Source organism: Lonchura striata, chromosome 28, assembly GCF_046129695.1.
Source record: "Lonchura striata isolate bLonStr1 chromosome 28, bLonStr1.mat, whole genome shotgun sequence".
Lineage (NCBI taxonomy): Eukaryota > Metazoa > Chordata > Aves > Passeriformes > Estrildidae > Lonchura > Lonchura striata.
Genome location: NC_134630.1, coordinates 3,419,166 through 3,662,958, shown reverse-complemented (window position 1 = coordinate 3,662,958; position 243,793 = coordinate 3,419,166). Strand labels below are relative to the sequence as shown.

The following is a 243,793-nucleotide window of genomic DNA, read 5'->3' as shown; positions in this document are numbered from 1 at the left end:
ACACAAAATCCTAAGGAAGGGAGAGATGGATTTACTTTGCCAAAAGGTTGGGAATCGCCGTGGGGACGTGGGGCTGGTGCCACCTCGTGGTTTTACCGGCAGCTGAGCCGGGATGGATGCGAGGGGCCGGACAGAGGTGGCACGGCGCTGGTGATGGAGGTGATGGAGGTGATGGAAATCCTGCATGTGCCCATCTGGATGAGACCCCCAGGCACGGGGGTACCCCCGTGCCTGGGGGTCTCATCCAGATGGGCACATGCAGAGGGTCCCCACCACCCCTAGCTGGCCGAGGTCCGGCTGTCGGAGCCGCCCCTCTGCGCTGTCTCCTCTCAGCATCACCGCAGTTTCCGCCCGCGGGTGTAAATCAAGCAAAACACTTTTGCAAAAACACGAGTGGGGCCAAGAGCAGCAGCGACGACGTCGATCCTCAATGGTTCAAACGCGGCGGCAGCGCACTTGGATTTCCCCGTGTTACTAAACCTAAACCCACGTCGCTTTTAATTTTTTTTTTTCTTTTTTTTTTTCTTTTTTTTTTTTGTCCACTCAGCAAGTAAACACCGCCGCGCCAGGCATAGAAAACCACAAATCGCTTTTCAGCTCCAGTTCTGTCCCAGATAAGGACCGAGGAGGCGGCGTGGCCCCACGGGAAGGGGATGGGGGCCCCCCATGGATCACCCCCATCCCGGCTGCTTGGCTGTGTCCTCCCCAGCCCCGCGGATTGAACCTCGGCTCTAAATCCTTGCTGTAATCTGCTCGGCTCAGGAGAGGAAAAACCAGAAAAACCATCTCAGCCTTGCTGCTTTGTGCAGTTATTTTAGGTTTTAAATGTTTGTGTTTAATTTTAATTTTTTTTCTGGCTTTTTTTTTCCCTTTTTTTTTGGGGGGGGGAGTTGTTTTTTTGTTTTGTTTTTTTTTTTTTTAATTTTTTTTTTGCAGGTAGCTGGTGTTTAGTGCTGGGGCTTTTTTCCCCTCCTGGTTCCAGAGGTAGCAGCTGGCTGGGATGAAGTTCTGCCTCTCCTCCCAGTCCAGGCATAGAAATACCCTCGCTCCTGGCCAGACTCTGCAGCCGCCTTCTCTCGGGTTTTAGCACCAGTGAAATGTTGAGGCTGGAAATTATCAAAACCTGTCCCGGTGCAATGCTGCACCCAGAGGCATTGCCTTCCGTGCCCAGGAAAGCAGAAACCGCCCTGAAAGTGGCGGTGCCAGCACGGCCTGGGCACTCAGGGGACACCCCCGTGTCCATCCCCGCCGCTGCAGCCGGCTGATGGCTGCGGCACCGACTTCTCCGGCGAGAGATCCCATCCTTCCTCAGCCCTGATGATGATGGGCTTGTCGGAGATGAGCAGGGCAATGGGGACCAGCAGCTGGTGCAGCCCCTGCCTTCCCTCCTCTTCCTCCTCCTCCTCCTCCTCCTCTCGGGGTGGGTGCCCGGTGCAGCTGCCAGAGGGTGAAGATCGCACCGGGCTCAGCATCTCCTGCCTGCGGTAGGCGAAGGGCAGCTCCTCCCCACAGCCCGCCGGGGCCATCGCCGCTGCCGCCGGCTGCTCCAGCGCGGGGCCGGGCTGCGGCACCTCGGGGAGCGGCCCCGCCGGCTGGGTGCCCGTGTCAGTCGTCTCCTCGCTGGGATTCGGCTCCATCAGCAGCAGCTCGGCTGGGCTGAACCTCTCCGAGGGCTCCAGGAGGCCTGTCCGGGGCTGGCCATAAGGGTTGAGTGGGTTTGGGGTGGAACATCTCGTGTAGGGGCGTTTGGGGCTGTGGGAGCTGTGGGTTCTGCCCCCTCCTGCACCTTACACCTCACCTGGCTCATCTGGCCGGCCGAGAACTGGATGGCTTTGGTGCCCACGGGCTTGGGAAGGGGTGGGAAGAGGAGGCGGCGAGCCCTGGGGAGGGAGTGGGGTGAGGGGGTGAGTAAGGGTGGGGGTGGCCTGAGCGGCTCTGGGGACATGGGCGCTCTGTCACCTCCTTTTGCTCAGGTGGTAGATGGCGGCTGCAGCGGGGACACCAAGAGAGATGCCCAGGTACTTCAGGTTGCCTCTCCACGGTGCTCCCTGGGCACCTGAGGGTAGGCATGGCTGGGTGGTGGCATTCCTGCCCCCAACAGGGACGCAGGTTTTGAGGTGAGGGCGAGCACACGGGGAGCGGGGAGGGCACGGGGTCTCAGCCATTACCCAGTGCCTTGGTCTGGAAGGGCCACCAAGCACTGCAGGTCCTCTCGCTGTCCTCTGTCACCTCCCAAACACCCACCCTGTAGCCTGTGCCAGGCTGGAGGTTTTGGAGGGTGTAATTTGTTGCCGTGGCATCCACTTCACTGTCTGGGCAAAGAAAACCGAATGTGGGGCAGTCTGGCCTGCTGGCATCACCCTCCTCCCGTCCCACGGGGTGCCACTCACAGGTCACGGTGTCCCCCTCGGCCGCGTGGCAGACGAGGTACCCGGCCAGCGCCGCGGGGCAGGCGGCGCGTGGGGACGGCTCCCACCGGAGAACAGCCGCAGCCTCGCCGGCGCTGACGGTGAAGGGCACGTCCAGCGAATCTGCGGGCAGCAAAGCGGGGGAACATTTCGGGAGAGGCCCCTGGAGCCAAGGCAGGCGCGGAGGCTCCGTGCCCGCACACGCACCGTTGCTGGCGTAGCGCTGCCACAGGGCGAAGGTGGCCCAGCCCCGCTCCGCGTCCCAGCCGTGCACGGCCAGGCGGTGACAGCCCGGCGCTCCCAGCTCTCCTGGGGAGGAAAGGGGTGCTGGTTAGACCCCCTGACCCTGATGTGGGGCACAGCGGGGTTTTGGGGTGCTCCCTCGCCTGTCTGCACGTGGGTGCTGTTGGCAGGGAATCCCTGCAGGATGCAGACTCCCTGTTCCGGAGGCGCTGGCAAGGTCTGCTGCTCGAAGCAGAAGGCATCGCCGGGCACCGGCGCTTCCCACTGCGCGGTCACGGCGCTGCCGGCCACGCGGATCTCCTTGAAGCTGAGATCTGGGATGAAACGGGGACGTTCGGGGTAGCTGCAAACAATAACGCCCTGAGGGCTGCCACGGAGCTCAGTGGTTCTAGAGGGGCGGTACCTGCGTGCTGCTCCGCCGGCACACGGAGCTGCCGGGCCGGCCCCGGCCCCGCGGCGTTCACGGCGGTCAGCAGGATTTCGTATTCGGCCCCGGACAGGGTGAGGTTGTGCTCTGTCACCTCCCCGCCCAGCACCACCGTGTCCTCCTCGTCTGACTCCGCACAGCCACACGCCAACATGTTGATGTCCAGATGGTAGGTGACATCCCTTTGCTCCTCGAGGACAGGCTGGGGAGGAAAAGGGGGTGACTCAGGGGGTGAAATGGCAGGGAACACCCAGGAAGGTCCCAGAGATGCTGCTGTACCTGCCAGCTCAACCTCAGCACCCGCTGCCCATCTCTCCCCAGTTTGCCCAGTTGATGGCTCAGCACCGGCTTCCTCAGGATTTCTGCAGGAGGAACAGGCCTGACTGAGCCACCAACAGTTTTGGGAGCTGTTGGGATCTCACCAGGCTCCTCTCCTCTTCCTCACCCTCAGGAACAGAGATGTTGCTGCTCCAGTCACTCCAGTAGCTGCTCCAGTGGGGAGGCTTGTGCCGGAGCTGGACCACGAAGGTGCCGTTGACCCCCAGGGCACAGGTCACTAGGGAGGGGTGCCAGGGTCAGCTGGCGGTGACCTCTCCTTTCCCCAATTTTTGGCCATCACAGGTTGCTGGCTTGGGAGCATCCCAGGAGATGCTTGTCCCCAACAACCCCACAGGATAAACCAACCTGAGTCTTCTTCAGCTGTCACCATCACTGTATCACATGTCACCTGCAGAGAGAACCGGGCATGGAGACAGCCACCCAGTAAAACCAGTATTTTACTGAGATATCAGTGCTGCCCAGTGATCCCCAAACACCCCAGCCAAACAGTGCAGGGGACATGGTGGCCAGGACCTCCCTCAATCCCGGGACCCTCCTGGCAGCAGCTGAGAGGGATGTGGGATCCCCAGCTGTGACAGCTTCACCAGGGACAAGCATCTGGATTTGATCCATTGTCGTCATTACTATAATCCGGGGTTTTGTCTGTGTAATCCCTGAGAATCCTGTTATGGGCAGCAGCAGGATCCCATGGCCAGAGGACAAGGCAGAGCTGATAACCCAGGGAAGCAGATGGGACACCGCTGGGTTTGGGGGGGACAGTGACATCACTGAGCCCCCACACTCCCTGGGCTGCTGTGGTGCTCCTGACTGTCCTGTCAGTCACTGGCAGCTCCAGCAAACAGCATTTTTACCTGTGTCCAGCTGCTGTCCCCCACCCTCCAGAAGCGAGCCTCGTGCTGTGGTGGCTGCTCCAGGCCGTGGCACCGTGGCCGTGGCACCCGCAGCCTCAGCTGCCCACTGGTCTTGGAGAAGGGCATCCCAGCAGGAGGTGGATCCAGTTTGACTGCAAAGATGAGGCGTTTTTAGGTGGTCTGGCAGTTCTTGGTGCCGGAGCTGGCTGCCAGCCTGGTCCCCGGGGCACTCACCAGCCTCGTTGAGGTGAAGGGTGAGGTTGGGGGTCCTGCGGACCTGGTCCCCCCAGCGTGCCTCCACCCAGGCCGTGGTGTTATCAAAGATGTACACCTGGCGATGCGAGGGGCTGTAGCTGGTCGCTGTGCCCGCCTCAAACCAGCGGCACAGCCTGCGCTTCTCAAAGCTGGGAGAGAGCGGGCGCAGTGAAACGTAAACTTTAAGGAAGTTAGAGATTTTAGAGGAGCTAAGGTTTTAGTTAGAAATAAGCCTTACTAGAGTTAATTAAAATAATAATAATAATAAATGAGTAGGCCTTGATGAAGTTAGGAGTTAGTAGTTAACTAATAACTGCTTGTCAGCACAATATTGAGTTAGCTGGGTTTATAATGAGGAATACAAACTGACAAATTGCTTTTAGGAACATAAGACAATTGTGGGCCTCCTCTGTTCTGAAACCAATTGAAGACAAGGAAATGGGAGAGTTCTACCAAGAGTTCATTTGTCATATCTGCATTGAAAATGTAGAAGGGTCAGAACAAGGAAGACTTCATTGACTTCCTCATTTTAGGACCCCTCCCCATGAAAGGGACACCGACCCATTTCAAGGAACAAACCACGCATGCTGAATGGCTTTTGGAGTGATTAGCATGCGAAGCGGGGAATGGGATGTACCAAAATGATGAATATGTATTTGTATTTTGGGTATTCAATACTTGTATAGGTAAAAAGACTCTGTAATCACCTGGAAGCCACGGTGTGTATTTAGGAGTGATCCCACACGCAATAAACACACACTTTCTAACTTTAAACTGTTAGAGAGTTTTTGTCGGTCACAGTTGGATATCGGTACTACATCAATATCCAATAAATCATCAGGCTGGCATCCGGGACACATCCCATGGGCTTCCCCTCCCCGCCGCGCTGCCCAGCTCACCAGAGGTTCAGGGTGTAGGAGGTGCTGCCGGCGGGGCCGAGGGGCGGCCAGGAGCACTGGAAGGGTTTGTGGGTGCTGCATTTCTTCCAGCAGGAGACGTCGTGGGTCGCCAGGGTGCCTGCGGGACGGGGCAGTGGCTGCAGCCTCCTGCATCCCAACTCCATCCCGTGCACGGGGGAGCAATGGTGTGGCTGCCACGTCGCTCAAATGGGGAATCAGAGCGGCGGCACCAGCGATTCTCACCCTAAACCCCCCGCGTTCCCCCACCCCAGGGATGCGGCGCTGGCCGGTGCCACTCGCCCCGGCTCCTGCCCGCTGCCAGCGGAGATTCACCATCTTTACTCCGTCCCTGTGATTTTGGGTGAATATCTCCATCTCTCTCCGGGAGCTCCCCAGCTCTTATCGCCCCCGAATCGTTCATTGAAAGTCTTCTCAAGTTATCTCTCATCTCCCAGCACCGCAGGAGCACTTACCGCCCTGCGCCAGCGCCGCCAGCGCCGCCAGCAGCCACCGCAGCATCGCCCAGCGGGCCGGCCCGGCGGATCCGGGGCTCCGCCGCCCTTCCCGGCTGCCCGAGCCCCCCGCACCCCCCGGTGCCCCGCTCGGGCGCGGCGGCAGCCCCGGTGCTCAGCGCAGCTTCCCGCGCTTGGGGTTTCCTCTTCTGCTGCGAGCGTGCGGTTCCCAGGAGGGGCAGAGCCCTAGATGTGAGTGCATGCCCCACTTTTACCAAAAGCAAAAGAGAAAGCAACCAAAATATCCCCCTTTTTCTGCCGGGATGAGGCTCCCCTGCCCCGCATGTCCCGGCCGCGCCACGTGCCCCGGCACGGCCAGAAGCGCAAGGTAAGCGAAAGAAGAGTCGTGGGGGTTTTGGTTGGGTTTTTAATTTTTTTTTTTTTCCTTGCTCACGGCGTGTTTCTGGTGCTCTGCCCTTAACGGGCCGAATCTCCAGGTTGGAGTTGTCTGGGTTTTTTTGGGGGGAGGCTGTTGTGCTCGTCCCCAGCGGCTCTCGTTCCGTGAGCCGCGAGAACAAAGCCCCAGTGAGGCAGGGGTGGCACCGGGGCACCGGAGCCGTGTGACCCGGGACGGTGGAGCCGGGTGGCACCGAGGGCCGGGCACAGAGTGCCCTTGTTCCCGCAGAAAGCGGCCCCTTGTGTGGCCGCCCCCCTCGGGGCCGGAGGGCGGCGGTGGCAGGAGTGTCCCCGTGCTGGGACAGCGTGGGCACGGCCGGGCGGGGGGCACAGAGGGTCCCCTGGCACCTCCTGACCCTCCGTGTGCCCTCCCTGCGTGTCGCCCTGTCCTGCCCGGGGTGGGAGTACATGCCAAGCTGTGCCGTGCCAAACTGGACTGTGCTGGGCTTTGCTGTGCCACGACAGACAGCTGCACTGGGCTGGACTGGGCTGGACTGGGCTATGCCATGCTGAACCAGCCCAGGGCTTGTCATGCCAAGCTATGCCATGCTGTGCCAGCCCCAGGCCATACCATGCTGGGCTGTACCATGCCAGGCAGACTGTGCCAGCCCCAAGCCATCATCTGTGTGCCAGAGCTGGGCTCTGTGTGCTGGGCTGTGCCAGGCCCAGGCTATCCCATGCTGTGTTGTGTGCCATGCCATGCTGTGCCATGATGTGGCAGACTCTGCAGTGCCAGCATGTGCTGAGCCAGGCAGACTGTGCCAGCCTTTGCCAACCACATGATGTGCTATACTGTGCCATGCCATGCCAGACTGTGCCACACTGAGCTCTACTGAGCCAGGCAGGCTGTGCCAAACCCAGAATGTACCATGCCCTGTCAGCCCTACACCCTGCCCTGCCATGCCAGCTCCGTGCTATATGCCGTGCCAGCCTTATGTTGTGCCAGCCCCATGCCATTTCAGCCCCATGCCATGTCAGCCTCATGCCTTCCTGTCTGCTGTTGTGCTGTGCCATTCCAGCCCTGGGCCATGTGGGTCTCATGTCATGCTGTGCCAGCCCCAGGCCATGCCAGCCCCCTGCTGTGCCGTGCCACTTCATGCTGTGTTGCACTGGCCCCACACCATTCCAGCCCCATGCCGTGCCAGCCCCACACTGTACCGTGCCAGCCCCACGCTGTGCCAGCCCCACGCTGTACCATGCCAGCCCCATGCCGTGCCAGCCCCATGCTATGCTAGTCCCATGCTGTGCTGTGCAAACTCCATATTGTGCCAGTGCCGTGCCATGCCATGCCATGCCATGCCATGCCATGCCATGCCATGCCATGCCATGCCATGCCATGCCATGCCATGCCAGTGCTGTGCTGTGCCAGCCCCATGCCATGCTGTTCCAGCCCCGAGCTGTGCCGTGCCAGCCTCGTGCTGTGCTGTGCCAGTCCCAAGCCGTGCCGTGCCAGCCCCGTACTGTGCCAGCCCCGAGTTATGCCGTGCCAGCCCCGTGCCGTGCCAGCCCCGAGCCGTGCCAGCCCCGAGCCGTGCCGTGCCGTGCCGTGCCAGCCCGGGGCTCGGTGCTGATGCGCGTCCGGTGACGCGGCGGGGCCGCTGGGCGGCGCCCCGGGCGCACCGGCGGGGCGGACCGGGCGCACCGGGCGGAGCGGGCGCAGCGGGAGGCGGCGGCGGCGGCGCGGCGGGATGGACGAGCCCAGCATCCTGCGGCGCCGGGGCCTCCAGGTGAGCACCGGCACCGGCACCGGCAGCGCAGGCGGCGGGGCGGGGGCGGGAGCGAGCGCGGGGAGCCCGTTCCGGTGAGCCCGGGCTGGGGGCGCGGGGGGCGGGCGCTGCGGGTGAGAGGTGGGTGCTCCGGGTGGGAGGTGGGTGCTGGGGGTGCGGGTGGGTGTTCCGGATGCGGCTCTGCGAGGGGTGGGTGCTGGAAGTTGAGAGGTGGGTGCTCCGGGGGTGGGTGCGCAAAGGGTGGGTGCTGGAGGTGAGCAGTGGGTGCTCTGGGTGCGTGTGGAGCGGGTGCTGCGTGTGCAAGAGGTGGGTGCTGCGGGTGAGAGGGGGGTGCTCTGCGTGTGCAAGAGGTGGGTGCTGCGGGTGGGAGCTGGGTGCTCTGAGGGAGTGCGAGAGGAGTGGGCACTGCGTGTGGGAGTGGGGGGCTCTGCGTGGGGCTGTGCGAGAGGTGGGGGCTGTGGGTGAGAGGTGGGTGCTGCGTGGGCCAGGGGTGGGTGCTGTGTGCGAGCAGCGTGGGACAGCTGGGACAGGAGTCGGGCAGGCTCTGAGCCCCAGCTATGCCACGGGATGTTGGCGTGGGGTGCCCAGCTGTGTGGGGGCTCCCAAGGGTCCCTCCAGCCCAGCTCCCGATGCCGGTTCGTGCCGAACCGCTGTGCCAGCCCCTCTCCGAGCCCCTCTCTTGCCTGGCATTCCTGCTCCCTTAGGCAGAGGGACACCCATCCTCCTGCCCAGGAACCCCGGCGCTCACTGCCACGCTCGGAGGGGCGATGACCGGGGACCCCCCGGCTGGCAGAGCTGAGCTCTGAGCCGGATTTTCCGGGTGACCTGACGCCTCCATCCCCATCTGCAGTATCCGGGGGGCCCGGGCGGAGCTGTCGGCGCGGTTGGAGGATGGCACGGCGCTGCCTTCATCCGAGCTGGCAGCTCCGCGGGCAGCTGCGCTCCGCTGCACGCTCAGCCCGGGAGAGAGAGCCCCGTGCGGGAGCTGCCTCCCCGCGGATGCGGATGGACAGAGCCACGGCCGTGGGCTTCGGGGCTCGTGGCTGTGCGTGTCGTTCCTGGCAGTCCCGGGAAGGGCAGAGCCGTGGGACCCAGCTGAGTGCCCACATGCCCGTGGCAGGAGGGGTGGGAAGGGGCTCCCACCAGGGACTTAATCCCACAGGGCTCAGCAGCAATCCCTGATGCTGTCCCAATGCCATCCCCCATGCTGTCCCAGTGATTCTGGGATTCCCAGATTCCCCCATCCCTGATTGTGTCCCTGCTGCCATCACTGATGCCACCCTCGGTGCTGTCCCGGTGCGGTCCCTAAGGCTGTCCTCACAGGGATCAGCTGATGGCTAATCCTGGCTCCCACTGGCATTGCTGAAGGGACATGCAGTGCTGGACAGGTGTGACAGGCACCCTGTGAGTGCTGGCTCTGTGACATTACCCCACAGAGGTCCTCAGGGCCACTGGGAGATGCTCTGGGTGTCCCTGGGGACACAGAGTGGCCGGAGAGCCCCTGGCAGTGAAGGGTATTGGGCTCTCTGAGCACTGGCACCCATAGATGGGTGTGGGTGAGCATGGGGACAGTCCTTCGTCCCGCTGTTCCATCTGCACACACCTGAGCAGTAAAACCCCAGCGTGACCCTCCTCTGCCTCCTGCCCTGTGCAGGGGCTGGTGGCAGTGGCACAGCTCCGGGTGTGGCTGGGGATCCGGGCTGGGTGACAGCAGGGCTGGCTGAGGGTGCTGGGGGCTCCCGCTCCATGTAAGGACCCCGCATCCCCTTGCCCAGCCCGGGCCTGGGGTCAGCCCCTGCTGGGTGCACAGGGACACCCACACCCACGCCGTGCACCCACAGACACGTCTCATGCCACCCCGGGGCACACATGCACCCGTGGGCCCCGGGGCTGCCGGTTCCTGTGCACCCAGGCATGATGTCACCCGTTGCCATGGCAATGCTGCTGCATCACTGCGTTGCAGCGCGCCCCAATCCCGGGATTTCCACCGGGGCTGCGTGGCGTGGGCAGAGGGATGGAGCACGGGTACCCCGGGCTTTGGGGGGTGTATGGGTGCTGCTGGGGGCACCCAGGTGGGTGGCAGCAGCTCCGGCCCACGGGGAGCTCCGTGTCTGTGCCAAAAATGGGTCCGGCCTGCTCCGGGGTATGGGACCAGTGGGCACAGGATCAGGGCAATGATGGGGCATTAACCAGCACCTGCAGCTGCCACATGTCCCTGCGTCCCACGGTGTGCCAGGGCACCCATCAGCCTGTCCACGTTGTGCCACTCACAGCGTGCTGGCAGAATCTGTGACACTCTGTGGGGTGACAGGTGGCACACGGGTGGGGACCGGAGCAGTGCTGGAGCCGGATGGTGCCCAGCACACCAGGAGGATGGCACTGGTGTGGGCTCCTGTCCCAGCTGCCCTTTGGCCCGTTGCACCACCTGTGAGCAAACAGTTCTCACAAGAAATATTCCCAGAGGATGGAAAAATAAATAACCTAGGGGCTCCTGGCTGCTTCCCACTCCTGAGACGGGGGGGACGAGGTTGGGGACAAGGTGAAGCCACCATCCTGGGGGCCATGGCCCAGCTGGGCACACGGGTGCCATCGCTCCTGGGCCTGGCCATGGGACCAGCAGCCCTGGGGACACTGGAAGATGTCCTCTTGGGGTGGGTGATTTGTCACCCTCACCCTGGGCACTGTGAGTGGGTGGACATTCGGGTGTGCCAGCCGGGTGTGGCCGTGGGGGTGCTGCCGGGTGTGTGGGGTGGCTGGCAGGAGGGGCAGTGGCACCCCTGAGTCCCAGGGCCACACTCTGACCCCACCTCGTGCTTGTCTTGTTGCAGAAGGAGCTGAGCCTGCCGCGCCGAGGAAGAGCGTAAGTCCCCGAGCTGGGCCACCCCGGGCGTGGGTGGGGTGTCACCGGGAGGGTCACACCTGGGGACACAGCACTGCCACCGTGGGTGGCAGCAGGGATGGCTCTTGAATGGCACCAGCGCTTCTTGTCCCCAAATCTGGGCTGGCATCATCATGTTCTCTGCACTGGAGGGACCTGATGGCTCATCTGGGGTGTACTGGGGTATGCTGGGGTTAAGTGGTGTGTACTGGGGTGTTTGTGCTCTGCTGTAGGTGTGTTGGGGTTCTAAGCATTATTGGCGTGTACTTGGGGTGTTCTAAGCAGTACTGGGGTGTACTGGGATGTGTTGGGGTGTTCTAGGCAGTACTGGGGTGTATTGGGATGTGTTGGGGTGTTCTAAGCAGTGCTAGGGTGTGTTGGGGTGTTCTAAGCAGCACTGGGGTCTACTGGGGTGTACTGGGATGTGCTGGGGTGTTCTAAGCAGTGCTAGGGTGTGTTGGGGTGTTCTAAGCAGTGCTAGGGTGTACTGGGGTACCCTGGGGAGCTGCTGCAGAGCTGCCCCGGCTGTTTGTGCCAGGGCTGTGCTGAGGATGCACGGCAGGAGCACTGGGGCGGTGTTGGGGATGCACTGCAGCCATACCGGCACGGTTAGGGATCACCGGGGCTGTACCGGGGCTGTACCGGGGCTGTGCCGGGGCTGTGCCGGGGCTGTACCGGGGCTGTACTGGAGCTGTACCGGGGCTGTGCCGGGGCTGTACTGGAGCTGTACCGGGGCTGTGCGGGCATTGTGGTGCCTCAGCAGCGGCAGCGCCCCGGCACATCCCGGGAGCGATCCGGACCGGGGCCGCCGCTGGACCGGGCGGCCCGAGTCGGGTGCGCGGGGGTCCGGGGGCCGCCGTGCCGTGCCGTGCCGTGCCGAGCCGTGCCGTGCCGTGCCGTGCCGTGCCGTGCCGGGCCGAGCCGTGCCGTGCCGTGCCGTGCCGTGCCGTGCCGTGCCGTGCCGTGCCGGGCCGAGCCGGTCCGTGTCGCGGGGGCGGGCCTGGGCCCGGCGGGCCGAGCTGGGAGCCCGTCGGGGCCGCCGGTGCCGCCCGCCCGCGGGAGCCGCCCAGCGCGGGGGCCGCCGGTGCGGCGGGAGCGGAGCGGGGCGGCGGCGGCGGCGGCATGAAGTCGCGTCGGGACAGGCTGAAGATCCCCTCGCTGACCTTGGAGTGAGTCGGAGCCGGGGCAGGGCGCGCCGGTACCGGCACCGGTACCGGGGGAGGGCGGCAGGACCCTGGGCCATCCCCGTCCCGCTGCTTCCCTGTCCCGCCGCGTGCCCCATCCCGGTCCGCTCCGGTCCCGCTGCATCGCCACCCCCAGGCCGCAGGTCCCGCTCCTTTCTCCCGCAGTCCCAGCCCCGGAGCCTGCCCCCGCGGCAGCGCCAGACCTCCCGCTGGTCTTTCCCAGCCACAGCCTCCGACCCTGCAGTGTCCCTGCTGTCCTCTGCGTTCCCCCTCCAGCTCTGCCCCACTTGCCTTGCCTGACCCCCGCCCCCAGCCCCTGTCCCCTCCGGCCCCGGCCCCCTCCAGCCCCCGCGGGGCCAGCAGCGCCATCCATCAGCCGCTGACGCCGCGCCGGCTCGTCTTGCCTTGCAGCTTGTCTCCGAGCAGCCAGAGCCCGACGCTGCTGAGCCCCTGCAGCCCCTGCAGCCCCTGCAGCCCCTTACTAACCCTGCACCCGTGGAGGTAAGACCCCCCAAATCTTCCCTGGGAACCATGGCCATCTGTTCCGGGAATGAGAGCGGAGAGGTGGAGATGGGGACAGAAAGGTGGGTCCCCTCCACCAAGGATGTCCTGGGGCACCCCAAAAGGGTGCGACTGTCTTTGATGGGACACACGGAGTGATGTGCCTGGGGTCTGTGCCAACCCCTGCACACCCCAAAACCAGCCTGGCTGTGCTGCCGGCTGTGTTCTGCTGCTGACTGGTCCATTTTGGGGAGCCCCAGCGGGGATGTTGTGACAGCAGCTCAGGCTCAGAGCACCCCTGTAGTGAAGGGGGACTTTGAGAACGGAGCAGGGCAGGGCACTGTGATGGGAGGCAGGCTGGTGCCTCCTTTGTCACCTTTTCTGCTCTGATGCAGATTGAAGGTGAGGAGGGGCTGCTCCGGGGGGGAGTGGGTTCACCCCTCTACTCCCCCCTTTACTCTCCCCCAAAATGCCCCAAGCCCGTTGCGGTGCCCAGGTGCTGGAGGTGGTGGCCGGGCCCTGCGCCCTGTGCCAGCTGCGCTCTGCCCCGGGGACAAGGTGCACCAGCTGTGCTGGCACCGGCGCTCACACCCCGCCCTGTGCCCCGTGGCACCCGCGGCACAGAGCTGCACCTGCCCGGCGCCCGCGGTGACGCCGCTGCCTCGGTTGCTCCGGTTGCTCCGTGTGCCAGGGAGAGCAGCTGGCGGCGGCAGAGCGGGATCCGGGACAGCTCTGCTGCTGCTCAGCAACAGGCAGAGCCACTTGTGGCCAGGGGGGCAGAGCCCGTGCCCTGTCCGTGCCCTGCCCGTGCCCTGCCCGTGCCCTGCCCGTGCCCTGCCTGCTGGCACCCTCTGCTAGCCCTGCCTGGCCACCGCTTGCCCCGTAGCGCCTGCAGCGTGTGGGAAAAGCAGCGTGGCCTTGTGAGCGCTCGGCTGAGGCCTTGAGGAGTTTTTGGGATGCTGGTGGTGACAAGGAGGGGGATGAGGATGGGGACAAGGACAGGCGCTCTGTGCTGGTGTCTCATGGCTGCTGGGCAGGAGCTAAGGGGAAAGGTGCTGAGCCCCTGCCCAGCCCAGCAGGATTTCGGGCTCTGGCACTGGCCCGGTGAGTGTGGCAGTGCCATCCCACGGAGCTCAGGAGGTTCTGGTGGCCCTGGTGTGCCACCATGCAGGAGGGAGGGTGTCACCGGCTCTGGGCTGGGATCTCCCCGGCTGAACGGGAAAGCTGCTGTGGGTGGGAGGGTGCAGGGCGCTGCCAGGACTCTGTGGGTGCCCCCAGAGGACACATCCCATGGCTGGCAGGGGGCTCCCAGGCTTTGGGGCCGCCCCCGCTGGCTCGAGGGATGATGTTTGTGCCCCTCGAAGGCATCAGCAGCAGATGCTGAATCTCCATGGTAATCCTGACCCCATTTTGGGGTGCTGCCCTGTCTCTATGGTAACCCAAGGCCCATTTTGGGGTGCTGCCCCATCTCTAGGCCAACCCTGACCCCATTTTGGGGTGCTGCCCTGCCTCTGCGTCAACCTCGATCTCCCCCTGGGGTGCTGCCTCACCTCCAGGCCACCCCCGACCTTGTTTTGGGGTGATGCCCCATCCCTACCGTAACCCCGACCCCATTTTGTCGCCTTTCCGTGGTACCCCCCCACCAACCCGCACTTCCTCTCCTTTTGGGGGTGATCCCCCCCATCTCCATGGCAACCCCGACCCCGTTTCGGGGCGCTGCCCGTTTCCATGGTAACCCCGGCGCCGCCGGGCGGGAAGGGGCGGGCGGCAGCGGGAGGCGGCGGCGGCGGGAGGCGGCGGGAGCGCGGCCCCGCTCCCGTCCCGCTCCGGGCCCGCTCCCGTCCCGCTCCCGGCCCGCTCCCGTCCCGCTCGGTGCCGGGGGCGCCGCTCGGTGCCGGAGGACGCGGCCGTGCCCCGGCGGGGCCGCGATGTCGGACCCGAGCTGCTGGGGAGCCGCCCCCCCCGGTTACCGGGGCCAGCGGGCGGCCGGCGCCCTCCTCCAGCGCTCCAAGAGGTACCGGGGGGGCACCGGCACCGGGGGCACCGGCGGGACGGGCTCCGGGCGGGAGCGGCAGCGGGTGCCTGGTTTGGGGGGTTCAGGGTGATCGGGGTGCGTGGTTTGGGGGTTCGGGGGGGATGATCGGGGTGCGTGGTTTCGGGGGGATCGGGGTGTGTGGTTTGGGGGGTTCAGGGGGGAAGATCGGGGTGCGTGGTTTCGGGGGGTTCAGATGATCGGGGTGCGTGGTTTGGGGGATTCAGGGTGATCAGGGTGTGTGGTTTGGGGGAATTCAGGGTGATCAGGGTGCCTGGTTTGGGGGGATTCAGGGTGATCAGGGTGCCTGGTTTGGGGGGATTCAGGGTGATTGGGGTGCGTGGTTTGGGGGGTTCAGGGTGATCGGGGTGCGTGGTTTCGGGAGGTTCAGATGATCGGGGTGCATGGTTTGGGGGATTCAGGGTGATTGGGGTGCCTGGTTTGGGGGGGTTCAGGGTGATCGGGGTGCGTGGTTTGGGAGGTTCAGATGATCAGGGTGCATGGTTTGGGGGGACAGGACACGCCACGGTGCATGGGTGGGGGCACCGGTGTGCGTGACTGGGCGGGGGGATGTGTCTTTGCAGCGGGGGCACACGTGGTGTGTGGGTTCGGGGGTCCTTACACAGCGGGGGCTCCCTGGGCTGTGTGTTTTTGGGGGATGGAGCAGAGTGTATGGTCGAGGTGGGGGTACACGTGTGGTTTGGGAGGTGTCTGGGCACTTGGGAGGCACAATGGGCTGTGTGGTTTGGGGGGGGTCTGTGTGCATCGTGGGGTGCAGCAGGGTGCTTGCTTTGGGAGGGGCAACAATGCATGGGGAGGGGAGCACCAGATTGTGTGATACGAGGGGGCTGTGCACCAGGGTATGTGGTTTTTGGGGGGGGTCTCAGCACTGGGGGTCAGATGTGGGTGTGGGGGTTTGGGGGAGCTGTGCATCACAGCTGCATCTTTTTGGGGGTGCTGAGCACTGAGACAACACCCTCCAGATCCCGAGTGGGGCAGGGTGGGGTGGGCTGTGCAGTGTTGGGTGGGTTTGTTGGAACCCCAGTGCCTTAGGGGGTTTAGGGGATGTTTTGGGGGATGTTTTGGTGGGCTCTGTACCCATCCTTGGTGTGTGTATGTGTGGGTTTGGAGGGGGTGTCTTACATGTTTGAGGGAGGACATACCCCTGTGACCCCCTGTGCCAAGGTGGACACTACTGGAGGGATGGATCCCATGTGGCACATGGCCTGAGCCAGGGTGAGGGTCCCCAGGGTGCCTGGAGGGGTGAGAAGGGGCCAGAGCTCTTGGGTGTGCAAAGAACTCCCACCCCATTTGGCAGCAGGGCTGGGGGTGCATAAATGGGGTGCAATGGGGCTGCCCCAGGTCTCAGCTGCAAGGCCAGGCCTGACCCAGCCAGGCTGATGGGACACGTCCCCAAGGAGGGGGACAGGAGGTGCAGAGCACCCGCTGAGCCCCCAGGTGTGGGTGGTGGAGGCTGGGACCTCCATCCATCAGATCTGGGGTGCTGCAGCTGGCCCAGGCATCAAACCCTGCCAAGGCTTTGTGTAGCTGAGGTGTTTAATGGGTGCGGAGGCAGAGCAGAGAGATTCCCATTGTTGCTGTCGCTCAGTGTCAGCGTGAGCTGGCACAAGGCAACACGGTTGCTTAGCAAAGGTATCCATCCCATCCCTGCCTCACCTGGGCTCTGGGAATTCCTGCTGCCAGTGCACCAGGACGGGCAAAGAGGGCCTTTAATAATTCGGAAAAGATGTTGGATGGGGTTTTCCAATCTGGGGTGGCCAAGCCGGAGGGGCTCTGGGGGAGATGTGTAATTGGAAAGATGATCTAGGCAGTCATCTGTCTCCAGCTGAGCATGATGAGGCTGTAATTCTCATGAAGGGCAGAGGATTTGCTCTTCTTTCATTGGTATTCCTAGAATCCACGGTGAGAACCGGTCTGGCCTATTTAACAGAGAGCTTATGATGTTATTTAGTGGGATTAAGAGGTTTGAGGGATCCTAATTTCCCGTGGGGGATGTGGAGATGGCCGGTGCAGGGCAGGAGAGGCGGTGGTTCGATGCTGACAGGGTTCTCCTTCTCCATGGATGGCTGTTCACTCCTCAAGCAGCACAGGAACACAGCCCAGCCAACCTGACAGGTACCATTTCCTACCCACCACCGGGAACCCGCGGAGCAGGGACGTGCAGGGACGCACCCCAGGGTGCTGGGCAGGTCCTCGAGGCTTTTTTTGCAGTGCAAAGAAATAAACAGGTCTATACCCAACTTGTTACCTGAAGTTCCCCCCCTTGCACAGCCCCCTAAATATCCTAGGCTAGCTCAGAGGTCCTAGGCTGTGAGGGGAGGAATATCAGGAGATGGCAAAGATTTCCAAAAGAGTCTTACCCCAATATATATTGGTTCAGCTCTCTTTATTCTGTGATGTCCAAGGGGAGAGCGGGGCAAAAAGAGAACAAACAGGAAATGTCAGGGGTCTGTATAGACTTTGGACAGGGTGGGCTTCCCTGGCTCTCCACCAGCCCTGTTGGGGCAGGAAGGAGGGTCCAGGGTTATCTGATCAGAGCCACAGGGTCCCGGGGAAGGGGAAATAGAGTGCCCATGAGCTCACTGTAACAGTTACCCTGTGATTCCCTTTGAGGATTTAGGCTTTTGCTCTTGGGAGGTGCCTGATGTGTTGCTTGGTGCTCCAGGGTGGGTTCATAGGAGCACCCACAGTGCTTTAGGTTGGGGTGGGGTGAGGGTGTGGTGGGGTCTGTGCCAGGCAGTGTGTTGCATTTCACTGTCCAGACCCTGCTCCCCATGCCAGCCCCATCCCAGCCCCATCCCAGCCCCATCCCATCCCATCCCTGGAGGCAGCCCAGTTCAGCGCTCTCACAAGTCATGGAGGATAAATGTCATGAAGAAACTTGGGATGCAGCTGCTTGGTTCAGCGGGTTTCAAAGTTAAACATGAATTTATCCCACTGGAAAGCAATTTTTTTTCCCAGGACTCGGTGATCCATGGCACTTCCCCAAATCTCCAGGCACGTTAGAGCTGTTGGGGGATATGAAGCCAGCAAGGAAGGGAGCTGGGAGCACAGACACGTGCTCGCAGTCACGCAGCAGGAGCGGAGCCGCCTGCTCTGCCCTTTGAGATTGTGCCTGTTCCCTTATCACCTCCCGAGCCCGCCCTGCTCCCTCCACCCCACACCCACTTTGTCCCAAACTGGCTCTTTTGAGGCAATTTGAGGCCATTTTCCATGGGAAAAAGAAGTTATTTCCCCAGGCTCTGGGTATCTGCTTATAGATGAGGGTTGGGGCTCTAAAATCACACAGGTGCCTAGTTGCTGGCATCTGTAGATTTGGAGAAATCCTGCAAAAATGGGAAATGTTGAGGTCAGGACACCACTGTGGGCCAGGGCGAGTGGCTGCACTTGGAGGCCATTTTCCATGGGAAAAAGAAGTCTTTTCCCCAGGCTCTGGGTATCTTCTTAGAGGTGAGGACTGGGGCTCTAAGGTCACACAGGTGCCTAGTTGCTGGCATCTGTAGTTTTGGAGAAATCCTGCACCAGCATTGGGCTGGCAAATACACATGATGCTCTGATGTCCTGGCAAGTTTTAGGGGTGGATCCCACGGGAGAAGAGCAGGAACTGCAGCCCCTTTGTGCACTTCCCTGCCTGGCCCTCGGTGTTCCACAGGCCTGGCCCCGAGCCACCCGTCCCTGCTCGCCCAGATCCCGGCAGCATCCCCAGGGAGCCGCTCACGGTGCCCAGCCCGAGCTCAGGGAGTGTTTGGACAACACTCTCAGCACAGCGTGGTGTCCTGTGCGGGGACTCCGTGATCCTTGTGGATCCCTGCCAACTCCAGGATATTCTGGGATTCAGTGTGATTTACTGAAACAATACTAAAATCTAATACTAAAATCTAAAATACCGAAATCTAATATTGGTATCCAGCTGAGATGGACAAAAACTCTCTAAGAGTTTAAAGTTAGAAAGTGTGTGTTTATTGCGATGGCCGGGCAGTACGTGGGATAATTCCCTAATGCACATTGCAAAAATCACAGGTATTACAAAGCTTTTTATTTACAGAAGTCTTGAATACACAAAATATGAATGCATATTCATATCTCTGTCACTTCCTCTGCTCTGTATGCTAATTGGCAAAAAAATTATTTTGAGCATGCGTAGTTTTGTTCTTTGAAATGAGTCAGGGTCCATTTTGGGGAGGGGTCTTCCAAAATGAAGAAGTAAAATAAGTCTTCTTTGTTTTGACTTTTCTACCTTTTCTAAATATATGTGACAAATGAGTCTTTGGTAGAACTTGTAGTTTCTTGTGTTTAATGGGTCTTTAAGTGTGGAAAGTGTGCAGCTGTTTTTGTGCCTCTGAGATCTGTTTATCGCATTGTTTTTCATGATCAGCACAGCTACCCAAACATAAAGTTGACAAGCAATGAGTTAATAGATCTTGGATATATCTTATCTAAGATCCAGCTACTGTTAAGTATGAACAAATCTTATTTATCTATTTCTGCTAACTCAGCAACATCTAATTGAACTATCATCTTAACTTTCCCAAAATTCTTAATTCTTTAAAATTAAGAATTAAAATTAATAATTAAAATGAAGAATTAAAATGAAGAATTAAAATTATTAAGAATTAAAATTATTAAGAATTAAAATGAAGAATTAAAATGAAGAATTAAAATTAAGAATCCATGTCTCAAGTGGAGCTGCCGGGTTCGGCTCCATCTCCTGCCCCCGGACATCCCGTGCCGAGGCCGGAGCTGCTGCGGTGCCGGTTCCTCCTGCCGGGCAGCCTCCCGACGGCTGACACGCGGCTTTGCTCCGTGTTTTGGGCTCCCACAGGCTGTCACACACTTTTCCATCTCCCTTGAAACGAGCTCTGGAAGGCAGCCTCAGCCCGGGCGGCGCGGGAGATGCTGACAGCGATTTTCCACTCCATTTTTGGTACCAAACGTGCAATTAGGTGATGGAGGCAGAGCGGGCAGCAGCCCCGGCGCCTGCCATGGGGGCTCGTCTGTGTGCCGGGGCTGGTTTCCAGCCCGAGCTTTCCCCGTGGCAAGGATGGGAAGCAGCTGGAGATGCTGTGTCAGGGGAGGGGGGTTACGGTGGTGCAAGATGGTTGTGGGAGCCGAGGGTGGAGCGCAGGAAACAGGAAACATCAGCCTCGCTCTGTCACCATTACTGGAACTTGCTTCACCAGAGGTTTGTTTTCACTTCCAAAATGAAAGCGAGGGAGGAGAGGTGAGCTCCGGGCTGTCCCCTCTGCAGGACACAGACACGGTCCCAGTGGCAGGGCTGGCAGTGAAGCCATGTCAGAGCTGGCAGCTCTTTGCAGCCCTCCTGGTTCCTCAACCTCTCCCTGTGCCACTGCGCTGCCGGGCAGGGCTGCTCGGGCTGCCTCAGTTTCCCATCCGCACACAGGGCTGGCGGCAGCCTGTGGGTTCTGGCTGTGGGTTTGCAGCTCTGCTTGGGGTTCAGGGCTGTGTGTAAGTGAGAAAATCAAACACCCGAGGCAGGAAAGAGAGGAGGGTTAGATGGGGTGGGATTGTTCCCTGGCAGGGTGGGCAGGCCCTGGCACAGGGTGCCCAGAGCAGCTGTGGCTGCCCCTGGATCCCTGGAAATGTCTCAGGCCAGGCTGGACAGGGCTGGGAGCAGCCTGGGACAGTGGAAGGTGTCCCTGCCATGGCAGGGGTGGGATGGGATGGTTTTAAAGTTTCCCCCCAGCCCCAACCATTCTGGGATTCTGTGATTCCAGGAAGGGGCAAATAGGGAGGGGAAGAGTTCTGTCACCCCCAACATCTCAGCTCAGCCCAGGTGCTGCGAGGGAACCCCTGAGCCCTCCAGGGTCACTGCAGCTCCAGGTGAGCTCAGAGCAGTCACGGGATGTGTGTCCTGGGGGACACCCAGAGACCCCTGACCCAGGGTGCAGGCGGGTGCAGAGGAGGGGTTTGGGGGGCCCCAAGCAGTTCCCTGGTGACTTTCAAAAGAGTTGGGGCTCCTGGTTTTAGCTCCACTAAAACCAGAGCAGGGGAGAGCTACGAGAGGGAGGTGGGGGTGCTAGATGTTAGGTGTGGATCTCTGTCCATGTGTGTGGAGCTCTGTACATGTGTGTGCAGCTCTGTCCATGCGTGTGCAGCTCCACACACATGTCTGGAGCTCTGTCCATGTGTGTGGATCTCTGTCCATGTGTGTGGAGCTCTGTACATGTGTGTGCAGCTCTGTCCATGCGTGTGCAGCTCCACACACGTCTGGAGCTCTGTCCATGCGTGTGCAGCTCTGTCCATGCGTGTGCAGCTCTGTCCATATGTGTGGAGCTCTGTCCATGTGTGTGCAGCTCCACACACATGTCTGGAGCTCTGTCCATGTGTGTGGATCTCTGTCCATGTGTGTGGAGCTCTGTCCATGCGTGTGCAGCTCTGTCCATGTGTGTGGAGCTCTGTCCATCTGTGTGCAGCTCCACACACATGTCTGGAGCTCTGTCCATGCATGTGGAGCTCTGACCCCACCTTGGCTGTGTCTTGTACACCCACCTGGAGCGACCTGTTGTGAATCACTGTCCTTTACACCCTGGATGCCACACCTGCCCCTCCCTTCTGGTTTTGGGATCCGTGGAGAATCCCTTTGCTTCCAGCTCACCCCTGAGTGCTGTGGGTGTTGGTGGCCGTGGTGTGATGTTCAAAGCTGTTCTTTAATTAGTTGCATCTCTGTGGGTTCCTGTTCCCAGCCCGGTGAGGAAACCCGGTGTCTGTGCAGAATCTGCAGCCCGAGGAAGCGGAAACAGGGCAAGGGGAGGCTCGTCCTCGTGCCTGAGCTTCTGCTCTGTGCCGGGGATATTTGCAGTTTCCTCTTGGCAGAGTGAAGGAGAACTTACATGAGCCTGTGAGAACCCCGGCCTTGCTCTGGGGTCTCATGTGGTGGAAAAGTCTCTCCTCCAACCCGAGCTTCCAAAGAAAGCTCTGCAGCCTCTTGTTGTTTGGTCTCAAGGCAGTTTATTGTGAGTTATCTAAAAGATTTTCTCCTTGGGCTGCTGTGGTTTGCTCACAGCTCAGGCAGAGGCACACACATACCCTGACATCCTCTCTGACCCCGACGGCTTCTTCTCTCCCCGCCCAGGGCTGCTGCTGTCTTTTATATGGGACATTACGTGTTACATGGTTACAGTTTTTCCCAATGCCTATTACCTATATTAAATGGTGCTTTTCTATCTTTTATATGGTACATTACGTGTTACATGGTTACAGTTTTTCCCAATGCCTATTACCTATATTAAATTGTGCTTTTCTATCTTTTATATGGTACATTGCGTGTTACATGTTTACAGTTTTTCCCCAATGCCTATTACCTATATTAAATGGTGCTTTTCTATCTTTTATATGGTACATTATGTATTACATGTTTACAGTTTTCCCCCAATACCTACTACCTATATTACAAAGTGTTTTTCTACTCTAAACCAATCTGTGAGTGCCAACATCACCAAGAACATGGAGGTGAGGAAGAAGAAGGAGGAAGAACAGGATCAGCCCACTTTCCTCCATCTTAGAACTTCTGACCCCCATGTACAAAGTAAAACCTCCCTGGACAGGTGCTAAAACCCCCCTGTACAACACTAAAAAATTCCCCTCTGTTTTGTAACTACTTTTACTATCCTATCTAACCCTTTGTGACTGCTTGTTCCACCTCCAAAGTTGGTAACTCATTCCATGGCTCAAACCCAAAATCACAGCTGTTTGCAGCTGCCTGCCAGGGTCTCAAATGCTTCTGACCAAGGCCTGGAACCTCTAAAAATGTCTGAGAGACATTTTGAGTTCCAACATGAGCCCATAGTATTTTAAAGGGGTTGAAATGTGGCAGTGGGGTACAGCAAGAATGGGGAGCAGCAGTGGGAATTTTTGAAGCTGAGCCACTCTTGCAAGGCAGCCTTGGACTCAGGGCTGAAAGGAAAACTAAAATTCCTGTGAAGATTGAAAGCTTGCGAGCTGGGAATGGAGATGGGGATGTGAAGACCCTGTGCTTGTGGATGTGGCCTTGCAGAGATGTTCTGTGGGATGCTGGGCTGTGGTACCAGGATGGGATTTTTGGGGACTTTTGGGGTGTCAGGGTGCTGGTGCTCCCTCCCGCTGCCATACAGAGCATAGCCCAGCTGGGGCAAAATTCCCACAAATTCCTGCTGACATTGCAGTCTCAGGGGGCTGGGACTGTCCTCTCTGCTGTGACATGGGGACCACCAAGGGCAGGGAGATTTATAGGAACTGGGAGCATTTTCCATGCACTGGAGCCCGTCAGGTTGTGGCTGCTTGGCATTTCCACTGCTTCCTCCTTTTACATCCCTTTTTCTATTCCTGCCTGGGACTGTTGCCCAAGGGGCCTCCTGCCTCTGCCCTCCCCAGCGAGCCAAAACCAGAAGTGGGACCTTGCTGGGACAGTTCTTTGTTAAAAATAACCCTCTCTGCCCATCTCCAGCAGCTCTGGGCCTGAGGATGGATCTTCCCTGTGGCAGGAGATCTGTAATCAGTGGGGTGACAGCAGCTCTGTTCCCTGGCACAGGAATTCATGTGCAAGCAGATATTTATGTGACTGAGCCCATCCAGCTCTGGCTGTCATGGATTCCCTGAATTAATTCCCTCTCTTTCTTCCCCAGTTGCAGAAGCAGCAATAGGAAGAGTTTAGTGGTGGGCACCCCCTCTCCGACCCTCTCACGGCCTCTCTCCCCTCTCTCCGTGCCAACAGGTAAGGGATTGTCCCAGTGGATGGGTTCAGCATCTCCCAAAATTACCCAAATATTTTGTAGGGCTTTGCACCTCGTTAGCAGCACTGGACTGGCTCCAGGTGCCTTTTCCATTGGGGGGAAATAGGTTGGGAAGTGCCTTAAAGACTTTCCCTGAAGAAGCAGCCCAAAACAATTTGGACATTGTACTGGGGTGGGTTTTGGGATGAATTTCTCCCCTTTTTCCCTGCAGCTGGGAGCAGTCCCTTGGACAGCCCACGGAACTTCTCTGCCAGCACCTCCATCAACTTCCCCTTCGCTCGCAGGTGAGCTCCCAGCCCCAGAGCAGGAAATATTCACTTGTAAAGATCATTCCCCCACCAGGGAACTGTTCTGTTGATCTCAGGTGGCTTTTTTTGCTTTTATTTTTGCTTTTCTTCTGCCTGGTTTCTGGCCTGGTGGTGTTTCCTCTGCCATGACTGGATCCTCCCACCACCCCAGCCATGCTCCTCGGACTGACAGGCAAGTACCAGGGATGGGCAAGGGATGCATTTTGGGGAGGTGTCTGCTCCACATCCTCGGGGACCTTCTTTTCTAAGTGTTCAGGGCCAATCTGGACAGGACTTGGAGCAATCTGCCCAAGTGGAAGGTTTCTCTGCACATGGCAGGGAGTGGGACTGGGTCTTTGAAGTCCTTTCCAATGCAAGCCTGTCTGGGACTCTGTGATTCTCTGTTTGCATCCCTGTGTGGGAAATTTTGCACCAGGACTGAGCTCCCTGCAGCTCTGGGAGCAGAAATATCTCTGTTCCCATCACACCACCCCTGGCCACGTGTTCAGCCCCATCTCAAATTCCTGATGGATTCTCAGAAGATGTCCAGGGATGGATGCTCATCCAGGTCCCCACAGAGGCAGATCCTGCTGCATCCCCTCCCCAGCTCACACCACCCCAGATGCAGCCAGCCAACCCTGCTTAACTAATTAATTAATTGCACCCTTGGAGGGCGGGTGGTTGATTTTAACCCATCAATCGTGGCGTGGAAACAAGCCCGAGGCTCTCGGGTGGTTTGCACACTTGTAACAGGCTGTGGGGTCAGGAGTTTGTGAGTGCTGGAGCTGGATGTGGCACCCTGCCAGCTCCTGCTGTCCTTGACCCCACATGGGAAATGGCAGTGGGAGGTGAAGGGCCTCGTCTTGACCTGGCTGTGTCCCCATCCCTTGGAAACATCTCCAAGAGGAAGCATTTGCCTGCGTGTGAGCAGTTCCCTTCCTGTTTATGGCCAGGCTCTGCTCCCCGGCGCCTGCTGTCTCAGGATGAGTTTTTGGGAATCCCAGTTTCTCACCAAGAAGACTCCCAGTGGGCTGAATTTTGCTCTAATTAAAAATCAGACTCTGGCAGGCTTTTGTTTTTTGCCCTCTCTGAAATGGATTCAATGGAGCCCCAGCTCTGTTCTTTCACAGTGACCCTGCTGCTGCCTGCCCCTGCCCTTGCCCCCCTCACCTTCTTCAAAGCCCTTATTTCACCCTATTTCAGTCCATTCCGAAAAGAGGTTTTAGGACTTTATTCCTCAAGCCACGCCTGTGTCCTGTTCCCCAGCTTTTGGCTCTGATGGTGTTGATTTGCATTTCGATGCTGGGTTTTTTCCCCTGTGTGTGACTGTTGTGTTTGCACTGGCAGGGCTGATGGCAGAAGGTGGTCACTGGCTTCGTTACCCTCCTCTGGCTATGGGACCAACACCCCCAGCTCCACGGTCTCGGTAACATTTGCTTTCTCATGGTAGCAGATGATAAGATCCTAAACCCCCTGATTTTTGGTGAAATGCCTCCCAAGCCCCATGGTGCTGGGTTCTAAAGGACCATGTGCTTTAGCTGCATCCTGCTTCCCAAGTGAGCTTTTAAGTAAGTCATAAGGCTTGGCTGGGGGGGCTTGCAGCACCCCTGGGGATTGCAGTGTCCCATTAGAGCATCTCTGGGTTAACTTCATCCCTGGGTTACATTATCTCTGGGAGTTACTGTGTCCTAGGGTTACAGTGTTCCTGGGGTTACAGCATCCATGGGGTTACTGTGTCCTAGGGTTACAGCATCCTTGGACATCAGAGCATCCCTGGGGTTCAATCATCCCTGGGGTTACAGCCTCCCTGGGAGTTACAGCATCCCTGCACATCAGAACATCCCTGGAAGTTACAGCATCCCTGGAAATTACAGCATCCCTGGGGTTACAGAATCCTGGGAGTTACAGCATCCCTGGAAGTTACAGCATCCCTGGGGTTACAGAATCCTGGGAGTTACAGCATCCCTGCACATCAGAGCATCCCTGGGGTTGCAGCATCCCTGGGGTTACAGCATCCCTGGGGTTACAGCATCCCTGGGGTTACAGTATCCCTGGGGTTACAGAACCCTGGGAGTTACAGCAACCCTGGGAGTTACAGCATCCCTGGAAGTTACAGCATCCCTGGAAGTTACAGCATCCCTGGGGTTACAGCATCCCTGGGGTTACAGCATCCCTGGGTGTGACAGGCCTGAGCTGCCTGGGACGCTGGAGTTACAAGGGATGGGGCTCAGTGGAGCTGAATTGAGTGGGAAATGGGGGATTTTGGGCTGGCAGTGAGCAGTACAGCCCTCCCCAGACTGCTCCTCTCCCCATTTCACACTCCCAAACCTGCCCCATGCTGCCTGTCAGTGTTTCCAGCCTCCTAAGAGTCTCCAAGGGATATTTCCCTCACGGGCCGGGAAGCACAGCCCCAGCACTGATCTCCTTCATCCCTCTCTCTGTTCCCAGTCATCTTCATCCTCCCAGGAGCGCCTGCACCAGCTGCCGTACCAGCCCACCCCCGACGAGCTGCATTTCCTTTCTAAGCATTTCCGCAGTACGGAGAGCGTCACGGACGAGGAGGGCAGGCACTCGCCCTGCCTGCGGCCCCGGTCCAGGAGCCTCAGGTGGGAAGCAGCTCCCGGGACACGACTGTCTTGGTTTGGAAAGCCAGGTGTCTGCTAAGGGAGGCAGCAGCCTCCCCTGAAATGGAAAATGTAAACCCCCTCCCTCTGAGTTATGATAATTTTGAAATTGAAAGGCTGTCAGGCAAAGGTGTGGGAATAGGAATAACAATTCTGCACTAGGAAAATTAAAAATACAAATGCAATAGTGCAAAAAAGAAAACAAACCATTAACAGAGTCAGAGCAGGCCCTGTCCCCCTGTGGGTCAGGGAGGTGGCTCAGCCCCATCCCAGGGGGGCTCAGCCCTCCTGCAGTGCCAGCTGTGCTTCTGCTGGAGCAGGATCCTGCACAAGGGGGGAGTTTTCCTCTGGAGCTCCAGGGCTGGGGGAGATGGGCCTGGGCTCCTCTGGGAATGCAGGGGAAGAAAGCTGCTCCTCTGGGAATGCAGTGGGGAAGAAAGCTGCTCCTCTGGGAATGCAGGGGGAAGGAAGCTGCTCCTCTGGGAATGCAGGGGGCAAAGGCTGCTGTGCTGTTCCCAGGTCAGATTTGATCCAGGTAGGAATGCTTGGCTCCTCCCCTGGGCGGAGCATCTCCCCATGGATGATGGAATTTTATCAGGCATGTAGGGACACTCACTGGCCCATGAACAGAAGTTAATTTATAACTAATGGCCCATTAACAGAAGAGATCTCCTGGAGGGAGGATTGGCTGTGGGAGAGATAAAGAAGCCTGCCCAATGAACAGAAGAGAACTGCTCCTCCTCTGACAGATGGGAATAGAATACACACCCCCATTTCCAACCACTGGGTGCTGGCACATCCAGGGCATCCTCTGCCCTCTCACCAGCTGTTCCTGGGATGTCCTGGTCCTGCTATAATCTTTGTATGAAATTATATGTTTAAATTCACATCTATACAGGATGCCAGTATCATATAGTTGTTCTAGATACAGTTTAACTATATCCTGGTGGTTTTTTTTGTTCCCTGGGTATTTTGGCTTAATCTCTGTTTCCTTAGGAAAGCAGGAAATACTCTTGGGTCAGAATTTGGCTGGAGAAAAATATTTCCAATTTCTAGAGGGAATCTCCTTGAGGACTTTTAAGGTTCTCCTTTTTAGTTTCTTTTATATTAGGTACTTTCTAGTCGGGATTAAAAGTACACCCTGATATTCCATAAAGACCTTGTAATTTACCCAGGGAGTGGAGACCTTTTTCATGTCCTCCATGTGGTGAGGAGGATCCTGTTCTGGACCTTGAAGAATGTGGGACAGGGGACCCGGCGTGGTTTCTCAGAGACCCCTGCCTCTCACAGGATTTACTTCTCCCATATCCCAAACCCTGATATGGGATTTCCCCTGGCAGGGAAGTGGAGAAACTTTGGCTTGAGGCTGTAGGTGCTTCATCCCTGGAAATATTCAAGGTCAGGGTGGATGGGGCTCTGAGTGACCTGCCTGGTGGAAGGTGCCAAAGTATTCCATGATTCTGTGATCCTAAGCTCCATGGTCTGGTTCTCAGCATCTTCTCAGCTGTTGGGATGTGGCACGGCTCTCCTGGCAGCAGGCAATAGCTGTCTCCTAGAGCTGAAGCTGTTGAAACTGGGATTTGTTCCACAGTAGTTGGTTTGCAGCCTCTTGCTCGGTTGTCTGAATGATTTTGGTGGCAAAGAAGGGATCACCAAGCAGAAGCCCAAGCAGTGGCCATCCTTGTATGACTTACCTGCTTTTAAAAAATAAAAATCCCATTTCTGGTCTTGGATCAGAAAACATCATCTTTGCTTGCTGGGAGTGGCCTTTGCCTCTACAAAAGAAAACAAAAAAAACCCAACAAAAAACCAACCAAACAAAAAAAAAACCCAAAAACAAAACTCAAGGAATGCAGGTGAAATGGGCATTTGTGGACTGGAGAGAGGAAAATTTGGAGAAGGCATTGAGCCAGTGGCCATAGCATTGTGTGAGCTGATCCTCAGCTGTACCTGCTGAGCTCCACCTGTGCAGGGAGCCACCCACACTGCCCAGCACCAGAGGCTTGTGCTTTTTGCAGGGGATGTTTTAGTTAAATCCTCTTTTCCATCTGAAAAATCTCCCAGCCCTCTTTGCCACCAGAGGCAGAGCTGCAGCCCTGCATGTTGCTGGCTGAAATTTAATTAAAATCAGATTAATTATCTGACTGGTGTTTGTAGGTGGTGAGATTTTCACCGAGGAGATGCCAGTTCTGCAGTTGGCACAGCAAAGGCTGGGGCAGGGCTGGGGCTGGTTTTAATCACCACGTTTATTATTTTATAGTGGTTGATGAGTTGCTGGCTGCTCCTGTGACTTGCTTTGCATAATGGGATCACCAGGGAGAGCCCTGGGAGGGGCAGTGCTGGGTGAGGGAAGGAGGAAAACCATGTTTAATGAAGGTTGCTGCGTCCACCATGAGGTTTGGTTGGGTTTTTCGTCTGCTGGTGAGCTGCAAAAATGGCAACAACAGCAGGAAATTGTGGGATCCAGAGGAAGGGAAAGATGAGCTCATTCTTCAAAGCTGAATGGGTGATGGAACATCTCAGTGCTGTATTTCCAAGTGACTTGTGTTTGGGGACCTGGGTTAAGCTTCCCTAGACCACACCCCAGGGACCTCCAGTGTCTGGGATGCTGCTGGAAGTGCTGGCCCAAGGCTGGTGGCTCCACTTGGATGAGTTTTAACCACTTGGAACCAGGAGTGAGGAGGAGGCACCAAATTGCTCCCCAGGAGTAGTGACTGTTTGCATAGATGTGAATGGCTTGAACCTCGTAACGCCCTTCTCCTCCCTCCGCAGCCCTGGACGCACGAGCGGAACGTTTGATAATGAGGTGGTGATGATGAACCATGTCTACAAGGAGAGGTTCCCCAAGGTAACGGCCAGGACTTGGGGGATGAGCCTGTTGGTGCCTCCATGGCATCCTGGCAGCACCTTCTCCAGAACAACCTCTCCTCCTTGTGGGAGTAGGGAATGCATGGGTAGATCATGGGGGGTGTTGGGGACACTGGAGACATAGCAAACCTATGGTTTATTATCCACACAAGTGCCCCGTCACACAAGCAGGCAGAGGTCTCTGGAGACTTTGGTGGAACTTTTCCAGTCTGTTGGAAGCTGGTTCCCAGGTGGGGCCTTGATGTGTATGTGGATATTTGAGCTGCAGGAGGTGGTGGGATGAGATTCTGGGTGGCCAAACCCAGTGCAGGAAGAAGGATGAGATCCTGGATAGTCAAATCAAATGCAGGAGGTGGTGGGATGAGATCCTGACTGATAAAATGCAGTGCAGGAGGTGGTAGGGTGAGATCCTGACTGGCCAAACCCAGTGCAGGAGATGGTGGGATGAGGTCCTGGCTGGCCAAACCCAGTGCAGGAGACGGTGGGATGAGGTCCTGGCTGACCAAACCCAGTGCAGGAGGTGGTGGGATGAGATTCTGGGTGGCCAAACCCAGTGCAAGAGGTAGGGTGAGATCCTGGATGGTCAAATGAAATGCAGGAGGTGGTCGGATGAGATCCTGACTGATAAAATGCAGTGCAGGAGGTGGTAGGGTGAGATCCTGGCTGGCCAAACCCAGTGCAGGAGGCAGGATGAGATCCTGGCTGGCCAAACCTGTGGCATGGGGACCTGTGTTCCTGGCCATCACCATCCACTCTGCCTTGCAGGCCACAGCCCAGATGGAGGAGCGCCTGCAGGACACCATCACAAACTTCTCCCCGAGCAGCACCCTGCCCCTGGCTGATGGGGTGCTGGGCTTCATCCACCACCAGATCATCGAGCTGGCCCGAGACTGCCTGGCCAAGTCCCAGGGAGCTCTCATCACCTCCCGCTACTTCATGGAGCTGCAGGAGAAACTGGAGAAGATGCTCCGAGACGTGAGTTCGGGGCAATTCCCTGCCTGGTGCCACCTCGTGAGGCCACCAAGAGACACCTGGCTTCTGTCTCCATTCCCACCAGGCTCAGGAGCGTTCTGAGAGCGAGGAAGTGAAGTTCATTGACCAGCTGGTGAGGAAGCTGCTGATCATCATCTCCCGGCCTGCCCGACTTCTGGAGTGCCTGGTAAGACATGGAAGTTCCTGTCTTGTCTTTCATGGTCTGTGCCAGCCCAGAGAGAAGGCAAAGCCTCTAGGATATCCCTGGAAGTGTCCAAGGCCACGTTGGGCAGGTCTTGGGATGGTGGGAGGTGTCCCTGCCCATGGCAGGGTGTTGGAATGAGATGATCTCTAAGTTCCTTTCCAGCCCAAACCATTCTGTGACTCTGTGGTTTTCAGTTTTTTTTTTATTTTTGGTTGGTTTGCTGAATTTCTAAAGCAGTGACCTTGTGCTGTGGTTCCTGATGGAATTTTCATCTCCCTTAGCTTTCCTTCCAAGGCCAACTCACAGAGCTGCTTTTTTTTTTCCATCACCCTTGACCTGGGGAATGACAAGGGAATGATGCATCCGGAGCCTGTCCCCAATTACAGGTGTCACCTGCAAGGCTTAGAGGAAAAGTTCAGCTTTGCAAAATCTCTCTCCTCAGCTGTGCTTGGTTTTCCCCTTCCAGGAGTTCGACCCAGAGGAGTTTTACCATCTCCTGGAAGCTGCAGAAGGACACGCCAAAGTTGGCCAGGGAATAAAGACCGATATTCCCCGCTACATCATCAGCCAACTGGGGCTCGTCAAGGACCCCCTGGAGGGTAGGGAAGCACTTGGGCTGGGGGCTCTGAGCTCTGCAGCAGGATGTGGACTCCCAGTTTGGCCACTGGTGATCACGACTGAGCACTGGGAGGTGTCAGGGAGACCTGTAGGGCTGAGCTGGTGTCATGGTGGGGAGGTCACAGCAGGACCAGGACGATGGCCAAGTCCTGCTGGCCAGCCCCACATCCCTTATTATTGCTTCCAACACATCCAGCAAAGCAGATTAAGCTCAGAAACACTTAATCCATGGCCCTGGGGGAGAATCATAATCCCTGGAGAATGCAGGAATGACTAGTAAAAAAAAAAAAGAATTATATAAATGTTTAACCTTGTGTTGAACCTCTTAACGTCATGACCTGAATTTCTCCATACAATAGCTCAAGCAAAGCATGTGGCCAAATGCCCACGGTGTCTCTGAGTTTGAGGGGAGAGTGGTTGGGCAGGGGGTGATTTTGGTGGGTGTTGAGTGTGAGGAAAGTGAAAACCAACCCTGTCATCTGCAGAAATGGGGCAGCTGGATCACTTCGACAGCGGGAACACCATCACACCAGAGAACGATGACACCTGTGAGGTGAGTGTGGTCCCACCTGCATGTCCCACCTGCTGCCTCCAGCTTCCTCCCACCTCAGCCCTCACCAGAGCTCCTTGCAGCTGTCCTAGACTGGGAGCTGTTCACTTTGGATTGTCCCTAGGGGTGATTGATGGGGAAAGTCTCACAGGCCCTCCTTTGGCTTCTTGATTGGACAGAGCTCAGTGTGGGCTCTTGATCTGCAGAGCATCTCGGCCTTCTGGCTTGGGTTTGTGACTGGAGAGGGCTCTGGCAGAAAGAAGCTTTTGGAGGTGGTACATGATGGTGCTGGGTGAATTCCTGCCTGCATTAAAAACCTGTGTCTTTCTCAGAGCCAGCCTTCAGTCCCCGTCCCGCGGAGGAAGCCCTGCGAGGGGGACTTCGAGACCATCAAGCTGATCAGCAACGGGGCTTATGGGTGAGTTGGGGAGTTCCTATCAGTTGTCTCCATCTGTACATGACTCCAAAGCTCTTCTTTGTCCATGCCCCACGGTGTGGGGTGGTCAATGCTGGTGGCTGGAGCACCTGTGTTGAGGTCCAGCCATTCCTCCAGGGCCGTGTACCTGGTAAGGCACAGGGAGACGCGGCAGCGCTTCGCCCTGAAGAAAATCAACAAGCAGAACCTTATCCTGAGGAACCAGATCCAGCAGGTGTTCGTGGAGAGGGACATCCTCACCTTTGCTGAGAACCCCTTCGTGGTCAGCATGTTCTGCTCCTTCGAGACCAAGCGACACCTCTGCATGGTCATGGAGTACGTGGAAGGTGAGAGCAGGACTCGGGGCTGGACAGTGCAGGGAGGAGGGGAGGATATCAAAGTCTGAGCATCAAGGACACCACCTGGACATCTCCTGCCCTGCTTTGCTCCAGGGAGCAGAGGGAAGCACAAGGAGATGATTTGGATCTCCTTGATGAAGGTGGTGGCCATGGTCACCTGGGAGAGCGTTTGTGCCATATGCCTGGGGGTCAGCTGCTCAAGGGGCTGGCTGGGAGCCTGCTGGTCCTGCTCACCTCTCTGCCTTCCCTGAGCCCCCCGTGTTCCCACAGGAGGGGATTGTGCCACCTTGCTGAAGAACATGGGCCCGCTGCCCGTCGACATGGCCAAGATGTACTTTGCTGAGACTGTTCTTGCACTGGAGTATCTCCACAACTACGGCATCGTCCACCGGGACCTCAAACCTGACAAGTGAGGCTGTGGGTCAGGTCTGAGCAAGGCTGGGCTTTGAATGGGGAAGGGAAAGCCAAGAGGGAGGGGCAGAATGGGTTTTGTACCTCAGAGATTGTTGTATCAGGACCAGAGGCCCTGGGGTGAGGCTGGTCCATCTCAGGTTTCCCCAGAAGCAAACAGCAGCATTGTGGGGTGTCTGTCTTCTCTTGCAGTTTGCTCATCACCTCCATGGGCCACATAAAGCTAACAGACTTTGGTCTGTCAAAGATTGGCCTGATGAACATGACCACCAACCTCTACGAAGGGCACATGGAGAAGGACACACGGGAGTTCATGGACAAGCAGGTACGAGGTCCTGCTGCATGTGGCTGACCTGCCATCACGAGGGTTCCAGATAACCTCGGGGTTTGTTGCAAAGGTCACTGCAGAGGTGTCAGCCCCTGCTTCCCACACAGGTGTGTGGCACTCCTGAGTACATTGCCCCCGAAGTCATCCTCATCCAGGGCTACGGGAAGCCCGTGGACTGGTGGGCCATGGGCATCATCCTCTACGAGTTCCTGGTGGGCTGCGTCCCCTTCTTTGGAGACACCCCCGAGGAGCTCTTTGGGCAGGTCATCAGTGGTGAGTGTCAGGGGCAAGTTTGTGTAAGTTTGTGTTCCCAGAGCCAAGGCTCATTCTTTAACACGTGGGGACCTTCATTCCTTCCTGTCACCATCGCTGAACAGTGAGGAGGCTCCTCAAGCTTTGACTTCCCACTTTGGGAGGGCCCTTCCCCTGATGAGACTTTCCTGTTGCCCAGAAGTGTCCAAACCCTTCCAGCCACCCCAAACCCCTTTTCCTTTTTCCTTGCAGATGAAATTATGTGGCCGGAAGGGGACGAGGCTCTCCCTGCAGATGCCCAGGACCTGATCACACGCTTGCTGAGGCAGTGTCCCCTCGAGCGCCTGGGCACTGGTACGCACGGCAGCCCCCTCGGGGTCTCCTGGCACCTTCATTCCCATCAAATCTGCGTGGCTTTGAGTCCAGAGCATGTCCTACCACGGGGTTCCCCCAAAAAGGCTGCACAGGGCTCCTGTCCACCTTTATAAAGCCGTTTGTTCTGTGTAGAGCACAGACTGTCCTTTTGTTTGGGGTGAGAGTGGGAGCATCCTGGATCCTGCCCCATGCCTCTCACACGGGTTTCTCTGCCTGGCAGGAGGTGCACATGAGGTGAAGCACCATTCCTTCTTCCTCCATCTGGACTGGAATGGGCTGCTGCGACAGAAGGCTGAGTTCATCCCCCAGCTGGAGTCGGAGGATGACACCAGCTACTTTGACAGTGAGGCCAAATCCATCTCTCTTCCACTTCTGCCAATCCATTATCCCAGCTGCACTTTGAATGCTCCCATGGGGCATAAAATCTGCTGGGTGAAGCTTGTCGCTTTACAACCCAAGTGACAAAACAGATACAATCCTCTTTCCAGGCTGCTCACCCATACCTGCTTCTTCCCCCCAAAACTCCCCTGGGACTTGGGGCTGGGCTGTCACCCTTTGGGTGTAGGTCCCACGGGGCCCAGGATGTGGGGTGTTGCAGGCTGGGTGACATCCCTTCCCCCTCTGGCTCTTGCCTGCAGCTCGCTCTGAGCGGTATCGTCACTTGGATTCAGAGGATGAGGAAACCAACGACGAGGAATCATCGGTGGAGATCGGGCAGTTCTCCTCCTGCTCCCACCGCTTCAGCAAGGTGCTCCAGCCCCTCCTGCAGCACCCAAAATGCTTTGGCACCACAACCAGTGCGGCTGTGCCGAGCATCGCTGTCCTGGCTGACACCACAGCACCCAAATTCCCAAATTTCTGCTCCTTGCTGATGGCTCCTCTCCTTCTCAGGTGTACAGCAGCTCAGAATTCCTGGCAGTCAACTCCACGCTCAGCCTCTCCTCCTCTGACCGGAGCCACTGCGATGACAAAGAGGAGCGGTGGGACCGGCACTCGGGAGACGAGGACAGGAGCCGGCCAGCGGGCACCGAGCCCCGGTGCGTGGCCGGGGGGCTGCACTGCTGGCGTGGGCTCTTGCCAGTGCCCAGGGCTTATGCCAGCACCAAGGGTTTGTGCCAGCACTGAGGGCTTGTGTCAGCACTGAGGGTTTGTGTCAGGACCAAGAGTTTGTGCCAACACTGAGGGTTTGTGCCGGGACCAGGCTCTGTGCTGGCATCACGGGTTTGTGATGGCACCCAAGGGTTTGTGTTATATCTGCAGGGTCGGTGGGATGTGTCCTGGGCATGCTGCAGTGGCTCAGTGCCATGTGCCTTGCCCACCTTGGGTTGTCCTGAGTCCTCCTGCTCTTCCCACGCAGCCTCCGCTCCTGGACGTCCGGCAGCTCCACGCCCTACAGCTCCCGGCACGAGCGGAGCCGCAGCCCCACCGCGCTGCCCAGCACCCTCAGCCTGGACACCATGCCCAAGTTTGCCTTCTCCTCGGAGGATGAGAGCCCTTGTGTGGCGTCCTCCAAGCCAGAGAAACCCAAGTTTGTGGTGGGAGACTCGGACGTGGGGACTGGCGGCGCGGTGAAGCAGTCGGCGTTATCCGGTGCGTGGGCTGCGGGCACCACTGTGGGGTTCTCTGGGGACAGCCAGGGTCCTGCATGGCCCGGGGTGGCTTCTCCACATCCCCAAACTCTCCCTCCTCCTCTCCGTGCAGCCGATCTGGTCAGCCTGAACCGCATCCGCCTGCGGAGCAACAGCACCGGCACCAAGAACTCGACTCCCCGGAGCCTGGAGCCGAGCGGGGGCCGTCGGCTGAGCACCCAGAAGGACTTGCCGGACAGGCAGAGAGCCTCCCTGGGCAGCCGTGTGCCCAAATCTGCCTCTGTCTCAGCCCTGTCCCTCATCATCACCTCAGGTCTGTGTGCTGTGTGATTTGCCCTGCTGCACGGCCACTGTCGCGTGGTTTTGCCGGGCTAAGCTGGCTCCTTCTGCTTGCAGATGACTTTGGTGGCAGTGCCCTGATGAGCCCCATCTCCCCTCACTCCCTCTCGTCCAACCCCTCTTCCCGGGACTCCTCCCCGAGCCGAGACTCCTCTCTGGCCATCGCCAGCCTGCGGCCACCCATCATCATCCACAGCTCGGGGAAGAAGTACGGCTTCACCCTGCGAGCCATCCGCGTCTACATGGGCGACAGCGACGTCTACACCGTCCACCACATGGTCTGGGTACGTGCCCTGGGGTCTAGAGGTGCCTTTCCCAGTGGGAAAACCCCAGGAGGAAGCTGGCACCCAAATAAAACCTCTCTGTTTGGGTTGCAGAGCGTGGAGGAGGGGAGCCCCGCGCAGGAGGCCGGGCTGAGGGCAGGGGATCTCATCACACACGTGAACGGAGAGTCCGTGCTGGGTTTGGTCCATCGGGATGTCGTGGAGCTGCTGCTGAAGGTGGGTGACCACAGCCACTCTGCTCTCCCAGAACACCAATTCAGCAGCTCCCTGCTGGCATTGCCTTCTCTGGCAGCTGAGGCAGGAGCTGGTCGGATCTGGAGCTACAAAGATTTGTTTTCCATCCCTCAGAGTGGGAATAAAGTGGCCCTGCGGACCACTGCCCTGGAAAACACCTCCATTAAAATCGGTCCTGCAAGGAAAAACAGCTCCAAGACAAGGATGGCGCGGAGGAGTAAAAAGAGCAGGAAAAGGGACGGCCAAGACAGGTAGGTAAAACTGGGATAAAATGGAATTTGTCCCAGTGTGTGGGATACTGGGGGAATGCTCTGCATCTGCCATATCAGGGTGTCCAGTGGGGTCTGGTCCTGCTGCCACAAGGTGAGCAGACGTGAGACTAACAACTTTGAGGAGAAGCCAAAGTTACTCCCCCTGAATTACCAGGCTAGCCCAGAGATCCGAGGCTTTGAGGGGAGGAACATCAGGAGATGGCAAAGATTTCCAAAAGAGGCTCTTACCCCGATATATGTTGGTTCAGCTCTCTTTATTCTGTGATGTCCATGAGGAGAGCAGGGCAAAAAGAGGACGAACAGGAAATGTCAGGGGTCTGTACAGACTTTGGACAGGGAGGGCTCCTTGGCTCTCCGCCAGCCCTGTCAGGGCAGGAAGGAGGGTCCAGGGTTATCTGATCAGAGTCACAGGGGTCCCAGGGAATGGAGAACAGAATGCCCATGAGCTCACTGTAACAATTCCTGTCCCCCCCAGCAGGAGAAAATCCCTTTTCAAGAAGATCTCCAAGCAGTCGTCGGTCCTGCACACCAGCCGCAGCTTCTCCTCTGGTCTCCATCACTCGCTGTCCTCCAGCGAGAGCCTCCCGGAGTCCCCCACGCACAGCCTGTCCCCGGGTCCCACCACACCGTGCCGCAGCCCCGCTCCCGACCTGCCCTCAGGTACCCCAGGGGGGGATACTGGCTCGGGGCAGGGCAGGATGCTGCGTGTCCTTCGGGGAGGCCGTGTCCCTCCACCCCTACAGTGACCTTTTCTCTTTGTACGGCAGATGCTGTGTCCCCTCAGAGCACCTCTCCCTCCTCCAGCACCCCAACGTCACCCGCCGGCCACGTGCGCCCCAGCTCCCTGCACGGGCTGGCCCCCAAATTGGGTGGGCCACGCTACAAAGTGGGACGTCGCAAATCCACCAGCAGCATCCCGCCCTCGCCCCTGGCCTGCACCCCTTCCTCGGCCCAGCGCCCGCCTTCCCCGCAGCGCTCCCCATCTCCGCTCCCTGGGTACCCCAAAACCCCCCATTCCTTCCAGGGCAAGACCCTGTCCCCCCCCACCATCGTCCGGCAGAGCTCCCGGCCCCGCAGCGCCGACTGCCCCCGCTCCCCCCTCCTCAAGCGCGTCCAGTCGGCCGAGAAGATCGTCACCATCCTGGCCGAGAAGAAAACCGGCGGCGGCCGCAAGCTGGGGCTGGAGATGTCCACGCTGGATGGGGAGCCCATCGCGGAGGGCGACGCGCTGCCGCAGCCCGGGGAGCACGGCTACCACCCCGCCAGCTCCCGGCTGGCCGAGCGCCACGACCGGGACCAGGAGATGGTGGTGATGCGGCGCCTGAACCTGTCGGAGCGCCGGGACTCCTTCAAGAAGCAAGAGGCGGTTCAAGAAGTGAGTTTTGACGAGCAGGAGACGGCGGCGGGAGGCGAGGATGGTGGCAAGAGTGAAGAAGGGCAGGGCACGGCGGAGGCGCCGCCGAAGCCGAAGCCCAGCACGGTGCCGCAGATCGCGGTGCAGGGCTCGGAGAGCGACGAGCAGGAGCCGGCGGTGGCCGAGTGGGAATGCCAGGGCTCCTACCCCATCAGCAGCACGGAGCAGCCAAGCAGCAGCATCTCCTTGCCGTGGTGGGACGGGTGCGAGCACCGGGACCGTGGCTCCCAGCAGCAGCGGAACTGCGGGCAGGGATCGCCCGGCCACTGGCAAGTGCCAGCACAGGGCCAGGAGCCGACGGGTGCTCATCTCCCGGCTCCCCGGGGCGTGTGGAGCGGGGCCAAGCACGCCTGAGCCCCACGCTGGCACCAGGGCTGGTTCAGGCTCCCTGCAGCATCCCAGTGCCTCCCCAGCATCCCGTTCTGTGCGGCAAATCCATGAGAAAAGCATCCCCGGAGCCACTCTGGACCCTGGCTGGGCCGGCTGAGCCCCGGCACTTCGCCCCCCCTGGAAGGCTTTTTGTACTCCCTGAAAGATGCTCATATTTTTATAGAGACGCAGGAGCTTTTCCGGCAGCGGCGTTTCCTCAGCTGGGCCCCAACCTCTGTGTACAGAAAGGACTCGATGCAAATATTCCTTAATTAATTTATTACTTTTTATAAGCTAAACGGGCAGTGCAGGACTGTCGCAGGGGCCAACCCAGCTCTGGGAGTCCCAGCCTTTCCCGTGCGTCTCCCAGCTCCCAGCCCACTGTTTTCTAACCCACTCGCTTTTCCCTACTTTTAAACTTCAAATCTAGCTGGAGACACCCCAGATCTCCTAAGAACCCCATAATTCTAATATTTAAAATGAAAACAAAACCCCAAATCCACAGCAACATCCCTGAAATGCTGGTGCTCCAGGCTGGGATGCAGAGGGGGGGATATCCTTTCCATATGAATCATCAGGTGATGAGCATATGGATCATTTTATAAGCTTATAGGAGATATAAAAAGGTTTTAATTATTTTATTTAATGATTTTATAACCACCTGGCTCCATTGGCCCTTCCAGGTGGGGAAAACTGAGATACTGGCCAGACAGGAATAGTAATGGGATTTTTAGGGTCAGTTTTTGCTCTTTCAAAAAACCCACACAATCCTATGGTGTTGGTTGGTTAGCGCACAGACATCTACAAAAAAACCCCAATTTATCTTTTTTTTTTTTTAATCACCCCAACCCAGTAAGCACCTGTGCCGCTTCACTTAATTTGGGAATTTTACCCCTTTCTTTCCCCCCGTGTTGCTCTTTATCCAACAAACGACAGCTCAACCCAGCATTTCTCCCCCATATCTACCGTTTCCTGGGATATAAACGTTTCCATTTGTTGATGCATGTTCCGAATTTCCCCCTACACCATGGTTTGGTGCCATGGTGGTGACAGGGGGACATCCTTGGTTTGCCAACCCCGCTGCCGTCAGGTGTCACCGTACCCCCGGTGGATTTTTGGGCTGCGTGTTGGATTCTTTTGTGCACGTGTGGTTTGTGCCAGGCTCCGTATCCTGCTTCTCCCGTTCAACTGGTGCTGTTAAACCCCCCCAAAAAAACGAGCAACCACAGCTGCTCTGTGTTTCCTTTGCTTCTCCCTCCACTCTCTGTATCAAGGTCTTGGAAAGGCAGCGAGGTTTTGGGGAGACGCCGGGCACCCCCTGCCCACCGGCACGGCGGGATGGGGAGGCTTGGCTGCACAACGGTGGCGTGGATAGGGTGGGAAGGGGATTTTTAAAATGGGAATTGTCTTAAAAGCCAAGGGGACTGTGTCTTCCCGCCCAGTGCCCGGCTCTGTTCGTACCTTCGGGAAGTTTTATGTTGGATTAAAATTGTCCCTTGCGCTGAGTGTGGTGTCCAGTGGCACTGGAGCGTGCAGGGCAGCGAGCGCCCGCTCTGGGGGCGATGGCGAGGGGTGAAGGGGTGCCAGGACAGCTGGGAGGGGAGAGGAGGTGGCCCTGCAGTGGCACCGGGGTGGGTGGCACCCAGCCTGGCTCCGGTACCGGGTCCGGCTGTGGGTGCTCGGAGCAGTGTCCCACACCCCAGTGCTGTCACCTGTGCCCAGGGTAGTGCCCCATGCTTGGTGCCATGCCCCACTCCAGGTGTGCCCATTCCCAAATCCATGCCCCATTCCCAAATCCATGCCCCATGCTCTGTCCCTGTGCTGTGCCCAGTGCCTCATGCCCAGTGCAGTGCCCCATGTCCGGTGCTGTGCCCCGTTCCCAGTTTAATCCTGGTTCAATGCCAGAGCCGTGCCCCGTTCCCAGTACAATTGCGGTTCAATCCCAGTGCTATGCCAGTTCAATCCCGGTTCGATCTTGGTTCAATCCCAGTACAATCCTGGTTCAATCCCGGTTCAATGCTGGTGCTGTGTCCTGTTCCTGGTTCAATCCTGATACAATCGCGGTACAATCCCGGTTCAATGCCGGTACAATGCCGGTACAATGCCGGTTCTATCCTGGTACTATCCTGGTTCAATGCCAATTCAATCCTGCTACAATCCCGGTTCAATGCTGTGCCCTGTTCCTGGTTCAATGCCGGTACAATGCCGGTTCAATCCTGGTACAATCCCGGTTCAATGTCGGTAAAATCCCAGTGCAATCCCAGTTCAATCCCAGTTCAATGCTGGCTCAATCCCGGTTCCATCCCAGTACAATCCTGGTACAATCCCGGTTCAATGTCGGTAAAATCCCAGTACAATCCTGGTACAAACCCAGTAGAATCCCGGTCCAATCCCGGAATCCCAGTTCAATTCCAGTTCAATGCCGGTTCAATCCCAGTTCAATGCTGGTTCAATCCCGGTAGAATCCCAGTCCAATCCCGGTTCAATCCTGGTACAATCCCAGTTCAATCCTGGTTCAATCCCGGTGCTGTGCCCTGTTCCCAGTTCAATCCCGGTACAATACCAGTTCAATCCTGGTACAATCCTGGTTCAATGTTGGTAAAATCCCAGTACAATCCCGGTTCAATGCTGGTTCAATCCCAGTTCAATCCCAGTACAATCCCAGTCCGATCCCGGTCTGATCCCGGTCCAATCCCGGTCCGATCCCGATCCAATCCTGGTACAATCCCGGTCCAATCCTGGTCCAATGCCGGTCCAATGCCGGTCCGATCCTGGTCCAATGCTGGTAGAATCCCGGTCCAATCCCGGTTCAATCCCGGTTCAATCCCAGTCCAATCCCGGTCCAATCCCGGTCCAATCCCGGACCGATCGCCAGTCCAATCCCAGTCCAATCCTGGTCCGATCCCGGTCCGATCCCGGTCCAATGCCGGTCCGATCCCGGTCCAATCCCGGTCCAATCTCGGTCCAATCCCGGTCCAATCCCGGTAGAATCCCGATCCAATCCCGGTTCTATCCCGGTCCGATCCCGGTCCGATCCCGGTCTGATCCCGGTCCAATCTCGGTCCGATCCCGGTCCAATCCCGGTAGAATCCCGATCCAATCCCGGTTCTATCCCGGTCCGATCCCGGTCCAGTCCCGGTCCGATCCCGGTCCGATCCCGGTCCAATCCCGGTCCAATGCTGGTCCGATCCCGGTCCAATCTCGGTCCGATCCCGGTCCAATCCCGGTCCAATGCCGGTCCGATCCCGGTCCAATCTCGGTCCGATCCCGGTCCAATCCCGGTCCAATGCCGGTCCGATCTCGGTCCAATCTCGGTCCGATCCCGGTCCAATCCCGGTCCAATGCCGGTCCAATCCCGGTCCAGTCCCGGTGCCCCATGCGGTGCCCGCTCCACTGGCCGCCAGGGGGCGCCGCCGCGCTCTCCCTCCGGGCCCCCTCGGCTCCTTCCGGAGCGTCTCGCGCGAGGGGCGGGGCCGCGGTGGCGATCGGACACGGAGGGGCGGGGCCGGAGTCTTCGCTCAGCTCCGTCCTCTGTCGTCTGCTCTCGGCTGTTTCCGGGATAGATTCGGGCAGTTCCGTTCTCTCTCGTCTGCTGTCGGCTGTTTCCGGGGCGGGTTCGGGCCGTTCCGGCGGCGCTCGGGCCTGTGCGAGGCTCGGCCGGGCCGGAGGCAGCAGCGGGCTGGAGGCGAGCGGCGGCGGATGGGGCCGGCGGAGAGGTGCGGCGGGGTGGGCACCGGCACCGGGGGGATCGCGATGGGGAGAGCGGGCCCGCATCGGAACGGGCCCAGGGCGGGCGTCGGGACCCCCTCGGCGTGAGGCGCCCCGGGGCTTGGCTCCGTCGCTCATGGGGCAGCCTCGAGGATGTCCGCGGACCCTCCGGCGGCTGTCGGCGCAGGGTGTCCGCTGGAGGACAGTGCCACTGCCGTGTGGCTTCGCCGTGATGCCAGGGCTATGTCCCCCGCTCCCCCCAGGGCTGTCTCTGTGTCCTCCCATTGCTGGGGCTGTGCCCCCCGATCCCCCCCCGAGCTGTCCCTGTGTCCCCCTCCATTGCCGATGCTGTGCACCCTGATCCCCCCGGAATTGTCCCTGTCCCTCCTCGGTGCCAGGGTTGTGCCCCCCGAGCTGTCGCTGTGCCCCCCGAGCTGTCCCTATGCTCCCCGAGCTGTCCCTGTGCCCCCCGAGCTGTCCCTGTGTCCCCCGAGCTGTCCCTGTGTCCCCCTCCATTGCCGATGCTGTGTACGCTGATCCCCCCCGAACTGTCCCTGTCCCTCCTCGGTGCCAGGGTTGTGCCCCCCGAACTGTCCCTGTCCCCCCGGTGCCGGGGCTGTGCCCCCCGAGCTGTCCCTGTACCCCCCGAGCTGTCCCTGTCCCCCCGGTGCCGGGGCTGTGCCCCCCGAGCTGTCCCTGTACCCCCCGAGCTGTCCCTGTCCCCCCGGTGCCGGGGCTGTGCCCCCCGAGCTGTCCCTGTGCCCCCCGAGCTGTCCCTGTACCCCCCGAGCTGTCCCTGTCCCCCCGGTGCCGGGGCTGTGCCCCCCGAGCTGTCCCTGTGCCCCCCGAGCTGTCCCTGTCCCCCCGGTGCCGGGGCTGTGCCCCCGATCCCTCCGGGTTGTCTGCAGCCCAGCAGTGCCATCACAGACCCGCAGCGGTGACAGTGCAGGGACCCCCCAGCACGGTACATCCCCATCATCCTGGGGACCCCCTGGGCCGGTGAAGCCAACAAAGAGTGGCCTCGCAGGGTCCCAGCTCTGTCCCCCCTGCCCGGGGGCGGTTTGGACCCAGCTGGTGCCCCAGGGATGTGCCAGGTTCAGCGCAAGGGGGGCTTTGCACAGCATCCCCCAAGCCCTGGCTCTGGCATGAGCCCCTGCGCTGCTTCCCAGGGAGGTTGGCCATTGCATTTCTTCTCTTCCTGTGGATGTTTCTCAGCCTCTTGAGGAGGAAGATTCCCATGGTCATGTACCTCCTAAACTGGGGGTCTGTGATCGGTGGGGGATAAAGCCAGGGGGCAAAACTGTCGAAAAATGAGAGCTGTGAAGAGCTGGAGTGGCCCCAGCGCTGCCTTTCAATGGAGCCGTGGCTGCCTCTCCTCCCATTAATGCGCGGCTTTGATTTCCCAAGCAGCTCTTGGAGCCGCTGGGGAACTGGCCCTGTGACTTTCTCTGTGAGAGCAGAGAATGGAGACAGCTGAGTAAATATAGCCTAAATCACTGCTTTCCTGGCCATTCCCCCACCCTTCCCTGACATGCCATGGGCTGGTGTGTCCCCGAGGCTGGACTGGGCTCTGCTCTAGCCTTCCCCGATGTGGGAAAGTCCAAGGCATGCTTTGGTTTCTTCGGTGACTCTCTTTGACGTGGGCAGCTCGTGCTTCCATCTGCCCGCACGATTCGTGGCGGGGACTCGTTCCTCCTCAAGCTGATCTCTGCCCCAAAACCCCGTGTTCCCAACTTGCTGGGACAAGGTTTTAAGCACACAGGAAAATCCTCTCTGCCTGCAGTTGGGTCTCGCTTGGACAAAAGCGCTGGGTTGGAAGGGAAAGCGTGGCTCAGCTGGAATGTGGCGAGGAGCAGAGTGGTTTGCGGAGCCAGTTTGGAGCCATGTCAGAGCTCTGAGTGCCGGGGTGTGTTTACAATGAAAAAGAGTATTTATAATATCGAGGGCTCTTTTAATTCCTCTGGGAATCTCTGGAGCCGCAGCTTGGAGCTAAAGTAGCTGGGTAATGGAAGATGAAAAGCAGACAGAGGAAGGGATGGTGGATTTCTCAAGTTGGAAGGTCTTGGCTCTCACCAATATCCAAATCATGCTGGTCTATTAACTTGGGTGCTTCTTACCTCGTCGGTTACTTCATGTGATTGCTGAGCTGTGCAGAGCTGCTAATAAATCATATAAATTCCAAATACCCTGGGGAATGTGATTTTAAGCAGATAAGTTAGCAAGAGCAGTTGGATTTTTTTTTCATGTACTCAGGTTTTTTTTAGAACTGTAATTTTTTGCCAAAATACAGCTCCTGGGTTTCTATATCCCTACAGCCAGCTCCATGAATGCTCCTAAAATGGAATTAGTGTGTTCTTGCTGCATGGGGGATGGTGTAAGAGCAGCTTGGAGTGAGGTGATGGGGCTGGTGTAGGGTGCTGGGTCCTTCTCTGACCACTGCCAGCAAATAAAAGTCTCTGGCCAAGTAAAAAGGTCTTGTAGGCAGGAGGAGAAAGTTTGTGAGGTGGTTAAGACAGAGCAAGCTTCAGCTGGAGCAAGGAAGTTCAGTGTCATGAGAAGCCTCTGGACAGTATGAGAAGTCTTGGAGTAGGAGTGCAGACTGCCTGAGGTGCTCTCATGCTGTCCAGCCTTTGAGCAGGAGGTCTCTGGGACCTCCAGGGGTCTCCCAGAAGTGAGGAAGGTGTTGGTCATCCTGATTTATTCAGCTCCTCGTGTCCCTGCTAACCACGACATTGACCTTTTCAGTGAAATATTTCAGATATTCCTTCACTTCCTTGGGCTTTGGTGAATAAAGCAAAATATTTAATGAAACTCAGGCATGAGCAGTAAATGCTCTGTGTCCCTGGCAGAGGGTGGCTTGTGGCTGTGGGCAGGAGCTGCTGCTGGCTGCCTGGGAAGCATTTCTGGGGAAGAGAAGAGGTGAAAACAGCCTCGGCTGTCCCATGCCTGGCTGGGGCACGGCTCAGGCATAACTCCCCTCCTCCCATGCAGCTTTTCCCTGTTTGGAAGGAAATACCAGCTGGCTTGGCAGCGCCGTGGCCAGCCCGGGCTCCAGCTCTCCCTGCTCCGCTGGCCGCGTCCCCAGGGGCAGCTGCTGGAGCGTGTCCAGCCCCGCTTCCCGCCCCAGCAGCTCCCTGCAGGCTCTCCCAGCTCCTTCCCCCACAGCTCCTCGTGGCACTGCTGCCTCCTCCACCGCCTGGCTCATGGCTCCAGCCTCGCCAGACGTTTCTCCACTCATTGTTCCTGCTGGGGAGGCAGCGGGCCCGGGAAGCTGCTTGGGAGCACAGGGGTTTGCTGTGCTGCTTGTCCTGACTATAAATCAGGGGTTGCTGAGCACTCTGCTCTGCCACTCGGTGTTGTGGGTGCTGCTGGGCACAGGATGAGCCGTGGTGTGCTGGCCATTGCCAGCTTCAGGAGCTGAAGCCATCAGTTCTGCTGCCCTGGCTGTGTGGGTCAGAAGGATGTGATGCAGCAGCAGATGTCACCGTGGCAGGCAATTCCCTGTCCGTTTTTATTCCCATCCATCATTGCATTGTTCTATTTTCTCCTTTTATTAAAGGAAAAGTTTGTTCTTTTTGTCTGTAACTTGCAGTTCAAATTTGATATGGTATTTGTTTTGCTCTCTGAGGATCCGATGTAACTTGGAGAAATTGGAGCTGTGTATACTGTTGTGAGCATATTCTTCTTTTAAATATTTTTATGCATTCTTTCCCCTCTCTGGAAGGAAAGTAACTCAGTCTCACTTCAAGTCAAGCTTCACTTTGAACTGCACTTGGAACTGGGTTAAAAAGCACAGGAACCACATTTAAAATGTTAAGATGCTTTTATTTATGTGCTGGGCACAGACAAAAAGACTTGTAATGTGTTTTTTGTTTCAAACCGATGTATTAAACAAAGAAAGTATTGACAGCAGTTAATGAATCGAGGGATTGTTTCTGGGCACTGAGATAGATTTACCAAAGGTATTTAGCTGTCTGATGCATGGGATTTTCAGAGCAGCCTAAGCAAGTGCTCGCCAGCACAGACACACGAGGTTCCTCTTTGAGAGCTGAGCAAACCTGGAGCTGGGCCCAGCAGAAATCTTTTGGCAAGGTGCTGCCTCTCTCCTGCTCGAGGTGTGCTTCCAGCCGACAGGCTTGAGCGTGTCCCGGCCTCTCGGTGCTGCCTTCCTTCCAAAGAGCTGTTCCAGGGCTTTGGGAAGTGTGTGTTCCCAATCCCCAGAGACTCTGTCAGCTGCTCTCTGAGCGTGCAGAGCTTTCCTGCAGCTCAGCCAGGGAAGCCTCTGGCTGAGTCTGTGGCAGGACAGAGGACAACTGTTGCCCCTGGAGAGGACGGTGCTGGCGTTAACCATGAGGATTTGGGTCTCCTGGAGGGCTCTTCATTCACGTTCATGAGCACTCAGTGCCCACCTGGGCTGAGTGTGGGAAAAGCAGGTGAGGCTTCTCCAGGAATAGCTGGACTCTGAGTTCTCTGGATTTTTTTGGTGTGCCCAGTGACCTACTGGGATGTGGAAAGTGCAGTGGCACAGAGCTGTGCCTGCATTCCCACCTCGGGGAAGAAGGTTGTGGAAGGAGTCTGGTGGAAGGAGCTGCAGGACCTGCTCTTTGGAGACACTCGGTGCTCCAGAGTCACTCTCCTCTTCCCACCCCTCCACGCAGATCTGCTTTTAAAAGCTACTGAACAAGTTTGCCAGGCCTGAGCGTTTGGTCCTTCCAGCCTCTTCAGCTGCACCGGCTTGTCGGAGACGCCTGGAGTCGGGGCTGGGATCCGCGGGTGGAAGCTGGGGGTGCCTGTGGGGGACCATTGACCCTGCTGGCTTGGGCTCTGCTGCCTCTGGGTGCACTCTGGAGTCTGTTCTCCCCAGCAGGAGCCACTCCGGGCTCTGTCCTCCCCGGGAGGAGGGAGAGCTGCCAGCGCCATGCCCAGGGGCTGCGCCCACTCGGGCCCTTGGCATTCAGTGCCCCCGGCGCGGTGACTCTGCTCTGGGGGACCCTGACAGGCAGCACTCAGAGGGGCAGCCAGGGAGCTGCTCATAAATCTCTCTTTATGCACTGGATTATGAAGTAATATTTTCCTGGCTAAGGCTGGTTGGATTGGGGAAATGCAGGCTCTGCTGCGAGCTCCCTGCAGCCACTATCCCAGCATGGTGGGAGCTTTCACAGCAGCCATGCTGGGCTGTGCTGCTTGCCCTGTGAACGTCAGAAACCTCTGTAGGGTCTCTCCGTGAATTCTGCAGTCTGGTGTTGCTCCTGGATTTCTGGAGAAGCTCTCCAGCAAGTTGGATCAGGCTCAATCCTGTTCCCCACCCGCCTCTGGCCGCAAGTGCCTCACCTCCCCGCGGGCAGTGCCTGTTCATTCATGGCAAAGACAGCCCGGCTGGGACGCCTGCCCGAGCTCAGGCAGGCGGTGTGGGCTCTGGCTGCTGCACAGGTTTCCTGTGCCATGGCCTCTTTGTGCCTTTTGTCCTTGTCAAGGGAAGGAGCCGGGCTGCAGAGCCTGGCTGAGAGGTGGGGCTGGCTCCTCTGGGGGACTCATCCCCATCCCAGACTTTGTGGCAGCACGTGCAGATGTGGTGACACGTGCAGGGGTGATATACCACGTGCAGGAGGAAAGAGGGATTTGTAGCTGATATGAGCTGTAAAGTCTTCCTGGCGCAGAAGGGTTATTTTGAAATCCTGCAGATCACCACCGTTCGTGCCTGTCAGAGTCCAATCAGCAGTCAGAGCAGCCCTGGCTTCGTGCCATGCTTGGTTGTTCACTGACCCCTCTGGGAAAGGTGTCCTGGCTCTCTTTGCCTCCTCACCTCCTTGTGCCCAGGCTCCCACAGCTCTGAGAAGCACCATCCTGCTCGTTAATAGTTTTCAGATGAGACTCAAGAGTTTGAGTTGGGTTTGGTGGTTTCTGGGCCAAAACAGCTCAAGCCTTTAACAGGACCTGCAGCATTTGAGCAGTCCCAGGGTGTCCCTGGGAAGGCTGGGTTCTGGCTGCCCTGGTGCCTTGTAGGTCCAGTCCTCGGCTGCGTGCCACTTCTGCGGGAACCAGAACTCTGGGATTTGCCTGAGGGAAGTGGAAAACTGGCCTGTGCAGCCAGGAGGGGATGGGAAAAGAGGACGTGCCTGGCTGGTGGGAATGTCCCGGCTCGTACATATCTTCAACATGTTATAACCCAGGTTTATTCTTTTTGGTGGATTTCTGGGCAGGGCAGGCAGCATATTCAATTTCTTTCTGAATAGCTGAAAGGCAGTTAGGAGCTCTAAGTAGACTTGAAGGCTTCTAAAGATTATTTTAACTCCTTTTGCCTCCATCTCTGCGAGAAGAACCTGTGCCTGCACTTGATGCTGCTGCTCTTTTGAAAAGTTCAAAAATTGACTTTTTGCTCAGAGCAAAGCTTTGAAGTGCTGTTCTGTGGGAATGGCAGCACATCTCGAAAGCCTTTTGCTGAAAGCGTGGTTAACCTACATTTGTGGGCAGCTCCCTTCAGAAGATGCCTTTGTGGGGGATTGCATGGCAAGATGTAAAGGTGAACTGTGAAATTTAATCGATTTAACAAGGGGAGGTTAAATCTGTTTGTTCTGCTCCTATTCAGGGCCTGCAGCTGGTGGGTGCAGGGTCACCCTTTTCTGTATGCAAAAGTTATCCTCATAAAGGCTGTTTTGTCCCACTTGTTGTCTCCTTGTTTGCATAAGTGCTGCGAGGAGGGTAAGCTGAAGAAGCAGGGGTGAACCTCTTTAAGATGCAGAGCTGGTGCCTGGCTGTAGCAGAGAGGAGGCAGCGTTCCTGCCTGCAGCCACAGGCTCCTCACTTGCTTTTGGGAGTGTAAATCGGGATTAGCATGCCCTGCTTGGATCCAGGGCTCAGCATCTAGGTAGGAGAGAAACGAGTCCTGCCTCTCTCAGGTGAACCCCTGGTTTGAATGTTGGCGTGTTGGGAGGGCGTGGGGTGCCTGGCTGTGCAGTGACAATTCTTCTTCTCTTTGCAGGCACTGGGGAGGGGAACGTAGCGTGCCACGCTGTTCCAGGCTGGAAGCCTACTGTGCTTTTCCTGCCCAGACTCCAACAGACTGGCTGTTTTGGTGAAACAGACCCTGATCTCGGGTTTCTTTGCTGCATGCCCGCTCACCAGTGTTGGATTATGTTCGTCTCCTTTTCCCTTTGCTCCATAATTTGGCTGAATCGTGGTTTCAAGCTGAGGAAAAGGGGCTGCACCTAAGCGCTCCTGGGCACCCAGACCAGGCTCCTGGGGTGCCAGTTCACACAGAGACAGTTCAGAGTGCTGATGGGGGAGAGCTGCCTCTGAGGGCCCTCCTCTCCCACCTGGAACGTGCTGCCTCACTCTTCAGAGCCCTTCTCCCCTGGCAGAGAGGATGGGCAGCACCGACGGCTTCCAGTACCGCGCGCTCTACCCCTACCGCAAGGAGCGCGAGGAGGACATTGACCTGCTGCCCGGGGACATCCTGGTCGTGAGCAAGGGGGCCCTGCAAGCCTTGGGCTTCAAAGATGGAGATGAGCAGACCCCCAATCAGATCGGGTGGATCCTGGGCGTCAACGAGCGCACCAAGCAGAAGGGAGACTTCCCTGGCACCTACGTGGAGTACGTGGGGCCGGTGAAAATCGCCGTCCCTTCACACCGGCCCCGAGTGCAGAGACCCCTGCCTGCCACACCGGGGGCCAGCGGCTGCCGGCTGCCCGAGGCTCTGGAGCAAGGTAAGCCCTGCTGTGCACACCTCTGGGACACCTCCAGTCTCGCTGTGTGACAGATGAGAGTGTGGGACTGCCTGCATAGACAGCGTGAAACCCTCAGCTCGGCAGCACTGGGTTGCCCCACCAGCAGCAGTTGAGTTGCAACCAAAAGCTGTCCTCTCTCAGTCCTGGCCCAGAGGAAAGCACTTTGTTCCTCCAGCTTCTCAATCTGCTCAGCAGAGCTTCCTGGGGCAAGCTTTGTCCCACTCTTACATCTCCAAGATCCTTCTCCCCCTCTGTTCTGCAACCAGCCAGGATCCCCATGGTCCCTCTCCCTGCTCTGCTGAGTTTTGCCAGGCTCCCTCCCTTCAGGATAAGTCCTGACCTCTCCCAACCACCACCTCCCCGCCCCTGCAGCGCCTGGGGCAGTGCTCCCTGCCAAGAGCTGCTCAGCCCTGCTGAGAGACACAATTACTTGTCTCTGGGCAAGAGGAGAAAAGTCAGGGTCTAAAAGAGTGCTTCTGAGAACTGGAGCTAATTGCTTGTCTGCCTGGCAGCCAGCCCACCCCGCGGGTCGCAGAGCCCTGGCTGGGGCCAGGCAGCCACCCTGGGGCTGGGCATGGGCTGTCCTGCACCTGCAGCTGCCTCCCAGCCGGCCTGGCTTGGCACAGACCCACTCCGGGAGAGCCAGCGTGCCTCAGCCCTGCCTGTGGAGCTGTGGCAGCTGCCTGCTCTTAGCCTGCTCATTTGGCTCCCAGGCACATAAACCCTGTGGCCAGGGCTCAGCAGCCCCTTGCTTTCCCTCTTCTACTCCTCCTTTGTGAGACCCCCACCTGCAGGGCTGAGTCTGGGTCTTGACAAGGCAAGAAAGATGTGGGCCTGTTAGAGTGAGTCCAGGGGAGGCCACAGAAATGCTCCTAGGGCTGGAGCCCCTCTGCTCTGGAGCCAGGCTGGGAGAGCTGGAGAAGTGAAGGCTCTGGGAGACCTTATTGTAGCCTTCCAGTACTTAAAGGCAGCTTATATAAAAGAGGGAGAGAGGCTTCTTATACAGGCAGATAGTGATAGGACAAGGGGGAAGTTTTAAATTAAAAGAGGGAGAGATTTAGATTAGATGTTATGAAGAAATTCCTGACTGTGAGGGTGGTGAGGCCCTGGCACAGGTTTCCCAGAGCAGCTGTGGCTGCCCCATCCATGGAAGTGTTCCAGGTCAAGCTGGATGGGGCTTGGAACAACCTGATCTAGTGGAGGGTGTCCCTGCACAAGGCAGGGGGGTTTTAACTGGGTAATCTTTTAAGGTCCCTTCCAATCCAAACCATTCTGTGATCCTCTGGGGGGTGACAACCACACTTGGCCTTCCCAAGCCTTACAGGAGATCTCATGCTGGTGTACATGGGAGGAGTGGGGTCAGCAGCAGGAGCTGGAGAGTGCCAGGGAATGCTCCCAGCTGGCAGTGCTGCATCCTCCCCATTCCTCTCTGCCTGGGAGCCACGGCTACCCCAGCAGATGCTTCTGGCTGTGTGAAAACACCTCCGGGGTCTTACGAAACCCGGGTTGTGGGGCCGGTGCAGCTCCCTGCAGCTGCCTCCCTCGCTGCTGCTCCCGGAGCCCGAGGGGTGGCCCCAGGAAACATCTCCGCAGGGTGGGAATGTGGCCGGGCCCTGCGTGCGTTTGGGTTGGCAGGAGAAGCCTGACCTGAGTCATCCCACTTGCAACCTGCCTTTCCAAGAAAGCTGCTCCTCTCAGGAGCCTGGGATGTGCTCTGTGCTGGCTTTGCCTGCATGGTGCTCCCTTGGCAGCTGGATTTCTGCCCTTCTTGGCTCTCCCCTCTTCTCAAGGGGGCTTGGTGGAGGTGTGTCTGGGTGGTGGGGTCTCTGGGAGGCAGAACAAGATAGGTGCCAAAGCTCCCGAAGCACAGCAAAGACAAATTTGGGAAGGAAATTAAAAGCCAGCCTCTCTGCATCGTGCCCAGGGATGGAGGGTGGGGTACCAGGGCACATGAAACCAGTGCCAGCCGTGTTCCTGTCACCTGAGGGGGCATCCCCAGAGGCAACCTCCACTCTGGATGTAGGCAGGGCCTGCAGGGAGGCAGTTCACACACCCAGAGCCATTTTACACTCAGCCTGCAGGTTTGATCCCTGTATGGGCCATTCACTTAGCAGCTGGACTTGAAAATCCTTGTGGGTATCTTCCAGCTCAGGATATTCTGTGATTCTTTATTTCTATATTCTGCTGGGGAGACACATTTTTGCAACGGAAAAACCATATTTGAGCCAAGCCTGTCTTATTTCTTCACGGTGTGCACTTTAGGAGGTGCAGAGCCGTCTCCTGGCAGCCCCACGAAGCTCCTTCCCTGCTTCCCAGGTCCTGCCCTGGCTGGCAGGGACCCCTTGGCCCCTCGGTGTCACTCGTGGAGCAGGGCCAGCACAGGCACAGCTGTCCCGGGAGCAGGGCCGGCCCTGCGGAGCAGCGAGACCCGGCGCGTTCTGCCAGCGGATTTACGAGCTGCCGGTGTTTGCCTTCCGCAGAGAACACGAGCGGAAAACGCGGCTCGGGAATATTTCCGCAGCTGCCCGGGCCGTGCTGTGAGCAGCCTTGTTCGAGGCAGCCCGGCCCGGAGGCCCGGCAGGCTCAGGAGTTGCTGCTGGCTCCCGCTCTGTGCCTGACAAAAAAAGACAAGCTGCTGCCTGCTGAAGCAGCACATTCCCGGCCGGGCCACGTGGGCAGCGCCAGTATTTACTCTCCCTTCAGTCCTTCCCAAGGGTCAGGCAGGGAGCTGCCAGCCTGGAAGCTTGCCTGCAGCTTCCCCACACCGACACGCACCACGCTGGGCCCCTTCCGTGCCCAGGAGCTCGCTGCAATGGGGGATTGTCCCCCCTTCCCAGCAGCACAGGCTCTGCAGAGCTGCTGGGTGCCTGACCTGCGTGCTTCCCTTCCCATGGCTGTTCTGTCTCCCCTCGGGGCCGTGGGTGCAGGAGGCTGAGCTGGGTGCGCAGTTCCAGCTTGCTGCGCCTTGTGGTGAGACCACACCAGGCGAGTTCGGGTCAGATCCATGACAACGGAGCTGTTTCGCAACGGGGAGCAGCCTCTTGGCTCTGCCTCTGCAGAGTGGAGTGTGCTGGGTGTCCTCACCCGCTGCGGGCTCCCCAGGGTCTGCCAGGTGCTCCTGGAGGAGCCTCCTGCTCCGGCTGGTGCTCCTTTGGAAGCGGGATGGAGCCTGGCACTGCTCATCCCTCGGCAAACCTCCTGCTGGCAGCTCCTCAGCCAGGCCTGCGTGCTCCTGCCCCGGCATGCACAGGGGAGGGGGGTGCCTGCGGCCAGAACCTCAAGATTTTCTGGAAATGGCAGTGAAATACCTCCTGACACGAGGCTGCAGATCCCCCAAGAATGGGGGGACCCTGGTCCCGTGCCACGGGCTGTCTGTGCCCTGTAGCAGCTTGCACAGAGGCTGTGGGCTCAGGGGAGGGGGAGGCACAGGGCCGGTTTCCATGTTAAACGAGCAATCAAGGGCAGGAATTTGCTGACATGGCGTTCTGTCTGAATCGCTGGATTAATCACAGCTCACCACGATGAGCAGAGCGAGCTCCCTGGCCCCGCTCCGCTGCCAGCCCTACACAGCCCCTGTGCTGGGCAGGGACCCAGCCCCGAGCTCCAGGAGCCCTGGTAACCCCTGTGCTGCCTGCCAGGGGGGCACGGCTCCCCAGCGGGGTGGGCTCTGTCTCCAGGCCTCTGCACGGAGCAGGAGATATCTCCCTGTGCACACCCAGTCTGGGCTGGAGCTCAACAAGTGCTGGGCTGGCTCCTGGGCAGGTTCCTTGCAGGCTGCATGCCGTGTTTGCCTGGGCCACAGCAGGGGCCACGGCTTTCCTTGCTCCTGTTGGGAGTTGTCTGGGTTGTTGTGCCCTGGCCCAGCTCTGCTGCTGAGGGCTGAGCTGGTGCTGAGCCCTTCTCTCCCTCCCTCTCCCCCAGGGTCTCCTCTGCCGGACCTGCAGGAGCAGTTCAGCCCTCCTGAGATTGCTCCGCCACTCCTGGTGAAGCTGGTGGAAGCTATTGAGAAGAAAGGTAAGGGGGCAATGCTGAGCACTGGGGATGCTGATGCACCCCAAAACCCCACAATGACAGCTGAGCTCTGTGGGACACACTGGACACAGCTGCTCTCATTTTCCTCCCTGGGTTGAGCTGCTGAGGCCCGTGAAGGTGTTTGGGTTGAGCACCTACACACACTGGGTGGGTGCTGGGGTTTGGGAAGCGCTTCCAGCCTGGATCTGTGCCATGGTGGAGAAATGGGGCCACTGAACCAGGTGTCCTCGGGGCCAAGGGGGCTGCAGCAGCATCTGCAGGGGGTTGGCTTGGACGCCATCCAGGCCTGGCCGTGCCACAACCATCGCCCAGCTGGCACCAAAACAGTGCCCGTGCTGGAGCTGACAGCAGTGTCCCCCCTTCCGCAGGGCTGGACAGCGAGATGTTGTACAGGACATCTGGCTCCGAACTGCGGCAGGCGCTGAGAACCGGTAAGAACCAGCTCGGCGCGGTGGAGGCGAATCGGCTCAGATGGAGGAGATTAGTGGATGTGACAGCGCCAGCAGTAATGCAATCCAGGCCAGGCTCGCCTGTCCCCGGCAGTTCCTGACTCCCAGCACGCTGTCTCTGCGGCTGGGCTGTCCCCATCCCAACACGTCCTCGTCCTGCGTGGAAGGGATGGGACAGGGGGGATCCCTGCCACCATCCGTGGGGGGCAACAAAGGGATGTGGTGCTGGCTCAGAGACTCGCAGGCAAACAGCTGAGCCCCTGTGCTTGTCCCCTGCTGTCTTGGGGTGCTCTGCTGATGGGCTGGTGGAGGCTTCTCTGGCTCTGCCATGCCACCAGTAAGCAGGGGAGGATCTTTGAGCTCGGCCTGGTGGTGGGAGCGATGTCTCTGCTGGGGAGCCCTGGGAGCCGTCTGCCTCTCAGCTGGGCTGGGGCCTCATCCGGCACCACGCTGGCGAGTCCCTCCCGCAGACGTTCCTACAAACTCCAACCACACAGTGCTGTCAGCCCGGGCTGTGCTCTCAGGACAGGCTTTATGTGCTTCCCAAAATCCTTGTCAGGAGGGAGGTGTTTTCCTCGATGAACACGTCGTCCTCGATGTGTTTGAGGGAGGTGTTTTCTCTGTCGGGTTCAGTGTGTGGCTGCTCAGTCTGCACTCGACTCTTGCTGGCAGCAGAGAGCAAAACTCTCACCCGAGCTATGCCTGCCCAGAATTCTTGTGCTGGGGCTCAGGGCAAAGGATGTGGGTACCCAGAATGACCTCTTCCCCCTCTCAAGGGGTACTGCTGAGGTTCCCAGAGCCAGTTGATTTCTGGGGTGCACATCCTCTGTCACATGGGCTGCCTGAAGGCTGCCTGAGCTCCCTTGTGGTGCTGGTGAGCTCTCACAATAGCTGGCTGCTGTCTGATGGTTTCTGGGATGGGTGTTGGCAGCACCAGAGCTGCCAGCTGGGTGCCCAGCACTTTGTCCACCTTCCCATGGGAAATCTGTGCCCTGACAGATTGGACCCTGGGTGACCTGGAGCCCCTAGATGTGCACTCCCTGGGCGAGGCACTACGAGGTTACCTGCAGGACCTGCCCTCCCCCGTGGTGCCAGTGTCAGTGCATGGAGATATCCTTCGCATCCTGCAGGGTAAGGGCGTCCTCTGGCTGCCTTGGGAATGGGTGGCTGGGTGGAGTGGACACATCTGGGATGTTAAAATAAACCCTGTCCCTACGGGGCCTGGCGCACAGTCCCCGCTGCTGACAGCGCTCCTGTGCTGTGACGCAGCCGGAGCGTGGAGAGTGGTGCCGGCTGTCCCAGCTCTTCCCTCGTGTCTTGTTCTCTCCCCAGAGATCCCCCAGCCAGAGAATTGCCGGAAGCAGCTGCTGCTGGCCCTGGAGTTGTCTGCGGTCCCACTCCAGAACATGCTCACCCTGCAGTTCCTGCTCCGGCATCTGGGGAAGGTATCGCAGCAGGCCGAGAGCAACAACCTCCACCCTCGGGCCCTGGGAGAGATCTTCGGCCCCCTTCTCCTCCGGCTGCCTGGCGCCAGGTACGTCAGGCTTTTGGTCCCAGCAGCATTCCCAGCTCCGGCCACTGTGCCTGCCAGGACAAGGAGTCCAGCCCCTGCTGGGCTGCACGTGGGAGTAAACTGCTGGCAGCACACAGAGGTGGGACTCAGAGCCGGGACAGAGCCCTTGCTGCCCTGTCAGCCTGGGGTCTGGCAGCTGAGCTGAACCAGCTGACCCCAGGGGACGTGGGAGCAGTGCCATGTTATACCCCAAAAATGCTGTTCTTAACTTGTCTCTTCTCTCCCTGCAGCCCAGAGCTGAGCCCTGACTTCTCTGTGCTGTTTCTGGAGACACTTCTGCAGACAAAGGAGCTGGAGCCAGAACAGTTGCCTCCAGGTACTGAGATACCCCTTTCTTAGGGCCTGAGGCACTGGCATTTGTGGGTGTGGACTCTCTGCCCCCATGATTGAGTTGCCAAGGGCGTTTTGATAGCCCAGCTGGGCCTGAAGGCCAGCTGAAGGTGTTCAGCTGCTGGAGATGTGCCTGGAGCAGCTCCAGGAAAAGTGGTGGCCAAAGAGCCTTCCTGGGCCAGTGTCTGCAGGGAGGGGGACTCAGCACTCTGAGGGATTGCCAGCGGGGAGCTGGGATTTGGACTCACCCCGTTTGATCCCTCCTCCTCTCACAGCCCTGCCTCCCAAACCGCCGAAGCCGAAGCCCAGCGCAGCCAGCCTGGCCAACGGGAACAACGCGCCCTTGCAGGACGCCGAGTGGTACTGGGGGGACATTTCTCGGTAAGGGGGCGACTGGCAGCGTGTCCTGTCCATCAGGTGAGCCTTGGGGCCACCTGCCAGGCCCTGACAATCCTGTTCCTTGCAGGGAGGAGGTGAATGAGAAGCTCCGGGACACACCAGATGGGACCTTCTTGGTGCGTGATGCCTCCAGCAAGATCCAGGGGGAATACACACTCACTCTCAGGTAGGACTTGGGGATCCTCTGGGAGCCTCAGGGATGCAGCTCTTGGGACATGTCCCTGTGCTTCCAGCTGCAGGGATGCCAAGGTCTCTGGCAGGGTAGTGCTAAGTGCCCTCTCCTGTCCCCTCCACTACAGGAAGGGAGGCAATAACAAGCTGATCAAGATCTTCCATCGGGAAGGCAAGTACGGCTTCTCGGAGCCCCTGACTTTCAGCTCGGTGGTGGAGCTCATCACCCACTACCGGCACGAGTCACTCGCCCAGTACAACGCCAAGCTGGACACCAGGCTGCTCTACCCCATCTCCAAGTACCAGCAGGTGAGGCCTGTGCTGTAGGGACATGGCTGACAAGCACAGCCTGGACCAGGGGTATTTGTTCATCAATCCCTACCCCTTTGGTAGCTGACAATGTCCCTTCCCTCTCCCTGCGTGCTGGAATGTTGTGGGGTTTTGTGGGACCAGCTGGAGCAGGTCCTGACTGAGGCTGTGCCTATGGCAGGACCAGGTGGTGAAGGAGGACAGCGTGGAAGCTGTGGGGGAGCAGCTGAAGGTTTATCACCAGCAGTACCAGGACAAGAGCTGGGAGTACGACCTGCTGTATGAGGAGTACACACGTACGTCCCAGGTATGTGGGCACTGCCTGAGACCCCCAAGGGCTGCTCTGTCACCCCCTGAGTGCTGGCAGCCACCCTGCTGTGCACAGGGGAGACCAGAGATGGGGCAGCTGTTGCCCCATTTGTCAGCTCATGGACAGGGACTCCCCAGAGGACGGGCTTTGAAGAGGGGGATATCTTGCCTGCAGCAAGGAGAGAGCTGCTTTGGGGAAGTTGAAAGGGGATGCAAATGTGAAGAAATGTTCCTCAGCTTTGCCCTCCCTTGTCCCCAGGAGCTGCAGATGAAGAGGACAGCAATCGAGGCCTTCAATGAGACGATCAAGATCTTTGAGGAGCAGTGTCAGACCCAGGAGAAGTGCAGCAAGGAGTACATCGAGCGCTTCCGGAGGGAGGGCAATGAGAAGGAAGTTCAGCGGTGAGGATGGGGGTGGTGGTGGCCTGCCCTGCCTGGAGGAGGGCCCCAGGGGCTGGAAGGATCCTCCTGGCTCAGCACAGAGCCGAGGGAGGCACGTGGACTCCTTGTCTCTCCAGCAGCATGCTGTGGGCTGGAGCTGGCAGGCTGCCTCCTCCACCTCCCCCACTCTGGCTCACGGCCCAAACCCCCTTCTCTCTCCCAGGATCCTCATGAACTCGGAGAAGCTCAAGTCCCGCATCACAGAGATCCACGACAGCAAGATGAAGCTGGAGCAGGACCTGAAGAAACAAGCCTCGGAGAACCGGGAGATCGACAAGCGCATGAACAGCCTCAAGCCAGACCTGATGCAGCTGCGCAAGCTGCGGGACCAGTACTTGGTGTACGTAGTGCCCCCGCAGCGCGGCCCGGGAGCTGCCGGCTGCCTCCCCCGGGGCTCGGCTGCCTCCCCCGGGGCTCCGGGGCTCGCTGGGCCGGCTCGCAGCTCCGGCAGCGCGGCCCCGGGGCTCGGCGCTCCGCAGCGGCGGCTGCTGCCCTCTGGTGATGGCCGCGCCCGGGCTCAGCTCTGCCTCCTTCCCCAGGTGGCTGACGCAGAAGGGTGCCCGCCAGAAGAAGATCAACGAGTGGCTGGGCATCAAGAACGAGACGGAGGAGTGAGTGTCCTGCTGGTGTGCTGTTGGATTTGGGGGATGTGGGAGCACAGGCTGTGCAGCTGGTTCTGCCTGTGCTGTGGGCAAATCCCAGCTCCCTGCCTGGAGGCTGAGGATGTCCTCCCTGCCAGATGGGTGATGGGTGCTAGCAGTGTGGGGAGATGTGGAGGCCACACACCCCAAGTTAAGGAATCTGACCCTGCCTGTGCTCGATTGCAGCCAGTACTCCATGATGGATGACGAGGAGGAGCTGCCCCACCACGAGGAGCGGACGTGGTACGTGGGCAAGATCAACCGTGTGCAGGCAGAGGAGATGCTGTGTGGGAAACGGGACGGCACCTTCCTGATCCGTGAGAGCAGCCAGAAGGGGTGCTACGCCTGCTCCGTGGTGTGAGTATCCCTGTGCAGGTGGGGTGGGTGGCGTGGGTTGGCATGGGATGGCATGGGATGGCATGGGATGGGGCTGGCCCACATTGTGTTCCTGCATTGCTCCACCCTCCCCTTGCCAGATGCTGGAGGTGACAGTTCCCATCTGCCCTGACCTTTGCCAGGGCCAAGTGTATTTTTATGGTGCTTTGGTGACCCTGCTTGTGCTCTCCTGTCCCACTGCTGACCCAGGCTCCCGTGTCTCCCTGGCAGGGTGGATGGTGACACCAAGCACTGCGTGATCTACAAGACAGCGACGGGCTATGGGTTTGCTGAACCCTACAACCTCTACGCCTCCCTCAAGGACCTGGTCTTGCACTACAAGCACACGTCCCTGGTGCAGCACAATGACTCCCTGAATGTCACGCTGGCTCACCCGGTCCTTTCCCAGCCACCAGCCAGATGAGCAGCCCATGCACAACACAACAGCTGCCTTCAGCTTCTCCCCAGGGCGCTGCTTTCTGGCTCTGGACTCTTGCACCCTGTATAGTTGAGTCTCTGTGCTCCTGCTCCTTCAGAGCCTCTGAGATGTCTGTGACCGTTTCTGATGTCCCTCTTGGTCAGTAGCTGAAACCCGTGTTGGCTGATGGGACAGAAAGGCTGGGCTGTAGATTCACAGTGGGCTCCAGCCTTTAGGAGGTGGGATCCAGTTGTGATTGAATTGCTGGGGGTGAGCACAGCCCCCTCCCCTTCCCTGATAAGCAGGTCAGATCCCCTTCTCGCTGGCAGGTCGCCCCGCTACGCATCACTGTAGAGCTTTGGTTCTGGATTCCTCGGTGCTGGGACCGAGGGGTTCCCTGCTGGACACCGGCGGAGGCCGAGGAGGAGGAGGCTCCACTGAGTGTGTGCATCCTTGACTCTCGCTTCCCTCGGTGGCCTCGCAGGCTGTGATGGTGTCTGGTACGAGGGGTGCTGCTCTTGCATGCAGAGACACATTTGAGAAGGAGAAACCTCATCCTCAATGGGGCTCCCTGGCTGAGATCTTCGCTCCGTGCTGTGCCCCACCTGGCCACCATTCCCTCTTGTCATAACCACCTCTGGAGTGTTGCTGCCTGGGCAGGGAGGATCTGCTTAGCCATGAATCTCCTGCTTTAGTTGTGCCAACGAAGCTGTGAAATCCCTGTTGGTACCCGTGTTTTTCCTGGCAGGATCTGCGGGATGCACAGCTCGTTGTTTCCGGCCGGTTTCGGTGACTCTGCACACGTAACCCATTGAAGCTGACTGTAGCTCTGTAAATATGGTTCTTTTTGTGACCAGCTGCTCCCCTGGTGCTGGTGTTTGCTGAGCCCCCAGTGCCACCCCCAGCGTGGGCAGCAGCTGCCAGGCTGCCACAGCCCCGGGCCCTGCAGCTGAAGCAGGAGAGGGCTGGAGTCCAGCACACACTACAAGCCCTACCTGGAATGAAGGACCTCTCTGCTGCAGGAGGATGCATCTGTGGGGCCCAGGGCATGCTGAAATGTGTCTGCATGATGGTGAACTACATATGCAAAGCACTTACAATCGTGGGTACTGTATGGGGCCGGGGCAGGGCTGTCCAGCACAGCTGGCTGCTGCAGGCAGGGCGCTGTGTCTGATCTCAGAGGGCCCCAGGGCAGCCCGGGTGGGTCTGGAAGAGCTTTAAAAACTGAGCTGAGAGTTGAAGCCATGGTGGCATTTGCTTTCCTGGGTTATCTCAGCTGCCTGGCTGGAGGAGAGCATTCTTGAACTTCTTGATTTGCCAGAGTGGCTCGTTCCCTCTCAGAGGCTGCTCCTTGGGACAGGCAGGTGGACACCATGGACTTTGGCATTTCTGTTTCCTGTTGCAGCTTGGGTTCTGCCAGATCCATGGGGTGCTCTGTGCTCCTGCTGTGCCTGCATCCTGTCCTTGATGTGCCACCTGCGTTGGGGACCACACTGTCCCTTCCTGGCCAGCTCTGCTGCTTGCCTTGCTCTGGGCTTGTCCCAGATCCTTCTGGAGCTGGGGCAAACATCCCATTCCTGTTGCTTGTGGCAGCTCTCCTCTGCTCAACTGTACAGCCCCGTTCCCTGCTCTGCATGTTCTCTCCAGGCCCTGGGCCCTGGTTTTTGGGTCTGGTTTGTCAGTGTTTGGTGCTCAGGTGCAGGCAGTGGGTCGGGGGAGCTGTGGGGGCACGGCCCAGGAGAGGCTGTGGTTTGCTTTGGGGATCACTTGGGAAAAGCTGCCAGGGATGAGTCAGGGAATAGTTTGGGCACGTGAGAGATGAGGGCACGTGGGACTGGGGCAGGGAGGCTCAGTCCTCACAGCTCTATCCAGAGGCCTCCTGGGGCCTGTGGAGTGACCAGGGGGCTGCACCAACACTCCAAAGCTTTGTTAGTGTTCCACACCTTTTCAGCCTGGGGACGCTGCTGGCCTGTGCTTGTCCCTGCACTTCCAGCACCTCCCCACATCACAGGACAGGGATGGGATGGGATCTGCCTGTCCACATCGCAGGCAGATGGGATCCTCAGCCTCTCATCCCATGTGCTCCACGTTCCTCCACCACCACCCTTAAACATGAGCTTGGGGCCAGTTCTGCCTTGGGGTTATTGCTCCCTGCTCATGCCAGGGCCTGCTGAGCATCTCAAAGAGTCTCAGCTTGAAGCTGTCACTGTCAACACTCACTTGGTGCTCACCTGGCTTTGCTGCCCAGGGAAATTCCAGCTTCACTTTATCCTGTGATTTTCTCCTTCTGGCTGAATTTCTGTTACTCTCCCCGTGCTGTCCCTTCCTGCTGTCCAGCCACAGTCCAGGGGGGGGTCACAGTCACCCCTTTTGCAGCACTGCCTTCCCTGCCCACTGCAGCCTGTCCTTGACGGGGCACTGCTCACGTCCTGCGTACGACGAGGAGGGAGATGCCCTTCCCCAGGGCTGCCTTTCCCTGACGGTGCTTCTTCACTCAGCTCCTTGAACAGCAGCTTTCCCCTGCTCTCCCCGGGCTGGGCTTCCAGCCCGGAGCTCCCCCAGCATAAGCTCGTTGTGATTTGTCCTTTGCTGCTTTGGCTCGTTCTGAACCCGGCCGTGTTTCGAGGTGCTGGGCTCTGCTTTGCTGCTTGTGACGCCCGCGTCCCCCGGCCGAGCCGCACACCCGCGTCCCGTGGGTGCCACATGGCTGTTCCTGCTCCCCGGGACACAGCTCGGGGCTTGTCCCTGCTCTCGGGGGGCTCCAGGCTCCCCCCGTGGAACCCCCAAGGTGCCAGTGGAGGCTTTGTGCTCGGAGAGGACGTGGCGGCTGCGTGAGGTTTTAGTTTCTAGGTATATGCAATAAAGAATAACCTGCCCCCCGAGCTGTCCGTTACCAGCAGTAGTGCTCTCTGCTCTTTCTGTTGATGTTTACTAATGTAAACCCAGTATTTGTTACTGTAAAAGGATTTTTTTTTTTTGTACGGTACTTCGAAAAAACCCACAAAAAAAAACCCAAAAAAAAAAAAAAAAAAAAGGAAATAAATAAACAAGAGTTAATGAACCAGGCTGCTGGATTGCTGTGGGAGGATGTGCGGGGGCAGGAGAGGGCAGTTCCTGGGCTGGGTGCAGGATGTGACCCATGGCGCCAGGATTGTGCTCGCCGGGTTTGGAGGGCTGGAGCCGGTGGGGACGAGGGCTGAAACCGCCGGGAACAGCGGCTACGAACGGGGCAGGGACGCGGTTCCTCCTGTCTTGGCTGCAGCCGGAGCTGCCCCGCGCCCGCAGCCAGCCCCGTTCCCTGCTCGGCGAGCCCCACGCGTGGCTGCTCCGCGCTGGGTTTCGGTGCCGGACCCGCCGCGGGCTCGGGCCGGGCTCGGCGGCGTCACGGGAGGCGGTGGCAGGAAGGGCAGGCAGGGCGGGGAGGCGGGCGCAGCCCGGCCTTAAAAGTCCCCGCTGGGACGGGCTCATTTCCGCGTCACCCCGGCCTCCCCATGGCCCCCGCGGTGCCGCTGGCCCTGCTGGCCCTGCTGGCCCTGCTGGCCCCGGGGCTCGGCGCGGCCCCGGGCTGTGATCGCCCTGCCCACCGCTGGTGCAGCTCCAGGGACGTCGCCGCCGCCTGCCAGGTCAGAGCCGAGCTGCTGCCGGGGCTGGGGACAGCGGGGGACAAGGGCAGGGTCACCCGGCCACCTCCGGCCTGCCCCGGGACGCGGGGACAGGGCTGGGGCAGCGCCCCGCGATGCCCGGGGCGAGTGCCAGCTGCGAGCGGCGCTGGGGCACGGGCTGTCACATCCAGAGAGCCGCCGGTGCCACACGGGCACTACGGCATCCCCCAGCATCCCTGGGGAGCGGCTGTGGTCCAGCCGAACCGTGCCCGCGGTCCTTCCCAGCTGCCGCTGGCACTTCTGCTTTTTAAGTGTAAAACCGCTTTTTTTGGCTTATTCTGCCCCAAACAGACCCAGGTGGTGACAACGCCCTGTGAGCCCCACGGGACTGCAGCTTCCCCTGGCACTGGGTGCTGGACCATACCCCCACCCAGGCATGTCCTGGTCTAAATTTGTTTTTCCCTGAAATATTTTGGGGAAGTTCTAGTGGAAAGCCCCAGCGCTGGGTGCCAGCCACGCACAGGATGCTGCAGCAGCAGAAAGCTCCCGGCCACTCTCACTTCCCTCTAGCCCTGCACACCCTCATCCCCCTTCTTCCCTGCATCCCGGAGCTTTGCCCCATCCCTACAGATAGAGGACGGGGGGGTTGCAGCCATACCCCGCCGTGCACCCCAAAACCTCCCCGTGTGCAGGTGGAGAGCCGCTGCCCCAGCCTCCCGCGCCCCGCGGCCGCGCCCGTGGAGCTGAGCCTGTACTACGAGAGCCTGTGCCCGGCGTGCCGCGAGTTCCTGGTCCTGAAGCTCTTCCCCACCTGGCTGCTGCTGCCCGAAGAGATGCTGAACATCACCCTGGTGCCCTACGGCAATGCCCAGGTAGGACTCGGCCCTCCCGGCGCCGCCGGCGCTCGCCCCGGTGCTGCCAGCGCCGCTCAGACCGGTTGGTCCCGCAGGAGAGGAACGTCAGCGGGAAGTTGGACTTCGAGTGCCAGCACGGCCCCGAGGAATGCTTGGGCAACATGATGGAGGTGACAGTCCCCGTTCCCACGGTGCTGGCACGGGGGGCTCCAGCAGCTCCTCACCGCCCGCCCTGTCCCCGTAGGCCTGTCTGATGCACGAGGCCAAGAACTTCAGCACCTACTTCCCCGTCATCTTCTGCCTGGAGGCGGGCAGCTCCGTCACCAAGAACCTGGAGGCTGTATGTCCCCCTCCCCGCCCTCAGTGCTCCACATGGGGGACAGCTCTGTCCCCCTGACCATCCCCGTGTCCCCTGTGCCCGGCAGTGCCTGCAGATCTATGCCCCAGAGGTGGACAGCAGCCGCGTCAGCGCCTGCGTGCAGGGGGACACGGGGGTGGCCCTGATGCACCACAACGCCCAAGTGACCGAGGCGCTGCACCCCCCGCACCAGTACGTGCCCTGGATCACCATCAATGGGGTATGGCAGGGGGGCACTGGGTGCCAGGCGGGGCTGGGACACCCTGGGGACCCCCTGACCCCCGTGTCCCCCCACAGAAGCACACGGATGAGCTGCAGGCACTGGCAGAGGCCTCGCTGCTGGGGCTGGTTTGCCAGCTCTACCAGGTGGGACAAGGCTCTGTGGGGACAGCAGGGCTTGGGGACACGTCCCCATCCCTGCTGGGGCTCGGGGACACGTCCCCATCCCTGCTGGGGCTCTGATGGCTGCTCTCTGGCAGGGGGAGAAGCCTGACATCTGTGGGGGCTCCAAGGCCTCAAAGATCCCGTCTGGCTGCAGGCGCTGAGGGACGTTGTGGGAGCACAGGGAGAGAGGCCAATAAAGAGGATATTTTTATGGAAAAGCACCTGGATCTGGAGTGGTGTGGTGGGGGAGCAGGTAGGGGGTGGTTTTGCCCTGCTACAGTGGGAAGGGGAGAGGGGCTGGGCACTGGGGCTGCCCTCCAGACCCAGGAATTACCTGCTCCAGAAGTTCACAAAGAAGCCCCTTGAAGATTCCATGGAACTCTGCTGAGCAGCAGAGCATTTCCTCTCTCCAAGTCTTGGGAAGCAGCCCCAGTGTCCATCTTTCTCCTCCTAATGACAGCATTAAACTCAACCATTTCAGGAGCACTGGGGCAAGACTATCCCAGTTGGCACCAGTTCTCCATTCCCACCAGCAGGTTTAGGATGGCATCTTTCCTGATGGCTCCTGGGCACTTGTGACAAGCACTTCTCAGGAATTTCCCAAGCCTGCTTGCCCCAGAAGAGGCCATTCCCAGCTGGGGTATGGGGGGTGAATTTTACCACAAGGACAAGGAATTCTTGATCTAAGGAATTTTCCTCACTACCTGTAGAACAACTCAGTGCCAGGGTCCTGGCTGGGTGATGGGCACCAGAACCCACACTTGCTTTGTTTTCCATCCCCCTCATCCTCATCCCAGAGGCTCCTGACCGCAGGGACTGCCCTCAAAGCTCTCCTCACACGAGGTGTGACCCCATCCTCCCCTCCAGCCCTGCAGGATGGGACTCATCCCTCCACATCTCAGCTCTGGGCACAGACCAAGGGCACTTGCACTGGCAGACTCCTGTAGCCTCCCTTAACCCTTTCCCAGAGGAGCTGGGGAGGCTCTGGGAGCAGGGGGACACAGGAGGACCCCACGTTCAATCCTGAGAGATGCCAGAGAGCCTTGAGCAGACAAGAGCCAGGAGGAACCATGCCCTGCCACCGCAGCCATCACTCTTGTCTCTCTCAGGCTCAACCAACGTGGCCCACCTGTCCTGGGCACCCCTCAGTGTCCCCACCACCCCAAGGCCAGCAAGGGAGGCAGCTGCAGGCAGGCAGGGACCTTCCTTCCATTGTCTGGCTGCACCGCAGGCAGCAGCAAGACCTGGAAAGAAAACCAATTAAAAAAAAAAAATCACAGCATCAACCAGAGAGTGCCTGGAAACTTAATCTCTCTTTATTGTCCATTTCTCATCCAAAACCTGGACCCCAAACCCAGCTCTGGGCCCTGAGCAAGCACAGTCTCACTGGCATGAGCACAGCACAGCCCCTGCTGCTGCTCAGCGTCTGCCTCGAGCATTGTCCTTGCCCCAAAACTTCTGTCCCCTGGATCAGCTGCACTGCCACTGCCCACAGGACCAGAGAAAAGTCTTCCACTCAAAAGAAGAAGTGAAAAGAAAGACAATTGCAAGCCCTAACCCTGAATCGGAACAGATCTCAGCGCCGGAGGACGAGCTCTTCTCTCCCGAAGCTGCTGCCGAAGCCCTGGGCGCCCTCGGGGCCGTGGGGCGGGTGCAGGACCCCGTCCCACAGGCCGAGGGGCTCGGACACCCACTGGCCATCGCTGGGGGCGGGTTTGGGACAGAGGCCAGCGCTGCCCCAGGGTGTCCAGGAGCCCGGGCGGCTCTCGGTGCCCATCCCGAGCGGAGGGAAGCCCTTGCTGGCGAGCAGCGAGCCGGGGAAAGCGCTGGAATCTCCCGGCGCGAAGTCGCCGCCGGGCCAGGTCGGTGCCGGCGGCTCCTGGCTCGGGAGGAGGGACAGAAGCCCGGGAGCATCGCCCGGCTGCGGAGCGCTGCCCGGGCCGCGGGGGAAGCTCCGGGCCGGCGAATCCTGCCCGGCTCTCCTCCTGCCGCCCTTCCCGCACAGCCGCACCACCCTGCCGCTGGGCCAGCCGCCGTGCCCCAGGCTCTCGGCGGCGCTGCGGGCGCTCTCCAGGCTCTCGTACTCCACCAGGGCACAGCAGCGGCTCAGCAGCTCGGGGAACCGCGAGCAGTACCGGCGCACGTCCGCGGGCAGCTTGCGGCCCGGCCGCAGCAGGCGGATGGAGGCGATGGCGCCGAAGGGGCTGAACATCCTGGTGATGGTGTCCAGGAAGCTTTTCTGCACGGGCAGGTCCTGCTCCCGCGGCTGCAGCTCCCAGGCCAGCAGCAGCTTGCTGGGGGGGATGCTCAGCAGGTCCTCGGGGATGGGGAGGCGCCGCCGGACTTTGGTGCCCTCCCTGTTCACCTCCAGCAGCGCCGAGAACTTGAGGGCGTAGAGGGTGAGGCGCCAGTCCCGGGTCAGGTATTTCACCTGGGCAGAGAGGTGGAATCCCCATCACTCGGCATCCCCCGGGCAGGAACCACCCTAAACTTCTGTTTTCTTGAGCCTGCTTTTATAAGCTCTCAGAGATAAGCATTATACCCTTGATAGCTCAGCTACCTCAGGTGGCATAAAAGAAGCAGGATGGCTCCTGTGACGGTGTTGGAAACAAAAGGTTTTAATAAAAGGCAAAAATAAAAAAGCTCTTTATGGAGAAAAACCGAGTCGGGACAAGACGTATTTGCTCCTGCTAAACCACTTCACAAAAGCGATTTATTTCTTTTGTGCTCTTCTTTTTTAGGGAATTGCTTCGGCGGGACTTTTTGGCTCCTGTCCAATTGGGTGTCCTTAAGTTTGAGGTGAAGTCCCCAAGGTCCTATGAGGTGCCTTTTAACCAAATTGAGGAGAGAAACTTCTGGCCTTTTTTTTCCTTTTTAAGGGGACAAAGAGTAACTCGTTTACTCCGCCAACAAGGGGCACATTCCTACACTAAACCCCCACTCCAGGCAGGCTGTGACCCCATCCAACACCCCCAGGGCAAGGGAGCAGCTTTGGGATCTCCACACTCCCAGTGTCCCCAGGCTCTGGCAAGGAGCCACACCACCCCCTAAGCCACACCACCAGCACTTCCCCGGGTTTTTTGGTGAAGGGATGATGGCTTCCAAGGCAGTCCATGGCAGAAGAGGTGAATTGAGCTTTCCCTGCTCCCCTGGGCAGTGAGCAGAGCCCAGCCCTGCAGCACCGGGACACAGCCCGGAGGAGGCAGCCCCCAGCACCCACCTTCTTGAAGGAGGTGAGCAGTTTGATGCTGACGAAGCCCATCTTGTTCTTCTGCACGTGCTTGAGGAGGAAGGCGTCCTTGGCCAGGTTCTCGTCGGACAGGTAGAACTCCACCTGGGCCACGATCCTGCGCACCAGCTGCGGGTCGGGGCCCGAGCGGGAGCGCTCCAGCAGGGCCACCCCCAGCTCGCAGCAGCTCCTGGCACAGCGTGGGGACACAGGGGTCAGCTGGGCCACCCTGCTGCGACAGCCAGCAGCCTCAGAGCCTCCCAGGAGAGCCAGGCTGCATCAAACACCTCCCGCAGCCAGGGGACACATCCCTTGGGGACAAACGGGCAAGGGCAGGGCTCAGCCTGCTATGAACAGAGCAGCCTTGCTGGGACACTTGGCTCTGACATGGAAATGTTAATTAGCTAATTGCTCCTGGGAATCACCTACACCCCTACCCCCCCCCCCCCCACTACCATTCTAGGACTGGGATGCAAAATAGACCACTGGAATCGTGGGAGGGGGTTTTGGGGATGAAAACACCCCTAAATGGAAGGCTGGGCACAGTGCGGGGGGCTGGATGGGTGAGCTGGTTGGGGAAAAGGGAACCACATCCCTGGTCTGTGTCTGACCTGCCACCATAGCCTGCAGGGGACCAGACTGGACTGGGCTGTGGGAAGCAGGAACAAAGGAACAACTCTTCCTGGTGTTACCAGGAGGGAAGGAGAGGGCACAGATGCTTCTGGATCTCAGCAACAGGCTCTGCACATCCCCTCACCCTTTGGATAGCAGTGTGCCAGGAGGAAAGGAAAGGAAAGGAAAGGAGAGGAGAGGAGAGGAGGACCAGGAGGGGGGATGGTCTGCTGGGACTTCAGCTCCAGGCTGCACACCTCTTCACCTCCAGCTACCAGTGTGCCACGGAGACTCCAGGGACAGACTCTGCAGCCTTCTCCCCCTTCTCCCCCATGGAAAAAGCTACAACAGCGGGGGTGAACTCCATGTCGAGCCCCTTGCCCGGCTGATCTTTTTAATGAAGAGCTGAACATTAACAAAGACATGAGCCCTGCCCATTTCAAGCCCACGCCACGTACCCGCTGCAGCTCTCCACGACGTCCTCCGGGCCCAGCAGGGCGAGGGGGCGGCTCCAGGGCGGAGGGAGAGGCTGTGCCAGGAGGGAATTCCGTGCGGCTGGCACTGGGGGGCCGCAGCTGGGCTGGGAATTGCGCCCCAAGGGCCCTCCAGAGCCGAGTGAGGACATGGTCCTGCGCCTGGGATGTGACACACGAGGACAGAGCTGGGACACCCCAGCCCTGGGCTGCAGCCCCCGAAGCCAGCCCAGGGCAGGGCCGCTGGAGGAGGTGATGGTTGTGTCCTTACCTGCTTGGGAGCACTGGAAGGGAGGAAGTTCTAAGCTCTAGCAGTATATCCCAAACACCCCGAGGCAGCGGCTCTGAAATGCCCCTCAGCTCCCAAAATACAAAGGCAAAAAAAAAAAAGGCAAAAAAAAAAAAGAAATAAAAAAAAAATAAAAGGAAAAAAAAAAAGAAAAAAAAAGGGGGAAAAAAAATAAAAGGAAAGAGAGAGAAAGCCCCTGAGCTGAGGGGGGTGTGGGTTTATAAACACGCCCTGAAGGAGCTGCAGGGGTGGCTGTGGACCTGCCCCCACACTGCCTGCTCCAGGTGAAACCTGTTTGTGGTTAAACTGCCCCAGCTGAGCCCTGGGACCAGCCAGGCTCCTCCTGCCCCATCTGCAGAGCCAGGGAGCAGGCAGGGCCGGGCAGCAGAACCTGTCCCCTGGTAGCCAGGGGGACAGAGAATCGCAGCCATGAGTCTGTGCCTCAGTGTCCCTGCCCTGAGCAGGGACTGTGACAGCCACGTGGAGGGGAGGGAAGCCTCTGTCCAGGGAATCCTTTGGGCTCTCAAATCCTTTGGGCTCTCAGTGCTGCCAGGCCCCTCTCCCTGCAGAAGCATCCCCAGCGCAGGGAGGGAGCAGGGATCTGGAGCCCAGGGCAGGGCAGGGCTGGGGCCAGGAGGGGCCCAGCTCCATGGGAAGGGTCTGGGATGAAACATCGCCATGGGCTGAGCCCCGAGCTGGCAGCGGGGGCGGTGAGGGGGGCTGGGACAGGGCAGGGGCTGTGGAGCTGGGTGGGAACTGAGGCGCTGATGCTGGGAGCCCTCCTGAGCCTCTCCTGCAGGTGTTGGCTGATGTCCCTGTGCCCTGGGCTGCCCTGGCACAAGGGAAAGTGCTGCTGCAGACCAAATGATGGGAGGAGTTGCAAGCAGACAACAGAAGGTGGCTCTGGTTCCTGTTTTTAAATCTGTATTTTTGCGTCGGTTCATTTCCAGAATTTCATCTCTTTTCCCTTCACAAGTCCCAGAGGCTTCCTAGACACGGAGCCTGCTCTGTGACACTGTGGGGACAATCCAGGAGTGCCAGACATGAACCCAAAGCCATCCCAGCCCAGGGACACATTCCCCAGGGGACAAACAGGAGGCGAGTCTGGGGCTCAGGCACCCTCCCATCCCGGCAGCCACGCACAGCTTGAAGCTCCCCAGGCTGTCCTGGCTGTCCCAGAGCAGCAGCACCTCCCAGGCTGGTGGCACTGCGGTGTCCCCTGCCCCTTGGGCACGCCCTGGGCTGTGCCACCCTGCCCAGCTGAGCAGGGAGTGCTGGAGCTTGTAGAGGCCTGCGGAAATTCAGCTTCTCAAAGCAACTTTTGGGCCGTTTTTGCTTGGTTGAGCTGGACTTTGCCCTGTCAGGAGTCCCAAAGTCAGGGCTGGCAGCCACACGTGGTGCAGAGAAGTGGGGAAATCCTTTCCCTCCCTCCTGCAGGCCTCCAAAGCCCAAGTGATGTTCAACCACCCCAAACCCCAAACCCACCAGCTCAGGGAAGATGCTCCCGCAGCTCTCTCCTTGTGCCAGGCACTCCAGGCTGTCCTGGCTGTCCCAGAGCAGAGCACCTCCCAGACTGGTGGCACTGTGGTGTCCCCTGCCCCTCGGGCACGCCCTGGGCTGTGCCACCCTGCCCAGATCCCAGGTTGCCCTCTGGGATGAGCCACGGGGACTGGCAATGTCCAGCTGCTTCTGGAATGTTGTACCCCTCATTTCCCTGGGCTTGGTGGCCACCTCCCCTTCTCCTGCCACCTCCTGGTGTTCCCCGGTGTTGGGAAGAGGTGGAAGATGAAATCCTGGGATGCTTGTGCTGAAATCTCTGCAGGATTTGCCCATCTGGGAGGGGTGATGGAGCCAGAGGCAGGCTGAGGATGGGGGTGTAGGTACTCACAGGAGGATTTTGAGCTGTGGTTGCTTTGTGCTTCAGGCAGATTTTCTCAGGGTCAGGAGGTGCTGCCCAGCTCCCCTGGGGGGAATCATCTGATTCCAGACCCGAGATTCCCAAAGGAGGAGGCTCTGTCTGGGCCTAACCCAGAGGGAGAGCAAAGCAAAGGCACAGAGGCTGAACCTTCCTGAGGGGTCAGAGCAGCAATGACCCAGCACTCCTCCCATCCTCCCATCCTCACTGCTCCCATCCTCTCCATTAGTCTGGAAGCTTAATTAGAAAATCCTCCCGTGGCCCTGTGCTCAGTCTGATCCTCAGCCTCTTCTCCCCTCTGGGTTATCTGACCCACCAGCTGCTCTCCAGGGGGATCTGCCCTGCTGCAGACCCCAAACTGCTTTCATCCCCCCCGAGGCTGCTGCAGCATCTCCTGGCACCTCTCAGGGATCACAGAAGAAATGGGGGATCACAGAAAGGGACCACGACACTCCTTGTGCAGGCCTGAGCATTGGATACACATTTATTGCTGTTCAGCTTTAGCTGGGAATTCTGTGGAGGGGGTTTGGGTGCTGCTCCAGCCTCCTCACGCTGCTGCAGAGCTCCAGAGCATCTCCTCTGCACGCTGCCTTCCCTTGGAGGCAGAGCTGGACTTCCTCTGGCCCTCAGTGGAGCAGGGCAGTCAAGATTTGGTTGCTCAGTTGTTTTTTTTTAGACTCTCTTATCTCATCAGCAGGATCCCAAGTGTGGACTCTGACCTGGGGGGTTTTTCATGGTTATGTACATTTAAATCTGCCTCTCTCTCGTCTCTCCTGCCACTTCCATGTGAGACATTTACAGACAAACCACCCTGGCACAGCAGCACAGAGGGAAGATGTGCCACTGCACACTCCCATTTCACTTGCCATTAGGAACATGTTTGAAAGTGCCACAGCTGCCTTTGTGCCACTGGGAACGAGCAAATCAGAGATTTGGGTAGAGTACACTCTGCTAGGCAAATGCACACGAGACCCCTGGCAAAGCTCACGCCAAACACTGCATCAGTAGAAACCATAAAAATAAAAGCTATTTATGACACGGCCTTTATTCACAGAGACATTTGCCCCAGGGCTTTGTTTTGCAGTTTAGCTGGATGACAGATCCCCCCTCTCCTCTGCCCTGTAGCCCACAGCACCCCAGAGCACCCCAGGGTAACCCAGGCCAGCACAGACCCCACAGGACGGGGAAGGGGGAAAAACCCTGCGGAGCTCCCCCAGCTCAGCCCCAGGGGAGCCAAAGGGATCCAGAGAGGGAAATGCCAGCGGAGTGCTGACCCCTGGGGGGTCTGTGCCAGCCCCTCCCTACCTGGGTGGGCTGCTGGGCCAGCCTGGGCTGGGAAATAAGAACAAGGCCCCCCTAAGGCACTGTGGTCACACCCTCGCCCCTGCCCCAGCCCCTCCAGAGCAGGACGTGGGGTGGGAATTTCACAAACCCCAGTGTAATGAACAAAAAAAGCCTTCCTGGTTCCCATGGCAATACTGGGACACTGCTGGTTTGAGCCAAGTACTGATGCTGAAATGTTAATTAGCTAATTGCTCTGTTTGTTTTCTCTAAACCACCTGGGGATCACCTACACCCCCCCAGCCACGCTGCCATTCTAGGACTGGGGTGCAAACAGAGGAACCTATTTGGTTCCTAACAGAGGAATCGTGGGCAGAGGTTTTGGGGATGAAAACACCCCTAAATGCAGGGCTGGGCACAGTGCAGGGGGCTGGATGGGTGTGCTGGCTGGGGAAAAGGGAACCACATCCCTGGGCTGTGTTTGATCTGTCACCAGAGCCTGCAGGGGACTGGACTGGGCTGTAGGAAGCAGGAATAAAGGAACAACTCTTCCTGGTGTTACCAGGAGGGAAGGAGAGGGCAGAGCTGCTGCTGGACTCCAGCAACAGACTGCACACCTCTGCACCCTTGGGCTACCAGGGAGGAAAGGAGAGGGGACAGCTGCTGATGGGACTTCAGCTACAATCTGCACACCTCTTCACCCTCCAGCTACCAGTGTGCCACAAAGACTTCAGGGACAGACTCTGCACCCCTTCTCCCCCCTAGAAAAAGCTACAGCAGCGGGGGTGAGCTCTGTGTTGAGCCCCCTGCCCAGCTGATCTTTTTAATAAAGAGCTGAACGTTAATAAAGGCATGAGCCCTGCTCATTTCACCCAGGATGTGGAGCCAGTTCCCATCTGCCTGGGCATCGTGGAGGATGGGGATTGCCACGGGATTGCCATGGGATCATCACAGGATTGCCATGGGATTGCCCCAGGCATCATGGCACGTGGGAACACAAACACGCTCTGCCTCCAGCTGCCACTGCCTCCGAGTCCTTTGGTATCTTGAGTTGGCCTGATGGCATCCCAGGAGCATTGGGGTGAAGTGCCAAGCTGGGGAGGTGTGGAAGCAGGTGGGAATGCCCATCCCATAGTCCCAGAGCACGGCTGTGCCCGCCGGGATGTGCAGCCTGGAGCCTCTCCCCAGGGAGACAGGGACACCACTGCCCTGAGCTCCCCAGGGCAAGGGATTTGGCAAAGCCAGAGCCAGGAAAAGCTCCTCTGGAAAGGCTGCAGGAGAAGGGCCGGGTATTTTTCCTTCTTCTTGGGCACTGATTGGTTCAAGTTTGTATCACAGTGAAGTCTGAGACGTGGGGAAAGAACCCAAAGCACCTTCCCTGCCAAAGCCTCGCTCAGGCTGGAGAGCCAGGCCAGCTCCTCCAGCCAGGCACATCCCACCCTCTGACCACAGAGCCTTCCATCCCTCGGGAGCAGACTCTGGAGCTTCTCCCTCCACTCTGGAGGGGCACTGGCAGCCAAACCGGCTCAGCCCATCCTCAAACACAAGTAAACAGAAAGAGAAACTAAGAGGCACTATAATAACGCGGCTCCGGGAGGCGCAGCCTGGCCAGCCCCGCCTGGCTCGGGGCAGCCCCGGGTCAGATGTCCTGCAGGGAGTGGCCGGGCTCGCTGCGCTCCCGTTTCACCAGCGGCTCCCCCAGCGCCCGCTCCGGCTCCACCTCCGTGCCCAGCTCGCTGATGTCATCTGCAAAGGACACGGCTCAGAGCGGGGCACGGAGCCACCCGGGGCTGCTGGCCAGCCCAGCAGGCTGCAAGAGGCAGCACGAGGTTCCCTCCCCCTCCCACAGCCATCCCATCCCATCCCATCCCATCCCATCCCATCCCATCCCATCCCATCCCATCCCATCCCATCCCATCCCATCCCATCCCATCCCATCCCATCCCATCCCATCCCATCCCATCCCATCCCACAGCCATCCCATCCCATCCCATCCCATCCCACAGCCATCCCATCCCATCCCATCCCATCCCACAGCCATCCCATCCCATCCCATCCCATCCCATCCCATCCCATCCCATCCCATCCCATCCCATCCCATCCCATCCCATCCCATCCCATCCCATCCCATCCCATCCCATCCCATCCCATCCCATCCCATCCCATCCCATCCCATCCCATCCCAGGGGTACCTTTGTCCAGCAGAGTTGGGGACAGGGATGTGAGGTCACCAAACTGAAAGAAAAAGGAGTTGTGGGGTCAGTGAGGCTTTGCCAGACAATTTCAACCACCCAGGAGAGACTGTGAGCATCGGTGCTGGTGGTGGAGAGCAGAAATTCAACTCAACCACAGGGTTTGGGGGAAAAGCCTTCTGATGTTGTTTAAACCTCTGTGCACACACCACACACAACAATCCAGGGCAGGATTTAGCTCTGGGATTAAGGGAGACTGAAAGGATGGAAATTTTTCCATCTCTCAGGTGATGACCAAGTGCTGCTACAGGCAAAAGTGGTGCCTTTTCTCCAGCCCCTTCCACGTCTCAGGCATTTCCCCTGTCCTGGCTCCACCTTCACCTCTCTGCAAAGCCTCTGCAGTGATGGCAGAGAGAGTTTGGCCAGCCAGGCCGTGGTGCCAAGTGGAACCAGAGAGCTCCTTGGCTCTGGAGATGTGGTGTCCCTCTCAATGACGAGGTCTGAGACACCAAATTGCTGAAAGGTCATGGAAAGCTGGGCAGGAGCAGGAGCTGAGGAACTGCAAAGTTCAGTGGGAGGGGAAGGACACTTCATCCTTCTTGGCTGGGAAGAATCAGCCTCCTCCTGGAGAACAGGAATATTGCAAGGGTTTAGTGAAGGAAAAGCCTGAGGGATGAGAGCCTCCCACAGCTGGGCTTTGCTGGGTGTGGGAATCCAGAGCTTCCCTCTGGTTGCCCTGGCAGGTCTGGGACCCTGGCAGGGGTCAGGAACCCCCCTGGACAGAGCCCCCAGAGACACTGGCTGTGATCTCTGGCCATGGAAAAGAGTTTTCAATCTTACAGGATCAATTACCAGCTCTGAGTGTTTGATATGAGTAATAATTAAGTGTGGCATGGGTGCAAAAGTAAAATTTTAGGATTCTAGATTAGGGGTTCAAAGGGGACAAGATGGAGGAAATTGGGTGTGTCTTGTCCTTTTTCTCCTTCTTCATGCCCTCCATGTTTCACTGTGGTGTTGGCATTTTTCTGTTGGTTCAGGCTGGGGACACACTGTCCAACATAGGTGACAGATATTGGCACGTTCTTGTCAATGCAGCCCAGGGAGTTTCTGGTATTTAATGTTTGTCACATCCCACTGAGGGCAGAGCCCCACACGCTGCCCTGCAGGACAGAGCTGGGCAGGGCAGCAGAACAAGTGAGAGATAAACAGAATAAACAACCTTGAAACAGCACAGACCAATTATGGCTTCTGCTTTGGCAGTGGGGCTGACAGACAGAGACTTTCTACAATCTCAGAATCATCAATACCTCAGATTCCGAGAGCTGGGAGCCAGTCTCTGCCTTTCAGGCTCTTTTAATACCACTGAAGGTGGAGGTTTTGCAGGGAATAGTGGGAACTCAGCACTGCAGCTGGAGCAGTGTGGGCAGGCAGAACCAACAGCCTTTGGTTTGCCTGGATCCCTGCACGAGCTCTGTGGGAGCTTCAAGCAGCAAATGAGATCAGTTCTGAGCACGTGGGCTCAGTTTTAAACTCACAGGAGTTTCAGCATTGCTGTCCCAAGTTCATCTGGGGCTTTTAACTCTGTATTTCAGAGGGAAAAACTGGATGTGGCTCCAGCTAGGCAGGACAGGACCTGCCTGCAAGCCAGGCACCAGATTTGCTGTGAACAAAAAAAAACCCCCAAAGCCTCACAAACAGCCCAAACAGCCCCATCATCCTCTTCTTCACCTCAAGAATGGAGGGAGTGGCTGACTGTGCAGGGAATGCTGGAGCTTGTAGAGGCCTGCGGAAATTCAGCTTCTCAAAGCAACTTTTGGGCCATTTTTGCTTGGTTGAGCTGGACTTTGCCCTGTCAGGAGTCCCAAAGTCAGGGCTGGCAGCCACACGTGGTGCAGAGAAGTGGGGAAATCCTTTCCCTCCCTCCTGCAGGCCTCCAAAGCCCAAGTGATGCTCAACCACCCCAAACCCACCAGTGTGGCAAGCACATTTCTCTCCCTCTCGGGATTTTTCATAGAGCTGCACAGAGAGAAATTAAAGAGAAAACAATTTCTATTTCTGCTCCTTGTTTTTCCCATGTGGAATGTGTTTGGAGAATTGTTTACCTGGGGTGAGTGCTTGGCTGGATTCTGGTGAGGATTGTTTGAGCCCGATGGCCAATCCAACCCACTTGGGGCTGGGCTCTCAGAGAGGATCACGAGTTGTGAGAGAGTTAGAGTCAGAGAAAGTAGTGTGTAGTCTTAGGATCCTCCTTTTATATAGTATATTAATGTATTTTAGCATAGTTATAATAAATAATTCAGCCTTCTGAATTGAGTCAGGCATCAGCATTTCTTCCCATTGGGTTCACCTGCATTTACAATACACCAGCTCAGGGAAGATGCTCCAGCAGCTCTCTCCTTGTGCCAAAACAACTCAATAAATCATTTCTGTTGCAAACAAGCCGAGGGCATGGTGTGGTTTGTGAACCAGCGGTGTCTTTTGAGGAGCTGCTTCTTTGGGGTTGGTTTGTAGGGAATAAAGGATTCTCACCTCTCCCATGACAGCAATTGGGGTCTCCCCTGTGGCCTGGGCCACTCGATGCTCCACCAGGTAGAACATGTACTCGTCGTAGAGCAGGCGGATCAGGTGGAAGGAGCCAAAGCTGGCAGCGCTGCGCAGGGTGAGGTCCCGGATCACCATGGAGCTGGGAATTGGGCAGGAAGCAGAAATTTGGGTTGAGTTTTACACCTGTGCTATGGCTGCTGTGAATTCTGGACCTTGGTGGGACTGTGGAACTCAGTGCTGTCTCTGCCTCTGACCCAAAAGTATCAAAACACTTTGAAGAAATTAATTTATGAGGCATCCTGTCCCCGTCCTGAAAGGATTCCAGAACCACAGTTATGAAGAATTTCATGGGAGTAAAGAACTCGGCCTTGGCTTTTCAAGGATCTCTTTACATGCCTCAAGGAGCTCTTTCTCATGCAGAAATACCCCCAAAATGAGAACGAAAATGTACCTGTAGAAGGACCACTTCAACAGGAACTGCCTGGCTGCCTTGGGGAAGCTGGGGCTGCCCTCGTGGTGCTTCAGCACTTGAGTGACCACGTTGTCCAGCCAGCTGGCCCACTGGTCCAGAGAGCTCTGCTGCTGCAGAGTCAGCTTGAAATCCTGCTCCAGCTTCTGTACCATGCCCTCCTCACACTGGCACACCCACGAGGCCTGCTCCTGCTCAGGAGGAAGGGTTCATGGTTACTCATACCCTGCTCCTGCTTGGAAGAAGGGCTCACAGCTACTCCTGCCCTGCCCTTGCTCAGGAGGAAGGGTTCATGGTTACTCCTGGCCTGGTCCTGCTTGGAAGAAAGGCTCACAGTTACTCAAGCCAGGCCTGCATGGTGTTGTATCCCAACCCAGGAGTTATTTTCTAGCAGGAAAGTGCTGCAAACCAGCTCTGAATCATGGCCCCTCTGATCTGTCTGGACCACAGCATTTTTAGAACTCCATAATTGTTGGCAGCACTTAGATTCTCTGCTGGAAAAGTGGTAAAGAATTGGAATGGGGTGCCCAGGGAAGTGGTGGAGTCACCACCCCTGGAAGTGTTCGAAAAATGAGTTTGGGACACGGTTTAGTGGGCATGGTGGGGTTCAGGTGAAGGTTGGACTGGATGGTATTGGAGGTTTTTTCCAGCTTTAATGATCTGTGAATATTACAGAAACTCCTTTTCCACAGTGGGGTGGAAAATTCACCTGGCAAAGCAACACCAAATCCATCACCTTGTTCACAGAATTCACAGAATCACTGGGTTGGAAGAGACCTCCAAGATCATCGAGTCCAACCCAGCCCCGACACCTCAAACAAACCCTGGCACCCAGTGCCACATCCAGGCTTTGTTAAACACATCCAGGGATGGTGACTCCACCACCTCCCTGGGCAGCCATTCCAGAACTTTATCACCCTTTCGTTATTATTTCTTTCTTTATTTCTATATTTACTTTATTTCTATATTTCACCCTTTCTTTCTTTATTTCTATATTAAAGGAACCTGAAGGGCAGAGACTGGCTCCCAGCAAAGCCCAGCTGTGGGAGGCTATCAACCCCTCAGGCTTTTCCTTCACTAAACCCTTGCAATATTCCTGTTCTCCAGGAGGAGGCTGATTCTTCCCAGCACAGAAGGATGAAGTGTCCTTCCACTCCCACTGAACTTTGCAGTTCCTCAAAGAAAAAACTTCTTCCTAATATCCAACCTATATTTCCCCTGGGGCAGCTTGAGGCTGTGTCCTCTGGTTCTGTCAGTTCCTGGAGAAAGAGCCCAACCCCACCTGAGCACAGCCACCCTTCAGGGAGTTGTAGAGAGTGATATGTGGGTCTCAGATTCAGTCAAAGAAAGAAACTGAGAGTTTCTAGCCAGGCAAAAAGCCTGGGAAAGTGCTGGGAAAGAATGTAAATAATTATTTATCTCTCTTGTTTTTCACACTGTTTATAGTTAAGTTCCATCACTGTACGTCAAGCACTCTGCACCAATGCTGTGGGTTATTTTCACTTCAGAACCAATGGATTTGATCCTTGCAAAGCTCTGTATAAAAGAGCAGTGTATTTTTAATAATCAGAGTTTTACTGTTACAGCCTTCTGAGTCAGTCTCTTCATTCCCTGCCTCGACAGCGACAGTGATAAGGTCACCTCTGAGTCTTTTCTTCCCCAGCTCCTTCAGTGGGTTCCAGCACTGGGGACTGAGCAGGGCTAGCAGCAGAGGGGCTGGCTGTGGAGCCCCAGCCGTGGGGCAGGTGAGGAGCAGGGCAGCCCGTGGCTTACCTGCACGTTGGCAAAGTCCACGCGGTTGAGGTCGCTGAGCATCTGGTTGATCTGGGACGTGTTCTGCAGCACGGCGCGCGCCGCCTGTGCCAGGTGGTTCAGGGACGTGTACCTGCGCAGGGTCTGGGCAAAGGCACTCACCACCCCCACCTGCAACACAGCACAGGGGCTGCAGGGCATGCACTGCTGCCTGCCCAGCCCTGCACACGCCAGCACGGGCAGCGCCGCAGCCACCAGCCATGGAAGGGCTCAAAAAACCTGTGGGCACAGCTCAGTGGTGGTCTGTGCAGTGCTGGGACTCAAAGCATCCTAAAGGTCATCTCCAACCTCATCCTTGTGCCAGGCACAGGTGGTTGTAAAACATGTTGAGGGCACAGTGTGGTTTGTGAACCAATGGTGTCTCTTTAGGTGGTGCTCAGTTTGGGTTGGTTTGTAGGGAATAAAGCAGTCACCAGCCATGGAAGGGTTCAAAAAACGTGTGGGCACAGCTCAGGGACACGGTTCAGTGGTGGTCTGGGCAGTGTTGGGACTCAAATCACCCTAAAGGTTATTTCCAACCTAATCCTTGTGCCAGGTACTTGGAACACTCCATCAATCCTTAGGCACAGGTGGTTGTAAAACATGTTGAGGGCACAGTGTGGTTTGTGAATTGGGTTGGTTTGTAGGGAATAAAGTATTCTGACACCGCAGTCACCAGCCATGGAAGGGCTCAAAAAACGTGTGGGCACAGCTTGGGGACATGGTTTAGTGGTGGCCTGGGCAGTGCTTGAAATGCAGATGAAAAATTAAACTCTACAATTCTAATAAAGATTTGTAGGGAATGGATATCTTTATTTACAGCGCTGTGGACGTATGTCAGGATTCATTGCTTTTTAATGTATATGCACACCTTTGAGAACTCTCGATCCTTTTTTATGACTTTTACTAATTTTTATATGCATTTATATGCAATTTCACAATAGGTTAATGCATATTCATTGTGCTGATTTCACATTACACTTACAGCTAGGTACACTTGTACTCAGTTTTTGTTAGAAAGTACAGAAATTACTCTTGGGTTACTCTGCCCTGTCTGTTTTAAAGTCTAAGGAGTCTTTCTTATCTCTTATCTTTTAGTGTGGAAATTTGCATTCTTTTTCGTTAGCTGGGGTAGTTTTGCTAAGGCTGCAGTCACTAGACTAAACAGCATATTTTGCAAGCTTAAAGTAGCACATTTTACTTAAATCTAAATAGATTTCTACCCTATTAAATTTTCACTCTGTCTCATGCTGGGACTCAAATCCTCTTGAAGGTCATTTCCAACCTCATCGTTGTGCCAGGTACTTGGAACAACTCAATCCTTAGGCACAGGTGGTTGTAAAACATGTTGAGGGCACAGTGTGGTTTGTGAATGAATGGTGACTCTTTAGGTGCTGCTCAGTTTGGGTTGGTTTGTAGGGAATAAAGGATTCTGACCTCGCCCATCACATCTCCCTAGTTGTCTGGGCCACACAATGCTCCACCAGGCAGAAATGCAGTGGAAGGACCCAAACCTAAATCATTCTATGATTCTATTATTTATTCTCTTTCAGCTACCAGGTTTTCACACTCTGCCTCCAGCAGAGACCAGCAAGGTGGGAAGAGGCAGCAAGAATCCCTGGGTTTAGGAGAGCAGGAGCCTTGGGGCAATGCCACTCACTCCTGTGCTTTCCAGGAGGGCAGCCTCACTCCAGGGCAGAGATAACAGGGAATGGTCCTGGCCCCGAGGCTGCCAGAGCTCCAGGAGCTCTCAGGGCTGCTCAGGGTGGGGATGTTGGGGTGTCTGTGCAGGGACAGGGGTTTGTGATGATCCCTGTGGGTCCCTTCCAGCTCAGGATATTCTCTGGCTCTATGATCTTCTGCCATAAATCTTTACCTGCAATTTCAGGACACAGGAAAGGCTCCATGAGTTGTCTGACCACTCAAAATCTATTCATGAAAGCATACAACAACTGGAGCTTCTGGCACAAAGGAACTGCCCCACCTGTCCTCCCACTCCTGGCTGATTTTGGTTCACACTCAACCATTGCACTGTGCCAGGTGAAAAAACCCCAGCAGGAATTTCTGCAAGATGCAGACACACACTGGGCCCGTCTCTGCTCACCTTGGTCTGCACGACCTGGGGGGGGAATTCACTCATGGCATTCATCAGCCACCCTTCCAAGCTCTTGGCAAAGTTCCGGATCGCCTGGGTCAGCGTGCCTGCAAGTCAGAAAGGCTGGGCTGTGCCATTTTTGGCTACCATCTCCTAGCTTAGGACTGCTGGGAAAGCTGAGATGGCAACTCAGCAGCAAGGAAATCAGCTGGGTTGATGCACCCAAATTATTCTTTCATGTTATTACTCAAACTCTTATTATTTTTTTTCTTTTCCATTTCTCTTATTTATTCTTATTCTTATTCTTATTCTTATTCTTATTCTTATTCTTATTCTTATTCTTATTCTTACTCTTACTCTTATTCTTATCCTTATCTTACTCTTATCCTTATGACAATTTGACTTAATGTTCTTAAAGGTATTTTCCAACCTAAACATTTCTGGTTTTTTTATTATTTTTATTTTCTTTTGTCCTTTTCTTATTCATGGTCCTTCTGAGCATTTTTCAAGCATTGAAATTCACTCTTCAAAGACACCCTTGTGCCCCAGCTTGTGACAACCCTCAGAGGGACATTTGGGAATAGCAAATCAGAGAGAAAATCAAATCCTCAATACCCCATTATTAATCTCCCAAAAACCTGACTCCTAATTTCCAGGAGTGCAGTCAGGGACAGGATGGTCCTGTGCAAACAAAGACCTTCAAGGAGCCACATCCCAAAGAGTTCCAATATCCAAACTCCTGGCCAAAGTCAGGAGATTTAAAATTTAAAAGGGAGGGGATTTCTCAGGGGGTACAAAATATCCCCCCAGAGCAATGCTGCAGGAGGAACACTGCTGTTGCCTTTTTATTTTACCCAGAACACCTCCAAGTGGGTTTTTACAGTGGAAATCTTTGTGGAACTGGTAGCCAGGGTGAGATCAGACTCAGCTGGGGCTGGGGGTACTCACTGGGCACTGGCCTGAGCACGTCAGGGATGAGGATCTCCACCAGGGCCTGGTACAAGATGTGGTCACAGCTCCTCATCCACTTGAGGATGGGCTCATACTTGCACAGGGTGATCAGTTTGTCCTTTGGGAGGGTCCCTTCAGGTTCCTCTTCACTGCAGGAGGAGGAGGAAGGAGACAGAGTTAGCAGCAGGTTTGCCTTGCGTGCTTTCCCCCCTCCCTCTGCATTGCTAACCCCAGTTTTCAGCAGGAAAAAACATGCTGGTGTGCCTTGCAAAAGGAAATGTTTGACTGCTCATACAGGTCTTGTCTCTGCTAGCATCTCCCTGTCCTTGGGGCCAGAGCTTGGAGCAGTTTTCCCTCAAATCCACACTCCTGCTGCTTGGCCTGCCTTCCCCTTGTCCCTTCTGAGCTTCACTGCCTCTCACAGCCCTGTTCACGTGGGAGCTGAGCTCCAGCTCAGCCAGCAAAGGCTCAGCTGGATCCTCCTGCCAGCCCCAGCTGTCCCCAAACCTTCCCACCCCTCTGCTCTCGACCTCCTGAGCCACAGCACTGGGGACAAAAACTCTGCAGCCACTGTAGGGGCAGATGAGCTGATCCTGAGATGTTTTCAAGGTGTTTAACCCCTCCAAACACTGAACATTTTCAGAAGGAAGGAGACTGAATGTGTGGTTGAGAACAGAACATATTATCTGTAACTGACTGGGGTCAATCCAGCTTCCATTATTTTCATTTTGTAGATGTATAAAGGCACAAGACATTTGTTACACAGCAAGCAGAAAGAGCTGAAACCTGAATTCACTGCCAGAGCATCACAGCAGAGCTGCTCACCCACACATTATGCTGGGAATTGGGAATTTGGAAGGGTCTTTCCCCCCATCAGAATCATTAAAGCCAAGCCCTGGACATACTCTAAAGGAGCCTCAGCCTGCAGAATTTTAGTGGTGAACTCCCTGGGCATAACTCCTGGAAAATCTCACCTGGAGAAACAGGTCAGGGAACCTGCTGTGAAGTGCATCCATCTTCTCATGCTTTCAGTGTGCCACCTCCCTAATATTTGGGGTTTGTACTTATATTTATATATTCAGAAGGGGAGGGAGTGTGTTATTTACTCTCTGGGTTAGTGGCAGAGGTGTAAGAGCTCTGTACAAAATCTGCCTCCAGTTTCCCCTGTGTACCTAGAAACAGCTCTTGGGGTGTTGCAATCTGCCTGGGAGCAGTTCCCTCAAAAAAATGAAATTTTAAACCAAGCAAACACAGCTGCAGTGACTCCTTGCAGGAAAATATCCCCTGGGCAACATCTAAAGGACCATATTCTACTGATTTTTGAGAGAGTTTCCCTTATTACTCAATGTTTTACCATTTTTCTTCTGAATAGAAAATATTCATCTTTATAACCTCAGTAAGAGTGGACAGATTTGTGATAGATTTTAAGAAGAAACCTTCACTTTTTCAGTTTTCTCTGTTTTCACTTATTTCCATTCCTCTGGCAGCGGCTCCCAATGCATAAAGAATGAGGAAGAGGCACAGCAACGAGCCAGGCAGGAGTGAAAAGATTAAAGCAGCTTTATTTGCAATGATCTGCCTCAAAACACAAGGCACTGACAGGTCTGGGCAGCCAGGCAAGGCAGAGAGTCAGTCTGGATATCCCTAAAAACTCAGAGAGTCCCTAAAATCTGAGCAGGGAATCATCACCCCTGCTCCTGAGCCCTGGGGAAAGCTGGATCCCCTCTGCTGCAGGAGGGGCAAGGGACAGGGATGAGAGGAATCAGCCTCAAGACACCCCAGGGGAGGTTTAGACTGGATATGAGGGAAAATTTCTTCACATCAGGCATTGGAGCAGGATGTGCAGGACAGTGGTGGAGTCACCATCCCTGGAAGTGTCCAAAAAGGTGTGGATGTGGCACGTGGGGATGTGGCTGAGTGGTGACCATGGCAGTGCTGGGCTGATGGACAGACTCACAGAACTCACAGAATGACCAGGTTGGAAAAGCCTTAAAGATCATCGAGTCCAACCCATGCCCCAACACCTCAAGATCTGATGATCTTGGAGGGCTTTTCCAACCTCAGTGACCCCACAATTCTCTAATCAGAGCAGACCCTCCCCCAGAGCTCTGAACTTTGCATTTCAATATTAAACACTTCCAACTCTCTCTGTCGTGGCTCTGCAGAAAATGGTCCCAAATTCTCTCCCAAAAAGCCTAAAAACACTTCATGCATCTTAAGAAGAGATGTGTGAGCAAGCAGTGGAGTACCTGGAAGGCAGAGCAGTGGGGCCATCACTAGGGGGTGCCTTGGGACTCCAGAAGGATTGCCACAGCTTCTCGATGTAGTGGAACTGGAGGTGCATCACCACATCCAAAGTGGCCTGACAGCAAAGAACACCTCGGGGTGAGCACTCAGCTGGAGTGCTGCCATTCACAGTAAATAATTTACATGAAAAACAACAGAACTGGCACTGCTGTGGTAACCAGCTTAACATAAAACAGGTCACACAGTGGAAAAATAATCAGTATTTGGGTTGTAATTCCTGGCAAATGAAGCATTCCCAGCTTTTTCTAAGGGTGGGATATGAGCTGGTCACTTGAGTGATGTCCCATGTCAGTTAATAAATCAATGACAAATAATGCCCAAAGAATATTGCACACAATCACCTCACAGTGCCTCCTGTAGAGAACCTGCAGGGTTTTCACGTCGTTCAAGGTGAAACCTTCTTGTAAGAGGACATTACTGAGATCAGGGGCTGGGAACTCAGGAAAGACATGGGTTACATCTGGGAAAAGAAATTGGGAAAGATGGTGAGGGTTTGGAAAGCTCAAAGTACAAGGTGCTGCTGTCACTGGAGGCTCTTTCCTGTTCCAGCTGGGATGAGACAGGAAAAATGAGATAATTTAGTCCTTTTCCCTGATTTATACCGAGAAAAAGCAAACACCCACAGCCCAGTGGATTCAGTGAGGAAAGGAAAATATTTCCTTTCAGTTTGTAATAAAAGAAATAAGTAAACATTATCCTCATCTACCATCCATTAGAATTTCCCTGAAAATGTCTCTCTGCTATTTAAGGAGTACAATGGGGAATAGAATTGGGCAGCAGAGGTGTCAGGAGCTGGGATTTGTGATGGAGACACAGATCCAGGAGCAGCAAATCCAAAAGGAGAAGCTCAATGTGGATCATTTGCACCCAGATCCCCATTGCAGCCTCTGCAAGGAAGGGAATTGCCTCCCCCTCTGGCCAGGACCTCTGCTCTTCCATGGAATTTAAATAAAACCAGATGGATTAAAAACATACTATGAGGGACCCAACAGACCCCTGAGCTCGAGGAAAAAGCCTTCCTGGGGAGACAGGAGTCAGCAGATAAACTCAGCAAGTGTGACACTACAAAAACCTATAGAACACATCCTATATATAAAATATATATAGGTGAAAAAAAAAGAAAATGCTGTAGATTTATTAGGAAAGCCCAAAAGTCAAAACTTGCTGGATAAAATCTTCCCCTTAAAGCCCAAATCCCTGATGTGGAATAATTGATCAGCAAAGGAGTTCTCACCTATGAACTGCTGGTGGTGCTGGCACTGAGCAGCCACTGACTGCTCGGGTGTGGTGTGGGGGTTGCTGTTGGAGGCACTCTCTGCCATCCCATCCATCTTCTGGGCTGCTCTGTACCTAAATTCCATCAGAATTAGGATGGATTAGATCCACACAGACAGGAGAAAACACTTAAATGTTATTTAGAACACAGATCTGTGAGCTCATGGAGTGGTTGGTACATTCAAGGCAAACATGTTGGTCATTTATACTGTGGACTCAAATGGAGGAGAAATGAGAAGCTCCTTTAGAAATGCTCCCCCAAGACAGAATTAAAGGGGCTAAGAAGTTTGGTGACACCAAAAAATCAAAAAAGAGAAGCAGAGCTGCAGTGGGTTCCGGGGCAGACTCTGTCTCAAGCACTGACTTTTGCATTTACTTTCTGTTTGGGAGCTGAAGAAATAAATTCTGCTCCTTCTGCACTTCAGCAACAACCAGAAGTGTCCGTGCTTGCAGGAGGCAATTCCAAATCCTTTTCTACACTGGGTTTTATCTTTAAAATTACTCAGGCACAAGACTAATCATGACACTATTTAACTTGCATTTTGCATAGAAAAACATCCAAAACCCCAAAATCTACTCAAATACAGCACAAGCTCACCGGTCCTTCACACTGATTTGGCACCAGCATCTCCATAACTGAGATCCTAAAACATTTTGGCTGCAGGGAAGCTGTGAAAGGTGGCACACAGGGTGGAACGTGCCACTGGCAAGGAGAATAGGCAGATAAATCTCATTCCATGGAATTCCAGAAGAGTTTGGGTTGGAAAAGTCCTTTTAAGGCCATCTGGTCCAACCCCCTGCAGTGAGCAGGGACATCTTCCACTAAAGCAGGTTGCTCCAAGTCTCATCCAACTTGGCCTTGCAGATTTCCAGGGATGGGGCATTACCTGGGATGGATTTTGGACCCTTCCAGAGCTCGGCTCTGGTTCTTCAGCAAGCTTTTCTGACCCTGAGATGGGGCAACTGAGAGGCATTTTAACAACTTTTATTCCATTTTCAGTCTCATGTGAAGGGTGAGACAATACAGGTGTTGTAATTCACACCATCACAATCAGAAGTTAACTATTTCCTAATTACAATACATTATACATGTTTCCTGGCCTATCAGCTTTAGCCACATCATACTGTAGATGCCTTAAAGCCAATCATCTAAAATTATTCTTTGTGGGTCCTACTACAGTGAATCTTTCACAGTTCTATTTCTCCAAAGTATCCAGTCTGATTTGCAAAACCACTCTTTGAAATTTGTGTCTATTTCCATTTCTCTCTCAACAGTCTGTCCTATCCCATGGCATTTCTAAGTCAGTATTTCTGATCTCAAGGTTTGCATACAGATGCACACTGTGTGAGCCTTCTGTCAAGACTTTGAGAATTCCCTACAAATCCATTTCCCAAATTTCCCACTCTCTCTTGAAGGGAAAAACTTCTTTGATGGTTTTGTTAATCCATTGTTGTGTACAGTGAAGTATCCAAGGTGCTATCACTAACATTGTCACTATAACAATGTATATAACAATGTATATAAACTTATAACACTGTAACAATGAATATAAACTTATACCAATGCATATAAACTTATTTTGTAGTTTTTTTCAGCTAAGGTGCAAAACTCTATCTTTTAAACAAGTTGTTTAACTACAATCTGTCACCTGTTTTAATTTGATTTGTCGAATCTCTCAATTTTTTCACCTGGTTTGAACTTCCCAAGTGGAGCCAAATCCCAGGGACCTGCTGAGTGTTTTGGGAATGGTCTGGGGGCACTACCTTTGCTTCTGGTGGATGGGCTGCTGCCTCATGGCCATGTACTGCGTGTCCTCCTGCAGGCGGTTCAGCGGCGACTCCGGCTTCAGGCGGATCCCGTAGTAGTGATATTTGGAATTTCCCCTGGAAATATCAACTCAGTCACTGACAAAGGCATTGTGGCCCTGGTTGCTTGGTCAACACACCCCACTTCGTGCAGCACACGGCTGCCAAGCTCTGTTTGAGTGGCTGAAGGGATGAATTTGATGCCTCAGGTTGGAGCTTTTCTGTTTCAGGTTCTGTGCTGCTTTAGTGGGTGGGTCTGGGCTTCACATGAGGGGATGCTGAGCTCTCTGCACAGAGCAGGGAGACAAAACAATTCCTGCTCCAGCTGGGCACCAAGGACAAATGATCCAAATCTCAGCCCAAGAGCACAAACAACGTGGAATGAAGAGAGAAAAACAAGGATGGGACTTCATGCTTTAGCTGGAATTGGACAATGAACTCCAATGTGCAAATGGAGCAGAACTGATCAAAGTGAGAGGCCCCGTGAGCAGTTGTGCATTTTGGGACCATTTTGGTTCATTTTGGGTGCAGCCCTGGCTGGGCTCTTGTGCTGCCCAAGGTGGATCTATTGAGGCCTTTTAATAAATCCCTGCTTTATTCTTTAGCTCTGTCCATCCTCTGTTCTAGGTCAGCCTTCCCAAGGCATCAAACCACTGAAATGCCACCATCCCCTAGAAAATTTAAGCCCACATGGGGCCAAGTGCAGTGGCATCCACACTTAAACCTGGCCAGGCTTGTTCCATGCAGCCCATGGTGCCTGGGGAAGAGAGGAGGGAAGTGCTACAATAAAAAGTGTTATTAAACAGAGTGACTGTAAGACCACAGGGGACACTTTGCTATTTGTTGAGGGTTTAGGGATTTGTTTTTTCCACAAAAGCAAGTGTCCATCTTTATCCAGACTTGGATAAAACTGACTGAATGTCCCTCTATGAAAAGAAAAATGTCTTTCTGTTGCCAGCACTTCTGCAGCAACAGCACCAAGCTTTGATGTGGTTTTGTCCTTGGAGCTGCTCATTTCTGTAGGTTTTGTAAAAAATGAAAGCTTTTAGCCACAGGAAGCTGGAATTCTTTCTCTTTTGCTACTGTGGTGTTCCTTAGGAGGGTGTGATCCCACCACATTAGAGAGAGATGTGTCAGCTGAAGTTTTTCCACCAAACTGGAATTTTTTGGTCCCAGTGGGAGCGAGGACAGTTCTGCAGCCATGAACACGTGGTGACAGCATGTCCAACTTGGCTTCAGCCCATTTGTCACCAAAAATGGGTGAATTGAGTCCTCAGAGGGAGAAGAAACCAAGCCAGGGAAGCACCAACAGCATCTCCAGAGCACAGAGTAGGGATGCTTAAAATTCCTCTGCTGTGTCACTAAAACTGGGACTGGAGGCACCTTAAATCCAAGGATGCTTCCCATTGGAAAATTAAAGAAATGTAAGAGGAGTATTTATCAAATTTGGTTTACTTTTGGGGGGAATTTGCTCTTTTCAAGGTCCCAGTTGAATTGTTGGGTCTTTGTCACTGCACCAAAGGATTTTACACACACCCCATATTCAGCCCTGTCCCAAGTGATTTAGGTGCCTGCAAATTAAATAACAGCCACCTTTATAACCTAAAATTACAATGAGTAAGAAAATAATGGGGGTCAGCTCTTTCTACAGTAATTGAGGTTCACTGTCACTTTCCCAGCCTGCACATTTCCAATTTTCAGTGTGGCTTTTTTTTCCCCTCACTTGTTTATTCTTTAATCCTTGATGGGATTAAAGAATTTCTCTCCTCCAAAAAAAATTACTTCAGAGCTCTTGCGTTTGACCCAATAGAGAGAAATCCAATATTCCCCTGCTCTTCCTACAACTGTTATCTCCACGTTCCAGATGTGGAATGCCCTTGTCACATCTAGTTTTGTTCTCATTTAAAAGCCCAGATATTTAAGCTTGAATTTTATTATAAAATCTTCAACAATCAGAGCAGTGACTGTTTTACAAGCGATATATTACTCACTTCTTAAATATTCTAAGCTGGGATAAAGTTCACACTCAGCTGTGCTCCCTTGAAGGACATGTCTGGAATTACAGGAGTTTATTTTCTCATGTTACACTTTTCTTGTAACATCTTACAGATCTTTGACAGTTTTGAAGATAAAACCCTCTTGCAAGATACCCTAATCCTTTGAGTATCTCAGAAATAAACCATTTAATAACTTTACACCTTGTCTGCATCAAAGCTGTGGGCACAGGGTCTGTCATGGGGGATCTTGTGATGGGGGCACAGGGAGAAATTGCTTCAGTGACCCAGAATTTTGGGCTCTGCAGTGGAAATTGTGAGGATGAGTCACCTCATGTTTGTCAGACAATACAGAATCCCAGAATGTCCTGATTAGAAGAGATCACAGTGGTCAGTGAGGCCCTGCACAGCCACCCCAACAATCCCACCCTGGGAGCGCTGTCCAAACGCTCCTGCAGCTCTGGCAGCCTCGGGACCATTCCCTGGGGAGCCTGGGCAGTGCCAGCACCCTCGGGGGGAAGAACCTTTCCCTGAGCTCCATGCCAACTCCCTGACACATCTCCTTGGTGTAATGAGATCCTCATGAGATGAGAACCACTTTAGCTTCACATAAAATTTTCCCACCGGATCGAGGTCGGTTGTTCCCGTCGATCCCAGAATGTAAAAGGGTTTTAAAATCATGGGGATTTAGGGTTAAAAGGAAAATTAAGCTTAGTAGGCCCTGGAAAAATAAACACCCTAAGCACATGAAGAACTTGTACTTGGTAGAACTGCACCTGTGTAGCTAGTACATGATAGAAGATATAATTGTTAGATGTGATGATTGGTTAGTAATTAAATATAATTATTGTTTAATCATAAGAACAATCATGAGAAACTGTGGTCAGGGGCCTAAGAAAGATCACGAGAAGCTCATGTCAATGTATACAATAAAACAATATAAGTTTATGTTACAGTGAGCTCATGGGCACTCTATTTCCCCTTCCCCGGGACCCTGTGGCTCTGATCAGATAACCCTGGACCCTCCTTCCTGCCCCAACAGGGTGGGCAGAGAGCCAGGGAAGCCCACCCTGTCCAAAGTCTGTACAGACCCCTGACATTTCCTGTTTGTGCTCTTTTGCCTCGCTCTCCCCATGGACATCACAGAATAAAGAGAGCTGAGCCAACATATATCAGGGTAAGAGCCTCTTTTGGGAATCTTTGCCATCTCCTGATATTCCTCCCCTCACAGCCTCGGACCTCTGGGCTAGCCTGATATTTAGTGGGCTGTACGAGAGGGGGAATGTCAAGTTTAATAATTAATATGTAAGTTATATAAGGATAGAATACAAAATATGTTCAGCTCAAAAGCTGTGTCCGAGTCAGATTTGGGGCTATACCCCTGATTCCCAGAGCTCTCAATAAAAGCACCTGCATGGAATCACATCCCGTGATTATTTGTGTTCCTGAACGCTGACAAGAAGAGAAACACCTGAACCTCCCAAAGACCTTCAGCAGGTTCTGAGTGCACTAAAAATGCTGCAGGTGGGTTGCTTTTTGGTTTTTTGAAGTGCAGCTTGCCACCAACCTGGTGCCCAGGCGCCGAGTCCTCAGCCCCATGAAGACGGAGCGGATGAGTTTGCCGAAGGAGGCGGCGTTGACGGGGTCCAGCTTGTGCTCCTGGCAGTGCCTCAGGTAATGGTTGTACAGGGAGCTCCGGGGCAGGCTCACTCCTTCTGCTGTCTCGTAGTTATCCAGCAGCCACTGCAGCTTCAGCCAGGGAAAAAATAAAGAACACGCAAGTCTAAAAAAGGGATGGGATGTCAGCAGAGTCGGCGTTTTAAAAGGTCCGGATGGAGAAGTTCAAGAGAACTGGATAATTAATTGATGTAAGTTAATTCGTATAATTTGTCATTTATAGTATTTTATAAGGTGGCAAAAGGCAGTTTATAGGATGGAAAAAGCACCCGGCACAAACAAAACCAGTCAGATTTTTCATTAAAACACAGTTCTGCTGTCACCTCAGTGTCCACCTCGGGTTCAGATGAATTCCTGCAGAACCAAAATAAAGCTGTAAAAATACACATTTTCCAAGGAAAAGAGATCTTGAGATACTGCCTAAGAGAAATAAATTTTAGGGGAAGAAAATTGATGCAAGGTCTTTATTAATTGGAAGACTGGCCTGCAATGGCTCCCTTAACAATAAAATTAATGGTTGCCAAAGCAACCTTCAAAATCTGAGGGAATTCATCTACTTTGCAAAATTTACTGTCTGAACTTCTGACATGGCTGTTGATTAAAATTTGCAATTAATATAAATTATTTATACCGAGATACTCTGAAAGGGCAGGTCCAGCACATGGTGTCAGCACAGGAATTCAAATGCAAAGCCCCCAATAATCTCCTTTAATTGACTAAATGACTTCAGCATCAATCAAATGAGTGTTGTAATAATTGAATTTTGGAAGGAACTGGATGTACACGCAGACTAATATCAACAGGGTGGGTAAGAGCCCTTTCACTGTCATGAGGGATGTCTGGGATTAATAGTTTGCAGGATTCTCTCTCCCTCCAGATCTCCTGCACCAGAACCAGCTGCATTCCCAGCAGATCAGGGCAAAACAGATTTTGGATTGTGGAAGCCAAATATCAGCCACAGCATCTCCATACAACTGAGAGTCCAAGCAATTATGGGACCTGAGCATGGATTTAGCCCAGAAATCAGTGGGATTTGCCAAAGCCCACGGGTCTGCACCCAAACCCTCTCATTCCCACCACCACTCTCTTTTCTCCCATTTCCTCTTGGTGACACTCCAAGGTCCCAGTTCACCACAAGGCTGGAGGTTCACACCAATAATTCTCTGAAAGACACCCTGAGCTGTGTGATGGCATCTCGGGCACCTCTCTGGTGTCCCACCCTGCTCTCACACGGAGCCTTGCAGCCCCTCAGGGTGAGCTCTGTGGGTCTCCTCCACACGCCCACACTTCAACTGCTGCTGCACAAAGTCAGCTGGATCCAACACTTTAAACCCTACAACTAAAACTATTCCATTCAGCCTGGAGAGGAGAAGCTCCAGGGAGAGCTCAGAGCCCCTGGCAGGGCCTGAAGGGGCTCCAGGAGAGCTGGAGAGGGACTGCGGACAAGGCCTGGAGGGACAGGACACAGGGAATGGCTTCCCAGTGTGAAAGGGGAGAATTTTGTGGGATATTTGGAAGGAATTGTGGGTGGGGAAGGCCTGGAGTGGAATTCCCAGAGCAGCTGTGGCTGCCCCTGGATCCCTGGCAGTGCCCAAGGCCAGGCTGGACAGGGCTGGGAGCAGCCTGGGACAGAGGAAGGTGTCCCTGCCATGGCATGGGCTGGGCTTTGAGGTTCTTCCAACCCAACCCATTCCATGATTTGTCAGCTGGAGCTGATCCAAATCCAACCACAAATTCCTGTGGCTGCATCCATCAGCTCTGGCAGGAAGAAAAACCTCCTGGCCACTTGTCCCTCTGTGCTGCTTTTGAGGAGCCTCTTCTCCTCCTCCCAGCTTCCCCCAGCTCCACACGGCCCAGGACGATCCTTGAGGTGATCTCCAAACCCCACAGCTCCAAGAGATGCTTCGTTAATAATCCATAATGACCCTTCCTGCTCCCACCTGCAGCACAGACACCCCTGGAAGCCCCAAAAAATCTTCCTGTGGCGCTGAGCCTCCTCCAGCCATTCTGTTCCCTCTAACAAAAGTGGACCCCAGTTTTTGTTTTTGTTTTTTTTTGCCATAAAACACCAGCAGGAATTCACTTTTTGAGTTGTCCACATTTATGCTAATTTTGGCCCATCCCCTATGTTTAAGAGATTATTGCTTAAGATCCTTTCAAATTTTTAAAGCAGGTATTTTATTTAGCCTATGGAAGATAGTGAATGTGCATCAGCTATTTATCTCCTAAATCTTAAGCCTTAAGCCTTAAAAAAAATATAAAAGCTGTATATTACGATGGAAAATCCAGATACAGATAAACCCTCTCATTTCAATTTGATCCTGAGCATTTTTATTCTAATCTCTGATATTTCTAGAAGATTCCCTTCATCTCCCAGCTTCCTTTTCCTGCAAATGTCTTTTTATATTCCCTCAAACACTGCAGAGTTTCACAATATGAACTCCCACTATTGAATTAGAAATTTATTATGAACAACACAAAAGAGCTTGAAACAGAGATCTGTCAAAATTGAAATAATTTTCCAAATGTGATTTTTGTTCTTCCTTCACAACTAATAACACACTGGGCAGTTAAAATGAAAAAATTAAAAACTCTTTCCATTTGAATCTCTTCTTCTGTTTGCTTTCTGAATTTTGCTCAGTTGTGACAATGAGATATTCCCCAGTTTATTTCTGTTTATGCCATCATCAGGTTCAATAAAATCACTCTACATCCATATGCTGCTGTGGTTGTTATTGGCACTACAGGGGAACATTTAATTTTCATTTCTACCTTAAATTTATTTCTATCTGACTGTTTGGTTTCTTTTGAAAAAAAAACCACTGGCAAAGCCCTTATCCTGTTTCGATCTGAGGGTGGAAAAAACCACTCTTGGGGCTGGCTGCGAAAATACTTTTTTTTTTTTTTTTTTTTTTTTGGGAAGGTGCAGGTTTGGAGAGGTTTTTTTGTGGTCACCTCTATGAAATATAAAAAAGAAATCATTCGTGGGTCATATTTCAGGTGTTTTTAGCTGAGACCACGAGCAGCAGGTTCCTAAATTTCTACTCAGTCGAGCTCAGAGTTAGGACAGAGCCATTCACTCACAGGAAAGAATTCCAGTGGGGGTTATTTGGTGTTTTTTGCTATTTCATTTTGCAGACAATGAGGAAAAATTACATTTTCTCCCTACTCCTACTCATGCTGTGAATATCCCACTGCCACAGGGCCTCAACTGCTCCAACTTCAGGCTCTTGTGTTCAAAAATTGCAGTTATTTTTACTTATTTTTCTCTGATTTCTTTGCATCATCTGCAAGATCCTAACTGGCAAAGAAATAATCCCAATCCCAAAGAAATAATCTCAGAAATAATGCCACTGTCAGTCACACATGGTTTCAGCAGAACCATCCCGTGTCACTGGGGCTCAGCAGGAGCTTCACCTTCCCACTGCACATCTCAAGTGCACTTAAAAAACCTCTCAGGGAGGTTTGGAAGCCAAATTCAGTTATCAAGCTTCATTTCATATTGATTTGAGTTAAATTATATGAAAAATTCCCTGTGGAATGAGATACCTTTAATTGTCCTCTTATTTTTTTGAAAACCCCAAAGATTCCTGGCATGAACCACCTGCTGATGGTAACAAAATAAACCTCATCATCCCAAGAATTTGCACATTTCCAAAAAGCCAAATTTAAAACAAGGGACACAAGACAATGAAGAACTCTGCAACCTTAAAACTCAGAGCAATTAAGCCACAACTAAGTGCAATTAGCATCATCTCCCCACTTCCTCTTGCTTTTGTCAAGCTGGAATTTGCTTTCAGCCTTGACAGATTGCAGTCACCTGCTCCTCCAGCACAAGCCTGCCAATCCTGTGTGCCAGCCATGGGGAATTTGGGATGGGTGAAGCTCTCCCTGCTGTTGTGGTTTTGCTCTTTGCCATGAAGAGGTGAGATCTGGAACACCTTGGAGAGCAGAATTCTCCCTTCTGTACCACAGCATGAGCTGGGTTCAGCACTGGTTGTCACTGGGATGTCCCACACCTGCACTGGGAGCCAGCTCTGGCCACCTGCAGTCTCCAGGTGGTGGCTGCTCCATCCCTGGAGCATCCAAGGCTGAGTTGGACAGAGCCCTGAGCATCCCTGGAGCATCCCAGGTAGGGCTGGACAGAGCTCTGAGCATCCAAGGCTGGGCTGAACAGAGCTCTGAGCATCCCTGGAGCATCCCAGGCTGGCTTGAAAAGAGCTCTGGGCATCCAAGGCTGGGTTGGACAGAGCTCTGAGCATCCCTGGGGCATCCCAGGCTGGGCTGGAAAGAGCTCTGAGCATCCCTGGAGCATCCCAGACTGGGCTGGACAGAGCCCTGAGCATCCCTGGAAGACCCAAGGTGCACAGGACAGAGCTCTGAGCATCCTGGAGCATCCAAGGCTGGTTTGGACAGAGCTCTGATCATCCCTGGGGCATCCCAGGCTGGCTTGGAAAGAGCTCTGAGCATCCAAGGCTGAGTTGGACAGAGCCCTGAGCATCCCTGGAGCATCCAAGGCTGGCTTGGACAGAGCCCTGAGCATCCCTGGAGCATTGCAGCCTGGCTTGGACAGAGCTCTGAGCACTCTGCTTTGGTGGAAGGTGTCCCTGCCCATGGCAGGAGGTTGGAATTAAATGAGAATGAGCTTTAAGGTCCTTTCCAACCCAGACTATCCTGGTCCAGCTTCCTGCTCACATCAGGGTGCCCTTCCATGGGCTCAGATCCCCGCTGGGCAATGGCACTGCAGCTGCTCCAGCTCTGGAACTGCCTGAGCTGGCTCCCCAATGTGCTGTGTCCCCTTCAGGCACTGCTCATCCCTCTTTTTATTCCCACATGTCCCCAGACACCTCCCTGAGCAGGGACACTGGGGACAGCAAGGACCCTGGAGGGTTCCTCAGCTCAGGACCTGCACCTTCAGAGGGCCCAGCTGAGGGTGATGTGTCACTCAGGAAGGAGTTTGCTTGCTCCAGAGTTTGTAAGAGCACTTAAACCTTAGGCCAGACAAGGAACCATGGCCTAGAACCAGGGACATCAAGGACCTAGAACCAGGGACATCAAACTCTGCACTTCTACCCTGCAAGCCCAGGGTGGGGAAGGTCTGATCAGGGGCTGGCTGAGGCCCCCACTCCATCCTGCACAGCCTGTGGTCACTGAAATCTCTTTTCTACCTTTTGCACTCTTTCCTCTGCCCTTTTTCTGATTTTTTTTTCAAACTTTGTCCTCGATGAACAAGAAAAACCTTGCAGAGCAACACAATCCTTGTGCAGCACTTCAGGAGTGTGAGCCTGGCCCAGCCTGGGGTGGGAGGGATGCCCAGAACAAGAACTGCCTGATCCTGCAGGTTGTGTTTCCCCAGCTACAACCAGAAACCTTCACTCTCCACCAGCTGAAATAAAGACTGAGCTCCCCCACGAGCCCTGGCCTGGAGTTTGAAATAAGAATTAAGAATCAGACTGGTCTAAAGCTCCTTTTGTTGTCTCAGGAACAGTGAAGAAGCCAGATATTTTTATTTTTTGCCCTAAGAATGACAGCAAACCAGCCCCTAACCCCAGAACAAACCTGTTAGAATAGAGAAACACCACTTTGTGCATGGGATTTATGGGTGCAGGACATGCTTGAGCTTCATCCAAACACAGGGAAACCAAGGCAGGTCCAGGGACTCAACCCAAATCTCACCCAAGCATGTGCTCATCCCTCAGTGCTCCTGCATGGAAGCCACAAACCAGGATGCAAAGGCCCAGCAGAACAGTGGGAATATCACACAAAGCAGGGAAATCGTTGGCAGAGTGAGAGAGAGGCCCAGCACATAGATTTAGCACAGCCTTGGGACAGGAATGGGCTTCCTGAGGCAGAGAGAGGGGAAAAAAAAGGCATTTTCAGGCTTTTGGTGTGTGCTGGCTGAGGGGAATCTGTCACAACTCACACCGAGTCATGGCTGTGCATTCACAAATAATTTTTCAGCCGTGTTTCAGTTCCAACAAAAGGAATAAAACTTCCTCAAATGTGTTTATCTGGCTGCCAGCAACTTCCGTTGCAAGGCAGATGAAATAAATAAACCCATATTTATATTTATTATAAATAAAGAAAATAACAGAATCCTGAGCATCTCAGCAGCAACCATTATCATGGCACTTTTTGCAGACTATTTTTCCTGGGGAATGGGCTGTTTTGGGCAGCACAGCTCAATCACAGGCTGCTTTTGAGTGCCTCCTGCTGTTGAATACACCAAAGAAATAATTCTCCTACCAAAGCAGGGGAAAAGGTTGTAAATTCTGATTGTAACTTACATGGCTGTTGAGCAAACTGCTTTTGTGTGATGTAATCCCTTCATTTTTTTGTAGGTTTTCAATCGCCATTTCAAGCTAAAGGAAAAAACGTGCATAGGAGAGAGAAAAAAAAAAGGAAAAAGAAAGGAAATCAGATAGTTAGCAACAGCCAGGATTATTGTTTCTTTATTAATATTTGAATGATTAATGCTTTATATCAACAAGCTTGTGAAAAAGAGGCAAACAGATGTGGATGGAGCTGCAGAGGCGTTACTGGGACATGCAAATGGACACACAGCAGGAATCCCCACAGGGGTGACAAAGCAAGGCCAGGGGGGTTCATCTTCCACTAAAGCACTGCCTATTTACAAAAAAAAAAGCCATTTTCCTCCTCTTTTTCCCTTCCTGCTGAGAGCAAACCATCACCAGGCAGAGCCACTGCAGAGACTGGCTGCAGAGTTGGACCCAGGCTTTCCAAGGAGAGCTGGCAGTAATGACTTAGTTACTGTCACCTCTTCATATTTTGTCAAAAAGAAAAAAATTAAATAATAAACCTCAAGAATTAAATAAAGCAAGGAGAGTGCATGAACTAGAATGGTCAGAGACTGGCTGCAGAGTTGGACCAGGCCTTCCAAGGTGAGTTGGCAATAATGATTTGGTCACCTCTACATATTTTGTCAAAAACCCTAAAAAATTGAATAAAACTGGGGTGCAAGGAGAGAGCATGAACTGGAATGGATGAGGGCTCTCTGCTGCCTTGTGCCTCTCCTGAACCCTTCTTGTCTTCTCCACTCTGCTCCTGGGCCAGATTCTGGGAAGCTCCTTTAGCAGATGGTTGCTGGTCCCAAAACTCCAGAGCTCCTCTACAAGCTTTTTGCATGAAAAAAAAAAAAAAATCCTCAAAACTCACCAAACCCCACATTAGAGCCTGGCAGGAGCAGAACCTGTTTGTCTCCAGCAGATGTTCCCAAACCCTGTTTGACATGTCCCAAACCCTGTCTGAGGTGTCCCATACCCCTTCTGAGGTGTCCAAAACCCTGTTTGAGGTGTCCCAAACCCCTTTTGACATGTCCCAAACCCCATTTGAGGTGTCCCAACCCCCTTTTGACATGTCTCAAACCCCGTTTGAGGTGTCCCAAACCCCTTTTGACAGGTCTCAAACCCCTTTTGAGGTGTCCCAAACCCCGTTTGAGGTGTCCAAACCCCATTTGAGGTGTTGCAAACACCTTTTGAGGTGTTCCAAACCCCATTTGTTGTGTCCAAACACCTTTTGATGTGTCCCAAAAGCCATTTGTGGTGTCCAAACCCCTTTTGAGGTGTCCCAAACCCCTTTTGACATGTCCCAAACCCCATTTGAGGTGTCCCAAACCCTGTTTGAGGTGTCCCAAACCCCGTTATCTGTGCCCTGGCAGGACAAGGCAGCAGCACACAGAACCTGCAGCCAAAGCTCTGCTCTCTGTCCTCATTTAACCCTTGTGGGCACACCCACAAAGCATCTGCAGATGATCTGCCCATGGCCTCCTGCCCACATTGACTCACCCCACAGTGGAGATTAGGGCTGAGATAAGCCCAGCCCTAACAAAGCCAGGCTCTGTCCCAGCAGGGTGGTGAGCAGAGCACATCAGACCCAGCTTCTGAAGTGACATGTGAAGGTGGCACCACCTCCAGCACAGTGCCTTGGCTCCCACCCCGAAGTGGAGCTACTTCTTGAGGTGTTCTCACCCCATTCAGGCTCAGATTAGTGGGGTTTCACTGCCTCACACCATGATGGACCAGGAGGAAGCACAGCCTGAGTGCTGACACAGCTTCAGGAAATGAGTCAGAGGTGGAGGGAGACCCAATTTCCTTCCTCTGCTCAGGGGCTGTTTGAGCAGCAGAACAGAAACGCTGCCTGGCCTTTGCTGTTGGCAGGTATCCCATCCAAAACCTTGCATCTGCAATAAAATCTATTTACAGGGGAAAGACCAAAAGCTCTTAAGCAGCTCTGAAGGAAGGTGAAGAGCTCTGAGGACCCACTTATGGGAGGTCTCAAGGATTTCCTCTCTTGGTCCAGACTAATTTAGGTGAAGATTAATAGTGCTGTGTTGGCACAGATATTGAATGTTCCCTGTGCTGCTTCAGCCCATCTGCTGGAGCACAATATTGGTGTTCCAGCAGAGAGGGAAGATTTCCTAAGAGGTTTCTTGAAGTATCTGAATTTTTTTCTTTAGTGCACACACAAGTTTTACCAAACATCTTTCAGCTTCCTAAAGCAGCTCTTGGACCACTGCTAGTCCTGAAGTACTCCCTTGTTTCCATTCTCCTCTGGAGGTGCCTTCTTTGCCTTCCAGACCTCCAATCCCTCTGTTTCCCCACCACTGACCACTCTGAGCTCTGCTTTCCTTTCCTCCCACAGAGCTCCCAATCCTGCCCCACCACATTTTGCCAGAGCCCCTCTGGCCTCCTTAACACCAGCCTTTGTTTAGGCTGGACATTAAAACAGAAAATAATGTTCCAGCCCATGGATTTGATTCAGTCCCTGCTGTCCTTAAGGCACCCATCCTTTCTGGTGGGTGCCCAGAGCAGCTGTGGCTGCCCCTGGATCCCTGGCAGTGCCCAAGGCCAGGCTGGACAGGGCTGGGAGCAGCCTGGGACAGTGGGAGGTGTCCCTGCCATGGCAGGGGTGGCACTGGGTGGGATTTAAGGTCCCAAACCAAATGACTCCAGGATTAATTCCAAGCAGTCAAGGCTCTGCTCCACCTCACTCTGTGCTGGAAGGACTGACAGCCACACACAGACACAGCCCTGGGCTGCCTGCCAGGCTTTTTCCCACCTTTTCCAGCCCTTCCTCAGATATTTTGTGTTAAAATACCTTCAGAAAGCTCATTCCTACATGCAACAGAGTGAATTTATCTCAGATGTATTTCCACAAAGGTCGCTTTCTAATTTTTTTTTTTTCTGATGAACAGCCTTATCTCATATAATAACTACCAACTAAATCCATTCATGGGATATTTCTACTGACATATTTTCCACTTGGGCTTTTATATTGTGCTCATCACCATGGAAATTACAAAACCCCCAAACAACAACAACAAAAAAGTCCCCCAAAATTCCAAGAGTAAAGTTGTGCAGTTTTGTAAGATGCAGTCCCACACAGGTGATGCTTCCAAATATTAACTTTGAGCAAAAACCAAATGGTCCAGTGCTAATTTTTAACTATGAACAGTTAAAATACACACACACACACACACACACACACACACACACACACACACACACACACAATTCTCACCCAAGAAAAGAACCTCAGCATCTGCCATTTTCTCTTCCACCCAAACCAAGGACTTTTCCCCTGTGCCTACCCAAGGCAGAGTACAGTTACTACACGAGCAAATCAACCTTTCAAGGCACAAAGATTCAAAAAACATAAAGTCTATATTCTAAAACTCAGTGGGAAAATAAAGTACAACTTAACAGGCTAGATTTCCATGAGTTCTCAGTGGCAACAGCTCCTGTTTTTCTCCCTAGTGATGCTGCTCACATTTTAAATTCTGGCTACATCCCCTGAATTGCACCTACACTAGTATTTATATTTATATATGAATGCATAAACACACAGAAGTCTGCAGAGGGAGGTGAGCAGTGTCCCAGGAAATGAGCTCCAAGCACTCCTGGCAGCTGCTAAGGGCTGGGAGATTCCCAAATCAAAGCCCTGGTGCTTCTTTCTGCAAAAAGGCTGTTTTGGGTGAAGAGCTGTAAGCCCTCAGTCCCACACAGCTGGCAGCTGGAGGGACACGATTTAAAGAAATCAGAACTTTAAACCATTTCTGTTTGATCAGTATTACCCCTAAAAGACATTTTCTAAACATATGGCAAGGACAGAATACACAATGGTGTAGAAGATATATACACAAAGACTTTTTGATCACTGTGCACTCAGCATCATCAGCTTGACATAACTTACTTATGTGCTAATTAGCCAATGGGTTAAGGAAGAATTTCTCAGGTCTCTTCATAATTGAAGATATATTTCAATATTTTGGGTAAGCATGTGTTAGATGTTTGACTTATCAGAAAATATAAATAGATACAAATTTACATTAGAAAATGTAAACACAGACAAATCTTTAAAAGCCAAAAATATTTTTTTTTTTGTAAGGAAAAAAAACAAATCAAATGGTTTATTAATATGCTGGTTTATGGTTTATCAAATGCTTTATTAATATTTGAATTATTAGTGTTTTCTCTTCTCTAATGCTGCATAATTTCAGTGATTTGCTGAGCGAAAGGGACAATCCAAACTGAAAAATAATTGTGGTACACCAGTGTCTATTCTCTCCCTCGCACCAAGGCAGGTTACAGACATAAACAGTGATAATGACAGGTCAGTTTAAGTTTCTGAAGGCTTTTCAGTTCCCTTTGGAATCATTCCTGGCCCCCGAGCCGTGGTGCCTGCAGGGCTACATACCGTTGCTGGAGAGGAGCGTGAGGTGTGGGACAGAGAATGTCTAGAGTTCTCCAGCCCCCCATGAATGAGATAGGCTCCCGAGCCGGAGAGGATCTGACTTCCCCCAATGTCCATGGTGATGCCCACCATGTTGTGAGAGGGAATGGCTGTAGGAGAGGATGTCGCTGTAGTCACCTGAGCTCCACCTCCTCCCTGCGCTTCGAAATAGGGCGCGGCGCCGGCGGGGGCGTAAATCTGCGCCTCGCTGCTGTAGGAGTAGGCAGCTCGTCTGTGCAGGGGACAAAAGAGAGGAGCTGGAACAGGGAATCCTGTGTTGGACAGCTTCAGGAAGCTGGGGAAGTGTCAGAAAACCCCTGGTGTTATAGGTCAGCCCTTAGGTCAGAAAACCCTGGTGTTACAGGTGTTCCCCACTGAGAAGATGATTCTCGTTCGCAGCCCCGTAGGTATGGTAAGGTGGGAAGAGGAAAGCCATACCACACCCCCATCATTCCTCAGGTGACTAAAGAGCAGGACCAAATTTGCCTCTGTAATCCCATTTTTTCCATTTCTCAATAGGATTTTTCCTGTTTCCACTGTAAGATTATGGCCCTGCTTCAAGTGGCAGCCCCATAAATATGGTAAGGTGGGACAGGAAAGCCATACCACACCCCCATCATTCCTCAGTTGTCCCTTAATCCTACACAGACTAAAGAGCAAGACCAAATTGGCCTCTGTAATCCCATTTTGTCCATTTCTAAATAGGATTTTTCCTGTTTCCACTGTAAGATTATAGCCCTGCTTCAAGTGGCAGCCCCATGGGCATAGGAAAGTGGGAACTAGAAAGCCTTACCACACCCCCATAATTCCTCTTAATCCAACAGAGACTAAAGAGCAAGATCAAATTGGCCTCTGTAATCCCATTTTGTCCATTTCCAAATAAAATTTCTCCTGTTCCCACTGTCCTCGCCCACATCCACAGGTGCTGGTAAAATTATTTTCATTTATTTTTTTGAGAAGGGTAAACCATCCAAATCAAAATAAGAGTTAACTGTTCGAGCCAAATGAGGTATAGAAAAGGAAAAGGGGGGTTGTTATAGGTAAGTAATTGTAATAGTTAGCTCTCATTATTAAGAGATAGGTATTTTGTAAATAAGCCACATGGCTGGTAGTCATGGGGACTCGCAGTGCTGAAAACCTTTTCCTTATTAAAAAAATTATTTTAAAAAATTATTTTAAAAATATTAAATTCCTGATTAAAAAAAAATATTTGTTGTAATATTTTTTAAAGATTTAATAAACCTTTGAAATTCTAGAAGTGAGCAGTTGTTTCTCACAGTCTTTGGGGTTTGCTCTGTTGGAATGGGAACAATCAGCCCTGCAGCACAAGCTCACAGTGAGGGCAGCTCCTTGTGAGGAACTGGGGTGAGGAAGGCCAAAAGGAGGCACAAAATGGGGCACAGGAGGCAGGAGGAAGAAGAAATTCTAAGGGTAGAGAGGCCCTGGCACAATTTTGGCTGCTCCATGCCTGGAAGTGTCCAAGGCCAGGCTGGACAAGGCTTGGAGCAGCCTGGGATGGTGGAAGGTGTTGGGGAGTTGGAAGGAGATGGGCTTTAAGGTCTTTTCCAACCCCAACCATTCTGGCATTCCTTGACTATATAAAATATTCCAACACCCCTTTTTCCCTCTAGAAGTTCCACTTCTAAAGCTGCTCATGTCACCACACAAAGGGGAGCAGGATTCCCTGGAGAACAATCCCTCCATGAGGACAACACCCCCAGGGCTGGAAACCACCCTCACCCCCACCACAACACCTGAAACAGCTCCAGCTCCTCCTCCTCCTCCTCCTCCTCCTCCTCCTCCTCCTTCCACGGTGGGGCTGGGGAGGAAGGAGCCCGGGGGAGGGAAGGGCTGGGAGGAGGGATGGGGACAGCTCAGAGAGGTTCTTACATGGTTCCATTGGTGTAAACAGCTTCTCCTCCTTCCACATACTGCACCTGGGCTGGATAAATGTGCTGCACAGACTGCACCTGCAACAGGCAGCAAGAAGTCAGGGATTGCTCAGGAGCTGCTGGTTAAACTGCACAGCTCTAACCTTTGAAAAAAAATTAAAAAAAAATAAAACACCCTCCTGCTCCCCCTCCCCTTCCCCTCCATGCTTAGGAACGCCAAAGGAGGTTTTTATTTTCAAAGGTCAAGTTAAAATAGATAAATAAGTGGCTGCTCCATGAGAAGTGGAACAATGGAGCTGGGTTTTCTCTGGACATGTGTTTTGGGGCTGATTAATAGGGGTGAGCTCATGATGCAGCCTTTCCTTCAGAGGGGAGCCTGAGTGTCCAACTGCACCCCAGCCCCCTTTTTTGTTGCCCTGGGAGGGAAGGAGTTGCCCTCTATCAAATTTTCTTCCCCTGAAATGGAGCCACCGAACAAAAAAATCACTAAAGGAAAAAAATTAAGAGGGTCAGACTCGCTGTCCACATGGAGCAGCAGCACATATCCCTGGTTTCTTAGGAAACAAGCCCTGGAAAAGGCAAAGTTCAAATAAATAAAAACACTTGCACGGCTCTCTGGCACCAAACCTTTTTATGGAGCCACGTGCAGGCAGTGAATTTGTTTACTTAAAAAAACAACCCAAACATTTTGCCTCTGAAAAACATCCTTACTAAAGGAGATTGCTTTTAATTTAACTTTGATTTGATAAATGCTTTTAAATTTAAGTTGAAAGCACCCATCAAATGTTCAAATACATGAAAGACAACTGCTACAACAAAGGTTCTTCCTAAACTTCAAATATCTTGAGAGTTTCTTTTGTCATCAGTCTAAGAAAGGAGGAGAGAACTGGAGAAAGTGATCCCAGCTCTGTGACTGCCCACAAGACTTTAATTAAGATTTTTCAGAAGTGAGCCTGGGGAGCTGCTGGTGCAGGGGTGTCTGTCCCAGTGCTCATTACCTGCTGTGGAACCTGCTGGACTCTGGGAACAGAGATTTGCTGCATCTGAGCCCCTTTGGGAGCGGAGCCTGTGGCTTGGACCAAAACCCTCTGCAAGAAGAAGATACAGGAGGAGACAATTTTAGTGCATAACACAGGTGAGCCAGGTGTTCTCTTCCAAAATTTCATGGCCAACTTGCCCCTGACACCAGCAGCAGCAGTGGCATCCTGTAATCAGTGGTCCCCACCCTCCCGTGGGGTGCACCAACCTGAACTCAGCCCCCTGAATTTGGGCAAATTTCTGACAGGAATCATCTTTAAACCTCCATGAAAGGAAGCAGCAGTTCATTGATAAGCTCAGGCACAGCTGAGCAAGAATCACTCCTCACACATCCACATTTGGCTGAAAAGCTCCTTCTCTTAGAGCTGCTAAACCAACCACACTCTGTCTCCTGCAACAAGGAATCCCACCCAGCTCCTGCCAGCACCAAAGCTCAGGTGGTTCTGCTTCTCCCTGCAGGGCCACCACGGGCACAGGGACATTTTGTGATGGTTGCTCTGTCACTTCCATCATCCCTGTCTTACACTCCACTTTCAGTCTGAGGTTGTCAGAACATCTCAAGAGTGCTCAGCACCTTCAGATCCAGCAAAACAAACGTGGGGGTGTGGTGGATGGAGAGAAAGGATTCAGTGGGAGCAGAGCCAAGCATCTCCATGGCCTCTTAAACTTATTCCAAGGACATACATCTTTTAAAAGTACCCAGGAGATTTGGCCAACAGAACAAAGAGCCAGAAAACAATCCCAGAAGCAACCTTGATAATTACTGCCTACCTTATACAGGGATATTTATGATTTTAGCCCTCCTAACAAACCTATATAACAACCAGAAATCCGGTTCTAGCAGAATTATAGGTTTATGAGAATTGCCCAGATCTCCAGGCAGCTGCTCCATCTGCAGTCCCCAGGAGACCCTGCACTGAGGACACCCACACTTATTCCAGCCATCACCTGGGCTGTTTTCCCTCCAGAAGGGGCTGTCACCAGTGCAGGATGGGGACAGCAAAAGCCCTTTTTGAAATCACACCTTGGCAGTGCCACATACATCAAAGACTCTTTCCTTTCTCCTACTGATTTCCCATTTTCTGGCATGGCTTTTGCCAAATGCCACACTCCAGGCCCAGCTCAGCTCCTCACTGCCTGTCCAGGTGCTCTTATCTTCCAGCCAAGATAAGGAATCATCCCCAACCTGGAAGGTGAGGCCATCCTGCTCAAACCAGAAGGGGCACCAGTGCTCAACAAGCCTGAGGGCTTCAGCCTCACACCATTCCTGCTGGCAGCAGCTCATCCCAGTGCTTTCTTCATCCTGCTGCTGAGAAGGAAGGCTCTGGATGCTCCTCCTCTTCAGCACTCTTCCACGATCCCCTGGATTTTCCTTAATCCGTGGAGTCCCACTCGGTGCTCCAGCACAGGCAAAGGTTGGATGGGTGATTTCATAATCCAAAGGTTTTCCAGCCTTTGTTCACAGCCAAATCCACACTGTGATCCCCAGGACACCTGGCACTGCTGTCCCCATCCCTGCCACGCCAGCAGGGAAGGATCTCCGTGGATGGGAAGGCTGGGAGGTGACAGCAGCACTCTGGATCACCCCATGGGAATGTCTGTGGCTCCTGGAGAGTCAAATACTCCTTCTAATTCCCAATCTTTATTTGTTCCTTTTCATCAGCATCAAGTGGCAGTGCTGCTGCTCACTTAGGAGTTGGAGAAGGATGAAGCTGAGTTACACCCACCCATACTCTTATCCCTCCAGCTTCCTGAGACAGAAATTTCTTTTGCAAGTTCCCCAAAAGGCATAAAAAGGAAGAAAGAGGAACCAGTTTCACTTAACCCTTCCCATTTTGCATTGGGTGGTTCCTGTTCATCACTTGAAGCCATCACTTGTCTCCTGCTGGGCCTCCCAACGGCAGCAAATTCATGGGCATTAATCATAAACCCTCCTCTGCAAATTAAAATGTTGGGATCTGCCTACCCAAGGAAGAGACCATGGAATGGTTTGGGTTGGGGGGGACATTAAAGCTCATCCAGTGCCACCCTGCCACGGCAAGGACACCTTCCACCATCCCAGGCTGCTCCCAGCCCTGTCCAGCCTAGCCTTGGGCACTGCCAGGGATCCAGGGTGGGCACCCTGTGCCAGGGCCTGCCCACCCTGCCAGGGAACAATTCCTGCCCAATCTCCCATCCAGCCCTGCCCTCTGGCACTGGGAGCCATTCCCTGTGTCCTGTCCCTCCAGGCCTTGTCCCCAGTCCCTCTCCATCTCTCCTGGAGCCCCTTCAGGCCCTGCCAGGGGCTCTGAGCTCTCCTGGAGCTTCTCCTCTCCAGGGGAGCACCCCCAGCTCTCCCAGCCTGGCTCCTGAGCAGCCCTGGCAGCATCTCCGTGGCTCCTCTGGACCTGCCCAAAGCTGTCCTTGCCCTTCTTGTGCTGAGGACTCAAACATGGCCCCAGCAGTGCAGGGGGAGGCCAGGAGGGCAGAGCAGAGGGGGAGAATCCCCTCCCTGAGCTGTGGCTGCAGCTCTGCCCTCACCTCTCAGGTACCTAGCAGCACTGTTCCATCCTCCCCTTACTGACACCCCAAACCATGACAACAGGAAATTCACCCCAAACAAACACTCAGCTGGCACAAAGTGACTCCTTTGGGGACCTAAATTAAACCCCAAACACTTTTAAACCTTGCAGACGCACTGGGAGCACTCAAACCCACAGGCACAACACCTTTATCAACAGGTTGTCCCTACTACCTCCACGAGCTGATTAAAAACCCTCTCCCCACTATCAAAAGCTGGGATTAAAATATATCTGCCAGGGAAAAAAGGGCTCTTTTCCATGGAAACAGCATCCCCAGCTGTGCATACGTTACCTGCTGCGAGGCTGGCACTGGCTGCACCACTGGTGCCTGCGCTGGGGCCGACGTGTGAAGAGCCACAGAAGCTGCTGAGTCTGATCCACCCTCTGGACTCTGCATGCTCACTGCTGGGGACAGCACAGGGACATCAGAGGGGACAGCACAGCACAGCCACACACCCCCCAACCCCGCTAAACCAAGGGTAAAATCCCAGTGGAATATCCAGAGGGAAGAGCTGGGAAGGGAGGCAGCTCCCGTCCTACACACAGGGCTCCTTTTAGTGCCTGCAGCTAATTTTAATGCAGAATTATGTGAAGGAAAAAGAAAGTTGCACAATTGTTACACGGAGAGGAGAGGGAAGGAACAGAAAATGCACTTCTATATTTAACTGAAAAGTGGTGTTGGAAAATTATTGTGTCACAGTGAGCATCACACATGATTGGGAAGAGTAGGGGCATATTTTTAAAATAATGCTTTCTCCCCTTCTGCCTTATCATGTTTAACTACTGCCAAAAAAAGTTTTTTATCAAACCTAAATTCCACTGGGAATGTGGGGCGGCCAGCTTGGGTTTACAACCAGAAAAAAACAAGAATGAAGAACACAAGAACAGCAGTCATCATCATTTTAGAAGCCCCGAAGCAGCATCTCCACCCTCCCATCCCTGGCCTTGCCCCAAAACCCCACCGAGGTCCCCAGCCAGCCACAGCATCACCCCCCAGTGCCACACAACCCTGCAGAGCTGATGGTGCCCTCAGCATCCTCAAATCCCAGTCCCAGCTCTCCCTCCTGGCACTCTCCCAGCCCTGGGGACACCCGGAGATGCTGAGACAGCACAAAATGGCATTTTGAGAGATTTTTTTGGGGTGGGGGAGCCTTTTTTCCTTGTTTTCTTGTGAAATTTCCTGCTTAATAAACTATTTTAGGAGGGTTTCTGCTGTCACTTCAAAATCAAAAGGTTAAAAACATCCAGATTTTGGGCAGTGTCATTTCTGCTTTCTTGGACTCACTGCTGAACCTCTAAACAACATTATGATGGCTTTTATTTCCCTTCTCCTGCCAGTATTTAAACTTTTCCCTCACCTTTGTGCAAGTTAAGAGAAAAAAGGGAAAAAAGAGAAATTGAAAGACACTGCACCTGTTCATTTGTATTCAAAAGAAATGCAAGGGGGTGTGAAGTTACAGAATTTACCTGTTTATTCCTTCAGCCATCAACAAACCTCCCCAAATATTAAAATTCTCCAAAACCCAGGTTTTTAATTTTTTTTTTTTTTCACAATACTCCATACTCCCCAATTACTCTCCCAACATTCCTAAAGCCCCAGAGCTTGCAAATAATTTTTCTCACATCTGGGTGAAAAAGTAGATACAGAACCCACACAGTCACAGCTACCAGATGAACCTAACGAGCCAGAAACAATGGAAATTAAATCAATATTTATTCCTGTGTCCCCCCAGGCCCCTCCAGCTGCCCTCAGCACCCCCATCCCTGCAGCTCTGCTATAAAAAGGCAGCACCTGCCTCTCCCCATCACTGCCTCTGCCTGGGCTTTAGCCAAAACCTCCCTGTGAGAAGATTCCAGTGGCAACAGTGCCGTGGGATCAGGAAAGTAAGATTTCTCCCAGTAAATTCCAGCTCCCCGCCTGCTCCAGCCACAAATTATTTGCAATTAAACACTCAGGCAGCACTGCTGGGTTTGGAATGCTCAGGTGGAGATGCTGGGCAGGACAGGGAGGCACTTTTACCACATCCAATCCCCTAACTTTTCCAAAAGTGTTTATTTTCTGTCTCTTGTGCCCTGGGCTTTGGTTTGCAGCTCCCCAGGGTTTTCTGAGTAGTATGGTGAGGTTACAGAAGAGAGGTGGGTGAGTTGATAAAGCTGTTTTAATCATCTGTTAATGGTTCTGGCAGGGTCAGCTCTTGGCATTTTAGGTCTACCAAAGGTCTCCTTTGAAGTGCAGCTATAATCAGAAAAGAACACTTAGAAGAGATGGATTTAGACTTTGATGATCCCTGTAGGTCCCTGCCAACCCAGAATATTCCACGATTCTATGATTCAAATCACCAACAACTCATCTCTGCTGATCCATTTTGTCTTCTGCTTTCCCTCAGTGGCCAGAAGGGAGCAGAGAGATGTGGGCAGGGTGGAAGGGGAATTGTCTGCTGCCAAAATAAATGCCCAGTGTGATTTTCAGGTTTGTCCCACGAGGCAGTGATGACAGCCATGCCAGACACAAAGGCTCCCAGGAAATCTGCAGGTGGTGTGGGAATCCAGGGCTTCCCTCTGGCTGCCCTGGGACCCTGGCAGGGGTCAGGAACCCCCTGGACAGAGCCCCCACAGACACTGGCTGTGATCTCTGGCCATGGAAAAGAGTTTTCAATCTTACAGGATGAATTACCAGCTCTGAGTGTTTGATATCAGTAATAATTAAGTGTGGCACGGGTGCAAAAGTAAAATTTTAGGATTCTAGATTAGGGGTCCAAAGGGGACAAGATGGAGGAAATTGGGTGTGCCTTGTCCTTTTTCTCCTTCTCCATGCCCTCCATGTCTCACTGTGGTGTTGGCATTTTTCTGTTGGTTCAGGCTGGGGACACACTGTCCAACGTAGGTGACAGATATTGGCACGTTCTTGTAAATCCAGCCCAGGGAGTTTCTGGTATTTAATGTTTGTCACATCCCACTGAGGGCAGAGCCCCACACGCTGCCCTGCAGGACAGAGCTGGGCAGGGCAGCAGAACATGTGAGAGATAAACAGAATAAACAACCTTGAAACAGCACAGACCAATTATGGCTTCTGCTTTGGCAGCGGGGCAGAAAGACAGAGACTTTCTACAATCTCAGAATCATCAATACCTCAGATCCCGACAGGTGGCACTTCCAGACAAGGTAGACAGACAGAGAAGTCCTGGGCTGTTAAGCCACAAGAACAGGACTTGTTATTACTTTATTTATCAGTGCAACATCCTGGAGAAAGAATAATTCACTTCTCATTAAAACCATCCTGCGCTTCCTGAGAATGGGATTCAGATCCGTGTGTGCCATCTGCTCTGGGTAATCTGTGCTGATGGAAAGCTGACAGCACACACAGAATTCCTGTGCTCCCAGAAACCAGCACGAGGTGCTGCAGAGCTCTGCTGATGCCCTGGCAGCACGGCTGCCAAGCCAGCTGGCACCTGAGCCAAGGCTCCAGAGGGTGGAGAAAGCATTCGCATCCAAGGAGGAGAGGAAATGTGGCACCCAAAGCCTTGCTCTTTGCCCTTCTCCACATTTTTATTTTTTAAGAACAGGTCACATAAGTCAGAGGTGGGACTGGCAAGGTTGGTACTCATGGGGTATTCACAGAATTCACAGAATCACGGGGCTGGAAGAGACCTCCAAGGTCATCGAGTCCAGCCCAGCTCCAACATCTCAACTGAACCCTGGCACCCAGTGCCACATCCAGGCTTTGTTAAACACACCCAGGGATGGTGACTCCACCACCTCCCTGGGCAGCCATTCCAGAACTTTATCACCCTTTCTGGAAAAAACTTCTTCCTAATATCCAACCTATATTTCCCCTGGGGCAGCTTGAAGCTCTGTCCTCTAGTTCTGTCAGTTCCTGGAGAAAGAGCCCAACCCCACCTGAGCACAGCCACCTTTCAGGTGTACCTGAAACCCTTCCACCTTTCAGGGAGCTGTAGAGAGTGATTTAAGTTGATTTAAGTCTTGTATTTCCACCATAGATTGGTTTGGGTTGGAAGGGACCTTAAACCTCATCCCATTCACCCCTGCCATGGGCAGAGACCCCTCCCACCATCCCAGGGGGCTCCAAGCCCTGTCCAGCCTGGCCTTGGATGCTTCCAGGGATCCAGGGGCAGTTCCTGTCTCAAATTCTCAGCAGTTCCAGGGACAGGAGCTCCCCTGGAGCAGCTCTGTGGCAGCTCTGCCACATCCTAGAAACAAGTTTCAAAGGATGGCCTTATAAATAAGACTAGATACTGTGGAGAAACAGAACTATAAAAGAGGCATTCAAGTAGGACCCACGAGGGGTAATTTTAGATGATTGTTTTTAAGGCATTTACAGCTTGGTGTGGCTACAGCTCATAGGCCAAGAAACGCTTATAGTATTTTGTAATTAGGAAATAGTTTACTTCTGATTATGATGGTGTGAATTATAACATCTGTGTTGTCTCATCCTGCAAATGAGACTGAAAATGGAATAAAAGTTTTTAAAACTCCTCTCAGTTGCCCCATCTCTGAGTCAGAAAAAGGTTTGATCTGACAACAACCCTGAAGCAAAGGCCCATGAAAGGAGTCCCTGCTCTCCTCCCTGAACACTTTCCACCTCTCACAGGGGAGGAATTTCCCAGAGTTCTGCATCATCTTCTCAGCAGAAACTCCCTGGCTCAAAAGCCCTCCTGCCTCTCTTAGACCTGGCTAAGACACAGAGTTTAGCCCACCTGCAGCTCTGCCACGAGGGGCTGGCACAAGCCACTGAAGGTGCCTCGTGGCCTCTCCTGGCAGCCCTGGCACTGGGCACTCTGCTAATTGAGCAGTTCATTAATAACCAACAAAGCTTCTGCTGGGTCACACAGAGGATCAGCAGCATCCACAGTTTCGTTTCTCACTTCCAGGCCTCCTTACTGGGTGAAGAAGAGCAAAAAAAAAAAAAAAAAAAGTCAGTTTTTGTGGAGAAATGAGCAGATGGGCCTGGCCATGCAGAAGGAATAAAATCATGGTGAGAATCCCACAATGGTTTAGGTGGGAAGGGACCTTAAAGCTCATCTTGTTCCAATGCCCATGGCAGGGACACCTTCCACTGTCCCAGGGTGCTCCCAGCCCTGTCCAGCCTGGCCTCGGGCACTGCCAGGGATCCAGGGTGGGCACCCTGTGCCAGGGCCTGCCCACCCTCACAGCCAGGAATTCCTTCTTCATTTTGAGTTTCTAATCCAAATCTGCCCTTTCTAATCCAAATCTGCCCTCCTTCACCTTAAAGCTATTCCCCTTGTCCTGTCACTGCATGGCTTTATGAAAAGTCCCTCTGCAGCTCTTTCATAGGCACCTTTTGGGCACTAAAAGCTGCTACAAGGTCTCCTTACACTGGATTTATTCAGCACTTTGGCATTTCAGGGAGAGACAAGTTTAAAGTTGCTCAACATGGCTGGTGATGTCACAGGGGCCAGCAGGGCCCTGGAAGGCATCAGAGACATCTGGATTCCAGGTTGCATCATCAGGGAGTGAATCAGGCAGATAACCAGGCTGCTGCCTCTGGAAACCTTCTGTTTACACACAGCTATCTGGGTATCCAAGCAAACAGCAGGGACAGGAAAGGAAATTCAGGGGAAAAAAAAAATAAAACAACCCTAATAACTTCTGGGTGCTATTTCTGGTCCTGCCACCAGCTCGCTCCGTGACCTTGAACAGGATGCTTCCCTTTCCCTGTGCTTCAATTTTCCCACTCCTAAAAAAGCCACAAATCCTCCCCTAGGCAAGGTGGTTTTCCAGCACTGATCTCTGAGGGCTGTCAGAGACTTTTAGAAAGACAAGGAGGAGCAGTACAAGCCTTGAGGGCTGATAAAAACTCAGGTTTTAAATCTGCATGCTTAGAGCTGGACACTCCTTGCAGTGAGGTGGATGCTCCTGTCTCTGGAAATTCAGGGACATGAGCCCCTTTCAGCTGTCCCATAATCCTAGAAACCTCTGGGATGGGGGATAAAGAAGCAGAAATGAAAGGCAAAAAAAAGAGAGAACCCAAATCTAGGACACAGGGGTAGCTAATGACAAAAAGAAAATTGCTAAGTGAAAAAACACGGAGATTAAATCAAAATAAATGGGATGGCTCTGTCACACATGAGACTTTCCTTAGGGGTTAGGGTGGATTTTGCCCTTGTTGGCTGATGGAATTCTCCATCCCTAAGCTGAGAGCAAGCTATGGAAAAAAAAGAGCAATTATTCCTTCTTACATGCCTGCTTTTAACAGTTTTTGGTAAGCATGGAAACAATATGAACTATGTTTCATTCATAAGGCAGCCTTGCCTCCATGTAAATGGCCTTGCCTTTGTTCATCTCTCCTGCCTAAAGCTGCTCCAAAACGCTGGGGAAACAGAGATAAGAGGGGCACTTCAAAATATTTTCTATGTTCAAATTTGCAGGGGGAGTGGGGGGAAAGGAGAAGGCAGCAAGGGGAGATCCTTCAAGGATAAAATTCCTTTATTACATCCTTTTATTTCTGGCAGGACCTTTGAAATAGAACATAATACTGGGATATGAATGAGGGAAAGGAAAAGATCCTCAGTGAGTTTTTTGTTAGTTTTAAGAACAACCAATTATTTGACCTCTGGGATAAAGTTTTTTTTTTAATATCTACTTCTATTTAAGCTTCCCAGTAAACCTTGGTGGGTGTTATTGCCTCCATGGGTAAGAATTCCACTGCCCCTGTCCTTGCCATTCATAAATGGGCTTAACAAGTTCTTCTCAAAGGGGATTTAAATGTGGGGCATAAAACTCCAACAGAAAAATGAGTGCCTAGAGGTGCAGGAAATATTAAATCAGATTTTTGATGCCTGAAGGATTTATTTATAGAACCATTTCAGCTGGAAAAGACCTTTAAAGATCCTTTAAAGATCGAGTCCAATCATCATCACTGCCAAGTCCACCACAAAATTCCACAGCTTTTATTTCAAATTAATACCTAAAGGTGAGAAAAATTTATTTTTCCAGGTGAAGCTGCTCTGATGAGGCTTTTTATTCCTGATGTTCTTCAAGCAGGGAACAAATGCCCACAGCTTTGGCTCTCCAGGTAAAGCCAGGCATCCTGAATTTCTCATCATCACCTGTGCAGGTTGTCAGACATTTCCCGTTGTAAGAATTGAAAATAAATCTGCAGCTAAAATCTCTACAGACATGGGAGAGAGACGAGCTCAGCTACAGCAAGATTTGTATTTATTGGATTTGATTTTAGAGGTCTTTTCCAACCTGAAAATTTCCATGGTAGAACTAAAGCTGTTCCATGCACCAGGAAATTGCAGGAAACCTGGAGGTGGATGGGATTGCCAAAGGCATTTTATACAGGAAAATTCACCTTTAATTAATACAGCAAATAACATTTGTTCATCTTTAATATTATCAGGAATTAATGAGGTTTAGTGCAGCCAACAGCCTCACTTTGTGCTCCACATTTTCCTTTAGCTGATAGAATTTCAGGCTGTCCAGGGGGTGAGAATTACCTAGGGAATCTCATCTGCAAGTCCATGATACAGCCACAAATTTTTAATAAAAATCTCCTGATATCTGTTACTTTATTGCAAACAATGGGAAGGTTGCTGTTTAACTAAAAAAGAAAAAAATATTAAACTATTTCTCATTCACTGATCTGCAAGGATCAAAATTGAAGTCCAGGTTTTTCCTTGTTTTTTGGTTGATTTTGTGCATTTTTTTTGCATGCTTTGAAGGGAAGGCTTACATTTAAAAATAATTATTTGGTTTTTGGAACTTTTATTCTGGTTTAGCTGGCTTGGGGCTTAGATAAATGAGAAAACCAGAACAGTAATAATGGAATGCAGGCGAAATAAAAATGCTATTTAACCATCATGTTCTAGATGGGCTCTTAATGGTATTTTCTCCCCCAACCACAGAAAAAGGAACCAGGGAATTTACATTTAATGGTTTCACTACTAAGAATTCTCAACACTCTCAAAACAGACTGAAAATAATAAAAGTAATGCAAGAAATGGCTGATTTTGAATATCTTCTAGCAGATGCAAGTATCCATCTACTTCATCCACCACACTTTAGGCCACAGTTATTTTACTAAAGAAAACTTCCTTAAATATTTTCCATTTCATTCAATATTTCTGGCTCAGCCTCGATGCAATAACTTGCCCTGAAAAGGCATTGGTTGTGCTTGAAGCAGGGCACAGAAAGGAAGTGTTTCATTCTTTGGAAGAAGGAACTGGTTTATTTGATGTGAATGAAAATGGATCCCTCCTCTGTGGCAAATATTTGTGTTAAAGCCAGCCTGGCTCCTGCCTCACACCCATCCTTCATCCCTGCTGCTCATGTCTCCAAAGCATGAGACCTCCAAGGAGCAACAGGCGTTCCCCTGTGTCATAGTTTAAGAAAAAAAACCAACTATTTTTTTCCTCTTAGAAATCCCCATAACCCTAACAAGAAGGATTTCTCTCCCTATGTAAACTGAAAAAAATACTGTTTTAAAGGTAATAAACTGACTAGAAATTTGAAGTTTTGCTTCTCTGCATTATCAGTAGAAAAGAAAAAGTTGTGTGGGGAGGAGGAGTAGTCTAAAGAGTTTGTTTTAATTCTTACTGCTTATTCCCTTTTAGTTACTGATAACAAAATTTTCTTTATACCTTTTTAAAGTTTTGAGCCTACTTTACCTTTCTCCTAATCCTATCTCACAAGAAGAAATAAGTGCATAGGTAATTAGCCAGCTCACCACACTCATCAGTACATTAATTAGGAAATCTCACAATTATGAAAATCTTAAATTAGAGAACCAAAACCACTACACTCTGAAATTCCAATCTGGAAAACACAGATTTAATTTTTTCCATCACCCAAAAAAAAGCTCCCAAGGTCGATGAGGTCACAGCTCCCAGCCAAGACCATGGGGTGCCCCAATCTTTTTGTGAAAACGTGATTCCAGCTCCCTCAGATGGGAAATCAAAAGAAACTCCTTGTTTTTTCTGGCTGAGCCTAGGAGAGCCTGGTCTGCCCAGCATTCCCATTTAGGAATTATCTTTTCCTCAGACTGCTGATTCTTTGATTCTTTCCTGCAAAGGTTGGGATTAAATCATGGGATGGTATTTCTTGTTGGGACTCAGATGTTTATTTGTTCTTACCCATGTCAGTCTCACAAACCCTGAGTTCTCCAGCACTTCACTCTAACAAACTAAAAATGGAGGTCCATCTCTCTCTACAAGACCTTTTAAAGATAAAGTGTCTAATTGAGTAATGACACCTAAATTATTTTTACTTTTAACTTAATAACCAACCACTCGTGGTTCATAATGTGGACGCTTTTATCCAATTACACAAAACCACCCAAACCCATGGAGAAGAAGGAGAAGGAGAAGGAGAAGGAGAAGGAGAAGGAGAAGGAGAAGGAGAAGGAGAAGGAGAAGGAGAAGGAGAAGGAGAAGGAGAAGGAGAAGGAGAAGGAGAAGGAGAAGGAGAAGGAGAAGGAGAAGGAGAAGAAAGAGAAGAAGGTGAAGAAGGACCAGCCTTTGCCCTAAAACTTCTGTCTTGCTTTATATATATTACTGTATTCTAAACCCTTCAACTCTAAGTTTTCCACCCTGTGATATTCCACACTTCAATTCAAACTCCACACCCACAATCCCAGTTCTGTCATTCCATTCTGGAAGCTTCTCCACAGCCTCAGGTCAATGCAGTGTTCTCCTGGGGGTCAGTGCCTGGCAGCACAGAAAGGCTGAAATTCTCAGTGACCAACACCAGACCACTCAGGGATGCTGAGAGAACAAAGCTCCCACCTGGGCTGTGAGCAGTGGGTGCAGCTCAAAGCGTTTGGGAATCTGCTTGTCCAGCACCTGAACTCAATCCCTGTCCATGGTGTTTGTCCAGCTCCAGTTGTGACATTCCCTTGGCTCAGGAGAGCAGCTGGGAACAGCAATTCCTGGGATCTGAACTGCTCTGAAAACCCTGGAAGATGAGCTGCTGCTGTGGCTTTGAGAGGGAGCCAGGAAATCTCACAGATCATGGAATAGTTTGGGTTGGGAGGGACCTCAAAGCCCATCCAGTGCCACCCCTGCCATGGCAGGGACACCTCCCACTGTCCCAGGCTGCTCCCAGCCCTGTCCAGCCTGGCCTTGGGCACTGCCAGGGATCCAGGGGCAGCCACAGCTGCTCTGGGCACCCTGTGCCAGGGCCTGCCCACCCTGCCAGGAACAATTCCCAATTCCCAATATCCCATCCATCCCTGCCCTCTGGCATTCCCTGTGTCTTGTCCCTCCAGCTCCTGACAAAGAGCCCCTCTCCATTTTCCTTTAGGCCCCTTCAGATCCTGGAAGGTTTAGAGCAGACAGAGCCTTGGCTCATCCAAACCTTGACCTCAGCACCAGGAGTCTCCGTGCCACGTCGAGGTGACACCGAGCCACCCCAGAGCCTGGCACAGAGGGTGGGACAGTGCCCAGCACCCCCACAGCAGCACCAACCCCTGGGCACCGTCCCATCCCAAGGGTGGAGCACCTTCCACCTCTCACTGCCAGCCCCTGCTCACCCAGCAGGGCACGGGGAGAGCTTTGGGCCAGCTCTGACAGACAGGCCATGTCCTTGTCCCCTGCCAGGCTGCTGGCAGCTGGCACCTGAGCAGCTCACCCACAGCGTCCCGAGCCACCCTTCCCCTTCCCTGAGTCCCCTGCAGAGGAGGGGAATGGAAGTGAGAAGCAAACATGCCAAGGAACTTGAAAAGAAGCTTTCTACTCATTACACTGCTTCAAAATTTTATAAACAAGAGAAGGCACCAGACCCTGCCACTGATTAGGTTAAATTAATTTAAAACAGAAGCCAGCAGTGCTTGTCTACGAGCTCCAGTTACCTGGAAACACAGATAAACCCAAAACACACTTTTCAAGGGCAGCAGGCACTATAGCTGGGGTTGAGGGTTTTTTTCAGAAACCTAGTCCTCATGGAAAAATACAAATCTGGAAATGGCTTTTATTAGCAAGTTAATAATATACTGAAATACAAATATACACTCAGTCTTTAATTAGATTTCACAGAATTAAGTCAAATAATATATATATATATACACCTAACTGTTGTGTAACAGCCGTTCACTAATCTCTGCTGTTTCTTTAAAAGTAACTTTGAAGACAGAAAAGAGTCAGGAATGGATCTGTAATTTGGAGTTTCCCTAAGAGCCAAATGAAATTGAAGAGCAGAAACCACAATAGTTTTGGGGTTGCTGGCAAAATCAAAATCCCACGTGCAGGAATCTCAGACATGAACAGGGCCAAGTATTGTTGGGAACATAATCCCATACACAAACCTGTCCTATTTTCTTTTGGGTTAATAACCTGAATGTAAGGTCCTTTTTACAGGAAAATGGACATGTACTCAATGAACCAGCCTAACCTTGTGGAGCTAAAGAACTAGGTCATCTTTGCAATAAAGCTGCATTCGTCTTTGTAGATAAAAAGCTGATGTTGCAAGAAGAAAGAGGCAGCAGAAAAGTTGCTGACAGTGGGCAGTGCCCAGCACCCTCATGGGGAAGAACTTTTCCCTGAGCTCCATCCCAGCCCCTGACACAGCTCCAGCCCTTCCTGGGATTCTCACAGACTCACCTGCACCACTCACAGCTGCTTATTGGTAAGAAAAGTTAAAGAGATTCCAGATTTTTAGTGTAGCACAACCCTGTCAACAAGTGGAACTCCTTATTTCTTTCCTATGAACCACCTAAACCTTGACTTCAGGAAAGTTTTGCTGCAATGATGGCAAATGTTAGCAAAGAAACAACCCCTGGGTATCTGCTGAGCAGTGAGGATGATTTCACATCTGAAAGGAGGAATTAAAAGTCACACTCCAGTGCTCTCCATGTCCAGGCTGTAACAAACACATTGGTGCTGTCTGGTGAAAACAAACACAAGTTCTGGGTTTGAATTAATTGTTTCCCATATTTTTAATATGTGCACTGTAGGGGGCTTCCCAGGACTGTGATTCAATGGGGAAAATACAATTTCTGAAGGTACAAATAGTCTGAAATAGAATCCCAGGATGGTTTGGATTGGAAGGATCTTAAAGCCCATCCAGTGCCAGCCCTGCCATGGCAGGGACACCTCCCACTGTCCCAGGCTGCTCCCAGCCCTGTCCAGCCTGGCCTTGGGCACTGCCAGGGATCCAGGGGCAGCCACAGCTGCTCTGGGCACCCTGTGCCAGGGCCTGCCCACCCTGCCAGGAACAATTCCTGCCCAATCTCCCACCCATCGCTGCCCTCTGGCAGTGGAAGCCATTCCCTGTGTCCTGTCCCTCCAGACCCCTGTGATCAAACAGCATCTCCAGGAAAAGCCTGGCACAAAAGCATTCCAAAGGTTCCTTTCCAGGACACATCTCCGAGTTTCCATCCTCAGCCAAAGCAGAGTTTGTGGTTCCTTGTCCCCTGCAGTGTGTGGCTGCTCCCAGGACAATCCCAGGTACCTGGGTAAGCTCATCCTCCTCTGGCTGAATTGGGCTCATTTTGGAACGAGGAGCTGCAAACCTTGGTGCTGTTTTTTATAGCTTGTCCTACAGCTTTTATAGCTTGCCCGACGTCAGAGAACCATGGAATGTGGCACTTATTTGAAATTAATTCCAAGAAATAGCTGAACTCACACCTGTAGCTCACCAGCCCTTATTTTTCACTTGCTTAGACTGGACAACCCTGTGTGAAGCAGATTTGCTGCAGGATTGCAAAGAGAATTGCTGCAATATTCCATGGGAACTGGCTGCAGTATTCCATGGAGAATTGCTGCAGTATTCCATGGGAATTGGCTGCAGTATTCCATGGATAATTGCTGCAGTATTGCACAGGGATTAGCTGCAGTATTCCATGGAGAATTGCTGCAGTATTCCATGGGAATTGGCTGCAGTATTCCATGGATAATTGCTGCAGTATTGCACAGGGATTAGCTGCAGTATTCCATGGAGAATTGCTGCAGTATTCCATGGGAATTGGCTGCAGTATTCCATGGATAATTGCTGCAGTATTGCACAGGGATTAGCTGCAGTATTCCATGGAGAATTGCTGCAGCATTCCATGGAGAATTGCAGCAGTATTGCATGGAGATTTGCAGCAGTATTCCATGGGGACTGGCTGCAGTATTGCATGGACAATTGCAGCACTATTCCATGGAGAATTGCTGCAGCATTCCCTGGAGGATTGCTGCAATATTCCACAGGGATGTGGGGTGGCTGCAGCAGCTGTTTCCAGCCAGCACAGCAGGAACTGCTGCCAGCACAGCCCTGGGTGTTGCTGTTTATTTACACAGCACCACTCACGAGCGCTGTGGTGCCGCACAAAGTGAAGCAGAAGAAGCAGCAAACACAAACTGGGGCTGTTTGGAGAAGGGATGACTTTGTCTCAGGTTTCACAGCATCAGTGGAGTCAGGGCTCCGGATCTCCAGAGGATCCCACCATGGGGTGAACCACAGCATGAACTGGGGGTTTGTACTTTGGGAGGCAGAAGAGGAGGAGGAAAAGGAGGAAGAGGAGAAGGAAGAGGAGGTTCCAGGTTGTCCCAGCTCAGCACAACACAGGGAGCATTGCCCTGACCAGGAACTGGTGTAACTGGGAGCAACCACCAGGGAAATCGGAGCTCTGCTCCTGCACTCCACAGAAAAGGGAGTCAGGGAGAAGAGAGCTGCAGAAGGGCTTTGGACAAGGGCCTGGAGGGACAGGACAAGGGGGAATGGCTTCAAACTGACAGAGGGCTGGGTTAGATGGGGTAGTGGGAAGGAATTCTTCCCTGGGAGGGTGGGGAGGAGCCTGAGAAGCTGTGGCTGCCCCCGGATCCCTGGAACTGTTCAAGCACTGGGCTTGGGGCACCCTGGGGCAGCAGAAGGTGTCCCTGCCTGTGGGAGGGGTGGCACTGGATGGGCTTTAAGGACCTTTCCAGCCCAAACCATTCCATGATTCTGTCATCTCCAGCCACTCCTCAGCCACACAGGGTGGCCCAAAATGAAAACTCCCAGCAGTTCTCCAACCACTCCATGGCTGTGTCCAGTGCACATTTCAGCAAGTACAGGGCCATCAGTAATTGCTTCCCCACCACTGCACTGCTCCAGTAAGGAGGGGGAAGGAACTGGGGATCTTTCTGTGGGAATTTAAAGTTCATAAAGCTGCTGGTGCCTGGCATAGATTCCAGGACTAAACAAAACCCCAAACAGAAGGTAGAAACTATCTAGAGACGGGCAATTCTCCCTGGAAAGGCAAAGAGAAGGCTGCTGTAGATGTCCTAGAAATAGTTTGGGAATATGGATTTGAACATTCTGCACTTGGAGAACAGCACTGGTGGAGTTTTGGTGAGGACAGCAGGAAGACTAACTGTATCCTACAGGAATGGGAGGAGATAAAGGCTTCAACACCTCCACACTGCTCCAACAGCTCCCACTGTCCCCGAGAAAGAGAACTGACAGCTACAGAACTGGAATTAACTGAGCAAGATTGTTTATCCAGGCAATAAATTCCTGTGGGCTGAGTTTTTCACCTGGAGAACAAGTGGCTGGCTTTGTGTCAACAACCTTTCTGTCTCTGCTCTGGCTGGACAGGGACTCTGATGACCCCAAAACCCACCTGATCCCACCATCCTCAAACCTCACCTCATCATCCCTAAAACCCACTTCATCCCAAACCTCACCTGATCCCACCATCCCCAAACCCACCTCACCCCAAACCCACTTAGTCCCATCGCCAAACCCACCTGATCCCAAATCCATGTGGTCCCACCATCCCCAAATCCTACCTGATCCCAGACCTCATCTGATCCCACCATCCCCAAACCTCACCTCATCATCCCTAAAACCCACCTCATCCCAAGCCCACCTGATCCCACCATCCCCAAATCCCACCTGATCCCAAACCTCACCTGCTCCCACCATCCCCGAACCCACCTCATTTTAGCATCCCCAAATCCTACCTGATCCCATCATCCCCAAATCCCACCTGATCCCAAACCTCACCTGATCCCAAACCTCACCTGCTCCCACTATCCCCAAACCCACCTCATTCTAGCATCCCCAAATCCTACCTGATCCCATCATCCCCAAATCCCACCTGCTCCCAAACCTCACCTGATCCCGCCATCCCCAAATCCCACCTGATCCCAACATCCCCAAACCCACCTCACCCCAAATCCCACCTCATCCCAAATCCCACCTGCTCCCACCACCCCCAAACCCTCACCCCACCATCCCACCAGGGGCTGGCTCAGTCCCGAAGCTCCTGGCTCAGGACGAGCGGGGAACCCTCAACCCCTTTCGAGCCATCAGCTGGGGCAGGGGAGGGAAGATCTCCTCTGCCAAGGCCGAGCCCCCTGTGGGGCGTTCTGGGGACCCCACACGGAGCAGCCGGGCCGGACGGACGCTGGGAGGATGTGGGGGAGGCCGCGATGTTTGGGGACCAACAGCGGTTGCCGGGGGCGACGCGGTCCCCTCCCGCTCTCCTCCCGTTGCCAGGCGACGCGGGGAGCGTTTCCCAAACCAAACATCCCCATCCCGCCTCAGCAGATATGTCAGCAGGGTATTTTCAGGAGCCCGGGGAAGGCAGGAGGGACAAATAACGCCTTTGCCATGGTAACTGTGGGGGGGGGGGCCCCGCGGGCGCCGCCGCTTTGGTTTGGTTGGGTTGGATTTTATTGAATTGTTATTTCAGAATAAACGGATTAGCGGGATGGGGGAGCGCTCGGCAAAGCAGATGCGCAGGAGAGAAATAGTTTTGTTCTTTTTGCTCGGTTGGGGTTGTTAAAAAAAAAATAGTATTAGGGAATTAAGGGTTTTTGGGGCTGGGTGCAGATGCTCAGGAGAGAAATCTTTTTGTTCATTTGGGGTTTTTAAAAAATAATATTAAGTAATTAAGCTTTTTTGGATGTGGGTGCACACACTCAAGAGAAATCTTGTTCATTTGATGTTTTTAAAAAATATTATTAAGGAATTAAGATTTTTTTGGGGCTGGGTGCAGACGCTCAGGAGAGAAATCTTGTTAATTTGGGTTTTTTTACAAATAATATTAAGAAATGAAGCTTTTTGGAGCTAGGTTTAGATGCTCAGGAGAGAAATCTTATTCATTTGGGGTTTTTTTACAAATAATATTAAGAAATGAAGCTTTTTGGGGCTGGTTGCAGATGCTCAGAAGAGAAATCTTGTTCATTTGGGGTTTTTAAAAAATAATATCAAGTAATTACGTTTTTTTGGAGCTGGGTGTAAACTACTCACGGTGTTTCTGCACCCCTAAGCACACACAAGTCCCTCAGCAACTTCTCTTCCAACTTATGTCTTTTTTATCCCCTGTCTATTTGTAGATCCCTCCAAGTTTTCCAGCAGAATTTAGATCATTTCAGGCAGGGTTTAACTTACTTCAAACAGGTTTGCTTTTATTGGTGGTGGTTGTGAATCCAGGCAAAGGCAGCCTGGCTGGGAAATGAGTTTTTGGGAGAGGGGCTGTGTGGTTTTGGAGTGTCCCCTGATTTGATGAAGAGGAGAAATTAATCAAAAGGATGTTTTCTTCTAGTGCCACGAACGTGGAAAGCTAATTTAAATTCTCCACATGGATTTTTTTACATTAGAATTTGAGGCAATTAATCATAAGCAAAAAATGTAGAGACACTCGGAGGATTTTAAGAGAGCTTGCTCTGGGGAAATAAAGATTAGAGAAAGGCTTTTGTTGGGCTGGTGGAAACATCATTGTCCTGGGTGCTGTGGTCTGATCTAACAAATAAAAGTTCTGCTGTGCTTGCTGATCATCAGTGAGAGCACAGACTGCTGTCACAGTCCCAACAGGAGCAGATCTGGGGCACAATTTGTCTCTCCAGCTTTTCAATTTAAGTTTAGGCAGCGGCATCACTTCAGTTCACCTTGGCAAGGATCAATAAAAGCTCCTCACTGGTGATTTCCGGGTGTGGGTGCTTTCACTGCTTCCTCTGGTGTTTTTCCAGGTGTTTTGCCACTGATTATAGAATCACAAAGTTTGGAAAAGACCTCCAGGATAAAGCCCAACCTTTGATGGAATGCACAGTCCCACAGGGTGTTGCAAGCTTGGACTGAGGCATTCACTTCTCTGAGGCACAAAGAGCTGGAGTCACTCATCCACTGCTTGAAAAATAAAAGTCACAATCCTGAGCACGTTTTAAATCAAGTCTTCCAAAATTTTGGTTCTTTAAGGATTTTTAATCCTTAAAGAACCAAAATTTTGGAAGACTTGATTTTTAATCCTTAAAGATTTTAAGGCTCTTTTGGATCTTTAAGGATGTTTTCCCCTCAGTTATTGCTGACCCAGCCCCCAAACTACTCCTTGGTCTTTTAGCATTTATTTCTTTCTCAAGGGAGCTGCCCCGAATGAGGAGAATTAATCCAGAAATATTCTGAAGGAGGCAACCAATCTTTTGGTGGAGATGTTCAGAGCAGCATTCATCAGAGAGCAACTACTTGTGGAAGACAAGAACAACTTAAAAATGACACCTGGAAATTAAAAAGTCATAATTTAAAGACTCTCTCTGGCTAAGGGATAACACAGACAGCACCTGCAGCTCTCTGAGGTGATCCAATAGCATTTACACTCATTAATGAAAAAATCCATCAAACCAAGCTCATTCAACCCCTGCCCATCCCACCACTGCTTTAAGGCAAACTTCAGCCCTGCAGCCTCCAAACTGTGTGAAAATGGTTAAAAGCTGACATTTGGCCAAGTGAAGGACTTCAAAAGAGAATTCTGGCCAGGACAGCAGAAGCAGCAAAGGTGGACGTGACCAACCTCCTGACAACTGTGGTCTCACTCAAAGCCCAGCCTGCAAAACCAGCCCAAACTCCCTGCCTAGATCCCCTTGCTCCTTACACCAGAATTCCTGCAGGGATATCTTTGCTGGCACTGACCCAAGAGCCATCAGCTCCTCCCAGAGTGTAAAAGAGACCAGCTGCCCTCATAGACCCACTAGATTTATTCCAAATTAAATCCAAGATGTTTCTCACTTCATTCCTTTCTCCTAAGTGCCCTTTTCTCTGCTTTAATATGCTAAAAATTACTGCTGGGATGAGGAAAACACATTAAAATGGAGAGTTCACACCTCTCAAGTGTGGATGGCAGTGGAGGTTTTAGGATTCCAGTTGCTGGAGTCCTGTAACTCCCACAAGTGCCTGACAAGGAAAAGGGTTTCCAGCTTTCCAACTTTTACTGAAAAAAAAGTCAAGAGAAGAACATGAATTCAGAAAAATCACTATTTAAACTGTCAACCTTCCTTTTTTTTGTCTCTCAGTGGGGTTTTAACCCGACTTTATACTTTGGGGAATTTCTGGTCTCGTGGGGGAAGGAGTTTACTTGCACTCATAGAATAGCTCAAATCTCCACCCCCTTTTTTCCCCCCCAAAGTTTCTTTCTACTTTTCCTTTTCAGAAGATGAAATGAACTTCTTACAGGAAGGAGAGCAATGTGAGGAGTGTTAAGTGTGATTGCAGAAGCTATTTCCAGTCTCTACAGCATTTACTGAGCAGTATATTGAAGAGGCCATGAAATGCTAATGATCTCCAGACTGCCAGAGATACCGTCCTAAATAGAAGGAAAAAATCTCTTTGAGAGATTTTTTTTTTTTTTTGCCTATTCCATCTCCAGAAAAACCACACAAAACTTTAACACCTCCCTTTGGCTAAAGCTCTCCAAGTTACACTTGAAGAAAACCGAAAAGGAAAACCAGATGGGGGTGGGGGAGTGGATAAAGATGATCCAGAGCTAAAATATCCATTAGTAGGAAATTCCACCATCTCCTCCCCCTCCAAAAAAAAAAAAAAAACAAACCCAACCAAACGGGCTGCATGGGTCAGATTCCACCCGCAGACCCAGGAACCAGCTCCAAACACATTCACTCAGCCCTTTTTATTCTCTTGCTTGTCTAAGTGGCTGCTAGGCAACCCCAGCAGCATCGCTGCTCTTATGCATTAAGTATTAACTATTATTTCATTCCTTCCCCCCCTTTTCCACAAAAAGGCAGCAAATTCGTGGCAGATCATTCTTTTCCCAAAAGGGAATCCTGGCTGAAAATGGAGCTGTGTAAAGGATGGATATTGCCAGTTTAGTTCCAGGTTGGGATGCATCCACCACCCTGTACTACCCACCTGGAGCTCTCCTTAGGGGATGGAAAACTCATTTTTGGTACACCAGGAGATGCAGCTGCTCCAAGCTAAGCTCTGGAGGGAACTGCAGTGCTGCCCACACAGGGAGCCAAAAATTCTGGTGTCAGTTTGGTGAAGTAGCAACCACCCCCACTGCTGCAGCCGTTGGGTCCATCTGGAGGAGGGAATTCTCCTGTGGGAATAAACCCTGCTTTTGCCAGAGATGGGCAGCAGGGAGGATGCTGCTGCCCTGCCCAGGGGAGGATTTGAGACACAATTCAAATCTCTGAGAGGCAGCTGTGGGAGCAGCATCCCCATCCCTGCCAAAGGCAACTCCCCCAGCCACTCCAGTGGGTTTTCATCTGAAGAAATAAACATCAAAATTGGGATGGGGCAGAAGAAAGCAGAAGCTGGTGGTGTTTAGAAATGGTTGGGATACTTCAGCTCAGCAAGGACACTCAGTGATGTATCGAGCTCCCCTCAGCCTGGTCCCTAACTTTGGTGACACTCCTGTACCATTACCAGGACAATCATCACAACAGAGGAGGAAGGTGCTGCTCGGGACAATAAAACCTCAGGAAAAAGTGAATTTTTCACCTGCAGGAAGACTCCAAGAAGGGAGAGGGAAGACTGCTGACAAGTAAAGACGGCACTCTTCCAGCCCAGTGACATTTCTGAGTAATTACAAACCCTTAGGATCCATTATAATGTTAATTTACAGGCCAGTTATTCTGGAGAAGTGTGATTAGATGTTGTGTAGCTACGATGCAGACTGGAAAGAATGCTAAGAATGCCTCCACTCCGAACTGAGCAGTATTGGACTAAACCCTTTTCTGACCCAGAGATGGGATAACTGAGAGGCATTTTAAAAACTTTTATTCCATTTTCAGTCTCATTTGAAGGGTGAGATAATATGTTACAATTCACACCATCACAATCTGAAGCCAAATATTTCCTAATATTTCCTAATATAGACTTCTATAGAATATACAGAGTTTTTCTTTACTTTCCTTCCATAATATATTTTCACTATAAGATAGGTTTCTTGGCCTATCAGCTTTTGTCACACCATAGTGCAAATTCCTTAAAATTAATAATCTAAAATTATTATTTGTGGGTCCTAACATAATATGTTCTTTTATAGTTTTATTTCTCTAAAGTATTTAGGGTTTTTTGGTAAGGTTATCTTTTGAAACTTGTTTCTAGTTCCATTTCTTTCTCAACAGTGTCTGTCCTATTCTATGGCATTTCTAAGTCAGCATTTCTTATCTCAAGGTTTGTATACAGATGCACACGGTGAGCTTTCTGTCAGGTTTTGAGAATTATCTACAAATCCATTTGCCACAGGCAGCAGCAGGAAGAGCAGGAGCTGGAGCAGAGAGGAGCATCCCACAGGGGTGGGCAGGACCACAGGAACAGGGCAGGTCCTGGCAGAAGGTTCAGGGCTCAGCCCCTCTTCTGCTGCAGGAGGCTCCAGAGAAGCTGCCAAGCAATGGGAATGTTCACACAATCCCAGCATGGGTTGGGTGGGAAGGACCTCAAAGCCCACCCAGTGCCACCCCTGCCATGGCAGGGACACCTCCACTGTCCCAGGCTGCTCCAAGCCCTGTCCAGGGCACTGCCAGGGATCCAGGGGCAGCCCCAGCTGCTCTGGGAATTCCATCACAGCCCCTCCCCACCCTGCCAGGAACAATTCCTGCCCAATCTCCCATCCAGCCCTGTCCTCTGGCACTGGGAGCCATTCCCTGTGTCCTGTCCCTCCAGGGCCCTGTGACCAAACATCTCCAGGAAAATCCTGGCACAAAAGCATTCCAAAGGTTCCTTTCCAGGACACATCTCCCAGCCCCATTCCCAGTTTTCCATTCCCAGTTCCTTTTCCCAGTTCCCAGTTTCCCATTTCCACTTCCCATCCCCATTCCCAGTTCCTGTTCCATGTTTTCCATTCCCAGTTTCCCATTCCCAGTTCCTGTTCCAAGTTTCCCATTCCCAGTTCCTGTTCCAAGTTTTCCATTCCCAGTTTCCCATTCCCAGTTCCTGTTCCAAGTTTTCCATTCCCAGTTTCCCATTCCCAGTTCCTGTTCCAAGTTTCCCATTCCCAGTTCCTGTTCCAAGTTTCCCATTCCCAATTCCTGTTCCAAGTTTTCCATTCCCAGTTTCCCATTCCCAGTTCCTGTTCCAAGTTTCCCATTCCCAGTTTCCCATTCCCAGATTCCACTCCCAGTTCCCATCCCCATTCCCAATTTTCCATTCAGCCAAAGCACAGTCTGTGGTTCCTTGTCCCAGGACAATCCCAGGTACCTGGGTCAGCTCATCCTCCCCTGCCCGGGTCCCACTGGTGTCACTCCTCACCTCTTCCAAACAAAGAATTCAGTATTTATCTCAGCTGGGAGCATCCTATTGATCCATGTCACCAGCCCAACTCAAGAGCCCAGGCTAAGTGTTTTCTCTAATACAGGCCAGCCAGAAAATGTTTGTTTTTAAAATTATGAGCCATTTTTTATGTTCTAACCAACGTTATGTCCTTGTGTTTTCTATGCTGCTTATGTTTTTCTAATATGAGCCATTTCTTATATTTTAACCACTGTTATGTCCTTGCATTTCCTATGCTGCTTATGTTCTAACCAATATCAGTTGAGGATGACAAAAACTTTTAAAAACGTTTTAAAGCACAACAAAACCTGTTAAAAAGTGTAAAAACTGAAACAAATCTCTTTATACACAATGCCTGCCCATTTCACAATGAAGAGAAGCAAAACTAGTAATTTTAATTTTTTTTTAACATTAATGTCACAGCACATTTGGAAGCAGAATCAGGCGTAATTTCATTTCTGAAACCTACCCATTAAAAGGGCTGCCAGAGTTGATATAAATTTTCCTCTACAAAACAAATTGATTAAATGCAAACTGAGCTGGAGTCCCTAAAGCTTTGTCACAGCAAACTTCACGCAGCAGTTTTGCAATTTGCAGGTAGAAATACATCAGAACATTCATTTTCAGCCTCATAGCAGCACCTCGTTACTCTGCAAAGTAATATTTTTAAGCTATGAATAGGGTCTAAATTATTCAGGGATGGAAAAAACAAATCCATCTCCTCTGGAAAGGAAACCACCAGCTGCTGAGAGCAGAGCAACTCTTCTCCTCAGGCCAAATAATCAGCAATGCAAATACCAGTGAGAAGAGCACTGTGAGCAAAGGAAAGGTTTTCTAGGAATATTCATGCAAGGAAAAAGGGTTTTGTAATATTTAGGGTGGAAGAGACCTCCCAGAGCATCGAGTCCCAGTTGTGACCGATCCCCAGATTGTCACCAGAGCACTGAGTGCCACGTCCAGGTGTGGACACCTCCAGGAAACCTCACCTGGCAGCACCTTCCAATGTTTAAATCCCCTTCTAGTGAAGAAATCCCTCCTAATGTCCAGGCTGAAAGGGTGCAGCAGGTCATAAAGTGTTGGTTTTTCTAGCTTTTACAGAGATGGGATAAATTCATTTTAAAATGATTTTTAAAAAATTAGAATTAAATTTGAAATTTTGAATTAATGGCAAATTTTTTAGAAATTAAAATTTTAATATTTTATATTTAATTTCAATGAAAATTAAATTACTATAAAAATAATTAAAAAAATTAATAAAATTAAATTACACCATTTAAATCCATTTTAAATTAATTTAATTTAATTTAGTTTAATTTATTTAAAACCTGCAGCGCATACATATAAATATACAAGACTATATAAACTCTCTACCAAGTTTTAAGATTTTTTTTTACAAATCCGTTTCTCACATCAAAGGAGCAGAAAAGGCAGAGGGAGAAGGAATCTCCTCAGCATCACCTGAGGTTCTGACCCAGTCACACCTGGAACTGCTTCTTTTCATGGATATTTCAAATACCAGGGAGAGTTTAAATGAGGACAGGAAAAGAGGGGAAAGGGGGAGATTTGCACAGATTTAATTATTTGAGCACATAAAGGAAGGAATTTGCACAGATTTCTCTGAGCACACAAAAGAAATTTTCAGATTTAATTCTCTGAGCACACAAAGGAAGAAATTTGCACAGATTTTATTCTCTGAGCACATGAAGGAAGGAATTTTAAGATTTAATTCCCTGAGCACACGAAGGAGGAAATTTGCAGATTTAATTCTCTGTGCAAATGAAGGAGGAAATTTGCACAGATTTTATTCTCTGAGCACATGAAGGAAGGAATTTTAAGATTTAATTCCCTGAGCACATGAAGGAGGAAATTTAAAGATTTAATTCTCTGCGCACATGAAGGAAGGAATTTGCACAGATTTAATTCTCTGAGCACACAAATAGGGAAATTTGCACAGATTTAATTCTCTGAGCACATAAATGAAGGAATTTGCACAGATTTTATTCTCTGAGCACATAAAGGATGGAATTTACACAGATTTAATTCAATGAGCACATAAAGGAAGGAATTTTCAGATTTAATTCTCTGAGCCCATGAAGGAGGAAATTTGCACAATTTAATTCTCTGAGCCCACGAAGGAGGAAATTTCCACAATTTAATTCTCTGAGCCCACGAAGGAGGAAATTTCCACAATTTAATTCTCTGAGCCCACCAAGGAGGAAATTTGCACAATTTAATTCTCTGAGCCCACGAAGGAGATGGCAGCGATGGGGAGGAACCAGGGCTCTCCTCCCAGGTTCCCAGCTCTCTCTTGGCCACCCTGACATTGGCAAATTCCCACAAGGATCCCAGTTGCCAGTGCAAGAATAAACTCATTTTTGTTCTGAGCAAGGCCAGCCTCCCTTCCAGCCCCACCCCAGCTGACTCCAAAAAGTTTTGTGCTAAAACTCCAGAATCAGGAGCAGATCTTTCCTTGCTGGAACACCAAAGGAGGCAGGAGGATGCTCTCCATGCTCCTGGGTGGGAAATGGATTTGTAGAAAATTCTCAAAGCTTGACAGAAAGCTTTTGTATTGCCTCACCCTTCACATGAGACTGAAAATGGAATAAAAGTTTTTAAAATGCCTCTCAGTGGCCCCATCTGTGGGGCAGAAAAAGGCTTAATCCAACACTCCAGGGTATCTGTGCCCCCAGGAGCAGCAGCTGAATATTGTTGAAGATTACTGAATATTGCTGAATGTTACTGAATATTACTGAACATAACTGAATATAATTGAATATTGCTGCGTATTATTGAATATTATTGAATATTAAGCACTCCCCAGACTTGCCTCTCAGTTGCCCCATCTGTGGGGCAGAAAAAGGCTTAATCCAACACTGGATATCTGAGTTTCCAGGAACAGCAGCTGAATATTGATGAATATTATTGATTATTACTTAATATTATTGAATAGTGCTGAATATCACTGAATATTATTGAATATTATTAATATTATTTAATATTATTGAACATTATTGAATATTAAGCACCCCCAGACTTGCCTGAGGCATTGAGCCATTCTGGATTTTGTAAAATCACAGTGGAAGGGCACTGAAGCAGCAGCAGCAGCAGCTTTATTCTGCTGTGAAGAATATTGAAGAGCTTTCATCACATGAAGCACAGGGAGATCACTCTGAGGCACTGAGAGCCAAGACCTTGCTCTGTGTGGGCTGGGAAGCTTTCAAAGGATTTTTTTCCATAGGAAAAATTGCAGAGGTTTGATCAACTCACCTCAAGCTGATTCTCCTGCCTGAGTTGCAGAGCTTCAAAAGGATCAGAGGAATCAGCATTCAGGTTTTCCACTGTACTAAGGATTTACTCTATTTTTCCTTTTGAAATGATGAATGGCTTGTTTATCACCCCATTGTTGCTCTCTTAACTTTGTGACTGAATTGCATAAACCTGTATTTTAAAAGGTACAACCTAACAATAATCTGACATTCCATAGGGTAAATCTTTGCAGCATTCTTCCCAAACAGAAAAAGGAAAAAAAGTCCTGTAGGAAGGGCAGAGAGGACAGAGCATGAAACTCCACTTTATTCTGTTATTGAGGGATTGGGGTTTCTACAACATCCACAGTCACCCTTCCCTCCTCTCTGACTCACAGTCTCTGATGGGCCAGGAGCTGTGGGGATTTATGAGCCAAACGTGTTCCAACAGCTCAAAGCATTTTAGAAACAGCTTCCAGCAGCTCTGGAGAGCCTCAGAGCAGCAGGTAGCCAGGAAAGACCACGGTGCTGCCAATTTTAACAGCAGAATGATTTGTTCTCTTAAAAAAACTTCACCTTTCATTGGCTCCTTTATTTACCAAGGAGAGATTTGGGTGTGGAATAGAGGGATGAGTCTCTTCTGTGCAGCCAGATGGAATTCCAAACCCAGTTAGTTTAGGCAGGGAGTTAAGGGGAAGATGACAAAATATGTTTTCCATTAACGTAACAGCGGAAAACACGAGGTTTAAAATGCAGTATACAAACAATCACTGCTCTGCTACCAGAACCTGTGCCAACAGGAGGGATCTGATCACCACAGTTAGCTTAAACCAACAGCGGCAGAGTTGGAAATCAGAAATTTGGTATTTTATTCTGAAATACTTGCTTGGGGTGCTACTTGCCATGAGACTTCAGTCAAAATAAGCTTTAGCAAATGCTAAGTTAAACGATCCCATCTGACTGTTTCAAAGGCAAAAAAGCCAAGTAGATTTTCTTAATCCTGAATTTCCAGTTGAGCCTTCCAGCCAAGAAGGGACATTTTTTGCTTATTCACCACGTGGTGCTAAAGTGAGTAGGGTTAGTGGCATAGGGCAGCAATCAAGATATTGACAGCGAATTTTAACTTTTTTTTTTTTTTTTACTGGAGAAGTTTTACTTTTGCAGATGGAAGGGAGAAAAAAAAGAGAGCACCATCATCTTCCCTGTGTGGGAAGGGAAGGGAAGGGAAGGGAAGGGAAGGGAAGGGAAGGGAAGGGAAGGGAAGGGAAGGGAAGGGAAGGGAAGGGAAGGGAAGAGAAGAGGAGAAGCTCTTATATTAACTTTCTGATGCAGGGAAAATTAGTAAAAATTTTATAAACCTGAGAAAAAAAAAGGTATAAAAATCACTGCAGAGTGGCCACAGGCTGTCAATTGTCACCAACTTCCACTTCACTGCTGTGCTACAATGGTTATAAACCTGAAGTGTAAAGTGGAAATTCATCCACAGACAATTTACTTTTCCCCAGCAGAATACTGCATGATGTTCTGGCTAATCACATAATTCAATCCTCATGTATTCAGAAAGCACTCAGAAATCAGGAGAATGCATTCAAAACGTTCACTGTGTGGAACATTTCGTTGCCCAAACATCACAATATAAATTCAAGCAAGTAGCTGCCAAAAGAAAAAGTTAGAACAGAAATTCCTTAATGATTGACTAAGGAGAGACTCATCACCAAGGTATTAAGTAATTCTTAGGGGAAAGTGAATTAGAATTGCAGTGTATGATGTATTAATTATTTGGTGGCAGTTGAAGAAAAAAGCTTTTTTTTTTTTTTTTAAGGACATGAGGTTAGAATACAGCTGGAGGAATTTAATCCATTATATAAACTGACTTTAAAGGTGCAAAGAGGGAAATCTGAGTTTCACTGGGTGCTGCAAACAGAGCGATACGGAACAAAAAGTTTTACTCATCTGCAGTTCATTTTTGTTCCAAAATTCCCTTTTCAGAGCATTCTAGCCGTGTGTTCATCTGGATTGTAAAACAGCCTGAAGAGTGATACTGCAGGCACTTCAGCAAGAAATGCCCCAAGCACTATTTCCCCCAAATTTCTCAAATTAAACCATTTCTCCAGGGTTCTGTTGGCTGTTTTCCCTCTCTGAATTTTTTCAGCACCAAAACATGGCTCTGAGCATCATCTCTGCATCTCCACCAGCCCAAGCCCTGCGGGATCCCCACCCCCAGCAAACTGGGGGAGGAAATTTTTAAACAGGAAAATCCTCTGGAGAAGGGTTTTTACTGGGGGATCATTTTCAGAGAGCAGAAAGAAGCCAGGATGTCCCTTCAAACCAAACCATTCTGGGATTGTCTAAGTGCCTCTGCACAAAATATTCCAGGAGGGCACAAACAGCGGCACTATCCCAAAAAAAAAAAAAAAAAAAAAAAAAAAAAAAGGAAGCAGAGCAATAATGACACCATCCCCAAAAAATTTGTGTCTTGTTTTGATCAGTGAGTAAAGCTACAGTCACCTGAGGCTTTCAAAGCACTTTACAAATATTAATCCTTAGGAGTTTACCCATCTTAACTTTCTGGCTTCTAGGGGAAAACAACACCACCACCACCACCACAAAAAGAAAAAAACAAACAACCACCAAAAAAAAAACCCCTCCAAAACCTCAAAACAACAGGGATTGAATTAATCCCTACTGGAAAATGGAAATGAAAGCACAGAGCAAATAAAGCAGGGTTTTCCAAACACACTCTGAAGTGCCAATGGATGTGGATTGTGGATCAGAAAAATATGGGACTGGCACAGGCCTGAGGAATCTAAGGTGGCACAGAAACCTCAATCAGAAACGTGGAATAAACACCCTTGGAACTGCACTTTATCACAATTTACTCTTGGAAATACACTCTCTCATAATGTGTTTGCACATGTATGTATACAGGTATATTTTATATATCATTGTGTATAAATATCTAGAAAATAATCCAAATCCCACAGATACTGACACAGAGGCAGCACCAGGGCTCAACCCAGAGGTTTTCTTGTGATAGTCACACCCTCAGATGTTTTGATATGAAAATGTCTCCCTTCAGTCCCCAGCAAGGAAGTGGTGATTTTGATTTTCACAACCACAAAGCCTGCAAGGGACCTGTGGGGGCTAAAGCCAAAGCACATTTCCCCACAGGGCAGCGGTCAGGGACTTCAAAATCCTGAGCATGACAAGGGGGATCAGGCTTGTATGGCAGATTGCATTCATGGAAAGGGGGCAGAAAAGGACCAAGTGGTCCACAGAGAGACTGGCTGCAATCCATTCCCTGTCTTGGCTGTGGTCACAGAATCATGGTGATGCCTCAGGTTTGAGCTTTTATAATTTTCACGTTCTGTACTGCTTTAGTGGGTGGGTCTGGGCTACATGAGGGGATGCTGAGCTCTCTGCACAGAGCAGGGAGGCAAAACAATTCCTTCTCCAGCTGGGGACCAAGGACAAATGATCCAAATCTCAGCCCAAGAGCACAAACAACGTGGAATGAAGAGAGAAAAAAAATCAGGATGGGACTGCCTGGGCTGGAGCTGGAATTGGACAATGAACTCCAATGTGCAAATGGAGCAGAACTGATCAAAGTGAGAGGCCCTGTGAGCAGTTGTGCATTTTGGGACCATTTTGGGTCATTTTGGGTGCAGCCCTGGCTGGGCTCTTGTGCTGCCCAAGGTGGATCTATTGAGGCCTTTTAATAAATCCCTGCTTTATTCTTTAGCTCTGTCCATCCTCTGTTCTAGGTCAGCCTGCACGAGGCATCAATGGAATGGTTTGGGTGGGAAGAGACCTTGGAGAACATCTGGGCACGGGCAGGGACACCATCACTGTCCCAGGCTGCTCCCAGCCCTGCCCAGCCTGGCCTTGGGCACTGCCAGGGATCCAGGGGCAGCCACAGCTGCTCTGGGCACCCTGTGCCAGGGCCTGCCCACCCTGCCAGGAACAATTCCTGCCCAATCTCCCATCCAGCCCTGCCCTCTGGCACTGGGAGCCATTCCCTGTGTCCTGTCCCTCCATCCTTGTCCCCAGTCCCTCTCCAGCTCTCCTGGAGCCCCTTCAGGCCCTGCCAGGGGCTCTGAGCTCTCCCTGGAGCTTCTCCTCTCCAGGGGAGCACCCCCAGCTCTCCCAGACCAGAGGGGCTCCAGCCCCAGGAGCATCCCGGCGCTCCATGGGGTTTATCCCTAATTAACAGGGTAATTAACAGGGTGATTAACGCAAACAGCCCCGAGGTTCTTCACTTAAGAGGAACAGCCCTTCCCAGCAGCCCGGGTGACGCAGCTGTGCTGGAATGTCCTGGCACAGAATAATTTAATAATTAACCCTCCTTCTTCAGTGTGAGATGATCTCTACTAATTTAAATTAAATTATCGACTAATTTAGTAAATTTATTTTAATTACTAAATTTAAATTATTAAAATTAACTTTCTAAATTTAAATTTACTAAATTTGCTAAATTTAAATTAAAATTCTCTACTAATTTTAAATGTTTCAACTATTACAAAATCTAAAATAACACTTCAATATTATAATATTTAATAATTATTTAATTTAATATATTATTAATTATGTATATATTTTAAATGTATCAACTATTACAAATGCTAAAATAACAAAAATAATACTTAATAATTATATATTTAATGTATATTATTAATTATGTATATTACCTATTTAATTCCGAATTATTATCAATTTCTTCTTCACTACATACATTATTTTTACTCTAATGTTTCCTCATGCTCATAATAAAAAAATATGAATAACAACTTATGTCATTATCTTACATATCTCTATACAATTTTACAAAACAAAATTAATTAATATTTTATTTCTCATATCAAGATCCATTCTTCACTTCCAAGATTTAAAAAAAAAATCCTCCAATCCCTACAAAAATCCCTACAAAAATCCCTACAAAAAATATAAATTAACTTCTGTTTTAACAAGTACAAAATCCAAATAAACTTCAATAAAAAATATAAAACTCACACAGGATTTAATGTGAGATCTTGGAAAAGGCTTCCAAACTTAGGTGCTAGAAGCGAGAATGTGGATTTATAGTTTAAAGCAGAAACATGTTAAAGTAAGTAGAGGAAGGTTTAGAGTTTTAGAGCTTAAGATATAGAAAAAATAACAGTATTTACAAAGGTAATAAGAAGTTTTAGAGTGTAGCACTCTAAATTTGTGTGTCATAACATGACTGGCTAAGAAAGCTCACACTGTAGCATGAGTCCATAAGATGAAATATTTAAAGATTCGGTCAAAAGCATAAGTATTCTTTTTGGCAGTGTTTTATTAATTAATAAATCCTTAAAAGGTCTTGTAACTAGAGGCCTTGTGACCTTCTGAGGCCTGTGGTGAAGATGTGAGTCAAACTCACCCTTCCTGCCTATATAAAAGATAAGAAAAATAAATTTCACCATCTAAAGCAACCCATAAATCCTGTTTTTAATTCATGCAAAATTCCCACAAGACCCCACCCCATCCAGGGTAACAGATTATTGGGATCCTTTTGGGGTTCCTGGTACTACAACAGCTCAAAATTGCATATTTTTGAACTAATATTAGATAATAAGACATAAAGAAGCTGTTTCTACTTCAGTGCCTCTACCTCACTTTATAAGTTTTATACTTTATCAGTTTTATAGTCACTTTATAAGATTAAATAATGAACCGACTCCAAATTTCAATATAAATCTCTGGGAACACAGAGTTTTCTGATTGTTACCAAAAAATTACTGCACTTTTCACTTAAAACCAAGTTGGGATTTTTAATTTGTTTTTTTCTGGCGGGGGGGCATTTAGGGTTTTTTGATTGTTTTCATTTGATGTTTTTTGTTTTGTTGTTATTTTTAAGATTTTTACATTCTGAGCAGCATTTACACTGGGAGGAAGGAAACTGTAGAGAACAGCAGTGGTAAGAATCAAAAAGCACATTTGCTGCTCCAGTACAATCTGAAACATGAATTATGCGGTTTACAACTCCTCACCTTCCACAATTACCTCTAATGGTGGCAGCACACAAGACAATGCTTTGAAATGTAAGTAATTCCATTTATTAGCACGACAAGCAGCAGTTCTATGCTTCTCAGTGCTTTCTGCCTGCCAGGGAATATTCAGAGCACCACAAAATCATGGAATGCTTTGGGTGGGAATGGACACTTCACTATCCCAATGTCCAACCTGGCCTTGGGCACTTCCAGGGATCCAGGGGCAGCCAGAGATGTTGGGAATGATCTTATAAAAACTCCCAGATTTTCCTGTAAATCCTATTCCAAAAGAAAAACATGGACCCCAACAGATCTCTAAGTTACACCAGGAGTAGCAACAACTTTGCTTTTGCAAGCCCAGCTCAGCTCAGAGCAGTGCAGACCAATGTGACAGAGGAGGTGTCTAAAATATGAGGGTGAACTTTGAATTTCTGGTTTGAGGGGAGGTTTTTCTTCTATATTTTTCATACAGAAAAATTGACATTCTGAATGCAAGCAGCTGTGAGAGCTGGGCAGCCTGCAGGCAAACCCCAGGTTCTTTAAGGGGCTGAAAGAAATATTCTGTGGAGGATATTTCACCTTCCTGGCAGGTGGAAGTTTTCTAACAATGGTGCACATCTGTCACATTAAGGAGAATAAATATTTGCTAGGAAGAAGGAAGCTCTTAAGACCAGCCTGGTGATCAGGAGCCATTATTTCTCTTATTATTTGTACCTATTAAAGAAAAATTTCCTCCCATAATTGGTCATTTAAGGTCATGAATATTTGAAAAGATCTGCATTTCATCTCCTTTGGGGTGAAAAGCAGGGGTTTGAACAGTGCAATATAAATGCAAGACAAATTAGACAGAAGCAGTCCATGTGCACTTATTCTCATCTCCCCCCACATTTCACAGCCCAGAGGTGGATTTAGGATTGTTTTTCAGACTGGCCCATCCCAGACAGCTCAGGGAAGGAGGACAAAAATACCCGTGCACAGAACAGCGAGGTGACAGCGCTGACAACAGCACCTCCAGCACACCGAGAGCCTGGGCTTATCTCCCAACTGCTTCCTCAGCTTATCAGAGGCTGCACAACCTCCCTGAGCTGCCAAACAGGGCCCTGGCAAACAGAAAATATCAGATTTGGTCAGAAAGGTCCCGGGGCTGGCTGGAAGAGCCAGCTCAGTGCAGAATTGTTTCCACGCCTTGTTTCCCATGAGCTGCAGAGGGAAGGGTCTTGTCCACCTCAGCACACATCTCCAGGTGCTGCTGCTCCAGCCTGGGCTCACAGAATTCCAGAATATCCTGAGCTGGGATCACAGGGATCATCAGCCCAGACACACCAACCTATTCCCTAATTACAATACACTATAAGCGTGTCTTTCTGTCAGGCTTTGAGAATTTTCTACAAATCCGTTTCCCACATTGAGACCCTGTCCCACCATGGTCATGAGGAGACGGAGAGAGAAATGCCACTTGTATTTGGAGTTCCTGTGCCTTGTTAAGCAGCCTTGTTCATACACCAAATAAAGGAAAATTAATAAATAATCTAATTTTGAAACTGCCCATTACCAGCCAGTAACTGAGCCAACCCTAGGAACCATCAGCACTAAGGCAATGCACATATCATCAAGCATTAGCTCAGCTCAGGATCAGATCTTGGAGAAAGCCAAGAAGGGAACAGAAAAAGAATCCCAGAATGGTTTGGGTTGGAAAGGGCTTTAAAGCTCATTCTGTTGTGCCTCCTGCCACCTTCCACCAGACCAGGTTGCTCCAAGCCCATCCAGCCTGGCCTGGAACACTTCCAGGAAGCCTCAGCTTCTCTGGGCAACCTGTGCCACAGCCTCATCACTCACACAGGGAACAATTCCTTCCTGATATTTCATCTAAACCTCCTCTCTTTCAGTTTAAAGCCATTTCCTTTCACAGGAGTTGATGCTCCACTCCAGCAGCACCTAAAACACAAGAAATCCTGCGTGCAAAAGTGTCATCAGATGCTCAGGTCTGTTCTAGAAGACACTCATCCATCATAAATAACACTCATAAATTTGGGGAACACAGTAACTCCCACCAGCATTGCACTGAGGCCTTCACTGGATTGCTGTGTAGCACTGCTGGATGTCTCTAAATAACAACAACAATAATAATAATAAAATAATAATAAGAAAATAATAATAATTCAGTGCTCAATGCCCTGGTTTCTCCAATCACTGTCTTAGGGGGAAAAAAGGGCCTTGACAAATGTCCCACTCTGTCCCTGCTCAGCTGCACAAGGGCAGGGGCAGTGCAGGGTTTTACCTGTCAGTGTGAGGCTGTTTTATCTAAAGCCTCCAGGACTCCCAGACACCAGAGGTCAGAAGAACAAGAATAACTGATATAATTCCCTGGGCAGGGTGAATGTTTAATCAGCTGCATGTTAAGCCAGAAATTCTCCAGAACGGTTCCAGGGTTGTCATGGTGGCAATGGGATCTTAAGCTGATACTAAGGAACAGTCTGACAATGACTAACCAGGTGGTTGTTAAGGAAATTGCTAATTCTGATGAGGTTGTTTGCCTATAATCATTCCACCCCCACTTTTTCCCCATTCTCTCCTCTTCCCCTGATGTTTCTTGTCAGTCTTAACTAGTGACACCTCCAGAAGAGGCATCCTTAATTACAGGCTCCATTCAGCACGACCCTTTGCCTCCTGTTAACCTCAAAGAACCACCAGCCACGTAATCCCAGACAAATTCCTGAATTACTGGTGCCTCCCCCCACACATGACTTCATCTTCGTGCTTCCAAACCCAAGGGGCACTTCCAAAACTCAGCCATGGAGACAGAACCATCTCTCTTCACACCTGGATTTGCTCCTGATGTGTGGAGCCCACAAGGATTCCCTCATCCCCAGCACGGCTGCAAATGGGATGTTGTTTGTGAGGCTGCAGCATGGGTTTGGTTCCTGATGGGAAAGGGAAAATGTGCACTGCAAAGCTCATTGGGAGAGAAGTAATTCCAGCCAGGATCCTATTCTCTCTAGAAGGGATGGGGGAAATATAATTTTATGTGCCAAACAGCAATTCCTAGGATTTGAACTGCTCTGAAAGCCCTGGAAGGTGAGCCCTGCTGCTCTGGCTTTGAGAGGGAGCCAGGAAATCTCACGGAGTCATGGAATGATTTGGGTTGGAAGAGACCTGAAATCTCATCCCTGCCATGGCAGGGACACCTTCACTATCCCAAGGTGCTCCAAGTCCTCTCCAGCCTGGCCTTGGACACTGCCAGGGATGAGACAGGCACATCTTCTCTGAAAACCTTTGGTTCACCCTCCTGACAGAGAAGAATTTCTTTGGTTATCAAATCTAAATTTCCTCTCTTTCAGTTTCAACCCATTCCCCCTTGTCCTGCCACTCCTGATTCAGAGATGCTGAACACAGTGCCATGCCCTGAACTTCTGCTTTGTTCCTGCTCATGTTCCTTGCTTTCGTTGCTAGGATTAGACTTTGTAAGGACCAGAGATGCCTTGAAGAAGTCAGAGCATGCAGTCACTCTGATGCCTCAGGTTTGAGCTTTTCTATGTTTCAGGTTCTGTGCTGCTTTAGTGTGTGGGTCTGGGCTACATGAGGGGATGCTGAGCTCTCTGCACAGAGCAGGGAGACAAAACAATTCCTGCTCCAGCTGGGCACCAAGGACAAATGATCCAAATCTCAGCCCAAGAGCACAAACAACGTGGAACGAAGAGAGAAAAACAAGCAGGATGGGACTGCCTGGGCTGGAGCTGGAATTGGACAATGAACTCCAATATCCCAATGGAGCAGAACTGATCAAAGTGAGAGACAAATGGGCTGCTCATCCATTTTGTGACCATTTTGGGTTGTGCTGCCCAAGGTGGATCCACTGAGGCCTTTTAATAAATCCCTGCTTTATTCTTTAGCTCTGTCCAGTCTCTGTTCAAGGCATCCCCTGCCAGGGGAGACACGGATGTGTCTCAAGCTGCTCCTCCTCAGAGCCTGCACACAGGTACCTGCTGCTCTTTGTCCTCACACACATCCACACATTCTGCACATGAAGCCAAAGAAAAACTCCCTCACACAGAGAGAAAAAAAAAAAAAAAAAAAAAAAAGGATTTGCAGAACCTGGATGGTGGGCATATGCACCAGTGAGCTAAATGCAGCATCAGGGAGGAATATCTCTACAGTCAATATAATTAATATTTCTGTCAGCTTCTTGATGAGGATTTCTTTCAGATTTGGGACAAGAAAACAAAGCATCTGATTTTTGTTTGCATATTCTTTATATGAAAGTCATTATTGGTGCAGCATTCTGTGACCTGTTCCTTTGACTGCAATGTTCTGTCATTAACCTCTTGCAAAGTTTCCTCCCACGACACATTTGTACAACACTGAGACTTCTCTGGCATTTATTAAGCTCAGAAAAACAAATCCCTAATACTCAGGGAAAAAGCAAACTTATGAACTGCTTTTAAATGAATTTTTAAATTCCTTAAATTGGGATTTCTACAGCTCCTTACTCCTGTGGGACATCAGGAAATACCCAAGGGAATGACATGAAGTTGTGTCAGGGCATTGGGATGGATCTCAGGGAAAGGTTCTTCTGTGATTTTATGACCAGATCAAGGAACCAAGTTTTAAAGTTCTGTTTGAGAAACTTCTTGCTTCTGTTGCATTTTAAAACACACCTTTTAACTTTACTGCTGGGCAGACACTGCCTAACCCCTGCAGTGACATAAGTGAACAGGAATACTGTGGGAAGAGTTTCTCATTCACTGACATGAAATCACATGTCTAGACATAACTACTTATTGTTTTAACAACTCCGCTGAATTAATAACACTTAAGCTTCTCTAGAAATTGCCATCTTTCATAAAACATCACCCAAAGCTGAAAGCAAGTTTGTTTTATTTTCCCTTCCCCTCTACCTGAAATAATTTGTGTATTAACGTGTCCTGAAATAATTTCTGAAATGCAAACATTGCCATCTCTTATAAAACATCACCAAAAGTTGAGAAAGGGTTTGTTTTTTCTGCTTCCCCCACTGAATGAAAATAATTTGTGTATTAATATGACCCTGAAATAATTTCCTCTCTGTGCTTTGTGTGCTAAGAAAAGAGACTCTAGGAAGTGCCCTGTACAAATGGATTCCTCTTTGCTCAGAGACTTAAGGTTTGTGAAGGAAGGTTTTGTTATCTATTTATAAATGTATGGATAATTATTCCATAAGCTGCTTGGATTCCTCTGTTTAGAGGTCCATTGTTTGTGCTGAAGGAAGGTTTTGTCATCTATTTATGAATTTATGGATGAAGCTGCTTGGATTCCTCTTTGCTCAGTAGGTAAAGGGTCCATGATTTGCACTGAAGGAAGGTTTTGTCACCTATTTATGTATTTATGGATAATTAACCCATAAACTGCTTGGATTCTGCTGTTTAGGGGCCCATAGTTTGTGCTGAAGGAAGGTTTTATCACCTATTTATATATTTATGGATAATTAACCCATAAACTGTTTGGATTCTGCCATTTAGGGGCCCACAGTTTGTGCTGAAGGAAGGTTTTGTCATCTATTTTTGAATTTATGGATAAAGCTGCTTGGATTCCTCTTTGCTCAGTAGGTAAAGGGGTCCATGATTTGCGCTGAAGGAAGATTTTGTCACCTATTTATGTATTTATGGATTAATTAACCCATAAACTGCTCGAATTCCTCTGTTTAGGAGTCCATAGTTTGTGCTGAAGGAAGGTTTTGCCACCTATTTATGAATTTATGGATAATTAATTAATAAACTGCATGGATTCCTCTATTTAGGAGTCCATAGTTTGTGCTGAAGGAAGGTTTTGCCACCTATTTATTAATTTATGGATAATTATTCCATAAACTGCTTGGATTCCTCTGTTTAGGGGTCCATGGTTTGCACTGAAGGAAAATTTTGTCACCTATTTATGGATTTATGGATAATTATTCCATAAACTGCTTCGATTCCTCTGTTTAGGGGTCCATGGTTTGCGCTGAAGGAAAATTTTGTCACCTATTTATGTATTTACTGAGAATCACTCCCTAATCTGCTCGCACAGACACATCCCGACGTGGGAAAGCCGGCACGTTCCCAGACAATAAACCGGATTTGTGAATGTTTGAACAAAAGAATAAAGACTTGCCAGTCCAAATAAAACTTGCCAGTCCAAATAAGACAAAACAAGGCGTCTGAAAGCCAAGATTACAGCCACAAACCTCCCCTGCGTGTCAAATATCGGCGTGATGGCAATCCCGGATCCCGATGGATCCCGATGGATCCCGATGGATCCCGATGGATCCCGATGGATCCCGATGCCCGAGGCCGGGCGGGCATCCCGCTGGCCGGCATCCAGCCCTGCGCTGCGCTGGCATTTGTTCCGAGGGAGGAAGGGGAAGGAGGAGAGCTGGGGTTAAATATAACCCGGGAGGCTCCAGCACAAACTCCGTCGGAGGAGCCGAGCGGGCGGGACCCGCCTGTTGAATCAGCAGCACGCCCGGACTCCGCTTTTAGCTCGGCGAGGGCTAAAGGCGAGCGGGGGAAATGGGCTGGAACAGGCGAAAGCTGCTCTGTTTACGGGCCTCCATCGGCAGGGAAAACATGTTGTGATTAAACGTGGCAGCTGTCGGTGCTCCGAGGTGTTACAAGCAGGGGGCTATTTAAAGACAATGACTGGCGCCGTCTATTCCGCCTCGATTGTGGCAGCCCCGAAGTTGTTTCGTGGCAGAAAGTGGATTTTTAGTGGCAGGGAATACGCTCAGCTGGAGGGTTTCCCCCAAAAGCCAGGATAAATGATGTCATCGGAGGCACTGGCTGCTCGATGATTACAGAATCCCAGAATAAGTTGGGATGGAAGGCAGCTGAAATCCCACCCTGTCCCATGGGCAGGGACACCTTCCACCGAGCCCTGTCCAACCTGGCCTAGGACACTTCCAGGGATGGGTCTGATCGTGTTTACACACACTAAAGGACACAGAAAGTGTATTTCTGATGTACCTTAACACACAATTTAACAGCAACTCTCTCTAGAGCACACTCAACTTTAAATCTTGGGATGGGTGACCCCATCCCTCCGTCCCAGCCCAGCTGCAGGGGCTCACTGTGGTGCCAAGTCCCTTGATGATGGAGGTGCCTCATTTATAGGCCAAATCTACAAGTTTATATGGCAATGCTACAAATTGTAAGGCAATGCTACAAATTTATAAGGCAATGCTACAAATTTATAAGGCAATGCTACAAATTTATATGGCACTCCTACAAAACACTCCTTGAGAGGTCGGATCTGATGCTAAAGGAAAAGACCCCAGAGTGCTGCCTGCAGCCTCACCCCTCCCCAGGTGCTGCGGATTTCCCAGTGGCTCGGAGCCCTCCCCAGGAGCAGGGCTGGCTCTCGGGGCCCCAGGACAGGGACACGCTCCTGTGAGAGAAATTCATGAGATGCAAATGGCTCAGCAGGGAATGCAAAGCAGGGGTGGCTGTGAGGGACCTGGCTCTGCCTTTCCTCTGTGGCAGTGGATGCTCCTATCCCCATCCCCAGGCGCACTGGGATCGTTCCTGTTTTGCAAGAAGCAAGCAGGGACAAAGAAATTCCAGCTGTCAACCCCTTCTGTCTGTGCTTTCAGCCTTCAGGCCAAGATCCTGTTGTTACCTGAGAACCCAGATTCCGATTAAAAAGATGAGCAGCTCCAAAGCTCGTGGTTATGGGAACAGCTCTGACAACACCAACTCCAAACAACAAACCCCCAGAGCCTGCCCACAGCTGTGTAACCCCAAGGCAAACGCAACACATCTCACAGAATTCCAATACATCTCCCCTCCCTTGGGGGAGAGGTGAAGACACAGCTGGATGTGTTGGGTTTTTTTAAAATATGAGCTGAGATTTTCATGTATCCTACAAAGTCCTGCTTTGGGGGTTTTCCCTCACCAGCCACCCAGAAATCAAACTGTTGATCCCAAACTCTCTCAGCAGACACAGTCAAAGGTTGATTCAACCTGTCTTGAACGAGGTAACCATGAGCCTCCCAAAATGCTTTCCCTTCTACTAAATGTGCCACTTTAAAATAAAACCTGATACTAAATTGACTGAAATAAACTCAGACCGAAAAGTGAAACAGCAGAGGCGGAGAGGGAAGCCCAGGAGCTTAAGATTGGTATTTAGAGACTGATTTTTTTCCTTTTCTCTAGCCCAGACATTACTTTCTATTCTCAAATTATTTGCAACCAAGAGAGAGTTGAAAAGTTTGGGCAGAAGCAGATGAAAAAAGCCTTGACTAAATGATTCTGGAGCTGAGCTCTCAGTTTAACCTACCAGTTAAAGCCTCAGTTTAAGGACATTCCAAATGCAAAAAGGTAAAGTAGATTTAACAATATTTAATAAAATTATTATTAATTCTGCTTTTTAATTAGTAAGTCTCACCTCTTTCAACAGCAAAGCCAAAATAAAGGCTTTGGAGTGCTATCTAAGTAAAAATAATGGAAACATTTAATCAGGCAGCAGGAACTCACGCTTGAAACAGGCACGTCCACAAAATCCCACTCTAACAGGAGATGAATCTTGTTTCACAACACACTTTATTCAAAACCAACAGCAGAAACCACATCAAGAACAGACGGCAGATGCTTGCAAATAGGTCTCGCCGCGATTCCCCCCCATTTCTAAGACCGACTCGAAAGCGAGCGCCGGGATCTCCCAGCTCTGGCAAACTCCAGGGACGAGCTGGAGTTGAAACCACGTCCCTCCACCCCCAAAGAGGAGGAGGAGGAGCGCTGGGGGGGTCGGGGACAGCGTGGGGAGGGGGAGAGCAGGGAGAGAGGGACGGGGAGAGCAGGGAGAGAGGGACGGGAACAGCACGGAGAGAGGGACGGGAACAGCACGGAGAGAGGGACGGGGAGAGCAGGGAGAGAGGGACGGGGAGAGCAGGGAGAGAGGGACGGGAACAGCAGGGAGAGCACGGAAAAAGGGAAAGCACGGAGAAGGGCACGGGTACAGTACGGAGCGGTGCCGACCCCAGCACTGCGACCCCCTCCCGACCCGGAGCGGACACTCTGGGGCTCGCACCCCGCGGACCGGGTGGGACCCCCCGGCAGCGCCGCCCGCGGAGCCGGGAGCGCGGAGCTCCGGGCGGCCCCGCGGAGCCGGAGCGGCGGTGCGCGGGGGCCGCGGCCCCCCCGCCGGCCGGGCGGTGTCGGTTCCCGTGCCCGGGCGGGGCCGCGCTGCGGGCGGTGCTCCGGGGCAGCGGCACCGGCCGGGGAGAGGGGGAGCCCGGGGCGGTTCGGCGGCGCCGCCTCCGCCGCTCCCCCGCTCCCAACTTTCCGGGGGCGGCGCGACCGGCGCCCCCCGCCCCGGCGCGCCGCGGGACCGCGCATCCCGCGCCGGGACGAGCGGGGCCGGCGCCGCCGGCCCGCGGAGGACGCGGAGACCGCGCACATCCCTGCACCCCCCCCGGCCGCGGTCCCGCATCCAGCCCGCCGCGGGGCGGCCCCGCTCACCTGCCGTCCCCGCCGGGTGCCGCGGGCTGCGCTGGGCTCCGGCCGCCGGGGCCGCGCGTTGCCGCCGTTGGCAAGTAACAGTCTCCAGGGCTACGGTCACTATGGCGCCGGGCGCCGGGTCTCGAGGCAACTGTTGCTACCCCGGCCCCCCGCGTCACCGCCCGGCCCCGCCCCGAGGAGGCGTGCCCAGCGCTCCGCCGCCGCCCATTGGCGCAGCGCCTGTCCGTCACGATAGAGGGCGGGGCGAGTGGCGGGAGGGCCAATGGCGTGGCGCAGGGGGCGTGGCGGGCGGTTGGCGCGCGGTTTGGCGCCTCGGCGCGGGGCGGGGCCGGGCGCGTGACGCGCGCGCGCGCGCGCGGGAGGCGGTGAGGGAAGGGAGGGGGGGCGAGGGGGCGGGGCCGGCTCGGTGATTTCACCTCAATAAATCACCCCCAAAAATAAAATAAAAAAAATTTAAAAGTTTATTTCCGCTCTGTTAAGCATTACACAAGGGCGGGCTGCCGCCGGGGGGTGGTTGCGGTTCGATTTCGCAGCCGCTTCTCCACGTGACATCAAGCCGTCGTCATGGCGACGGGGCGTGACGTCACGGGCAACAACGCGCGGGATGGGCGCGGGCGGGGACAGCAGCGGGGTTTGGGGCGAATTGAGCGAATATCGGTGAAATGCAGCCCCCGGAGTCCGCGGGGGTGCGGGGGGAGAGCGGCACAGCGCCCTGGGACGGAAAATCGTCACCCACGGGCAGCGGGACCGAGCCCGGCGCTGGGGTGGCGGCGGGAGCACCGGGAGCCGCCCCGGAGCGCCCGCAGAAAGGCACGGGGATGCTCCGGGGCTGCGGGGGCTGCGGGTGCTCCCCCGGAGGGGAGTAGCTCCAGAGAGAGCTCAGAGCCCCTGGCAGATCCCAAACCCTGAGGCTTAAAGCCAAGGTGTTTGAGCAGTGCCCTTGATGTCAGTGAGAACAGAAATGTGTTCAGTTTTGGGGGAACCAGGGCTGGAAGCAGGAATTGAGGATGAAATAATCTGCTTTGCTTCTGTGCTCTGGAGCCAGGCTGGGAGAGCTGGGGGTGCTCCCCTGGAGAGGAGAAGCTCCAGGGAGAGCTCCGAGCCCCTGACAGGGCCTGAAGGGGCTCCAGGAGAGCTGGAGAGGGACTGGGGACAAGGCCTGGAGGGACAGGACACAGGGAATGGCTCCCACTGGGAAAGTGACGTTTGGATGGGGAAAAAAAATCCCATTACGATGGGATATTGGGAAGGAATTGTTCCCTAGCACAGCTGGGCTGCCCTGGATCCCTGGCAGTGCCCAAGGCCAGGCTGGATGCTTCTTCACTCCTCACATCCCCTCCTGTTTTATTTTGTCAATGAAACCCAGCCCAGGCTCTGGGTTGCTCTCATATTTTTTGAATGCAGGTGCTGCCAAGGAAAGCAGTGTTTTTTATACAGCTTTACGGAATATCTCTGTTCGTGGGGTTTTTTTTGGGTTTTTCCCCTGCAGTTAAACTCAGCAGAATCCCCACCGCTTGCTCTGAAAAATCCCCATCAGGTATTTCACCATTTCCAGGATCACTTTCCTTACACGCAATTTAAAAAATAAAAAAAAAAAAAAAGCTTTTATGATGTATTTTTTCTGCAACGTTTTCTGAAAAGTATGTCCCAGCCTCAGCCAAGGAAGTGTGTGGAATTTGTACCCATGGAGACTCCAATAACACAGCCTGCTCCAAACACCACAGGATTATTACTTTTCTTACCTAATGCTTCGGGAAAGGAGTTACTGGAAAAGGAAGTGACTGAGCGAGGCAATTTAAATTTGAGACACTGGTTAGAGTGCAGATTTGGGGTTGCTGCTCCTGCTTTTGGGAGATTACCACGAGAATTACACTGGAAAAATTCGTGGAGTTGTGTGTCTGACCATCACTGAGTGAGCTTTTGAGAAGCTCCTGAGAAAAATAATTCTTGTTCTTAATGGTTGTAGATGCTTAAGCCAGAGATATTTTAAAAGAACAACTTTTAGGTGAGTGACACATGCAGTAAAAGAGAAAATAGAGGTGGAATAGTTTTTTAAAAACCACCTAATACATATAAATATCCACCTTTACTCCTGCTGAGACCAGATTAATAAATGTGCCTTAAACACTCCTGTTATGTTTGAAGGTTGTTCTCATTCCTTCCCTCAGTCTCTTGTTTTACAAATGAAGCAAACCTCTGGTTTTCCTGCTGGAAAATACCAGACCTTTCCTAAAAAACACTCAATAAACAGCTATTTTTTAATCCTGTGGTCACTTATTCCTGCTTGAGCAGGAGTAAATATATTGGTTTGGCCACACTGAATTGCACCATGCTGATTTTGAATTATCACTCAAATCTACCAGGAGATGAATGAAATTCCTCATCCCTCTCCCCTTTAATATCAGCTCCAATATATTATTGCAGCTCTGATACCTTAATTTTTTAGGGCACAATTACCTGCTGAACAGCAAAAAGAAATGTAAAACACATTTGGGTGTGCTCCTGTTCTTCCCAAAGTGCTGATTACTGAGTGAAACCCAAGGCAGAGGTGCCAACAACATCCTGAAAATCACAGAACCACAGAGCCATTGAGGCTGGAAAAGCTCTCTGAGATCTTCAAACCCAACCACCAACTCTGTCCCCAGGTGCCACAGCCTTTTCTGAACACTTGATAATACTTGAAATTTTGGATAACGCTCAGCATAACAACTCTGAGAAACCCTGCAGCCCACGGGGGTCAGACAGAATCACCACAGCACTTTTCTTTTTTATTATTTTACATTTATTTTTATTTGTCTGCCACCTCGTGTGCCAAGCTGATCACTAGGATGAATTTTTCTTTGTTTTTTCCAGCCTGTTCATGAGCCAGATCTCGCTCCTCTCACACAATATCAGGGGCTGGGGGAAGGGGATTAATTTCAAAAAGTTGTCAAGAGAGAGAAGTTTGATTTTTCTCTTCCTTTTCTTTTCTCCCAGCTTGCTGCAGCTGTCTCTGCTACCCACAGGAGGGCACGTTCCTCAAAGCAAACTGGAATTCAGCTCAAACCCAATCCCGCCCAAAGGATCTCATTGATTGACTCGATTTCACTAAAGACAGGTTTTGACAGAAAAATTGTGTTTTGATGAAAGCAAATTCCTTGTAAAGGTAGCAAGTTCAAAGGAATCCTTTGAAATATCGCATTTATCCATGAAAAATATTGGGTTTTGGGTGCTGGAAATGAAACCTAGAATGAAAGTATTCCTTTAAATTGTTTCCTGTGTGAAAAAAAAAAAAAAAAAAAAATTCCCAGAGGGTTAAAAATGAAAGAAATAAAAACATTACCTTTGGGATTTTTCTTAAAGAAAAAGTTTGCTTGTTTGTTCCATTCCAAACAGGGACCAAACAGCATTTTCCTACCTGGGAGATTTCTGTGTCAGCTTCCTCCCATCCTTGGAGGTATTTTCAAACCCTAATTAATCTGTGTTCCAACCCTAACAATAACCCTAATGATTATTCTCTCTGTGCTGTGTTTTCCTGTTGAGTGCAGAATATTGGGAGGCTGAGCTGGTGCCTCTCCATGTCCCACAGGATCAACAGCACCATCCCATGCAGGTTGTGAGGATCATCCCATCTGTGAGCATGGATTTTCCCAGTGATAAAATGAAATTTAAAGGTAATTTCATTCACAACCATTTCAATTTGCGGTGCACATGAATAGGTCCTGGTTTTGCAGGCAGGGAGTCACTCAAGGGGTGAAGTTAGGAATTAAATCTCTGTTTAATCTCCATTTCCAAGGCAATTCCAGTGGGACTGATGCAAACTGCAGCTTTTCCTGCCACGCTCCTTGGGCACAGCCCCAGGGCTGGGTTTTCTGCAGCACAAACTCCTGACCTTGCTGCTGCTCAGACAAGAACATTCCTCAGAGCTTTTGGCTGGGCTTGAGAGGGGAAATCTGGGAGTGTGGCTGTGCCAGGGCCAGGCTGGAATTTCCCTGCCCTGCTCTGCCCACGCCTCTCTCCAGCAGGACAGTGAATCCCAGGCTGTTTGGGGATATTTGTGCATCAGGACAGTGAATCCCAGGCTGTTATGGGATGTTTATCCATCAGGACAGTGAATCCCAGGCTGTTGTGGGATATTTGTCCATCATCCCAGGCTGTTATGGGATGTTTATCCATCAGGACAGTGAATCCCAGGCTGTTATGGGATTTCTCTATAAAAGGAGAGTGAATCCCAGGCTGTTTTAGGATATTTGTCCATAAGAACAATGAATCCCAGGCTGTTATGGGGTGTCTCTCCACCAGGACAGTGAATCCCAGGCTGTTATGGGATTTTTCTCCACCAGGACAGTGAATCCCAGGCTGTTATGGGATGTTTGTGCATCAGGACAGTGAATCCCAGGCTGTTTTGGGATGTCTCAATGCAGGACAATGAATCCCAGGCTGTTATGGGATATTTGTCCATCAGGACAGTGAATCCCAGGCTGTTATGGGATATTTGTCCATCAGGACAATGAATCCCATGTTGTTATGGGATATTTGTCCATCAGGACAATGAATCCCATGTTGTTATGGGATATTTGTCCATCAGGACAGTGAATCCCAGGCTGTTATGGGATGTCTCAATGCAGGACAATGAATCCCCGGCTGTTATGGGATGTTTGTCCATCAGGACAATGAATCCCAGGCTGTTATGGGATGTTTGTCCATCAGGACAGTGAATCCCAGGCTGTTTTGGGATGTTTGTGCATCAGGACAATGAATCCCAGGCTGTTATGGGATTTTTCTCCATCAGGACAATGAATCCCAGGCTGTTATGTGATGTTTGTCCATCAGGACAGTGAATCCCAGGCTGTTTTGGGATCTCTGCCCTGTCCTGGCAGTGGGCCAGAGCATTTTTTTCACAGCCTTGCCCAGGCTGGAAGCAAACAGGTGAGTGCTGAAGGTGGGATAAAGAAGAGAGGATGTTCAGCCCTTCCTTTGCTCTTTTTTCCTGTCTTCCTTGGGTTGTATCCCAACAATCCCTGGCAAAGGCTTCCCTGCACAATGTGGGATTTGGGAAGGTCACTGTTCTCACCTCACATCTCCCCCCTAACAAGTTTTTAGCCCAGCTAAAACCCCAATTTCTCTCTTTTCCCCCATCCTGGAAATATCCTTTTACAAGATTTAAAGGACCAAGCATTTATCTGCAGTTTTGTCTGTTTGGTTTGGCTGTAGATGCCTGGAAATTCCACAAAAAACACTGGATAAAGTAATGGAAAAAAAAAAAAAACAACCCAGTGCCTGTGGGGTTTTTTTGTGCCACTCCCTGCAGGGAGCTGCAGCTCCTGAGCTCACAGGAGGAGGATGTGTCCACAGCTTGGATGAAATCAAGTGCAGTCATACTGATGTGACTGAATCCATGCAGCTGCTGCCAGCACAGCTTCTGTGTAATGAAACCCTCAGTGGCTGAACAGAATTTCTGGGATTTCTGCACAGAGCACAGGTTTTCTGGGCACTGAGTTGGAATGAGGCTCCTCTCTGTCGTAGCTGAGATGGAGACAATACAAAGCAGCACACTCCATTTTCAGAAGGCTTCAAACCTGTTTTTATTACAGCGTGCATGCTTTTATACAATCTTACAAAGCTGATAAGTTTACACTTTACTCATTGGTGATGAGACAAACAAAGTGTTTATTGGTACAGACAGCTGCAGGTTTCTCTTATTTATCCTTCTTTCTTTCTTGGTTTCTCTGTCAATGACCTTGGTAGAAAATTCTGTCAGGGTAAACATGGATCCTCTTCTCAAACTTTTCTCTGGCTCACAGAAGTCACTGCAAAACCTCTTCCACAGCTCTCGTTTCCACAGATGCTCAAACAGAGTGCCCAGGAGCCTTGAGGGAGTGGTGGACAGGATCAAAGTGAGTGTCTGGGTGATGTGGTGGGAAGGGGGGCACAAAATCCACCAAACACACGGTGATGGCACCTTCAGCACCCAGAGGAAGAGCCTCTAGGGCACCTGGAGAGAACTTTCCTCATCACACTGCTGCTCCAGACCCTTCCCCAGCTTCACTCCCTTCCCTGGACACGCTCCAGCCTCTCCATGTCCTTCTAATGATGAGGGGCCCAAAACAACCCAGGATTTGAGGTGTGACCCAGCAGTGCCCAGCACAGGGGACACTCACTGCTCCTGCTGGCCAGTGGCACAAGCCAGGTCTTCTTGGCTGCCTGGGCACACTGCTGGAAGCCTGGAATGTGAATATTGAGCAGAAAGGTTTGGTTTGTTGACATGGGGAAGCTCAACATCCTGAGCTTCTTAAAGCTCCAGTGAGTTTATGTTTAAAAACCACAGCAAGTGATTACGTGGCCCTGTGGATTATTAACATTTCAGGCTGAATTGCAGGTGCAGAGGTCTTGAACCTCACTCCAGCTCAGTCAACTGTTGGAGCCCTGGTCACTGAGAATTTCAGCCTTTCTGTGCTGACAGACACTGACAGGAGAACACTGCATTGACCTGAGGCTGTGGAGAAGCTTCCAAAATGGAATGACAGAACTGGGATTGTGGGGGTGGAGTTTGAATTGAAGTGTGGAATATCACAGGGTGGAAAACTTAGAGTTGAAGGGTTTAGAATACAGCAATATATATGAACAAGATGGAGGGTTTAGAGTTGAGGCTGGTCCTTCTCCTTCTCCTTCTCCTTCTCCTTCTCCTTCTCCTTCTCCTTCTCCTTCTCCTTCTCCTTCTCCTTCTCCTTCTCCTTCTCCTTCTCCTTCTCCTTCTCCTTCTCCTTCTCCTTCTCCTTCTCCTTCTCCTTCTCCTTCTCCTTCTCCTTCTCCTTCTCCTTCTCCTTCTCCTTCTCCTTCTCCTTCTCCTTCTCCTTCTCCTTCTCCTTCTCCTTCTCCTTCTCCTTCTCCTTCTCCTTCTCCTTCTCCCTCTCCTTGTTTTTCTTCTTGTTGTTGTTCTTCTTCTTGTTCTTCTTTTTCTTCTTGTTCTTCTTTTTCTTCTTGTTCTTGCTCTTGTTCTTCTTCTTGTTGTTTTTCTTCTTGTTTTTTGTTGTTGTTGTTGTTGTTGTTATTGTTGTTGTTGTTGTTGTTGTTGTTGTTGTTGTTGTTGTTGTTCTTCTTCTTCTTCTTCTTCTTCTTCTTCTTCTTCTTCTTCTTCTTCTTCTTCTTCTTCTTCTTCCCCTGCTTCCCTTTCTTCTTCATGGATTTGGGTGATATTTTGTACTTGGACAGAAAAGTCCTCACTGCAGGCCATGAGTGATTGGCTATTGGGTTAATTTTGGAAGCCTCAGGTCAATGCAGTGTTTTCTTGGGGGTCAGTGCCTGTCAGCACAGAAAGTCTAAAATTCTCAGCAGCCAGGGTTCCAACAGTCAGCCCTCAGCAGAAAGTTGTCAGCTTGTGCTGTCCCCTGGCTCCCGGAGTGGCACCTGGCCTGTGTCACCAAGGGGCAGGGCTGGTTTCCATGTCACTATCTCTGGGTACACATCCCTCCCTTTCCTGTTACAACACAGCTCACGTGGGAAATGCAAAGATAGAAACTTCCACAGACACTGAGGGATTTGATCTGCAGCTTTGGAAGAAGCTGGGATTGATGTACAAATACAATACACAGATATTAATAAGAAAAATCATGAACTTATGTTCTTATAGTTGTAAGTAAGAATATGCTCTAATGAGGTGGGAAACTGTATAGGTAAGATGGTGAAGGGTTTGTAATATAGGAAACTGTATTGAGAAGATGGTGAAAGGTTTATAATGTAGTAGATGTATATGTTATAATGTAGATGGTGAAGGGTTTATAAATTAAACTTCCACAGACACAGGAGGGTTTGATCTGCAGCTCTGGAAGAAGCTGGGATTGATGTAAAAATAAAATACACAGATATTAAGCAGAAAAATCATAAACTTATGTTCCTATAGTTGTAAGTAAGAATATGCTTTAAGTAAGTTAGAAACTGCATTGGTAAGATGGGGAAGGATTTGAAATATAGGAAACTGTATTGATAAGGTGGTGAAAGGTTTTATAATGTAGGAAACTGATTTGGTAAAATGATGAAGGGTTTTATAATGTAGGAAACTGTATTGATAAGATGGTGAAAGGTTTTATAATGTAGGGGTGTAATTGTATAGAGTAGATAAGAGTTTAGAAGTTTTAATAGAAGCATATGTGTGTATGTGTGATAATAACCCATTGGATAAAAGTATCCACAGTGCAGTAGAAGAAAGTAAAGGTGATAGGTTAGAAAAGCAAGATTTAAAAAAAAATAAATAAAAAACTATTCTTAAAAAATAAAAACTTTGTGGCAACTTGTTCATTGGATCAGAAAGTTCTATATTGCCTTGTAACAAAGAACTTGTGACCATTTTTTGCTATGGCTGATTCCTTGCTCCTTTAAAAATCTCACAGCCTGAGACTGATGTTTCTTTGAACAATAAATCATTTTTAGCCTCACTGTGGTCCCATTCCCTCATGAAAACTTCAGAGGGGAGGGCAGCCAGGGCACAGCCTGGCTCTGCCTGGCAAACATTGTCACCCCACTGCCACAAAGCCCCTGGCTTGGGCAAGGGGGAGCAGCCCACTGCTCTCGGCCTCCAGCAGCGAGAGAAAAGACACAATTCCATTTTTACTGAAGTTCTGGGACTGCAATTGGGTTTTTTTCTCCATGCAGCTTCTGTATCCACCCCATTTTAGAGCAAATGGCTTTCCAGCAAATTCTTTCCCAAAACTGGGATTACCTGCAGGCATAGATAGTGTTGCAGTTTGGGTTTAATTTAATGTTCAGAGGCTATAGGCATGGCCTCTGAAGTGAGGTGCTATCTAACATCAAACTAAGTCATTATACAGCCAAGAAATCCTAATTCTGCACCGCTTTTCAGGCTTTATAAACATGTATTTCACACACTACACTTTGCATATTGCATAAACAGACTTTGCTCGCTCTGCGTTGTTTCAAAATCCATGTGTGTGCAGTTTCTAATGAGTTAAAAAAAATTTAAAAGGAGTTTATGCCCATGACAGGCCAGGGTAAACAGTTTTTGCCCTGTTTTATTTATGAGAATTGCAGAAGACTCATTTAATCAAAGAGGCAGATAAAGGTCACTTATCAGCTGCTGTGTCCTGGTAATGAGTCCTTGGCTTTGTTGATTTATGACAGTTGGGAGTTGGATATTAATCTAGAGCATAATTTGGTGGGGATTTTAGTGTTTGTGTTTTTTTTTGTTGTGTTTGGGTGCTTTGGGGCTGTGGTTTCTTTGGGGTTTTCCCAGTATTTCCCACACCTATTTACTGTAGACCCTTTCACATGACCAGAAAAGATGTTGCAAGTCCTTGATGGGAAAGTCACCATGAGCAATTGAAGCCTGGAAATGACTCAGAAATAAAGAGACTCTTCTGTCTGCTTTCCTGCCTGTACCCACGTGGTTCCCAGCCTGTTTCCTCATCACATCTATCTTCTCCTCATGTCCAGCTGCAAGTGGAAATTGCTGAAATATTTTATTGCCCCCCCACACCCCCTTATCTTCCAAGTCAACGTCCTGACGTGCAACAGCTTGGGTTGAGTCACTTGCCACCAGCGACTCTGGAGCTGGAATTTGGGAGAGTTACCAGAGGAGTCCTAGCCCAGAATAGCTCCCAGATCCAGTGCCAGGGCTGGTGATAGAAGTGAAAATTATGTAACCTGTGTTGGGCAATTCAGATGGGCAGACAGGGCTTGTTCTGCTCAGCTGAAGAAGAAATTTCCACTCTCCGTGTCCACAGCTGCACAAAGAGATGATGCTTTGCTGGAGGTTGGAAAGGAAAGAACCTGCAAATGGAAATTTCACTGGGGTGATGTTCTGTGGGCCGCAGGAAATCTGTGGCTGAGGTAAAGAAGCAGCAGCCAGCCCATGTCTCCCAACCAAACCTGTGCACCAGAGTTCCTACCCTCAGTGATGTGGTGTGAGATGAACAAATCTGGAATCCCACAGCCCCAGGCTGAATTTATCCTGGGCCTTTGCTCTTATCCTGATGTTCTTCTTTGTGGGAAATTAATTTGTCAAGAATTTTTAAATAGAACTTAACAGAAGGTTTACATTTGTATGTAAACTTTGAGATAAGAAATGGTAACTTAGAAATGTAATAGAATAAGACAAGTGCTGTTGAGAGAGAAATAGAATTAGAAACTCTGATTGTAACAGTGTGAATTATAATACCTATATTGTCTCACCCTTCACAAAAGACTGAAAATGGAATAACAGTTTTTAAAACACCTCTCAGTTACCCTGTCTCTAAGTCAGAAAATAGCATAATCCAGCTCTTCTCTGGTGAGGGACAGCTCTGTCCCTGCTGGCATCTCCCCCTGCCTTAGTCGTGTGAAATACCTGGAAATGTCAAGGTGAGGCAGAAACATGAAGGCATCATGGAATTATTTAAGTTATAAAAGACCCTTAAAATTACCAAACCAAACAATTTAACACTGCCAGCTCCCCACTAAACCATGTCCCTAAGTGCCACATCTCCACATCCTTTAGACCCCTCCAGGAGTGGGAATGCACTTGGGAAAAATTGACTTTAATCACAGAGGTAAAAATCTGTGCTATCCCAGCACAGACAGCCCAGACACTGCTGTAACTCACCCAGGATCTGAACTGAAGGCTTTGTGTGTGTGATTTCCCAACAAGAACAAAATGTTGGAGGTTTTGGTCCTCCCCTCGAGGTCCAGCCGAGCTCGAGGCTGCTGAACCTGCAGCCACCTCCTCTCTCCTGATCTTGTGTCACAGGAGTGACACTCCAGCCAAGGCAGGGTCAGTTGGAAAAGAAAGACACTGGACTTTTAATTAAGTGCTTCTATATAATAAATTCATATTCAACCCCATATAAAGTAATAAGGAAAGAAATTCGTTTCTGTAATGTCTTATTTAGGTGCATGGAGATAATTAAATATTCCACTCTATTGCCATAGTTTAAGTTTTGCATTGCATGAGGGATACATGGCATAGGATTTAATGAGATATTCTATTATTTTACAGCATCTTTTTACCAAAGCAGGAGAAGAAAATAATACAGATAGGCAAGGGACAGAGATAAGTGCAACTATAGGTCTATGCAATAAACTCTGCTTCCTATCTTAGCTCCACCCTGTTGCTCTCCTTACATTTCAGTCTACTTTTTCTACACATTTTCATTCAAGTTAACATTACTTTCTGGAGACAAAACCATATCCCATAAATACCACATCACTCCAAATGACCTGGAGGTGACACAGGAACACATCCAGGTGGGTTTGGGATGTCTCTGGAGAGGGAGACTCCACATCCTCCGTGGGCAGCTTGGTCACCCTCAGTGTAAAGAAGTTTTTCATCATGTTGAGCGGTTTGTCTTGTGTTTTGGTTTGTGCCCATTACTCCTTGTCCTGTCACTGGGCACCACTGAGCAGTGGCACCATCCTCTTGGTGGACACCCCTTGAAGATATTTATATATTTATATAGGATTGATGGGATCCTCTCAAGCTGCCCCAGGGGAAATATAGGTTGGATATTTGGAAAAAGCCTTTTCCAGAAAGGGTGATAAAGTTTTGGAATGGCTGCCCAGGGAGGTGGTGGAGTCACCATCCCTGGGTGTGTTTAACAAAGCCTGGATGTGGCACTGGGTGCCAGGGTTCAGTTGAGGTGTTGGGGCTGGGTTGGACTCGATGATCTTGGAGGTCTCTTCCAACCCAGTGATTCTGTGAATTCTGTGATTCTATCAGTTCTGTGAATTCTCTTCAGCCCCCTCCTCTCTGCACTAACCAGGCCCAGCTCCCACAGTCTCTCCCCATCACAGAGATGCTCCAGACTCCTCACCATCTTTGTGGCTTTCACTGGCTCCTCTCCAGTAGCTCCTTGTCCTCCTTGAACCGTGGAGCCAGGACTGGACACTGGACATGGTTCCAGATGTGCCTCACTAGGAGCAAGGGGCAGGATCACTCCTGCCCTGCTGGCCACACTCTTCCCAATGCTCCAATTGTCCCTCCAGGGTTGTAATTCCCTCCTCTGGCTCACCCCCAGCCTCTCCTGGTCCTGGTTCCTTCCCTTTCCTGGAGCTGCCAGGGCCACCCTGCTCCTGGTGCCCCTGTGGCTCCACAGGAGTTAATCCTGGCAAACACAGAGCCAGCAAAAGGAGCTGTTTGAGCAGAGGCCACTCTGGTGCATTTGTTATTCCAAGCTCAACAGCTCCCTGCTTGTTTATAAAGGGCTGTGCTGTGTTATCACCCATCAATAATAACTCTGAGCTAGCAGCCCCTCTCTCTGCTCTTCACCACCAGCGTGGTCTCCTTTGGCCCCAGAACCAGCAGGGGCTCAGCAAACACCACAGGATTTACCTTGGGAATGATGCAACCTCAGTTTGATGGACAAGGACACAGGCAGCACATAAAAAACAGCTCACCCGAGGTAATCTGTGGGCTCAGAGAATGCCCAAAAATAGATCTGGTGACTCCTGCCACTTGAGTTAACCTTTGGGCTGTGCCCCTGGAGCTCTCCTTGGTTCACTGGGAATTGCATTCCCCTTGTCAGCACAGCAGGTCCTGGCTGAGGACCAGGGCAGGCTGGAGTATGAGGGTCAGGAATCTGAATTTTACAGATCTCACCAACTTCCAGGCTGCTGTTTTGCCTTGCTCTCCAAAATAAATTTGCCATCTGAGTGAGAACGGAGCCACCTTGGAGGGGCTGCGGAGAGGTGAGAGCTGGGGGGAGCTGGGGGAGCTGCAAGGGAAGGCTCCGAGTGCAGGAGAAGCAGCACAGCAAGAACTGGGGGTGCCTGGGCCAGGGGACAGCTCGGGGCTCCTGAGGCTGCCCTGGCCCTGCTCTCCTGCTCTGCTGGTGCTGCTTTGCAGCTGCAATGTCCCCTGCACTGCTCTGTCCTCTGGCCCTGCTGCTGCTCCAGCTGCAGCCTGACCTTCTGGCAGGAGCTGAATTGCATATTCCTTAGGTTTGCTCATCAGCTTGAGCGGTGTGAACCAAACCCTCCCCTCCCTGTGTGAGTGGGGAATGTCTCTGGGCAGTGGGAGGAGGCAGAGAAGAATTCACAGGGAGAAAACAATGGCTTGGAATTCTTGGTCTGCACCGGGAAAATAGCAGGAATAATTCATTTCACAGCTACAGCTGTTTTCCTAACAGGATAAACAAAATCCTGGCTTTTCTGCAGCTTTATCAGCCAGGAACAACTGAGAACAGTTACATGGATCCTCTTTATCATAACCCTTAAAAATACAGTAATAAATAAAACAATATACACTGTTGGACTCCAGCTTAAACCAGCCAGACCCAGGGAGGGCAGGAGATGGTGGAGCTGCCACCAGACCACAGGTTCTGATAATGAAGGGGGCTTGGAAAATCAAGGCCAGAACTTGGGGTGGTGATGCTGCTTAGCTGTGCCCGTGGCTTGTGCTGGCTGAAAAACAAAGTGCTTGGAACACAAACCCTGTGAGGAACAACTGAGGGAGCTGGAGGTGTTCAGCCTGGAGAAAAGGAGACTCAGGGGTGACCTTATCACTCTCCACAACTCCCTGAAAGGTGGCTGTGCTCAGGTGGGGTTGGGTTCTTTCTCCAGGAACTGACAGAACCAGAGGACACAGCCTCAAGCTGCCCCAGGGGAAATATAGGTTGGATATTAGGAAAAAAATATAGGTTGGATATTAGGAAGTTGGTGAGATCCTACCCTATAGATAGGATATTAGGAAAAACCTAATTAGGATATTAGGTTGGGTATTAGGAAAAAATATAGGTTGGATATTAGGAAAAAATTGTCATTCTTTCAGTTTTTAATGGAAAAGGTGGTAAAGTTTTGGAATGGCTGCCCAGGGAGGTGGTGGAGTCACCATCCCTGGGTGTGTTTAACAAAGCCTGGATGTGGCACTGGGTGCCAGGGTTCAGTTGAGGTGTTGGGGCTGGGCTGGACTCGATGATATTGGAGGTCTCCTCCAACCCAGTGATTCTATGAATTCTGTGAAAACACCAGCATGGGGCTGGTTTGCTCAGGGCTGTGCTCTGCCAGCCCCACACTGCTCCTCCCTGGATCCCTAGATCTAAAAGCCCACTTTGACTCTTCCCTTGGGATTTCTGCTCCACGTTGGATTGTTCCCCCCAGCTGTGGTTGGAGCACGTTTCACATCTTGTCGTGTCCAGAATGTCCCAAGAGATTCTTCATGATTCTTCATCTCCCCTTTCGTTTGGTCAAAGGGTTGTGGTTGCTCAAGGCTCTACTTGAAAATCTTTTCCACAGAATCATTAAGGCTGGAAAGGATCTGTAAGACCATCAAATCCAACTCTCAACCCGTGGTCACCACTAAACCACATTCCCAAGTGGCACATCCATGCGTTTTTTTAAATTTTTCCAAGGATTGTGACTCCACCATTGCCCTGCACAGCCTGTTCCAATGATTTACAACCTTTTCCATGAGGAATTTTTCCCTGATGTCCAACATAAACCTCCCCTGGTGCAACTTGAGGCCATTTCCTCTTGTCCTGTTGAATCTTTCCCTTAATCTTTCTTTTAGGGAAAAACCAGCTTTCAGAAGGATTCCGACTATTTTCTTCCCTTCCCCAAAAACTTCTGCTGGGTCAGCCCACACCACCACAGCGCCCCATGTACTCCAGGTGTTGGGCACAACCCATTCCTGGTGTTGGGCACAGCCCAATCCTGGTGTTGGGAACAGCCCGATCCTGCTGCTGGGAGCATCCCAATCCTGGGATGGGGCACAGCCCGATACTGGTGTTGGGTACAGCCCATTCCTGGTGTCCGGTACAGCCCATTCCCAACCCATTCCCGGTGTCTGGCACAGCCCAATCCCGGTGTTGGGCACAGCCCATTCCCAGCCCAATCTCGGTGTCCAGCACAGCCCATTCCCGGTGTCCAGCACAGCCCAATCCCGGTGTTGGGAACAGCCCATTCCCAGTCCATTCCCGGTGTCCAGCGCAGCCCATTCCCGGTGTCTGGCACAGCCCGATCCCGGTATCCGTCACAGCCCGATCCCGTTGTCCAGCACAGCCCATTCCCAGCCCATTCCCGGTGTCTGGCACAGCCTGATCCCGGTGTCCAGCACAGCCCATTCCCAGCCCATTCCCGGTGTCGAGCACAGCCCGATCCCGGTGTCCGGCACAGCCCATTCCCAGCCCATTCCCAGCCCATTCCCGGTGTCTAGCACAGCCCGATCCAGGTGTCCAGCACAGCCCATTCCCAGCCCATTCCCGGTGTCTAGCACAGCCCGATCCCGGTGTCCAGCACAGCCTGATGCCGGTGTCCAGCACAGGCCATTCCCAGCCCATTCCCGGTGTCTAGCACAGCCCGATCCCGGTGTCCAGCACAGCCCGATCCCGGTGTCCAGCACAGCCCGATCCCAGCCCATTCCCGGTGTCGCGGACACCGCGCCGGGCATTGACCGCGGGTAACCCGCGCCGGCGAAGGGGGCGTGACCTAACTGTTATTGACAGCCGCCTCCTCCAATCGCGCGGCGATGCGTCTCTCCCCAGAGCAGGAGGCGTGGCTTCATCTCTGCCCACCACCCTTTTACCCAATGGCGTGTTTCAAAAGCACGGGGTGGGCGGAGCAAAAAGGGCTTGGCCACGCCCCCCCGCGCGAGTCCTTAAAGGGGGCGCTCTGAGGGGCCGCGCGCGCTCCCGCCGGGCCCGCAGGTAACGCGCGGTCCTAGAGCCCGGCCGGGCGGGCTGAGGGAGGGACGGGGGTCCCGCTCACACAGCCCCTCAGGCCGCCCAGCCACCCCTGGGACGGGGGTCCCGCTCACACAGCCTCTCAGGCCGCCCAGCCACCCCTGGGACGGGGGTCCCGCTCACACAGCCCCTCAGGCCGCCCAGCCACCCCTGGGGCGGGGGTCCCGCTCACACAGCCCCTCAGGCCGCCCAGCCACCCCTGGGACGGGGGTCCCGCTCACACAGCCCCTCAGGCCGCCCAGCCACCCCTGGGACGGGGGTCCCCGCTCCACCATCCCGGCAGATGCTTCTGGTGATGTCCCGTGTGTGGGTGGGCGTGTGGGCAGCGCGGGGAGGAAATTCTTGATGGTTTTGGTTAAATGAGCACAGGGTGGGTTGGAGGGGGAGTTTCCCCCAGCCGCCGGTCAGGGCAGGAGGTGTGTGAGGGGAAGGGATGTCCCTTCCCCTGTGCTGTCCACGAGCACATCGTGAGGGACCGTGAGGTGTCCTGAGAGTTTGGGATGCTCTGAGATGTCCTGAGAATTTGGGATGCTCTGAGATGCCCTGAGAGGTGGGACTGCTCCACGAGGTGATCTGAGAGTTTGTGGATGCTCTGAGATGTCCTGAGAGTTTGGGAATGCTCTGAGAGGTGGGATTGCTCCACGAGGTGATCTGAGAGTTTGTGATGCTCTGAGAGGTGACCTGAGTGTTTGGGGATGCTCTGAGATGTCCTGAGAGTTTGGGAATGCTCTGAGAGGTGGGAATGCTCTGAGAGGTGACCTGAGAGTTTGGGATGCTCTGAGAGGTGACCTGAGTGTTTGGGGATGCTCTGAGATGTCCTGAGAGTTTGGGAATGCTCTGAGAGGTGGGACTGCTCCACGAGGTGATCTGAGAGTTTGGGATGCTCTGAGAGGTGACCTGAGTGTTTGGGGATGCTCTGAGATGTCCTGAGAGTTTGGGGATGCTCTATGAAGTACCCTGAGAGTTTGGGGATGCTCCAAGAGGTGACTTTGGGATGCTCCACGCGGTGACCTGAGACTTTGGGGGTGCTCTGAGCGACCCCAGTGCTCGGGACGCTCCTGTGCCGGCTCCCAGGGGACACAAAGCCATGTGTGGGAGCCAGGCTCACAGGAATACAGCAAATACAGGAGCTTTATAGGAATACAGGAACACAGAAAATACAGCCCTGAGCTTTCCTGCTGGGCGTGGGAGCCTTTCCCCGCTGTGGTGAAGCAGCAGTTTGGGGAAGAGGAGCTCGGTGCAGCCTCCTGGTGAGTCCCACTGCTGGGGAATTCACCTGAAAAAAATATCCCGGAGCCCTGGAGGAGCAACGAGCCTGCCGTGGAGAACTCTGTGGTTTGCTGCCCGAGCGATGGTCAGTGGGCAGCTTTCTTCGGCCCAAAGCTCAGCTCCGAAGGTGCTGCGGTGGAGTCAGGTGCCTGTCTGAAGTGGCGACAGTCGCTCATCATCCTAACAGAGGCTGAAGTTATTTTCAATCCTGTTTTCTCCACTCCAGCATCACGAGGGCATGGGGCAACCCAGCATCAGTGGTCAGTGACAAAACCTGCAGTGCTCAGGAAGCTTTTATCACCGCCTCTCCTAAAAACGGAGTTTGTCTAGGAGGAAGAGGAATGGGTTGCTCAGCTTTTGTTTCCTCACTTAGTGACTCTTTAAATGGTACAAAGGAACAAAAAGGCCCAAGTTTCGGTTTTGATGGTGATGTGGCAATTGCCTGGAGCTTCTCGGGACAGGAGCAGAGCGGATGTGGTGCCTTTACCGGTTAAAACAAATTGCCACAGGAAGCCGAGTGGGGCTGTTCTGGAAAATGTCAAGTGGCTGATAAGGTACTCGGTAATTTGAATTTGAATTGGTGTTGTTGGATCTCTGTGTGTGTTTTAGGTAAAGGTGTGTCCAAAGCCTGCTGGAAATGCAAATTCCACTCCTACCCCCTTCACAGTCAGTAGTTTGCACTTCCTCAAACCTTCATTTTGGTTTCTCAGTGAAGTGGTTCCAAAGAACCTCTCCATTTCCAGTTCTTCTGGGTCATGCTGCTCCCTGAAAGCAGAAAGCGTTTTTATTGAAATTATTTAAAGGGTCGGGCAGGCTTAATTAAAAGGGAGGTTTCTTCCCGCAGGCTTTTTGTTTGGAGTGTGTCCTCCATGTTCCTGAACACTGTGGTACATCATGGTTTGCTGATTCCCCTGGGAACAGCGTGGGGTGGGAGCATTTGGTATCCAAGAGTTACACCTGGCTCTGGTGAACAATGGAATGGTTTGGGATGGAAAGGACCTTAAAGACCAGCCCCTCCTAACCCTGGAATTTGTGTTTACCGTGGCTGTGTTTGTAGCCCAGCATCAGGGAGGGAAGGCCTGAGCAAAGCTAGGCAGCGTCTCTATATATTGGGAAATATTTGCTTCTAACCAGAATTTGTTGGATAAAATGCATGTCCGGTTTGTGAAGCTGCACAGCCAGTCTGCAGTTCGGCTCACAGTGTGAGTGTGCCCCGGGCTGTGCACAGTGAGAGCAGAAATCAGCAGTGGGCTCCACGGGAAGAGCTTTTGCCTCTTGGGTGCCTGAAGGTGATGCAGAAATCCTACCATGGAAATGAACCCGAGAGGGATGGAACACCTCTGCTGTGAGGGAAGGGTGAGAGAATTGGGATTGTTCAAGCTTTGGGGTGACCTCATTGTGGCATTCCAGGAGCTGAAAAGAGCCCGCAAAAAAATGAGAGACAGAGAGGGACTATTTGAAAGGGCTGGAGTGCCAGACACAGGGAATGGCTTCCCACTGCCAGAGGGCACGGGCAGATCAGGTATTCCTAGGAAGTACTTCCCTGGCAGGGTGGGCAGGCCCTGGCACAGGGTGCCCACCCTGGATCCCTGGCAGTGCCCAGGGCCAGGCTGGACAGGGCTGGGAGCAGCCTGGGACAGTGGGAGGTGTCCCTGCCATGGCAGGGGTGGCACTGGATGGGCTTTGAGGTCCCTTCCAACCATTCTGGGATCCCATGATTCCTTGACAGCAGGAGTGAGCACACCTCACCCTTTCCCTTGAAACTTCATTGCTGCACTAACGCACAGCTGGCAAGAGAAATGCTGCAATTACTGCAGAGGCCAAAGCCTCCCTCAGGGGTGCCCCGAACCCCTCGTTGTGGGGTGCTGGGAAGGAAAGTGGGAGCAGCATTGCAAAAGGGGGTCGGGAGTGACGGCAGCTGCTGCCATCCATCCCTCCTGGGCTCTGAGCGGGTTTTCTTTGAGCAAGAGGGGCCGTGGGGACAGCTCGGGGGGCACTGCGGGTGGGTTTGGGCAGCTCCGGGCCGGGAGAGGGGAGCAGCTCCAGGCTGGGCCAAGGGAGGGGAGCAGCCCCGGGCTGGGTGAGCAGCTCCAGGCTGGGGGAACAGCTCCGGGCTGGGTGAGCAGCTCCGGGCCGGGCCAAGGGAGGGGAGCAGCCCCGGGCTGGGTGAGCAGCTCCGGGCCGGGCCGGGGGAACAGCTCCGGGCTGGGTGAGCAGCTCCAGGCTGGGCCAAGGGAGGGGAGCAGCTCCGGGCTGGGTGAGCAGCTCCAGGCTGGGTGAGCAGCTCCGGGCCGGGCCATGGGAGGGGAGCAGCTCCGGGCCGGGTGAGCAGCTCCGGGCCGGGTGAGCATCTCCGGGCCGGGCCGGGGGAACAGCTCCGGGCTGGGTGAGCAGCTCCAGGCTGGGTGAGCAGCCCCGGGCTGGGTGAGCATCTCCGGGCCGGGCCGGGGGAACAGCTCCGGGCTGGGGAAGAGGAGCAGCTCCGGGCCGGGCAGGTCTGAGTGGCTGCTCCGAGCACGGGGCTGCAGCTCCAGCACCATTTCTCCCTCTGCCTCAATCCCCCCTCTGCTGTTCCAGCCCAGGGGGCTGCCAGTTATCGCCGGGTTTTTTGCAGACCTCCCCCTCTCGCTGCTTGTGAATTAAACTATTTCTGGCGTGGTGACTCGCAGGCTGTAGCGGAGCGTGGCGTGAGCAGCAACGTGTCCTTGTGCAGATGAGTAAGCGGAAAGGGGGACGTCCCTGAGCTGTGCCTGGCGTGGCTTTCGCCTCCCGGCAGAGGCAGGAGGCAGCAGCGTGCCGGCTCGGATTTATGACATAAAAGACTTTTTCATAAAAACACTTTCCTGTTCCTCACGGAGGCGAACATGCCCCTTGCATCACACGATCTAAATGTGTCTGTCTAATGCAGGTACAAAATAGCAGCCTAAAAATCCACTTCTTGGAGAGATCAAGGATAGTGAGATTCATCTCCAATCAGCTTGAAATCCCTTGAAACAATTAAAGCTCAGCCTGGTGACTCATAAGCGTCAAAGGCTTTAGATGAGTTTAAACCTTAAATAAAATCAGCGTTTAGAAAACACTTCGTTTAGGTGATTAAATCCTCCAAGACAAAGTGATGAAAGCAGTGTGGGAGCCACCAAAAAAAAAAAAAAAAAAAAAAAACACCAAAAAAACCCACCCCAACAACAAAAAACCCCAGCTGCAAAACGCTTATTTTGATGCGAACAGGCTAAATATGAGGCGTCCCAGGGCTGTATCCCCCCAGAGAAACCCGAAATCCCCAATCTGCCCAGGCGTGGGGCCAGAGCCTCCTTAAGAGGCGGCGGTGTGGGGTGACGAGCCGCTTCCAATTGCGAGGCAGCAGCACATGACATAAGATGCGCCAGATCTGCCTCCTGGGCGCTAGTTTAAAAATAAAGGATATTACACGTCGGTGCGGAGCGGCTGCGGAGGGGAGGCTGCGGGACCAGAGATGCGCGGTGAGGCTGGAGGGGTTGGGAGGGCTGCGAGCCGAGCTTTTGGGACAGCATTTGGGGCAAAAGGAGCGTGGAATTGAAGCTGTTTGGCTCGTGGTGCTGTTTGGGGAGCTGCGGGTGTCTGGTTCTGCTGGGGGGTTTTGCAATGCCCGCTGTCAGAATTTCCTGTTATTTGGTGCAAATGCAGCAGGCTCGCGTTGTGCCTCTTCGGGGTTGCCTCGCTCACGTCAGTGGAGATGCTTTGCTGTGACGTGTGGCTGTATTTTAAATTTTCCAACCTGTTTTCGCAGGGACAGTGCTGTGTGAGTCAGACGCCAGGATGGCACTTGCAGAACCAGTCTCCGTGGCTTATTGCAATTCGGCTCTTCAAGGGAGCTGCGAGGTGGCACGGGAAGATGTGCTGCTCAACTCTTCACCCAGGTTGGTCTAATTTAGGATTTTATTTAGGATTTATTTGTCTATTTAGGATTTTATTTACCTCGTTGTGACCTGTATATATAGTTTGTATTCTATCATGCTTACTTTGATTAATTAAAATGATTTTCGAAGAGCCCTGCCTCTGCAGGGAACAGTTCATGTGCAGTACCTACAGTGATCTCAAACTCTTGCTGGTAAGAGGCTGCTTATATTTACAGACTAAAGAGCAGAATAGGATCTATATCTCATCACAGCATAATGGCATCTAGCCGACTGAAACCTCTTTACCTAAATTTTTTAGGGCTGCATTGAACTACATGTGGTAAGGGGAGAAAAAGATGACTTGATTGACTGTGAGGGAAGTAGCTGGGGCTTTTCTGCTCATGTTACTGGGTCATTTGCATGCTTTGATCATAAAAGCTGGTGGAGAAATGGTGCAGAACTATTGCAACTGAGGATTAATTTGTGCTGAAAAATGTTCTCAATAATGAGGAAGGAGTACGGAGATGGGAACATCTCATAATCCCCTTGGGGGAAATAAAGAAATTATTTACTCAGCCCTGGTTGCTGGCTTGCAGATTAGTTCAGAGAAGCAGTTCTGCTTTAGAACAGGGCATGTGATCAGCCATGCCAGATCTTCCCTGGGCCTTAAACCTCCTCATATGCCCAAAGCAGTCACAGTTGTGTGTTCCCTAGAAATTTAGAATAATGTAGATTAGAGGGAAGAGACTTCCCCCTTACCCTGAAATTCACACAGTGTCTGTGCTGGTTGTCTTCTCTCTGGCCTGCTAGAAAGGAAATAAAAGGTGGGACTTGGAAATAAAGGAAATAAAAGGTGGGAGCCCTGCCTGGCTTGGGCTGAGGAGTTAGTGTGGGCCCAGAGGAGCTCTCAGCTGTGTGCAGTGTGACTGTGATGGGCAGAGTCAGGGCTCCTTTCTGCCCCAGAGCTGCCCCTGCAGTGTTTGGGTTATTGTGATGTCAGGGCCCTTCTGGAAGAGCCGGGGGTTGGAGCTGCAGCTTTGCTGCTGAGAAGGGAAAACACCAGCCTGGAGAAACCACACCTGAATGATGGGCTGAGAGAAAGGGCTTGGTAGGGCAAGGCAGGATGGAAAGTTTGGGTCTCTGCAGTGTAACCTTAAATCAGCTAAACTCAGACATCAAAGGTCCTGGCAGGGCATTGCCCAGGGCAGGGAACAAAGCAGCAGCTGCCTGCTTGGAGGGTTCGATTCCCAAATCTCACTGGGTCTGGCTTCCAGCTCCTGCTCTCAAGTGGGACATGAGCCTTGATTACGCCTTACCCTCCTCATTAGGGCTGTGAGACAGTCCAGCTTGGAAAGGGATGGAGTAAGAACAGTGCTGCAAGCAGGCCAGTGGTGCTTCACCAGCTCCTGCAGGGCTGAAAGTGAAAGGACAGCTCAGCTGGGAGGAGCCTGTTTCTGTTTCTTCCCAAGCATCTGGTGGGAGCCCTGGTTTTAATAGGAATACCTAAGAACAAGATTTCCTGTTAAATCAATTTCCTGCTCTTTTGCAGGAAATCTCCGTGGGTTCCCTATGAGGTGACTCCAGAGTGTCCCCAGGGCCTCCCCTGTTGTTGGACTCACATATTGCAAACAGGAGATGAGTTCCAGATCCAAGTGTCCCTTCCTGCCCCCCTTCTCCTCCTCCTCCCAGCTGCAGACTCTTTGTTTCAGGCACCTTGGAGCAGCCTTTAGGCATTAAATGATGGCTGTTTTTAGGATGATGTTTATGCATTCTTCTGCAGCTTGTCTGCAATGAAAGCTGCAATTAGGACAACACTCATTTTCAACACCAGACAGGCAGATCTTGCACACTTGGAGGGAGCTGTTCCACTGCTGGGGCCATGCAGGGCAGTGAATTAATAAAGTCACCTGCAGAACATCAGGAATCACTCTGACATCCAAGGACTGAGGGATGTTAAGGGATGGAGCAAACCTGCCTGTGGCAGGCAGCCCTCAGTGTTCTCATCCAGGGATAATTCCTTTTGCCTTGCAGAACTGCTGAGCCACACAACGGCGAGCCAGGGGAAGATTCCAAGATGGAGAACTATCAGGTGAACTCACTCAGTCCCAAAGGTGAGTGGATAGAAGTTTTGGGGACTGTGGGGTGCCTGAAATGATTATTGCAATGAGACAGGGATTTGTCAAACCATGACAATGGAAGAAGCTGCTCAGGTTGCAGGATGGGTTGTGCAGAAGTGTCTGGAACTCAAGGCTTTAAAGCACAGCTGTGCTTCAAAGGTTAAACAGGCAATGTCAGTGCCTGGTGCTCATCTGCCAGGTGCCAGTGTCCTCTTTCAGTCCTCCTTAAAAGAAAAAAAACTAAGCTAGCAGAGTATAAGATGCAGGAAACCTTCACCTTACCAGTACAAGAGCCTTAGGGCAGCAGAGCAGGTTAGAGGAGATGTAAGTAAGAAATGTTTAACGAAATTTGGAAGTGCTCTAGAGGCTTCTAGTCTAAAATACTGGGGGTCACATGGTGAAATTGCCATGAAGAAAGAGTCAAAAAAGGGGTGTGGGAGGGGGTGTAACAACATTTGCTTTTGTATGCTGGAGACTTGTATTTGTATTGCTGTTGGCAATAGGAAATTTGTAAATCTAAGATGCTGAACACTTTCCTTTCAAAGCAGCCTCCTCCTCTCCTGGCTCCAGTGTGTGGACAACACGTTGTGATGGAGAGGTCAGGCTGAGGATGGAAGAACAGGGCCCTGGCAGCGAGGCCCCAAAGACTGTGCACCAGCTCTTGCAGGAAAGTGTCAACAAATACAGTGACTATTATGCCCTTGCATCCAAAAAAGATGGCCAGTGGGTAAAGCTGACTTATAAGATGTACTATGATGAGTGCTGGAAAGCAGCCAAAAGCTTTCTGAAGGTAAGAGTTCGTTGTGTTCTCTTTGTGCATATTCACAGAATCCTAAAAACAGAATGGTTTGGGTTGGGAAGGACCTCAAAGCCCATCCAGTGCCACCCCTGCCATGGCAGGGACACCTCCACTGTCCCAGGCTGCTCCCAGCCCTGTCCAGCCTGGCCTTGGGCACTGCCAGGGATCCAGGGGCAGCACAGCTGCTCTGGGCACCCTGTGCCAGGGCCTGCCCACCCTGCCAGGGAACAATTCCTGCCCAATATCTGATGTAAATCTCTCTTATATAATTTAAAACTGTTCTCCCTCTTCCTACCACTGTATCAAAATAAAACAAAGGAAGCACTGTGTCAAAACAAAACAAAGTCAAGTTTAAGGTTCATTCATTTAAGTGCTGGAATGGCTGCAGTCAAGTCGTTCTCAAATCTGCAAATTCCCTGCATGCAGATGAATCTTACAGTGACAGGGAAGTACCTGAACATGCTATGGACACCTTGGTATTTCAATTTTTTGACAGTTGCTTCCACATTTAACCAAGAAAAAAGGCACGTAGGGAAACATTTAAAGTGAGGTGTTTGAGGTGTATGGCAAACCTGGACACTGCCCCTCCAGAGGCTTGGAAAGGTTCAAACCAGACTTCAGTGTCCCACGTGGCCCAGCCTTTTGCTTGTGCTGCTGGGATTAGGAGACTTGGAGACAGAAACCAACACCACCTGTTTTTATTGCTGGGATCAAGTCTTATCTCTTCAAGATAAGGCCAGCCTGGTTTTACTCCTGTGGTGGTATCTTCCACTCTGGGACAAAACCCGAGTCTGGCTGGGGGAGTTAAAGACTGGGACTCCAAGAATTGGAATTTCATAGCCAAGTGTGACTGCCCACTGGAGCATGTTGCTCTGGCCATTATTGATACCTGACATTCTCAGCTTGTGCCACATGTCCCAGGAGGTGCTGTCTGACTTCAGCTCTCACCTCCTCATTCCCAGCCCAAGGGGAACTGGTAACTCTTGGATTGCAAGTTTATATTCCTGTTAGTGAATTCCAGTGAGCCTGTCTTTCCAAGGGCAGACCTCAGCAAATCCCTGTTTTCCTGCCCACTTATGGTGGGACAGCGATGTGAAACTTTCACTGGTTCCATCCTGGCTCCTGGGGAGTTTTCCAGTGGGAATTACCCTGTGTAAGAACACAAACTCTTCCCTCAGTGCTGTGCTCACAGCAGAGATCTGCAGATGAGCCCTGAGCTCTGTCCCAAGTGTCAGAATCTGTGGTGTTGATGATTCCCAGATTGTAAAAGTCTCTGTCTTTCTGCCCCGCTGCCAAAGCAGAAGCCATAATTGGTCTGTGCTGTTCCAAGGTTGTTTATTCTGTTTATCTCTCACATGTTCTGCTGCCCTGCCCAGCTCTGTCCTGCAGGGCAGCGTGTGGGGCTCTGCCCTCAGTGGGATGTGACAAACATTCAATACCAGAAACTCCCTGGGCTGGATTTACAAGAACGTGCCAATATCTGTCACCTACATTGGACAGTGTGTCCCCAGCCTGAACCAACAGAAAAATGCCAACACCACAGTGAGACATGGAGGGCATGAAGAAGGAGAAAAAGGACAAGGCACACCCAATTTCCTCCATCTTGTCCCCTTTGGACCCCTTATCTAGAATCCTAAAATTTTACTTTTGCACCTGTGCCACACTTTATTACTGATATCAAACACTCAGAGCTTGTAATTCATCCTGTAAGATTGAAAACTCTTTTCCATGGCCAGAGATCACAGGCAGTGTCTCTGGGGGCTCTGTCCAGGGGGTTCCTGACCCCTGCCAGGGTCCCAGGGCAGCCAGAGGGAAGCCCTGGATTGCCACACAAAGGAGAAGGCAGGCTGCTGTAATGCCATCTCTTGTTTACAGCTGGGGCTGGAGCGTTTCCATGGAGTGGGCATCCTGGGATTTAATTCTGCTGAGTGGTTCATTGCTGACATTGGAGCTATCCTTGCAGGGTAAGACTCTTGTTTCTTGCCATGCATTTTGCTTTGGCAGGCAGAGAGTGGCTGCAGTATACATATGACCAGCAGGTTTTGATTAAAACCTCGGTAAAACAAACAAAGAACACCCCAAACCCAATTGCTTAGATTTGGATTTAATGAAGGTAGATAGGAGCTGAACTATTTCATAATGAGTTAATGAGACAAAAATGAAATACTTTTTTTTTTTTTTAGCCAGCTGTTTCTCTCAAAATAAGACCAGTAGGTTAATCCAAATGCATTCTTACACAGTGATTAAGGAAATGCCAGAGAATGGCTGGATTGTGATATCTGCCTTCCACATGAGATATTTTGGTCCTTTGCACCACTCTTGACATTTCCCATGCTCCAGAACAGAATCTTTCCTCTTGGAATTAAGCTCTCCCCTCTTTGTTGTCATTTTATGAGATATTGTTCCTAAAGTTTTTTCTCTGAAATTGTCTGAATTTTGCCAGTAACTCTGCTTGTCTTCTAACTCTGTTTTGCTTTTCTGTTCTGTTATTTCCCTTTTCCAGGGGATTAGCTGTTGGGATCTACACTACAAACTCTCCTGAGGCCTGTCATTATGTAGCAGAGAACTGCAGTGCCAACATTATAGTGGTGGAAAACCATAAACAGCTGCAGAAAATCTTAGAAGTAATTAGATTTTTAAATGGCTGGGGGTTACAGCAACCTGTTGACAGACGTGGGAGGGTAAAATGCATGACCTGAGGGGAGTGCTGGGTTTGAGAGCAGAGGTGAATTCCTTGGTGTGTTCCCTGCTCCAGCCAGGTGAGTTGTCACTGGCACTGTGTCTCATACGAGGTTAAGTGGTGCTTTCACTTCTTAAACGTCTTGGGCTTAAAAGAGAAGAAGCCAAAATGAACAACTGAGCATCCTCTAGCAAATTATGACTGTTCCTAGTGAGGCAAACCCATTCTTTCAGGAGCACAGATGGGATTCTCTTGGCTTTACATAAAGTGGCAAATATGAGGAGCATGCTAAGTGGGGTTACAGAGGTCTGAAAGGGACAAGCAGCATTTACTCCTTCTTACAAATCTCCCTTCTTAACACAGATTGAACACAGACTACCTCATCTGAAGGGCATTGTCCAGTATAGGGAGGAGATCAAAGAGAAGAGACCAAATCTGTACTCGGTAAGTCCTGGGCTTCTTCACAGCTTCTAAGTGCCGGTTGTGTTCAGCTGATGGCTGCCAGTACCTGTCACCTGCCCTGGGGACTTGAACATCTGGTGGGTGACATCCCTGGCCATGGCAGGGCCTTGGGATGAGATGGTCTTTAAGGTCCCTTCCAAGCCAAACCAGCCTGGGGCTCTGTGAGTGTGATCCCCTGAGCTCGTGTTGGGCAGGAGGTGTCTGCTGTTGTGCAACCTGGATAATCCCTTTTGTAGGGAGGCTGCTGACCTTTGCCAGACACCTTGGACCCCACAGTTACTCCAGGGAGTTGCTACAGAGCTGTAAAGCTGCTGGGGGTGGGTCTGTCTCCTTTCTGCTTCTCTGTGTCAGCCAGAAAACACTGTGGGGTGACAGTGTGGGTTTACAGCCACTTCCAGAGGTCTGGACAGGGAGGACAGCTTCCTTCTCTCGGTGTGTGGCAGAGCTGAATTTTTCCTGTGGGTGATACCTTACAAAGGGACTGAGCTGTTCTGTTCTCTGCAGTGGAGGGAGTTCATGGAGCTCGGCAGGGACGTGCCGGACTCGCAGCTCCGCGAGATCATCGCGTCCCAGAAACCCAACCAGTGCTGCACCCTCATCTACACCTCGGGCACCACGGGGCAGCCCAAGGGCGTCATGCTCAGCCACGACAACGTGAGTGCCCAGTGCCACCCAGGGGTGCTGAGGGAGAACATCCTGAGCTGGGAGGGACCCCCAGGGATCAAATCCAGCCCCTGTCCCTGCCCAGACCCCCCAACAGCCCCACCCTGAGCAGCCCTGAGAGCGCTGTCCAAACACTCCTGCAGCTCTGGCAGCCTCGGGGCCGGGACCATTCCCTGGGGAGCCTGGGCAGTGCCAGCACCCTCGGGGGGAAGAACCTTCCCCTGAGCTCCATGCCAAGGCCTGGCACAGCTCCAGCCCTCGCTGGGCTCCAGGAGCTGTCCCAGAGCAGAGCTCAGCCCCTGCCCCTCTGCCTCCCCTTGGGAGGAGCTGCAGCCTCGAGGAGCCTCCCCTCATCTCCTGTGCTCCTGCTGAACGAGCCAAGTGCTGCTGTTGAGATCCCAGGTGCTGTAGCTGTGTTGTGCCTTGTGTGTTCTGTGCTGTCCCTGCTCTGAAGCCCCCGTGGGTTCCTGTTGCAGCTGACGTGGACGGCGGCGGCGGCAGCACGCTTCATCATGCTGAGCGATGCCCACGACAGGCAGGAGGAGGTGGTCAGCTACCTGCCCCTCAGCCACATTGCTGCACAAATGTGTGATATTTGGGCAGCCATGACCCTTGGAGTGCAAGTTTACTTTGCCCAACCAGATGCACTGAAGGTAAAAAAATAAGATAATAAACTCACACTCATCTACCTGCTTGAGCTGGGGTGGGTGCTTGAAACAAGGCTGTGTTATCTCATGGTTCTGTCAGCTTTTCTGAGTTTATTTTGCCCTTTGTCCAACTGCCCCTGTTGGTTTGACTGGAGCCAGACCTTCACCTTTTGACTCAGTCACAAACTGGGAGAAGCTGACCCAGTGCTTCAGAGCTGGGATCTGCTGAGTTCTTACCTGACACCTGGTGCCGCATCAAGAGCTGGTTGAGCAACAGCCTTGTGTTTGCTCTGCCCACGTTGCACTGTGGCCCCAGCTAAAACTGAGTCCTGAGTAAGGGATTCTTGTGTCAGTGCTGGCACTGAAAGCTTTGACCCTTGCTCCCTTCCCAATTCCCACTGGAATGCCTCAGGGGTTCCCTTCTCTTGGTGGTGCTGCAAAAAACAAACAGTTCCTTAAAACTGATGGCAGACTCCCAAGTTTTCGCTAGTGACCAGTACTGACCTGAAATCTGCAGTGAATCACTTCTAAAAACTGCATTAAATCCTGTTTCTCTCAGGGCAGCTTGGTGGAGACCCTGAAAGAAGTGAGGCCAACTGCTTTTTTGGGAGTTCCTCGTGTCTGGGAAAAAATGGAAGAGAAAATGAAATCTGTGGGCATGAAAGCCTCAGCGCTCCGTAGGAAAGTGGCAACGTGGGCCAAGGGAGTGGGGCTGCAGACCAACCTGAAGAGGATGAATGGGTAATTATGAGCTACATTTCAGGGATGCTGATGAGTTTTAGGAGAACTTTCATGTCAGATCAGGGATTTTATTCCATCCAGGGGTTGTATTCCGTCCAGGATTATATCTCACGTGACAGACCAGTGACGCTTGGATCCAAGGGGGAGCAGCAAGGGCTGGAGGGGGAAAAGAATCCATTATTTGATTGAATGAACGAAGCAGGATGAGGATGGAGGAGGAAGGGGGAGGAGTTGTAAGTTGTCCTTTCTGGCAGGTGCTCCGAGGTGCCAGTGAATTTCCGCCTGGCGCAGCAGTTGGTGTACAGGAAGGTGCGCAAGGCCATTGGGCTGGACCGCTGCACCAAGTGCTACACGGGGGCTGCTCCCATCGCCAGAGAGACCCTGGAATTCTTTCTGAGCCTGAACATTCCTGTGCTGGAGCTCTATGGGATGAGTGAGAGCTCTGGGCCTCACACCGCCTCCCTACCTCACGCCTTCAAGCTCGGCAGGTGAGCGTCTCCCTGGGTTCTGCCTCTGGCACATCCCTCCTGCTGCAGCTCATCCCCAGAGCCTTGCTGCCACTAAAAGGTCACTGGGGAGCCACACCACAGGTGGAGAGATCTGCCAAGGGCAGCAGCAGCAGGGATGTGTGAATTTACCTTGTTTGGGTTCTGTAGGAGCTGGGGAAGAAGAGAGGGGCTGGTGGGATGAAGGAAGAATTGGTAACTCCAACCTACTCTTCACTTTAATGGCAAATGACTAAAGGGTGCAGGGTGTCTTTGAACAGCTCGTTCAGTCTGCACAGGGAAAGTTTGCTGCCAAGGACATAAATCTGTTCATTCAAAGCTCAGGTGTTGAGCACAATGAGTGCAAACCAGCAGGTGTATGAGCATTGATCTCTGCAATAACAACTTCTGCAGCTGCCCTTACATGAGCAGATGCCTTTGAAGCTTTGCTGGAGCTTTGTGCTAAAAAGCTTCTGGGGTTTGTTCAAACCCTTCAGCTTGAGAGATGCTGCTGTGACTTCTGCTTGAATTCAGTTTAAAATGAATTAATCCTTGCTCTGTGCTCTGTTTCAGCTGTGGGAAGGAGCTGATAGGCTGCCGCACCCTGATCCATAAACCAGACAAGGATGGCATTGGGGAGATCTGCTTCTCAGGAAGGCACATCTTCATGGGCTACCTGAACATGGAGGACAAAACCAAAGAAGCCATCGATGAGGATGGCTGGCTTCACTCAGGGGACCAGGGCAAGCACGACAAGGATGGATTCCTCTTCATCACAGGCAGAATTAAAGGTAACACATCCCCTGACTTTGTTTTGATGTTGTGCAGCACTATGGAATCAGTGAGTTGTTGATCTTGGGAAAGACCTCATGGAGCCCAGCTGCTCCCTCAGCACTGCCAAGGCCACCACTAAGCCATGTCCCCTTTTAAATCCCTCCAGGGGTGGTGACTCCACCACTGCCCTGGGCAGCCTGTTCAATGCTGAACAGTGAAGAAAATTTTCCCAATATCCAACTTAAACCTCCTCTGGTACCAGGGATGCTCTGCTGGTTGTGTGGTCGTGACTTGCACAGAAGATCATTTAAATCCTTCTCCTCCTGGAGTTTTCACTTGAATGTGGCTGCAGGGTGTCTTCCCCTGTGGTGGGAGGGGAGGGGCAGCCTCTGCAGCCAGGGTGTGTTTGCAGAGTGAGGGAGAAGCCCTCTGATTCCAGCACCAGTGCAGTTAGTGCTTTGTGGGCTTGTTTTACCAGCAGCTCCCCTGGTTTCAGGAGCTTTGCTGGGTGACCTCCAAGGAAAACAGCAGCTTTACACTGTTGTGCAAGTGCCTGGTAGCCATGTGGCTCTTGGGACAGAGATTGAGCAACCCCAGACAAAGCCAACGTCACAGAAGCCTTCAGCCCTCCAGAGAGAGAGGTGCTCATGTGAGGGCAGCTCTCAGGAGCAGGAGATTGAGCAGGGGGCTCCCCTCTGCTCTGCAGCACACAGAACCTCCTTTCACTCCAATTTCTGACAATTTGGGTGGCAGCTTAGGAGCCTTGGAGGCCCAGGGGTCTGTGTCAAGGGCTCACCTGCATTGCCAGGCTGCAAACACCCCTGGAACACCAAGGCAGCTTTGGCTCCTGCTCCTCTCTCCAGCCCTGCTGCAGTCACGGGATCAGCACTGGGGCTGGAAAAGCCCTTGAACATCACTGACTACAGCACCCCAAGGCCACCACTGAACCACATCCCCAAGTGCCACATCCCCACGTTTTTGAGCATTTTTGGGATGGTCACCCTGTGACTTTCCCAGTCCTGGTGTGCTCCAGCTCTGCTGGCACAGACTCACTGTTCCATCCGGCAGACACAAAGGAGCAGCTGAGCTGCTGCAGACTGTGGGAAGGGGAGAAGCTCCAAGCATTAATCAGGATTTGATTGTTTTCCAGAGCTCATCATCACTGCAGGAGGTGAGAACATTCCTCCTGTTCCAATTGAGGATGCTGTCAAGAATGCTGTTCCCATCATCAGCAACGCCATGTTGGTTGGAGACAGAGCCAAATTCCTTTCTATGCTCCTGACACTAAAGGTAATGGAAAACAGGATGGGGATCCACCACCTGTGCTGCTGAATCTCAGTAATTCCGGGGAGGAAGAGTTGTTACACGTTTTTAATGTCTTGTGGAGGCAGGAGCCCAGAGCACCATTGGCTGCAGCTGAGCTGCAAAGAGCAGCTGAAAGCAGAGTTGTCACTTGCTGAGACCATCAGGCCCTGCTGTTGTTCAGGGCAGATTTTTCTGTGCCACAGAGGACAGGAAAAAACAGAAGGAAAGTCCCAAAAGTGAGGCTGGAAAAGAAAACCCTTCTGCTCTCCTCACCTGATTCAGTCTCTCCCAGAGCAGTCTGGGAGGTAAATGCTGTCAGGGATTTCTCTGTCAGACTCTGGCTTTGAACTCCACCAGGACACATCGGTGGTGGCCTGTGCTGACTGCCAGAGTGGGAATTGCTCCCTGGGGCAGGAGATCTGAGCCAGGCCCTGGGAGTGGCCCTGCTGCACTTGTCATGGCTGGGTGCTGTGTGTGACTGCCAAGACTGCTGCTGCACAGTGTAGGGCAGTAAGCTGTGCTCCAGAAAAGGTCTGGAAAACAGTGATTGACTTTGGAGAGCCCAGGAGGAGTTGGGCAGATGAGCTCTGTACCCTGCTGGCTCCTGAGCAGGCAGAGACCTGAGGGGGTTTGTTTGTGTTGTGTCCCAGGTTTCCATTGGCAGCCAGGGGTTGGAAGAGAGCCGGGGGGCAGGTGGGGTTGGAGGGGGAAGGGAAGGGACCCCAGGGCTGGAGGCTCCTTGGTGCAGGGGGCCTCAGGTGCTCAGCAATGCTCAGGTACCTCCTGTGGCCTGGCCTGCAGTGCGTTGTGGATGAAGAAACGGGTGAGCCCAGAGATGACCTCGCTCCAGAAGCTCTGGAATTCTGTCAGAAGCTGGGCAGCAAAGCCACCAAGGTCTCAGAAATCATCAGCAGCAAAGACAAGGCCATCTACGCTGCCATCCAGAAAGGGATCTCTGCTGTCAATGAGGGAGCCGTGTCCAATGCCCAGAAAGTCCAGAAGTGGGTCCTGCTGGAGAAGGACTTCTCCCTCTTTGGAGGGGAGCTTGGTGAGTGGTGGGGCTGTCTGGGGTTTGCCCTGTGCCCCTTCCCTGCTATTGAACATAACAGCCATGACCCCCAGTGCACAGAACTGCCCCCTGCCTTTGCTCACTGTACCTTTTCCATCTGGCAGTTTGGGGTGGGATGAACTGGGCTGAATTCCCACTTCTGCCCAGCAGCACTGAGTGGAGCAGAACTTACCCTTGTGCTGTGATGCCTCTTGCAGAGTTATGGAACATCCCCAAGGATCATCAGCCCAGCCCCTGGCCCTGCAGACACCCCAACAGCCCCACCCTGCCCAGCCCTGAGAGCGCTGTCCAAACGCTCCTGCAGCTCTGGCAGCCTCGGGGCCGGGACCATTCCCTGGGGAGCCTGGGCAGTGCCAGCACCCTCTGGCTGCTGCTGTGCTGCTTCGGCTCACAGGGGAAGGGAGGAAAATTCTGTTAAACCCAAAGAGAAACTCAGAGCAGGTCCCTGTTCCCGTGTTCTGCCTCTCCCCTCCAGCCCTGCTGGGTGCCCCCAGAGCTGCCCTCCCCAGTAACCCTGTGCTGCTTCCCCACAGGCCCCACCTTGAAGCTCAAGAGGCCGGTGGTGGCTCAGAAGTACCAGGACCAAATCGCTCAGTTTTACACGGACATCGAAACCCCCTCGGGGGAGCCCTCGAGGACACAGAGCCTGCACTGAAACCGCCCCGAGGACACTCCCAGCTGCCCAGGAAGGATTCCCTGGATCCTGCTGAAATAAAGAAGCTCAGCCTTCAGGCAGCCCCTCGGCGTTGCATTGTTGTCCGTGCCCTGCCCTGCAGTGTGATGAGCGTGGTCCTGCCCATGTTCTCCTGTGTCTCGTGTCCCTTGCTGAGATATCCCAAATATCTCAACTTTGTATTTTTTAGTTCCATTTTTATAAGGGTGATACAATGTTTACCTTAAATCCACATGATGTGTTACGTTCTTACCAAAGTTTTCTTTTCCTGACATGAATGTAAAACAGGAGCTGCAAATCAGGAGCTGCCCTTTTTCTGCTAAGGAGAAAGGCAGATTTCATTTTCCAGCAGTGTCCTCACTCCCTGCTGCACGTTCCCCTGCATGCTGATGGCATCCATAGAATTTTAAATCTCCTTCCCCACAAACTATTCCTGTCTGAGATGACAAATGCTGTGTGACTACACACAGCACTGGAGGTGGAACCTCAATGAACTGGGCTTGTCTGTGCAATATTTTGAGTTTGTTTTACCTTTTTTGAGTTATAATGAAGCCATAAATTGTATTGTTGAAGTTGTATCCATGGCTGGTATTCTGAGAAGTGATTTACTGCAGGGATTATTTATAAGGCTGTGTACAATGTGTGAAATCTGTCTGTGTTTTACAATCCAGGAATGTTGCAGTGTCTGAAATGGGGAGCGCCAGAGTGGAGGGTGGGTGGGCTGGGGCTCTGTAGCTGTGCTTGAGGAGATGGTGCTGGGAGCCCAGGCTGGTTCTCCCGAGGGTCTGTGATCATCACCCAGAGCTCTGAAGGTCTCCGTGGTGAATTCACTGACTGGAGGCCACAGACTCCCCACCTGCAGCTCCTGGAGCTCTCTGCGGAGGGGCTCTGCAGGGGCTGTTCAGGATTGTCCCAGCAGGATTGTCTGTGAAAGGCTCATTGCACACCAGAAATCCTTACCTGAACAGGGCAGAGCAGCCCGGCTCCGACTCCCAGTTCCATTTCCCATGGAAAGGAGGAGCACGGGGAGGAGCTGGGGGCAGCTCAGTGCTGGTGTCACAGCGGGGTGGGCTCAGGGTGGGTTAAACCCGAAACTGTCTCTGCTTTGGGTCAGTGGAATTCCATTGCCCAGGGGGAGGGTGGAATGCACTACTGGAACTGCGGCTGCCCCTGTGTGTGCTGAGCTGGCTGCAATTGCTGTGCCCAAGTGAAATAAACTCTGTTCGTGTCTCTTGCCTCTCACTCCTTCCTGGGCTGCAGCAGGACGGGGCTGGGGTGGGATTGCCTCAGGCAGGGGGAGCTGAGCTGTGCCTGGGCCGTGCCCAGGGCTGGAGCTGCTCCTGGGCAGCCACGGAGCCCGACACTCCCCGGGAAGGGACGGGCAGTGCCAGGGCTGTGCCCGGAGCTGGACACTCCCCGGGAAGGGATGGGCAGTGCCAGGGCCATGCCCGGAGCTGGACACTCCCTTGGGAAGGGACGGGCAGTGCCAGGGCCGTGCCCAGAGCTGGACACTCCCCCCATGCCCAGAACCGGACACTCCCTTGGGAAGGGACGGGCAGTGCCAGGGCTGTGCCCGGAGCTGGACACTCCCTTGGGAAGGGACGGGCAGTGCCAGGGCCGTGCCCGTGCCAGGCCTCTGTCCTTGTGTGTCCCCTCAAAGCCCACGGGAGCTGCCCCAGGCAAAGCCCTGCTCCAAGGGCAGGGACCCCTCACCTGAGCAGACAAAGCTCTGATGGATCAAGGGACATTGGAGCCACGCCATGCTTCAAACAATTCCCTTTTCCTTGGCCTTTCCTGTCCCAAGCCCAATGGTGTTACCTGTGCCACGAGGGGAGGTTTTGGGAAAGCCACAGAGCCACTCCTGGAGAAACAACACAAGAACCAAAAAACACTTCCAAGTCTTACTTTTCCATCTTACTTTATTTCACTTTTTCTAGAAAATTCCTCCATAGTTCCACAAATTTAACAAAAAGTTTAAAATTCAGGACAAACAATCCTGTAACGTATTACAAACATGAGTTTTTTTGTGTTTTTTCTTTTTAATCTCGCAGTTAGTCTTGGCTCAGCTGCATTTCTTCCAGCTGAGTGAAGAACTTTTCTCCCAACACAACTTTTAAAATCCTCAGGTGCTGAAGTATTTAATACCTCGGCTCTAGGCAGAAATACAATTAAAAATTCTCTAGAAGTTGAAGTACTTACATTTTTCTTTAGGAGTGCAAACTCATCTTGTCAGTTTTTGATGGCTATTCCGCGCCCCAGGAAAGCAACACCCCTTTGGGTCCTTTGAGCACTGATTGACCCAGTCCCAGGTGCACCAGGGGTGTCACAGCATCACCGGAGCCCCTGGGCCGGCAGGGAGGAGCCTCACGCCGGCAGAGCCGGCTCCAGCACATCCCCAATGGAAAACTGGAGCTGGAGCCACTCTGGGCTCTGCTCGTGGAGAGGCCCCTCCTGAGGGACCTTTCAACCTCTCTCACCATCAAACACGGTCCAAGATCTGACCAAAAAATTGCTTCTGGATTGTTGCATCAATTGCTTGGCTCGTTCTGATGCTCCCACCGCACCCCACGATCCCACAGGTGGCAGAGTCATTGCACTTCCATGGATCCAGCCTGACCTCAGCCAGCCTCGCTCCCTCTGTGGCCCCAAGCCGGGCTTTGCTGCCAGCCTTCCCCTCCTCTCCTCATTCAACTCTTCTAATAGTAATGTCAGTAATCAAAGCCTCGAGGCTTAACCCATGGCAGGCCAGGAGCCAGGGAAACGCTCCTGACCCTGCGATCCCACGGCCAAGGATGGAGGAGCCGGATCCTGATCCCGCCTCCAAGACGATTCCAACTCAGCAACTCGGAAGCCCCGGGGCTGCCCAGCACCTGTCTGTGCCAGCAGCACCACCACAAAGGACACGGAAAAGTAACAGAGTCCTGTCCATTTTCCTTGGAAAAACCATTATGGCTACAAGTCAATTTGGGATTATTTTTTTTTTCTTCCTTTTTTTAACAACGCAAGCTACTACACATCCTCGAGGACCTGAAGCAATGCCCGCAGCAGCACTGCCCCCTCCTTCCTAGAGTACAATAATCCATCCATGCTCTCAAGAGTGACACAAGAACAAACACTTTATCCACAAAAACCTGTACACGGCATGTTCAGAACAGTGTTCAGCCAGCCTAGAGGGAATCTACACAGGGAACTGCAAGGGGACACAAGATGAGGCCCAAACGTGACCATTCTTTGTTTGCAGTCACCCCTCCTGTGCTCCCCGACGCTACCACATACCCCAAAAAACATCAACTCTGTAGAACAACTAAGTACTTGCAAAAACCTTTTAGTAACAAATCAGCATGTGCACACAATGGAGAGGAACTATTGCTGGGGAACAATCCTACCTCGGGTTTTCAGGGGGATTATAAACAGTCTAAAAAAATCCATGTGTAAAATACTTCTTATAAAAACCAAACAGAATCCCTATCAATGCTCAGCAGAATTACCAACGAAGTCACTTCCAGGACAGGACGATGCCATGGCAGGCTCAGGAACAGCCTCCCACGGGTGTGCTGGGACAGGCTGGGAGTGTGACCACGGGCACGAGGGGGGTGGCACCTCCAGTCCCTTGAGGGGCAGCTCTGGAGCTGGGACAGTCTGGAAGTGCTGGGACCGGAGCTGTGGGAGGAGTGGGCAGCAAAGACCTCGGGGGAGGCAGGCCTGCTCCCTGGGGATGGGACAGTGTCACCAGCCCCACCCCAGGGTGCCCAGTGGGGGCACAGGGCTGCTCCCCCTGGCACGGCCCCGCAGAGACACGAGGAGCTCACAGTACCCACCCGCAGGCTGTGACCTCGGTGTGGGTGTCCTGCTGCCACCTCCCCCTCTGCTCCCTGCCCTCCACCTTCTCTGGCCTTCCCATCCAGCCCTGGCATCGTCCAGCAAGAAAGAAAACAGCTGAGATCACTGGCGTGACAGGGTTTGCACCTGGCATGAGCTTGAACTTACATCTATATATATATATATATATATATACATACACACACATATATATATATATATATATATATACACACACACACACAACACATGAAAGGTGGTACAAGGACAAAATTAATGGGAATCGGGTCAACATGACCCAACTCAAACAAGCTTATCATCATATTGCCACTTCAGTTGATTAGTTGCAACATTTCCATGATAAAGAAAGGGGGAACCCAAAACAAGGGACAGCAAACCTGGAGCGGTGCAACCCTCCCTGAGCAGAGGGGCTCCCCAGCACCGCTGCTCCCACGCCGCCTGTGCCCCACGGACATTTGGCAAAAGCTTCCCACAGCCCTTGGAAAAACGAGCAGTTCCTGGGAAAATACTGAATTTAGGGACAAGGAGTGTAACACAGCTTGGAGGGAGGCGCAGGGATTTCCCCATGCCTGCCTGGACAACACTTGGAGGTCAACACTAGTTTAACTAGCAATCTAGGGAAGGGGCTGCATTAGTGTTTCTGTTTCCTGCCTTTTCCTGCACAGGCAGCGGGGTGGGAGAGGGAGGAGGGAACCAAGCCGACTCCACTCTGTGTTTTACATCAGCATCTCCCAGGCGTGTCCAAAGATTTAAGTTCTCCCTTGTTTTGGTTTTCCCAAAGTACAGCCACTACTATAGGGGCCACTGTAAGGAGATTCCTCTTTGAGAACACAGAACAAAACCAATCACATGTTTTGGCAAAGTTATCAAACACTGACAAATGGAAAGACGACGGGTGAGCCCCTTCTGGAGCATGGGATGCCTGGAGGTTGCTGTCCAGCTTCCTTACACTACAAATTGTCCACAAGAGGCATTGAACAAACGAGTCAAATCTTATTAAGCGCCTTCCCCTGCCAGAGCCATAAAAAACAACAGAAAAACACACCCTTAAGATCATAAGACCCAACTAGGCCCTTCTTATACATACAGTACATACATATATATAATATATATATATAAAATATACAGCTTACAGTTTTGGAGTCCTATTACAGTTAAAGCAGACTGAAAGGAGTGGGACTTTGTTTAGGAGCTCAGATCAACAAACGAGACATCTCCAAACCCCAGCAGGAGACAGCAGGTTCCAGAGGCCTCCTCACCTAGCACAGAGTGTCACTGCAGGGAGCTGAGGGTCCTGTCCCCACCAGGAGCCAGGTCACCAAACCAGTGGGTGATCCCAGCTGGAATGCAGCTGGAATCCAGCCCCTCTCCTCTGCAGCAGACCAGCAGGAGCCCGGGGAGCCTCCTGTGTCCCCAGTGTTCCAGCCAGCCCTGTCAAAGCCGATGTCACCCACACGGCGCAGGGCAGAGCGGGAGGGCTCCGCTTCTGGAGCTCTCCACAGGCTGGTCCCGAGCTCCGGGGGAAGGAACAGCATCCATGCTTCTTCAGAGCTCAGAGATGCCTGGGAAATGTGCTCTTGAAACACAGTTGCTCAAAGGGAAACCGAAAAGGTCGCGCTGTGCAGCCTAAGTGCAGCACGCCTGCTCTGCTGGGGGCCTGGCCCACAGAGGCGGGGACAGACTCAGCAAGGCGGGCGCTGGTTTGAAGCCTACAAGAAAAGTGCAGCTGGCTGAGCGTTCCTAGAGCATGGCTGTTCTCTAAGGCAGTGCTTCTTCGGGTGAGGCAGGAGGATAAGAAGGCCTAGTTCCGTGGGGTGGTTTCCTGGTGCCAATGGAGGGGATCTCTGGTTGAAGAGCAGAGCCAGCTTCCCAGGCCCAGCGTCATGTGGCCACGGCCTCCAGGTAGCTCTGCAGCTTGCGGACGGTCGTCTCATCCAGGGAGAAGAGGTCAAAGTCAAAGGTTGTGTTGGTGACGTTGAAATGCCCGGTTTCCTCAATGAGATTCACGATCTGGAGACAGGGGGATGGATGTAAGTACAGCACAGAGGGTACAGAGCCCATCCAGGCTTTCCCACCCCTTGGAGGGGCTCACAACAGGAAGGGAATCCTCTCCCCAAAAAAGCAAACCAGCTCCTCCTGCCTGCCTGACTAGCTCAGTCTGGACAGTGATGTGGACATGTTTACTTTTAATCATAAAATAACAGAATATCCTCAGCTGGATCCCTCAGGGATCATCAGCCCAGCCCCTGTCCCTGCCCAGACCCCCCAACAGCCCCACCCTGAGCAGCCCTGAGAGCGCTGTCCAAACGCTCCTGCAGCTCTGGCAGCCTCGGGGCCGGGACCATTCCCTGGGGAGCCTGGGCAGTGCCAGCACCCTCGGGGGGAAGAACCTTTCCCTGAGCTCCATGCCAAGGCCTGGCACAGCTCCAGCCCTCGCTGGGCTCCAGGAGCTGTCCCAGAGCAGAGCTCAGCCCCTGCCCCTCTGCCTCCCCTCAGGAAGAAGCTGGCAGTCAGACCAAGCTGCCAGTCAGACCAGGAGATCCCAACTTTGGGACTGCAGAGGGATGATACCCACACCACACTCCTGTACCATTTCCAAGAAAAACGTTGCATACACAGCTGATTTTCTTTTTTACCCCGTATTTTTGCTTTCAAGGCAAAGCAGAGCCTCTGTGGAAGGGCCTGGCTGAGCCCCTGGACACCCAGACCCTGGGGACAGCAGGGACAAGGTGGTACCTGCTGGAGCACGTTGCGCTCCCGTAGTGCCATGAGCCGCCTGTGGAGCTCCACCAGCTCATCTGTGTAGGCCTGCAAAACAAACAGGGACACGTTTCAAGGCTGCCAAAGGGACCTCCCCAGTGAGGATCAGAAGAACTGGAGGCCCTTTCAGACATTCCCAAGTTTTCTCTACTTTTTTACTGCCTCCTCCTCCTTCTCAAGTACTGGGGCACCAAGGATTTCTCTTAAATACAAGTGCTCTGAAGGCCTTTAATTTTTCATTTATTGACACCCACACCAAGCTCCAAGAACTGGGCAGAAGCCTTAAGGACCTCAGTGAGGTGAAGTTCACCTTGGTGACCCTCAGTGTGAGCTCCTCATCAGTGCCTTCTCCTAATTAACTCTAAACTATCTGAAAACATTATGTGCATCAGTGACCAAAACTCCAGCAATCTACTGAGCAATGATCTGCATCTAGGTAAGGAAAAATTCTTGGAGTGCACTGTACTCCCAGGTAGCTTTACCTAAACCACAACAGGAAATGAAGGATTATTCACAGGCTCAACATGTTGATTGCACTTAGGTCAGAGTGGTTTGGTTTTTTTTTCTTAATTTTAGGGTTTTTTAGGCAGCCAGCAACAGGTCTGTATCAGCAAAACTGATGCACAGAATGGATACTGCTCTGCCCTCCCTGGAGGCAAAGAAGGAGAGAATTTCATTGAATAAACAAAGGCTCCAAACAAATCTGCAAAGCAGAGCATCAAATAATCTTTAATTTATAAGATCAAAGCCAGATGAAACTGCCTTTTAATGAAGTGCCCCAGCACTGCAGCAGTGACCAGGCCATTGGTTCAGACAAAGGGCAAACAAATGCAACAATTTCAGCATTTTGCCTATGAACACCACCTGGGGCTCCAGCTATTTAATGTACAAAATTTCTGCAGTGTCACTCTCCAAAATCTGTCCTTTCAACATCTGGTTTTTGTTCAACTCAAGTTTTTACCCTGCTGAGACAGAACAATGAACAGGCTGAGCTGATTCAGGTGGTTTTGTGCACAGTGAGGTCCAACCATCCTGTGACGCTCAGCTCCTTAATCACAGAATCCTGGGATGGTTTGGGTTGGGAGGGGCATTAAAACCCAACCACTGCCACCCCTGCCATGGCAGGGACACCATCACTGTCCCAGGCTGCTCCCAGCCCTGTCCAGCCTGGCCTTGGGCACTGCCAGGGATCCAGGGTGGGCACCCTGTGCCAGGGCCTGCCCACCCTGCCAGGGAACAATTCCTGCCCAATCTCCCATCCAGCCCTGCCCTCTGGCACTGGGAGCCATTCCCTGTGTCCTGTCCCTCCAGGCCCTCATGAAAGATCCCCCTCCACAGTACACACCTTGTCATACGTTCCCTTCTTCAGGATCTTCTCTGGCTTGTTACAAGACTCTGGGCTTTTCCTTCCAGATGCCTGAGGGGAAAAAAAACCAACAACAGGACCAAAATTAGCTGAGGAAACACGGGGTTTCCAGAGTGCTGGAAAGAGAGGAATCACTGGCCAGCTGAGGACAGAACAGGGCAAATTTGGTACAAGTAAGAATTTGCAAGGCAGAGCAGGGGGTGGGAAGCAGAGCTGTGGGAAGGTGGGATCTCATACCTTGTTGTTGGCTGGGGGCAGCTTCTGCCCAGGAGGCGGCTCCCGGGTGGGCGGGCACGAGTCAGCACTGTTGTCACTGTCACTGTCACTGAGGCTCAGTCTGAAAAACCACCAGCACAGAATGAGCATCACCAGCAGCAGCAAACCCATCATCAGCTGCCAGATGAGCCACACAGAATGGAGTGAAACTCTCTTCTTTATCACAGACTACTGCACTGGCTGGGAGAATGGGTCGCTGGAGACTCCAAGAATCCCATTTTTTCCCAGCTGATGTCACCTTGCAGTCCCAGAGCAGGGAGCTTTAGGTGACACATTGCAGGCAGCAGTTCAACTCTGCCATACACAAATCCCCTAGAAGAACTAAGCACCACTTCATTTCACAAACAGCAGCTGTTCAGGAATTTCTCCCAGCGTTACAAAGCACCTGCATGAGATGCTCACTGACACCTCCACAGACAAAAAAATGCATTTTGTGTTCCTGCTGGTGTAACCTCTAAGATTTCCTATTTGTTTTCCTTTTTCTTTGGCCCTATAGATATGGCAGGTATCCTACCTGTGGTCAACTAAACTGGTTATCCCCTACAGGGATAAAATACCTACAAAAATACCCTTCAAAGTCCCTCATTATTGTTTCCTTGATGATGACAAGTGCAATAATGAGTACTTGCTTGTTTTGGTAACCACCACCAGCATTTCTAATGTGCAGCTGCTCTCTGGGCCAAGCATTTGGGTTCAAATATTCACTGAGACTCCAGGTTTGGGCAGTAACAGCATTTCCTGAGGAAAGAAGGTGAAGTTCAACTCTTTCCAGAGTCTGGAGCAGGAAATACCTGTCACTGAGTCCAGAGGAGTGGAGCAGCCAACACAGGGAGGGCAGAGAGCGACTCCTGAGCCCTGTCAGCCCCAGGCAGCTGAGCAGCACACTGCCTGCCCCCACAGATCCCTAACCTCTGCAGATCAAAGGTGTCACACTCCAGCAGCTCTGCAGAGATCTGAGGGTCACAATTAGGTGATTGAAGGAGCTCAGTCACTGACACCTGCCAGCTCAGCTCAGCACCTCCCAGCACCTTCCTCTGTTTGTGCTCTTCAGCCAACCCTGCTGTCGTCACCTCTGTGTCCCCACCCTGTGCTGAGTGACCCCACACATCTGCCCTTCCTTCCCTCCCACACAGAGCCCTGGCCTTTTGATTCCTCCCTCCAAATGGAGAGCACCCTCAAATGCACCCCAAATGCAGAGGGGGAAGAGCCCCCAGAGGCCCCTGCTCTGGATTTGTTACCACCTGGAATCCCGGCTGACGGGGTTTGCTTTGACTGCTGCCTCCTCTCCTGAGGAGCTGTCGTCATCATCCGACTCCTCCGACTGCAGATCCTCCACCATGGAGCGCAGCGGGCCTGCCAGGGGGAGAGGGAACTCAGCACCAGGACACACCAGCACAACCCCACCCAGCCAAACCCAGACTCCTCCTGATCCCAGCCAGGTGGGACTGGGAAAGGACACCCTGTGGCAGGCTCGGAGCTAAAGCAGAGCTGACAAACTTTACAACTGCCTCCCTTCCCAAAGCCTCCCCCTCCCTTCCCAGATGAGAACAAAAGGACATTTTTCATGCCTGTGGGGCTGATTTAAATGTCACAGGAGACAGGAGCAGCACAGCATTTGCTGCACTTGGAACATTTACTGTTGCCAGTTTCCCTCTCTGGGTTATCAGTGGAGGGATCTGAGAAAGGAGCTGTTACATACTGGCAAAATGATGAATGGCACATTTATAATTTTTAATAAAACATAGATGAGATTGGAGGAGAACTGTTCTGGTGATTCTACAGATCAGGCAGCAGCGAGACATTTATAAACTGAGGCAGAAATCAAAGCCAAAAGGGAAAGAACCAAATCCAGAGGGATTCCCTACTCATAAATTAGCTGCCAAGAGAAGAAAAATACTTGTTCATGATGTTATAACGTTATTGCCTTTTCTTGCTGAAGCATCACAACTCCAACACATGGCTGCATGCAAGAAACTGTATTATTATAGTGCTGGAAAAGCACATTTAATTCTCCTGAGCCTTTTAAGGTTACACAAGGAAGGTTTTAACAAACTGTTCTTGCAACACACCTTGACTGTGGTTCTGAGATGGCTCGAAATCAGAATCAGAGCTGGAGTCGGAGCTGGAGCTGGAGTTGGAAGGGCTGGACTGGACAGACTTAACCCCCCATAAAAGGGAAAGAAAAGAAAAAGAATCTTAATCTTTCTAATCCAGAAAACAGAGCACAAATCACTGTGACACAGGAGCATCTGAGCACTCTACAGCATCACCCATCACTGAATACAGTTCTTGGGGTTACAGAAAAAAAATACGAGGTGAAAAAAATCAACATTTATGGAAGTCTGGCAGGATGTAGCTCAGCACTCCTGGGAGCAACATCAAGGACTCACACCAAACCCCTTCAACACCATGAGGTTCAAACCCCCCCAAATGATGACAGGGAGCATCTGAAAAACATTTAAATGAAAACCTTTACTTTGAAGTGTGACAGATGACCAGCACAGAACCCACAACTACCCAAACCCTCTTAAAAAGTGTATTTTTTGAACCCACCAAGGTTGCCTTGAACCTCAGACTGATCACTGACTATGGCATCACAGAGTCAAGGAGTGGTTTGGAAAGGACCTTAAAGATTATTTAACCCAAACCACAGTCCCAGGCTGCTCCCAGCCCTGTCCAGCCTGGCCTTGGGCACTGCCAGGGATCCAGGGTGGGCACCCTGTGCCAGGGCCTGCCCACCCTGCCAGGGAACAATTCCTGCCCAATCTTCCATCCAGCCCTGCCCTCTGGCAGTGGAAGCCATTCCCTGGGTCCTGTACCTCCATCCCTTATAAACAGTTTATCTTTCCTGCAGGCTCCTTCAGGCACTGGAAGGCCCAACACTTCTCCAATGAACAATCCCAGTTCTTTACCCCTTTCCTCATAGATATGGAGGAAACTAGCCCACATAACTCCAAAATTAGTTCTAAATTATTATTATATCCTAAACCCACCTGTTTCTACACCAGTTTGAGTGATCTACTGTACTGATCTATATTTCACTTAAATATGAAAATATAACAGAGACCAACTCAATCCTTGTGACCCCAACTCGTGTGTCAGCACTTGGCAGAAATAAGAGGAGTATCCTGTGCAGTAAGAGTGAGTGAAGAGTAAATGGACTGGTAACAGCAGCATCCAGGAAGGAAATTTGGGTAAGACTGGGAAATTTTAATCGTAAATCCGGTAGTGAGCAACAATCACCTGCAATATCCTTGGGAACCACCAGAGGGCAGAAGAGGCCACAGCAACTCCCTCTGCCCCCAAGCAGCTCCTAAAATCCCCTTAAAATGGGTTTTTTTGGTACTCAGGCAGGTTCTAGTTTAAAGATTCTCAAAGTACTATAGTATCTTGCCTTTTAAAAAGTAATTCCCTGGAAATCAGAATCTCAGTTTCACTGTTTTGTTCCAAGGAATCCACTTACTACTCGTGATGTTGAAGAGTCACACATTCCCACTGATAAATAACTGGACACAGGAAGGGCTAATATTCTAAAAAATTTGAGACAAGGAAAAAGAGGCACAAATCCTGCCCTGGTCCTGCTGGCCACACTGTCAACCAAGTATTGGCAAGAGTTTCATTATTTCACTTCTAAGAAGGGGGGAAATCTGTCAAAAAATGGTATTATAACCCTTGGAAAGAGTTCAGAAGCAAAGGAGAGTTAATTTAACAATTCCAATATCAGGTCTACTGGCACAAAGCAGCAGCCCTGGCTGTTTAGGGGAATTCCAACATGGAAGTGGAGAGCAGAGAGAGAACAGGTTGTCCAGAGCAGCTGTGGCTGCCCCTGGATCCCTGGCAGTGCCCTGGACAAGGCTTGGAGCAGCCTGGGACAGTGGAAGGTGTCCCTGCCATGGCAGGGGATGGATGAATGATCAGGTCCTTTATAACCCAAACCATTGTGTGATTTTATGAATATTTTCAAGCTAACAGAGCACAGCTCTTGCATCTGATCCACAGCTCTAATCTTCCCTCATTCCTGGTAAAATCTGCAGGTCTTCCCTTAGAACTCCAAAATTAACTTAACAGGAACTAAGCAGCAGTTGTTGGAGATAACACATCTCTCCTTTTGGCATTAGCACCATCAGCTCTTTGAGGCAGAGGAGGATGCAGATGGACACGCTCCGTGTGCTCAGTGACTGTCACTGGGATGTGACCAAAGCAAAAAGCAACGCTGCCTCCCATCCCTGCCTCTCCCTTTTGTCAGCACTGAGGCAGCCAAGCATGAGGCCAGTTCAGGGAACTGGACTTGATGGGGGAAGGAAAAGAAAAATTTAAAAGAAAAAAAAAAATAAAGGCCAAGTAATTTCCAGCAGGAGCTGAACTAGCAGGAGAAACTCCTTCATCCCTCTGCAGAAGGAGGGAGCTCCCTCTGAGCTCCCAGGCCAGGAGCACAAATGGGAGCAGGGCTGCTCCTCTCCACAGCAGCCTGCAAAGATGTCAGCTGGGAGCCACCGTGGAGCTGTTGCACAATCCCCTGGCTGCAGCAGCAGAGCTGATTTAAGAGTTTCCGGGCCCTGGTCCACCTCCAGCTGCTCCCTCACTCCAGTGATGTGGCTCCCACCAGGCTGCACACACAGCTGTGCCAGGAGAGAAGAAACCCTGGGGCACAACCAGCAGCGCTGGGAGCAGGGAGATCCCCCCGGGCTGCACGAGGTGCTGCTGCCAGTGCTGCTGCCAGCCACTCTGAAGCTGTGCCCCAGGGCTCAGGTTCCACAGGAACCTCAGCTGCCACCGCTCCCTGTCTGTCACACAGCTCCTGTCACCCAGCAGGACCCTGGGCAGGACAGGCTGCAGCAGATGCTGACCCCACCGGCACAGGCTGTGGTTCCAGGGACAGCCTGGCAGCACCATCAGCTCACACTGCTGGGGCCAGAGGGGCTGGGGACACCTCGGGGACAGCCAAGGACACTCGGGGATCTGCACAGTCACAGGTTTGTAGGGAGGGCTGGATGTTTGGAATTGAAATGTGGGGCTTGCTGAGCACTGCTGCACTTTGGGTAAAAGGCTTAAAGGAGAGAGGAACTGCCTCTTCTTAATGCCTGGTGTGAAAATGTATCCACCTGGGAAGTAAAGTCATAAAATCCCAGAATGGTTTGGGTGGGAAGGGACCTTAAAGATCATCTTGTGCCATGGCAGGGACACCTTCCACTATCCCAGGTTGCTCCAAGGCCCATCCAGCCTGGCCTTGGACACTTCCAGGGATGTGACTTCTCTGCAGAGTGGAATTAATACTTGCCCAATAAATTCTTGTACTGGGAGTCCTGAAGAAAATAAACCTTTCCGACAAACACATCGGTATTTGTAGTATCACAGTGCTGATTAAATCATAATACAAACTGTCCCTGGAAAATTAATCTTAATAAAATAAACCTTTCTTAAAGTTGTCAGGAGGGATCAGTTCCAGAATTCCCATGACATTATCCTGTGAACACTATTACAAGATATATGGCTTCTTTATAACAAATATACAAGTGAAAAGTAGCAGGAGTTTGGATTTGTCTGTTCCTTCTTGCATTTTTTTGCCTTTTGGAAAACAATTTCTAGAAAACAGAGGATGAGGAATGTTCTCAGTTGTAAAAAGGAAAAAAATATTTAGACAGCTTTTAAAAATAGTAGTACAAGAACATAATTTGTTTTATGTTTCACAACACAACTTATTTAGATTTAGTGGCATGTGGTTGTATTTTGAGTTTCAGCCAATGGCACATTTCTTACAGGCCATGGCAGGAAGAGGGGCTTTATTTACATTTTAATACCGGGTTTTTTTCATTACCAAAACTGAGATTATTTCCTTCTTTTCTGAAATAAGATCACATTCTACAACACTGCTATCATGAGCAGGCAGAAATTGTCTCTGTATCTCTTGTAGCTCTGTAGATGTAACTGCAAGGGATGAATGAGGGACCATAACCTTAAACTCTGACTTTTAGGTAACTGCCAGCAGATAAATCTCACTAACTTTGTATCTGAAACAGGAACTAAACCACACAGGAGGAACATTTAATTTTGACTGGAGTTTCAAAGAACAACTTTATTTGAGATGCAACCCAGCCTAAGCATTTACCAATCTGCTTCTCTATCTTTGAGAGATTATTACCATCTTTTTCAGGCAGGGATTTAACATCATCCTTCCAAACTCTGGTAAAGAATAAATCCCTACTCACCTCTGACTTGAAAGAAGTTTCATCCTCTGAGTTTGACTCCTCCATTTCCACAGGCTTTTTGATCTCCTTGGCCTCGCTCTCAGATTTTACCTTCTCCACTTTGGCATTCATCTTCTCCTTGGTTTGTTTCTTCTCTGGATATGAGGAAGACGAGGTTCTGGGAGATGTCCCCAGGATATTCTTTACCCCTTTGGAGCTACTCTTTTTTTGTTTTTTGGCACTAGGCTTTGGTGACTCCACGTTGGAGGGCCTCTTGCTGGAAGACTTTAACTCCGGCTGTGGCCCCCCCTTGGGAGAGGTGTTCTCCAGTTTGGTCTCCTTCACGGCCAGTTTTGGTTCCTTGAAAGCAGCTTTTGGAGGTGCCTTCTCCTCCTTAGGAAGTTTGTTCTCAGTTGGTTTTCTGGAGGAGTCCTTCAAAGGCTTGTTCTGCTCTCTCTCAAGGTCTTTGGAGGAGTTTTTGCTCTCAGAGTCTTTCCTGGGCCTCTCCCTGTGCTCCTTGGTTACTTTATGTGGCTTGGATGCTTTGCTACTTTCCTTGTTTGCATCCTAAAATTCAGCAACAGAAACATGCAAGCTGGGTATGAAACTGCAGCTCTGCACAGAATGATAAAACACATCCTCATAAATCACATGGCAGTGTTTGCTCTGTGTAGAAATCCACCCCCACGTGCCCAGGTAAACATCCACACTTCCCTCAAGCTGCTGCACACAAACTGGCAGTGGGCACTTCAACATTTAGGAAAGGGTGAAACAGGTTTTGCTCCTTTCCAGGGTCTCTCAAAGGTCTAGAAACATCTACAGATGTTTAATTCAGCTTTAACCTGAATGCAAACACAGATGCACCTCTCAGGGCACCTGAGAGGAAGGGAAGCAGGAGAATGTTCTCTTTAGCAACTGGCAATTTTCACCAGAGCTCATCTCAGAGCCCTTTATTTCTCTGCTGTCTTTTCCAGCTCTTAATTCCTGACCAAAATTAAATCAGCCACTAACAGGTAAGTCATCTTCACTCTGTTTTATAAGATCAGAAGGCATAACTGAAGTGCCAGAGTGTTTAGAGCCCTGAAGAACATAGCTATCAGAATTGAATTACACTGGAAAATGAATTGTTGTTAATACCTGTGACTGCTCAGGCTGATACAGTGCATGTAATTTGCTCCAAAACACATTGCTTGGGGATTGTTTCTCCCATGTAGGATTATACAAAAATAGCTTCAGTATATAAGGGAAAAAAGGAAAAAAACTTGAGGTTCTTTGGAAGTCTCAGGACCTGGCTACTGCTGGACACAACATCCAGTCTGGAAAGCACCCGCTGGACATGAGGCATGTTTGATGTTCTCTCCAGCACTGTCCTGAGGACAGAGGAAGGGCTGACTTTCCACTCAGCCTTCCTGCCTGCAGGGCCTTGGAGTGCAGCTGGGCATGGAGGACAGTGAGAGAGCCCCAGAATCCATCCTCAGCATCAGGGACACAACCACAACAGTCAGAGAGCATTTCATCCGCCTTTAAGGAAGATAACGATTCACCAAAAATTCCCAGTCTGGCACATTTAATTTTCTTTTCAAAACTTCCCTGGAGACAAGTCTATCAGAAATAAAAAAGCCTCCTAGAGGCTGGGAAGTTCCAGACCATTAACTACTGAACTGCAGAGTACAAGGAGGTTCAGAATTAGCAGCAGCCAGGAACAGCTGCTGAACAAGCTCTCAGCAGCCTGGCCTGAAAGACTCCCTCACCTCAGGCTGACCCAAACATGTGCTGCACTGACCTTTGACCCGTGGGAGGGTTTGGTCTTCTTGGGATCAGAGAAGGCAGAGAGAGGTATCGTGGGCAGCATCGGATAATCGGGACTTGGCCTTGAAACAGTCTCTGCTCCTTCTGGCATCACCATTACCTGAGAATAAAGAGGAGGGAAATTATGTCTGCACAAAGTCTCACGGACTATTAACTATTAACACATGATTATGTTAAGCCACTTGCTCAATTAACACACTATTATTCATCTTTTCAATTTTTTTTCCTCGCCTGCTTAAAGGCCATAAAAAGATATTGTCTATGGAATGTTCAGTTTCAAGGCAACTCCTCAAATACAGAATATTAAACCCACAAAACTGAAAGGCAGCAATGCAATATCGAGTGTCTTTCCCAAAGGGAATGCCAATATTCTGAGCACAGGCAGGCAATAAAGCTCTGGACAAGAACTGTGTGTTCTGCTGCAAATGCTCTTCCCCTGAAAAAGGGTACAGAGATAAATCTGGAAGGAATGAGCAAGATTTCCTTGGTTTAGGAGAAGCTGAATGCACTCTTTCAGTGCAAAAGGATTAAAAAAAAAAACAAAACAAAAAAACCAACAAACCAGGGCTCGGGTCTCTCCCTTCACAAAATCTTAGCACCAAGAAGCACTGAGCTCCATGGAACAATTCCTTTCTTACCTTCCCTACATTGTCAAGACAATTCTGTGGAAAACTGCCACCAGAGAAAGGGCATCAAAAGTGATTAACAGCTGAAACACCTCAGTACACAAGGACTAAAATACCACACTGTGAAAATCCTGAAGAGCAGATGATATTCCAGCCATCTCAGGGCTGAAATGAGCACCTTCCTCTCTCTGCCCAATACTGAAAAGCACTGGCACATAGTGGAACAGGAATCATGGAGTGATCTGGACTGGAAAAAGCCTTAAAGCTCATCTTATTCCACACCCTGACATAGGCAGGGACACCTCTCACCATCCCAGGTTGCTCCAAGCCCTGTCCAACCTGGCCTTAACATCCTCTGGCTCATTAAAAACTTCTTGCACTTTGTGGCTTGGACTGATTTGCCCAGATCCTGCACTTATTTGAGGACCATCCTTTAGTCTATCACTGCTCATTACCCTCCCAGATGGAAGGGCAGAGTTACTGCAGCAATCCATACTTCACTGGGCCTACTAGAGAATATCTATTTCCCCCTCCCACACTTGTTTTCACTCTATATTGTTCAATTTTTCATTATTTTTTTTAATTATCTAAGCCATAAGTAGCTGATGCCAGGTTTAGAGGTCATTTATTGACCAGGAAGCACTAACTATTAAGTTAAAAAATATTAATAAGGAATGGCCTGAAAGCCTCTCTCTTTCCTTGAGCTTTTCTGTACTGACCCAGCTCCTGGCACCAGGTAACATCCACAGCAGATCCCACTTTCCAGAGGGGTTTTCTGCTTTGATATTAATACTCACATTTAAACTGAAAAAAGAAATGTCACCAATCACACACCAACAACAGATTTGTTCTGCTGCAAGTACTGCAACACTATAACGTGGCTGGGTCATCTTTTAAATGAATATAGAAAACTGCTGGAAGCCTGCTGGCCTTAAAGAAACCTCAGAGCAAAACAAGCCCACTCCTTTTAGGATCCCAAATTGGGCACTTACCCCTCCAGCCCTGATGAGTTTGCGCCTGAATTCCTTGGTGGGGTTGTTGAAAGTCAGTTTCTCGCAACGAAGGTGGTTCACAGGTGGGTTCCCCTCCAGATTTAGGAACAGGTCATATGTGAAACAAACCTTTTTGGGCTCCTCCTAAAAACAAGAAAGGCTTTGGGAAACTGGAAGTAGCTTGGCAAGCACATTAAGTATGGGGATGCGAACAGTCACTCCTGAAAATCCCAAATAAACCACCAAGTGTTGCATTCATGGAGTTTTTCACCATGAGATCACAGAGCTGGAAATTAAACTATTTATGCTTGAGGTTAACATTGTTCATCAGGAACTCGGGCGTGAGGCTTCTCACTGCAAAAGCAATGCACGGACACAGATTTTGACTGAAAATTGTCTGCTTAAAGCTGTTCAAGTTTCCCCAGAAAAGCAGATTCACAAGCTTTATGCACTACTGTTTTCACCAAAATTCAGATCCTATCTCCTTTGGGAAGCAACTCTAAGTATCAATATTAAGAAAACCATAATCCTTTTTGAGAGAAGGAATAACTTCTGAACTCCCAGGATCTCTGCAGGCACCAAAAAAAGATTAAACGCAAAGGGAAAAGGATGGCTTGGTTTGTAAAATCCTTTTCAATATGCATATTGCAGGGGCTGAATGGGAAGATAGCCCAGGCTTTTGAACTTTCCAAGGGCACTTTCACCCAAGCAATCCAGAGTCTGTATGCGTGGTGGGGGGATCATCTGCGCCTCACTGCCTCTGTTCCACCTGCTGCGTTTGCAGCACAGAATGGAAGAAATCCCCCTCTTTTTTTCCCCCACCCCCAAAATTGCAAATACTCTTCTTGTGTATTACAAATATCGACAGGACACTGCCTGGTGTTTCTCACAGTTTGCATTTCCAAGCTGGAAATTCAGTGTGGCAAGAGAGACTCTGCTGGGAAGCCCAGCGAGGCCAGCAGTGCCCTGTGCATTTCCATGAATGCATCCCACGTGCCTCATTCCCCGTGCAGCACTGAGCAGCTGCACAGCAGTCTTTTCCAGAATTCCCTTCCAGCAGCTCCATTTCCTGGTGCAGTGGCATTGTTGGATGGGAACAGGCACTGCAGGCTCCCAGCCCCAGCCATTAGATTCACTGAAAATAGGTTGAAATGGCTTCAGACCACCCCAGCTCCTGCTGTTTGCTCCAGAGGGCATTCCTTGGACAAACTACACCTCTAACAATGCAAAGGGTGGTAGCTACACCTGGTTTACATCAAAATCAGTACCCTGAGCTCATCTAGGAGTCGAGGTTTTGGATCCTCACCCTCAACCAGGGGCAGGTATCAATAGACACAGAGGAGAGTCTCAGATTAATGTGCTGCCAACACCAGGTATTCAGACCCTCTTTTGGAAAGTCCTGAGGAATCCACATGCTCCTGAAAGTTTACTAAAACAGATACATGGGCGGAAAAAGAAAAATCCTTGCAAAATACACTGCCCTGTCATTTGCCTGTTTTCCATGCCCGTTCTCATTAACTGAATCATTAGCGAGCTCTGCGTGTGCGCTTGCTGCAGTTCAAACAGCAGCTGCACAGGGTCCCTCAAAGCCTAATAAACTGAAATGAAGGATGAATAGAAATCCAAATGTGGCCTAATAATGGCTTCTAAAATGCTTTCCCTGGTTTACAACAGAGTAAATAATCTTGGCTCTATCAGCAGTCGCAGGCTTTGGTCAGGAGATGTTTTGCCATCCCATTACCAGCTCTGCTTTGTCATGTGCCCATTTGCTTTCCAAGCAGGAGAGAGGCAGCAAGATCCCTTTCCCTCTCACCTTGGGTATCCTATTTTTTGGTGCTTTTTTCACAAGCACCAAAATATTTATTGTGTGTCTGTTGAATTTTTGTAGAATTAAGGCAGTTTTTTAACGTGCTATTCTCCAGCTCAGAGATCACAACTGCCCTGGGAAGGAGCCCCAGCAGAGTGCCCTGATCATTAAAACCTCCTTTGTATCCCCCAGGCCATAAGGAGCCCCCCACCCCCCCAGTGAATAGCTGAGATTACAGCACTCCTAAAAGAACCACCACAAAACTCTCAAAGCAAAAAGCTGCAAATAAACATTCTTTCCTTTACTGCCCTCACTGCCCAGCTAATGATTACAGCTCAGGCCACTCCAAAGCTTAATCCATCCGGTCCTCCCTAAAAGGTTCTTCCCCCCAAACAACCATCAAGGGGAAGAAGGGGGGGAGAAACCCAAGGAAAATCTCTCTCAATTGACCCAGACCTACCCATCCTCTAACTTTAAATGAAAAGCCAGGCTGAGTCCACACTGCCACACTTCAAAGCCTTTCTCAATAACATGTTGGGATCCACACATCCTGTTGCAACTCATAGGAGGCTCTTTCTCACCCTACAAACTTTGGTTCAGACAATCCTACACACCCTTCATGTACTCCTGCTTCAGCAGCAACTACACACACAAGGCAAGCTTTGCTCTCAGAGAATTTCACCTTCTGATATTCCTTGATGTCAATCAGAAAAACTGACAAGGGAAGAGACTTTGCTCCTCCCAAGACCATAAACTTTTCTAAAGGTCCCTACATCCAAGAAAAGCTTTAAAAAAGGTGGTTCACATCCATTTCTAACTGGTAGATGTGAATTGTTCAGATTCAAATTCAGTGGCTCATTTGGCCATGAAATGGTTAAGTTGGTGCAGGGATGTCTCAGCAAGGCACCTCAGAGCCTCACTTTGCATCTGCCCCTAAAATCCCAGGATGCCAGAGAAGTAAACTACAAGTGAGCACCACAAAGCCAGGGCTTTTATTTGCAGCTGCTGTAAACTTCCCTTCATCCAGTGAATCCCCCTATTCCACCTCCAATCTCCTGAGCTGGGTACATTAGGTTTTATTTTTACTGCTTCCTGTCTGCACCGCCTGCCACTGCGCTGTTACGAGCTCTGAAGCTGCTTTATTTTTCCTTTGAGTTCTGAAATAATGGGTTAAAGTTCTTCTGGCACTTTTCGTAAGATAAAGAATTTTTTAAAGTCTTTTGTTAAAATTTCCTTGTCTTGTTTTTAAGGCAGGGTGTGCCCTTTGCCACTTAACACAAATCAAAAGAATTTCACTGGTAGCGTGCACATAAAGCTCATAAATCACTTTTAGAAAGCCATAAAACAAAATTATCTACAAAAATCTAGCACACCAAGGAAGCAGGCTCATGGTTATTCAATAACTATAACATCTAACACCACTTCCCTTTTGCTATAGATCCAGCCTGACAGAGGCATTTATCCAGAACGTCTGGAGAAATGAAACCCCTTCCCAGGCTGGTCCAACCTGTCTGACTGGTCCTGGAGCAGCTTCCAGACAGGGCATTGGAAAGGGAATAGCCCAATATTCAGATTTTGAAATAATTAACCTTATGTTCCACTCAGGAATCCATTAATCACCCTATCTTTTGGGAGATTCTCCAGGATTAAGCATTTAGGACTTCCCTCCATCAGATGTTTATTACTTCATTTGAAAATCAGATTTTCCTAATATATTTTTATTATATATATAAATGAGTACAATAATTATTTGAGTATAAATAATATAGATTAGTGTAAATACATCTCTTTATCTACTCACTACTGCAAGACAAGCACTTAATAATCTACTAACTCTTACAAATACATGATATGAAGCTGGCATGGCTGATAAAGCTGCTGTCTTTGCAAATACAGCTTTGCCACACACTGCAAATATATATATATATATATATATATATATATATATATATATATATATATATATATATATAGTTATTTTCAGCATCTGGAGGTGCCTATGGATGTGCCACACTGAATGGCTACTCAAACACACACAGCCCAGTGGTGGCCATGCTCAGATAAAAGAATGGGTAAATTGATAATCCATCCTCATTTCTGACAGAAAAAGGTAAAAGCAAAGATTCCCCGGACAACAGTAGCAGGACAAAAGGAATTGCTGCAGGTTTGGGAAGGAAGATGGTACAGGACAGACCTAAAAAGTTTCCCTCAAAGGGCAGACAAAAGGACAAGTTTCACTCCTACTTCCCCTACTTTCAGCAACACTGAGGAAACTCCAACAGGCTGAAGCTACTCCTCCTCTCCTCAGTCCTGTGCACATCCTGCCCAAAATGGCAATTTCAGTAAAATCAAATGTCTCATGCAAACACAGGCTCTTCAACCTTCCTTAGGAGCAGCTCCCTGGCCAACACTTGCCCCAGCCTTCCCCAGGAGTATTTCCCAGACCAATCCCTTCCTGATGGCACAGTCCTGACACCAGTTGTAGCTGATCCTATTTCACCTCCCCTGCCATATGTGCAGCCCACCTACAACGTCTCCACTGAGTTCCTACTTTGATACACAAATAATTTTCCCCTTTTCCAATATTTCTCTATTTGTTTTCTACATCACCTCTACAAAGGTTGCAGAAGGGGCAAAATATGAATATTTTTCTTTTGAACCTCACTGGAAAAATCAAACTAATTTTTATGCTTTCTTTGCTTATCTCCTTCTCACTAATAGAAAAAGCCCAAGTTCCATGTATCCATTATGTAAATCCTGGAAGGCTTTTATCTCTAGCACTAAAATTAGGAGGTAGCATCTTTAAAAAGACTTTAATACAACATCTTATCCATGTTGCATTAATATCATCTGCCTTATACCAGAATAACATGAAAATCTACTAGACCTTTAGCTTTGTGGGGAGGATTGATCTAATTTGATTAGGATGCAAAAAATGTCACTAGGAATGAATACCAAAGCCAGACCTGTATTACAGCCTCCAGATTATAACGTGTACCACTAGAAGAGATTTATTTGGAGACAACAATGAAAAAAAGCCTCCAGACTGCTGAAATTGAGGGGGAGAGGGAAGGGGAAGAGCAGGAGAAAAACAGCAACGCATTTGTTGTACCGGGTTTGTATCGATTTGAGCACCAGAAGCCACTCACAGCAGCCCTCATTACAGGAACACAAAGGATTTCAAAACAAAAATAGCACACTAACATTTCCAGTCCAAATGATCTGCTGTCATTAGCCAACTCGACTTCCAAAAGCTTTATCAATCAACCTGCTGAGCCCCTGCCATTTGTTTTTCAGGATCAGTTACAGCAGCAAAGGCTCTGCCAGTGTTAAAGGAGACTACAAGTGCTGTGGCTGCTCAGAGCCCCCAACTGCCCAGGCTCACTGCAATATTCACAATTTATATTCTGCAATTCAAATACCAGCGCTGAGAAAGCACTACTCATGGAGGAGCTGGATTGCAGCAGAAGGACAAACACAGGCCAGCAATGTTCACAGAGGATAAGAACAGGCTCTTGCACCTTTTTCACACTCTGCTGACACTTTCCCACCCGACAAAAAGGCACCAAGAGCACAGAGTCTGCTGCTCCAAACATATACAATGATAACAAAAAGGGAGTCCTCCAACACAAAGAGTCAATTGGCAATTTTATGCCAAGTTGCTTAAAAAATCCCTGATGAAGTTCATTAGAACAGTTCTTACTAAAGCTGTTCCTTCCCAGAGCACAGGTTGGTATTTCTTCAGCCAAAGCAAAGAGCACACGGGCTCTGACAGCCAGGATTTGTCATCCCAGTAACAAATCAGAACAGGGAAAGGAAACGGCTAAGAAAGGAGACTTAAAACTGTGGAAAAAAAACCATTTCAGCCAACCATGTCAAAGATCAATCTCCACAGACTGGCTCACTCTCTCTTTAAATCCTTTCTCTTCTCACCTTCACAAAGCTAAACATGCATCGATAAACAAATCCCAAAGCCTCTGCAAGTCTGGCTTCAGCTGAGGACACACATCAACAAAAACGTGTCAGATTGTGAAGAACATATGGCCTCAAAACCCACCCAGTTCCCCATGCCCAGTCACCTCCAAAGAGCCTTTTCACCCCAATCCCAGAACCAATCCATATCATCTACTTGAAGAGAATTACTCAAGGATGAGTCTCAAATGCTGTAATCAATTCACAATATCTGCTGCACTCACACCAGCTGATCCCCACCAGTGTCAACAGGTTTACATAGATCAGAGTAAGAACAAGGCCTTGAAGTAATGAAGACTTCATTTGATGTTTTAACACCATCTTCTTTAATTCAGAAGAACACAGACTGTATCCTAAACCTTTGTCATTCCTCCTCCTCCTCTTTTTAATTTTTGTATTTTTTTTTATATCCCAGTCTTGGCATTCCTGTCTTGGCAGAAGTATTTACCTCTCACATTTCCTTCAACTCCACTTACTGAAAATGATCAGAGCTCTTAAAATTCCCAGATGGCAACATCACTGGGCAGTGGTGGACAGACGACCCAGCTGAATATCCTGAGTTGGAAAGGATCCCCAGGGATCATCAGCCCAGCCCCGTCCCTGCCCAGCCACCCCAACAGCCCCACCCTGAGCAGCCCTGAGAGCGCTGTCCAAACGCTCCTGCAGCTCTGGCAGCCTCGGGGCCGGGACCATTCCCTGGGGAGCCTGGGCAGTGCCAGCACCCTCGGGGGGAAGAACCTTTCCCTGAGCTCCATGCCAAGGCCTGGCACAGCTCCAGCCCTCCCTGGGCTCCTGTCCCTGCTCACCCCCTCAGCAGCAGCTTCTGAGCTCCCTGCAATCCTAAGTTAGTTCATGCTGAATCTGAAAACACATCTTTGCTCCAATGATGTGCTGGAAGATGGAACCTTTTCCACCTTTTCCCTCAATCACCCCTTGGCCCAATTAAATAATGAGAGGTGCTGCCTGAAACTCCTTAATTAGCAATTTGTTAATCAGCTTAAAAATGGAAAAGAACTTCTCCAGAAAACATTCATCTAAAAAACAGGGCAAAAAATGAGTGTTTTGAAGATCTGTAGATTTGAAAACAAGTCTGCAACTCAACCTGTTCTCCTATTTATTTGTCATGTTTCTGAAGACCAAAATGTCAGAAACAAAGAGCTTTCTCCTAAATTAACAGCTCCTTCCATTGTTTCCAGGGAGAACAGAGCCCACCTATTTCCCTTATTTATAAAAGCCACCTCTCTGCTCAGTGCTGGGGAACAACTCTGCAGTCACGTGTGTGGAGAAACAATGAGGAGTGATGACCCCAGTGGGTGTGAAAGCAAGTTCTAGTCAGAAAAGCTGCCAGCTCCATATTCCACGAGGAACACAGGAATATGAGGGACACAGGAATATGAGGGAAAAGAAAACACAGGAATGCAGATGGCAGTCACAGCAAACATGAGCACCTATGAAAAGACACAGAAATGAGGGAGCTCTGAGGATTTGTGAGAGAAACCGTTGGAGAGATGTAGGGAGAAAACTGGGGAATGGCTGGGTGAAGAAAGGAAGGGAAAATAAAAGGAAAGAGTAGAACTAAAACACAGTTCACCCTTCCCAGGCATTAGAGGTTCCACTTTTAAGGAATCAGCCTGGAGAAATTCACATTTTTTGGTCAGGAGTGTAAAGGATATTGAACCTGACTTAAGCCAATATTTAGTGCAGATGAAGAATTTTCTGATTGCCATCTAAAACCTCAGAAAAGCCACCAGAAGTAGAACTATCAAGCTTTTGAGGTGTTTTTGTTGCACTCAAGTCGTAATTTCCAGTGTTTGCCAAAAAAGCTGCTTTTATCAACAACAGTCACCCCTCAGCCCCTGCCTGCCATTCTTCTTCCCAGCCTTTTGGCTTACCCTACCCATCCAAAAAACAACTTCTGGGCAAAACATTCCCAGGTTTTTAGGAGGGCACTCAGTCTTCTGCGGCCATTATCTGCCTTATTCCTCCAACCCATAAGGTGGGATCAGAGAAATGTAGCAGGCCAAGAACCCAGCCCAAAATGCTGATTATTCACAGAGTGACACTGCCAGGAGAGCATCCTGGGCTGGAGTGGGGACAGAAGGGAACAGCAGACAGATGTTTGTGGGAGGGACAGGGAAAGGAAGATGGGAAGCTAAACAGAATGAGGTTGATACATGTGGCCTGCTGTTAACACACCTGGGGTAAGGGCTGGTGCTCAGAGAACTGAGGGGGTGCGAGAGCACAGACTACAGGGATGTGGCTCAACATCTTTGGTTTAGTTTACCTCAGGGATCATAAGCAAAACATTAGTTTTTATTTTATTATTTAAGCAGTAATCAAACACAGAAACAGCCATTATTCATGTTTAACAAAACAATTTAACTGAAACTGAGGTAATATGAACACAAGTGCCCAATTCCCTGTTTTCATAACCTACAGCATGTGACCTCTGTGGTAGACTTAAAGCAAGCAATAAATCCAAATTTTAACCTTCATATACTTGCTGGCAATGTATCTTAAGACTTAAAATATTTAGTGTTTTCTTTCTGGAAGAGCACTGAGTAAGAACAAGGATATCTTTAAGACAACTCTAAATACTTGTGCTACACATGCAAATGTTTGTCTTGGGCCTCTGCAGATTTCATACCTACATAGTTAAATTTAATAAGCTTGCAAGTTCAAAAGCAGATTTTTTTAATATATAGAGAATCAACACAGTGTTTACAAATATTTATAGCATCAGTATTTTATGTTTATTTTCTTCCATATGTACATAAAATATTTTAAATTGCTTTAATATCCTCCATGCTAAAGAAGCTACAAGTGGTACAATCTTTGCTCAGAATCTCCAGGACCATCCACTGTCCTGGTATTACCTTTCTATCCAATTCCATTTCTGCCAAAAGCTTTCTTTTGAAGTCTGGCAGGAGCTTCCAACTCCCAGTTAAATTCTATTTATTAGAGTAATAAAAAACACACACATAAAACAGTCACATAATTTAGAGTCTTTCTGTCAGGCAGTTTCAGGCTCTGGCACAGCTCAAAACAATTAGAAGACCAGAAATCAGATTCTACCTTGTTTTTGAAGTGCACTTCAATGGGCATAATGAAGCCAGCGTAGCCAGACTCCTCCACCTTGTAGGGGGGCTCTTTGCACACTGAAAGAGAACAAATAAATGTGAGCTTGGAATTCAGTACAACTTTATCTGAGCCAAAAAGGAGCTGCAAGAGGAGAACTGGGCCTCTGACGACTCAGGGCACAGTTAAAACACTGACCTTTGTGGAAAAACCCACACAGAATAAGATGGTGGCCACAGGCTTAGTTAAGAACATGAAATCTGCTCTTGGCTCCTCCCATGGAACGGAAACATAAAACACTGCAGGCCCGAGTCTCAGTGAGATCCTTCCCCTCCTGTGCACCGAGATACAATTACATTTCTGGCCAGGCCCACAACAAACTGCCAGTTCCAAGTGCCTGGCAAGGAAAGGCCAAGACCCAAAAGGTGGAACAGCACAGAAAGGTAAACTTTACTTTGATGCCCATATTTTTGAATCAAAACACTACTACACATAAGCAGGTGATTACTTTTTCCTTGAAACACTCCCCTGCACTCCTCAATGCTCACAGTTGGGTAACAGCCACGCTCCAGGCTGCTGCTTGCCCCACAGGTGAACAAACCTGAAGGGCAGGTGAGCACTGCTATTTATTTCACACACAAGGAAACACGAGGAGGAAGGTGAACCAGTTTGCTGTTAAGGTCAGAGCTGCTTAGTGCAGAAACAGCAATTAGAAAAGTTAATTGCTTCTCAGAAATTAATCTGCATGTCCCTACCTCAGTTCCCCCTGTCCCGCTATCTGGTGTGGGTTCATGCTCCTGAATCCTTCCTATTATCCATTCCAGGATATCCAGTTTGAAGAATTCCAGGATCATTTCTTTGGCCATGAAGTAGCAGCACACAGCAGCTGCCAGAAGAAACATGAGACCCACACAGATATTCTCCCTCTCAGGAACTGGATGCACTTGCATATAATTTATGCACTACAATATATGTAAATAAAGTCAATTAGGTAATTAGAGGAATTCAGTGCAAATCTTTTGAGTTTCTCTTAAGAATTGCAAGTAATTAATATGATTAGGAAACAGTACATCAAACCTAAAAGCACACAAATTATTTTCCTTTAATGTAGCTGTATTATCCCCTCCCAGCTCTAAGCACTTCTACCATCATTAAGGTGCTGGAAAGCAGCACTCCAAATGCAGCTGAGAAAAAAGGGCATCACTAAAAATAACAAAAACCTCTAGACTTGCTTTAACTTGAATTTCATATAAGAACCCTGTCGTTTAGAGGGAAAAATCCCAAACCAAAGAGCAGTGCCAATATGGCAGCAGGAATCTTAAGCTTATCTGCCAAGCAGCCTTTGTTCCTCTGCCACTCTATTCTGACAAATTCCGAGGGCTCCAAGAGCAATCTGCCAGCAGCACAAGCCCACCTTCAGCACCAGGATCTGCTCCAAGAGGGCACCATCTGAAGAAACCCTTCAAATAAACTCAGGACTAGGAGAGGCATTTGCTACAGTATTGAGGTACAACCCAGACACGCCTTGGTCAAAGGCACGCTGGCATTAGAAGCAAGCTCAAGGAAAAATGGAAAACCCAGGGACTGGGAGAAAATACCCCTGGAAAGGCAGATGATACAGCAACTGACTGAGCAAAGGCCATGGTTTTATACTGCCAGAGGGCAGGGATGGATGGGCTATTGGGCAGGAATTGTTCCCTGGGAGGGCAGGCCCTGGCACAGGGTGCCCAGAGCAGCTGTGGCTGCCCCTGGATCCCTGGCAGTGCCCAAGGCCAGGCTGGACAGGGCTGGGAGCAAACTGGGACAGTGGAGGTGTCCCTTGGCACCCCCATGGCAGGGGGTGGAATGGGATGGGCTTTAAGGGGTCATCCAATCCAAACCACTCCAGGATTCTATGTACTATCCCAACACAGTTATTTGTAATAAATTCATTACAGTAGAGGACAACCCACAGGTTGCATTTTTATTCTATAAATCAGCTTTCAGCTCAGTCCTGCACCTGCTTGTCATACATCAGTTTTAACAGATCAGTTTGAAGGAGATTTTTTTCAACACACAGACCAGAGTCACACCCTTGTGAATGCTGAGCACCTCTCAGTTCCTTTCCACTGTGGACTCCCACAAATACCCAATGTCACAGGTTGTGCTAAGGTGTCCTGAGTGTCCTGCTCCCAAAGCAGTATTGCCAAAAATGCACATTACAACAATTCTCACGGGCAGCTTGTATTTCTTAAAGCACTAAGGGTGCAGCTTCAGTTACACAGCCCTACACAAAGGTAACTGCACTACCCCTGAGAAGGGCAATTCCCGCTCCTCCACCTCAACCTCATGAGCTCCTGCTGCCCCATGCCAAGAATAAGGTTCATTTTGCTCCAGAGTCAGAAAACAAAGTCAGAAAATAACACTCCAACCCAACCACAATGACTGCACTGGGCTTGCAGGAGAATGTACAGCAAAGACATCATCACCCTGTGGCAACATTGATTTCTGCTGGGTTAAGACTACCTGAACTGGCACCTGAGACTAGAAATTGCAAGAATCTGCAAAACTCTCCATACCCAGTACACATCTGAGCCCAGTAGTAGAGCACCTCTCATGTGCTTCCAGCTTTTGCTGGTGAATTCTAACAAATCAAACCCATCTTTCCCATTGTTTGACATGAATTATATTCTGCTGTCACTTGTGTCTGGAGAACCTGCACATACTAATGCTTAAATAAGAGGAGAAAGCAGCTCACCTCCTGCCCTTTCAGCAGAAGAAAGGTCCCATTCTCCCTGACCTTCCTCCAACACAGTGGGGAAAGGTTAAAGCTGGAGTGCACGCAATGGACATTTCTCTCCTTTTTAAGGAGATATTTCACAGAAAAGCGACAGTTCGACACAACCTTGACTTGCAAAATGCTGTTTCATAGAGATAAAGCATGCCCAGCCCCTCTGACCTCGCTTGGGTTTTGGGAAGCTCTCGTGCAGCCGGAAGACGACGCGCTCCACGAAGTGCTGGATGTCGCACTGCTCCGGGCCCCGCACGAACACCATCCAGTCGTGGGTGAAGCCTTCTGTGGTCGGCTTCTTGCGCAGCTGGGCCCGGTGCCCCAGCTCCAGCTTCACCTGCACCGTGCACTGCGTGGGACAGAGGCAGGAGCGTCAGCAGAGAGAACACAGAACTGAGCTGGAAGGCACAACACAACAGGGAACACAACAGCCCCCATGTGGGGATGGGCCTCAGACTGCAAACCGCTGCTATCGACGGCAAAGCTGCCACAAAAATAGCTCCCAGCACCGTTTCATACCTATTTTCTTCCTAATACTCACATTGCAGAGAAAGCAGCTCTAAAAGAGGGATCGGTTTCTCTGCCTCACTTATCAGTTAAATTGTCAGCGAAGTCCTAATTGAGGAATCTTTATTTCTAGAAAGTGTCAGAGACAGAACTTGATGTTCACAGCTTACAGAATTCACAGCACTGACAGAAAACTCGTCTTGAAACAGGAAAAATCAGATCATGAATTGGTGGTTTATGATATTCTCTAGAATATATCACTCACCAGAAGAAAATTATGTTTCCTGTATGATTCTAAACATATTTTATTATCTCACTTTCAAAGACCAAGTTGACATATCTGCCTGTACAATGTCCAGCACTAAACTGACCTAATTCTGATTTGCACTCCTGAATCCTACTCTGATCACTGAGTAACAGAGAAGACGTATTCCATGTCAGGCTCAAAGAACAAAAATCCCATTAAGTGCCTTAAAAACCAAATGAAATTAATGGTGAAAATCCACATACTATTGCAGACTTCACAGCCAGGAAAAAGGAAATGAATTAAACAGATGTAACACAGAGAAGGCAAATGGGATTCAGACACAAGATAAATCAAGGAACTCTTAGAGCCACATTTGTAGACAGACAAAAACACACAAGGTACCCAACTTGTGCACATTTGTTACACAAACCAGAGCAGCAGCAGTGATTCCAAACTAAACCTACCAAAATCCAGCTTCAGCACCAGAAGGGTCATAGAAAAAGGGGCTGGTCTTAGTCCCGACCCCATTCTTCACTTCAGGCTTGAAAGTAAGTGTCTTGCTCTTCCTAGCAAGTCCCAATTACCACTGAGAGAGGCAGCATTATTTGTCATTACCTATATTACATGTTGACCTGGAGCCAAACCAAGGGCATGTTAGACAATGAGCAGGGAAAGAGAAAGCTTCCTGAGCTCCAGACAAATGTTTAGGGAAAGTATCATCCTTATTTTCCCCCTGACAAACTGCAGCAAGGACTGTGATCACAATTAATGCTCAAAAACCACTTTGCATCTCCAGCCTGAGATTTTTTTTCCCAGAACATGGTGAATACTTGCTGGAAAAGCACAAGTGACTCCATCTCAGCCTTCTTGTCTTTGTAAAAAGCTCTCACAGGAGGTCTGCAGAGCGCCAGGCATCAAAGCCTGACCTCCCAAATTGCAGTCCAGTTCCAATTTCAACCATAAGCCTTAACACACTCTTTCAGGCAGTTTAATCTTTACAGCAAAATACCTCCAGCCACCCAACACATCAATCCTAAGGCTTGGGGACAAACTCATTAATTCCTTCACCATTATTCCTACAGCATTTCTTTGGGATACCTTCCTCTGCAAGTTCTCTTGGCAGGCCATTTTTTCCTGTTCTTAGGGCTTATCTACAGCAGCTCCACCTCGCTCCTGCGCTAAGAACCAAGGCCCAGGGCCGGCTGCTCTTTCATGTCGCATTAAGGGCTGAGAAGAAAGGCAAGGTGTGCTTCTCTCCGAGCACAGCAATCCCTCCAACGCTGCAAAAGCATTATGGAGCCAGCCTGCCGAAATCCTCAGCTCACATTGGAGTGTGCCTGCAGGCCTGCTTTATCTGGGATGCTTCCCACAGTGCTCACATCCCCTGAGCCAGCCTGTGCCGCAGCCTCACGTTATCGATTCCGTAATTACCCTTTAAATCCTGCTACTGTTGCCAGTTACTACCCCTCTCCTGAGAAGCGCAAATGACTGTCAAGCTACAAAATCTGCCTTTCCGACTTGAAACGGCGGAGAAATTGGAGCTGAGAACCAGATGGGGCTGTGTGGAAGAGACCGAAATTAAACATAAAAGAGAACTGTTTAACTGAGAGTGAAAGTTGTACTTGCTGCACTCCTCACACCCTGCTCCAATTAACAATCGCTGTGAATTAAGCCAGAAGTTGAAACACATTTGAAAATAAGATCTCCCAACATAACCAGCATCCAAAGTTGCTCCGCTGAAAATGGAGGGTTTTTTCCTTTTTTTCCAAGCGTGTCTCTCAACAAAGGGAAATCAGGATCCTATTCAAACAATTTGTAATAATACAAAGGAGCCTGCTTTCAACTTCTCAATAAACATTCTGAAGGCTGCTCTGGTTTTTGTTTGATGTGCTAATTGCCTGAAAGCCATCAGCAGCTCCCATTCCCGCTCCTGCGGGTGATTATCCGGGATAGCGGGGCTCGCTCCCGAACCTCAGCCCGGGAGGTACCTGTTACCCGCTCCCGCACACAAAAGGCTCCCCATCCCCATCACCTCAGGTAAACTTCCCGCACGCCTCCAGGAACCCCCCGGGCCTGCAGGGACTCTCCGGGTGGCACTGACCCTTCCCGGTGGCATTAACCCTTCCCGGCACGTCCCTCCCCGGCAATAATCCCAGTTAGGAATTTGCGGGAAATGCTGCTCACACCCCCCGCCGCGGGCGAGGCTGCAGCGGCCGCCCACGGAGGGGAGATGGCTGAAGCCCCCCCAGATGGGTGTGGGGAGGTGTCCCCCCGCAATGGGATTAAGGAGGGGGTGTGAGCCCCAAATGCGGGGTGGGAAGGAGGAGTACCCATCAAATGAGGGGTGTGATGTGCCCCCCTAAATGGGATTAGGGAGATGATGTACCCCCCTCACAAATGGGGGGGTGTGGAGGAGGTGTGTCCCCAAAATGGGGCGTGGGGAGGAGGTGTGCCCCCCCAAATGGGATTGGGGAGGAGGTGTGCCCTCGCAAAAGGTGCGGGAAGAAGGTGTGCCCCCCAAATGGGATTAAGGATATGTGTCCCCCAAAAGGGGAGTAGGAGAAGGCGTGTCCCCTCCCCAAATGGGGGGTGGGAAGGAGGTGTGACCCCCCCCAAACTGGATAGAGGGGATCTATATCCCCCAAAAGGGTGTGAAAAGGAGTCGTGCCCCCTAAATGGGGGTTCTATGGAGGAGGTGTGCCCCCACAAAGGGGTGTGAGGAGGACGTGTGCCGCCCAAACGGGATTGGAGAGATGTGCCCCCGCAACAGGGTGTGCACAGGAGAAGGTGTGCCCCCCAAGTGGGACTGCCGAGGAGATGTGCCCCTCAAAAGCGACTGGGAAGGAGGTGTGCCCCCCCCAAAGAGAATGGGGAGGAGGTGTCCCCCTTAAAGGTGTGCGGAGGACATGTATTCCCCCCCCCTCCCCCCCCAAAATGAGGGGCTGGGAGGAGCTGTGCCCCCCAAAGAGGGTGTGAAGAGGAGACATGCCCCCCAAAGCGGGGCGATGCCGCCCAGCCCCCCCTTACCGAGGAGAGGGACGCCCCCCCATTGAGGGTCCCTTCCCCGGGGGTCCCTCCCCGACGTGCCCCCCTCTCTGAGGGGGGGGGCGGCACCGCCCCACCCCTCCGGCAGCGCGGCGCGGCCGCTCCCCTCACCTGATTGTCCATGGCTGGGCACAGCAGCGCCGCGGGCCCCGCTCGCTCGCTTCCACCGCCGCGGCGGTTTCGCTGCCCGCTCGGCGGGGGGAGAGAATCTCTTCCCCCGCTCAGTCCACGAGCGAAGCCGCTCTGTCCGTCCCCCCCACCCCCCTCCCCACCGCCTCGGCCGCCGCCTGCTCGGTCGCGGCCCCTCACGGCCCCGCCGCCCGCCTCATTGTGTGTCACTCACAGGCAGCGCCAGCCCCGCGCCCGCCCCGCGGAACCGGAAACCGCCTCAGCGCCACAGCGGCCCCCGCGCGCCGCCAATGCCCGCGCGCCGCACGCCGCGGGGCGGGGCCCCGTGATGGACAGGCGCGCCCACCAATGAGCGGCGGGCGGGCTGCGGAGTGGGCGGGCCCGTGGGCGGGGCCAGCGCTGTGGGTCAGGCGGGGGGCGGGAGCGGGGTCCGGCCGCCCCCCCCCTCAGCTCCGTGTGGGGCGATGTGGCGGCCGCGCCGCTCCGGCCGCCGTGCCGCTGCTGCCCCGCTGCTGTCCCCGCAATGTTCCTCCTAGTGCACAGCCAACACAGCCACCAGGCGTGTGGGCCTCGGCCGCGCCATCCCGCCCCTTCTCCTCCCATCCCGCCCTCGCTCCACGTTTCCCCGGCGGTGTGTTAATTCCCGACACAAATGAGGTGGGAACGCGGGGAAACGAGGGAAGCCGCAGGTCCCGATGCGGCCCGGGGTGGCCGGGCAGGGCTCGCCTTGTTCCCCGCAGACTCGCTCCTTCCTGCACCTTTTCTTCTCTCCGTCTCGCCCTCACGTTCCCCTGGTCTCATTTTCTCCCTCGTTGTCTTTCATTTTCCCTCAGCGCTCCCCTTTCCCTCAAGCCTATCTCTCGTTTCCCCTCAGTTTTCTCTCATTTGCTCTTGTTCTCCCCCGTTTTCCCTCACTTCTGTATTTTCCCTTGTTCTACCTCATTTTTCCTTTCCTCTCTCAATTGCTGACACTCATTTTCTTTCCATATCTCTCATTTTCCTCTCTGTCTCTCTCTTTTCTTCCATCATTCTCCCACATTTTCTCAGTTTCCATTTTCCCTTGGAGTCCCTCCTTTTTCTTTCTGTTTTTCTCTTTCAGTCTTTTTCCCTTGGTCTCCTACATTTTCTTTCAGTTTCTCATTCCCTGCTCATTATCTCTCCTTTTCTCCTCTGTCTCCCTCATCTTCTTCTCAGTTTCTATTTTTCCTGCAGTATCCCATGTTTTCTCTCATTTTCTCCCTCAATCTCATTTTCTTTCAGCTTCTCTCCTTTCTCCCCACTCTCTCTCATTATTCCTCCAGTTTTTCTCATTTCCCCCCTCATTTTCTTTCCTTCCCCCCCCGCCACCCAATCTCCCACATTTCCTCTTAAGTTTCCATTTTCCCCTTGTCTCACACATTTTTCCTCCAAGTCTCCCTCATTTCCCTCTGTTTATCTGCTTTTCCCTTTGGTCTTCTTCATTTTTTCCCCTCAGTCTCCTAGATTTTCCCCCTCAGTCTTCCTCATTTCCCCCCTCAGTCTCACACATTTCCTCTCAGTTTCCATTTTGCTCTTGGTCACCCTCATTCTCCTCAGTCCCCTTCATTTTGACCCTTATTTTTCTCTTTCCCCCTCACTGTCCCTCATTTTCCCTTCAGTTTCTCTCCTTTTTCTCCTCACTCTCGCTCATTTTCCCCTCCATTTCGCTTTTCCTCCTCACTCTTGCTCATTTCCCCCTCAGTTTCTCTCCTTTTCCCCCCTTATTTCCCCCTCATTCTTCCCGTCTCCCACATTTCATCTCAGTTCCCATTTCCCCTTCACTTCCCTCATTTCTCCCCTTTGTCCCTCATTCCCCTGCAGTTCCCTTCCCCTTCCCGCCTTCCTTCCCCCTCTCCCCCCTCTTTCTCCCTCCCGGGGGAGAGTTTTATCCCTTTTTTTTTTTTTTTTTTTTAATTTAAGAATTTTAAGTGACAAGTTATAGCTCTCAATTTTGCCAGCCCTAAGGGAACACGGCAAAATCTTTACAAGAGCAATTGGTGACTGTTTCCGAGCAAACTCGCTCAGAATTTTTCTCCGTGCAACTTTCTTGTTTGAAATAGTTTGTTGATCTCTGCGAGGCAGCAGAAAAACCCCGTGTTAGCCAATAACTCTGTGTGTCGCTGCCTGATCGCCACAGGCGAGGATTAATCGGTTCCCAAATCGTTCTAAAGAGCCACTTTACCTCATCAACCTGATAGAGGATATTAGCGAAGCAAAATGCTTAATCGCTTCAGTTAACAACAACAACAACAAAAAAGAGCCTGATTTGGGTTCCTTTAAGTGCTCCGGTTTTAATTTTCCATGTTTCTGTCTGATGCAGTCCCAAGAGACATCTCCTTGGACAGTCCCTTTTCTTCTCCACTGAGAAAGGGCCTCTTTCTCTGGGGGTTCTCATTGATATCTTTAATTGTGAACATTATTCCCATGCACGTGACTCTCGGGTCTAAATCTTTTTATTTTCTACCTCCCCATCTTGGCTATTCACTCACAGCCACATCACAGTCCTTGGTGGCTACATGCTCTCAGGGCTGAACATTTCCTGGGAATGTCTTTCCCGAAGTTTGCTCTTGCTCTGCTGAATTTCCACCTTGTGCAAGAGATGTTGTTCAGACATACCAAACCCTGAGCTTTTTCTTGAAAAATTCTCTGTTTATTCCTCTGAAACATCGTTAGAATTCGCTTTTTGTTTTAATTTCCCTCAATGGCAATTTTCCCAAGCTTTTAATTTTGCCCATACTGGTGTTAGTGGTTGTTTTTGTGCTCTCCTAGTGCAGGACACAGCTGCCATCCCACTTCTGGTTTGGACACGGGTCACTCCTTCAGCTTTCAGGGGCAGGATCTGAGCAAGAACTTGGACACTTCCAAGATGGAAAACCCAGAGCCAGGTGCCTCAGCTTCCAGCCCAATAACTGGGCATTAAACCACATTTTTACTGAACAATTTGGGGTGTCCCATTTGGGGGAAGCACCACCTGGTGCTCCAAGAGCTCTCTGCTGGGACAAGCAGTTTGGAGCTGGACTTTGCTGATCCCTGTGGATCCCTTCCAACTCAGGATATTTGATGAAGTGGCATGAAAAGATTAATTTAAAATGTGCTGGGGTGGCTCTTTACATTCAACTGCAAAAACACTCAAGGAGAGAAATTCCTAGAACCAGCCTTTGCTCTGCTAGCAGTTCCCAGCCTGAACTGTTTCCAGCACAACCACTGATCAAACCTACCCCGATTTTCTTTTCAAAAAAGAAAAAAAAAACATCACAGCCAAGGGTAGAAAATTTGCCAGGCTCTTTGGGAGTTTTGGGTGCTGGGGATGCCGGAGCCAGCAGCCATCCAGGCTTCTCCAAACTCCTAATTTTGCAGGGAGATCTCAAGCTAACGAGCTGTCAGCCGAGTGCCTTCGCACCCGAGGCAGCCGTGGGCTGAGCTCCTGGTTCTTTATACCTATTCCAGCAACTTCTGGGCTTTGCAATAAGCGTCTGCAAATCCAATTAGCGTTTTTCTTTGTGGCACTGGATGCTGGCAGAGATCCGCTGTGCTGCTGCCATCTACAGTAGGGCCAGTGCCAATGGATAAGAAACAGCCCTTATTTGCATATTCAAATATGCAAACGAGGCACGGCAGCTCTCCTTCATTTTTGTTTGGGGTTGGTTTTTTTTTTATTATTTTTCTTTCCAGAGTCTTGCCTCAAAGATCCTTGTCTCGGACTGAAAGGTGTGTGTTTAATCTGGCTTGGCCCATGGTAGAGGACCATGCCAAGGGCTGGTTCTGTCCCGTGAGAGTTGGGGATGATGGAAAATAAAGTGGAAAAAAGACTTTGCACTGTGCTTGTCCCTGCCTTGGCCAGGGATGGGAAAGATTTCGGGGGTGTTTTCCCAGGTTCCAGCCCTGGGAAAGGACAGCACGTTCTTTCTCTCTCCTGCCTGTGCACACCACGGATGTTTGACAGGCTGAATGTGGCTGTTCCTGCCGAGTGTGAGTGAAGGAGGCAGCAGCTGGGGTGTGGAGATCAGGTGAGTCCTGGTGCTCCAGTGGGTGAAGTCCTGACAGAGCAGCCCATGCTCAGGTGTCCCCCCAGCCACCAGACTGGCAGAGCCATGGCAGAGCCCACCCCAGCTCTTGGGATGCTCTGAGCAGCAGGCAACTGCAGACAAAACTGCCCCTTGAGGCACCTCTTCCTTCCCCTGGCTCCCTTTCTCTGCAGGAACACAGCACTGACCCCCTCACACACAGCCCCCACCCTCCCCAGCAGCCCCATCCTCATCCAGGCCATCCTCATGTAGCCCAAAATGCATGAATTGCTCATTTTCCAACAAAAGTTCTTTGCTGTAGTTTAGCATCCCTCACTGCGAGGGATGTACATCCACTGCAAGTCCCTGTCATGGTTTCATATGTCTGTGCTTGTGGCTTGCCCTTCCTGTCTCTGGAGAAACAAGTTTGTTTCACTGTTTTTCATCATTCATTATTATTTTCTCATTACTAATTTAGTTGCAGCCTTCCCTGCTTCCACTCTTGCACTGAAGACCATGACTTCTGTGGTCAGACTGGGTTCTGAGTGGCTTGGACACCAGCCAGAGAACAAGCAAGGCTGATTCCAGCATGGAAAGAAGCAGGCAGTGCAGGAAAATTATCATCTTGTAATAGCTCTGAAGGATTTAAAGATTAGGACAAAAACCTCACATTTGAGCAGGGTTTCTCTGAGAAAATTCACTCTTCCACTTTGTGCCCATGTGCAATGTGCTTGAGTGGAAAGATCCTCAAGTTCTGGATGTCAGTGACTTCACTGCCTTCTCTTGACAGCTGCAAAATTATGACAGTGGCCTTCACCCATTTCTGCAAAGCACAGCCCATGAGCCAATTGCTCTGTGGTGTTCCCAGGATGAGCAAATCTGCGGCTGAAACCCAGAACTGGTGATGTCTAAGTCAGAAGGTGCAGAGATCTTTCTCCTGGTGTGGACCAAGGCTTTGCCAACCACAGCATCACATCCTTGTGTGCAGCCTCTGAAAATGTCCTGAACCTGAAGCTGAGGGAGGATTTGGTTTCTCTGGGGGGACCTGGGTGCTGCTCTGGTCTGTGTCTGGCCCAGGGTTACCTCAGGGTGACAGGGAGAAGCTGTGAGTGAGGGCTACAGCCACGCTGGCTCCTGGTTTGTTAATCAACACTGGGATCCCTGCAGGGAATCCTGTGCTTGTTTCAATCAGCTGTGAACCCCAGCAGTGTTTATTCTTTTGAAAAATGATTTTCTTTTGCCTGGTGTCTGCCTTCCCCTTCTGCAGTTCACACTCCACACTGCAGTGTTCACAGAACATATTTAACACTGGTGTAGTGTAGCAAAAGCCCAGATTGTTAATAACCAAAAACTCTGATTGCCAAAAAGATACTCCTAGCAACTACTAGCTGCATCTGGGAAAAATTACAGACAGCTTGGAAATTCTTTAGTTCCTTATTAATGAAGGACTTTGTAAAAAAACCCAACCCACACTGTAATACAGTTTAGCTTAACTAAGTTCTTTTGTGCCCGAGGAAAATCTAAATTATAGCATGCTATAGCTACTGAAAAATGCAGAAGGATTTAAATGTACAATAACCCCCCGAACCAGAAGGAAGAGGGAAAATTTTCTTAGTAAGTGGGAACACAATGAGAATTTATTTTATTCTTTCTGGGTATTTAGTGCTGGTGAAAAGAGCCAGATGAATAGTCTCAAACACATCACGTCCCTTGCAGATGCAACATGGGCAGCACAAGCGTCCTCGAACTGCCCCGCCAACGTGACCCAGTTCTGAATGAGCAGCACCAGCTTGCTGGGGGAGAAAGGAGCCTGTCACTATTCAGCCCCTGACCCCTCTGCTCCAGGCTGCTAATGAAGGAGCCTCATTAACACCAAAGGTGAGCTTGGCATTATAATGGGCTGCTGAAGTGACACCCATCAATCCTGGCCTGCCGGCTATTGGGGTGAGGCCACCTTCCCCTCGAGCTCTGCACACGGAGGTCAGCTTTGGCCAAGTGATGTAACAGCCTGGTGCTGCCAGGGCTGGCCAGACCTGCCACGGGGAGAATTCCACCAGCTGGATTTGTCCCAGGCTGAAAACAAACTGCTGGCACAAGGACAGCTGGAGAAGACAGGCCCAGGCACCTCATGTGGCCACTGGAGCAAACACAATCGTGGGACAATGGGAGGGAGGGAGAGCCACTGCTGAGATCGGTGTCTGCTCTGCACAGGGCTGCTTTTGGCTGCTGCCAAAGTCTTTGAAAGGTGCCCATCTGCATGCTGAGAGGCCACCTTGTGACTGGGGACTGTGATCCTTGGCTGGGTAACATTTAGGCTACTGAAAAATATCAGATGAGGGGAAAAAATAGCTTGAAAAATAGTACATGACAGAAGGAGATCAGTACCAGCACCAAAGAGCCTGTCCTGAGTTGTGTTCTGGGCTGAAGAGCCCAAAAAGTGAGTAGGGATTGCTAGCCCACATTGCCTGGATCCCTGGAAATGTCCAAATCCAGGTTGGGTGGGGCTTGGAGCAACCTGGGACAGTGGAAGGTGTCCCTGCCCATAGCAGGGTGGTACTGGATTTGCTTTAAAGTCCCTTCCAACCCAAACCATTCCATGATTCTACAAATACACTGAGACAGGACCTCTCCCAAGGCCCTCCCAGTGCTGGGAGTTTCCTAGGGCTCTAAGGTGGCAGGCCAGTGGCTGCATAATCATGCTTGCCCTCCTTCTGAGTATCCTGAGCTCTTCTCATTTTGCGTGAAGTCCTCTTGGGACTGGTGTTTCTGCTATTTCCAACCCCAGTAATTCAGCCTGGTGGCTTTGAGAGCCACTGGTGTTTTCCAAGGGCAGTGGATCCCCAGCCCGGTGGTGTGTGATGCTCTCTCCACTCAGAGCATATTGTGAGACAAAACCAGAGCTCCTGGAGCTGTTTCACAGAGCCTGTGGCATTCCAAGCCTCAGCTTGGAGAAAAGGAGGTTCAGGAGGGACCTCCTGGTTCTCCACAACTCCCTGACAGGAGAGTGCAGCCATGTAGGGTTGGGCTCTGCTCCCAGGGAACAAGGGACAGGACAAGAGCCAGCCTCAAGCTGGTCCAGGGGAGATTTAAGTTGGATATTGTGAAAATTTCCTCACAGAAAGCATTGGAATGGGCTGCCCAGGGCAGTGGTGGAATCACCATTGCTGGAAGTGTTCATAAAGCTTTGGAGGTGGCCCCTGGGGACATGGTTTAAGTGGTGGTGCTGCTGGATTAGTGGCTGGACTCAATGATCTGAAACATTGGGATTGATTCTAGGATAGTATGAAATTATTAAGAATTTCTGATTTTATTTTTTTTTTTTTTTTGGTGGATTCTGGATCAGCTGTTCCTGTAATAGATTAGACTAAACTTTTTCTGGAATGCTGTAAAAAGAGCTTTCACCTGTCTGCACAGCAACTGCAGGAGGGGTTGCCACATATGCAAATGCATGCAAATGACCCCTGCTCTACCTGGCTCAGGTATGATACCAGCTCAGATAGTGCCCCACGCTGCACTGGGGGCTTTGCCAACGTGCTGTGACTCAGGGCATTTGGCTGGCCCTGCCATGCTGAAATTCAGCCCACTGAAACTTCAGCTTTATCAGTGCCATCATTACCTGTGAGACAGGAATGCTCCTGATTGCAGCAAAGCCATTTTTTAGCAGCGTGGCACATCTCAAACACCCTGGAGCTGGATTTTGTTGCATAAAAACACAGCCAGGGCAGTTTCAAGGGAGTCAGGCTGGAATATAAAGTGACAAACACATGTGACAAACACTGTTTTGACCAACACAGGATTCAGAGCTGTCACTGTGGAGGCAAAGCTGTAACAAATTAATTCCCTTTGTTACTCAGCCATCAAATAAGCCAGGTAACACCCTCCCATGTGTGGATCCACTGCATTTATAAAGTTATAAACCATCAATATTTGAGCTGGATGAAGGGTACAATCCATTTGGACCCATTTCACACAGTTTTGGAAGTGCACTCTACAAACATTGCAGGTGCAGGCTGCTTGGTTTGGGTGCCTGGGCATTTTTATAGGCCAGGAGATCTATTTTAAATCCGTGTGAAACGTGTCACAAAACATCTGACATATGTGGGAAACATATTCCTGCACTGTCTGAGCAGGGTGTGAGGTCGCTGGGGAACAGCTTGAAAACAGCAATCATTTGCATATGGATATAGAGTTATTTATTTGGTGACACCATCCCAGGGGAAGAGGGGCATAGCCCAGGTCTCTGCAGGTCACAGGCAATGTCAGGGGTGTTGAACTTGTGAGGAGTAAAAATTATGAGGGCAAATCCAAATAGCTGAAGTGTTCATGCCTGGAAATTTTTATTTGATCCTCGTAAAAATGTTTTGTGGAGGGTAAGAGACAGAAAGAGGAAAGTAATATTATTTTTGACCCTTTGCTCTATGATATTTTAAACACGAAGAGTCATAGAATCACAGAATCTCCCAAATTGAAAGACACCCACAAAGATCATGAGTCCAACCTCTGCACACACACCCCAACAATCCCACCTTGTGCATCCCTGAGAGAGTTTGGCTTGGAAGGCACCTTACAGATCATCTGATACAAAATCTTAATTGGAATTAATCTATATATTTGTCTGCCTGTAAGGATGGTAAATGTTATTTCATGTTACATGGGCAAATTGTGAAGCCTGATAGGATGATTCATGATGAACAACACATGCAACTTGTTGCCATTTTTGCTCTGTTTCACAGATTTGGAGTTGATTTCACTTGTCAATGCTCTGGTGGATGTTCATACTTGGCAATATTAGGATAGCAAACAACAGAATCTCACATATATTAATTCCTGCATTTTCACGCGACAGCTCTTCATTGATTAATTTTTAAATTGGTCCCAGAAAACACTTAGTGAGATATTGAAATTTGCACTTTATTGGCATTACATGGCACTATTCCTTGCTCCAGCTCAGCAAAATATATTCTTAAGTGTGTCATTGATATCAATGGAATTATTCATATTCTTAAAATTAAACATATGCTTAAACATTTCAGGGAACTGAGACAGCTGGTCTCTTGTTGAAGGCCTATCTAAATAAATGCAGCATCTACAGCAGATTGTGAAATTTATAAGCCCATGCACTATTTAATGTTGAATATTTCAGCATTTCAGGTAAATCTTCAACTTTTGTTAAATATTGGTGCCAAAGAAGCAAAGTGAGACATTTCAGTAGAGTCCAGTTTTATGTTTGAACACATCTGTGAAGAACCTTTGCAGGAATAGGGACAGAAGCAACTGAATGTTTATAGAAAATGAAAAAAAACCAAAAAACCCAAAACAAAACAAAAAAAAAAAAAAAAACACGCAAAAAAAAAAACAACAACAAAAATAAACCCCCCAAAAAAACAACAAAAGAAACCCCAAAAAAACCCAAAAAAAACCCAAGCAAAAACCCAGAGACTGACCCTAATTGAAACCACGTTTCGAGCTGTAATGGGAAGGCACAGAAAAATTAATCCTGCCATTTTAGGTATTTTGATAGCAACCATTAGTGGAGAATTGAAGTTATTCAAACCACTTTGCCAGACAGAAGGGAGTTGCTTGTTTTTGTTCTGCAACAGCAGTGAGAATGTCTTCCCAAGTGGAACCAAACCACAGGGGTTTATAGAAACAGCTGAAGAGATTATTTGATCTTTTGATTAAAACCTCATTTTTTGGTCAGCTTGTTTATTTTCCCAGGTAATGGCTGTGCTTCTCTTTCTCCACATCTCTGCGATCCCTGGTCAAACCCAACCCTGGCTGTGGGTGCAGCTCAGAGAGAAGGACACAGGCAGGGACCTTGACACCCTGCAAAAACAATGACAAAGCATTCCCTGGAATATAGTGACAATATTCCCTGTCAGCTAGTCAGCACCTGATAGCTTCCTCCTGTCCAGAACAGCCAGCAATATTGGTGAAATCCTGGCATTTATGGTTAATTTTGTCTTCTAAGAAAAGTGGACAGCAGGGATGTAGGGAAAACAGTGAGGAAAAAAAAAAAAAAAAAAAAAGGAGTATCTTTCCTAGAGCTGTGAAATGGTAAAATGGGTGGGACAGGACTGCCAGACCCTGAGTGGGAAATCCTCTGTCAAATCTCAAAAGTTACACTGAGAGTTGAAAGGACAATACTTTTAAAAGTAATAATTCTTGGAGCTTATCTCTTTCCTTCCTGGGTTTCTCAGCTCTTTGTGTTCGTGGTTTCAAACTTTTGACTGCAGACATGGGAGATGAAAACTAAATATAAAATCAAAGCTGAGCCAATGTTGGTTTCACCTAACTCCAGCAGAAGGTTCTTTAAATCAATCCTGAAGATTGCCGGGCTGGCACTAAAATCCCAGGACTTTGTGACACTGTTTCAGAACTATCCTGTCCTTTCACTCTGAGATACTTTACAAATAAAGATCTTTTCCAAAAGGCATAAGTGACACTCCAGTGAAGCAATTTCTTTTCCTGGCACTGTTAAGAGCAGGGACTGAGTTATTATTAATTACTTTTGCATTATTTATGCAGGTCTCCTTGAATGTGCAATATCTTTTACAAATAAATCACCCTGCCTTGAAAAGTTTCCAGTCTGCCAGCCAAATCCTGGGAATCTGAAACAGCGGGAGGCAACTGGTGCAGCAGAACAGGTAAATGTTAATCCTTGATGCTGCAGGACTGGTGCCTTATCAAGGTTTTTCTTTCATTTGTTTTGCAATTGCACCAAATAGATGCTGTTGTTTCCCAACCTCTAATCTGGCATCAGCTGACAGGAGCAGCCTCCATCCTCTTCCTCATTCCCACTCCTTCTCTTGCCTCTCTTTTTTGTGGTTTATGCAGCCACGTGGAGAACCAAAGCAGGGACATAATGTGGCAAAATTAATGAGAGGTTTCTCTTTGGCCAGTCCCAGCTTGGCGCCCTGAGCACGGGGCTTTGCAGGTGCTCCTGTCCTGTACTCAGCTAGTGTCACACTTGTCACACCCACATGGCAGGGTGTTGAGAAGGGGTCCTGCAGCCTCTCACCCCCTGAGCAGGTCCCCACTCTCTGTTCTGGCCATCCCTTCGTCCCCCTGACAGCTTTTATGGGTGTTTGTCAGCTCTGCTCCACAGACTGCAGCTGTGGCTCCCTGGCAGGAAGGACAGAGCATCCTCAGCAGCTCGGGGGCATTTTGGAGGTGCAAACCCAGCCTCAGATAACCCTGTGCAGCCCTGGGGATGCCCAGACCACCGTCACAGGCTGGTTTTGGGGCTGCTTTGCTTTCTCAGGCTGCAGCTCTGCTCGGAGCAGGAGGCCCAGCCTCGGGCACTGCCGCCCTTTTAAAGCTGCTTTGTGGGTTTCTTTTCTTTTCTCTTCTCTCTCTCTTTTTTTTTTTTTCCCTTTTTTTTTTTTTCTTGCCGCAGGTTCCCAGGGCTGGGGATTCAGCTTCTGGCCTCATCCAGAAATCCCTGAAGGTTTCAGATCCCCACGAGGCCTCTCAATGTCTTGATCTGCTTGAATAGGCATTTTTAACGCGGCCCCGGCTGTCATCGGGGCCTGTTACAGTCACTCAACTGCAGCAACATTGTTCTCCCGGCAGCAGCGCCGGGGACACCTCCCTTATTTCCATACTGCACGGGGGGATTTGGCCACTGGGCCGAGCATCCCACCGGGGCTCGGTGGCCGGAGGTGGCCAATTAGCCTCGCTCGCCCCGGCCCAGCCCTTCATCCCCCCGGCCGCTCTCAGCATCCCCAGCCCGCGGGGCTGCTGGCGCCTGTCCATCTCGGCGGGTCCTGCCGGAGGTGAAGGTGACCCCCTTTTCCTGTGCCAGGGGCTCCCTGGCAACGCCGCCTTTTCTTTGGAAGCGGCCTCCTCCACCCCCTGACGGGGCTCGGGGCTGTGAAAGCCCCGCTGCACTTTTGAACTTACTGCCGGCGCGTTCAGTGGCTGCGCGGGGCAGCGGCGGCGGCGGGGCCGGGCCCAGCGGGGACCCGGTGCAATTGCCCAGAAGTTATTAATAGGCTGGGGAAGAATGTGATGGGCCGGGGAAAGGGTGAGGAGGGGGGAGCGGCAGGGAGGGTCACTGAAAGGGAGACGGGGTGATGAGGGGAGAGGTGGGAGTGGTGGCACGCAGAGGAGACAAAGAGGCAAATACACGGGATGGGCACCAGGACGGGCAGAGAGGGGCATGCACAGGCTGGGGATGCGAGTTCCCAGTGCCCCGAACCTTGTGCAGGTGTCTGAGGGGTGGAGGAGAGCTGTCTGACCCCTGTGCTGGCGGATGGAGACAACAGAGGGACCAGGCCTGGGAGTCCAGTCCATGGCAAGGCATTCGTCTCCCAGGAAGAAATATTGTTCGGGGTTCATGAGGCAAATTTGCCATCTAGTGGCCCTGGGGACCATTGCAGAGGGAGCCACAAGGCAGCCGCAGCCACGGTAGAAGGCATTGCCTGTCATTCTCAGAGATAAAATCCAGAGAGGTTCTGCTGTTGCTTTACTCGCAGGGGCTCGAAAATGGTCCCTGGAGTGACATTACTTTGGTGTGGCTGTGTTGCAGAGAGCCAGCCTCAGTCGCCTGCCAGCCTTGGTGCTCCCCAGTGACAGTCCCTGCAGGCTGGGCCAGTGCCCAGACCCACCACAGGGCTCAGCTTGTCACTGTGAGCAGCGAGGTCTAGGGAACAGGAGAGTGTCCCATGGCTGTGAGAGCAAAAGCAGGGACAACCTGAAAAGCACAGCAGTGCCTTTCTCTAAGGCTCTGCATCTCTTTGTTCCTGCAAATGTAATAACATTTTTATCTAATGTCATAGAATCAAAGAATCCCAGAATATCCTGAGCTGGGAGGGACCCTCAGGGATCATCAGCCCAGCCCCTGTCCCTGCCCAGACCCCCCAACAGCCCCACCCTGCCCAGCCCTGAGAGCGCTGTCCAAACGCTCCTGCAGCTCTGGCAGCCTCGGGGCCGGGACCATTCCCTGGGGAGCCTGGGCAGTGCCAGCACCCTCGGGGGGAAGAACCTTTCCCTGAGCTCCATGCCAAGGCCTGGCACAGCTCCAGCCCTCGCTGGGCTCCAGGAGCTGTCCCAGAGCAGAGCTCAGCCCCGGCCCCTCTGCCTCCCCTCGGGAGGAGCTGCAGCCCCGAGGAGCCTCCCCTCATCTCCTGTGCTCCAGCTGAAGGAGCCAAGTGCCCTCAGCCACTCCTCAGACCTTCCCCAGCTCCGTGTCCCTCCTTGGGACACTCTCCAACAGCTTTGGGTCCTTGTGACCTTGTGGTGCCCAAAGTGCCCCCAGCACTGGAGGTGAGGCTACCCCAGCGCAGAGCAGAGTGGGACAATCCCCTCCTTCAGCCAGCTTTGACCATCCTGGCTCCTTGCCCCATCCTGCCCCCAGACAGCTCTTCCAGAAAGCAAAGGAGTTTCTGAGTTATCTTTGTGGCCTCTGGGGAAGAACATGGGCCACTGGGGTTTGAGGAAGAGGAAGAGCCTGGGGCAGGTCACCCCAGGATCTGGACCAGCAGAGCCTCTTTTGTGCTCTCACCCAGGGCTTCTCTTTATGAACAGCTCTCCCTGGGTCGAAGAGAGCTTTGGCCATCCTGTCTATGGGAGTGACTATCAGATAAGAGGATGTGGTACAGTCAGAGGAAAAAAAATTCTTCAGTATAAGTCAGTGTCCACAGCTTTAATGCACAGCTCTCCTGAGTAAGACCACATACATCAATAAATAGAGTTAATAATAACAATAATTAGAGCAGCCCCCACAAGCCCAGCTGTCACCAGTTTGGCTTAAGTGTTCTCTGCTGTGCCCTTGTCAGCAAGGGGTGCTGGTGCTTGACTAACACAGAGGACACAGAAGCAGCAGTGCGTCCCTCCCCGCATTGTGGGGATCTGCTGGAGGAAATCTCCAGCTCCCTGAACATCAGTCTTGGCAGAACCTTCCAAGGCACCTGTGGGCTCCCACCTTGCTTCATGTCCAGCATCACGAGGCCTCAGCTGCTCCCTGCCCCTTCCACTACCACACTGCCCCTGCCTGAGGGACAGGAGGAACACAACCGAGATGTTCCCCGTGTGAGCATCGCACACCCCATGCCCCAGGGAGGCCTGAGGGCACCCAGCTCTAGCACTGCTTGTGGGGCTCCTCCAGAGCGATGTAGGGCACCACAATGGGCCACGAGTCACTGGGCCAATATTCCAGCTTTGGCTTGAACGAGGGCATCTCGTAGGTGATGTCGAAGTACATGACCAGCGGGCAGCAGTACAGCAGGGACATGGCTATCAGCACGTGCCTGCCAAGGAAACCAAAAACGTGTTGGACAGAGGGTCATGGCATGGTCAGCCTGAGGCTGCACCCTCCAAAAGGTCCCATGAGGGCTGCAGGGAGTGATTGTCCTGCAGGGTTTGTGCCTACAGGGAAATCCTGGCAAAGTTCTGTGAACTGGGCTGGGGACAATTCCTGGTGCAGCAGGGCTGGGGTGACATAGGGGACCCATTCCAGCCATTCCCCATTTCCTGGCTGCATTGTCTGTCCCAACCATCCCAGTGCTTGGTGGGGATGCATCTCAGTGTGCAGCACTTTCAGCCCCACCTGGGCAGGCACTGAAATGTCAGGTCCAAACAAAGCCCTGCCTTTCAGTTTGGCTGCTAAAAGAACCCCTAGGACATTGTACTTCACACAGCACCCTGGGAGCAGCCACAGCCCTTTGAGAGCCCACCTGGTGGGACTTCTGGAACAATTTCACTTGCAAAACAATGCTTGGCTGGTGTGGAGGACGAGAGGGACATTAAATAGTGGTTAGGGCTGAATCCTTGGGCTGAGGAGGAGAAGCAGCAATAGTGACAGGAAAGGGGGAGAGCGTGGGGAAATAATGCAGATGAGTGTCTCATTTCAGCTATTTCTCTGCGGCGGACCTTTCAGCCTAGGAAATGTTTGGGTTGGGGTTCCTGGAGCCCTTACCAGAAGCTGTGGAAGTAGGGGAAGTTGATGGCCTGCCAGAGCCAGCAGAGCCAGCGGTCACTGATCCAGCTGGTGATGGCCAGTACCCACCACATCACCATGACCGCGGCCATCCGGTGAACCCGCTTGTCATTGCACCTGGAAGACACAGCGAGGGACAGGGAACAGAGTAATCATGTTGGGAGGAAAGGGAGTTTTAAAGAGGGCTGGTTCCTGCCTGCACATGCAGCTGTGCAAACCCCAGCTAGCTCCTTCTGGAGAGTATTCCTCAGAATTCCAGAGGAACTGGAGAAGTATGGCTCTGGGGAGAGGATTTCTGATGTTCTGGGTGTGAGGATGATGCTGGGAGATGCCAAAGCACTCCTGTCTTTCTCTCCAGACGCTGGTGCATTCTCCCATCCCCACACTAGTTCCCAAATGCCCCACAAAAGGGCAGGAGCTGCAGAGATGGCAGCCAAGGGGGAGAATCACCGACTCATCGAACTGTAAATGTTGGAAAAGACCTCTAAGATCATCATGTCCAACCATTAACCCAGCACCACCACCATGTTCAGCACAAACCCCTGCTCTCAAATGCCACATCCACAGGGTTTTTGAAAACTTCCAGGGATGATGACTCCACCAACTGTCCCAATTCTCTGTGGCCACCTGGGCCAGGCTTGTACCCCACTACCCACAGTCCTGCCTGGGCCTCTGCCTGGTCCCTCCCAAGTACATGTGGCTGGTGAAGACTTGGGCTCAATTCACTGTTGAGGACAGAGTCACTGCCCAACAGGAGCACAGCTGGACCTGCAGGTAACCCCTGAGCCCCCTCCTTACTTTTTGAGCTCCTTCCAGGTCAGGTACAGCAGGTGGAAGGCAATGCAGTTGAGAACGTAGGCATTGAGGGTGGGCTTGACGAAAGACATTAAGGTGCTGATCACGGTGGTGATACCAGTCAGCCAGAAGAAATGTCTCCTGAGGGGAAATGGGAGAGAGTGTCAGTGCCCCCAGGGCTCACAGGAGGGGAGGGTAAAGATGGGAAAGGTCCTGAGGGGGGCAAAGCTTCTCCATCTTCTCCAATCTGTTTGCATGTGGCTGACCTCCGTGTCTGTGGGGTCCTGGCAGAAGGGTGAGGCAGCAGCCCCCAGTGGGTCTGTGACAGACCCGGGGCACAGCCCAGGAGGCAGCTCCTGCACTTTTCTGGTGGTGCCAGGAATGAGGCACAGGCAGGGAGCTCTGCACAGGGAAGGGCTGCCAGGCAGGACTGTGCAAACACCGGTTTGGGCTCCCTGAGCAACAATAGGGCTCAGAGGGGCCTTTCACATGCAAATCCCTTCCCAAGTCCCTTGCTGTCCCCCAGCTGTGTCTCCTCGGTGAACTCCTGGTGACCTCCTGTTCCGAACGGGCAGAGCAGATTTGGAGCAGGTCTTTGCAAGGAACTGGGCTGGCTCAGAGGGCTCCAGCCAGGAGGGACATCCTCTGAGTAAAGCCCTGCTGGGTTCCCGTTTCTGCTGGTCCATGTCCTCCCAAGGGCCCCAACATTTCTGCTGGGCTCCTCCAGCCCAAGCAGCCCTCTTTAAAATGAGGGGTGGAACCATATTGTCCTATGGGAGACCCCCTCAGCCTTGAGGGAAAGCTTTCTGTGGATGACAGAGGATGCTGGAACAGATTGACAGTGTGAGTAATTGAATGTTAATGTTCAGGAGCGTTACGTTTTCTAATTAATTTTTATATTCTCCATGCAAAGTTTCCTCTGCAGCGACACAAATACAAACAGCTCCAGCTGAGAGGGGGGGTTTTGATTTTTCCTCTGTCAGCACCGTAAGAAGGAGGGCCTGATCCTAAAGCCCTTCAGTGACCTCAGAGCTGACCCTTTGCAGGGGAGCTGGGGGATCTGTGGGTCACTACACCTCAGTGTCAGTGTCCCATCCCTCCCCTCAGAGCCTGCACCGTGTCCCTCTGGCTCATACCTGGTCTTGATGCACTTGGGGAAGTAAGCCTGTGGGTACCAGAAGGAATAAGCCACAGCCAGTGACCAGAGGATGGAGAGCTCATCCAGGAGCTGTCCCACGTAGCTCAGGGTCATGTGGAAGTACATGGAGAAGACACCTGCAAGGAGCAAGGGCACCCTGAGATGACAAAGCCCCATCTTCCCACAAACCATGGGAAATTCTTGAGGGCTGTTCCTGAAGATCCACCATTCCTCAAGATCCGCAATTCCTGAAGAGTAGGGTGTGGATTTTGGTGTTCAAGGGGGCTGGACTGTGTTGGTCCAGTCACACCATGGGGCTTACAGGGCTGGAACTGCATATCCACAGCTGGCAGGAACCACGGGCTGCAGGCTTCAAACAGACCTGGCTGCTTGGTTGCCCACCTGAGTTTTTCCTGTGCTTTGGCCACTGAGACACTCCAAAGGTCTCATGCTGGGTAGTCTGGCAACCTGTCTGGTCTTCCCACAATGCTGGTACCCACCTACGAGGAGGAGCAGCCCTGAGACAAAGTAGAGGGGCACAGCCTTCTTCTGGCAGTACTGCCGGTTCAGGTACAGCAGTGCAGGAGACAGCACAAAGAAGCTCACATTGCTGATCTGAAAAACAAGAGGCACACTCAGCTCCTGGGCAAGCCCCATCCCAACACCTGCCTCAATATCTCTGTGTGTGAGGAGGATCCTGATCTCCAGCAGCGAGCAGGGGTTGTTCTTGGCACAGGGAGAGGGCAGAAGTGTTTCTCCAGAAGCCAGGCTGGAACTGGAAGGGCAGCTCTTGCTGTGGCATCCAGCAGTGGCTGCAGACACCTCTGCCCTCCCTCAGGGCCAGCAAGCCCAGGGTGAGCTGCTGTGTCCTGTTTGGGTGATGCTGGTTTATCTTCAGCTGCCTTGTGTCTCCAAGCAACTCCTCTGTTTGCAGCCATCTCCTTCTCATGTCAACCCAAACCCTCCTGGGTGGCTCCTGACCCTTCCAGCCAGCAGTGATTCCCCTGTGAGGGCTTGGAAGGGTGTGAGGAGCTTGGCCAGCACAGCAAGCCATGGTCAGCAAAACATCCTGACCTGGGAGTGGGTGTGGTGCAGAGAGCAGGATGAGCAGGACATCAGGAGGTGGGAACAGGCAGGACTGAGGTGACATCCTGTGGTGTCAGGTGTGAAGCCACCTGGCCTGGGGAGGGGAGGTGTTCTGGACACTGGTAATTACATGAGCTCATAAACCTCCTCTAAACACACCTGGCAAATGAACACAGAGGAATTGTTCTGCTCTGATTTCCAACTCTGCAAAATTCCTTCTTTGATGGACTTTGATTAGACTGGGGAAGTGGGGATGGTGCTGGGGAGGAGGGAATGGTGTTGGGGAGGAGGGGATGATGCTGAGAGGAGGGGATGGTGATGGAGAGGAGGGGATAGTGCTGGGGAAGAGGGGATGGTGATGGAGAGGAGGGGATGATGCTGGAGAGGAGGGGATGGTGCTGGGGAGGAGGGGATGGTGCTGGGGAGGAGGGAATGGTGCTGGGGTACAGGGGATGGTGCTGGGGAGGAGGGGATGGTGCTGGGGTACAGGGGATGGTGCTGGTTCTCAGCCTCTTGCTGGACTGGCTGAAGGTGCCAGTGCTTTGGAGAGAGGAGATGCTGATGGGCAAAATGTGGGAGCTGGGGAGGAGCAGTGAGTGCCCAGAGCCTGGACCTGTCTGCTGGGCCAGGCCTACTCCACCCTGCAGCACAGGGGAGGGAAATCTGAACTAATTTAATTACCCTCTGTGGGTTCCCAGCTTGCCTTTTTCACATGACTCTGCAAGCTCAGGGAAGGGGTATCACTAGGAAGCACGGCCTCTCCAGTGAAAACGGTTCTTGCTTATGAAAGTGGGATTGTGGTGCTGCATTTACCTGCCAGGCAGCTCTTTGGGGCTTGGAGCCATCTGCTGAAGTGCCATTTGGCAAAGCACCAGGGTGACTTTTATCTCAGCCTGACAATCCTTTCCTTTCATCTTCCAGCTCCATGCTGACCCAGACCCCACCCCCAGAATTTGGCATCGACAGCTGGAGTCTCCTCCATTCAGCAGCACCAGGTAAACTGCAAAATCGGTGCTTGGGTCCCCTGGGATCACAGTTTATAGTAACAGGGCTGAAAATCACTGGGATGTTGTCATTTCTCTGGAACACACCCTCTCCTATTCCAGAGGGAAACACAATTCATGCCTAATGTGAGGTCTCTATTCCCTTAAATACCGGAGATTCATCTTGATTTTCACTAAGGCTTCCATGAGACAAGTTGATGCTCCCATTAGCAGCAGTTCTCAGCCGAATGTATTTGTTTTCCATAGGTGCTTAGAGCCAAATCCAGGCCAATTCCCATTCCAGCCATGAAAAGAGAAGTGCTGCTCCCACTTGCACCCTCGAGGTCAAATTGTTCAGAAACGACTGAGAAATCAAACCATGTGTTCGTGCTTCAAACATTTCTTTTCTCTTGAAATGATTAAGGAGGCTTTTGGAAGGCAAGCAGAGATAGCAAGGAGAGGGAAAACGCTTGGGGAAAAGGCAGGAGAGTGCAAGTGCCAGCACGAACTTCAGTGAGGAAACGCGGGAGAGGAGAGCCCTGGATCCCTGAGCACCGGGCGTTGCAACAGCCCCATTAATTACATGATAGCTGTGTTATCACTTCATTAATTCGGGACGAGATGTGCAAGATCAGATAGTAGAGGGGAGGGATAACCGGGGGAACCGTGCCAATAGGGTCAGGAAGATAAACGGGATTCCTTGCAGAGCAGCCAAGATGGGAGTTTAGGGGACAGCTCCCACCCCCGTGGGACACACAAGGTTTTCATCACTCTGATGAAATGCTGACTTTCTGTCTTCCCTCTAGGATGTGGCAAGCTCCATCTCAGATGTAGTTAGGAGGGTTTTGCTCCCAGGACACCCATTAGAAGTTTTTCTGGAGTTTCTGCTCAGACTGGGACCCCCTAGCACAGCTTCTGTTTCAGCCTCTCTGGTCACACTGGCCAGGAGACACCAGCTCCCTCTGCCCAGGATGTTGGGGAGATAATGGAGTGGTTTTGGAGCCAAGGTGTGATAGGACATGTGGGAGTTCCCCTGCCTGAGCTCCCAGCCTGTCCCACTCCCCAGTAAAGGTGAGTTACTGCTCCAGGTGCCTTAGCTGAGCCCAACTATTTGCTTCTTTTCCTAGCAGAGAAGCGTGGCTGGGATCAGCAACATTCCTCTAATCCTGGTGCATTAATAGGATCATTGGGATGAGCCCAACTTCTGCAACTCCAGCCTGAGACAGAGGGACAGACCCTTCACCTGTGACAGGTGAGATCAACCTCTGCTATGGACTGAGGCAGGAGGTGCTGGTGGCAGTGGCAGCAGAGGCTGCTCCTCACTCCAGGCAGGCACTTGCTGCAGTGGAAGGAGATTCCTGCAGGACTCGTGGCAGGGAGTTCATTTTCACTCATAGTGAAGCAGCTTTAGCTGACAGAGGAGCCCACAGGGCCAGAGACAGAAGTGAACTTCTCTGTGCAGCAAATTCCTAAAGCTGGGCCTGTGTTGCAGGGGAGAGGCTGCAGGTGCTGACATCAAAATGAAGGTGCTTTGGGGCAGGAAGCAGCAGTTTGGGGAGGCTTGCTGCATCCTGAGCACAACTTTCTTGGCAGACAAGAGAGCCATGGGATTAGTGAGTATGTGAGAGGGCCAGGACACCCCACTCTGCCACTGAGCCCTTCTCTGGTAGATCTGCACCCTTTATTTCACCACTCAATGGAGCATCCAGGAGCTCTGGGTTGGAGCAGCATCAGAGCTGCTGCAGAGACACTGCTGAGGATGTGGGTGTCATTACCAGCATCTTGCATCAGTCATTTCAGCAAAGAAACGAGAATAGAAAGACAAGTCCCTGACTGATGACCCTGCTGGAGCACAATTCTACTCTCCCCCGAGCAGCCAGAAGACAATAAATTTCTGGGTCACTGAGTCACTATAAATAGAGCTTTGTTGCTGAACTGCATCCAGCCATGAGCCACCATGTATTATTAGGTACTTAAAGGTACTGTTTACATTCTTTTCTCATACCCCTGGTGCTTATTTCCAATAAAAAGCATCCAAGCCAAGCAGGCCTGAGAGAGTGTGGCTGGCACAGAGCAATCCCCAGCAGCACATTTGCTGCTGCTGGCACAGAACAGCCCCGTGCAGGGCTGGGAGGAAGACACTGAAGAGCATGCTCTTTGAGGAAACCCTGCTGATTTAATGATCCAGGAGGCTTGGGTAGAAGCTGGCTGGGTTCCCAGCTAGCCTAAAACTCCAGAAAATTGACACTGAGGTAAATATTGGTATAATTAATTCAGGGCAGTAATGCTTGCTGCAGAGAGGCAGCAACCTGAATGTAGGGAACAAATAAATGGGGAGAAGAAGAAAAGATGCAGGCTGTTAAGATCACACCTGGGATAGTGCCCTGAGCCTCAGCTGGATCTACAGGATGCAGCCAGGACACTGGGGGAGATCCCAGAGCAGGAATGGGGGTCCCTGTGCTGCTGCAGGGATGAGACCCAAGCAGTGCCAGCCAAAGATGGGACCCAGGCAGTGCCAAACAGGCTGTGCTGGCTGGGAAGGGACACTGGCAGTGCCAGCTGAGGAAGGGACCCAGGCAGTGCCAAACAGGCTGTGCTGGCTGAGGAAGGGACACTGGCAGTGCCAGCTGAGGAAGGGACCCAGGCAGTGCCAAACAGGCTGTGCTGGCTGAGGAAGGGACCCAGGCAGTGCCAGCCAGGCTGAGCTGCTGAGGAAGGGGTGATACCCACATCAGTGATGTTCCTGCCCACTTTTGGTGACAAGGTCTGGCCTTGGGGCTGTTGTCAGATGCTCAGATAATAGCAGATTTTAGCAGGGTTTGCTCCTCTGCCACCCCTTGTGTGGACAGGAGGTCACCAGCCAGCCTAAGGCAGGCAGCTGACATGGCAAGGTTAAATTCCTGCTGCTCAGGAATCACATCCTAAGACAGAATTGTTTCCTTCCCTCCCTGCACAGGCACTCTGCTGGTCTCCTGAGCCTGGCAAAAAAGACATTAGTGCAGGGACAATAAAAAGCTCTTTCTTTGCTGAGGAAGAGGTGCCCAGTGTCATATAGAGGAGGGCAAGTCCAAACACTGGAAAAAAAAAAATCCTTCAGGGTTTGCTTGTCCATATCCCTTTGTCCTTCAGTATCACATTCCTTTTTATCTGCATTGAGATATGCATTGGACAGGTTTTTCTCACTGTGCCTGAGTCCCACACAGTGAGAATTCATCCCAACAAGCCCAGTGGTGTGGAATGGAAGCCTGGGAGATGACTGTGGCTAGCAGGGGCCTACCTCCAGGACTGGGCATCTGAGTGAGCTTTTCAGGAGTAGCCACAGAATTTAGAAACCTGTGCCACAAAATGACCCAAGCAGCTGAGAGTTAATGTTTTATGGGAATTACAGGGCCTACAAGAATTAGTCATGCATCTGGCCACGCCAGCTGGTGTCCAGCAGAGGAGTCAGACATTGAAGTGCTTTTGAAGAGCTCCTGAGATAGTTGTTGGTGTGATAAGGATTCCGAGCCACCTTGTAAGTCTGGTGTCAATGGTGTCTCCGTTTCAAAGACGTGTTTAAAAAATGCTGCCTTATGTATCAAACTAAAACATGAGGCAAATTTACCTCCTGGAAGGAAGGAATTCACACCAAAACCAAAGCCTTCACTTTCAGGCTTCATGTTCTTGGGGGAAATCAGCCCCTCTCCAGTATTAGCAGCCACTCTCTCAAACCCAGAGCTCTGGGCACTTTCAGCTGCATTTAGAATGGTTTGGGTTGGAGGGTCCTTAGAGATCATCTCCTTCCACCCCTTGCCATGTGCAGGGGTATGTTCCACTCAGGCAGGTTGCTCCAAGCCCTGAAATCTGAGATGCTGATGTGAGTATTGAGTGATTTCTGTGTCTCCTTGCTCGTTATGCCCTGTTCTGAGCCCATGCAGCAGCAGCAAAGAGCAAACAGCACGAAACAGCCAGCTGGGTGACACAGGGAAGCAGGATTTGGTCTGGACTGGCAGATCTTTCTTTGTTGAGTGCCTCAAAGAGCAGTGACTACACACAGCCCCCTCCTCTGAGACCCTGGCCGGGCAATTGGAGCCTGCAGGACTGGGGCTGGGGAATTATCGTTATAACAGGTAATTTATTAAAGACAGGAAATGCTTTATAAAAAGAGGAAGAGCCATTTCCATGAGAACAAGATCTTCTAGTGTTAGACAGTAATTGACAAAAGTTGTAAACAAGGCCTGTGGAAGGCTGTAAATCCACATGCCTCACACCGCTGGAAGCCTTTAATTGCTCTGAGGGAGCAGGACATGCTCGGGGAGGCTGCTTATCTCCCAGCCCTCTGTGGGCAGATAGGGATGCTTCAGCCAAGGCACTGGCACTGGATGCAGCTTGGGTGATAAAGGATCACAGGAGGTGAAACTGGCTCGTGCTCCAGCTTCCCTCTGCACCGAGTTCTGTGTTCCCAACCTGCCTGACACGGTTCATGGAAGTGCTGCCTCTCATTTTGCCACTCCTGTAGGTTCAGCTGGAATATGTGAGCCCTGTGTGGGACTTACCCCGCTTGGCAGCAGAGCTGCAGGACTGGTATAACAGGATCTCACAGATCTGGGCTGTGAAGGAGCTCTGCCAGAGTTTTCTCACTGGGAATCAACCCCACACACACACAACAGAAGTGCCCCTGACCCCAGCACGTTTTGGGGAGCGACTGTTGCAAGCAACAAAAATCCCGTGATTTACCTGAAGCTCAGAAAACGCGCCCCATGCCAGCACCCTCCAGCACCAGGGAGTTCAAAGGAGCGAGGAGGATGAAAGAAAACAGGGATGTCCCATCCTGTCTGCATCCCAAAAGCAGCTCCTGGGTGCCTGGAGCCAGCCCCAGCCTCCCTCATCCACTCACGGTGTTGTAGTATTCTGCAATCACCGCTGAGCGCTCGAAGTTGCCCTCACACCAATCCACCTCGGCACTCTGGTAGGAAAATATGCTCGGCATCCTCAGCACCTTGGGAAAAAGGAGAGGAGCAGGTCAGTGGTGGGCACAGGGGAGGAGAGGGCTGCACACCCCAAGGGGACCCCGCTCCTCACGTGTGTGGCACCAGCCAGCCCAGCACAGCGCCTTACCCGGCTACCAAGGGCTCATCCTCTTCCCAACACACATCCTACTGCTCAATAGTTCCTCTCTGCTCTCGATGCAGGAGTTGCAAATTGCCCCAGAAAATGCTCTTGGACTCTGAGGATGGTCACCAATCCATGGCATTAACATCTCTTGTCAGGTGCTGTTGCTGCCACACGACGCTTCCCCATTTCAGCCCAGTCCTGGTCACCTCTTCTCCCTTCTCCTCACTTTCTTTATGACTCAGACCTTCCTGCCAGGAAGATTTCCCTGTGCTCTGTGAGTTACCTGTGGGGAGTGGACAGCCCTGCAGAGGCTGGTGCTCATTGGCTCTGTTCTCCACTGTCGTTCCTCAGCATCTTCCCGAGGGCTGGAATTCGGCTCATGGGAGCTCAGGCCTGGAGCACCAGCACAGACCCTGGGCATTACTGGAGTCCTGGGGCACTGGGAGCACTGGGAGGTGCCTCTTTCCTCTGAATTGAGTTTCACTTGGGGTGCACTCCCAGGCAATCTCCACCCTGGTTTACCAGTGAAAGGGATTGGAGCTTGATGCCTCCAGTGGGTTCTCCACTGCCAGACCCAGCCTCTGGTAGCACTGCAGCTACAAATGGGACTCCAAACAAAAACAAAGTCTAACCTTCTGCCCCTTTGTTTTCCCCCATGTTAAAGACTTTCCTGTCCTCATTGTTTCTCAGCCCTCTGTCATTAATTTGATAAAGCAGTTCTGATCTTATTTTGATCAGAAGTTTCCTATTTGGTATTTTTTTTTCAGATCCTTGCGACTTTAGAGCTGGTTTTGAAGACAGGTACCAAGAAGCATCACCAAACCCAAGGTAGCTAGATTTTTGGTAGAAAACAGAGACAGAAATTCCCTTGAGCTGAGCAGTTCAGTTCCTGGATGCAGTGTGGGACTAATCCAGCCAGCCTTGCTGCTCCAGCCCTGCAGAGTGAGCAGGTTGTGGGTGACACTTGGCAGGTGACACTGCCTCAGTGGCACCTCTGAGCTCCTGAGACACTGGTGGCAAACAGCTTTTCTTTGAAAACCTTTTCAGCTCTAATGCAGGGAAGGGAAGATTGTCTCAAACCCACTCATCAGCTGATGTTCTTGAGGAGAAGCTCATTTGCAGTGGGGTGAGCTGAGCCACCGCCGTGTCCAGCAGTCCCCTGGGTGCAGCAGGGTGAAGCTCCCACAGCTTCCTCTGCCTCCCTTCCCGAGTTCAAAGGGAGAAAACACAGGAGTGTGACACAAACGAGCTCTTCTGCAGCTCCTGCTCTGACCAGACAGACCGACTCGAGGGTGAGCTCCGCTGCTAACGATGGCCTCTCCTTAATGCAGCCTGGCTGCTTCGCAGAGCAGCTGAGATCACAGCCACAGGAGCCAAATAGGTGGCAGGCAGAAGGGTCTGAGGGCTGACTCTTCACACTCCTGGGTTTCCATGTGCTCCTCCACAGCACAGGGACTCTCTCCTCATCCCTCATCGCTTCTACAGCGATGCAAGGTGAAAAAACAATTGAAAGCAGGATGGCAAATCCCACCTCATGGCTAAAGAGATGTCAGTTGAGAGAGGGTGAAGGGATGGAGAGGCAGAAGAAGAAGGAAAAGAAGAGAAGAAAAAGAAGAAGGAGAAAAAGAAGAAGGAGAAGAAGAAGAACAAGAAAAAGAAGAAGACGGAGAAGGAGAAGGAGAAGGAGAAGGAGAAGGAGAAGGAGAAGGAGAAGGAGAAGGAGAAGAAGAAGAAGAAGAAGAAGAAAAAGAACAAGAACAAGAACAAGAACAAGAACAAGAACAAGAACAAGGAGCAGAAAAATGGAAGCAGTGATGGAGAGCCCAGCACTGGCTGCTGGTGTCTCCTCCCAGCCTGGCTTACCTGTGATCCCTGGATGGACCAGCACTGCTTCCACACTCTCTGGGAGCTTCAAGGTTTCCAGCAAAGCTGGAGCAGCAACCTGCCCTGCCGCTCTAGCTCCGAAGGAATGCCCACGGTGTGAGCTCAGAGCCAGCAGCCACCAGAAAATCCCCTCTCTCTGTCCCTAGGGAAAGAATTGGGATGGGACAGGAGTCATGTGCACCCTCCAGGCAAAGCTGGGTCCCCACAGGAAACATATTGGCTGGAGGGGTTTATATCTGTGCCCCCAGATGGGCAGGGGCAAGGAGGCAGGGCAGGGAAGCGTGAGCTGGAAGGGTTGGGAGAGCGGGGTGGAAATGCAGCCTGAAATCATCCGAGTGCCCCCGGGCAGGTTCCCTGCGCAGGCGCACGCACCTGGTCCTGGCCCTGCTTCTCCCAGGGGAGGGAACATCCACACTAACTCCCCTGCACATGGAGAAAACCCAATGTAAGGATTCTCATCAAAAAGTCTGGAGCAAGGTGATGCTGCCTCTTTCGGGATTTAAATTCAAGCCACTTGTCAACTTTTCCCCCAAATGCTGTTTTATTATTATCAAAAAGAATGTTGTTATCAGATCTCACTTCTTCTAGCTGGTTTATTTTGTTATTTAGTTAAAGAACTATGAATAGGACACCTTTGGGTGACTGCTTTGCAAATATTTTCCTCCTGGGCCTCATTCAGGCACTCAGGAAATTTGGCATCAATTAAACTTTTCCCCCCAAAACAACATTTTTTTCCTGCATGTAGAGTTGAGACAAATATGTTGTTTTCTTAAACATAAAACTTATTATTTGGCCACTTCTTCCTGGTTGAGACACCACAGGCAGGGTGAGACCAAGCTCTAAGGTGTTCCTGTCCCTGTCCTTGTCCTTGTCCCTGCACTTTCTGAAGAGTAGGGATCAAGCCTTTGCCATGGGGAGAAGCTCTTTGGGAATTTCAGCCATTTATTTTGCTACTCCTAAGAAAAAAAGCATCCCTGGGAGACCTGGGCTGTGCCAGGGCTTACAAAAGCCTCATAAATCCACCTGGCTTTGTAAATGAGGGTAATTACCACTGCAGCAGCAGCTGATGTTGCACCACGGTGGAGCCTCCGTTACATGTCACCAAGTCCAGGCTTAGTGTCCTCCTGGGACAAACTTGGAGCAGAGGACCCGAGGGGATCCCAGAAAGCTGCTCCCACCCCTGGATGGTGAAGGATCTGGAATGGATTTGCTTTTTATTCACTTGGAACTCTCAGTGGACTCTGCAAGCAGGAGACGGAGCTCTCAGGCTGAAAGGAGCTCCCCAGTTCCGCAGGGAATCTCAGTGAGAAACAGGTGGTGACTTGCCCATCCCACTGAGAAGAGAGGCAGGGGAGGTGGCAGAGATGGACTTGGGAAGAAGAACCCACACAGGTGATGCCTGGTCTGTGTGAACATCTGTGAAAAGAATGTTTTCCCACCCCAAAATCTCTGGCACCCTTTGGGGTGAGCAAAGTGTCCAAGCATCCCTGCTACATCCTGTGCCACGCAGTGGGTGAATAACTGGGGAGGGTGTAATGGGTCTGCATGTCCCCTGATTCATCAATAACTAGGTCATAAAGAGAGCTTGGTTTCCTGCTGAGTCCTCATTCCACACTCCTGCTAATGTTTACATCCTCCTGCCTGTGGTCAGCAGGGCCTGGGATGCTGGAGATGCTGGAGATGCTGGAGATGCTGACATGGCAGTGGGCTGGGGACAGGAGGGTGCCCAGGGAGCACAGGGTGAAACTTCTGGGTCTTGAGAGAGTAACACAGAGACCCCCCAGTGCTGGCTCTGCTGAGGCCCCACCTCAAATCCTGGGGGAAGTTTTGGGCTCCTCATGACAAGAAGGACTGGAAGGGGCTGGAGCATGTCCGGAGAAGGGAATGGAGCTGGGGAGGGGTCTGGAGTACCAGGAGCAGCTGAGGGAGCTGGGGAAGGGGCTCAGCCTGGGGAAAAGGTGACTCAGGGGAAACCTTGTGGCTCTGCACAGCTCCTGACAGGAGGGGACACTTGGTGGGGGTCAGGCTCTGCTCCCTGGCAACAATCAACAAGAGAAGAAGAAACAGCCTTAAGTTGCTCCAGGGGAGGTTTATATTGGAAATTAGAGTCTTTTTCTTCACAGAAAGATTTTAAAGCATTGTAATGGGCTGCCCAGGACAGTGGTGGAGTCACCATCCCTGGAGGTGCTCCAAAGCAGTGTGGATGTGGCACTTGTGGACGTGGGTCAGTGATGAACTCAGCGACAATGCTGGGCTTGATCATCATAAAGGTTTTTCCAGCCTTAAGGACTCTGTGATTCTAAACCTCCCTGTATTTGAAACTTCTTTCTTTTAAGGCTTCTCTGGAGTCCTCACCTCCTTGCTGAGCCCTGCTGCCTCCTCCCCACCTGGCTCCTCACGCCTCACATCTGCCCAGCTCTGTGAAGATCAGTGACACAGGGACTGTCCTGTCCCATCAGCTGCTCCCTTCCTGCTCCCTGGCACTGATGCCCTCTTGCAAGGCCCCACATCCCAGGCAATGTGCCAGGCTTTGTGACACAGGACAGGGTTTCACCTGGACAGCCTCATCCCAGCTCCTTTGCCTCTCTGTCACCCTGGGGCAGGTCCTGGGTACCGAGGATCTCACTGGGACAGCTGAGAGCAGGCAGTGGAACCACAATCCCAGATGGTTTGTGTTGGGAGGGACATTAAAACCCATCCAGTGCCACCCCCTGTGCACCTTCCACTGTCCCAGGGTGTCCCAAGTTGAGGCATGGAGCAGGAGCTGAACTGTTCACAGGGGCTGCACCAGTGGTTTCAGGGCCCAGCTGCCAAGCTTTTATAGCCGTGTGCCCACAAGCCACGCTGGGCAGGCAGCTCTGCTGCTTCTGCTGCCAAAAACTGGGAAAGGGGGACTCTGGCAGGTGGGTTTAGGAGAATCCAGTTGCTTAACTTGAGGCTGGTCCTACCTGCTCTGTCCTGTGGCATTTTGGATTGAGATTTCCACCTGAACTGCTGCTGACGAGGGATTTTTTTAAGACATATCAATTACAGCCACTGTGGTTCAGGGCCACATGTGTTTATTTACTGCTTTGGCTGCTGTGGGCAGAGGGGCAGCAGCAGCAGGGCAGGGAGGATGAGGTGGGAGTGCTGGCATCCCACAGCCCCACTGCTGTTGGCTCAGCACGAGTGAGTCAGAGCCCTGGGGTGGATGGAGACAAATGACTTTGCTCCATCCTCAGAGTGAGACAGAGGGCGAGTCAGGAAGGGAATTCAGGCATTTTGGCTTGTTGTTGCCCTGCTGCAGCACCCTGTCCATGCCCAGGAAGGCCCTGGAGCTGCCTGGACAGGCTCCATCCCACTGCCATCCTTAGCTTTTGGTACTTCAAATCCAGTGCTGCAATTTCCTGCTTCCAGGTATAAAACCACAAGCAGGTGACCTGGGAGCTTTGCTAATGCTGAACAGTCAGATAATCCCTCTCCTTCCTGGCTCCAAAGAGCAGGAATCTGTCCTCTGCCTGGCTGGGAAGCTGTTTCACAAATTGTGGTCAGGAAGAAATAACAAGAGCAGCAGGAGCTGTGCTAATGCTGATGTGCCTTGCTCAGCCAAATGGGAGCATTTGCCTCCATTGCTGCCTCAGAGCCCCTCAGGAGCAATGTCCCCACTCCTTTCCCTTCTGCAGAGCTAGAAATAT

At 51.4% G+C, this 243,793-nt stretch overlaps 9 protein-coding genes across 12 annotated transcripts; 4 read left to right on the top strand and 5 right to left on the bottom strand.

The window, feature by feature from the left end:
• Positions 1-1,220: 1,220 nt before the first annotated feature.
• IL12RB1 (interleukin 12 receptor subunit beta 1) lies at positions 1,221-5,736 on the bottom strand. The gene is made up of 14 exons (XM_077788728.1): positions 5,423-5,736; positions 4,503-4,672; positions 4,269-4,420; positions 3,763-3,805; positions 3,524-3,634; positions 3,358-3,440; positions 3,039-3,280; positions 2,795-3,000; positions 2,610-2,717; positions 2,391-2,531; positions 2,163-2,312; positions 1,960-2,056; positions 1,787-1,880; positions 1,221-1,694 (listed from the first exon to the last, which is right to left on the bottom strand). Exons 1-14 carry the CDS (start codon positions 5,584-5,586, stop codon positions 1,221-1,223), a joined length of 2,235 nt encoding a protein of 744 aa, XP_077644854.1. The 5' UTR covers positions 5,587-5,736.
• Positions 5,737-7,968: 2,232 nt separating this feature from the next.
• Positions 7,969-39,672, top strand: MAST3 (microtubule associated serine/threonine kinase 3). 3 transcript variants are annotated; one of them, XM_031507130.2, is made up of 28 exons: positions 7,969-8,057; positions 10,886-10,917; positions 23,295-23,383; positions 23,614-23,686; positions 23,862-23,882; positions 25,037-25,115; positions 26,138-26,295; positions 29,086-29,161; positions 29,947-30,156; positions 30,239-30,340; positions 30,825-30,957; positions 31,462-31,529; positions 31,859-31,944; positions 32,080-32,288; positions 32,571-32,709; positions 32,904-33,036; positions 33,147-33,312; positions 33,544-33,645; positions 33,887-34,009; positions 34,305-34,414; positions 34,558-34,703; positions 35,024-35,256; positions 35,368-35,568; positions 35,652-35,878; positions 35,972-36,094; positions 36,227-36,363; positions 36,860-37,044; positions 37,152-39,672. In XM_031507130.2, the coding sequence occupies exons 1-28, from the start codon at positions 8,019-8,021 to the stop codon at positions 38,150-38,152; spliced, it is 4,401 nt and encodes a 1,466-aa protein (XP_031362990.1). In that variant the 5' UTR covers positions 7,969-8,018; the 3' UTR covers positions 38,153-39,672. The 3 variants fall into 3 exon arrangements, with proteins under 3 accessions (XP_031362990.1, XP_077644916.1, XP_077644915.1); XM_077788790.1 differs by lacking the exons at positions 7,969-8,057; positions 10,886-10,917 and adding an exon at positions 14,476-14,634 and having other exon boundaries at positions 36,863-37,044; XM_077788789.1 differs by lacking the exons at positions 7,969-8,057; positions 10,886-10,917 and adding an exon at positions 14,480-14,634.
• A 2,079-nt stretch (positions 39,673-41,751) lies between these two features.
• PIK3R2 (phosphoinositide-3-kinase regulatory subunit 2) lies at positions 41,752-61,928 on the top strand. The gene is made up of 16 exons (XM_021544297.3): positions 41,752-41,883; positions 48,855-49,578; positions 53,521-53,613; positions 54,000-54,062; positions 55,080-55,211; positions 55,413-55,614; positions 55,884-55,969; positions 56,259-56,364; positions 56,450-56,548; positions 56,682-56,862; positions 57,044-57,169; positions 57,431-57,573; positions 57,776-57,952; positions 58,152-58,223; positions 58,440-58,610; positions 58,860-61,928. Exons 2-16 carry the CDS (start codon positions 49,239-49,241, stop codon positions 59,050-59,052), a joined length of 2,184 nt encoding a protein of 727 aa, XP_021399972.2. The 5' UTR covers positions 41,752-41,883; positions 48,855-49,238; the 3' UTR covers positions 59,053-61,928.
• A 570-nt stretch (positions 61,929-62,498) lies between these two features.
• On the top strand, positions 62,499-64,465 carry IFI30 (IFI30 lysosomal thiol reductase). Its single transcript, XM_021544309.3, has 7 exons — positions 62,499-62,669; positions 63,341-63,520; positions 63,598-63,672; positions 63,747-63,842; positions 63,928-64,080; positions 64,158-64,226; positions 64,340-64,465. The coding sequence occupies exons 1-7, from the start codon at positions 62,538-62,540 to the stop codon at positions 64,403-64,405; spliced, it is 771 nt and encodes a 256-aa protein (XP_021399984.2). The 5' UTR covers positions 62,499-62,537; the 3' UTR covers positions 64,406-64,465.
• A 1,073-nt stretch (positions 64,466-65,538) lies between these two features.
• Positions 65,539-68,710, bottom strand: LOC110478013 (uncharacterized). Its single transcript, XM_021544302.3, has 3 exons — positions 68,544-68,710; positions 67,465-67,663; positions 65,539-66,675 (listed from the first exon to the last, which is right to left on the bottom strand). The coding sequence occupies exons 1-3, from the start codon at positions 68,708-68,710 to the stop codon at positions 65,821-65,823; spliced, it is 1,221 nt and encodes a 406-aa protein (XP_021399977.2). The 3' UTR covers positions 65,539-65,820.
• A 4,891-nt stretch (positions 68,711-73,601) lies between these two features.
• Positions 73,602-147,679, bottom strand: RFX2 (regulatory factor X2). Its single transcript, XM_021544296.3, has 18 exons — positions 147,564-147,679; positions 107,680-107,792; positions 104,787-104,876; positions 103,787-103,866; positions 101,861-102,128; positions 97,432-97,506; positions 91,035-91,216; positions 87,432-87,551; positions 85,627-85,742; positions 84,734-84,852; positions 84,335-84,447; positions 82,083-82,234; positions 81,144-81,241; positions 79,022-79,171; positions 77,231-77,439; positions 76,765-76,918; positions 74,236-74,278; positions 73,602-73,789 (listed from the first exon to the last, which is right to left on the bottom strand). The coding sequence occupies exons 2-18, from the start codon at positions 107,782-107,784 to the stop codon at positions 73,683-73,685; spliced, it is 2,181 nt and encodes a 726-aa protein (XP_021399971.2). The 5' UTR covers positions 107,785-107,792; positions 147,564-147,679; the 3' UTR covers positions 73,602-73,682.
• A 20,170-nt stretch (positions 147,680-167,849) lies between these two features.
• On the top strand, positions 167,850-181,344 carry ACSBG2 (acyl-CoA synthetase bubblegum family member 2). The gene is given in 16 exon segments (XM_021544292.3): positions 167,850-167,908; positions 167,911-167,955; positions 168,243-168,372; positions 170,383-170,462; positions 171,014-171,258; positions 173,143-173,231; positions 173,771-173,891; positions 174,311-174,391; positions 174,914-175,063; positions 175,549-175,725; positions 176,279-176,460; positions 176,715-176,948; positions 177,519-177,736; positions 178,870-179,009; positions 179,826-180,072; positions 180,627-181,344. Coding segments are annotated over 16 exon segments (2,316 nt in total). The 5' UTR covers positions 167,850-167,853; the 3' UTR covers positions 180,749-181,344.
• A 1,323-nt stretch (positions 181,345-182,667) lies between these two features.
• On the bottom strand, positions 182,668-214,305 carry MLLT1 (MLLT1 super elongation complex subunit). 2 transcript variants are annotated; one of them, XM_021544291.3, is made up of 12 exons: positions 214,158-214,305; positions 210,416-210,596; positions 207,475-207,557; positions 198,621-198,764; positions 196,977-197,102; positions 195,215-195,760; positions 191,078-191,165; positions 190,250-190,361; positions 188,970-189,069; positions 188,712-188,783; positions 187,343-187,414; positions 182,668-186,616 (listed from the first exon to the last, which is right to left on the bottom strand). In XM_021544291.3, exons 1-12 carry the CDS (start codon positions 214,167-214,169, stop codon positions 186,488-186,490), a joined length of 1,665 nt encoding a protein of 554 aa, XP_021399966.1. In that variant the 5' UTR covers positions 214,170-214,305; the 3' UTR covers positions 182,668-186,487. The 2 variants fall into 2 exon arrangements, with proteins under 2 accessions (XP_021399966.1, XP_077644914.1); XM_077788788.1 differs by having other exon boundaries at positions 191,078-191,175; positions 195,216-195,760.
• Positions 214,306-228,281: 13,976 nt separating this feature from the next.
• On the bottom strand, positions 228,282-238,110 carry ACER1 (alkaline ceramidase 1). Its single transcript, XM_021544301.2, has 6 exons — positions 238,018-238,110; positions 231,573-231,687; positions 231,071-231,209; positions 229,938-230,075; positions 229,119-229,256; positions 228,282-228,450 (listed from the first exon to the last, which is right to left on the bottom strand). Exons 1-6 carry the CDS (start codon positions 238,108-238,110, stop codon positions 228,282-228,284), a joined length of 792 nt encoding a protein of 263 aa, XP_021399976.2.
• Positions 238,111-243,793: the final 5,683 nt, after the last annotated feature.

Coding starts and splice junctions, on each gene's coding strand:
- IL12RB1 (XM_077788728.1), bottom strand. CDS start 5,586: ATGGAGTTGGGATGCAGGAGGCTGCAGCCACTGCCCCGTCCCGCAGGC. Junction 2,532..2,609: donor CTACGCCAGCAACGGTGCGT/GTGCGGGCACGG, acceptor TGCTGCCCGCAG/ATTCGCTGGACGTGCCCTTC. Junction 1,881..1,959: donor TACCACCTGAGCAAAAGGAG/GTGACAGAGCGC, acceptor CTCCCTCCCCAG/GGCTCGCCGCCTCCTCTTCC.
- MAST3 (XM_077788789.1), top strand. CDS start 14,549: ATGTCGGACCCGAGCTGCTGGGGAGCCGCCCCCCCCGGTTACCGGGGC. Junction 30,157..30,238: donor TGGAGAAGATGCTCCGAGAC/GTGAGTTCGGGG, acceptor CATTCCCACCAG/GCTCAGGAGCGTTCTGAGAG. Junction 33,313..33,543: donor CTTTGGGCAGGTCATCAGTG/GTGAGTGTCAGG, acceptor TTTTCCTTGCAG/ATGAAATTATGTGGCCGGAA.
- PIK3R2 (XM_021544297.3), top strand. CDS start 49,239: ATGGGCAGCACCGACGGCTTCCAGTACCGCGCGCTCTACCCCTACCGC. Junction 57,170..57,430: donor AGTACACACGTACGTCCCAG/GTATGTGGGCAC, acceptor CCTTGTCCCCAG/GAGCTGCAGATGAAGAGGAC. Junction 57,953..58,151: donor CTGCGGGACCAGTACTTGGT/GTACGTAGTGCC, acceptor CTCCTTCCCCAG/GTGGCTGACGCAGAAGGGTG.
- IFI30 (XM_021544309.3), top strand. CDS start 62,538: ATGGCCCCCGCGGTGCCGCTGGCCCTGCTGGCCCTGCTGGCCCTGCTG. Junction 62,670..63,340: donor ACGTCGCCGCCGCCTGCCAG/GTCAGAGCCGAG, acceptor CCCCGTGTGCAG/GTGGAGAGCCGCTGCCCCAG. Junction 64,227..64,339: donor TGGTTTGCCAGCTCTACCAG/GTGGGACAAGGC, acceptor GCTCTCTGGCAG/GGGGAGAAGCCTGACATCTG.
- LOC110478013 (XM_021544302.3), bottom strand. CDS start 68,710: ATGTCCTCACTCGGCTCTGGAGGGCCCTTGGGGCGCAATTCCCAGCCC. Junction 67,664..68,543: donor GTCGTGGAGAGCTGCAGCGG/GTACGTGGCGTG, acceptor ACGCTGTGCCAG/GAGCTGCTGCGAGCTGGGGG. Junction 66,676..67,464: donor TGCTCACCTCCTTCAAGAAG/GTGGGTGCTGGG, acceptor CTCTCTGCCCAG/GTGAAATACCTGACCCGGGA.
- RFX2 (XM_021544296.3), bottom strand. CDS start 107,784: ATGCAGAGTCCAGAGGGTGGATCAGACTCAGCAGCTTCTGTGGCTCTT. Junction 87,552..91,034: donor ACTCGGCGCCTGGGCACCAG/GTTGGTGGCAAG, acceptor TGATATTTCCAG/GGGAAATTCCAAATATCACT. Junction 73,790..74,235: donor CCCAACTCTGCTGGACAAAG/GTACCCCTGGGA, acceptor TGTCCTTTGCAG/ATGACATCAGCGAGCTGGGC.
- MLLT1 (XM_077788788.1), bottom strand. Junction 189,070..190,249: donor CCCGTCAGCCGGGATTCCAG/GTGGTAACAAAT, acceptor GTGGTTTTTCAG/ACTGAGCCTCAGTGACAGTG. Junction 188,784..188,969: donor TGCCCCCAGCCAACAACAAG/GTATGAGATCCC, acceptor TTTTCCCCTCAG/GCATCTGGAAGGAAAAGCCC.
- ACER1 (XM_021544301.2), bottom strand. CDS start 238,110: ATGCCGAGCATATTTTCCTACCAGAGTGCCGAGGTGGATTGGTGTGAG. Junction 230,076..231,070: donor CCCAAGTGCATCAAGACCAG/GTATGAGCCAGA, acceptor ATTTCCCCTCAG/GAGACATTTCTTCTGGCTGA. Junction 229,257..229,937: donor ACCTGGAAGGAGCTCAAAAA/GTAAGGAGGGGG, acceptor TGTGTCTTCCAG/GTGCAATGACAAGCGGGTTC.